The sequence below is a fragment of the Ambystoma mexicanum genome, chromosome 2q, assembly GCF_040938575.1.
Source record: "Ambystoma mexicanum isolate Mex_15411 chromosome 2q, UKY_AmexF1_1, whole genome shotgun sequence".
NCBI lineage: Eukaryota > Metazoa > Chordata > Amphibia > Caudata > Ambystomatidae > Ambystoma > Ambystoma mexicanum.
The window spans coordinates 409167926-409456283 of NC_090924.1; the positions used below are offsets into that span (position 1 = coordinate 409167926).

Consider the following 288358-nt stretch of genomic DNA (forward strand, 5'->3'; position numbering starts at 1 on the left):
GTGCATAGACTAGCGAAGTAATGTCCCATATAACCGAAGCCTATGTAACATATTCAACGCTTAGTGTGATTAGTAAAAATCGCCAACCGCCAAGACTGGAATAAAATTATTGCGCGGCAAAAGCCGTGAAAGGCAGTTAATTGCTTTACATGACCGGAAGCGTATCAAAAGTGCCTTGGCTGATTAAATTCCAGTTAGGCGGAAGTAAGCGCTGGATGGCATAGTGCTTTCACATAAACAGGAAACCCGGTCTTTCCTGGAAATGTATGTCATTATCATAGCGGCCTGACTTGTCATAAACGCCAACCTAGACTGGAGCGGCTGCAGGCTAAAACAAATAACAGTAGCTTAGCAACCACAGGGGAATGCCGGCGTGCGCCAGGGAAGCTTGGAGGAGCTACAAAACGTTTCGCGCCCGACTTACCTTAAAACGCAGTCCTCTGGATAGGTCCAACAGCGAAGGGAAACAGAACAAATCTACCGCGGCACCGGCGTGTGTGTTATTAATACACAATCTGACGTATCGTTGCATCCTATGTCACGTGTTGGAATTAAAGCGCTAAAACGCTGGACTAGTTTCGCCGTCGCGGAAGCCATGATACCGCCATATTTCTGGAAATGAGCAAATCTGTCCTAGGCCAAGTGGCTCCAAAAACCGCTAGAGGTCATTGGTGCAAGAAAGCTCTCCTGTCTGAAGGTGTAGTAATTAGAAAAGGAGATGAGGAGGCAGAGTATTGCACCTATCAAGGAGTCAAACAGAAGAAAAAAAGAAACAAATGTTGGTACAAAACAGTCTGAAAAATGAGTCTAAAAAATGATGGCGAGCTGTAAAGTACAACTTTTTTGTAGATTGTGAAAGCTGCCATCTGAAATAGAGCTTGGAATGTACCTCTGCTAGGCCGTGAGGACCCAGGGGCCACTGGCGACACTGATGTGGGATAGCTCTCACGTCTATGTTGTATGGAGTGATATAGATGTGGCGGCATATCGCAGCCCGAACACCAAGAGGTCAAAGCATACAAAAAAAAACCAGCGATGAAAAAACCTTTACATAAGGGACCAAAATAAACTAAAGGACCTAAAGGTGAGGTATAAATGGACAGAGTGTATTTAGTGCTAAATCTCGACTAGCTGTAAACCTCACCCACAGAATGTTCAAAATCTAGGATCTACAGATGATCTAGATAGGTCCATAAGGGATCGATGACCATTCTTCCTGAGTGTTCAGACCCACTAAATGGATTTGGGTGTTGTAAATCCACCAGTGTTCTCTGGGGGCAAGTCTGTTAGCAGAGGCATAAGGATCAGTGCCTCTTACGTGTTCCAAAGACCACCAGCGTAAATCATCACAGCTATGATTGTGTTCTATAAAGTGAGCCACAAGAGGAGATGAAAGGTTGCAAGTATGTATCCTAGACTTGTTTAGAAATTCTGAGTTTTACAGGTCTGGACCTCTTGCCTTTGCCTTTGTGGGTGCAAATCGTACAGATCTCAATTTGCAGGCCATGCCTGAGAGCAATATTATGTAACACCGCACTGGCGACTATTATGTTGCATTAGGACAGAGGGTTGCATGGCAGCACTCCCCCTGAATGGAGAGCCACATGAATCGTGACTTGAGTGTCCCAAATGCATGCTTTATAGGATTCCTGGTGTGTACACACATATTTGCTGTGTTGTAATGATGTTGGCCTCTGGGTTCGTGAATTGGTGAGTACGTTTCGCTTCAAGAGGTAGCCACTGTTACCTGCGGATGAGGGAGGTATCACGTGATGTATGATGGAATATGTTCATGTAGATATATGTAGATGATTGTGTATCAGTACTTACGAAGCAATCATGTGTCTCTGTCATTTTTCTGCCTCAAATTGTTGTGCCATGTCATTGTGCCGGTGGATGCAGCTATGGGGCCATATTAAAGCAACTTTGCACCAGTGCAAGTTCAATATTGCACGGTATTAGCCCCAGTGCAAAAACACTGGGGTCACTATAGAAAACCTTTTTTACCATGGAAAGTACAATTTTGCATTGGATTAGCACTAGGGCAAAAAATCCACTAATGCAAAAACTATATACTTTCAATGCATTTTTGCACCAGGCCAAACTTTGCCTTAACACCTTGCAAAATTGCCCTTGGCTTGGTGCACAGTTTCTGAAATCTGGACCCTGGTTTGTTGATCAAGGGAAGTTGTCATTAACATTCATGATGATGTTGGATGAATCTCACAGGCAGTACAATCACAGAAAGCCAGCATCTCTTGTTCCCGTACAGGTGCTGTGTAGTTCATGAGGGATATAAGTGTCGCATCAGTGCAATCAATTGCAACACTCACCCCAGGGAAGCCATCAATGTTGTAAAATGCCCTCACTATTCCTGCACTGGTGTGTGCATCATGGTGCATGGCTCGATCTTGCCTGACAAATTCAAGGATCACGTTAAGGTCCTGGTGTAGGGCCTGTGACTGTGAAGAGTGGGGGATCCCCAGTGTGATGCCAGTAGTTCTCTGAAATGAGCCAGTTGCAAAATGATGCATGCCCCCATAGCTTCACTAGTGGTGGGAAGGGATGCCCTTGCATTGCAGCTGAAGTGGGACTCTCCTCCCACTGTACAATCATCACCAGTAATACCTGCAGTGGACAATCGTACCTCAGTACGACTTCTGCATCTGGCGGGTCAAATAGGAAAGTTTTCCCCCTATAAATCCATTCTCTCTTCCTGTTTCGCCTTCTCATCAGACGTTGCAGCAGCTTGCAGGCCACTCAATGAGACATTTTGGGAAGTAGTGCCTTCTTCACTTTGCTCCCCTTCTATACTGTATTGTTAGTACTGATTGGGTTGACCAGCGTATCTTGTGTTAGTAAATAAATCATTTGCTCGCCTTTTATTCCCACTTGTTCCGCTCCTCCATGTTATCATTGGAGCAGTGATCTTTTGGTAGGCACTCCCCTTTTGCATACTTAATTGGATTGACTACATGATTTACACCTAGTTTCTGCTAGCTGTGCCCTCTTTTTGTGCATCTTTTTTGCACCAGCGCATCTGTGACATGTGCAATTCTGTGACTCGTGCACATATATTTCTTTTACACTTGGACATTTGTTGAACATCCTAGGTTTCGGCCAAGAACACGTTTAGAGAATCTACCCCACTGTCTGTAGGGCCACATTACGAAATATCTCCACATAATTTGTTAAGGGTAAAACCCATTATCCAAAGGGTTCTTGTAAACTTGTCTTGTCTATTATAGCTCATATTGACAGATTTGCTTTCACACCTACTGATACTGCATCAAAACCCACAGAAATGGCACCTCATGTTTATTCACAAGCAGTGGCGTATTTAGGCATTTCGCTGTGTTAGGCCCAACGAAGTGTATTCACCCACCCTGCTCAACATTACTCCATCTCTGCCAGATTCTGCGTCTTCACCAGATTCTTCCCCCACAACAGACAGTCCATCTTTGGCAAACTAGCGCTGCCTCACATACGTTTTTGAACTCTCTACTTAAGGCCATACATGCTCCCACTCTCTCAAAGCATGATACCATTACTTCCAATTACGAGATAATGCCCCCAATTTCCAACAATTGTTGTCTCTGTGAGGTTTCGGCATTAAGCTCACGCAGGAGGCGCAGACTGAGATACCCTCTAACATCAGTGGTACTCCCGATAGGGACACTGACTTGTTTTCTGGGGATATCATTGCTGAAAACCACTCAGAAAGTAATTGTGGTTCTACATTGTTTTGTACGATTCCCATTGCGACATATTCTTTAGGTGAACAGAGACCTAAAATTAGCTTTCATCATACACTGCAGTCGTCGTTGGATTATGAGAAAAACACTGCTCCTGAGCATTGGAAGCATTCCAAGGCCACAATCATTAATGAACAGCTTCTTTGATTTTAGGGTGTGGCTGGAATCCATGATAATTTGGTTAGGAAATGTAATTTGTCCAAAACAGAAAAATGCTGTCAAACAGAGCTCCAAGTATTACCGGTGGTATACCCAGCCACTGATAAAATAAATAGTTCTTGTCAAATGGACCTTCCATGCAGGTAAGTGGATAATCACTCACAAACAACCATATTGGATATGTAAGCCGTTTGAATTTTATTTTAGCAACATCTCCACTTAAAGTAACATCATCTTCTTTTCCCATTATAAGAAGTGGGAGTTCACAGAACTCTAATCTTTTATCTTCTAGTGTTGCCGACAAGGTTGAGACATTTCCGGTGGGCACGCCAGGATCTATGGATATCAGACCCAAACAAGATCATCTTCAGAATTTGTGATTATGAAAGTATCTCATGACAATGCCTGAGGATGACTCTATTAGAGACTGAGTTATTAGGAACTTTATAATAACTAATATGGAAAATCTGTGTGAGAGAGAACCTAGAGAAGCTTTACGAAACAAAGTACTGGCATTGCTTTGCTCAAGAACTAGTCCTGGGGTCGTTAGAAGCTTTGATTTGAAATGCTTGCGCAGAATAGAACTTGATGATTGGTGATCCTAGAAGAACAGGGATTGTATTCTGGTGGGATGTGGAATCAGCAACCTTCCAAGTTTTTTAAATACTAAATATGTGTAAATACCTGCCCATGGGTTCCTTGATTCTAAGACTTGTAGTCGGATATTTAAATTGTCATTGCTGAAAGATATTTATTTTCAATTGGGTGTATAAACGGTTCCCTCCTCTTAATGCTTTTTTCTTATGTATTTCTTTCTTTCTTAATTTTTTGTTGGTATATTTCTAAGTTTTGTTTTTGTAGGGTTCTGAGGCCTATGGGTGTGTAGCGCTTTAAAAGAATTAAATAAATTAAAACATTTCAAAAACAACGCCGAAACAACGCTGCTTCCCCACCATCTAGTTCCAATTTGGCTCCATAACAACATGAAGACATTTTTAAGGCTAATGGGATTAGACAGATATTGCTTCCACTCTAATTAATTCAAGCCTGTTATCTTCTATGTTATGTTAGAGGGGTTTTTCAGATACATACTGGCCAAGATTTGGAGAAGGCAGTGTGTTCTACAGTTCTGTGCATTAGAGGTACTTGTTGGGGCCAATTGCCTACTTTCATGTAGAATCTTTTAGAGGAAGTGATCGGAACATAAACTGTCTGCCAAGTGGACACAAGTGAGGGAGGCTTGGAACAAGGAATTTTGGTGTCAATACTGTCATCTGGTTTCTCCTAAGTTGCCTGCTGTCACCTCATGAGAAGCACCAAGACTTGCCTGTAATATAAATGTTTCGGGCAACATAACTACATTTCTACATGTAGTCTTGTCAAATGATAAAGTTTAAATATGAAATACATACAGATAGTACAGGTGCAACATAAAACATGTTGATTACAAAGAACTAAACTTCCTTCTCATGGTGACAGCTCTGGTGTTAGTAGGAGGCCTAAATGAGAGAAGGCAAGTTACCATCTGCTGCAGCCCATGCACCTCCCATGCCTGAGGCTGGAAAGACATTAAAAGATCATAAAATCACAAGTGAAATGTGTAAACTCTGCCTGGACATAAACACCTCAGTGGAGTAAAGACAGGTAGAGAAGGTTCTTGGCTGAGCATTCTCATGGTGGAGTAATGGATAAGGGCGACCCTGAACATTAATGGGTGGGAAGAAACAGCATTGTTGTAAACTCCTTAGAGTTGCTTAGACTGTACAATCTATAGGAGCATTTTGAGAGTTTTGGGCTATACACAGATTGCATACTGTTGTTTGTGGTAGGGTTTCACAGTAACAGTCCTAAATTGTTTCTAAAATCGAATTCAAGTAAAGATTACTTAGAAACGTAACTGTCATGCATTGTTTGGCATACTTTGCATTTGTTCTCCTGTTAGTACTGAGTGTGCAGCAGAAGGTCATCAAAGATACATGATAAACCAACAGGGATGCCTTTTGCCTGCTGGGCAGCTTCTGTAAATAAGGGTGAACGGATATCTGGGTGACACCAAAGACCTTTCTTCCTTACAGCTGTGAAACAGTGTGTACCTTTGACACACATATTTATTTCTCTTTAACCATTTTATGGCTTTGGCTATCATTTCAGAGGCTTCTTGGTCCATTGCACACTTAGATTTAATCTTCTCCATTTTAACTTCTGATGATCTATTTCATGCTTGCACCTTCTGAGCGGCCGCAGACCTCCGAAATGTGGGATCAGAGAGGGAAAGTAGTGCTTGCTTCTGAACATCATCGAGTAGGCAGGACCCAGGGGCATGTGCAAAGGATGGTACCCTGGAAAGGGACAGAAGCCGCTTGTAGAAGGAGCTGGGGATGGGAAGGGCGTGAGTGTGCTGGAGGTCTTCTGAAAGAATTCCTCCACTGCTGCGTCTTCCGATGGAGTAGTTGTTTGTTGAAGGATTGTGCAGCTACTGCCTGTGCTGCACCTGTTCTGTGGGATAGAATCTTGCACTGCTCCTGCCGGCACTGTAGATATTCTATGGGAGGGAATCTTGTACTGATAATAGATACACTCAGTACGCATGTGATGCTGGACCTGGCCGGATGAAGCTGCTCAGACATATGCTGCTAGAATAAAGCCATATAAGGTTATACGTTGGTGTATGATGGCTACATATAGGCTTAGAGCGCTGGGCTTGGGTATGCAAGACTGAACCTTGGCCTCTGGCATGCAGTAGTGGGACATGTGCATGGAAGAATTCACATGGGTCTGTATTGTGTGTTTCTGTAATACAGTAGTGACACATGGGCATGCAAGACTGAACCTGGGCATATAGGGGTGTTTTTGCCCTATGCTGTCTGGGCATATTAAGTTGTCCTCAGAGTATATGCTGGGAGTGTGGGACATTATTAATTAAGGGTTGTTACTGAAAGCTTTGAGTTGATATTTGTGGACCAAGTAGCATTCGATTACTCATTCTGTAGTACCACTTAAGTTGCCATCTTTTGCCTCTCGAAATTGACGTCTGGGTGTTTGCTGCTCTACCCATGTGTAACTCCTTCAGCAGCGCCATTCAAAATGGTAACTGTATCCGCCTCACCACGATAACAGCTTTTGATGATCATTTCATATGGTTTAACAAATTCCCTCAGCAACCGTTGCAAATGCCATAAGAACCACCTCTGCAAAACTGCCAATTCCCACATCATCAAAAGCATTGTCACACCTTGAGGTGGAAGGGCCACTGAGTACTGAACCTGCATCCTGCCATTTCACCATTGTGGCAGAGCAGCACCACTCCCACAATGGCAGAATCCCAGGAAGCATCCATTCAGCATGGATAAGAATGACATCTCACACACCCAGGTGAAGAGCAAAATGGAGTTAGGTTTAAAGGTATGCCCAGGTGTGTGTGTGTGTGTGTGTGTGGCATGTGTGTGTTTTCGTGTGTGTGAGTCTATACCCAGGTGTGTCAATGTTCCACAGGATGAGTAGCATTACATGTAGAGCCCACAGGGATTACACTGTGTAAATATTTACTACTGTCCAGATTAGAAATACATCTAAGCTTGAGCCATTTATTATATGTTTATTATTTGCATGCATTACTTTTTTATTGATTCTTTTTTTTTGCACGGTTGTCTTTTATGCATTCCATGTCCGCCTCTGTTTCAAGATAGTTCCTAATTTTGAATCATTCCTTTCTTTTCACTTTTCTGTTCTTTTAACTTTGTTGCTATTTTACTTTTATTTCTCTCTGTCCTTGCCTCCTGCGCTCGCTGTCTTCCTAACCACCGCCCTTCTTGGCATTTCCCTTGGATACGTGTCATAGGCGTGGTGTGTTCTTATTTTATAGGAGCGTCCACGCAATATTTCCTGCTGGAACAGGTTAACTCTGTGTGCCCCTCCCTGAGAATCTTATATAATTGGCATCAGCCACAATATATTCTCACCCAACGCTGGCCTGGATACAGAAGCTGCCGCAGCACTGAGGATCCAGGATTGAACGGCTGAGCTGGAAGGCACTGGATTGGAGACACAGAGAGCTTTATTCTGAGCAGGTCTGTATATACTTGCCACATGCAATCTGTTCTTTCTCGGGCTCTATCATAGGATAATTGCCCACAAAATCAGTGCAGCATTTGAAGCAAATTGGAGACTCCTCACATAATTTCCAGGCCAGCACACTCGGTAAGGCCTGCTCAAACCACTGGCCTCTGCAGACAGCTTCAATTTCACTTTCTCACCTTACTACTGTCAAACCTTATACCTCTTCCTATCTCTCTCGCCCTCACTCTTTCTCTGCCTAAAACAGGTACATTGCACCCATTCGTCAATAATGGCAGTCTGCAGACTCAACTTCTCACCACAAGGGACGTATTAAATACTATGGGAGACATGAGCATTTGGTTCAGAGAAAGTGCTGACTGACATTTGAAAATTGCTCTTTCTTTCTTAGTTTGTTGTTTGGCAGGCTGAAAGCCGCCTCAACCCTCCCTCTAACTCGCTCATGTGTTGTTCTCAGTGACCGGTTGAGGGTTTTGCTTGTCAGGGCACCAACAGCGCTTGTCAGTTAATCGGGGCAGGGGCTTACATCTCGGGTTGTCTCTCCAGCCGTCTCCCCATCTCTTGCACAAGCAGCAAACTCCTTTTAAGCAGTGCACGTGCACATTTACCCGGCGGAAAAGCAACCCCATTTCATCTTTTATTGAAACTTTTGACAGAGGTGGCTATTCATGATGAGATGCGCAGAAGAAAAGGTAAAAAGTGGAATGTGTGAGAATGTGTGGAGGGTGCAGCATTCCTGCGCCTGAAAGGGGTGCTGCAGTTAAAGGAATAGAAGCATTCTGGCAGTGAAGTGAAGGGGGCTGGGGCAGGGTATAGGATGGGACAGTCTAGTAAAATAGCATTCTCATCTTTGCAGCATCCCTGGAGCCTTACTGATATGAGAAGAAAGCATGGAAACACCCGGTATACACTATGTATCTCATTTTAGGCCCGTGATTCCGGAGATAGAGAGGGGCTGCCATGGCTTGCTGTATTCACATGCTGTGAACCTTTCCCAGAGGAAGATACTTGGAGCTATCACACCACACCTACAAACAGCTCTTTACACTGCAGAAGAGGAAGAATGTGGCGAGAGAATCTGTCTTTCCGGGAAGGAGGAGCAGGGAAGGGACGGGAAGGGCTTGCTGGCTAACCATGGTGCTCGGAACATGGGGTTGTGTCTTACAACACAGCCTGCGTTCCAAGCATCCTGATTGGGCAGCACCCCACCTCAGGATGCTAATAGGTCATTAGCACTCAAACGGACCTAGATACCAGCAGTGGTGTTGGTGGTAGGTAGCAAAACAAAAGAGTTGCTAGCTAGAATCTTTAGCATTAATCTTAACTTCTGGAATTGCTCCGGGCGTCCCTCCAGACCATCGTTCTATACCTGCCAAGTCATTACAAAAGGGAAAAGTCTTATAAAAATCAGGCCTGGTTCCACCCCAAAAGAAGCAGTCCCGCCTGAACTGCTTGGTCACATCTTGGTCAGAGGAAAATTGCCTATTATTTCTATGCTGGACTGCCTGTGTGGGTGGGACCAGACTGATATGCAAGTGGAAAATTCTCCTCTGTGAAAGGTACAGTGCGTTAAAACGTGGTTTTAGACCTGAGTGGGCACCTTCCCACAGAACAGGTTATTTGGATGTTTTTGTTCTTGGTAGAGGACCCCCAGACCTCTTTGTGCTGCTTACCTAGCACCACCCTCTTGGGATGGTATTACGGACAATCCAAATTATGTTTACCTAGCACTCCATGATAAGGACTCAAGGAAGTCTGAGTGCAGCATACCTAGCTCCAGCACCCCTTATTTAGGACAGTAGGCTAGTTTGGGGACAGTTATAATGCGGTTTACCCAGCAACACAAGCAGGACAGCCCACAAATGCTGTTGACGTAGAACCACCAGGGCTGGTATCTAATATTATAAGAATGCTATTTACCCAGAGCCTGCAGTGCTGGTATCCTGTACAGACTGAATGCTGTTTATCAAGAGTCACAATCAGGGCTGGTAGGCACTACAGTGCTAGTCCTTTCTGGAGCATGGAATGTTCCGAATTAACAGCAGGCACCTCATACATCTTGTCTTTCTTAGAAGTCACAACAGTTCGACCCTGAACTTTGGCTTTACTAAGATTCACAACAAACCTCTCCCGGACCTTCCCTTGCTCAGGATTCATAACAAGTCTCTCCTGGACCATGACTTTCTCAGGTTTGACACTGGGTCCTACTTTGAAGTTGCCTCTTCAGGTAGGTCTCTTTAATAGAACATGGGTCCCTTGGATTTCCAGCACCAATTTCAGCAAGTGCAGAGTTCATAGTGGTTTAGATTGCTATTTCTCCCTTCTTCATCAAGGTCCTTGTCAGTCAGCTGTTATTTCTAGGCTTGTAAATAGCATGGTGGAAGAGAGTTCACCTTTTCTCTGGCTACTATGGGCTGAAGATCATGAAGACATTCTTGTTGTCACTTGCCAGCTGCTTCCTGGTTAGTGATTAGCAGATAGAGGACGCTGTCACTAGCTGGGGAATTTGTGGTGTTGCTCGCGACCTGTTTCTCTTGGTCTCCCTTAAGGGGAACCTGAGTGCACAATTGAGACAGACCTTGACTCAAGGAAAGAAGTGAACCTTTGGACCCTTTGCTTACTGTTCTTTTAAGCTCGGTGTGGGTGGGACCAGCGCCTACGTTAGGGGAGAAAATCTCCACAGCGTCGACATTGACTGTATTCAGCATTGAGATGACAGATCTTCCTGAACCAGAGATAATAGGGGGTCACAGGATCTGGGTGTCAGGATGGTGGGCTGTAGGCCCACATTATGTTGGTGTCTTGATGTGATTTCTGTCTAGACATGGTTTAAACCACAGCAGTTTCTTGGAGTTATCACTATGCCATATGGGTCATTAAAATGTATCAGAATGTGACCAATTCACTTATGGCAATTTTGAGTGGTATGGCTGAACAATAGTACATGTGAGAATCAAGCCAGGTGACAACAAAACCGTCTTAATTATGGTACAAGGGGTTAGGTAAATCCCTCTATGCGCTATGTGTTGAACTACAAATAGTAAGGCTTTTCCTAAGCACAATAGTGCCTGTGGAGAACATGTGCTGGTGAGATAGTTCTGTGAGTTGAGCGCTCACTGCTGCAATCTATGTATGATCTGCAAGTCGTAGGTTTAAATACCGACAGGGGCATCTCAGTCTTTCATCCTTTCCAGGTCGATAAATGAGTTCCAACTTTGGTTGGGATGATTATGATGTATGTAAATATGTTATATGTACAGCGCTATTTAAATAACAAAACATCATCATCAAAGTAAAGCGAGGTTCCATTTGAGGTGTCTTAAAACCTTCATTGGTTGTAATTTCAATAGAGAATTCTTGAAATTAAGCTAATAAATCCTACCTCTTCCTGAGATACCACATCCTACAAAGAAAAGTTTCAAAAGGATGACGAATGAAAAGGTCCAACACCTGATTATCATAAGTACTTAGCCTCTTGGCTACTCTAACCTAAAAAAGCAAATGTTTCAAAAGTGTGGCAAAAATCAAAACCTTCTTTTTAAAATGTATCGCTATTCTAATGCATTACAAATCAAGTAATCTTCTGGGAAGGTTCTTGTTACATTAATTTACAGACTGCAGTCTCTCTCTGGCCTCTCTACTTTCATCTTATATCACAAGTCCTCTCCTAAGGATTCTAACTTCTAGTTTCAAGCACTTCACACCCTTTCACATTTCACAGTTTTCACAACAGGTCTTTGGCAAAGATCTTGCCTTACATAAGGAATTGCAACATGTTGTTTCTGGAGCCTGGAATTCTCTGGATCCACTATAGGTCCCTCCTGGGTCCTAGTTTTCTCAGAATTTACAGCAGGTTTGGACTTCTCAGTATTCTAGGAATCAACATTAAAATTTGATAAGCAGTAGCTAAAACCAGCTCCCAGGTGTCGGGCATCATCCTGTAGGCAGGAGCTACCACAGGGGTACCAATAGCTACCAGGAGAGGCTACTTTAACTTTTTTCCCCATTATTTCTTCCTTATTAACCTTCTCAAATACTGAAAGTTATTGTCACATATACATGTTTCTAAGGCATCCTTTGGCTGTATGCGCCAAAAGTAGCGCCTGGTAGTTGTTCATTTCTAGCTAACCAGGCTCTCCTCTGCTTTTTCTCAGGATTCACAAAAGGTCCCTCCTAGACCTTGGCTTTCTCTGGATTCAGAGCAGTGCATGGTATTATGGACAATCCAAATGATGTTTACCTAGCACTCCATGATCAGGACTCAAGGAAAGTCTGAGTGCAGTGTACCTAGCTCCAGCACCCCTTATTTGGGACAGTACAAATGCACTTTACACAGCACCCCAGGACTTGTTTCAGGAACAGTCTGAATGCTGTTTAGCAAGCACCAATGCTAAGGCTGGCTTCCACAAGCTGTTTAGATTGCACCAAAACCAGGGCTGATATCCGGGACAGCCCAAATTCTGATTACCTAGCAGTCATTGGCTGATATAAGGGACAGTGTATATTTGCTGGTTGCCTGAGATGCCCAGGGCTAGTTTCGGGACTCCTGGATGTTGGCTTTCTAACGATTCACAACATGTCCCAATGGGTTGTGATAAATGGCACTGACTATCTTAGATGCCAGCTGTAGTAGCATCTAAGATAAACAGCACTTGAGATAAACAGCACCTGACTATCTTAGATTGCAGCTCTGGTGGTGATGCTAGGTAAACATCATTCAAAATGTCCTTGATAACAGCTCTGGAGTACTAGGTAAAATACATCTGCACTGTACCAAAAACAAGCTTTAGAGCTTTCACTACATACAATGTTCACAATGTCCCTGTTAGCATTCCTGGTGTTGATGCTAGATAAATACTATTCACACTCTTCAAGAAACTGGCCTTTGTGGTGGCAGGTGAACAGCACACATACTGTCTTTGATAGTAGAAAAAAGGATGCTAGGTAAACAGAACCTGAAAGTCCTGGATACCAGCCCTCGTGTTGATGTCAGATAAACAGTATTTTGAAATTTCTCAATACACGCCTTGTTTTTGGTGCTAGTAATCAACATTTGGACAGTCCTTGATTCCAGCCCTAGGGGGATTGGTGTCAGATGAACAGAATTTCTACTATCCTGGAAACCAGCTATGATGATGATGATGGTAAACAACACTAAGACTCTCCCTGCTATCTGCCAATGGGGTGCTAATTTGGACTCTCTCAGATACTAGCATTGGTGGTGGAAGTTGATAAACAGCATTCACACTGTCCTTGAAACCAGTGCTGGGGTTGTTAAGTAAACAATATTCTGACTGTCCCACTTACCAGCCCTGATAGTGGTGCTTGGTAAACAACAATCAGAGTGTCCATTTTACTAGTGCATGCGGTGCTAAATAAACTGCAGTGGAAATGTTCGGGATAAAAGCTTTTGTGGCGATGCCAGGTGAACATCCTGCATACTGTCCCTGACACTATCCCTGGGGGTGATAGGTGACTGACACAGTGAATATCCCTGCTACCAACACTGGTGGTGGGGCTATGTACACAATACTTAGAGCATCCCAGATACCAGCTCTGTTGGTGATGGTAGGTAAATAGCATTGTGGATGTCGCAGATGGGGGTGCCAGGTAAAGAGAACTTACTTTGTTCTTGAAACCAACCCTTGGGATCCTAGGTAAATCACATTTGATCTGTCTGGGTATCAGCTCTTGTTTGTGTGCTAGGTAAACAGCATTTCAATGGTGCTGAATACCAAACCCTGATGTTTGTACTTAGTAAACAGCACTTGGACTGTTCCTGATACCAGCCGATGCGGTGGTAGGTAAACATCATTCCCACCTTCCCTTCTAACTGTCCTGGTGGCTGTGCTAGGTAAACAGCATTGGCCCTGTCCAACTTACCAGAATTCATGTTCTTGTTAGCTAAAGTGCTCTTGGACTGTTCATGATGCTAGCCCATGGGGTGCTATGTAAAAGGCACTCAGATGTTCCTGGATACACGTTCTGGTGATAGGCAAGCAATATTTAGACTGTCCTTGATACCTGAACTGGAGGTACTAGATACACAGCTTCCACAATGTCCATGATACCAGCTCGGGTGTGTGCTATGGGCTTTCTTTCAGATTATCTTGGCTTCCAGCTCTGTCGATGGTGCGAGGTAAAAGCATTGTGACTTTGCCAGATGACAGCTCAGAAGTTGCCAGGTAAAAAGTAAATATACCTGTGAAGGGAATGTTATGTAAACAGCATTTGGGCAGGCCGAAATTCCAGCCCCTGGTCCCGATGCAAGGAAAACACTGCTTGAACTGTAGTATTCAGACTTTACCGGATACATGACATGGAAGTGCTAGGTAAACAGCATTGAGACTGTCCCCAATACATGCCTTTTGGGGATGTTATGCAGCCATCACTCTGATGGCCCCTTGCAACAGCCTTGGTGTTGGTGCTAGTTAAGCAACACATGGGCAGTCCACGATTCCAGCCCATGGTTTGCTGGTTAAATAGCACTCAGACTTTCCCTGATACCAGCCCTGGGGGTGCTAGGTAAACAGCATTCAAACTTGTCTTGAAACAATCCCTGGTGGTGGTACTAGGTAAATAATCGTTGGACTGTCCCAAATACCAACCTTGTTGTTGGTGCTAGGTAAGCAACATTGGGCCTGTCCTAGATACTAACCCTGGTGGTTGTGTTAATTTGATGCTATGTTATGATATGTGATTGGGATTTATTCCACGCTCTGCTGCCACTTGCTTGGTCTCTAGGTGCTCACATAGTTTAGAAGGAATGGGGGTTGACTTAGGTTTGTACATAGAGAGGGAAAATGCAAGGTAGCTTTGCTGTTGCATTGATGCATACAGAATGGAAGTACCGTTATGTCTCTGTGCTTTGTATACGTTTCTAGTCTATGTCCAGAGGAGAGAGGCATTTGTATCTGAATGGGTGCCTGGTGTGCCTGTAGGGCTTGAATGCATTTCATGGAACTGTGGTGTAAGTTGGTTGTAGAGGTGGAGGATTTTGATGTTTGGTGTCTGCTGGAGGGTATTACATTGACATTTGCGGATGTCTTCATTGATTTGCATATTGTGTGTTGGAATAATTTGAGCATGTTGGCTTGGGGAGCAGCCAGAAACATTGGTCGGGAGGTTGTTGAAGGGTGCAGACATTCTTGAAGATACATATGGCAGATCATAACATTACATAGTTGAGTTGTCCTTTGATTGGGTTAGGTGATTTTAGTTATGCACTAAAGTGCATCCAGGTTGCATAATAGACAGATAGGTTAATGTATCCTTACTAAGTATGTGCCAAAGTCAGGTGAGCCTTTCCCATGCCCAAGAGTCAGATCCGAATATCTTATGTTAGTGGTGCACAACTAATTTAGAGCAAACTGTTTTATTTCATAGCTCAGCCGAATAGCCATTTTCATAGTGTACTTTATATAGTGAGGGTTTAACTTTTAAAGCTCTGGAAGTCAGTGAATTAAAAGGAATATTGTCACCTAACTTACTTGAGTCCTCCATTTCTACACCTTTTTTGTGGTCATTAAAGAAACTATGGGTGATTTGCAAACAGCCAGCAAAAGGTAGTACTATTGTGCCTACTGTGTAAGTGGAAGTTTGCTGGTTGTCTTGACTAAGATGCCAAATATTTGTGACTGGTGTCATATCTCGTGGTTCCAACCCACACAGCGCCTTATCATACTGGGAATCAAAGATAAAGGCCACATTATTGCAACTTTGTTCGATCTAAGCACTAAGGCAAAGTATGCCATAGGTCAAAAAGCTATCTTCTCAATACATTTTTGCACTAAGGCAAAGTTTGCCATAGTGCTAAGATAGGACAGTATTAAAACAGGGGCAAGCTTTGCCCGGGTACAAAAATGCATTGTAAGGATAGGTTTTTGCCATAGGCTAACTTTACCCTAGTGCTAAAGCGGATCAAAATGGCATTTGCACTGATGCAAAGATTCAGTAAATGTTTTCTGAGCATTACCTACGCACATGTTAATTAAACCAAACTGCCTACCTAACACCGGACGCATGCTACGCTGGTATCTGGGTAGCACTGAGTGCTGTGGCCACACTAGCAGACGGAACCTAACTATCCTGCAATGTCCTGAGTGGCTTGGAGTCTCCAATTAGGGTAAAGGAACATTCCAAGGAACTGAACATGTGCCTAGTTGCTAATGATTTTGAGTGGCACAAGAGTTCATGTAGGACTTTGTGTGGTACAATCAATCCTCCTTTAGATGGCTTGATACCAGCAGAATTGAGTTAAATGTCCTCTTTTCTGCAGTTATAAGATGGCATCATTGGGGACACAAGCACCACTGCCAGTGCACAAAAAGAAAAATAGACATAGAGAGTTCTTTTGAAAGACTGGGTGGCTCAGCTGTGAAGCAATGTCAATGCCTACAGGGTGAAGGATGCAACAGCTGATGACAGATCTGTTAGGACATATTTTTTAATTACTTGCATACCCAAATGCAGAACATGGGAGCACACACTGGAAACTACTGAACACCGCCCCATTAACAATAGGGTGGTTACGCGTCTTTGTTAAACATGGACTCAGCGACTGTAAACAAACCCTCATTAATTTTATAATATATAAGCTGATATGCCTTCCGTCCCTTTCCTGGGATTTTACTTTTTTATAGGTACTATTTGTTAGAAATAGCTTAAAGTAGCTTAACGCTTTTTGGAAAGGCTCCATGACAAAGGTGAAAAGGAAACTTCACTACATTTTTCAATTATTTCTCATTTTAAAAATGTTTTCTCATAAAGACTACACAACACAATTTATTGTTCTTAAAAAGTAATTCTGAAACATATAAATGTACGTGAGAACAACATGGAGATTTCTGAGCAGCAGGTTGGGTGACATGATGCTGACGGTTCCAACTATGGACCTAAAGTTCAATGCAAAAGTACATGTTCATTGTAAGAATTTTTTGAAGAGTGTATGTTTAGATATCTGGATAGCATGGCTAAGCAATGCTTAGTGGAGATGGGTCTGGATAGGGTCTCAGAGACGTGGCTGGATTTTAACCTGAGAAGGATCGAAGGGAAACTCATCCGCCTTGATGCAGGAGAGTCCCTCGATCATTTGGCTGGCCTCCACAAGTTTGAGTTCTATGCCCGCCAGGCTCTCACACTTGGCCTCCAAAATCCTACCTGACTAAGCTGCGCCTTCCAAGGCTGATCAGATTTATTTTGACAATTTGTCTACAATCTTTGCCCGTCTTTGAAAACACAGTGGCATGGGTGTGCGTACCTAGAGCTGAAAGACTGTGTAGATTATGTGGCAAGCAATTGAAAACTACATGCCACATTTTGACCAAGTGTGGGGCTCTGATTTCAGAGTACAACAAGGCCTATAGCGAAGTGCGTTTTTACACTTCAGACCAATTTTGGGCTACAATTTTTGGCACGGAATCCTTGATAACAGTAGCCTCAGCCTATGGTCTTTGGCAGCGGGCGGCCAAGAAACTGGCCTTGGTCCCCGTAAGCTGCTGATTAGGTCTATGTTTGCTGTTATTGTGGTGAGATTGCTGACAAGTTATATCCTGCCCAGTTTGCAAGTCTTAATGACACGTGATATGTCTTTTAATTATTTACATAATGTTTGTTCATGATAAATTATGACATTTGGTAGAAAGCTTGATTTTAATGTTTAATTATGTAACAGTGTAACATGGTTTTAAATGCAGCCAAAGGCACTTAATACAAAAACAAAAACAAAAAATAGAAAATAAGGAACAATGCTTCGCCAAGCCACAAACACATTCTGACTGGTGCTGAAATTCGGCGAACAGGCGGGGGTGTCCAAATGGCATAGGAACAATGATCTCCACAAGTCACACCACAAACACATTTTAACTTTTATTTATATAGATTTGTTCGAAGTTGAGCAATATCTATGATGGATTGATGGACGTAAAAGTCATAAAAATAGATTTGCGCCTTGCATGTGTACTTTAAATGTTATGAAATTGTTGTCTCCAGTCCGAAGAACAATGTATTTGTGCTGTTGCACTTCTAAACACAGGCTCCTGGGTACGTTTTATAGAGTGGTATGCTGCACCCAGAAGCCTCAAGAACATTTCCAAGCTCAGACAGTGCTAATTAATTTAGCATGTTCAATCGTTTATGTAAATTTCATAGTTTTACATTTTCAAATGAGATGAAAAGTTTTACTCCAAATGCCGAGGAACCCATTGTTTAATTACTGCAAACTGGTGAACTTGAGCCCTAAATGGTGACTGGCTATTGCATGTGCATTCTACTTAGAGATGCCTTTCAATACTTTCAATTTGCATTCAAGTTTCCATATCTTTACAGACAGTGATGCATCCCATTAATAGCTCGAAAGACTGGGTAGGGTGTGCTTTTGGTTCTCCTTTATTGGAGATGTCTAGTTGAGGATAGACGTCCCCCTCCTCCCTTCCTCTTGGGATCAGAACTGAAGTGACAGTGATAGGAGGCCTGGTAAATTCACAACTGGACTACTCTAATAGTCGTCTAGCCGGGGTTCCTGTAAAACAAATGCATTGGCTGCAGAAGGCGCAAAATGCAGCGTTTTGACTGGTGTTTGGAGTAAATCTTCTTCTATTTCTGGGTTTCATCGATCCACCCACTGGCAAGCCATGGAGGACAGAATCAAGTTTAAGATTGGGTGTATAATATGATATGTATGATAATCAAATGTTTGAATAATCTAGCCCCTCATATTTAGTAGATACATTAAGCCCCTACCAAGAAACACGGGCCCTTAAATCAGGGAAAAAGTTACTACTGACCATTCCTCTGTCTTCCTCTATGTCCAGAGGAGATCACAGATTTTCTGTATTTGGACCTAAACTCTGGAACAGCCTTCCACTGGAGTTTAGGAAAGTAGAGTAATTTGCCAATTTCTGAAAAAAGTTAAAAACCTATCTGTTTAAATTGTTAGTTTGTTTGTTTGTTTATTTGTATAGTGCACAAAATCCTTAGGTATCTGGGTGCTTAAACTTAAAAGATTAGTTTCAGTGCTTCGGGTTACGGAAAAGGAAGCACAATAGGTGAGTTACAACAACGTGGAGCGTGCAAAGGTAAAACATACGCAAAGTGCAAACGAGAAGTACAAGTGATCAACTCCATTGAGCCTGACACCATGCATGGGGCGGCAGCAACATGAAGATGCAAAGTCAAGTCAGTGGGCATATACATGGTGCCTACCCAATGTTGCAGGGCGGCAGCAGCACACAGATGCGAGATTCAGCAATAGGCAAATACATGGTACCTACCCCATGTTGCAGGGTGGCAGCAGCACACAGATCCGAAAGTCAAATCATTGGGCAAATACATGGTGCTTACCCGGTGTTGCAGGGCGGCAGCAGCACACAGATGCGAAAGTCAAACCAATGGGCAAATACATGGTGCCTAGCCCATGTTGCAGGGCGGCAGCAGCACACGGTTGCGAGAGTCCAGCAATAGGCAAATGCATGGTGCCTACCCCATGTTGTGGGGTGGCAGCAGCACACAGATGTGAAAGTCAAATCAATGGGCAAATACATCGTGCCTACCCCATATTTCAGGGAGGCAGCAGCACACAGATGTGAGAGTCCAACAATAGGCAAATACATGGTGCCTACCCCATGTTGCAGGGCGGCAGCAGCACACAGCTGCGAAAGTCCAGCAATAGGCAAATACATGGTGCCTACCCCATGTTACAGGTTGGCAGCAGCAAACAGATGCGAATGTCCAGCAAATAGGCAAATACATGGTGCCTAGCCCATGTGGTGGGGCGGCAGCAGCACAGAGATATGAAAGTCAAATCAATGGGTAAGTACATGGTGCCTAACCCATGTTGCAGAGCGGCAGCAGCACACGTATGCAAGAGTCCAGCAATAGACAAATACATGGTGCCGACCCCATGTTGCAGGGCAGCAGCAGCAGCACACAGATGCGAACGTCCAGCAATAGGCAAATACATTGTGGCTACCCCATTTTACAGGGTGGCGGCAGCACACAGATGTGAAAGTCAAATCAAAGGGAAAATACATGGAGCTTATCCCATTATGCAGGGTGGCAGCAGCACACAGATGCAAGGGTCCAGCAAAAGAAAAATACATGGTGCCGATCCCATGTTGCAGGGCAGCAGCAGCACACAGATAAGAAAGTCCAGCAATAGGCAAATACATCGTGCCTACCCCATTTTACAGGGTGGCGGCAGCACACAGATGCAAAAGTTCAGCAAATAGGAAAATACATGGTGCCTACCCCATGTTGCAGGGCAGCAGCATCACACAGATGTGAAAGTCAAATCAAAGGGAAAATACATGGTGCCTACCCCATGTTGCGGGGCAGCAGCAGCACACAGATGTTAATGTTAATGTTAAAGGACATTTGTACCGCGCACTATCACCACCGGAGTGGTCGCCTGGCAGATGCAAAAGTCAAGTGAATGGGAAAATACATGGTGCCTGCCTACCCCATATTGCAGGGCGGCAGCAACATGCACGTGCAGAAAAATTAAAAAGGGCACTATTGGGCTAGAAAGAGTAACATCGCGGGCGACCAAAGGAGAGGGGGGTGGGGCCGCATTCTGCATCAAAAGCGACCAGGAGGGGCACACTCTGCATCACAGATGACCAGGGGGGTCACACTCTGCATCACAGGCGACCAGAGGGAGGGGGTAGGGGCACACTCTGCATCACAGGTGACCAGGGGGAGGGGTAGGGGCCCACTCTGCATCACAGGCGACCAGGGTGGGGGGTAGGGGAAAACTCTGCATCACAGGCGACCAGGGTGGGGGGTAGGAGCACACTGCATCAAAGGCAACCGGGGGTAGGGGCACACTCTGTAACACAGGCGACCAGGGTGGGGGGTAGGGGCACACTCTGTATCACAGGTGACCAGGAGGGCACACTCTGCATCACAGGTGACCATGGGGAGGGGTAGGGGCACACTCTGCATCACAGGCAACCAGGGTGGAGGGTAGGGGCACACTGCATTACAGGCGACTGGGCGGGCAGGGGCACAATGCATCACAGGCAACCAGGGTGGGGGGTAGGAGAACACTCTGCATATCACAGGCGACTAGATGGAGGGCTAGGGGCACACTCTACATCACAAGCGATTAGGGGGAGGGGCACAATCTGCATCACAGGCGACCAGGGGAGGGGTGGGGGCAAACTCTGCATCACAGGCGTCCAGGGGGAGGGGTAGGGGCACACTCTGCATCACAGGTGACCAAGGGGAGGGCTAGGGGCACACTCTGCATCACAGGCGACCGGGGGGGTCTAGAGACACACTCTGCATCACAGGCGAACAGGGGAGGGCTAGAAGCACACTCTGCATCAGAGGCGACCAGGGGGAGGGATAGGGGGCACACTCTGCATCACAGGCGACCAGGGTAGGAGGTAGGGGCACACTCTGCCTCACAGGCGACCAAGGGAGGGCTAGGGGCACACACTGCATCACAAGCAACCGAGGGAGGGCTAGGGGAACACTGCATCACAGGCAATCGGGGGAGGGCTAGGAGCACACTCTGCATCACAGGTGACCAGGGGAGGGATAGGGGTATACTCTGCACCACAGGCAACCAGGGGGAGGGGGTAGGGGCACACTCTGCATCACAGGTGACCAGGGGGAGGGGGAGGGGTCCACTCTGCATCACAGGCAACCAGGGTGGGGGGTAGGGGGACACTCTGCATCACAGGTGACCAGGGTGGGGGGTAGGTGCACACTCTGCATCACAGGCGACCAGGGGGGCACACTCTGCATCACAGGTGACCAGGGGGAGGGCTACGGGCACACTCTGCATCACAGGCGACCAGGGGGAGGGCTAGGGGCACACTCTACATCACAGGCAACTAGGGGGAGGTGCACAATGTGAATCACAGGTGACCAGGGGGAGGGGTGGGGGCACACTCTGCATCACAGGCGACCAGGGAGAGAGCTAGAAGCACACTCTGCATCACAGGCGACCAGGGTGGGGGGTAGGGGCACATTCTGCATCACAGTCAACCAGGGGAGCGCTAGGGGGCACACTCTGCATCACAGTTGACCAGGGGGAGGGCTAGGGGTACACTCTGCATCACAGGCGACTGGGGGGGGGCAGCATACTTGAAGCAGACAGGGAACAGACAGAGCCTTCCTCATGGGCCTTAGTTGGTGTACCAGCTCGCGCCTCCCCGTTTCCCTGATAGTGCTATGAGAGCCCAGGCAGCCAATGGGAGGGAGGGAGTGCAGACCAGGCAAGGAGCCTACTCAAACAAAGAAATAATCCACATCTTGGAAAGGCACGTTAACTGTGTGACAAAGTGTGCTCACACTAAAGAAGGAGCAAAGAAACCCACAGTTTGGTTTGAAATAGCAAAAGGATTCCTCCCAGGCAGCTCATGGGCCCCAAGAGCAGCGAATTTCAATTTTTAGGCAAAATGAAAATAAACACGCAACAGCATGAAAAATGCAGCACAATGCAGGTCTTACCCTGCCAAAGCGTGTGACTCACTGTGGGATGTTGCAGCAGGTGAGGGGCTGCCGAGCCATTGGCAGCGTAGGAGGTTCAGCAGGCAAGGGAAGATGGGCTCTGTCTTATGACTACTTAGCAAAGTTTCCAGATCCGGTGTAACTTTGTTGATTCAATTTTATAACAGCTACACCCAGATACGATTTGGTTGGTCCCAGCAGCGCAATATATAACTCTCATTCAATTAATCTAGTTGAAATGCTTTGTCAATAAAGTTAATACTATCTGTAAAAATCCGGCTTTATTACATGAGTAGGTCTCCGACTATAGCTGCTTCCTGCATTGTCATGCAACCTGAGTACATCCATTCACAGGGCCTCATTACGACTCTGGCAGTAGATGTGCCTGTAAAACCAGCATGGCTATCGTGGAGTGGTTTTTTTTTCGGCACCCGGGAATGGACAATTACCAGGGCATTACACCCCCGGCAGACCCTGTAATTGCCCATTCCTGGGCGCCGGAAAATATTAGTCCCCATTCCCATTTGGGTCCCATTGGACTACCATCAAGGTCTGCGGGTGGGTGCCGTTCCGCCCGCCAGGTCAGACCTGGAGGGTGGGAAGGCTCCCACCCGCAGAACTCGTAGCTTGCCGGTCCGGACACAACTGTACGTGCAAGCTTACAGGTACCATTGTTTCTGGACTGGCAACCTTGTAATAATGCCCACAGATTCCATTTCCAGGCACATTTTCCAACAGCACAATGTAAATTTACAGGAAACGGAGATCATGAGCAATTCATAGTCAAGGTACTGGCTGATGTCAACATCAAAGAAAGCAACATGAGAGTTAGTTAACAGCACGGCAAATCTTTTAATTTCAAGCATGCCCGAATCTGATAATTGGAACCTGAGGGGGTCTGTCAGAAACTCACATGTAAATGAAGAAAAATATGACTCTCTGTGGTGTGCAGGCAGTGGCTACTGCTCGGGACTGGGAGCAGGGATGTCAATTCACCAAAATGCCAGGGGTAGTGGACTTGACATCACACACCCAATTACATCACAGGAAGTGATGTCATAGGAACTGTGACCCAAATGACATCACATGAAATAACATCACATGACATTTAACCTTGACAATATCACCTGAAGTGACTGACTGGTGTCTAAAGCAGATAGATCTTTTAAGATACCAACCACACTTTAAGTAAGGTGCTGCATTGATATGCCATGGAGGGTGTCAACGTATGACAGGGGTAGACCCAGTAGCACCAACATTGCCCATGGGCACTGGCATGCATATGCCACTACAGCCTCGTATGTTCATTTACTGATTTCTTTTACCGATATAGCAGCCTGTCAGGCCTAGGAATCGTATGCCAAGTAAAGATACATGTGCAGCCTCTATTTGTCCATACTGCAGTCTTAAGGCTGTTATAACCTTACAGCCTAGGCACATTCAAAATATGTAGGTTACATTCTTATATAGCCAGTTGCTTCTTTCATATGTTAAGTGCATCCTGAAATGTCCAGTAATGCCTCACAATGTCAGTTAATGCCTAATACACCTGGCATGTAAACCATATGTAAGGAAGAGCCATAAACGTCTCCTAGTTTCTGATAGTCTCTGTATAACAATGTTTCTCGCTCTCTCTTGTACTTGAGTTTAATACACTATTCTTTAGTAAACTCCGGATATGTCCTCCATGAGCTTTTATGATTCTTATAAAACACTTCTGGGTTTGGTGCCCTCTTTAAGGTATGCTGCTTACTGCTTATTTTACGACAAACACTCACACTTCTGTCTTCATTATAACTCTTTCACAGTCTCTCAATTCATCGTTGGATACTTTGTATGGGACTTGATCCCCTGTTAAATTCCCCTACTCTTGGGCTCTCTTGGTTTTGCTTTTTTACTATCTCTCTTGATAGTCTTTTATCATATTCCTTAGCAGCCGTGCTTAGGCTTTATTTTAACCATTCTTTGTCTATTTCTTCATAAGAGGTTTTCCCTTCCTTCCCCGGTGATTGTTTTCAGTTTCTTTTTATTCTTTTCACAGGGTTATTTTCTACTTGCTTTATGAGCCTTTCCAATTGGCAATCAATCATCTTTATTCCGTGTATCTCATCTTTATAACTGGGATGAGTTGTACTCTTCATATGCTCTCAGCAATAAAATAACTTTACTCCATGTATCTATAGTCTTTTTGACTGGGACGAGTTGTACTCTTCATATGTTATTGCCCCTGCAGCCGCCCGCTTTTTCCGTGCTACCTGGTACCTTCGTCTACCTCGGGGAAAGTTGCGGGGTTCAGACACGCTCGGGTATTCTTCGCTGTTGTCAGTTCTCCCATTCTGGACTTACAGTGGCATCTTGTTCTCGGCTTCCTTTCAGGTGGCAGTCATCTATGGACGTGGGCGATGGGGAGCTTCTCAGGCTCCCAGCTCTATTGGTTTCGGTATTGTTCTGCAGGTGTCTCACTCACCACAAGGCACTTGTGATCAATCCACCAGCAGCTTCTGGATACTCCTTGCTTCTCAGACAGCAGTTTCCCCATTACCATTCTCGCGGCCTCCAGGAGTCTCAGCCTAGTGTTCATGGGCAGTTCGAAAATCGTGAGTTCTGCTCCGCCTCTCCAAGGCACGATCACGTCAGGGCAGTGGTCAAAGTGCACAAAAAGAAGTAGTGGAACTATGTTCACTGTTGGCCTGCCCCGACTCCCCACAAACCCCATTGCCATGCCCCCTTCTGAGGTGCAACCCAAACCCCCAAATAAACACACCTGCCATTTAAGGGAATGTTGAGTGCAGGACACTGAGGTGCAAGTTTCAAATTTTTCCTACACTTTTATTTTAAAACTAAACCATTCGGGTTCGGGTTATTTTAAAATAAAAGTATGGCAACAGTAAAACATTTTGTTAAGAAGTAGAGGAGCACCGCTCCCAACCGCTCTAGGTACTCACATAGTTTCGAAGGAATGGGGGTTGACTTAGGTTTGAACATAGAGAGGGAAAATGCAAGGTAACTTTGCTGTTGCATTGATGCATACAGAATGGAAGTTCCGTTAGCTCTGTGTTTGCATACGTTTCTAGTCTATGTCCAGAGAAGGGAAGCTATTCTATCTGAATGGGTGCCTGGTGTGCCTGTAGGGCTAGGATGCATTTAATGGAAATGTGATGTAAGTTGGTTGTAGAGGTGGAGTATTTTGATTTTTGGTGTCTGTTGGGAAGGTATTCAATTGACATTTGTCGATGACTTAATTGATTTGCATATTGTGTTTTGGAATAATTTGAGCATGTTGGCTTGGGGAGCCGTCAGAAACCTTGGTCGGGAGTTTGTTGAGGGGTGCAGACAATCTTGAAGCTGCATGTAGCAGGGCATAAAATTACAGTTGAGTTGTCCTTTGATTGGGTTAGGTGATTTTAGTTATGCACTAAAGAGCATCCAGGATGCATAATTGACAGATAGGTTAAGATATCCTTACTGAGAATCTGTCAAAGTCAGGTGAGCCTTCCCTATGCCCGAGAGTCAGATCTGACTACCTTATGTTTATGGTGCAACTTTGCCCTAGTGCTAATACGAATCAAAGTGGCATTTTCACTGGTGCAAAGTTTCAGTAAATTATTTCTGAGCATTACCTAGGCATATTTGAATTAAACCAAACTGCCTACTTAATACTGGAGGAATGCTACGCTCGTATCTATGGCTACACTAGCAAAGGGCACCTAACTATCTTGAAACGTCTTGAGTGGCTTGGAGTGTCCAATCAGGGTAAAGGAACATTCCAAGGAACTGAACATGTGCCTAGTTGCTAATGATTTGGATTGACACAAGAGTTGATGTAGTGGTACAATCAATCCTCCTTTAGATGGCTTGATGCCAGCAGCATTGAGGCAAATAAACTCTCTTCTGCGGTTATAGGATGGTGTTGTTGGGGACACAAGCACCACTGCCAGTGCACGTAACAGTGAAATACACATAGAGAGATCTTATGAAAGTCTGGGTGGCTCAGGTGCCAGCTGTGAAGCAATGTCAATGCCTACAGGGTGAAGGACGCAAGAGCCGATGACAGATCTGTTAGGACATATTTTTTAATTACTTGCATACCCAAATGCAGACCGTGGGAGCACACCCTGGAAACTACTGAACACCGCCCCATTAACAGTAGGGTGGTTACGCGTCTTTGTTACACATGGACTCAGCGACCGTAAGCAAACCCTAATTAATTTTATAATTTACAAGGTGATATGACCAGCGTTTCCTGGGAATTTCTTTTCTTATAGGTACTGTTTGTTAGAAATACCTTAAAGTAGCTTTACGCTTTTCGGAAAGGCTCCATAAGAAAGGTGAAAAGGAAAATTCAGAAAATGTTTACATCATTTCTCATTTTAGAAATGTTTTCTCTTAAAGACTACAGAACAGAATTTATTGTTCTTAAAAAGTCATTCTGAAACATATAAAAGTATGTGAGAACAACATGGAGATTTCTGAGCAGCAGGTTGGGTGACATGATGCTGACGGCGCCACCAACAATGGACCTAACGTTCAATGCAAAAGTACATGTTAATTATAAGAATTTTTCTAAGCATATATGGTATATAGATCTGGATAGCATGGCTAAGCAATGCTTAGTGGAGATGGGTCTGGATAGGGTCCCAGAGACTGGATTTTAACCTGAGAAGGATCGAAGTGAAACTCATTCGCCTCAATGCAGTAGAGTCCCTCGATCATTTGGCTGGCCTCTGCAAGTTTGAGACCTATGCCTGCCAGGCTTTCATATTTGGCCTTCCAAAATCTTACCTGACAAAGCTGCGCCTTCCAAGGCTGATAAGATTTATTTTGGCAATTTGCTTACAAACTCTCCCCGACTTTGAAAACACGGGGGCATGGGTGGGCGTACCTAGAGCTGAAAGACTATGTAGATTATGTGGCAAGCAACTGGGAACTATGTGCCACATTTTGACCCAGTGTGGGCTCTGATTTCAGAGTACAAGGCCTATAACGAAGTGCGTTTTTATACTTCTGCTGCTCCCAGCTCTATTGGTTGCGGCATAGTTCTGCAGGTGTCTCACCCACCACAAGGCACTTGTGGTGACACCACTGGCAGCTTCTGGATACTCCTTGTTTCTCAGACAGCAGTTACCCCATTACCATTCTCGCCGGCTTCCAGGAGTCTCAGCCTAGTGTTCATGGGCAGTTCGAAAATCGTGAGTTCTACTCCGCCTTTCTAAGGCGCGATCACATCAGGGCAGTGGTCAAAGTGCACGAAAAGAACTAGTGGAACTATGTTCCCTGTTGGCCTACCCCGGCTCCCCACATATCCCATCACCCCGCCCCATCCTGAGGTGCAAGCCAAACCCCCAAACAAACGCAGCTGCTGTTTAAGGAAATGTTGAGTGCAGGACAATGAAGTGCGAGTTTCAACTTCTTCCTACACTTTTATTTTAAAACTAAACCATTCGGGTACGGGTTCTTTTAAAAGTAAAAGTATGGCAACAGTAAAACATTTAGTAAAAAAGTAAAGGAGCACCGCTTCCAACCGCTCTAGCTGCTCACATAGTTTAGAAGGAATGGGGGTTGACTAAGGTTTGTACATAGAGAGGGAAAATGCAGTGTAACTTTGCTGTTGCATTGATGCGTACAGAATGAAAGTACTGTTAGCTTTGTGTTTGCATATGTTTCTAGCTTATGGGCCACATTCCAGGTGCAGCAGTAAGGGGTTAATGGTGCCGGTAAGGTTGCTAGTGCCGTTAACCCCTTACCGCCACATTCCGAGGTCCCTTAGCGGGAGCCGCTACGGGACCATGGAGCTAATAATGGGCCTGTTATTAACGGGCTCGTTATTAGCTCCCTCCCCATTCCCATTGAGCCTTATGGGGGCTCGAATAGGAATGGGGATGGGTATTTTGAATGAGGAATTACCGGGTCCCCCAAGGTTGGAATGGTCCAGTAATTCCGCATTCAATGAACCCGGACCAGGACCGATTTTGGAGGCAGCCATGGCGCTAATAGCACCATGGCTACCTCCAAACTCGTAATGAGGCCCTATGTCCAGAGAAGAGAGGCATTTGTATCTGAATGGGAGCCTGGTGTGCCTGTAGGGCTAGGATGCATTTCATGGAAATGTGGTGTAAATTGGTTGTAGAGGTGGAGTATTTTGACGTTTGGTGTCTGTTGGGAGGGTATTCAATTGACATTTGTCGATGACTTAATTGATTTGCATATTGTGTGTTGGAATAATTTGAGCATGTTGGCTTGGGGAGCTGTCAGAAATATTGGTCGGGTGGTTCTTGAGGGGTGCAGACTATCTTGAAGCTACATATAGCAGATCATAACATTACAGAGTTGAGTTGTACTTTGATTCGCTTAGGTGATTTTAGTTATGCACTAAAAGCATCCAGGATGCATAATTGACTGATAGGTTAAGATATCCTTACTGAGAATCTGTCAAAGTCAGGTGAGCCTTCCATATGCCCAAGAGTCAGATCTGACTACCTTATGTTTATGGTGCACAGCTAATTTAGAGTAAACTATTTTAGTAAATAGCTCAGCCAAATATCCATTTTCTAAGTATACTTTATATAGTAAGGGCTTAACCTTTAAAGTGCTGGACGTCAGTGACTTAAAAGGAATTTTTTCACCTTACTCACTTGAGTCCTCCATTTCTACACCTTTTTTATGTTCATTAAATAAACTATGGGTGATTTGCAAAATTCAGAAAACGGTAGTACTATTCTGCTTACTTTGTAAGTGGACGTTTGCTGCTTGTCTAGACTAAGCTGCCAAATAGTTGTGACTAGTGTCACATCATGTGATTCAAACCAACACAGCACGTGTTATCATACTGGGAATCAAAACTAAAGGCCGCATTATTGCAACTTTGTTTGATATTAGCACTAGGGCAAAGCTTGCCATAGTTCAAAAACCTATTTTCTCAATACATTTTTGCACTAGGGCAAGGTTTGCCCTAGTGCTAAAATGGAACAGCATCAATACTGGGGCAAGCTTTGCCCAGTTGCAAAAATGCCTTGTAAGAATAGGCTTTTGACATAGGCTAACTTTGCCCTAGCGCTAATACGGATCAAAGTGGCATTTTCACTCGGGCAAAGTTTCAGTAAATGCTTTCTGAGCATTACCTTGGAATATGTGAATTAAACCAAACTGCCTACCTAACACCGGAGGCATGCTACGCTGCTATCTGGGTAGCACTGAGTGCTATGGCCACACTAGCAGACGGAACCTAACTATCCTGCAATGTCCTGAGTGGCTTGGAGTCTCCAATTAGGGTAAAGGAACATTCCAAGGAACTGAACATGTGCCTAGTTGCTAATGATTTGGATTGACACAAGACTTGATGTAGTGGTACAATCAATCCTCCTTTAGATGGCTTGATGCCAGCAGCATTGAGGCAAATAAACTCTCTTCTGTGGTTATAGGATGGTGTTGTTGGGGACACAAGCACCACTGCCAGTGCACGTAACAGTGAAATACACATAGAGAGATCTTATGAAAGTCTGGGTGGCTCAGGTGCCAGCTGTGAAGCAATGTCAATGCCTACAGGGTGAAGGACGCAAGAGCCGATGACAGATCTGTTAGGACATATTTTTTAATTACTTGCATACCCAAATGCAGACCGTGGGAGCACACCCTGGAAACTACTGAACACCGCCCCATTAACAATAGGGTGGTTACGCGTCTTTGTTACACATGGACTCAGCGACCGTAAGCAAACCCTAATTAATTTTATAATTTACAAGGTGATATGACCGGCGTTTCCTGGGAATTTCTTTTCTTATAGGTACTGTTTGTTAGAAATACCTTAAAGTAGCTTTACGCTTTTCGGAAAGGCTCCATAAGAAAGGTGAAAAGGAAAATTCAGAAAATGTTTACATCATTTCTCATTTTAGAAATGTTTTCTCTTAAAGACTACATACCAGAATTTATTGTTCTTAAAAAGTCATTCTGAAACATATAAAAGTACGTGAGAACAACATGGAGATTTCTGAGCAGCAGGTTGGGTGACATGATGCTGACGGTGCCACCAACAATGGACCTAACGTTCAATGCAAAAGTACATGTTAATTATAAGAATTTTTCGAAGCATGTATGGTATACAGATCTGGATAGCATGGCTAAGCAATGCTTAGTGGAGTTGGGTCTGGATAGGGTCCCAGAGAGGTGGCTGGATTTTAACCTGAGAAGGATCAAAGTGAAACTCATCCGCCTCGATGCAGGAGAGTCCCTCGATCATTTGGCTGGCCTCCGCAAGTTTGAGTCCTATGCCCGCCAGGCTTTCATACTTGGCCTTCCAAAATCTTACCTGACAAAGCTGCGCCTTCCAAGGCTGATAAGATTTATTTTGCCAATTTGCTTACAAACTCTCCCCGACTTTGAAAACACGGGGGCATGGGTGGGCGTACCTAGAGCTGAAAGACTATGTAGATTATGTGGCAAGCAACTGGGAACTATGTGCCACATTTTGACCCAGTGTGGGCTCTGATTTCAGAGTACAAGGCCTATAACGAAGTGCGTTTTTACACTTCTGCTGCTCCCAGCTCTATTGGTTGCGGCATAGTTCTGCAGGTGTCTCACCCACCACAAGGCACTTTTGGTCACACCACTGGCAGCTTCTAGATACTCCTTGCTTCTCAGACAGCACTTACCCCATTACCATTCTCGCCGGCTTCCAGGAGTCTCAGCCTAGTGTTAATGGGCAGTTCGAAAATCGTGAGTTCTACTCCGCCTTTCTGAGGCGCGATCACATCAGGGCAGTGTTCAAAGTGCACGAAAAGAAGTAGTGGAACTATGTTCCCTGTTGGCCTACCCCGGCTCCCCACATATCCCATCACCACACCCCATCCTGAGGTGCAAGCCAAACCCCCAAACAAACGCAGCTGCTGTTTATGGAAATGTTGAGTGCAGGACAATGAAGTGCGAGTTTCAACTTCTTCCTACACTTTTATTTTAAAACTAAACCATTCGGGTACGGGTTCTTTTAAAAATAAAAGTATGGCAACAGTAAAACATTTTGTAAAAAAGTAAAGGAGCACCGCTTCCAACCGTTCTAGCTGCTCACATAGTTTAGAAGGAATGGGGGTTGACTAAGGTTTGCACATAGAGCGGGAAAATGCAGTGTAACTTTGCTGTTGCATTGATGCGTACAGAATGAAAGTACTGTTAGCTTTGTGTTTGCATATGTTTCTAGCTTATGGGCCTCATTCTGAGTGCAGCAGTAAGGGGTTAATGGTGCCGGTAAGGTTGCTAGTGCCGTTAACCCCTTACCACCACATTCCGAGGTCCCTTAGCGGGAGCCGCTACAGGACCATGGAGCTAATAATGGGCCTGTTATTAACAGGCTCGTTATTAGCTCCCTCCCCATTCCCATTGAGCCCTATGGGGGCTCGAATAGGAATGGGGATGGGTATTTTGAATGAGGAATTACCGGGTCCTCCAAGGTTGGAATGGTCCAGTAATTCCGCATTCAATGAACCCGGACCAGGACCGATTTTGGAGGCAGCCATGGCGCTAATAGCACCATGGCTACCTCCAAACTCGTAATGAGGCCCTATGTCCAGAGAAGAGAGGCATTTGTATCTGAATGGGAGCCTGGTGTGCCTGTAGGGCTAGGATGCATTTCATGGAAATGTGGTGTAAATTGGTTGTAGAGGTGGAGTATTTTGATGTTTGGTGTCTGTTGGGAGGGTATTCAATTGACATTTGTCAATGACTTAATTGATTTGCATATTGTGTGTTGGAATAATTGGAGCATGTTGGCTTGGGGAGCTGTCAGAAACATTGGTCGGGTGGTTCTTGAGGGGTGCAGACAATCTTGAAGCTACATATAGCAGGTCATAACATTACAGAGTTGAGTTGTACTTTGATTCGCTTAGGTGATTTTAGTTATGCACTAAAAGCATCCAGGATGCATAATTGACTGATAGGTTAAGATATCCTTACTGAGAATCTGTCAAAGTCAGGTGAGCCTTCCCTATGCCCGAGAGTCAGCTCTGACTACCTTATGTTTATGGTGCACAGCTAATTTAGAGTAAACTATTTTAGCAAGTAGCTCAGCCAAATATCCATTTTCTAAGTATACTTTATATAGTAAGGGCTTAACCTTTAAAGTGCTGGACGTCAGTGACTTAAAAGGAATATTTTCATCTTACTCACTTGAGTCCTCCATTTCTACACCTTTTTTGTGTTCATTAAATAAACTATGGGTGATTTGCAAAAAGTCAGAAAAAGGTAGTACTATTGTGCTTACTTTGTAAGTGGACGTTTGCTGCTTGTCTAGACTAAGCTGCCAAATAGTTGTGACTAGTGTCGCATCATGTGGTTCAAACCAACACAGCACGTGTTATACTGGGAATCAAAACTAAAGGCTGCATTATTGCAACTTTGTCTGATATTAGCACTAGGGCAAAGCTTGCCATAGGTCAAAAACCTATTTTCTCAATACATTTTTGCACTAGGGCAAGGTTTGCCCTAGTGCTAAAATGGAACAGCATCAATACTGGGGCAAGCTTTGCCCAGTTGCAAAAATGCCTTGTAAGAATAGGCTTTTGACATAGGCTAACTTTGCCCTAGTGCTAATACAGATCAAAGTGGCATTTTCACTGGTGCAAAGTTTCAGTAAATGCTTTCTGAGCATTACCTTGGAATATATGAATTAAACCAAACTGCCTACCTAACACCGGAGGCATGCTACGCTGCTATCTGGGTAGCACTGAGTGCTATGGCCACACTAGCAGAGGGAACCTAACTATCCTGCAATGTCCTGAGTGGCTTGGAGTGCCCAATTAGGGTAAAGGAACATTCCAAGGAACTGAACATGTGCCTAGTTGCTAATGATTTGGATTGACACAAGAGTTGATGTAGTGGTACAGTCAATCCTCCTTTAGATGGCTTGATGCCAGCAGCATTGAGGCAAATAAACTCTCTTCTGCGGTTATAGGATGGTGTTGTTGGGGACACAAGCACCACTGCCAGTGCACGTAACAGTGAAATACACATAGAGAGATCTTATGAAAGTCTGGGTGGCACAGGTGCCAGCTGTGAAGCAATGTCAATGCCTACAGGGTGAAGGACGCAAGAGCCGATGACAGATCTGTTAGGACATATTTTTTAATTACTTGCATACCCAAATGCAGACCGTGGGAGCACACCCTCGAAACTACTGAACACCGCCCCATTAACAATAGGGTAGTTACGCGTCTTTGTTACACATGGACTCAGCGACCGTAAGCAAACCCTAATTCATTTTATAATTTACAAGGTGATATGCCTGGCGTTTCCTGGGAATTTCTTTTCTTATAGGTACTGTTTGTTAGAAATACCTTAAAGTAGCTTTACGCTTTTCGGAAAGGCTCCATAAGAAAGGTGAAAAGGAAAATTCAGAAAATGTTTACATTATTTCTCATTTTAGAAATGTTTTCTCTTAAAGACTACAGAACAGAATTTATTGTTCTTAAAAAGTCATTCTGAAACATATAAAAGTACGTGAGAACAACATGGAGATTTCTGAGCAGCAGGTTGGGTGACATGATGCTGACGGTGCCACCAACAATGGACCTAACGTTCAATGCAAAAGTACATGTTAATTATAAGAATTTTTCGAAGCATGTATGGTATACAGATCTGGATAGCATGGCTAAGCAATGCTTAGTGGATATGGGTCTGGATAGGGTCCCAGACACGTGGCTGGATTTTAACCTGAGAAGGATCAAAGTGAAACTCATCCGCCTCGATGCAGGAGAGTCCCTCGATCATTTGGCTGGCCTCCGCAAGTTTGAGTCCTATGCCTGCCAGGCTTTCATACTTGGCCTTCCAAAATCTTACCTGACAAAGCTGCGCCTTCCAAGTCTGATAAGATTTATTTTGGCAATTTGCTTACAAACTCTCCCCGACTTTGAAAACACGGGGGCATGGGTGGGTGTACCTAGAGCTGAAAGACTATGTAGATTATGTGGCAAGCAACTGGGAACTATGTGCCACATTTTGACCCAGTGTGGGCTCTGATTTCAGAGTACAAGGCCTATAGCGAAGTGCGTTTTTACACTTCTGCTGCTCCCAGCTCTATTGGTTGCAGCATAGTTCTGCAGGTGTCTCACCCACCACAAGGCACTTCTGGTCACACCACTGGCAGCTTCTGGATACTCCTTGTTTCTCAGACAGCAGTTACCCCATTACCATTCTCACGGCCTCCAGGAGTCTCAGCCTAGTGTTCATGGGCAGTTCGAAAATCGTGAGTTCTGCTCCACCTCTTCAAGGCACGATCACATCAGGGCAGTGTTCGAAGTGCACGAAAAGAAGTAGTGGAACTATGTATCCTGTTGGCCTGCCACGACTCCCCACAAACCCCATCGCCATGCCCCCCTTTGAGGTGCAAGCCAAACCCCCAAACAAACACACCTGCTATTTAAGGGAATGTTCAGTGCAGGACACTGAGGTGCAAGTTTCAACTTCTTCCTACACTTTTCTTTTCAAACGAAACCATTCCAGTACGGGTTCTTTTTAAAATAAATTTATAGGAACAGTAAAACCTTTTTGTTAAAATGTTAAAAAGTAGAGGAGCACCACTCCTAACCGCTCCCACCCACTTAGACCACTGTGCCAGGTGCTTCCCCTCTGTACCATAAACTCTCCTTCTCCTCCTTACTACACTCATCTCAGTTAAATACACGTAATGTCTTGAAGAGACATTGGCCTCATTACATTTTTGCCAGTATCCTGGCGGTAGTACTGCCAGGAAACCAGCAAATGGTATTACCGTTATTGGCACCTGATTTGTTGGCAGATTACAAGTGCCGGCAATGGTAAGTAATTTTTCCAAGGGAGGAAAGCCTGTATAACCGGCACCGGTAATAGTGGTGTTGGTAATAACGGCCTCAAAGTGGGTCGCTTCCCCTTGGGGACAAGGTAAATGCTTTCTACCTAGTGCCACAACTGGGACTGGTAACCAGGACAGTCCAAATGCTGTTTACCTAGCAGCGCTTTGCCTGGTACTAGGCACAGTCTGAGTGTTGTCTACCTAGCACCAAAAGCAGGGCTTGTATCTGGAACAGTTTGAATGTTGATTACATAGCATACGCAGGGCTTTTACCAGTGATGGTCCAAATGCTGTTTCCCTAACACAACCGCCATGGTTGGTTGCCGATACAAGCTGAATCTTGTTAACTTAACATCTGACTGGCTGGTATCAGGGACAGTGCAGGGGATGTTTACCTTCCCGCATCCTAGAGCTGGTATCCGAGACTGTCCAAATGTTGTTTACCTAGCACAAACACCAAAACTGGTATCAGGGACAGTACACATGCTGTTTACTAAGCCCCCCAAAAGCTGCTATCTGGACCAATATGAATGCTATTTACCTGCCACCACCCAGGCTAACACAGTCAATTGGAAATATGTTTACCTAGCAGCACCACAGGACAGGACAGGAATCCAGGACATTCTGAATACTGTTTACCTAGCACTACAGCGCAAGTAACAGGGAACTTCTGAATGTTGTACACTAGCACCAACCTCAACGATGTTATCCGCAACAGTCTGAATGCAGTTTATTTTCAACCGTTTTGCTGGTATATCAGACAGTCTGAGTTCTGTTTAGCTAGCCTCACTCTCAGGGCTGACATATGGGACGGACCAAATACTGATTAGCTAGCTCCACCGTCGATGGCATCAGGGAAATCCTGCTTACCTAGGACCTACAGCAGGGCTCATATCTGGGACAGTCCAAGTGCTGATTACTTACCAACATCACCAACGACTGATTTTCAAGACTGTCAAAGTGCTGTTTACATCAGGGACAGTCTGAATGCTGTTTGCCTGCCACCACCAGCAGGACTGTTATCCAGGTCAGTCTGAATGTTTATAATAATAATCATTCCCACTCCACTCCAACCCTTATATCATTCTATAAAGATCCATAAATCAGTTTGATAACTTTTAATGAACGTCACCCCCTTCCTTTCCTCTAACAGAAACCTATATAATTGCAAGGTATCAACATCCCCCTATAGACATCAATAGAGACCTAAAACAAATATTGTAGCCAAACGTTTTCACCCCAACATCAATCAACATACATCGTCACCGGTAAAATCTGATGAGTTGAATTCCCAACTTCATACTGTATCCTATCACAACAAATTCGCCATACGAAATACACATATCCACCATCTGAGATAATCCATCTGCTCTGTAAACAAATATCCAGCATCATTTAATCTTGCCCCTGCAAGCCCAGAGATCTTGCTATTTCTTATATCAGACGCTCACAACCTGTGATACCACCACCACAATTGAGCAAAGCAAACCCCCGAGAATAGTGACACTTTTTAATATGGTGACTCTTCTGCTTCTCCCAATAAACATGCAGTGGCTTTATAAATAGTCTGTCTGGTGTGCTCCTATTAATTTCAGTTCTTAGTGGATTCACCTTATTGAACTAATTAATGCACAATGAGCACCATCTAATAGGTGAGATTTGAGGCTGGGCTACAAATAACTACTTTTGGGAATGTTGCTTCCGGGCTGCCTGCCATGGAGCAGTGCTATTTCATTACTACTGAGTGCAGGTGGCTGGATTACTTTCTCACTTGTTGCCACTATGTTTATAGGTAAACAGTTGTAAACCTGTCACTTATACCAACCATGTGAGTGCAACGTAAACAGGAAATGGATGGTCGCAGATATCAGCTCTGAGAGCAGTGCTAGGTATGCAGCATTCTGACTCTCCATTATATGTAGACAGCACTTGGACTGTCTGAATTTGAGTGCTGTCCCTGATATCATCCAATGGGTTGAGAAAAACAGAACTTGACTATCTTAAAATGACAAATGTATGTTGTTTTCATTATGTTCTAAACTGGAAACACTGGATGGGTTTTGGTCGGAAATGTGCCTCTCATAGTTTACAGTGTATATACATGCACAGAACCATAATGCGTAAGGTATAGAGGAAGTTAGTGAATACAACATTGTTAACATGAGGGAAATGGCACATGTATGCTTTTCTGCAATGTACCTAAATATGATTGATGCATAGAGATCGCTCACTCATTTACCCTTGAGAAAAAGCAATGTATGAGCATTTACATGTCATCCCGGCAGAGCAGACCAGTTCCAACGGTGTGCTTGTGATGCATTATCAGGTATCTCCCAACAGAGTTAGGAGTTTCTTTGTGGAACTACGTTACCCAACATCTGAGTGTTGGCAACTCCTTCCGACTAACCGTACCCAAACTAAGGTCGTTGTGAAAATCTCTTCACGGCAGCACACTCATGTCGTATATATGCTAAGCTGCTCCCCTAGCAATGTTATGCCTATCAGATCACGGAAACGGCTTAGAGCCTAATGTCCCCTCCTTCCTGCCTTTTCTCCTTCATTTGCATATTATTGTATGACACATGCTCATGCCTGCTTACTGCACGTGCCATTACATTTCAGGAACACTAGCAGCTCATCTTGTCGAGCCTGCAGACATAATCAACTTCACCAGCTAGTATTCAACATCTAGCTACCTTGAAATTGGGGTTACCTCTCCTACCCTTATCATTAGGTACTGACTTGTGCTCATGATTATACTTTTCTGAATAAGACATGTCTGAGCAAAAGTAGTAATTTTCTGTTATTCACAAAGGCATATACCTGAAACATTTGTGTAAAATTGTGTATTTCTAGAGCCCGCCCTGACGAAGGACACACTGTCCGAAATGCATCGGCAAGGGCCTCTCCACAGCAAAATGAAAAAGGGAAAATAAAAAAGATTTTTTCTCCACAAGATGACTTGTCTCTTACAGTGAATGTATGATCTATACTACAATAGCATTCTGTAGTAGTCATAATATGCAGTAGTGTTTACTACACCCTTTGGTATCCCCAGGTCTGGTGACATTTCACCAGACATCTGCTTTGCTTCTTGTTTCACGTGGTGATGTAGTGTACATCAGGTTACTAGAGGACGCCTTTAAGCTTTTTATGTACTAACGATAGACTTATCAAGGAGTTATGGCACACCCCGACCCTTCTCTCTTGGCTTTGACTATCTTACATGCCAGCTCTGGTGGTGATGCTAGGTAAACATCATTCAGACTGTCCCTGATAACAGCTCTGGAGTACTAGGTAAAATACAGATGGACTGTGCCATAAACAAGCCTTAGAGTTTTCACTACAAGAACATTTTCACAATGTCCCTGAAATCATTCCTGGTGTTGATGCTAGATAAATACAATTAGCATTCTTCAAGAAACTAGCCTTTGCAGCGCCAGGGGAACAGCACACATACTGTGTTTGATAGCAGAAAAAGGGATGCTAGGTAAACAGAACCTGGAAAGTCCTGGATACCAGATAAATTGTATTTGGACATTCTCAATACAAACCTTGGTTGTGGTGCTTGTGAACAGCATTTGGACAGTCCTTGATTCCAGCCTTAGTGGGTTTGGTGTCCGATTAACAGAATTTTGACTGCCCTCAATACCAGCCTTGAGGGTAATAGGAAAACAGCATTCCCTCTGTCCTGGAAACCAGCTATGATGATGGTGATAGGTGAACAGTACTAGGGCTCTCCCTGTTACCTGCCCACAGGGTGCTAGGTGAACATAATTTGGACTGTGGCAGATACTAGCGTTGGTGGTGGTTTTCGTTAAACAGCTTTCGCACTTCCCTTGAAACCAGTGCTGAGGTTGTTAAGTAAACACTATTGTGACTGTCCCAATTAACAGCCCTGGTGGTGGTGCTTGGTAAACAACACTCAGACTATCCATGCTAATGGGGTGCTAAGTAAAGTGCATTTGAACTGTTCTGGATACATGTTTTTGTGGTGGTGCCAGGTAAACAGCATTAAACCGTCTGTGACACGATCCCTGGAGGTGAAAGGTAACTGGCATGGTGACTATCCCTGATACCAACACCAGTGGAGCGGCTAGGTAAACCGAATTCAGAGTGTCCTGGATACTATCTCTGATGGTGATGTTAGGTAAATAGCCGTCTGCCTGCCCCAGATGCCAGCACTGGAGGTGCCAGCTAAAAAATAACTCACTTTGTTCATGAATCCAACCCTTGGGATCCAAGGTAAATCACATTTGGTCTCTCGCGGATACAAGCTCTTGTTTTTGTGCTAGGTAAACAGCATTTGGACGGTGCTGAATACCAAACCATGATGTTTGTACTTAATACACAGCACTTGTACTTCTCCTGAGACCAGCCGATGTGGTGGTACGTAAACAGCATTCACACTTTCCCTTGTAACAGTCTTGTTGGATGTGCTAGGTAAACAGCATTTGGACGGTGCTGAATACCAAACCCTGATGTTTGTACTTAATACACAGCACTTGTACTTCTCTTGACACCAGCCGATGTGGTGGTTCGTAAACAGCATTCACACTTTCCCTTGTAACAGTCTTGTTGGATGTGCTAGGTAAACAGCATTTGACCTGTCCAACATACCAGAATTCATGTTCTTGGTAGGTAAAGTGCTCTTGGACTGTCTATGATGCCAGCCCATGGGGTGCTATGTACAAAGCCCTCAGACGTTCTTGGATACAAGTTCTGGTGTTGGTGATAGGTAATCAATATTTAGACTGTCCCGGAAACCTGAACTGGAGTTATTGGATACACAGCTTTTACACTGTGATAGCGGAACTCCGTGATAATTGGTGAGTCCTGACTGCTCGCACCTCGCAGTGCAGGAAGAGAGATACAGAGCAGGGTAGTGTGCAGTGTGCATATACGAGGCAGCAATGTGTTGAGGTTCGTGGGCCTGTGGTGCAAGGGTGTGGCCGAGTTCTGGCTATTACTGGAGTCGGTCTGTCTCGGGCCATCTATGTAGTTATTTATTTGTCTTTCTTTGGTGGATGGGAAGAGGGGCTTTTGTGATCCCTAACTTTGTGACTACATTCACTCTCACGCACCAAAATGCCTGCTACAAGAGCGGGTATGCATACCAGTACACAGAGATCAGTAGATGCGTGTTATGTTCCCCAAACATCCATTTACCTTGGGGCTATTGAGGCTCCTAAACATGCTAGCATTATAGCGGGCTCTCCACCTCAGCCTTCACAGGAGCAGGCAGACTCTGCTTTAACGCTGGGTGAACTCTGTATGATGGACATTCTGGCTAGAAGCACCCAACGAAGACAGCATTTAAAAAATGAAAGAAGGAAATTAACGAGTGGTGAACCTTGTCAATGAACCGACTTCTTGACCACTAGCCAGGTTGGGAAAAAAGCTTGTAAGACTATGACGGAACAACAAAGCAACATCGTTGGATCCCCTGAGATCTCGCAACTTAATCATCCAAGTCAGCCTAAAGTGGGTACCGCTGAACTTCAACTAGGGATAACTGACCATTTAATTTCAACAGTGTAGAATGCAATGCAGTGCCCTTCCAAAGGCATGCATAAGGTCATCACTGAAGCCCTTGCCAATTCTAATCTGGGTAAAAGGGAACAAATGCAACTAATAATGGCAGACTCTTATGGAGAGAATTATCTGTGCATTGGTTAAATGCATGAAGGTTATGGATTTGTATGCATGATTTGATTTTTATTTGATTTGATTTTTATATTTATAAAGCACGTAACCACATAGAGAGCCTGGCAGAGAACTGCATCTGGGCGCAGATGGAGATTTGGTAAAGTAGACATAGATTACCTGCTTTAGGGTAGCACAGAGATGATCTGAACAGACACGTTATCTATTGCTTCCTGAAGTTGGCTAGGTAATTCATTTTACATAACAGTTGTGGAAGCGAATTCCAGGCACGGGGGCCCACAGAAGAGAACCGTTTGTCTCCCCAAGTAGTTTTTCTAGGTGGGTGAATTAGCAATAAACCTTGTCACGTGGATCGTAAAGTATGAGTGGGACAATGGGTTATAATCTTAGATGACACGTAGGTTGGGGCGAAACCATGAATGCACTTAAAAACAAGACATAACATCTTGAACTCTATCCAATGCTCTACTGGCAGACAATGAAGACCTCTCTGGAACTCTGAAATCAATGTTTTCTGTGGCAGTGAAAAAATCATTCGTACTGCTGAGTGCTGGGCCACCTGAAGGCGTTGAAGTTGATATTTCAGTATGCCCGATAAAAGGGCATTGTAGTAGTCCAGTTTGGTGCTTCTAGGGGTTCCTACCACATTGGGACGATCCTTCTCAGAAATGAGTTGAAGTAAATGTTTAAGAAGTTTCAATTGAAAGTAGAAGGACTTGAACCTGTAGATTACAGCATCAAACTGGACTGCCAGATGCAGCTTAGATGTTTTACTGAATGGGTGTATTTCGTTGCAATTCCAAACAAGGTTGGACAGGGAACATTGGCCAATTTATTGTTAGGACCAAAAACAATAATCTAGGATTTAGAAGGGTTTAATGGTAGTTTATTTTCCAGCATCCAGAGCTGGATCTTTTCTGTGCACTTGAGAACTCGCTCCACTGCCTCCAAGGGTTTCTTTAACTGAACATACATCTGTGTATTATCTGCATTTGAACGATACAGCAAATCAAATTGGGCTAAGATGTTAATCAGTGAGCGGATCTGCACATTGGATAGTAGAGGCAGCAGAGACGACCCCTCTGGCACTCTGCAGGTGACCGGCAGTGCTTCAGAGAGGTAAGGACCAGCCTTAACCTGTTGAGATCAATTGGTCAAAAGCGAATTGAAACATTTATTGAACTCTTCAGATACATATGCCACGGATGACAATCTGGATTTAAGCATGGCAAGGCCAACTGTGCTGAAGGTTTCTGACAAGTCAAGCATGACAAGCATGCTGATGTCACCCTCGTTGGCAGTGTCGAGGAGGTCATACCAGACAGCCAATAGGGCTGTCTCTGTGCCATGACCTGGCCTAAATCCTGACTGGTAAGTATCCAGAATGTTGTTTTCTTCCAGGAAACCTGGCAACTGTGTGGTCCCAATGTTCTCCAGGATTTTAGGTGGCCTTAAAAGACCCGCAATAGGATAATAATTCAATAGTATTTTATGATCCAATGTGTTTTTTTAACAGTGGAGTAAGATATTATTTTTTTTGTTCCACAGGTACACTGCCTTGAATTAGCGAGGCATTCACCAATGTATGTCTGGGTTTACTGAGAGCATGTGCATGTTGTTTGGCCAAATAGGCCGGAATAGAGTAATTGCTGCGATTAGTGGGTTTGAGGTTGGCAATCAATTTCTCAATGCTTTCTTCTGTCACCAATGAGAAGGTGAACTTGCAGGCCTTGCAAATTGTTAAAAATCCTGCTAGAACTGCAGGGCAAGTTTCTTAATTTACATACTCAACCTAAGAGAAATGCAGTCGCCCCATGGTGACGGATGACAACATGTTTAACGGTGCATTCTGTAAAATAGTGCACGTCACCATAAGCACACTTCATATTTGGTGCAATATTGCCACTCAAATGCCAGCCATGCACATTGAAACATGTATTTGCCACTTACTGCAAACAAAGTTTGTTTGCAGTAAATGGTGTATACAAGTTTCAAACATCCCTATACTTGCTATCAAGGTCGAGTACCATGCAAAGGGTACTCCCCCTTCAAAAAAATCTCCTCGCCAATGCGAGTGGGCTAGTAGATTTTGCAAGCCCTGACTCAGATACAGGCGCTTTACTGTCTATCACGTGATCAGTGACAGCCTCAATATGAGGGATTACTGTCAAGACTTGATAGTCGTGTAGATTAGAAAGACCTCCGTCCCCAAGTACCACAAAGGGAGATATATAACGACTCTCTGTGCAATCTTTGAGACCACAGGTGGCAGGTACTGGAACGCTGGAAACCTCAGGCTGCTGTAAGGCAAACAAGTAATTACTTAGGATACTAATACAAGGAGAACAAGAAAGCAAGACCTGGTATGAAACAATACAAAATGGCTTACCAAGGTGTGGGAGAAGAGTGGCTGGAATGGAACCAGGGACTCTGCCAGGTGTGAGTACCGTGGTGGGTGTTGGCAGTACCCTCAGTGTAAGGTGGGGGGCGACATCAGAGAGGTGTAGTTGACATCCATCCCCAGACAAGAATGGCCTAACAATGGAAGTCCCTGCAGGTGCGTGATGCTGACACAGAGAATGTGGAAGCTTAAAGCACCATAGTAAATGGAGGTAACAGAAGCAATCCGTGGGACAAATCCGTGGTCAGGTAATTCCAGAGAAGACAGGAAGAGCACGAGCAACAAATCCAAGGGTAAGGGCAAAGGTAGTCCAAAATACGAAGTCTGTGGTCCGAGGCAACAGGTGAGTGGTTCAGAAGGCAAAATTCCGATGGATAAGGTAAAAGGCAGTCCGTAATACGTAGTCCGTGATTCAATAAACCGGTAAGTGATTTTCAATGTAGAACACCAAAACAGTGCTCGAAAACAGCTGTGAAGCACTGAAGGGCGTGAGACAAGGCTATTTAACTTGTTGCCATGGGGACTATGTCACGTGAGCGGGCCTTGCGTGTCATGTGATATGTAGTCGAACGTGGATGCCTAGCAACGGAATGCCTTGTCTGGCCCGAACATAGAAGCCATGGCAGTTGCCAGTGAAGAAAAGGGCGCAAACGCCCTGCAGGATGCAGACTTGTCTTTCCCATTTTGTAACAGCCCCCAGTCCGTGAATGAGACAAACGGACACCTGACTGCTGCCGCCATGAACAGGAATCAGAGCTAGTGGAGGATGTGAGTGAATGAGGAACAAGAGTGTTCCGAGGCAGGGAGTGCATGACAATTACAGCCTGAGCATCAATGTTAAATCTAATCTGGTCCATTTTGACCCCAAAAAAAGCATTGAAATCAATGGCCATATTTAGAGATTTCGGTATGCTAGCATTTATGCAGATAGGATTAGAGAAATTTCTGATGACCATGAACAAGGCTTTTGATTTGTTGTCTGCATGGTTAATCTGTTTTGGAAGGCATATGGATTTAGCCAATAAAATGTCTTCCTTGTAAGTATTTAATGCAAGTTTAGCCTTAATGTAGTCTGCGACAGCTCTGGTACTGAGCCTTTTTTCTCAGTTTTCCGATATAAACCCTTGAGATTTTTTAATTTTTCACAATATCATTGGTTTTTCTTTTTTCGTTGTTTTAATCCCCTTAAAATGAGCGGTGATGTCACAGTTAACTTGTAACTGTCGCATCAAGTTCATTTATAAAGCTGTACAAGAAGTTTCCATTTGTGCCGCTTGTAAATTGTGCAAATGCTCGTTGTCCGAGATGTGATTGAGATCTTTTTTTCAGCAATTGTAGTTACCATCATTCTACCAGAAGTGCGGTTCTTGGCCATGGTAAAACGTACCATGAAATGGTCTCACCAGCTAACTGTCTCATCATCTAGGTGGTCTAAGCATGGGCCTGTGGACTGTATAGTGTCCATACAATGCCCACGTCTATATGGTAATAGATTAGAAAGAATACAAAGATTATGTGATTCAAGGATATCTTTCAGATGTCTGCAGTCAACATCATCACACTCAATGCACCAGATGTTTGAATATCCTAAAATGATTAGCTTTGAGTAGCAGAGTGTTTCTGTCCCCAAATAGGCACCCATAGTGTCTAGAAAGAGACTAGCTGATCCTGGGGGTCTGTAGCATAATATTACTTGACAAGAGTCATTATTAGTGAACGCACATGTCCATACCAGTACCTGAGATGTTGTATCCCATTTTAGAGTATGAACATTCTGAAGTTACAGAGTATTTTTATACAGAATAGCAACCCGTCCACCCCCTATCCCATTGTTGAGCACGTGCTTTTGCTTGTACTTGGAGAGCATTCGGCTGTGGGTGTTGAGCCATACTCTATAGCGTTGGGCAACTGGGGGTATCTGTGTAACTGGGATCACCTGTTGTGGGAGGTGCTGCAATATGTTTTGGACACTTGGGGAAATGGGAATTGCATTTGTTGGGGTTGCATATGTGACTGTGTAGAGGAGCAGGTGGACACATTATCCCTAACTCCCGCGCCCTCACCGCCATCATTCTGGAACAGAATGAGAAGGGCCCTATATGTGACTCCATGTGTTATGCCTACACCACATCGATAAACGAGAGACAATATGCACTCAGACAAGCATACCGAATTAATCCTCACACCGAAGGAGTGTTAGGATGTCGTGTGGACAGATGTCAGCATGCACCACTCAATATCATGAAGTGCTGAGTGAAATGGGACGTGGGCACAGTAATGTCATAAAGAAGCTATACAAGGACATACTGAAACGATATGAAAATACTGAAGGAGTAGCATTGTAACTAAAGTGATAAGAGAAACATGTACAAAATGATAAAGTAATCATATGTACTGAGAAGAATGAAGTAACTTGTTGACCAATAAGTGTAAATACACAGCAACACAAGGTAGATGAGACACATAGAAGCTTGCTTTAGAGGATAATATAACGTGGCAAGGACAGCCATGATAGGAAAATGTATGCTGGCTTGTGCAAAAACTAACTTTTGCTACCTCAGGAACAGACCAGGGCTGCAGAGCCAGGAGATTTTGGAGAATTAGCTTTGTGTGCAAAACAGCGATGAGTCTATGTTGACCTCGGATTAAGGATGCTATTTCAAGGAATAGCTGTAGAGCCCAAAGCGAAAGATATGGATAAATCATGGGTGTGAGACATATTTCTCTTAGATTAAAGAAGAAGAAAACATTTGCAAGAGCCGAATTATTGGACAATTAACAATGAATAAGGCTCCTATAAAATGAAGTGAGCAAGTCGCTAGAGACCAAGAGGAGCAATGATACCCAGCATAACATCAAATAGCAGTAAATAGGAGGTCAAAAAGGACACATTTGCGGTCTCCTCACATGTGATCCAGAAGTTGAAAACGAGGGCTATTCATTAAGCTGTGCGTGGAGTTAGTGGTGTGCTTACACTCCCTTGAATGCCCCAGAAGAGAGAGCAAGCTATAAGGTCAACTACAAACAAGAAACTCTGGCTCATGGCCAGACTGATGAGTGATGATGCACTAATTGGGAAAGTGGGGAGTAATCTGACGTGACTCAAGCACCTGGGGTTCGTTTGGCTTATGTGCTGCTAGCCGAGCCGAAAGGCCATGGTTGGGTGAGAATTCCAAATAATCATTGGCTCTATGGGGCAACCTGCTATACCATGTTGCATAGACCAATACATTGCCATTTGGCCGGCTATAATCAGTATTATATGTATTTATAGGTAGTTCAAGTTGTGTCTCACAGATAAGAGACAGCCATTAAAGGGTTTATAGTCATAATGTCGAAAAAAAAATGTCGACAGACAAAAATGTCGAAAAAAAAATGTCGAAAATAATAATGTCGACATCCTATACTTATAATGTAAAAAGTCATTTTTTCGAAAAAAAAATGTCGACTTTTTTTTTTGACATTATGACTATAAACCCTTAAAACTATCAACACCTCACCCAACACCCCCCTGCCACCCCCCCCACACCCCCCAACCACCCTTTCACCCCTCATACTCAACACATACCAATTATTTATTTATTTATTTATTTATTCAATAAATAAATAACCTAAAAAAGGATCATTTACTATGGGGGGGTCCCCCCCAACCCCCCCTCACCCAACACCCCCCTGCCGCCCCCCCACACCCCCCCCCAACCACCCTTTCACCCCTCATACTCAACACATACCAATTATTTATTTATTTATTTATTTATTTATTTATTCAATAATTAAATAAATAAAAATTGTATTTACTATGGGGGGGTCCCCCCCCAACCCCCCCTCACCCAACACCCCCCTGCCACCCCCCCACACCCCCCCAACCACCCCTCATACTCAACACATCATATATATATTTATTTATTTATGCATACACTAAATTAATGTCGAAAAAATATCGAATAATGTCGACATTTTTGTTTGTCGACATTATTGTTTTTCGACATTAATTTGTCGACATTTTGACTGTCGACATTATTGATGTCGACATTATGACTGCACACCCCATTAAAGTACTAACCCATATGTATTCTACAAGTAGATATGTTCACCTAACCAATCCCTCCCATTGATCGGTTTTACAGTTTGCCACGTAGGATGACAACATGGATGACACATATTGGGGTATAAAACCTTGGTGTAATCAGGTTTGTGTGTAAGTGTGCTTGCCATTGTATGCCAGTTGACCCTACTTTCTTAAACTGAGAATAAAGTAGCACTTTGCCATATTCTTTGAGTCAGTCTGGTTATTTGGTCTGAGATCTTTATTGGCAATCCCATCTAGCACAAGAGACGTGTCAAGGTGCTAGAGCACAGCTGTGTGGAATATGTTACATTTTTGTATGCAGGGATACCTCCAGGGCCATGTTGTCCTTGATTTTGCTCCTAAAGTCTTGTACAAAGTGTCCCATTCTCCAACAAAAAAAGCACAGTCCTCCGAACTTTGGTCTTGCTCTCCCATTTCCAAAACCAGTCCCCCCCCTCTCTGAAAGCCACCCCTTGCTTGTGGAATGTACGCCCCTGTGGAAGGTTCCCATACTTGTGGTGCTTGTGGAGGATGCCATACTTGCTGAGGATAGCCTGCCTGTGGAAGATACCAACACCTCTCCCCCTACCGCTCTTAGATGTACTCAACTGCCCTTCTGAGATGCTTTTAATTACTGCGCCTTCCATGCAAAATGTTGCCAATTTCTTTTGCATTGGCTTCACTTCTGCCTTTTGTGCTTGGACAATTTTGCTTCTCCTCCTATCCTGTTTTGCTCTGTAATGGTGTAATTTATGTGTTTGTACAGGCATCCTTTTGTCTCTATTCATACCACTTTCTCTAGTTCTGCCTGTATTGCTTCAGGGAGATTTCTGCCTAGTACGTGGTAAAAGAAGGGGATATTTCTATCCCATGCTAGTTGTATTTTTAACCTCCACAACTCAAGTATCAGCTGAATGTACTGTGCGGGGTCCTCATCTAGTCTCATATTTGCACTAGTATAGACTGCATGTCTGAGGTATCTGGGCACATTTCTGTTACTAATTTCCATAAGTGTACTCAGCAGTTAGGCAAATGTTACTCCATCACTTCCTGCCTTTTCGCAAATGGCATCTTCTTGTTCACTCAATAACTGTAATGCTCACCTGGTATCCACGGGGATGTCACTCAGCCTGTTCTGACCTCTTACGACCTCAAACCCTTCCCTGGAGACTACTCGACTGGTCCTGAAACACAGGATTGGTAGAGTTTAACTCCCTATTGTCTCTGTGTGCTTGAACCCCTTCTTCCCCGGGGTCCAACCCTTCCCTTTGATCCACAGCTCACCTTGTTTTCTTGAAAAGTGTACTCGCCATCTTGCTTTCAGTGCAGGGGCGCGTTGATTGATGCGGGCTCATTGCTGCCTAGTTACTTCACTGGCAAGAGTCCGACAGGTAAGTATAATGAGTCTTTTGAACAGTTCTCTAACTTCATTCCTTTCCTTTCTTAGATGATGGCCGGCGTCCAGGGATGGTAAATTGCTGCTGAGATGAGTAGCGCTGAAGGTGAGTGAGAGCGCGATGCGCGATGCGACCCTTTCGTATTTGTATTGAACTGAGTTCTTTTTCTGTGTCTTTTAGGTGCCACAACGTTTTCAGCGTGGATGCCGGTTATGAAGAAGAAATGCAGTGAGTAAGCGCGGTATGCAGCGCCTCTAGATGTTTCCACACTAACCTGCAGTGTCTTTTCCCTCTTGCAGATGGATGAGAAGTTCCGGAGACAGAGCTCCCCCAGAGCGGCTCGGATTCAGGTAAGCGTTTGAAGCTCGTACAGTCTTTAAAAATAAGCAAAGATTTGCTGAATGCTTACTAATGCCTTTTTTCTGTTCTTTTCCCTTTTCCTTAGCAAGCGGCGTGCCGGGATGGGAATGACACCACCAAAGATGCCCGCAGAACAGAAGGAGCGATGAATGATGGGCAGAAGCACCGCAAGGTAAGGCTGTTCCTAACGGTGTTCTTCTTGTTGCAGGAGCTGAGCGCAGAATAAAGATGCAGGCCTACTGGAGACCGATCCGAACACGGTGAGTGTCACGCTGTGTCAGGCCACTTCGGGGGAGACCGAGGTCCAGGGCGATCGCTCTCCCTTCTCCTTCCTGGCGGATCTACCCGCGCTTTCGCGTCTGGGGAGCCGCCAGGAGGAGAGCTTCAGGAACCGCTGTTGGTGGGCTACGGTGCATGCGCGGGAGACCACTGTCTCGGTTCCGCGCATGCGCCGTAGATCGGGCCTGTACATCGGGAAGGGCTTGCCTTCCAAGCCTCGTTTTGAGTACGCCGGCGCTCGGAGGTGAAACGGCTTGCGTTTCAGGCCTCGCGGGCGCCGGCGGCCCATAAAAGGAAGCCGCAACAGAAGCTAATCGCGTCTCAACGCGGAAGCTTCGTTCGTGTTGCTCGCTCCTGGTTTCCTGTGATTCCAGCTTCCCGTTACCTTGCCTTGTCCTCTGCCTGCCTGGACACCCTTCCCTGCCTGGGTATCCTGTCCTACTTGCCCTGCCTACAGCCTGCCTGGGTATCCTGTTCTACTTGCCCTGCCTACAGCCTTCCTGGGTATCCTGTCCTACTTGCCCTGCCTACAGCCTGCCTGGGTATCCTGTCCTACTTGCCCTGCCTACAGCCTGCCTGGGTATCCTGTCCTACTTGCCCTGCCTTCAGCCTTCCTGGGTACCCTGTTCTACTTAGGGCCCTGTTGCTTGCTTACCCTTTTGTCTGCTTGGGGGTCCAGTTAGCTCTAGGTCTTTTGGGTCCCTCTGGTTCTAATTTCAGTTCCTTGGTTCCTTGTTCTTGCCCTGCGTCTCCCGGGTTCAAGGGTCCCCCTCTGATTTCCCCTGGGACCTTTAGCTCGTTCCCAATCTGGTTCCCCTTTTTCCAGTCTGACTCCGCCTGGTGCTTGGTGTTCCATCTTCATACCAGCTATCCGAAGTTAGCCTGCAGCTTGGTGCATCGACCTTCAACTTGGACCTCGCCTTGTTTCAACTCTTCAGACTGACCGTTGCCTCTCCTGTCTGTGCTTGCACAGTCCCATCGTCACGTTAATCGGGAGAGTGCTTTCCGTGGCGCTGGGAGTCTGCCCATCCTCCACCCTGTGCCATTTGGGTGGTGGAGAGGCGGGTTCCCCGAGTCACACACTCATCATTCAGAAGACTGCAGTCTGGCGGCCCCAACAAGATCCACATCAAGGAAAACAGGTACGCAATCTTCACGAACATCTCAGCTTGACAGATTGAGACGCCTGCCTTCAGACCTTGAGATGGAAGATTCGCAAGAAGTGTGGAATGAGTTACAAGCACTCAGGGCAGAGATGATCGCCTTACGCCAGGAGAACCAGACCCTACGCCAAATGATAACCCAAGGGGTTCCAAGTACCTCACAGGTGGAAGGATCTTTGGCACACACAACGCCAATCAAGTTCGATGGAGACCCACGACGGGTAGCAGAATTCTGTAATCATTGTCGAATCCATTTTCTTTTTAGATCAACACATTTCAATAACGACAAGGCCAAGATCGGTTATATCTTGGGTAATTTGACGGGCAATGCTCTGGCCTGGGCAACTCCGTTTGTGGTTACCAATAGCCCAATTCTGAACGACTTTGCAGCTTTCGAAAAAGCATTTCTTGAGGTCTTTCAGACCCCCAACCTGGCCTCCGCTGCGCAGAACCAGTTGATGGATCTAAAACAGGGGAACGTCGACGTAATAACATACATCAGTCGATTCCGTCTACTGGCAACCGATTCCCAATGGCTAGAAATCACACAAAAGACACTGTTTCGCCGTGGGCTAAGAGAGGAGTTTAAGGATGAGTTACTCCATATACCCGAACCCGAGACTATTCAACTTCTAATTGAGCAGGTGCTCCGAATTGATCAGAGACTGGCAGAACGGAAGGCAGAGAGACGTCGGTTCGAGAGGGGCAGTTCCAGGACAACCAGTTTACCTGCCGGATCCTTCGGGTCTACTGAATCTGGACCAGAGCCTATGCAACTAGGGGCTATGAGGGGTCATTTATCAGAGGAAGAGAGAAGACGGAGAAGAACTTTACGCCTATGTCTCTATTGTGGAGCTGCTGGGCATTTCCTGGGTACGTGCCCTCTACGGTCTCAGAAGAAAAAGGCGGAAAACTAGTGGACCTGTCGTGTGTTGGGAAGGCAGCGACAGGTTCCTCTCTCTCTTCAGTCCTTTCCGCGTTCTGTTCGGTTCTACATCCCATGCAACCTGCGGTACTACAGACTCTGATGATTCGAATCAAGCTACCCGGCAGAAGTTTGGAGGTGTTTGCTCTGCTGGATAGCGGGGCTTCCGGTAATTATATAGATGAAACATTTGCTTCTGTGAATCGGATTCCACTCCTGTCCAGAGCCACTGCTCTGTCCGTGCAAGTCATCGACGGAAATCCTTTGTCCTCTGGCCCTGTCCGACAATCCACAGTGGGTCTATCTCTTCGGATCGCCAACCATCTTGAAGAACTCGCTTTGGACGTCATAAAGTCCCCCACCTACAAGGTGGTTTTGGGTTTACCTTGGCTACAATACCATAACCCGGTAATTGATTGGAGAAAGCACACTCTGACCTTTTCCTCTGTTGTTTGCGCTCAGAAATGCTGTGTGTCTACGCCAACTCGGGCTCCATCGACCCCCTTGAATCCTAACGGAAATGGGGTCCGTGTGTGTTCTGTCTCTCATGTTCCTCAGGACTATGCCGAGTTCGAGCACGTGTTCTCTGAACCGGGCGATATACCTCTACCACCGCATCGCCCGTTTGATTGTTCAATCGAGTTGTTACCTGACTGCGTGGTACCTCATGGGAAGCTATACGTTTTAACACGGGAGGAGAAACAAGTGCTACGGGATTACTTGTCGGATTGCTTACGAAAAGGGTACATCGTTCCGTCTAAGTCTCCTGCGGGGTTTCCCTTATTTTTTGTGAAGAAGAAAGAAGGTACCTTGAGACCTTGTGTTGATTATCGTGAACTTAACGAAATAACAGCTAAAGACCGGTATCCACTCCCTTTGATACGCACTATCCTGGATACTTTACATACTGCCCGGATCTTCACTAAACTAGATTTACGTGGAGCGTACCATCTGGTACGTATCAAGAACGGGGACGAATGGAAAACGGCTTTCAAGACATCATTTGGGCATTTCGAGTATAAAGTCATGCCATTCGGTCTGTGCAACGCCCCAGCCGTCTTTCAACGATTAATGGACAACATCTTTAGTGATATCATTGGTTTGTCGGTCTGGATATATCTGGACGATATCTTGGTTTTTTCCAGATCCATGGAAGAACATGTAGAACACGTTCGTGAGGTCCTTCGACGTTTATCTTCCAATCACCTATTCGCAAAGGCTGAGAAATGCAGATTTCACTTGTCCAGCATTGAGTTCTTGGGATTTGTGATCAATCAGGATGGGATAGAGATGGACCCCAAGAAATTACAAGCCATACAGGAGTGGAATCAACCCCATGACGTAAAATCTCTACAACGCTTTTTGGGATTCGCAAATTTTTACAGGCGCTTTATACCACTGTTCTCTCAAATCTCAGCGCCCCTTACCCGTCTGACCAGCACTAAGATCGCTTTCAAGTGGGATTCTCTCGCTTCCCAGGCATTCGACACCTTGAAGTCGGCCTTTATGGTCGCCCCCATTCTGCGCCATCTTCAGGATGATCTACCTTACATCGTAGAAGCGGACGCATCGAACTTTGCTGTGGGTGCAGTACTTCTGCAGAAAGATCCAGAAACCTCCGTTGAACATCCGGTGGCCTACTTCTCGCGCAAGCTGAGTCCCAGTGAAAGGAACTATGCCGTTATCGAGTTAGAACTGTTGGCTATAAAAACCGCGTTCGAGGAATGGAGGCATCATCTACTTGGAGCCCGTTTTTCGGTGGAAGTACGTACCGATCATCGCAACTTGCAGTATCTACGCTCCTTGCAATGCCGAACACCCCGACAGGCTAGGTGGGCCTTCTTTTTCTCCCTTTTTGTATTTCACGTCACTTACATTCCGGGAACAGCTAATCTGAAAGCGGATGCTCTCTCACGATCCCTGGAGAAAGGGGAAGAAACGCCTAGTTTGGATCAGCCTCTGCTTTCCCCCCAACATTTCTTATTGGCTTTGTCCTCTCACCTACAAGCCATCGCTGACGCCACCTGGACGGATCCTGAAAGACCGGCCCTTCTTCGGCGCAAGTCCGTATCGGAACATGATGGACTCCTGTTTTTCCGGAAGAGGCTTTACATTCCCGAGGGTTCGGTTCGTGAAGGCATATTACATGGGTTTCATGATTCTCCCATTGGTGGGCATCGAGGGGTGAGAGCTACATGTGAACTGATATCTCGACAATTCTGGTGGCCTAGGTGGGCTACCGAGGTTAAGGGATTCATCGAGAGTTGTCCCGTCTGTGCTCAATGTAAAGTCCCAAGGAGACGACCTCTGGGATTACTGGTACCCACTGAATTGGCACCATACCCGTGGCATACTATCGCCACTGATTTCGTGGTTGAACTACCTCCCTCTGACGGGTACACTTGCATCATGGTCGTGGTCGACAGTTTCACTAAATATGCCCACTTCATTCCATTCCACAAGATCCCTACGGCTGCTCAGATGGCTTCCGTCTTTCTCCACAAAATCTATCGATTACATGGTCTTCCAGAAAAGATAATCTCGGATCGTGGTTCTCAATACCTTTCTGCCTTTTGGAACAAGGTGTGTAATCATCTGGGTATACGTAGAGCGTTGAGTTCTGGTTATCATCCACAGACCAACGGTCTTACTGAAAGGACTAATCAGACCTTGGGGGAGTACCTCCGTTGTTTTTCCAACGCCACTCAGTCCAACTGGAAGGCATGCTTGGATCTCGCTGAAGTATCCTACAACAACACTATTCATGCTTCCATTGGAATCAGTCCGTTCTTTTGCTCTACTGGTCAACATCCCAAATTGGTGCCGTTCCATCCTGTACCCACCAGTACCGTTCCATCTGCTGATGCCTTGGTCTCTAATATTCAACGACAACAAGAATTGGCATATGATATCCTGAAGAGAGCTAAGGAACGGATGAATGCCAAGGCTGACAGGAAAAGGAGTTTGGAACCAGATTTACAAGTAGGGAATAAGGTGTGGCTGTCCTCCAAGAATCTGCCTCTGCGCAATTTACCGGTTAAACTGGCTCCCCGGTACTTTGGTCCGTTCACGATAACCGAACGGCTATCCTCTGTGGCCTTCCGTCTTCAGTTGCCTCCCTCTTGGCATGTACACCCTGTTTTCCATGTCTCCCTTTTGAAACCCTATGTAGCAGATCCCTATGGTCGGTCCTGTCCTCGCCCTGCCTCTGTCTTAGTCCAAGGGGTCCCAGAATTTGAGGTACAAGAGATTTGCGATGCCCTCTATCATAGGGGGGTGCTCCATTTCTTGGTGGATTGGAAGGGGTATCCGGCTTGTGATCGCACTTGGGAGCCTCATCAGCATGTGCATGCCCCCCGCTTGGTGCGGAAGTTCTATGATCGGTTTCCTTGGAAACCCGGGGCTCCGGGTCTCCCTGGGAGGGGACATAGTGTCAGGCCACTTCGGGGGAGACCGAGGTCCAGGGCGATCGCTCTCCCTTCTCCTTCCTGGCGGATCTACCCGCGCTTTCGCGTCTGGGGAGCCGCCAGGAGGAGAGCTTCAGGAACCGCTGTTGGTGGGCTACGGCGCATGCGCGGGAGACCACTGTCTCGGTTCCGCGCATGCGCCGTAGATCGGGCCTGTACATCGGGAAGGGCTTGCCTTCCAAGCCTCGTTTTGAGTCCGCCGGCGCTCGGAGGTGAAACGGCTTGCGTTTCAGGCCTCGCGGGCGCCGGCGGCCCATAAAAGGAAGCCGCAACAGAAGCTAATCGCGTCTCAACGCGGAAGCTTCGTTCGTGTTGCTCGCTCCTGGTTTCCTGTGATTCCAGCTTCCCGTTACCTTGCCTTGTCCTCTGCCTGCCTGGACACCCTTCACTGCCTGGGTATCCTGTCCTACTTGCCCTGCCTACAGCCTGCCTGGGTATCCTGTCCTACTTGCCCTGCCTACAGCCTGCCTGGGTATCCTGTCCTACTTGCCCTGCCTACAGCCTGCCTGGGTATCCTGTCCTACTTGCCCTGCCTACAGCCTGCCTGGGTATCCTGTCCTACTTGCCCTGCCTTCAGCCTTCCTGGGTACCCTGTTCTACTTAGGGCCCTGTTGCTTGCTTACCCTTTTGTCTGCTTGGGGGTCCAGTTAGCTCTAGGTCTTTTGGGTCCCTCTGGTTCTAATTTCAGTTCCTTGGTTCCTTGTTCTTGCCCTGCGTCTCCCGGGTTCAAGGGTCCCCCTCTGATTTCCCCTGGGACCTTTAGCTTGTTCCCAATCTGGTTCCCCTTTTTCCAGTCTGACTCCGCCTGGTGCTTGGTGTTCCATCTTCATACCAGCTATCCGAAGTTAGCCTGCAGCTTGGTGCATCGACCTTCAACTTGGACCTCGCCTTGTTTCAACTCTTCAGACTGACCGTTGCCTCTCCTGTCTGTGCTTGCACAGTCCCATCGTCACGTTAATCGGGAGAGTGCTTTCCGTGGCGCTGGGAGTCTGCCCATCCTCCACCCTGTGCCATTTGGGTGGTGGAGAGGCGGGTTCCCCGAGTCACACACTCATCATTCAGAAGACTGCAGTCTGGCGGCCCCAACAAGATCCACATCAAGGAAAACAGGTACGCAATCTTCACGAACATCTCAGCTTGACACGCTGCAGGTGCAGAAAACACAAAGCATGTTTCTCAGCCTGGGCGTGGCTTAAATAGTCTCTGGGTATCCCAAGTGTCTCTGGGCTGAACCACACCCAAAAGACTAGAGTGCACATGCAGTTCTGGGAACCAAAATATGTGGGGGCATCCATCTTGTCCCCATCAATGCACTACAAGTCCAATCCCCAATGTTATCCTATGGGAGTGAGTGAGTCTGGTGCCACAAGCGCCAAGTCTGACTCCAAGTGGGTCTTTGGAGGGATGGAGTGGCCCTTGAGGGCCATTCAGGTGATTGTGGCCTGGCTCCAGCCTCACATCTTGGAGGGCTGGGGACATGAGGGGCAGGAATCATGACAATAACGAGGTGAACAAACTTTGCATGTTCCCTACAGCTAGGGTAATCTGAAACTGAGTCCCCTGAATTATAAGTTGCCCATTCTCCTCTTCGTTCTTGCTGCTTACGACTGCTATTTTGGTGTGCCTCTCCGACCAAGATGGTATTCTATCTCTGCCCTCCCTGGGCCTTAATACTCTACTTCTATTGTCCCAAAACAACCTCTCCCCTGTATCTTCCATTACACTCCACCATCATCTCTTTCTTTCTGCCTGTACCCCACCACACACTGATGCACTACCACTTACTCTATGGTCAGAAGGTCTTTGACACATTTACTGTCAATTTTAAACATAATCATTCCTCATGACCACTTGTCTGCTGCTACCTCTGCGCACCGCCCCTCGTCCTGCTCCTGTGATGCTCTGACAAGCTCCTCTTCTGCTTCTTTTAATGTTTCATCTATTTGCCTTTATGCTTGCTTCCCTATTTCTGAAAGTACTGGATTTTTAACAGTGTTCTGTGTTTTATTGCAAACAGTGTCTGGTGATGTTTTTCAAATCGCCCCTGCCGGTTTCCTTCTCGGCCCTTTTTTATCATCACCTGCAGGTGCATAATGGGATTTGTATATCTTGCAGCGGCCTGCAGAGCAAAGCACCCATAAGGGGGCAAGCTGGAAGGCATTGTAATTTCCTTATAAATTGTATATGTCTCGTTATTAGGAGCGTTCTCCACTTCTTCAAACATTTTCCACAATTCTGACACAATTTGTCAACTCTTCAGTTTTTTCCCTTTGTGTGTAGATACTAAATATGTATACATGTGTTCTAAAACATCATTTACATGCGTGGGCCAGGATTTTAATATTTTTCCTGATGTTCTCTCTAGCCACTTTGCTTGGTATTTTTCATATTTTATTCCTATACTGCAGAGTCCTTCATATATGTGTTGCAACAGTGTGTCCATAATGTCAATACATTCTACCCCTCCCTACTCAAAATCCACCAACATTGTTTCAGCAGTGTCATATTCTCCAAACCTCTACGTCCCAACAATAAATACATTTACAAAAACCCAATTTGTCCCAACAAACCTCAATTTGCAAAAAATACAGTATGTTCAACCAATCCTTCTTCCCATCAACAAACCAATTAATAATAAATCCAATAATGAATGGGTTTTCCATTTCTTCTCAAAAACATTCACACACAATCATCAGACCTCGAACCATAATACTCCAACAAAATGTCAACACTATTATTTGCAACAATATCTTCTTCCAGCCCCTCGCATAAAGGGACAGAGGGATCCCTTTCTACTTCTACACAGCCCTGTCCTTCCCCTTATAAGAGGAGATCCCACATCAATTAAAAATTCTATTCCACTTATGATGCCATCTTTCCCTACAACAGAGGAGGTCCCTTCAATGTCTAATAAAAACCCACATACAATACAATACTGCACAGTGCCATCTTTTCCCCAACAGAGGAGTTCCCTTCCAACTTCATCTACTTACCAATTAAACAACAACACTAAACCAAAAACACCCACAATACTGAGTTTTCATGCAAGAGTGCACTCGTGTAATATGGGAACTTCGAGTCCCCTTGATGCAGAGTCTCTCCTCTGAACTGCCTGCACTACCCAGATCGGCGGTCAGATCTAAGGGATCAGGCAGACTTTCGGGCAACTTGGTGCCTGCTCACTGACTCAGTTGTGCACACACAAACTGGTCTCTGCAGGCCAGCACCACTCCCCCAAGGGGTGTGGCAGGGAGAGCCTAGCTCTTCAGGGGTACTGCAGATCTTGCTGGGGCTCCCAAATTTAAGGGTGCAGTCCCACAAACTAATCCAAGAAAAGAACACAAAAACAATAAATAATGGAGTGCACAGCTTGCAAGGAAAAACAACCTGCAAAAATCTCACCACGCCGATTCCGGGCTACAATATTGAAGGAGGAAAATCGCAGAATTATAATATTCTACAAATGTAACATTGATTACAGCTCTAATATTTTTCATTGGCTATTCTTCATTGAACGCTAAAGACCACTATACATTAACCCATCTGATTGGAGTATTACTTTCAATGAAACATTTGAAATACCACTACTCAAACATGACATAATCTAACAGTCAGCAAAAATTGTGGCGTTGCCATTGGTTGCCACTCTTCGAAATACAGTTGACAAAATAGCTCTGTCCTGTTGGGGCAATGACCCTTGAGACAGTTAAGACAATAGCATCCCACTGAGATGGACCAATGGTATTTTGCGTTGAAATCAGTGAGGTCCAAACTTTGTTGCACCCCCTGGAAAAACACAATCCCTTCCCCATTATCGGCCCTTTGGCCTTCCTCCCCTTGCACCTGCAACTCCCATCTCGAGACATGCTGCCCACTCTGGATGCCCCATTTCAGGCCCCTGAGACATTTTCTCCCTTGCACCAATTAGCTTAACATTGTTTGGCACCTTCTTGCATCCTGGCCATGGCTATTTGGAGCTTTCTGCCATCAGCAAACTAAATTAAACCAAATGTCCATAGCTCAGAAATGCGGCCTTGCACACTAGAATGGCAAAAAACTGCAGCCCTTAGCAGTGGCAGCCTTATTGTTCAATACAACAACTGACAACTACACCTACTAAAGCTCAATCTACACAATCCGAATGAACTCAAACTATTCAACTATATTTAATAATATAAGTATTGTGAAAAGAATGTATGGAGATGTTTCGCTGCACGTACGTTTTTCTATCTGTGCATGTTCTTTTCTGTGTAGCAGATAGCCTGAAAGCTCCCTGAAGTGTGACCAAGCTACATATACCCGGACTACATTGTCCCACCCTGAAAAACACGTGACCCCAACATCACTACCTGAGGTCTGATACCTGTCTAAAGAGGTTTTCTTAGCCTATACTGGCGCACACCTCTAGGATGTTGGACTTGCATATTTACAGCGTTCTGGAAAATAAGGGGGAACTCCTCCACCATTTTGATTAATGCATGCCAGTCCTGAAAATGTCATAGACCTGAGCAGAAGAAGGTATGGAAAACTTATGCGGCGGGGCTTCGTCCATATTTGGGTGATACACAGCAAATCAGCATCGTTGGAAATAATTATCAAGTTAAAGGTTCAGTGGAGTGGCAATAGCAGCTCTCTTCTTGATTGAATAACGCATAAGAGGGTCACTGGAGGAAAAAGGCAAGGAGAGGGATGATACGCGACAGCATTGTGTTCTTATGACAACCACATGATGAACAGGTAAATACGCAGAGTTTTACAGCACTAACAAATGCTACTCTAACTCTGTTCCTGTACACTCAGCTCCAGGTTTTGCAGGTTGACAATTTTGGTAGGGAAGATCTACACTTTTTGAGCCATTGAATAAAATGCTAGATGCCAACAGTCACCTAGAGGCTCTCATTGGAGTCCCTGAAATATGCCTGGCATATGCCCCTGGATCTGAATACGCAGTAAGATTATTCTCATTTTCTCCCCTCATTTTAGCCAGTAACACAAGTTTCTTTTGGGATGAGACAACCTCTTATAAATAATACCTGGTGTTAACAGTTGGGCTCTGTGAAGCACATCATAGGGCTAGATGCATATCTCTTTTCACAGCAACATGGAGTAACACGGAAGGTCAAAGGCAGTTGTAGTGTAGCGATTCCGAGACACTACCCTCGGGAGTTTGGTCAGTTGCTGGTGTCATGCTGATCTCCTTGGTTGGATACTGCCAGTGGTTCCCTCTATTCATGTCTGCTGGGCTTGATCTCAAGAGGTAGGGGGGTCCTTAGCCAGCATAAGAGCAGCTGTGTGGAGTGGCGAAGGGGTTGAGGCAGTGTCCATTTGCTACAGAACAATTCTGTAGAAAGCTCTGAGGTTTGTGCTTCCGTTATCCAATGAGTGAGCAATTATCATAAGCCTCAGTCAGCTGCCAGGGCAGATTATAGTCAGCACACCTAGAGCTATCATTAGCCTCTGTGGATGCCAGTGAAGACAGGTGTATAGTCAATGCGTTTCCCTCTAATTTAGGACCACCAGTAGAGGGGTTGTGGGATCCCCCTGTTTCGTTCCAAAAACATAAAACCTGGCACAACCAAGATGGCATTTCACATGGGGAGGCCTAAATCAGTCCACCGGCCATGAGGTCATAGGAAATCCCCTTTGTGACAGCCCAGCAAATGTGGATTCCAGTGGCAAACCTACATAAGAGTTCCCTTGTTCTGGTACAGTTACAGTGCTTCAGTATGCAGACATTGGCATGACTATTTCAGCTGTATTATACCTCTCCTTCTTCTCTCCAACAGACGGGCAGCCACAGCAAAGCTACCACCACTTGCCTTGCGGAATACAATGGACATCAGGATTTTGATAACCTTCATGGCATCTTTTCTATTCCTGGGGTGTTACTCCCCTGCTGAGGCTTGTAAATGCATTCAAAGACACCCACAGACGGTTTTCTGCAATTCAGATGCTGGTGAGTTTGCACAAGAAAATGTTTCAATTTGACATGAGATGGTTGTCTAAGCAATGGTGCCAAAGTTAAAAAGAAATGTTCAGGGTGATTTTGCGCGAAGCCTTTTTCTTTTCTTTTTTTACAAATTACTGAAGTGTGTAAGCAGGAGGCCCAAGGTTAGTAGACTGAATTCCCAAGTTGATTTGATACAAAAATCATGAGTCTAAGTTCTTAACGTATACACACATTGGCCTTGGGGAGTACCTTTGTTCCACTCTGCAGATATTACCTCTAGATACGCAGATATTCTGAAATCTATTCAATGGACAATATTATTTCACATACCCTTTTTTGCATATGGGGGATAATAATCTCTTCGGAAGTTTGGGGCCTCAGCGGGCAGTTAGACTGCAACAAGAGGTGAACACAGCAATATAAAGAGTCTGACCTGACAGCTTTTGATATTGCAAGGCCTGGTCTGACCTTCCCTGCCTGCAAGAAGTCAAGTCTGAGTGGGTTCTCTGACAACACTTCCCTCTGAGAACTTCTGTATGATAAACGCATCGCTGCAAGTCCCTGTTTGCACGGGTGTTAAGGCTGGCGAATTGACTGTGTTTGAGATGGTTGTAGTGTAAGTAAACTTATGTGAAGGTTGTGAACTGGCATAATGTTTGTACAGTTGGAAGCACGATTTCTCTAACAGACAGATCAAATTGGGTCCCTGCACTTGCATTGTTAATTGTAGCCCCAGCACAGGTGGAGTGATAACATTTTCACAAGGGTTAGACCTGGAGCTAACACCAGCACTATTGTGTTCACCTTGACACTAGTGGAAATCCTTTCATGACTCCAGTGCTAAATCTAGCACAACTCTGTCTGTTGCCCTGGCTATGTATACCCACCATTTCTAGGTTGCCATAGAAGTAGTCCCAGATTCAGGATGGATTCAACAGAGAACACGATATACAAAATTAGTTCAATGCCTTTATTAATTCTCTGTAAAGAGAGGTTGAAGCAATACCTAAAGAGGTTGGGTGGCCCAACACAAATAGCGGGAATTCTCAGATGGTAGTGTCAAAGTGGAGTAATACATACATTTCCAATTTCTATTCAAATCCCCAAACAGTTACGGGGAATCCAGACCAAGGTATGCATCCTGCATTGCCCTCACAATCTCAGGTTTGTTTTAAGTGTCCAAGCATATTTCTAAACTAGGCTTTGGCAGATGGCTCAGAAGATGGTGCTTCCTTGCGGCATGTACTACTGATGCACAAGCCTTCTGATTGCCCCTCTTGCCACAGGGTCTCCAAGAACATCCAGATGACTACCCTTGTACTAGCAGCCTTTTTGAGTGTGAGTATCCCCCACTTGGAAGTTCTTAAGGATGCAGTAATTATAAGAAGCCTCATTGTTCAAGTTGAGAAAATAAACGGATGCCATCTGTACAAGCATGTTGAGATCCTGACTCTGGGCTCTTCTGAACAATGGCCCAGTTTTTCTCTAATCCCATCAGCCACCTGTGAAGGCAAGTAATTAGTCGATCAGCAAAATCTAGGCTCAGTTGCACTGCAGATTCCACTCCAGTTTCAGTTTTAGAGATGCCTGCCTGGCTTGCCTTTCCCTGCCCATAGCCTGGGAGTTCTTCAGTTGGGGCCCTGCTTAAGCTAGCTTTCCAGAGCTGAAAAGTGGTTTGGCATACAGCGGCCTACTGAGGTTTCTGTGGTGTCTGCCTGAACAGCCATAGTGATGACATGGAGTCCACTGTCAGTTATGACATTTTCGGGGGAGCCCACCTGAAAAGAAGTTACCTTTCTTCTCACAAGACCACCCAATCACAGGGTTTAAAGTGTTCTGGGTTGCCTCTCCTGTCCTGTCGGGGCCTAGGCAGAACTGGACTGAGTGTTTCCATTTCTGAATCCACACACAATTACAGAATTGATCTGACAAGCTGTCAGATGTTCCAGCCACATCTAAATGGCGAGCAGGTTTGTCAGGAACCGAGTCTGGTTGGAGACTCCTGGGACCCGGGTGACCAACCAACTCTTGGCTGTTCCCTTCCCCAGAATTCTTGGGCTCCTTGTCTTTGAACTGGTCAGGGCTTTTGTCTTTCACCAGTCCCTAGGTTTATAATAGGACAGCGTTTTCTCTCTGTGCCTTTTCCCCTTTTAGGAGTAATTCATGACCTCTGCCCCGGAACCTGCTCCACTGTCGGACTGAACAGACTTGCCAGAGTGGGACAATTCCACTGTTCTGGGCAATAGTCAACATGAACTGAGACAAATTCTACAGCTCTACCAGGCACTTCAGGTCTCAAAAGTCCCTGTCCGCCATCTCAGCTATGTCCTCTATGCCTGTAGGCAACCCTGAGATCACTGAATCCCATGATAACCCCTCTTTGGCTTCTGAGACCTCTCTCGCAAGAGTAGAAGCCTCAGGGGACTTCCGGTTTGGATTGGGAACTACAGGTCATACGGGTCTCTCACATTCTCCAGCAGGGGAAACCTCCTGTTTGTTTCACAATCCAGGGATTTGACTCTGTGCCTGCATCTTTTGTTCGATTGGTTCAGATCTTCCACTCTTTAGCTGTTCCATGGTTGGGGAAGCCTCAGGGCTGCAGCCCTCACGTGCCTTTTCCCATGCTGCTCCAGAGACTGCTATGACTATCTCTTGGTCAGGAAGGCTATTATTCAACAGAAACTCTACTGGAATGTAGTTCTTGATTGCAGCACGTGCAATGAGGTTTCACTCCTCTACCTGAGCCCTGCAGTTTCCAAGAAACAGTACTTCAGATTATCAAACCTTCTTGCCTGCAGGATTGGTTTTGAGCTTTGTGTGCACTGCCCTGCCTTCAGAAATCGGCTGACAGCTATAACACTAGCAGCAGTGCCACTCAAGGTAGGAGACCTTTCCAAATTTCTCGAGTCATTGTCCACTAATATGTGAGTCTTGGTGGGAACTGGGGCACCCTCAAAGGATCTGGTACTGTTCCAACTCAGAGTGAGGGAATCTTGGCCTAGTGGGAGTTCATCTATTAAGTTACTCTAACTGACTGCATCCTCCTGCTCGAGGGGAACATTAGTCCAAAAAACATGTTTAGGTTTCTCCATGCAGGCAGTACCCCCTTCCTATGCCTCGAATATCCACACTAGCAACAACCCATGGTTGTGGAGGGCTTGGGGGCCTCAGTGCTAGAGCACGCTGTGTTCTGGTGGGAGGTGACCTACCACAGGTCTTGGTTTCTCCTTTGGATTTTTAGGAAACTTTCTTTGAAGGATGGTCATAAGCTTTGTCTTTTCCCTTCTTATGCTTATTATAATCAGATGCCTTTGATTTGGGTTTACACACGTTATCCTTTTTGTTTCTTTGAGTGCTGACGTTCTTTTGTTGGCTCCATGGGCTTGGTGTCACTCACATCCCCTAAACATTGGTGTAACTGAATCTCACACTTTCCAGGGATATTCTCACAAGCGTCCAAATTAGATGTCCCCTGAGTTGTGTGCATTTTGTTACCTCTGGCCCATCCAGACCATGACTCTAAGGGATGATGTGCACACACCTCAAAAGGTTAAATCCCCACCTCTGATGGTTAGACTACGTCCTTGGACATGTTGCACCAAAGCTGTCCTTCGGTGCGACCACCTTAGAATCATCCTTCCCCACTGGAAGTCTGGTGAGTTTTGCACACAAATGAAATTTCCCCATCACCCAATAATTTTCTGAGGTTCCTCAGCAGTTCAGTCTTCCTGACCTTACTGCCATGTGGGAGACACAATCTCTCACAGAGTGGGTACAGGCAGCCTGTTTCCAGGTTGTGCAATTTATCCATCGTAAGACACATTGTAGCAATTAAAAATGCCTTGGCAGTGAAATTAATGTTAAATGTACACCCTTATTTTGGCTGACTAGGCTGTTGGCACAGTCTGTTCCAAATCCCAACCGCTGTCACCAATGTGACTTCTGCCCAGCAGGAGTAAAAAGATGAGCAGTGTCTAAAGCGCTGTCTCAGCCCCCACACATTAAGAGCCAACACAATCATAAAGGCAAAACTGCCACAGTTAAGAGATATACCTCCTTTGAGTTTTGTGGTAACGTGGTCCAAGAGAATGCTATGCTCTCAAGAATGTAGTTCAGCAGCAACCCAAACAGCAAAGTATAACAATCCAAAATAAAGGCATGTCCAATCAAGATTATATAAAAATATATACTTTATTCAAACACACCATATACAATAATAACAATAATAACTAACTATAAAACACTGTAAAAACACATGCATGTAGAAGGGAGACATAATATAAAAAGATAGAATACATGCAGCACTGTGGTTAATGAGACAGGGAGAGATGAGTCCTGTACTTGTGCCCCCAAATCCGGTGTTGGCTGACACACAACTGTGGGAGTCCTTCAACATGGTCTGGCCCTGGGTACTGCTGTCGCTAGCAGAGAGGCAGGTCTTGCTCCAGCAGCAGGTCACTTCTCAGGTTGCTTTGAGTCCTTTTCCTGGGACTCAGGGACATGATGGGTCCTTCTACTCAGGCTCCCAAACATGTGGGAGACTGGCACACAACTGCAAAAGTCCTTCAACACAGTGGGATCTAGGGTGACATTGTGGCTGGCAACGATTCAGGTCTTGTTCTTGAAGCAGGTTCACCCCAAATGGTCCTTGGGGAGGGGGAGAAGACACATCTCGCCTCAGCAGTGGAACACATGCCTTCACCTCACAACTGGAGGATTCTGAATAGGCTGGTCTCCCCGCATGGTCCAAATGAAACGTTCTTCAAAGGTGGGAGTCCAAACGATGGTTCAAAGATTAGTAAAGAAGTTCTGTGAGACCCTTTCCTTTAAAGGTTAAAGCCCACAGGTGATTGGACTAAAGCTAGCCTGCCTTTGTGGTCTTATCCCTGATCTTAAAAGAAGTGGATGTTGCCATTCTGACATTACACCTGAAGTGCTTTGCTCTAGAGGAAGTGGAGGGGACAGCCAGGAAAGAGGCAGAGAGAAAAAAGATGATTGAAAATTTCCTCAACTCTGCACAGCTCTCCCGTTTACACTAACCCTGACTCCTTCCCTTCTGACTAGGATCAAAGGCCTTTAGAAATGCAGCGCCCTGGTGTGAGGCTTCTCCCTTTCAGTGGGTGTGCTCAGAACATTTACCTGTTGTGCAGCTATCTCTGGGTGAGGGTGCTACCCACCCTCACAAAGAGATAAATAGGAAGACATGGCCATTCAGGGTCATGTCCTATCCCTATGGCAGGATCAGCCTGTCTGGCCAGAATGCACATCACCTTCACAGCTGGGCTGGCTCACAGGAGCTGGCACATGTGTGATATAAAATTGGATGTGGCTGCAATGATTATAAGAAACAGCATTAACTATTAGTAGCACCTGGGGTGGATGCGGCAGCTGGTCGTGTAGCTCTGTACCTGGGCTTAATCTAATGACCCTACCCTGGGTTCAGAGCAAGATGTGCATTGCTCACACCCGCACTGCCATCTGCCTATCCACTCCCCACATGCCCTACTCTACCCGCCTCCTGCCCACTTCTCCCTCTCCTCCCACATACCTGCAAAGGGAAGTCTTTGATTTTCATGACAGCGATGTTCGGTGTTTGCTTGAAGAATGGTTCGCGGAGAGCATGTGACCCATTCTTTCAAATAAATACATTGCTATCAGCATCGCTGTTTTTAAATCTGGGGTGCTAATAGCAATAATCACTGGGCTCATGGGCTTCAGTGGCCCGTAATGACACCAGAGCCTGGCGTTAAGGCCCTAACTTTATAAAGCCTGTGGGCCCACTGTTTATTGCTGTTATGCTTATAGATTCTGACATGTATGTAGAGATTGGCTAAACCGTTTACTCAGCAAGTGGAGGCTAGCCATATCTGCTACTGGGTATATGCTTGCTGGTGAGCGCAGTTTTTGGGCATGAGGAGACAACTCATACCAGTTGCAGTCCATGTGGAGAATGCCATATGTATTGCTTGGTTTGTGGGGTCTGGATATGACTGATATGGACAGGTGTAAACTATTCCTACTGTTTATTAGGCATGCAGAAGCTGGTAGTATCCTTTACTGGGCATGTGGAGACTGTCCATACCTGTTACTAGCTATGTGTAATATCTGCGTAAGTTGGGAATTTAGGAAACCCACTATGCACACCTGGTGGATAATCTCTAAATCTAATCATTAACTCTTGCTGCTTGTGCAGCGGTTGCACATTGGGAAATCTCTGACCTTTTCTGAGATGGTGCTTCAGCGTCTGATGGAAGATGTTCTTTCTTGGAGGTCTGGCTTCTTTCTCTAATCTCTGTTGTCTCAATAAAGGGGCTCTTCTGACCTCTGCTTTGACTCCACTTTTTAGTGAATCACGTACACCATGCTTGTGAGCATATTTTTGACCGCCTCCAATAATCCCTTCCCCTGCAGTACGTGAGCTCTTGCCTCTTGGACACAAGTTGTCTCTTGCAAATCCCTCCATGTCTCTTGCAAATCCCTCCATGTCTCTTTAATGACCCTCCTTAGAGTAAATGCCAGAACCCTGCTGCGGGTGCTTTCTGCGGTACCCCTAGTAATTGGTATTGACCCTACCCTCCACACCTAGTTCCTCTGGGCTGTATCCACAGCCACCACTCCATCCTTTCATCTGTGTTCTCTGAATCCGTGGATTAGTGCCTCATTTTCCTTCTTGTTTGATGGGAGCTTGATAGCAAAGGTGCAATAATACCTGGAGAGCACCAGATATCTTGCCCATTTATTTGGCTCTTTGTTCCACAGCGGGTGGGTATTGCCAGACAAACCAATGCTCATTTCTAGTGCTAAAGAAGGGCAGAGTTTTTATGGTCTGCTGCCACAACTGCCAGTTCTGCATTCACTTTAAAATGCACCTTTTTACGTTATCCCCAAATCTCTTTTACAGAAATACTGAGATTTGCTTATGAAGTTGTCTTTAAAATCTTTCATGTTATAAAAGGTTGCTTCCACTCCATACAGTATGCATCCCTCCTGGTATATTAGACCGTAATGCTGCTACATATATAGTATAGTGGCCGTTAATGTCATCAAGTATCCTTGCCTGCGACATCACGTCTGATGAGATCAAAGAAAAATCGAATTCGGGAACACGAATGTCTTTTGCTGTACAGGGCCCCACTAATCCCAAAACAGATCCTTCAGATTTATCTAAAGAGTTAGTGCCCTCCATGTAAACCAGTCCAACAGGGCCGTCACGAGGAGGGTGCAGGAGGGGCAGACTGCCCCAGGCCTAGTGGACAAAGGCAGAATGAAATGCATTGGAAATGTTCTTGGGCACGGTTGGTGACTTGCAACTATTGGGTTTTTCGATGTGCTACCATACAAAATCAATTGCAAACTGTCTGGCATTCTACCCAATTTTTTAAAGAAAGTGTCCTTTGTTTGGATTGGGCTCCTCCACTGTGCTCTGTCGATCCCGCATAATTGGCAGAAACATTTAAGCCTCTTCAGTTCAAAAATTCACCAGTCTCCACTGTACATTATCTGTCTTTCACTGTGTATGATGTGTTATTTAATGCGCACACAGTGACAGAGCACTTCTTAATGCTGGTGTCACGCACCACATGCCATCATGGCATCATATATATATGTATTTATACAATACAAAAGTTGGTCTTTCATAAACATTTCATCAGTAGAGAAATCCGCTGGGCCAGTGCAAAAAATCGTAAGGGGGCCTCACCAAATGTTTTGCCCCAGGCCTCACTACATCAAAGAAAAATCGTATTCGGCGACACACATGTCTTTTGCTGTACAGGGCACCCAAATCCTAAAACATATCCTGCAGATTATAATGTAAAAGGTCAGTGCCCTCCATGCATAACCGTCCTACAGTTTTGGTATATTTTTGTGCTGAGCATCTTTTAAATGTCATTTGCCACCATGCTAGTCCTCAATTGTTTTCCGTTTTTTCTTCTCTCTTTTGTTGTTATTGTGATTGTGGTATAAAACAATATGGAACTGCACGCACCACACACTACTTGTGGTGAGCCACGATGTGTAAAGTATGCAGCAAAGCCATTCTGTAAAGTTGGCCACAATGCACAATGCTGGTGGACCGAATAGTGAATAAGACACAGAGAACTCGCCAATCAGAGCAGCTTCCGCCTCAATTTTGATTTCTCCTCTTCTGTAACTGATAGACATTTATTTAGCTCTATGTATTTGGCTCTAATGTTCTGTTTTTTTCTTTTATCTGACAGTTCTTAAAATAGAATTCCTGTCAAGTGGAACACAATACTCGGAGAAAGGATACAACATCAAGGTCTCTGAGGTAATGCATTACCTTCTCTCCTGCACATCACTTGTAGCTTGTGTGCTGAACACTTCCATGGGTTTGTCTGCTGGTTCCAATTGGAGGGTTAGCAAAGTAAAGCCATTATCACATTTCTAAACTATGCAGCTCTCTTCACAGTGCCAGGGCAGGGGAAGGGTTGTCGTGGGGAATTTTGAAACAAACCAGGCTCATTTTGAAAATCCCTGTACATTACGCAGAGGGGACCTGTTAAGATCAAAGTCCCTTCAGCATAATTTACACCATTTACACGTTGCAGTTAAAAATGAAAGTGTAAAATGGAGGCAAAATCACCTTTGCAACTCCTTTTTAAACTCTGCCATGCACACTTTTCAGCATGGCAGGCAGAATTTACAATGCTTTCCTATGAAATGGTCTGGTGTAAATAGAAGATGGATTCCACAAGAACGTACAGCATCATACTGAGGTAAATACTGGAGTAGTTGTATGGCAGAGAGGAAGGGGAAGCGGAATCATAAATTACAATCTGATTAAAATTGAAAACCAGGAGTAATGTAAAATAAGTGCATTTATTTTTTGTTAATACTCGATAAACACGAATCCCAGATAGACTAACCAGACCATGCTCCTATACTGGTATTTTAGTACGTTGGAAGTTGCTTTGACTTATTAAGAGAGTTTGTCTTACTTAAGCTTTCAGCAGTAATAGAATGTAACATATTGCTTCATTAGGCTGGGAATATAATGGAATTCTCAGATGTTAGGGTGGAAAAATAACACCCTCTTTAATTCTGCACTATATTGGAATATGAAAAAAGGGTGGGACCAATCCAGGGTTATGGCTAAAGCTTCAATGAAATTATGATTAATCCCCAGCTGTGAGCTGCACAGCTGGGGATTAATGGTGACTGGACACGAGGCTACACAAAAAGATTAAACAATAGGTTGTGCTAATCCCTTAACTCTTTGTTATGACCTGCGTCAACATTGGGATATAAACTGCTGCTTTTCTATCCCAATGTGTACACAGGTCATAACAAACCTGCATTATTGATAGGTAAACTTCCATCAGTTTGTGACTGTTACGTGGCAATCAGTCAGTTGATTTCTGATTATGCACTGATGATTACCTAGTTGTCGAAACACATGTAGGCTGTTGTTATGTGGGACATCAAACAATAAACTGTACCTCAACTTATGCAACAATCATACTGATGTTTCATGGAATTTCTTTCAATTTGAATTTTGAAATAGCGTTGAGCACCAAGTCAAGGGATTAACACAACCTACTATATTGGAATACTAGCCTAAGTACCTGGCTTCACCTGGGATGTCCATTATCAGATTTTATTTCATAGTCCACCGAAAAAGATTAACACATTTTATTGTTTGCCACAAATGTAAAATGCAATAAATGTTAATTTCACTGATTAATTGAACACCAAATTTTCATTTATCTCTGATTTAAATTCTCACATGAATATCATGTTTGTATGCTTACTCTGATTATTTGCAGTGTTGTAAGCAGTAGAGGCCATTGTCGCTGCTAAACACACCAAAAAATTAGAAAGCTAAAAAAACGCAACACCAGTTCAGCGAGACAGCGTGATGATGAGCACTTTATACAAATGATCTGTAGATGGCGCGCGAAAAACCACAAAACGTAATGCTGAAAAACCAAAAAAAGTTATTTATTCCATGAATGGGATGACCTAGCGAGCTAGAAATAGTGGCATTAATTCAGCAATGAAATAAAGAATATTCCATGCAAAATTCATGATGTTAGACCACACTGTTCATGAGGAGTTACATCCCCAAGATCAACACCACATACAAAATCATAAAATGACTTTGTTTTATATATACAGGTGCCACTATAGATCAGAGTTAACAGTTCCGGCATAAAAGGTGTGTTCATGCGGCAATATCCCCTCTCGGCAGGGGCATCTGTGTGGGTTGAGTGGGACACATGACTAGAGTCCAAAATACTTCTTGGTTTAAAGGCAGGCATGCCCCGTGGTTCACCTCTTGAGTACCTTAAACCCCCCACCACCCTTGACCAGCACAAGCTCCTCCACTGAAGCTGCATTTCCCTTCATCTAAATCTGCACTGCCTAAACCCAACTCAGGGATTTTGTTCTTTCCTTAACCTGACCAAACTCGCACCCCATGCACATTCCCACTCCCTGACTTAGTATTACAAATGCCACTAGAAGCAAGTCCTGAGCAGAGGTACAGTGCTAACGAGGGGAGTGAGCATTGAAGCGCTGCTGTTATTGAAATGCGGGTTCCCTTGCACTGTTGCATCTTTGCTGTTTCATTCATGTGTTAACCCGGAACCTTTGTTTTGACCAGTGGTCCACACTGCCTGATACCTTCCTGCACCCAATAGCGTGCAATCTTCAAAGTTTACGGCACCTGCTCAAGTTCTTCAGGCTCTGTGTAACAAGCAAAGAAAGACAGTCTTTCCGTTGGACACAGTCCCTGCTCAGGCCTCCAGCACCATCAGGGTCTTGCCATCAGCACTGCAGGCAGGCATATGTGGGCTTGATGAAACACTGCTGCTGCTCACTTCATGATTGCAGCTTGCAATTTTGCGCTAGTTGTGAAAGAGGTTGTTTTAAATCAATCGTTCACCTGGTGCATAGAACAAAGGCAGTGGCGACCTTCCACTCTAACAAATGTGCCGCCACAGTATATAGACCAAGAAATGCATAATATAGAAAGGACAGAATTGCGAATGGAGTCAATACAAGTCAATCAGAACCTATGGAGCAAGGGATTGGCCAAGTAATTTAGCAAAGAGGAACCATATACATTCCGAGCACACCAATATGACATGCTCAGCAATTGGAAAGGAGAACATTTTATAGATGGAACTGCCTCAACAAGCCCATCCTGGAAAGGGATTACCCATTTCTGATGCTTGGCAAACAATCCTATGCCCACATAAGCAAGGCACAAACCATTTAATATGTGCCGTGGGTTAATTTTTGTGACTATTGTACTAGGATTGTAGGGTTGTAGGTTTATTTTGAAAAAGAAAATGTATGATTTCACTTTCAAGCCACGTTCGTTGTGGCGTGTAGGTCAATAGGCCCATGGCCGAACCAAAAACACAAAATGCTGGTGTGGGGCAGTTTTTTTGGTGACAATGGGCCACTTTCTTGGCCAATGTGGGCAAGTTTGATGAGTTACTTCACTATGCGGCTAATAGTTTTGACCAGAGTGCACAATTTGCATCACATTTTATCAAAAAACTCCCCCTTCGGTACTATTCAAATAGTGTCACAGAAGGAATGAATAGCCATTTGCAACTGTGGGCCACTTTTTCATTGTTGCTGAGACAATTTTATGGCCCAGTGCGACCAAGCTAAGGGCAAACATGAGCAAGCATAAAGACCAAGTAATCAAACATACTTATTTAAGATTCAACCTTACATTTGATTTTACAACCAAACCCTACAGCTACACCGCATGCCAGGCCTCCACTTTTATTTTACAGTACTGGAGGTTTTGCAATGCGCCAACTTGCAGTACAATTCTCTTTGCAGCATGAGTGAAGTCGTGGAAAAGTGTAGGGTATGCAGGGAGGGAAAACAAAGTTGCAATGGAAATCGGTCATAATGCAAGTGGACAAGAATAATTCCTGAGTACAAAAACAGCTTCATAAACATTTACAAAGGAGGGATAAACTCTCAAACACTGAAAATGCCTCCCCAGATTCACAGATTATGAGAGACTATCCTGCTACAAAAGCACATATATGATCCACCATGCTGCTGTCACTAGCGAAGGAAATAGCTCAGACACTTGCAAAGGCAACCTTCTCTTTGTCTGTCATTGCATCTTTTGTGGTTGGGTTCAGCCCTGAAATCCGCTGGCAGGTTAAGTCCTAGGTTGCAGTTCCACTGGCAGGTTAACCAAAATAACTGAGGAAGAGCCAACAGGAAGTATAATGCCACAGTGGACTGGGTAACAGAAACGTCGACTTCGTATTCATTCCTTTTGATAGGTAGAATGTCAACTGGTTGAGGGTGGCTCATCTAGGATTTATCCTCGGTTGGTGTCTGTGTATGTTGGTGCTCATGCACTTAGGTCTGGCATTCTGGAATGCTTTATGGAGAGTGCAAAGAGACTTCTCTCTATTCACTCAGACGTTCTGAATGCTCACAAGGCCTAGTAGGACTGCCTCTCTCATCCATTGTTATATTTGCCTTTCATTCCCATGCCCCCTCCCTGTTGCCCTGTGGGCACTTTGAAACATACATTACTTGATGTATACGCGCCTTACAAATGCACAATAAATAAATAAATTAGGGGTGATTCTTCAGAAAATGTGCAACAATCATAATCATTCTTCTGTTCATCATTAAAGTTGTTATACTTGAGTCCACATACTTTGAGCTGTTTGGGATACCGCCATATTTAGAGGCATCTACATATGAAGTATTTTTTTTAATCATGTGTAGTGATATGTTTTTGTTCTACATGGTCAATTTGTGAGGTAAATGAAAGTTGGTATTCAAAAATAATTCTTTGGTTCTTGGCTTTCCTGAAGGCAGGGAAAGAGGTACCTCAAGTTGGCAGCCATAAAAATGGGAGGGTCCTTGGATCTTGTGGTCCAAAACACTTGTCTAAAGGAAGTCTGAGATAGGACCATTATCCAATTCCAATTAATATAAATCCACTGGGCTCTGGAAACATTAGCATTTATTTGAAAGGTGGTAGTGACTGCTCCATGAGGTCTGGTAACAATTTAACATGCTTGTTTAACAGGCATGAGGAAATAATAGAGCCATGTGGGCCTTTACATGATAAAACGGGTCGGACGGCTTATTGATGAGAAGCCCCCAATTTTTACTTGAGTAGCTCTGTATGTCTGTATGTGGGTGGTTTTTTATCCAGTTAAGGACACTGCCCTGGAGACCCATGCCAAGTCTGAGTCTCTCTGTGAGATGAGCATGGAAGACAGTAGCAGAACCTGTAGAAAAGTCCAGCAAGATCATTGCCACCTATCAATTTTGTAATCATGCTCGAACTTCCCAAAATGTGCTGAGCAGGACACTCAAGCCCTTCTGGATGTATTTCCACTGGTAGGTACACCAAAAGAGGACTGAGGCACAGCCAACAGGATGGGCAATGGCACAGACAAGGTAACAGAAAGAAGAAGCCATTAATAGGGTACCACTGCTAGCTAGAGCCAAATAGACTGCAGCAAAACCACAGGTGATGTAGCATCTTTGGGTTGGACTGACTCTAGGAGGAGTTTGACAGTGAATTTGACCATGGGAGTCTTGGTGGGGCTGACCCTGGATTGAGTAAGAACCTACATAAAATGAAGCCAAAAACTGGGTGCACAAATAAATAAAAAAGGAACAGAAAATAAAACTTTAACTTACAGAATTCAAGTTTAATTCATGTGGTGATTCCAGTGTTTGATCTCCCATCTCCTGGTCCTGGTGTGCCCTCCTTCCATAGTCTTCAGAGATAAAATGTTTATCTATTTTTATGAAAGTAAACTTTTTCACTTGTGTGGGCTTGAGGGGTCAAACATCAACAGATATACATTCTTCCACTGGTAACCAGCGGAGTCCTCTCCTGGCTTCCAATACATTCTCCCTCCTACCTCACCCCTCAATTATGCAAACTGCGCTGTTCTGAATCATTTGCAGCTATGAGATCTCATGCTTACTGATTCCTTGAAGTACACTACTGCAATAGTCCAGTTTAGCATTAATTATTACTCTGGCTATCACAGTTCAGCACCTGTAAAACAAGAAAGGTCATAGCTGTCTGAACAGTTTGAGATAGTAGGTGGATGTGGAGACTATATTGTGTGCTTACGCTTTCATGTTCTATTCAAGAATAACTTTTTTAAGCACTGAAATGTTGCACACAGCCATGGGAAAGCTGTTATATTCAGCACCTAGTTTAGTTAATCTTTTGGCTGTTCCTGCTAGCATCAGCTTAGTTTTTGAGTCAGTCAGGGCCGTATGGTTGGTAATCATCCAGGGTGTAAACTTGGTTGAAGAGTTTGGTGTCCTTCTCTAAATCACCCGAAATGGGGAGCAGGAAGTTGGAACTACACTGTAGCTTGTACAAAGTATCCCCCTCTCATCCAACAGTGCAAACAATAGCATGGTGAAGATATTATGCAGTGTGGGCGATAAACAGGATCCCTGCGGAACACCATAGGGTAGTTTGACCACATGAGCTACTGTTGTACTAATGAATACCCTAGCTAATCGGTCGGATAGAAAGGACTCTAACTAATTTGCTGATGACAATGTGAAGTCAGCTGAGTGTATTAACCTTTCAACCAGAATAGCATGGTCAACCAGATTGAATGCAGCTGATAGGTCCAGTAACATTAACAATACAATACTGCCCTGATCCATTGCTTGCATTATATTTGCCTTTAAATCTAACAACGCTGTCTCTCGCCCATGTGCCTGACTGACACCAGACTGCCACATGCCCAAGATGCTATTGTGCATGAGATGTTCCTGAATCTGCAAATATGCAGCTCAATCTAGAATTTTTAACAGAAAAGGCACATTAGTAATAGGCCAATAATAAGTCACAATACTGGGGCCAGAGGTGGCTTTTTTAACATGGTATCATTCATGCCTGTTCTATCATGGAAGGCACCTCACCCTCAGCAAAGGAACTGTTAATAAACTTGGTGATGATTGGTATCAATGCCAGCATGCAGGCTTTCACCATGATCGCTGGACAGTCATCTAGTTTACAAGTAGTTAGTTTAAGCTGTGATGCAATACTAGTTATCTCAGTTTCTGACACTGGTCCGAACGTGAACGCTCCTAGTGAGTTGCCTGAAAAGAGACCTTTACTGACTTCAGAAATGTTTACCTTCAAAGTAATCAGCCTGATATCCACTGCTTCTAGAACATGGTTGACGCAGTGTGGGACTGCAGTGCATGTTGAAGTATCCTGGGTCGCAGGTAAGCCAGTGATGATGTAGGAATCAGGCTAGACCCAGGTCTGTATAAAAGGACGTTTCTTCATTGCTTCTTAGCTACAGCATAGGTAGAAGGTAGGAGAACAGGGTAGATGCATCCTTCAAGTATCATCTCTTGCTCTCTAGTCCCAAACAGTCATTTCAGGAACCGTGGGCACACCCAGGTTTCACCTACCTCACAGCATTCTATACAGCCTGTGATCTCATGAACTCATCACACTCACAGTCAAGTACATAAATCACTACACATGTGAAACAGCATCAACTCTGATTTTTCCAGCAAGAATCAATGAAGCCAAAAAGCCATCACAAGTCTGGGTTTCCCACACAGGACTTGGGAAGCAAATCTACTGCCAACATTACAGCAAGGTTGTCATTGAAGAGACACATTTTTGCGCATTGTTTCTAATATTTTGTTACATGCTCAAAAGCCTCAGGAGCTGTGTGCAGGCATATCAAGGGTGGAGTAAGCTGTAAGCATGCCTTAAGAACCAGCTGGCAAATATAGTGTTCCAAGAGGGCATTTAAAAAGCTGTGTATTTGAAAGACTGTGATGCTGCATGGTAGTGTTGTTAATGTGTCCATTGCCTGTAGTAGAGAGGTAGGAGACTGACCTGTCACCTTTTCCATTTGCCAAACATGTGCATGATGCTATCTCATGTTGATCCACAGGCAAAGGCCCCCACATTTGTCATTATCTTCCCTTGCATAATGTTTATTTGAAGATATGGCAGGTGGCAATATGTTGTTACTGCTTTCCAGCTGTGAAATAACTTAGCTCAGCAGGCTTTCTTTGAGAGCTGAGACAGGCCCTAACCTTGTCTCTTCCATCTTGTGGTCTAATTAGTGATCTTTGCTGTGTGCGATTTCTGATTATGACGGGGTTTTAGATGTGACTGTCTGCAAACATGAACAACCACCATCATGTGTGTCTTCTGACTGCCTTGTCACATTGAATCACGAGGAGGTTCTGAATCTTGCTTACTGTGCACAGTTGAACTTGATAATGCTATGGCTGCATCAATGCCTGCACTTTCTTGCACTGCCTTGTTGTCTTCCTCGCTATCTTTGGTATCATCAAAGAAGAGGTATCCAAATTTAATCTAGAATTATGGTGCACAGTATAATGCTGCCCTAGTCCACATTGTCATCTGATTCCAGTGAAATCAGAGCTGGAGAATGTACATGGGTCCTCTTTTGTTCTTCGTCTTTGGATTGTTCTCTTTCTTCCAGAAGTGCTCTCCTATGCCTTATATGGTGGGCGCTCCACTTTCTCATCCTGAACTTCCTCCTCAATTGCTGATTGCAAGTGTGACAATGGTGTATGCATGATGGTATTTCTTGCCAATGCTTCTGATTCACTTGAGGCAGATGCCAATGTTCTTCGTGCATGTGTTGATCAGTGTGGCTGGCGCACAGACCCATGCACTATCTGGGCTTCTCCAATGCATTCTGTTACTGTTGTAGCAGGAAGAAAACAGCAAACATATTCATTCCTACCACAGTCCTTACTCTTTCCCCTATCATGTATGTGTACTGCAGCAGATGAAGATATTCTATCTATAAAACTCCACTTTAGTTAAAATAGGCAGACTGCAAAACAACTTTGTCATGTTCAACTCCTCTACTTATAAAATTAATGCATGACTAAGATTTTTTTGAAGTGCTCTCCACCACCTATACAATTAACATATGCCTAAGAATGCTTTGGCATAATGTATTCCCAAATACAAAAATGGCATGCTCCTATTAACTATTTGCCATGTGCTCCTCTACATATAAACTGACATTTAACTAAGAATACTGTGATGTGCTTTTTTCCCACCTACCAACATGATGTGTTCCTAAGAATGCTTTGGCATGCTCTCTTCCCATCCACAAAGATGTCTGTGCATAAGAATGTTTTAGCATGCTCTCCTCCACTTATAAAATGAATGTGTTTCTAAGAATTATTCACAAATAATGACTCTCAGTAAGTTAGTATCTGAACAGAGTATGCAATCAGAAATCTACATATTTTATAGTGTTGTGAGTTATTCTTATTGTGGCATCTTGCCAAATGTTTAGTTCTGATAGAGCGTACATATGTTTCAAGCTCTTCCTCAGGGCCCACATAGACAAATGTTTAAAGAATGAATTTTAGATGTATTCACATTCTTGCATGTGAACCTATATAGTTGAAATGCCTGTTTGGCAATAAGCAAATTGGTTTATGTACATGTGTGTACAATCTCCAACAGTTAGCTCAACCTAAAGATAGAGGCACATGAATGAAATGGCAATAATATGCAAGAGAAAACAAATCTTTAAAAATAAAAGATAATCAGAACAGTTAGTTTAACATAACGATAGATATACATAATTCAAATCATAATAACATGCAAAAGATTTTTTTTTTTTAAACAATGGATAATCATGCATGTTCAATGAAGTTGTCATTGAAAAAATAAGTAGAAAAACACGACACAAGGTTGTGGAATGGGAGAAAGGGAAATTATTAGATAGACAGAGAATTAAACCTGGAAAAATAGTTCATTTAATTATTGTATATTGCCTGTTACAGTTGTGCTGTTATGAAACATTAGATCTTCCATTTGATAAAGGATTATTTTACAAGGCAGTTGTAAGCCAGCAAAAAGTCAACAAAATAGACCACTGTGCACTCTATCAAGTAATAGTCTCTGTGCATATATAGGTGTGTCCTGACGATAAAGGAGCTATACTACTGAAGTGACGTGTTCCACTTGGTTGACCGATTGAGCTAAAAGTGAGTGAGTAGTGCCTCAGAACCGTGTTATATAGTTAATGCCTAAGCATTCTCAAAGCTGTGCGAAGTAAATAATCCTTGTTGCTGCTCAATTAATGTAACTGGTTGTTTCCTTCTTGTTCTGTTCGGTGCAGTGCTTCTGTATTAAATATACAATAAAGGTTACTTTTTTCAATCAAGTGTATGTCATCGAATGAATGTATGTAGTCATCGATTTGTACAGAATTAACCTGGTTCAATGATTTTACTGGGCACTCTAAAGGGTGCTTTTATCAGGATGATTAGTCAAATTCAAATTGTTCGGTTGATCGAAATCTTAAGGGTTTCCCCTGTAGAATAATTGATATACACAAGTTAGGTTTTGTTTCTTATAAAGGAGATTTAGGTGATTCTATATTAGAATGAGCTAATTCAAATGCTGAGCTCCGCTTACCATATGCCTTCAGAGTGGACAGTGCTTAACAGCCACTGTAGTGTTCTAGCGCACACGCCATGTTGTGCAAGTAATAAATGTGCATATTCAAAATGGAACATGGTGCGGCGCACCGCCGTCTAATAGGTAGTGTTCTATAGGCCCATTTTGTAATATATGCATGGACATTGGATTGTATTAAGTAGTACAGTCATCATTTGTATAATCCACGAAATATGCCAAAAAAGCATTCCATTCTTGTTTAGATAGACTTTTTTTGAGGCAGAATACCAGGGATATCAAAACCAGTTCAAATGTGTCTCTGATATATTCACTCAAAATCTGGTCGAAGAGGAAAATATTGCAGTGTTTTTAAAAAAAAATCTTGTGGATAGTATTCTTGTGGGCTCAGTGCTTAGTGACAAACACTAAAAGCTTGTTGTTATTGGCATTGTGTTCAGCTTTTGGGGTTAGCAATTTTAATCTATCTGACTTCCTTGCCTTCTCGATGGCCTCATAGATATTTTTACCTTGGTATTCTCTCTTTTTGAATCCATCACCTATCATGGTTTCTTCTTTTTCTAAGTCTTCTATGGCACTACAAAATTTCCTGGCTCTGTGAATATCACCTATAGGCATATTCACTATTGTACTTCGTTAATGACCACTCGCTGCATGAAGGATGGAATTGACCTCTGTGGACCTCCTAAATGTTGTATTGAAGATGTTCATATATAAGAAGTGTATCTTGTCCCTACTGTAGGTACAGGGTAGTTTGATTTTTAAAGGGTTGCCACACAAAGTGTTTCCAAGGATACTTTTCAAGCTCCCTTCTGAAATGCAAAAATGGAATGCACCTAAGAATGTTTTGGCTTTCTCTCCTCCACCTAAAAAAATGCAAAACTAACATGGCTATGCGCTGGTTGTTCTCATCTAAAAAAACTATATGTGCCTAAGAATGTTTTTGAATGCTCACCTACACCTATAAAATGATTTGTGACTAAGAATGCTTTGGTGTGCTCCCATTCGCCTATGAAATTAATGTCTGATTAAGAATTATTTGGTTTGCTTCCTCTTCACCTATAAAAAGATATGTTACTAAGAAAGGTTTGGAGTGCTCTCCTCCACCTATAGAAAAATCTATGACTGAGAATTCTCTCTTCTCAACTACAAAACAATATGTGCCTAAGAATGTTTTGGCTTTCCCCTTTCCTCCTATGAAATGACATGCAACTAAAAATGCTTTGCCGTGGTCTCTTCCACCTACTAAAATGAAGTGTGTACAAGAATGTTTTTTCTTACACCGCCTCAGCCTATAAAATCACACATAACTATGAACGGTTTGGCATGCTATCTTCCCACGTGCAAAAAGTATGTGTGCCTAAGAATGATTTGGCCTTCTCTCTTCATCACCTATAACATGAGTGTGTGAGTAAGAATGCCTTGGTGTGCTTTCTCCTTAGCCTATACATTGTAACTAAGAATGCTCTGACATGCTGTCTCCCGCCTACAAAATTATATGAGCCAAAGACTGTCTTGGTGTGCTTTCCTAATGATTTGTGAACAAAACACCTATAAAATAAACATATGACTAAGCATGCTGTGTGTGCTCTCTCACTACTTACTCAAATGTAGTGTGACCGCCATTGCTTTGGCGTGTTCTGCTACACCTATGATATGATTTGAAACTAAGAATGTTTAAGTGTGCAATTCTATTAAGTGATTTCTGCATAGAATGTCTTGGCGTGACCCACTCTGTCTATAAAATGAATGTAGGACTGAGAATGCTTTGGTATGATCTCTTCCCACTTACATAAATGGTGTGGGCCTAAGAATGTTTTTGTGCGCTCTCCTCTGCCACAAAATAAAATGTGACCCAGAGTATTTTGGTGTGCTCTCTGCCCACCTACAAAAATAAAGATTGAATACAAATTATTTTGGCATGCTGTCTCCCAATGGCAAAATTATGCCTCTTCAGCAGCAAAAAATATGCTTCAATACCCAATACCCCCCAAAATCTAGCTGTGCCATATTTTTGACTTCAAACTACTGACTGAAACTTCAAGCCTTCATTACCCCCCTTGACTAGACACATTCCCTTTGCTATCTAGTGCTCTATGGATTTTCTCCTATTTCTTCAAACGCGGCTGTTGGCTGCCCTTCATATGCTCCTCTAGAGATGTGAGGTAGGGACTGATCAAACTTGTGGAAAAGCCCAAAAAGTTGGAGTTGCTTGAAGTCTCTCAAATCTGGGGGGGTTGTCCTTACTTCAAACTGGCGCATATATACTTACTACTTTGGGGTAAGGCCTCAATAATTGTGTCTGTCATAACTAATAAAGAGACCTTAGCGCTCCTAAGGTCCAAGAAATGTCATTGATCATTATGGAGAAGGAGTCCCTTTCTAGTTTACTGAATGCTGCCATAGCTAGCCATAAGACAGAGGTGCGACTGAAGATCAGTACCACAGCAAAAAGAGCTTGCAGCTCCTTGGTCTTCTGTTTTTATCACAAGCATCTCTTTGGGGTTCTCAAAATGCATGAAAAAGGTCTGTCGACATTGCAAGAGGTGGGAACAGAGGAGGTATGTTCAAGAAGCGGAACTAAACATTACTGTTAAATGTCACTCTGAATGGGCTTTTAGGTACATATATATTTATATAATGTCAAATTCTTCAAATCGACAATTTGAAATGTACTTTACATTAGCACCAAGCGTGGCAATTTTAGCCCTTCAGTAAGATCGGAGTGCATGCTTTTTCTCGTGGTAAAAGCACATGTTGCAAGCTGGCTGTTTATCTCTCTCTCTTCACCTCCCCTGCCTCCATCCTCCCCTGTCACCACCTTCATTCTTCCCTGTGGAATACTCCTCCCATAGCTCATTTTTCTCTGGCCTCCTCCCACCGAACCCATAATTATCTACTATGTATTCTTAACTGATGTGTTTTTCCCACCTTATGCCTGCACTGAAGTTCCTGCTTGTTTCTGAATGAGCTCTCTCTTCAATGTACATTGTGGGCAACACTGTGTGTAGATTGTTTTCTTTTTGGGGGTACCCCCTTACACCAACCCGTTCCCCAAAAACAGAAGCAATTGCACAAGGGTTCTACCGAACTTTTAAGTGCTCTACCTACCCGTGTTAAAGGACTTTGCGTCACTCAGGTCTATGAACTCTGGCAGTGGGCTACTACTGCTTGGTGCAACCCACCCTGGACATCACTGTTTACAAATACTATGCATTAAAAAAATGCACAGAAAAACATTGCACGTGGTAATGCCGGTGAGCTGTTTCAATGCACATCTTTCCCAAGTGTCTTTTTCTGTTCAATGAAGTGTCTGTGGCCCTGATGAAAGAGGGGAGAGTAGGATTTGAGTTTGTCCACATGCTTCTTCGGCAGCTGAACAGCCAAAATCGAATTTAATGTTAGAAGGCTTACTAACATGCCAAGTCATTGTTCATGTCTTGTGTTAGGTATGGAAAGGCTCTGAGAATTTTAAAACCATTACCTTCGTCAGTACAATGGCTGGGACCTCCTGTGAACTTTCCATTCCTTCCGACAATCAAGAGTACATTATCGCAGGTAAGCATTCTCTGGCGATGGATCAGTCCAATTCAAAGTTACTGTTGTATTTTTGTAAACAAATGTGCCTCCACTTTCCCTTCTCAGTTCCTCAACCAAAAAATATTTGTATACATAATATCAATGGGGCTGTTTTTAATTTCTCTTTCTGATAACTATATGTCACATTCCATTAAATAGTGTCATGGTAGGTCACACAATCCATTCAGACATTATCAAACAAAAGAACCTTCTTTAATCTTTATTGAGGCATTGCAGCCCAGAAGGGAGCGCAATAACAGATTAAATAGGCCTTCAAATGAGCTATGAGTCTGAGGAGAAGCTAATGCTGAATAATGAGAGTAAGGGTTGATAACACCTGTGACATGGTATGATATGATAAGTCATTTATAATGCGCCTGTACATAAGTGTTTCCAGGCGCTGTTATGGAGAATTCTCATAAATGTGCCAATTCCCTCTACCTTAGAGCCCTCCAGCTCTTTTGCTAAACTTTGGGACTTTGAACATTTCATTTTCAATGTGTCTTCAGTGTTTTACTCTTGTGTTATTTGATTATGGACTTTTAAACAACTCCATAGGCATCATCTTTTTTATTTGTGTTACACAGCACCTTCAGTGCAGTGACACAGAGATGTCTTTTAGACTTCCCAAAGGTTTAAATGCCTTCTCTGGGATGAACTACTGTTCCCCAGAGAATTTAAAGTTAAATTGACTTTATTAGTCTTTTAAATTCCTAGACCCAGAACACACTATCTTCCTATAAAGTGCTGGAGGGGTTGCTTAGCATCCCCTGTGTCTAAACACTCATGTAACTGTCCCAAGCTGCCCTTTTCCATTGAAATGGCTGGTGGCAGTGGTTTTATAACGAACCACCATGATTTTTCCCGCCATGAACACTGGTAGCAAAAAATCGGGGCAGCCATGTTTTTCAATATGGCGCCCAATACCCCTCTGTAAAAATATACTCTGGTCATCTTTTTTTGCCGTTTATTTGTGGAAAGGTCCTTCTGGTGTTCAACTCTTCGCTCCAAACCAGGTTTGGTCCCTTTGTTCGTGAGCCTTTGGCGTGCTTCAGGACTGAATTCTGACTATGGCGCCTGAGTGTCTGGGGTGGACAGGAAGTGAGGGAGGTCCCCGAAACTCCTTGTGCTTGGTCTCCTATGAGACCCAAATGCACTCTGATGTGATTGGCTGGCTGAGTGACAGCTAGGCTGGAATGAAAGGGAGAGAACTGTTTAAAAGGCAAGTCTCCAGGACTGGAAGGCAGAGTCGACCACTGGAACGAAAGAACCAAAGACGAGCTGGAAGAGGACAGCTGCTGCAACCACTGGACCGTTGGGTTGCCTGGTGAAGCCCTACTGCAACACCGGATTGCCAGATCTCCATTCAACAGAGAAGCTCCTTCAAGGACGGCATCTTACTTTGGTGGTGGGACCAATGAGCTCAGAAAACACCTGGACACCATTCTCTAGGCTGGTTAAGGTTAACCAAGGAGAGGGAAACCAGTTTTGTGTTTTGAGGCAACAGCTACTTGAGCTGAAGTGACTCCATTTTGTTTGCTCCGAGGATGATTCCGTGCAATGCAGGAGTCCCCGGACGTCCTCCCTCTTGTCCCCACAACTAAGGCTCGGGAACAGCGAGATCTGCAGGAACGTCTTCAGCTACATCTTTGTGCTTCACCTTAAGGTACTGTGCCATCCGGTTGAAAGATCCTAACTCTCGCAGTGAAAGTTTGTGACATTTTCCCAACTTGCAGGCCTGATCAGCTTGTGACCCAGCATATTTCTCTTTTTCGCATAAACTACTTCTGCAAACTTTTACAAAGACTTCTCCATCTGTACCAGAACTGTGTTGTCCTATCCAAGAACACTAGACTATTGACTTTGGCCTGGCCTATTGAATTGAACTGACCCACCTGGTACACTGTGCCTTTGCATTGCCTAACAGAAGTGTTTTCTAACTTTTTTGTACCAACTTTTGCCTTCTATCCCCATTGAAAGTCATTGAAGTGCTATTTGGCTCCTTTTTCAGGGGAGCTCAAACTGTCTTTTTAACTTAAAGTTTGTGTAGTATATTGGTGTTTAATATTAAGTTGCTTTCTACTAGTGAATGTTTTCCAAATGATTGTGTAAATAAATGTTTATAGTTTTTTTTTTTTACAGCTCAAGTAAGTCACCTGGGGTGGCTGGTTCTAAGTAAGTGCAAGGAGGCAGAGGACTGTAGCGTTGCAGAGTGCGCGGCAGCCCCAGAGGCAGTGCATGGGGCTACTGGTCATGAAGGAGCCTGGTCCTCATAAGGTTCAGAGGGAGGTCAGGTAACCAGTTAGTGCAGAAGACAAGAACATCAGCACGGGAGAGAGAGGAAGAAAGCTGAAGCGAAAAGGAAGGCCTTGAGTTGCTTCTGGAACATGAGGTGGTCCTGCTCAAGTGTGAGAGAGGCTGGGAGGCTGTTCCAGAGGGAGGCACCAGTCGAGGAGAGAAATCTACCTCCCACTCTCAGCCTGGAGAAGCGTCTGACCCTAAGAGAGTTGGAGGTGGATGAGCAGAGGGCTCGAGAAGGAAAGTGCTTAGGAAGAGATAGTTGGATGTAGTGTGGTCCTCAGCCCCAGAAAGCCTTGTGGACAATACAGAGGGTCTTGAATTTGATCCTTGCAGCCACTGGGAGCCCATGGAGAGGTTTCAGGGCTGTAGAGATACAATCCCTTGGCTTGAGACCAAGGACAAGTCTTGCAATCCTGTTGTGGATTAGTTGCAGAGGACGAAGCGTAGAGGCATGCAGATTTAGAAAGAGGCTGTTGCAGTAGTCCAGCCTATAGAGAACCAGGGATCTGGAGACAGTTAGCCTCTGAGGAAGTGAGAAAAAGAAGAGTACCTTTGAGGAGGTGCAGCTGGTAATGGGACTTCTTAGAGACGTCTGTGATGTGAGGATAGGAGGAGAGGGTAGAGTCGAAGATGACTCCAAGGTATTTTGACTTGCAGGGAAGCACGGGTAGAGGGCCCAAGGAGGGTGGCCAGAGTGAAAGAGGGAAAGAGGGACCAGGGGTCCCAATGAGAAGGATCTCAGTCTTACTGGCATTCAGGCAGAGATCTTTAGAGGCACACCATTCCTGAATCGCGGATAAACATTCAGGAATGAGCGAGAGAGGAGAGCTAGAAGATAGAGATGAGATGGGTCAGAGGTGCCAAGTAAATGTTGAAGAGCCAGGGTGAGAGGTTAGAGCCCTGGGGAACACCACATGTGGAGAGAGACGTGGTGGAGAGAAAGGACCCCAGTCAGACCTGGGAGGGTCGATCCGAGAGGAAGGAGGTCAACCTGGCTAGGGCCTGATCCGTGTTGCCCAGGTTGTCACAGCAATGATTGCTCAGAATGGTGTGGTTGACCATGTTGAATGCTTAGGAAAGATCAAGGAGGATGAGGACAGAAGGAAGATTAGAGTCGAGATTTGAGAGCAGGTCTTCACGGGTGTTCAGGAGAGCAGTTTCCGTGCTTCTGGCTGCTCTAAAGCCACACTGATGGTCATGGAGACAACCAACAGATTCAATATGGAGAGTATGCTGGGAGATGTCCAGCTTTTCCAAGAGTTTGCCCAGGAAAGGAGTGATAGAGATCGGACAGTAGTTTGCTGGAGAGGAAGGATCAGCAGAAGGCATCTTCAGGGGGGGTGGACAAGGTTGTGCTTTAGGGGCTCGGGAAAGTTCCCCTGGCAAAAGAGTGATTGCTGACAATGGGCAATGCTGAAGCCAGGGTGCGATGTGGTCCTTGATCGTTCAGGAGGAGCAGGGGAGCACCTGCTTGGATGACACTTTCATATATCGGACTTGTCTAGAAACATTGTCAGGAATGAACACAGGGAAAGAGGAGAACGGAGGAGGAGAGGGAGAGGCGGGTGGAGAGGGGCTGAGAAAGGTAGAGGGAGAGGAAGAGGAGGAAGAGGACAGGATGTCCTGAGTTTTAGTGGGAAGTGAGAAACCAGTGCCTGTTAGGCAGAAACATGTGCAGTACCCTTTGGGAACACCACATACAATTAAGACTACAAGAACAAGTACAAATTCACCTTTGGTACAAGATTGTACTAAACAGTAAAGCGATGGCTGAGCAAGCAGACTTTCTCAAGAATAAAGTGAGCAGTATCAATAGTTATACAAAGGACACCAATTACTGACAAACACTGACTCAAGGTTTCTGAGTAAAAGAATATACATTTATTTATACATCAGTTGTAAAACAATTCACTAAGTAAAGCAGCAGCAGAAAAATCACACTCTTAATATACCACACAACACCTGATGAATTCAGGACAATTTAAGCTCAAAATGAAGTTTGAGCAAAATGGCACTCCAACAATTTAAAAGGGATGGAAAAACAAGGTTATACAGAATTAAGCAGCACCAACAACTAAGTAGGCAGGGCAATCTAGAAATGGCTTGCTACAATGGTGATTCAAATCAATAGGCCCGGGCCAATGTGGATGGTTCAGAATCTTTGCAGAGGATCACACAGTTCAGAATAGTTCATGGCTAAGTCTTTGCCAAGAGTTTGAAATGAAGTTGGTCGAAGGAAAAGTTATTTAAAAGAGTAGAGAAGGACAAGCCCTCGGATTGGCAAAAGATTTCAAACACTTTCACCGCGGTCGGACTTTACGAACAACCGGGTTAGAACAGTAGCTTAAATGGAGAAGAAGGCTGTAGCTGAGGCAGAAGTTCCTGGCAGGTCCTGCAGGCTAACGGTTCCTGAAGTGACTGTCGGACGGACACAAAGTAGGAACACTGGAGGGTCCTGTACTGCGCAGGGAAGAAACCAGCAGCAGAGCAAAGCAACAAATAAAAGGTGCGCTTAAAACCCAAACAGGGTCCGGTTCTCCTGGCTATCCGGTTCACTGCAGCTGTGTACAGCAAATTCGGCCAGGGGTGGGAAGCCTTGCTTGGTGTTTGGCGAAGTGGTTGGTCCCACCAGCTCAAGGGAAGACGATTCCTTGCAGATCTTCTCTGTCATCAAAGTTTGGGGATTCCGACCCGCAGCAGAGCTTCACCGGGAGGTTCAGTCATGGTAGTGGTCCTCTTCTTTCAGCTTCTCTTCGGTTCTCTCAATCCAGTGGTGACTCTGCATTCCTATTCCCAGAGACCTGCTTTTTATGCAGTTTTGCCCCATTCACACAGCCTGGCTGTCAATCACACAGCAGGGTGGCTGTTCTGGCGGGACAGTCACCACAGCCAATCATACAGAGTGCAAACCCCTCTCTCACATCCTGTCCCCCTCAGACATTCAATCGCTTAAGGAGGACTTCTTTGTAGAAGTCTGCCAACGGTCGGCGAACAAAGGAACCAAGCCTATTTTGGCGCGCAGAGTAAAACACGAGAAAGACTTTTACAAAACAAAATGGTGAATAAACCGAGCCGGGACTGTATAAAAGTAAATATGGTCCAAGTTCGACGCTACTAAAATAGCGTAAAACAATACCAAGGCTATTTAAAATAACCCCGGTAGTAGAAATAGGGTAGATACCACTGTCTGCAGCCAAATCTTAATGAAAAGGGAACAAAACAATGTTCCATGAGAAACAGACACAAAGGGAGAACTAGTAATCCTTTCCAGAACTATATGTAAGGGTATCCAGTTAAATTTTTGAAAACACATTTTTGAAATGCCATTTTTCTGAACCAAAAATGGCGGGAAAAAAAATTCGGAATGTTTTTATTTTATTTTATATGTTTTATTTTTGTTTCGTTAGTAAAAAAAAAATGTCTATAAAAAAAAACAGGGCTTTGGGGGGCAACCCCCCCCCATTAAAAAAATAAATAAATAAAAAAACCATTCAATTTTTTTTTCTTCAGCATTTTGGAGTCGAAAAAATGGCATTTCGAAAATGTGACGTTCGAAAATGTCACTATAAACCATATGTAAAATAGTTTGTACTGGGTCTGTGGATTTAAAAGGACTAATACAGTCAATGGCAGCTTTCCAGGTTCTGGGGGACAGTAGTCAGCCCCAGAAAATGGAGTTTAAAGTGGGAAGTCTGTAACACACAGTAAAGAGATGATGCCTATGGAGTAGGTGAGGCACCACAGTCTATGACACAAAAATATTAACCACACAAAGCAAAACACATGTAAGAGTGGGAAAAAAAAGGCTCACACTCTTACCAGGTGAAAAAAAATCCTAGAAATCCAACAAAGGTGTTGAGGGGCTCAGTGGGTAAGGGAAATTAGGCATTCTGGAGAATTCTCCCTAACACTCGCCCCCTCAGACTAAGGGACAGGAGGATCTAATCCCCACCAGGATAGATCTCCTGTTACAAGTCGGTTAAATGGCCTGCTGAGTACACCAGCAACCTTTTGTAACCCTTGCTAGGACGGTTTTCATTTGTAGACTATATGACCTACAAACCTGTTGTGGTACATCTCTCTTTTGTAATGTATAGGGGATCTTCCTTAACAGTCCCTCAGAAGTTGTAACAACCTCTGAACATACAATAGGCTTTTTCAAGGGGTACTTAGAAAGGAATTCCTTAGATCTAGAGGAGCCTACATGGTTCTTCACCTCTCTCTCAAGAGAAGGTTGGGTCTCAGGTATCTTGGTTGGAGGGGCTGTGGCCAAGCAAGGTACATGCTTCCTATTCCTCTGAGATCTGGCCTTACCTATTTTAGAAGTTTCCCTCATAAAATTAGGATTTATACTTGAGTCTTCAGTAGAAGCTCCAATAGTCTTAAGGGGTTTAGCCTTAGACTTATTTTTCCTGGTTTTCCACCAGCTTTGAGCATTACTAGTTCTCACAGGCCTAGAGTGGGGTCCAATTTGTCTATCCACCTCTTCCTCAGAAGCAGGGGCAGTCAAAGACTTTACAATTGAATGGCCAATGATGGAGCTTGGTTGGGGCTCCCATTTCCCTACTATACTAGCCTCAGATTTGCCTGGGTTAGAGGTCAACTTACTAACACCAGGGCTTGAAGCGGGGTTCTCTGTAGAGGTTCCCACAGGCTCAGAGTGGTCTCCTAAGGTTGCCTCTCTAGCCAATTTGATTTAGTTCTGTTTTCTCACACCTGGAGTCCTGGGTGTACTGGATATTACTCCTAGAGTTTTTAGATCATTCCCAACAGGACTCTTCCAGGCACCTCATTCTGGACACTGACAGGGATCCTCACTGTCATATTATTACACTGAATGAGAGCTTGTAGAATTGGACCCAACTGGACAGAGCCTCCAGAAAATTTAGTGGGACCTTTGGGTGCCTGAGCAAAAACCTCAGGCTTCAAAAAGCTTTCATCCGCCACTGTTCTGCTGACGCCAGTGTCTCTCCTGGCAGAAGTATCCTGGCCATTGACAAGAACACTGTCCACATAATACCCTCTAGAGTTTTCTGGAATGGAGTTGTACACATCCATATTCTGTTTCTTACCCAGACCCATGGACTCTAAGGATACTGTTGCCTAAAGACTCAAGGGTGCTTCAGCAAATAGTTCAAAGTGGGCACTAGCCATTGTACTTCTTCCTCTGGGGAGAAGGCTAATGAGGCAGTGCTGATCCCTGCAGGTTTTACCTTGAACCTGGGATCTCCTTTAATATGGCCAGTTGACCCACAAACGTAGCATTCACCAAAGGCTCTCTGGAATGGAGGTTTCTGCTGACCTCCCTCTGTTTGTGCACCAGAGGATTCACTAGCCGTATTTGGTTTCCCATGTGGCTTACCCTGGTTATGTTTGGGAGCCTCTTCTGGATGGGAGGTATTAGAGTTCTCCTTGTTGTCCTTCTTTGGCTGCTTTCCCTCATCCTTCTTCTGAGTTGCTCCATAATCCTTGTGAGTAGCCCTGTTGGCAAACCACAAGTCAGCAGCCTTAGCTAACGTCTTGGGATCTATCTCCTTATAATCAGCTGTCTGAGCTCAGGAGAGCAGGCATCATAAATTGACTCCAACATAACAAGTTTTCTCATACCTTCATAAGTGTTTACTCTGTAACCCTTAACCCAACCATCTAAGTTTTTCAAACATTCACATACCCATGTAGCCCATCATGCTTTTTGAGGGCCCTCAACCTCTTTAGGTACTGTGAAGGGGTCTTCCCAAATCTAGCAATTAAAGCTAGCTTCACACACTCATAATCCATCCTATCCACCTCCCCCAACTCCATCACAACATCAGATGCAACAGTGGGTAGCCTAGAGAAGCGCCAAGGAAGCAACTGATTCCCTGTAATGTCTTGAATCCCATGGTTATATTCAAACATTGCCAACCAATCCAAAATATCAAGCTTAGCCTCATACATACCAACAATTTATTTAGGCGTACGGGTCTCTTAGGACTGGAAGACCTAGAAGACTCTGGGAGAGAAGCATTTTCAATAGACAACATTTTCATTTCTAAGGCATGATTCAACTCCATTTCTCTAAGTTTCAGTTCTTGATGCTTTTGTTCAGTTTGAGCATTAATACGTTTACATTCCAATTCAAGCCTCATCTTTTGTAGAGCAATGAATTCAGGACTGAGTGTAGGACGAGATGGGGTCCCGTGGTCCCGTGGTCAAAGGTTGAGGTTGCTGAGCAGGTAGAGAAGTAAGGCATCCATTGTGGGACACATCTGCCTCACCTAACTCATCCATAATAACAGACACATTATCATCCTCATAATTTTCCACATTTGCTGGAGAGGCAGGTATTTCAGACCCACTCCCCAGACTTTGTTTCTCTAACAACCTTTCAATTAATTCTGACTTTTTGCCTTTCACAGAGAGATTCCTTTCTCCACACAGATGTTTCAGATAATCCACAGAGTAAGTAAGGAGGGTCTCCTGACTGTAGCTTTCCATATCAGAAGTGATTAAAATAGCCTTTTAGTGATGTTTAGCCTTGTGGTTAGTTGATCCAAGGTAATAGCAGCGCTCTAAGTGTAATTATTGTACTTTATCTTCACTACTGTACACCAGTGTTAGGTAGAATCATATACGGTACCCTTTGGGAACCCCACATACAATTAAGACTACAGGTGCAAGTACAAATTCACCTTTGGTACAAGTCTGTACTGCACAGTAAAATGGTACCGATGGCTGAGCAGCCAGACTTATCTAAAGAGTAAAGTGAGCAGTAGTAATAGTTACACAAAGGACAGCAATTACTATGGTTCAAAAAATACTGACTGAGTAAAAGAATATACATTTATTTACACATCAGTTACAAAACAATTCACTAAGTAAAGCAGCAGAAAAATCACACTCTTAATATACTACACAACACCTGATGAATTCTGGACAAGTTAAGCTCAAAATGAAGTGTGAGCAAAATGGCACTCCAGCAATTTAAAAGGGAGGGAAAAACAAGGTTATACAGATTAAAGGAGCACCAACAAGTAAGTATGCAGGGCAATCTAGAAAATGCTTGCTTCAATGAGGATTCACATCAATAGGCCGGGCCAATGTTAATGGTTTAGAGTCTTTGCAGAGGATCACACAGTTCAGAGTAGTTCGTGGTTAAGTCTTTGCCAAGAGTTTGAAATGAAGTTGGTCGAAGGAAAAGTTATTTAAAAGAGTAGAGAAGGACAAGCCCTCGGATTGGCAAAACATTTCAAACACTTTCACAGCAGTCGGACGGTACGAACAACCGGGTTAGATCTAGGGCTGTACTGAATATCATATTTAGTATTCAGCCTAATATTGATTAGTTTGTAGCCGAATATGAAGCCGAATAGTTGCTTTATTTAATAAATCATGTTCTAAACTTCAAAAAATACACTTACTAAAAAAACAAATAAAGCACCATTTTAAATGCATTCTATACTTTTATTTCTCTTCATTCTAATTAATGTAGCATCTTTATTTAAAGTATAAAAGCCAGAAATAAAGCTGATTTCACCAAAATGAAGGGACCAAATGTACAGAAGATTATTGCATATTCTGTGCCAGTTAAAGTAGGAGGCTTCACAAATGCAAAATGACTGCTATTGTGAATCAGATGCATTCCAGTTGCAAAGTCAATGTGGTCGAGTTTCGAAACTTCTTTGCAGCTCACATAGAAATGTATAAAATGGTTAATGTCGGCTCATGCAGGACAAACGTCAAGAGGAAATCTGAAATGCGTGAACTACATCTCACAACTATTCACCCCACTCAAACAAATGCTGCTCATTTTCACTTATCCTAGCCACTCTTTCTCATCAATACACAAACATATGCAACTTATAATTTCCTGATAAATTATCAGATAATGTTAAACTCAGGACTCAAGTCCTAAAAAAAGAAAATGGGGGACTATGACGTACGCAATAGGAAGCAACATGACAGGAACTGAAAGTATCTATGCACATTTCCTTCAGTTTGTTTTTTCCAACTGAAAAAAGTGCACATTGCATGTAAACATTCACCAAAAGAAAAGATGTTCCTGTATTTTTGCAGTCTAAGTATAAAAGATGAGCACCTTTTTTGTCTAAGAATCTGAAACAAAACATGCCCTAAAGAGCAGATTACAATATAAGATATTTTTCAGCTGTGTGATAGCAATTTGTCTAGTCTAATACTATTCAGTTTGCAAACTGAAGTCTATATTTGCCTTTCTGTGTTCATGTGGCATTGCATTGAAATGAGAATGTCAAAGTATTCGGCAAGAGCCGAATAGCTATAAACTATTCGGCCGGAGCTGTATAAATTATTTTCAGCTGGAATTCAGCCAAATACTTACTCTAAGACGAAATTCGGTACACCCCTAGTTAGAACAGTACCTTAAATGGAGAAGAAGGCTGTAGTTGAGGCAGAAGTTCCTGGCAGGTCCTGCAGGCTCACGGCTCCTGAAGCGATTGTCGGACTGACACGAGTTAGGAAGACTGGAGGGTCCTGCACTGCCCAGGGAAGAAACCAGCAGCAGAGCAAAGCAACGAATAAAAGGTGTGCGCCTTAAAACCCAAACAGGGTCCGGTCCTGTAAACATTCGCCAAAAGAAAAGATGTTCCTGTATTGTTGCAGTCTAAGTATAAAAGATGAGCACCTTTTTTGTCTAAGAATCTGAAACAAAACATGCCCTAAAGAGCAGATTACAATATAAGATATTTTTCAGCTGTGTGATAGCAAATTGTCTAGTCTAATTTTATTCAGTTTTGCAAACTGAAGTCTTATTTTTGCAAACTGAAGTCTTTATTTGCCTTTCTGAGTTCATGTTGCATTGCATTGAAATGAGAATGTCAAAGTATTCGGCAAGAGCCGAATAGCTATAAACTATTCGGCCGGAGCTGTATAGATTTTTTTCAGCTGGAATTCAGCCAAATACTTACTCTAAGCCGAAGTTCGGTACACCCCTAGTTAGAACAGTACTTTAAATGGAGAAGAAGGCTGTAGCTGAGGCAGAAGTTCCTGGCAGGTCCTGCAAGCTCACGGCTCCTGAAGCGACTGTCGGACTGACACGAACTAGGAAGACAGGAGGGTCTTGCACTGCCCCGGGAAGAAACCAGCAGCAGAGCAAAGCAACGAATAAAAGGTGCACTCCTTAAAACCCAAACAGGGTCCGGTCCTCCTGGCTATCCAGTTCACTGCAGCAGTGCACAGCAAATTCGAACAGGGGAGGGAGGCCTTGCTTGGCGTTTGGCGAACCGGTTGGTCCCACCAGCTCAAGGGAAGAAGATTCTGTGCAGATCTTCTCTGTCGTCGAAGTTTGGGGATTCGGACCCGCAGCAGGGCTTCACCAGGAGGTTCAGTCATGGCAGTGGTCCTCTTCTTTCAGCTTCTCTTCGTTCTCTCGATCCAGTGACGACTCTGCCTTCCTAGTCCCAGAGACCTGCTTTTTATGCAGTTTTCCCTCCTTCCCACAGCCTGGCTGTCAATCACACAGCAGGGTGGCTATCCTGGCGGGACAGTCACCACAGTTAATCATACAGAGTGCGACATGGGTCTCCTAGGAGACCCTGTGCCGGGAGTCTTAAACCCCTCCCTCACATCCTATCCCCCTAAGACATTCAAACACCTAAGGAGGGCTTCTGTGCAGAAGCCCGCCAAAGGACGGTGAACAAAGGAACCAAACCTGGTTTGGCGCACAGAGTAAAACACGAGAAAGACCTTTACAAAAAGAAATGGTGAATAAACCCAGCCAGATCGAAATAAAAGTAAATAGGGTCTAGCGGATTTAAGTTTGAGGCTACCAACTTAGCCTAAAGCAGTACCAAGGCTATTTAAATAAACCGCGGTAGGAAAAATATGGTAGATACCACTGCCACCAGCCAAATCTTAAAGAAAGGGGAACAAAATAATGTTCCATGAGAGACAGACAAAAAGGGATAACTATTAAGCCTTTCCAGAACTCTATGTAAGATAGTTTGTACTGGGTCTGTGAATTTAAAAAAACAAATAAAGTCAATGGCAACTTTATATGTTCAGGGAGACAGTAGTCAGTCCCAGAAAATGGAGTTTGAAGTGGGAAGTCTGAAAAAGACAACCCTGTGTCACTGCACTGAGGGTGCTGTGTATTGCACAGTAAAAATATGATGCCTATGGAGTAGGTGAAGCTCTACAGTCTATGAACACACAAATGTTAAACACACACAGCAAAACACATGTAAGAGTGGGAAAGAAGGCTCACACTCTTACCAGGTGAAAAAAATAAATCCTATAAATCCAGCAAAGCTCCTGTGGGACTCAGTAGGTAAGATAAATTAGCCATTCTGGACAATTCTCCCTAACAGTGCCATGAAGAGGGCCTGGGAGGGAACAGGAAAGGTGGAGGATGCAGCAGGATTGGCCAGCTCCTTGCAGATTTTGAAGAGTTTGGCTGTGTTGTTTGAGGGTGCAGAGATGCGTGCTTGGATGTAGGCTCTCTTCTTGGACAGGACAGACAGTGTCACGGTGCATGCTCCCAAAACCTCGAAACTGGTGAGCCCATCCCGGACTTTGGCTTCCTTGGGGACTTCCCAGGCCCCAGCTAGGCTCGCCAGGCTCATGGTAGGTGCTAAATACATGGGCCATATACTTGGCTCTGAGAGGCTGAGCCATTAGTACAGGGTGTGGCTTGGGACTACTTTACCTGGAGACAGGATATGGTTAAGGGGGACTATTTTCCTGGGACTACTTGCAAGGCTATTTAAAACGCACCCAGCAAACTGAACACGCTTTGCGTTATTCTGCACTCCTGCAGCCTAACGCTCACCGTGTCAGCTCAGCTCTTACTTCCCTTCTGCCACGCCAGTCCCGAGTCTTCTTTCCATCGACACCTGGGAAAAGAGAAGAACAGGAGTTACAAAAGCATTGAAGGCCTTACCTGCAGAACATCCTGATCTCGCCTTCTGCTTACCCATGGACTGCCTCATCAATAGAAGAGCAGAACTGAAGGTACCCTCCTGGGTAGCTACTCACCTGAAAGCGGCCACTTCTAGAAACTCCATCGAGCAGTTCTTCATCATTCCAGCATCGCGCCGCAACTCAACCCGTCGTGCGGCTCTTCCATCATCTTCCTGGAACTGCGCCGCACCTGCCGAACAGAACAGACAAAGCAGGTTAGTCGCACACAGCAAGGAAAGCTAAATACAGCGAACAATTAGCGCGCCCCGCACAGCGCTATACTTACCAGCTGGAATCCTGCTCATCATCGTCAGGAGAGTCATCCATCATCCGAAAGCCGCTTAAAGCCGCACCTGAAAGACAAGAACGAACATTAGATATTTCGGGCAAAGACTTAAGACAGCTATTTCAAGGAGTTATTGGAATAGAGACTTACCTGCTTACGCCGGCCTTTCCACTTCAGCAATCTCCATCGGATCAGTGAGTAACTAGATCCTGGAAAGACTGTGAAACCGCGCCCCTGCCAGAATGTGCAGGACGGAGAGCTCGCCCATTAAAAAACCAAGGTGAGCCAGAGGAAGAGAAGGGAAAATCGGAAGGAGGGGAAAACCAAAACCAGCTCCATTCAATTGGCTAAAATCTTGTTTCGACTTGCAGACGAACATCTCCTGCGGCAAGAACGAAGGGAAGACACAAGCTAGCAGCCTCCGTTAAGCAGAGCAACACCAGTGCAGACATCATCCTTTGAACACGAGCACGCCCCCTTGGAGACCAGGTGAGCATGACAGACAGTCAGTGTAGCCTTTGGAGCAGGTGACAGGTCAGTTTGTCAAAGGAAGCACCTTATGCCCTCCACTTCCTCTTGGCCACCCTGGACTTGCTGGGGTTAGAAACTAGTTTGGAGTAAGTTGTTTGTACCTTGCAGTGAGCATTATCCTGGTTGAATGGTGACTATGGCAGACACTGAGCATTCATGAGGAAAATTGGGAGAGTAAACATCAAGCTTTACAATGTTGTCTATGGCCTTTTGATGAAGCCTTGCTTACAATAGCCCCCAATTCCAAATGTTACATTTAAGATTTAAGCCCTCACCAGGAGGCTAAGCTGGGCCGGAATGGCCGTGGAGCCCTTGTTAACACCTGAAAGCAGCAAGGGAATCTAGCAAGGTTTATTGGCCCATAATGCCTGGTAAGGGACAACAGGTCTATAATGCTACCCATGCCACTATTTAAAGTACACAGTATATATGTTACTAGTCCCTCAGTCAATTCCCTGAGACCACCAAAGCGGTTTAAGTACATAAATTGGCCTGGCCCATTGCATGGAATTGGCGTCATATTTGCACCTCACTACCATAAGCATTGGAATGCGGGGGTATGAACTATCTTTGGGTTCTAGAAACCATTCAATGGGCAATACCTTAGACATAATGATGAGTTACCCAGGCCGTAGGGGATGGTAACGGCCTACGGCCTGAGTTAAACTTTTAGGGTTTACGTCCTAGAGTGCTTATAGGCATTTATTTCTTGGACAAAACAGGCTGTGACAAGCATGCAAACCATTCTTTTAATCAAATACTAATCTAATATGGAGACCCACTTCCAATCCAATGGTGGCTGTTGGACTTGGAGGAGTGTCGCAGCACAACCTGATTGGCTGAGGCGCGCACCCCCACCATCCCCCCCCCCCGACATGGGATGCTAATATTTCTTATAAACTGTGGATTGTCAAATGAGAACATTAGTGAACATTGCAATGGTTTGATGTTGGTGATTATTGATGAGGCAGGAATGGATAAAGAGCATTGAAATTGTTTTTTTTGCTCGATTCTAAATCTAATTTAAAGCTAAATCATCTGATTGACATGTACTTGGCTTTGAAAATGAGGAGGGATAAAGGATGGGATTCGTGGGAGTAGAGGGAAAGGCAAGATTTGATAGCCAAGATTTGGAGGTGTGCATCTTGGAAACAGTATTGATCTGTGTTTGTGTGAGAAACTAAGTGAGCTGAGTCGGGACACCCGGTGTTTGTTTTTTTAACCCTGGGGAGTTCCCAGGAGTTATGCTCTGATGCATACAAATGAATTTCATTGTGTGACTATGAGTAGGTGTATCTTGCTTGGGTTTGACTAAAGATAAAGAGTGCTGATTATACAAAGGGGAAATTATATTAATATTCAATGATTCTGTTCCTTCTGAACTTGTCGGTTCCCCCTGTTCTACTGTCTGTTTATAAAAGCACATCTCTTCCGGTAAGGTGGGGGTCAGGTCTTTGGCCTTCTTTAAATCAAATAGGAGAGTCAGACAGGGTTGTCCATTAGTGCCTTTACTATTTATAATATTGCTGGCAGAATTTGAGTCATGTCTGGTTGGTCATCAACATGCAGCACCTCTCAATGGTACAAATGATTGCTCTTTGCTGTATGCTGATCACAACATTTCGATGGACTTAACTCTGAAAGGCCTACAGAAAAGTCTTTTTGCTGCAAAGGCTTGTTTTAAATCTCTAAAGCCTGAATTGAATTTAGTGAAAACCAAAGTAAAAGGACAAAATCCTCATTTAAATGGTCTATAGAGTCTATAGAGGCAACAACACACTTTACATATTTAGGTCTTATTTTTTCACAGAACGGACCCTGGGTAGCACATACATTGAGAGTCAAGAATCTTTTAATTCTAAGGATAGGGGACTTCTAAAATATTATTACAAATGTGGTGCTCAAGTTCTCATGAAATGCATAGAGGTACTCAATGCTAAAATATATTTGGTTGCCTTTCACTGATCTGAAGTATGAGGATACTTGGGCCCAGACCACCTGTGAATGACCCAAAATCGGACCCTAAGATCAATTCTGGGCACGGCGAACTGAATTCCGATGTGTGCAATTAGGCTGGAGTTAGGAATCCCCGGATGGCATCCCTTGCTGCAGCTCTTCCGCTTAGATATTTAGTTAAAAATCGGTTGTTGAGTACATAAAACACAATGTTAAAAATGCACTTTGTGAACTCAATAAAGGGGATTCATAAAATGCTGTCCTTGGTGGGCTCATATTTTGACTCTATGTGCACGATAGGACCTTCCCAACCCCATGATGTTGTTAAAGGATGATTGGCTTTTGCAAATAATCTTAGCACCTTAAAGCATTGGTAACAATAAAATATCACCTCATCTCTGAAGACTCTCTCATCTCAATATTCTACCCGAGTTTAAGATCTGCCTTAATTCATATGTGACTACATGTTCTTCGAACTGGTGACAAAGCCTTGTGCCGAACTCGATCCAAGGATGATAAGATCTGTCAGTGTGAAATTGGAGGAATTGACGATCTACCACACTTTTTATTGGAAAAGTATTTTTAAAGACTTGTAACTCAAACAAAACAGGAAGTTATAACGACAATTCAAGCAGCTCATGATTTACTGATTAACTACGATGTGGCATGTTTTATTGATGCAACGATGCATCAAAGATTTGGTTAGTGATTTTGAATCTACAAGGTTTCATGTAATGTGTCTTTTTAACTATATGTATTAAAATACAATACAAAAGTATTTAAACATTTTAATGGCGGAAGCCGAATAAAGTGTATTGTTGTTGTTTCTTTGATCCCGTTTCATTGTGCTGGGAGGATAGCTCCGGGGGAACACGGTTTTCCTGCCAGCAAGAGGCCGGACTCTGGCATGAAGAGCAATAATAGAATGGTCAGGTGATGCAGTGGTGGGAGGGTTCCAGATGCTCGTAGACCTATGGTATTGAGTGTGGTCATCATTATTGGGCTATTGTATAAGTGGTGTTTTGGGCTGACTCTGCTGATGGGAACATTTCGAGTGAGCTGCTGTCACTGCATAAGTGAGGCAGGTACTGTTTAAAATTCTCCGGGCTCCTAACTTAAGTGACAGTCTTTAACTTGGGTTCTTAAAGTAGCCCTGACCTGAGTGAAATGTTATGTTAGTGGCCACACATACACTGTTTGGGGTAAACAATTCAAGTTGCAATCGACTGGTCATGAAATGATCTAAGTGCAGACAGCACACCATTCCTTACTCACCTTCCAATTGCTACTGGCAAGTGTGAATGTATAGGTATACAATTACTCTATGTAGTAGAGTAGAATATGAGGAAGTGGTTATATGCAAATACAGTGCTGTATTTATTTGTATTTATAAAGCACTAACCTGACCGAACAGAGAAAGCCTTCAGGGAAGAGGTTTAAAGCAATGATATAGTACAATATTTACAAAGACAACTGAGAAAATATAATCCGGATGGAAGTCAACATGCTGCAGATGTCAAAGTGAAAATCAGCATGGTTTAAATATCAAACGATGCAAACCAGCGGGATGTAAATGTCACAGTGTAAAAAAACAGGGTGTGAATTTCACAGGGCACAACTCAACAGGGTGAAAATATCACATTGCAAGTGCAGATATCACAACAGCTGTTTGCTAGCAGCCTCGGAAAACACTTTAAAATATCGATTGCCAAGAGTGTTTTCTTTTTGGAAATGTTTCCTTGTTGCTAGATATTGCCATCATATGTCAGGTATTAACATCATAGGTCAGATATTGACATATACACATCATGGGCCTCATTACGACCCTGGCGCTAATGGGTTAATGGCGCTGTAAAAGGCTGCAGTGGCGTTAACCCATTAGCGCCTTCCTACGAGGTCCCTTTGCGGGACCCGACCTGAACGGCTGGTCTAGACCAGCCGTTAAAGTAGGGACCCGCAAAGGGACCTTGGTGCTAAGTACGGTACCGCAATTTGCGGTACCGTACTTAACACCTTCCACAGTCCCATTGAGCCCTATGGGGCAAAAATGGGAATGGGGAAGGGCCAATGTTCAATGGGGAATTACCGCCCCGCCAACCTTGGAATGTGGTGGTAATTCCCCATTGAACATTGGCGGACTCGTTACGATACCGGCACCAACCATGGTGCTAATAGCGCCATGGTTTATCGCCAGTATCGTAATGAGGGCCCATGTGCCACTTACCAATCTCATCTAGTCGTGTGGACATCTTCAAACTCCAATTTGTCAGCATCAGGTTCTTTGCTGTGGTGATTTTCTTTTTCAGCATTTCTAGAGTTTTAGGACACAGTAACAAAAATATTTTTCTGTAGAGGGCCATGGTATTCCATTCCACAGTTTGTTTCAGGGATGTCAGGCCTAATTTGCATCGCACTACTGGAATTGGTGTGCAGGAAGGGCCCTCGAGCTGCGACCAGATACTTGGACTCTCCGCACCATATGTTAGGGTGGGTAGCACCTTTGATTTATAAAACCGGACTACTGGTATGATAGAAAAACGTCCACATTTTCGATTAACTGCACAAGCCTGGATAGCCATGTTTTTCGCTTTTGCTTGAAGATGTGTCACCATAGGTGCCTCAGTTTTGGTGTCGCTGAGCCGCACGCCCAAGTACTTGAAAGATGAAACTTGGTCGATGCGCTTGCTGTCTAAGAACCATGAGAAGGTGTTTTTCCCCTGATTTGAATTTCCAAGGCTTAGAATTTAGGTTTTTACTTTATTTATCTCCAGGCCGCTAGTTTTGATTTTTCCACTTTATGAATCCAGTTGACGTTGCAGTCCCACCGGGGTCTGGTCAATCAGGACTACATCATCTGCATACAGAAGACGTAAAATAGTATCCCCACCTATTTTAGGTGGAAAAAATCTTGTGTTTCCTTCCGTTTTGGTCATGTCTGCTAAAAAGAAGCAAAATAAGGCTGAAGTCATCGAGCATCCCTGTTTTACTCCTTTCGTTGTGATGATTTCCTTAGACAACAGGCCAGCATTGTTCAGCCTCAGTCTCAATGTTGTGTTTTGGTGCATGGCCTTGATCGGATCTAATATGGCCGGTGGGCAGTTTTTATCTTCTAGTTTGGTCCAAATCCTCTGGCACTCAATACGATCAAAAGCTTGTACCAAATCCACGAAATCCATAAAGATATTAGATTTTCCTTTATGTGCTCGCGCCTTCAATGTATTCAATAGTAGAATGTTGACTCCTGTTCCAAGGCCCTTGACAAACCCCATCTGTAATGGATCATTACATCCGTTTTGTGCACTCCATTTCTGAAGGTGATCCAGGAGTATTGCACCGTAGAGTTTTCCAATCACGTTGAGGAGGTCAATAGTTTTTTGAATCCTCACAATCTCCCTTTTTATTAATGGGGACAACTATCACCCTCCTCCATGAACCAGGTAATTGGTGGGATAAAGTGACTTGGGTTAGAAGTGCAAAGATAAAACTCGCCCACTCTTCAACGTTTTCCTTCAACATGGGGTTTTCAGGCCATCTGGCCCTGGTGCTCGCGAACCATTTATCTTCAAGATGCATCTTTGGATGTCATCGATGTTGTTTTCATAGGCCCAAGGTTTGAGATGTTGCACATATGAGATGTTTGGGAAGACGTCTGGTTCGGCGAGATACAGTTAAAGTATTTCATCCAATCGTCTTCACTTATTAGATTTGTTTGATCATTAGTCGATTCTAGGCACATCGATTTTTATCAAGGGCCAAAAGCTTCTAGGATATTTAGATGCAGGAGTCTTAAGAATTGCTTCAGAGACAGCCTGATACATTAAGCGTCTTTGAGAGTATAGCCAGTTCTTGTATTTTGTTTTCTCACCAAGAAAGATTTCTTTATCTTTTGATGGCAGCAAGTTGTTTGCCCTTCGTTGAAGTTTTCTAACCACCCTTCTTCTCAGGACTAGCTGTTTGTTGAAAATATGGCGATGACTTGTAGATGATGTTCCTGGCATTTTTCCATTTATTCAGTATGGTTCTAGAAGCGGAGTATAATCAACAAATGTCCCACCTTTGTTGAAATCTCTTGAACGTTTTTTTATGTTGTTTAGAATTTTCAACCAGGAACCACCATTACATACCTCCAGTGGCTCACACATTTTTGGGCGTATTTTGGAGGTTTGGAACGACCACTCCAGAAGTAGTAGGTGATGGTCGCTATTAGATGTTTTGATAACTTTGAAAGTGTTTACCAGTGGTAAAAAAATTCCTTGAGATGAACATATAGTCGATTACTGACAAGTGGTCCATGCTATCCCATGTCGAAGTTGGCGGTATATTGCCTTGTGTGTTTCCATTCAACATGTGAATGTCTTTCCCGTCCAGCAGCATACTCCACAATTCTCACCTGGTTTGACCACCCTTCCGGGGTGATTTTTCTACACCAGAAGGATGGTTAACCAGTCCTGGTGTGTTTGAGGTTGGTGCATATCACAACATATTGTGTTTGTTGGATTAAATAAGCATTATCGATTAAAGTTGCAATATGGTCGATGAAAATCTTGTCTCTGATAAGCATGGAGTTCCAATAAACATTAATCAATACCATCTTAGATGAAGATTTTTTTACTAGTTCTCAGCGCCCTCGTCCCAGCTAATAAGAACTTCTTGAGACAGGGAGCTGGACGAGATAGTTTCTGATAAAGTTAAAGGGCCACCAGATCTAACAGCTGTTAAAAGGCCGGCCGACGGACATCCGTGTGTTCCCTTTGATGCCGGGATCGACAAGATTTCAAAACCGTCCATGATAGGGGTCTGCCATAACCATGTCTCTTGGAGACAGACCAAATCAAAAACTCCAAGGTTGACATCACTGGGTTTGGTGAGATGGTTGAAGCCCCTCGTGTTCCAAGAGTCTAGTTTCAGACGGGTCGAGCCATGATTTAAGTTGCCTCCCTCTAGAATTTGGTTTAATACATTGTTTGTTCAAGGGAGTGGCTACAGGTTGTTCTGAGAGGTCAATGCTCTCGATATCTATGACCAATCTTGCACTTTATTTCTCCCCTCATTTGTCTTTGGAGCTGTCATCAGATTATTGACATGATGCAAGATAGGTTCTGATTTAGTATTTTTCCTATGTTTTAATCCCAGTCCCACTGGTTCCCTTCCCAATTTTAACAGGTCTTTCTTAATCTGCCATGCCCCTGTTGCCCACAAGTGCGCGTATGGGCTGAGAGGCACGGCCTGGACGGGCCGGGTAAGATTGAAGTTGGCTGTCAGGTAAGCGTTCGTCTGTTTGCGTTTCTGTGTGTATGTTGTAGGGTAGTGTTTGTAGTGTGGAGGGCATGGGAAGATGTGTGTGTGTGTTTATATGTGTGGAGTTGATCGGCAGGGATGGTTATGAGGGAGAAGGGGCAGGATTAAAGGGGGCACTTCGGGGTGGAACCCCCTGATTTCAGGGGCAAGGGCAGGTGGGGGAGTGGGTGAAAAGAGATATATTTAGAATATTAGAGGCCGCACCAAATCGGACAAAAAAAAGTGTCTTTTTTTAATACAGCCTTTAATATTTCAGAATATCACATACAACCAAGTTGCTAAATATTCTTACTAAATGACAAGTAATTGACGTCATTGATGCAACCAGCTTGTATTGCAATTAGTGACATTATGTGCCATTATTCACACCAAATGCCAGGTATTGCCATAACGTAATACTATGAGATATCAGGTTACAAGAACTCTGAAGAGGGCTGGATGAGTATTCCACCCTTTCTCCAACCACAGAAGCCGAATAGGACATAACCTCTCACGTTGGTTGCCACGGGTGGATGAATTAGACTGAGCAGGTCACCCTGAGGCAGCCAAAGGGGATGGGGAAATGGTTAAGGAGAGATTCTGGATAGGAAGAGGGTTTTAAGGGAACCAGACAGAGGTTTAGGAAACATGAGTGGATGTGTATGAGGGTTTTTTTGGAACCTAGCTTCTTGCATATGCAAACGATTCAAACTGTAATTCCTCGTTTTACTGTCTGAGTTGTACTACAAGTAAGCACTCATTGCAGCACATATATTAGTCACACATACCCTGTTGCATGATCACCAAAATGTAAGCTCATCAACTTAGGCTGCATAAGTAGACAACATGTAAGCACATGTAGCGTAAGCGTAAAGCTCAGCAATTCAGCTAAGCAAGCAGTTCTTCTGTGGTAATCAATACATGTGACAAACTCAAGTTGCCCCCAACATAACTGCCCCGACTTGTGCCTTCAAAAAGACTGCCAGGGCGTGCCAGTGCCTGCGCCAAAACCTGCAGTCAAGTCGTGCTGTTCAGGCTGCCTGTTGGAGGGAGAGTGAGCCCAGGAAGCTGCCGGGATTAAGCCACCCCCCCCAACATCACCAACACAACCCGTGCCTTCAAAAAGACTCCCAGGACAATCCAGCGTCCATGCCAAAGCTTGTGCTTGAGTCGCGCTGTTCAGGCTGTTCAGATGTGAAGAGCGAGGTGCGAAAGACATCCAAGGATACAAATGAGGTATTTGTCGGAATGGTGCCTAGAGTTATTGAGCAGTTCCTGAACCTGTCGCTGTGTTGATGTATCTTTGGTGCTTGAATGATTAACGCTTATTTTACACATCAAAAGATTGTGCAATGGGTAAATGTAAAAGGGCAAAAGGTCCCAATTGCCCAGACACCTACAGAGGGTCTTGTAGAGTGGGCTCACCTCCCAAGCCTCAAAGGGGGTGGCTGCCCACTGGAGAGAGGGGGCACATCTCGATTCATCACATAACCTTCCCCTTAAGGGAGTGGCTTCCCCTCCTCTGTGAAGAAGATACAGACTATCATTAACTAGGGATGGTTGACATTTCTCATTCCTGACACTTTGAAGAGCCGCTTCAGAGGATTGAACTCTTTTGGATATGGTCTTGTGCCATTCCAGATGGTGATTCTTTGATTTCAGTCAAGGTTTACCAGGACAACTGTGGGGAATAGTCTTTTGAGGTACTCTGATTTGAGGGTGAATTTAGGAGCTCTGAGAAAGTTGAGAAGTCGCTACCAATAATGTATGGCATAAGTATGGCAGTTTGTTTACTACGTGAGTCAATAAGGGCTTTAGCCCAGACTCCATTAACTTGAAGATAAACATTACTCTGGAAATGTTTTGGTGCACAATAGCAGACCTCAGTCTTGTCTGGATTATCCTCTAATTCCCTCTCTTCCTTGTTCCACTGTTCTGCCGCTATCCACCCTTTAGCCATAAGCTCCTCGGGGACATTTTTGGGACAGAACCAGGCAAGATGCCCTTTTTATCCACAGGAGAAGCAGATGAGAGAAACTGCAAAGGGTGATTTTCCTAATCATGTCTCCTCTTTAGGGGGTGATCTGGGTTTCATTATCAGCATGGATGGGCTTCTTTTAGTGACTTCCTCCTTGCTTAGGGCTTCTTGAGGATACATTCTTTTGAGCCTGTGGTGTTTTTCAGCAGGTACGAATCTGGGAGGTGGTTTAAAGTCTCATCTTGCTTCTATGGCTTTGGTAGTATTTTGTAGATATTTGGCACCCTAGGAATGGGCCCGTGTAATCTGGATAGTAGTTTCAAGGGAGGGTTGAGGATGTTGTAATATTCCTCACTGGAGAGAATGGATAGGGCACTCATGAATTGCTCTAAGGCAAGGGCTTCTATGACTTCCCATATGGTCCTTCTTCCAAGCCACTGGGTAAGAAAAAATGTTATCAGCCTGCTAGCTCCATGGGGCTTTCGCTCTGAGGTAGTTGAAGATTACAAGATTTCAGCCAGTAACAAACCCCGGTCTACGCTACCCGATCTGACAGGGCCCTTTGTATTTCGGATAAAAAGGTTGTCCCTTGGGGATGTACATTTTGGTACGAAGCTTGTATTTCTCCCTTCAATAGAGGTTCCGTATAACAGACCTTTATATTTGTATCCCAATTAAACTGGGCTGCTATCCATTCAACATTTATAAAGAAGGACCTCCTATCTTCCCCCTCGTGATAGGGTTGGAGTACACCATGAGGTTCTACCCGGTGGGTGGGGCTGGTTCTTAGTTGGTTGAGACTCTCTTGGAGACGTTGATCTACCTGGGACTCGTGGCCTAGGATTGGCCCAAGGAGGCCTTTGAACATGCTCATTTAATCTCCTGGGGGTCTCTGGGATGAGAAAACCCCTGACAGGGTATTTCATTCTTCTTCCTCCTCATCAGAGTGTTGTGGGAGTCTTGAAGTGACTGCTGTAGATTCTAAGTTTTCTAAACTGGTATATTTGGGTTTCACTATGAGTGATGGGTTTATACCCCAATGACCTATGGGTGAGACTTTGTCAATGTGCGTTGCCATGCAAATAGTACCTGCGTCTGACTCTGCCGGGTCATCAACATCCCACCTCTAACACCATGCATGGTGATTCGAAAGAAGGGGTTGTACACATATTTTCTCCACAGGAAAAGCAGATGGGAGAAGCGCAAAGGGCTGATCTTACCCTATTGCTACAGGGATTTACCCTACCTAACCAAACAAACTGAGGTGCTTGTCTGTCGTCAGGCAGTCCAAATATAAAAATGTCGCCTGTCCAAAAATCTAATATATATGACCCTACCACTAATACTAATAACTTCAGTTGCCAAAGGAATGTCTCTCTCCTGGCTGTATCCCTTCAGCTGTCTGTCTCAAGGCTATACTTTAAGGTTCTCTTGCTTCATAAATATAACATATATGAAATTGTCATCCTTTAGAAAAAAGTTTGTTGCGATGATCTCTTCTGCTTCTCAGTGACTTATTTGCGAGCTTCTGTAGCTCCTAACAACTGCTCATAGGTTTGGTATTCCAAATGATGTGATGCTTATTAGTATTCTCAGTACTTTCCTTAATGGTTTCTTGAGACAGTCATTTATAGTCTTTCCTCTGCGTTTGAGTATTTCACTCCCTTTCCACTCGACCCTTCTGGGTGAGTGACCACCACTCCTGGATCCTCTCTACTAGGCTCTTTCTCTGAGCCCTTGGCGCAATATGTAATCTTGACTCACAGTACTTTTCAAAGTCTCTCATTAAGGGATTCCCCCACTCTTCAACAGTTAACTTTGGCAACTTCTTGCATCCTTCCCAGAATACTGTTCCCGCTTTCCTTAAAGCATCATGCTTAATATGCTCATTCACATTCTTTGGTATCTTGTGATATATGTACTTCTGCTTTTTCAATATCGTAGTTTTCACAACTTTCTTCACTTAAGGTAAATCCCCCCAGCAGCCTTTCCCCTCCTCCATTCCATCTCGGTACCTTGTGCTTCCATGGTCACGCCACCACGTCGGACGGTCCTCCAAGCTCCGTCCTGACAGAGGCTTTTCTGCTGTTCAGTTTGCCGGGTTTCGGAGTCTCACTCTGGCATTCGCTGTTTGTTTGGTTGCTTTGGGCTCCACGCTTCCACTCTGCTCCTCCCCTCCAAGGCGTAGCTATGACATAGGGCTGCCTCAATGTATGGCCCTTTCGCCTCTTCTCCAATTCACTCGTCCTTCTTACATATCAGTTCGCTCTTAAAGGGATATTCCCTTTTCCTTCAGGCATCGTGGTTGATCCAGCATTGCCTGGAGCCAAACAAAATGACGGCACTTTATGTATTGCTGGTGGTAGTCCCATATATGCAGATAAGGTGGCTTGCGTAGGGAGTGCCTTGTGGGAATGATAATCCTTGTCCCCTAAGGGGGAGTCAATCACAATGAGGTCCCACTTACCCAGACCCCAAGGAAGATTGCTGCAGAGTGGGGTCACCTCCCTAATCTCAAAGGGGGTTGCTCCCCTTGTGGAAAAGGGGAGAATACTCTTGATTCATCATACCTCCCTGTTGAACCTCATGATAATACAAAGGGTGATGGTAACCCTTCCCTTTTACAACAACTAGCAAAGGAGAGCATCAAATCACCTGCCACTCAAGCAGGAAATCCACCCATAGCCCCATGTATTATCAATGAAGCCATTCAAACAAGCCACTTTCTTCCATTTTGCTAGATTTAGGGGATGCACAATTAATTAATTGGAAGAAGGGGACTGTCACCTCAAATTTGAGGGATAAAAATAGAGTCCCTCTGACTAAGGGACATGATAAACTTCATATACAGTTGTTAACATACATATGTTGACAATTAGCGCAGTTAAGGATCAATTTTATTAATTTTTGTATTGTAATAAATTAGAAGAATTTGTAGAATTGTGTAAACTGCTGAACGATGCAAAATATGAAATTGGAGTAATGAATGAAAAGCTTAGCAATCTAAAATAGACATGCATACCAAATAATGTTGCTATACATTCAAAAGGGATGTGTGACCCTCCCCCTAAGGTGCTTTTTGACGCAATTAAACAAGAAATAGAGAAACATATTCAAAATCACACTTGTCCACCAACTGATTTGAACAGGGGGAAAGGCCTCTTGTATTGAGCACATGACACCTGCTGTCCCACTTATCAGGATATACAAGCGCTGAAAGTATCCCTGTTTATACACCTTTTAATATATGGAGTAAGGGAGGAGCCAAGGAGGAGTCAAGCAAGAGAGCTGCCTAGCTGTGAAGCTGAACGCTATGGCACGAAACTCAGCTGATTTTCTCTGTTTGAATGCAACTGACTTTGAGTCACACATGCAGTGTTCGGAGCGTGTGATCAGGAAGTTGCTGAAATGACGGGCTCCAGGAATGCTGGCTTCATGAAAATTGGATGTGGTGGCTGCCTGCAGTATGTGAGGCCATGACGGCAGAGGAGGCACTGGGTTTTCGTTTGTGTGGAAGACGCAGGAGTCCACCGGTGTGCATCAGTGTTGCTCTCCTGTGAGGAAGCTGGTAAAAGGGAGCTGTGTGTATGTCTGTAATGAGCTTGGGAGAGTGGGTACGGGGTGCAAGGTCAGCAGGGAGATTGTGTGCACTCCAGCAGTGAGCAGTGCAAGACAAAGCGACGTCCAGCGACGCCGGGTCCCGAGCCCACTCGGCCAGCGGGAAAGAGACTCATTTGCCAGCGGGACCTCATGGCTGCAGCATTGCTCAGATGACATTTTGAGCTTCTAGCCTTACGGATTATGAACTTACAGTCGGTTGACTTTGGAGCATAGAGGTCACAGTATTCGACACGATTGGTAGCTCCACCCTGTGTGCAAGCGAAACAGGGGTTTTTTCAGACATGTGGTGGGCAGTTGGCCCATTTCAAGTGAGACCACTGAAAAGGAGCTTTCTACCCTGTGCACATGCAATTCTAGTCGCACCATTGTGGGAGCCCATTGATAAGCGGCCCTGCTCCCACACCAAAGGGCCCTGGTGACTAAATTGGAGTTCAGTGGCAGATTGTGTGTGGCTTTAGGAGTTCTAGTGAGAAGTGGCAGCAGAGGCTCCTCATGGTGCACTGCTGCCTGAAGGCAGACTGTTGGAACCAGAGGAGCCAGTTCATCAGCTACAGTGTTGGATGGGAAGTGCGACTGTGCTATCTGCCCAGCCATACCCTCCCAGGGGGGTCTGAGACTCCCCTTAGTCTTTCCATCCTGGTAAGTGCGCTGTGCCTGCACTGTGAGGCCCTGTGGGTCAGATTGGTGTGTAATTGTGGTTTTCTTGCTGTTACTAGTGAGCTGTTTGAGGAGTGGCAACAGAGGGTCCCTATCATGTGCTGTGTCTGGGTGCCTGGAGGCATAGTGATCTTCGTGTTGGGGGGCACCTGGCACGCTCCTCCAGGATCCCTGTGTGTGGTGGCCCTGCTATTCAGCAGACCTCTGGGTTACGGTGCATTGTTAAAATCGAATGGGATTTTGACCTACCCGGCGCCACATCATTCGTGCCGCTGGTCCATTCAAAGGACCCCTCTACAAACTGCCCAGGATTGGTCAGAGGGGGAAAGAGGTCCAATATATAGACACCTGGTGCCACAGGAGCTCCTGATGGTTCTCACCACTTCGGAAAGCGGATGAGGCCCTGCTTCCCCCATGCATCTAATTATTGAGTCTTTCCTTGCATCAAGCTACTCACCCTGTTTTTCAGCGGCCTGGGACATCTTGTGCTTCTGACTTGTCTGCAAACGTCTTGCTGCTAGGCCGCCTGGTGAGTTTGTCATGCATTGTGCATTTTCCATGCATTTCATTTTCTACGTCTCTCTCTGTCTCCCCCCTGCTCCAAGGGCAATACAGACTCTCCATACGCTCTAAGAAGAGGGCTCATATCCAAACCTGCATCTCTGGGGCCTCTAACAACACAGACAAAGTGTTTCAAATCTGAAAGGAATTTGGCAATCCTACTGCAGTCTCCACTTCTCTTCTGCCATCCCTGAACCTCTGTACTTCTATGGCCTCCCATCTTTTAACTAAAACTCATGACATCCTGTCCTCACTCTCCTCCACTACCCATAGCACTGAACGAGGTCTCTAGACAAGTCCTCTCTATGAGAGTATCCTCCAAACACATGCTCCCCTGCTCCTCCAGAACTATCAAGGAAATCAGTCTCCAGTGAAAGTAGTACCATATTATACCTACCTAGGGATGCTGTTTGAGGACAAATTCCAGGTGTAGGGCCATTTAGAGCATGTGGAGGTTAGACTTGCATCAGCTATCTCACAGGCACGCATTATTATGTATAGATACGGGAAATTCTCGGTTATGCCAGCATGGCACTTCTGGAATATGAAGATAATACCATCTTTGATTTATGGCCTAGAAACATTGCATAGTGAATCTCCCTTCCAATTCATAAAGTGGGAAGCCAAATTCTGGCGGCAAGTATTACACCTTCCGCAATGCATACCTGCTGCCTGGCTCAGATATGAATTAGGGCTGGTCTCCCTCCAGGCGCTCTATAATTGGCGAATATGCGCTTTGTTTCGGAAATGTTTGCTTTCAACAGAGTAAAATGTTATGTTGAAGACATTAAGTCATTATATTTTCTCTGTGAATCATCTGTTTGTAAAAACGTGGCTCTTGAAAGTTTATTGCATATTAGCCACAGCAGAAATTTCTCTGAATTTATTAATTAACAATCCAGATAAAACATAATCAAAATTATTCGAGACAGATTGGATTGAAACCAGAGCATTATGCTTATCATACAAAGATGGAGATGAGAATCGCTTCCCACACAAAAAACTTCAAACCCTGCCCCTTTATTTGGTGTGCTCCCCTTCCCATAAATTACATGCTGGCATGTTACGACTGCGTTTTAATTTATGGATTGTTGGGTGTCCTGACCCACGTTTGAGCTATCATGCTGCAACATTTGGTGCTGTGGGCTTAGAAAATCCAAGATGGCCAAAAAGCCCACATGTGCGCCAAAATCCAGGAGAACCACGCAGTTTGTGCACACTAAAATGGTTGCCTAACTTGCCACCCACCAGTGCGAGCAGGATGGGCCGGGGTGCCATGAGTGAAATGTGTGCCAAAGGAAAAACCGCACTTTAAAATCACCTTTTGTTTCTCTGAATGCCAACTCAAAATGCCTATTTTCAAACATTGCAACACATCCAAAAATCTCACTGAACACCAGCGGACATCTGGCAGAATGAAGTATGTGTGCATACTAAATCTGGGAAGATGAAGAGCCCAAAACAATGTTCATAACAAAACTGGCTGAGCTATGCATGTCAGCAGCCTAACTGGAACTGGATTAAAACCACCAAAATTGAAATGTTTAAATTAACTGAGTGACCTACTTTTGAGTGTCACATAGTTTGTAACTGTTAAAATGTCATAGTTTTGAACTTAGAATCAGCATTCTAGCTGCATGTGTAAAAATTGTTAGTTTTATTTGAATGCAGAAAACTGGGTAACTAAAAGTGACATTAGCTGGGGCCTGGCTTGAGGAACTGGATTCTGCCTGACAACTTCCCCCCAATTGGAGTGAAACTGGATCCACAGCAGTTCTCAGGCCTGGCTGCATTCTGAGGGGAGGTTACCCCTCTCTGATTGAATTACCAAGGGACTGCTAGAGACTAAACAAAGGACCCAGGCAGAGGGTTTATTGGGGGGAGGTCATAAATGGCTTCCTCTTGAACAATGGACCTTCCAGGGCCCAGGCAGATGGTTTATTGGGGGACCGTAAAACAGCTTCCTCTTGGCAGAAGCTGGGAGGGGCAGGGTCTCTGAGCTTGGCAGAAACTGGATAAACTGGTTTCTATACCATGTGACCTGAAAAGACACACCCCTGTTGGCCAGAATATGATTCTAAGAAAGATGTATAACTCAAAGTGCGGACTTGTCAAAATTATTTAAATGATACCATAATTTTTGTGATTTTTCGGTGCACGTTTTAAGACGCGTTGGGAATTTGTGTGATGTTCTGGGGCAAAACCCCGCTATTTATTGACACCACAGACTCTGTGTTTAAGCTAGAGAAATGGGAATTTACTGGAGTATGTATGGACAGGCCGTGTATATGTGTATAATTTTTAATGAGAAACCAATATTGCAAAACCAGTTAAAAAACGCAAAATGTTGCCGTTTCTGCATGCAAGCTCTTAGAAACATCAGAGTTTGAACAAAGTATACCTCATGTGATACGTGATGGGTGCATGTAATTTCAAACCACTGTGTATCTATGAAATATGTCTTTAGGTCAAATATAGATTTGTGGGCAAACTGACCAGGGGAGGATCCTCTGACCCATAAAACCTACAGGATCACTCTGACTCACAGTTCCTTCCCCAATCATGGGAGAGGGGAGAATTGGGCCAATGACAAGTAGAAAGGGGCAGGCTTAGCTAGGCCCAGGCACACACCCACTTTCAAAACACATAAAAAGAGACTGCTGGGACAGGTAGAGAGATTCAATTCCATTTGCTGCGGAGCATGCTGACCGACGACTTCACATCCAGAGATCCTACACTTAGACTTCCAAGCTAAACAGAGACTACAGAACTGTGAACCAAGAAGGCCCACTGCAAGCATAAGTATTTGTCAGCAGGCCCAAAATCATTTGCAGACTATTCACAGCTGTTGATTCTGGCCTAAAACCCTGTGCCAGAAAGATCCAGAAGCAGTGCTGTGCCCAGAGAAAGCAGAGCAGTATCCAGAACCAGAGGCCAGAGATCCAGAGTGACCCAGACCGCTGTTAGCAGAACCAGAGAGCTGATCCAGATCACTGTGAAGCGCCGAGACCAGAACCGGAGTCCAGTCCAAAACCTGACCAGATCCGTGGCGAGGCCGATTTCAAAAATATATTGTGAGTACCTAGCAGAACTGTGCAGAACCAATCTCTTAGTTAAAATAATCTAATCCAAACTATTTTAATCTAACCAGAACTGCCTCCTAGAAGTTGTCACTTGTTATTTTGCAAAGCTGTCACCTGTCATTTTCTAGCTGCAAGTTGTAACCTGTCGCTTTGAACTTTTAAAATTTCAAATCCGAAAAACAACCTTTATTTAATCGTCCGTATCTCTGGAACCGTTTGGGCTAGGAACGCGAATTTTGCCGCGATTCGCGATTTGGTTAAAAATCCAGCCACGTGTGAAAACAACTGCTTCCTTGCTTTCCTTTGCCAAAAATTTGTTTAACCTGCTAGTTACTCCTAGATCCTTGCTAAAGTGAGCCTGAACTCATCCCAAGTAGATACCACTCACCCTGAACCTCCTGAAGGGAATTAAAAGCATTTTCAGCATATTTCTCACTGCATTGTCACCATATTCAAAGCATTTTGCCTGTGTTTCAAGCTTCTGTAGTCTAAGCTTGCTGGGGTGAACTGAATTACATTTGATTGCATTTCTAAGAACTGTGTGCTCTCCTCTTCATTTCCTTACATTGCATAAGGGGGGGAGTGGATTGCCAGAGAAAAGTGATTACATTGTTTTGTTGAAATCATATTGAGTATTTTCTGTATTGCATTTTCATTCAACATTGCATCCATCTGAAACTAGATAAAGCATTCTCTACCACCTTATTCTTCTGTTCCTATTCCCAAGCGTGCTACCTCATCCTTTATACTACTCCTGGGTCATCAAATCAGTTTATTAGTAGAACATTATCCATTGTTGTTAACTGCTCATGTTCTGAAGTGTGATATTAATTATTAATTTATTATAAAGTGTGATATATATATATATTGTTTACATTCTCAAATAAACCATTTAAACTTGCAAAACAGAACTACTTCTTGGCTCAGTGGGGTCAGGGGGGGTTCCAAGAGAGGGGTGTTATACAGGGGTAGTCATCCAGAACTCATGAACTGGACATAAAGATATATCAATAAGGGTTTCCATTCAGTATCCCAGACTAGGCATTGACTTAGCTGTAGTGCTGGATTGAATCCTCTTACAGGATTACCAAAGATATTCAAGCTAAACGCAAACTTCTTCCTGCCCTGGATAATATCTGTCGATTTTGCTCAGAGAATGATACTCGAGAAACCCCAGTTCATCTTATCACTGAATGTTGTGCGCTTCGTGCTGTGAGAGAGATTTACTTCGCAAGACATTGCAAATACTTCAGTATTGTAGGTTCACAGGAATGTTGGTCAATCATTTTGGGGTCGTTTAATTTTCCACTTCCAATTGCAACTATTAATTTTCTATCAAGTCTAAAGCTGGAAGTTGTGGAAGAAAATTGATGTCTGATACAAAACATTTGAACTAAGATATGTTGCACAACTTAATTTAAATTTGCTCATATTTGTCATATTACATTAAGTCAGTTATTGAAATGAACTTTATATTGTGTGTAATAACTTCACAAGAACCTAAATTCACTTTATAGTTTTGTTCTTCTAATTCAATAGGATCGACATACTCGATTAACTATGTCATTTGTTACCTTGTCATCTTGAGTTCACATGATTGTTCATTTCCTCCTTTGTTTTTTCTTTTTATTATTATTGTGCACATTGCTTGATTTTATATGTTTTATTTAAACCATGTATTTCATAAATGTTTATATTTGAAAGGTTGATTTTATTCAGCCAATACAAATAAATAAAATAAAAAATAAAAAACTATCAAGGAAATCATTGTCTCACTTGTGCCAGACCTGGACGATTTCTGTAATCACTCCTTTGCCAGTGGCTCTTTCCGACATCCTCTCAAGCCCTCCCATTTTCATCCTCTCCTCAAAAAGCCAGCGGCCGACCCTGCCTGCCCGGATAACTACCAATCATTCCACTTTGACCAATCGGCTCCATGGCACCAGTGGCATCACGGGCCTGCACTGGACTGGTTGACCTCATTCCTCTCTCACTGACCTTGCCAAGTTCAACTGGGCACTTTCTCTCCCCTATCACATTCTCCACCTGTGGCATCCCTCAAGGCTCTATCCTCTTGCTGTGACTCTTCAATTTACCTTACCCCTCTGGCCCATTTGATCTCCTCCTTCTCTCCTCACTTCCACTGTTATGCAGATGAGCTCCCTGTCAAGCTTCCCTGTACCGCCTCTTCTCCCTCCTCTCTCATCTCCAACTGCCTGATTGCTATTCAGGCATGGTGTGCTGCCAGAGATGTCTGCCTTAATGTGAGGCAAAAAACCTTGGTGTCATCTTTGACTCCTCTTTCTCCTTCTCTCATCACATCGCAGACCTTACCAAGAAGGCCCTCTATGAGCTGCACCTCCTCAGAGCCCTTCTCCTTTTCCTCACCTTCCCCCAGAAACTCAATTTCTCCAGTGCTCTGATCTTCTCTAGGCTGGACTACTGCAACAGCCTCTTCCTCAATGTTCCTTCATCCTCCCTTCACCCCCTGCAATTAATCCAGAATAGGACTGTTAGACCTATCCTTGGCCTCAAGCGCAGGGACCACATCTCTCCAGCCCTTAAATACCTACACTGGCTCCAGGTTGCTGCTAGGATCTAGTTCAACACCCTCTGCATTATTCACAAGGCTTTCTTGGACCTGGGACCCCACTGCATCCAATTCTCTCTCCTTAAATACCTCCCAGCTAGAGCCCTTCGGCCTTCTAGCTCCAACTCTTTGCAGATCAGATGCTTCTCTAAGCAGAGAGTGAGGTAGATCTTTCTTATCTGCAGGGACCTCCCTCTGGAATGGTCTCTCTGACCCCTCTCAGGCTTGAGCCGGATCTCCTTCAGTTCCAAAAGCTCCTCAAGACCCTCCTTTTCTCTTCTTCCTTTCCTCGCCCCCTCACCTGCTAACATCCCCATCTGCTGCAGTGACAGGCTGCCTGGTTCCCTCTGAGTTCTACTGGGCACCAGGCCCTCCGCCTGGTTCTCCCCCCTCCTCACACTTAGCATGCGGTCCCCCATGCGCCCCATGCAATCCCTAGCACATGCCCTCTTGGCCTCCCCTTGCCACTCGCCTATCCCTGTTTGCCCACTTCCCCCTTCCTTCAACTCTCCTTTTCATTTGCACTGTCTCCTCTTTACCCTGCAATTCCCTGGCCACCCTAGCACTTCACATTTCGTACACACTTGCACCCGCCTGCCTTGCACTTCGTGTTACTGCACTTGCACGATCCGAATGTCACAAGACCTAGTTGGGTCGTAATTGTTATCTTTCTCCCTTGTCCCCACCCCTTTTTGACTTGTGGCACCTCCGCTACACCATTTGTTTGTATAGGTGCCTTGCAAACACTCAATAAATAAATAAAATAAATACATTGTGATCTGAAAACAGCAACTTAGAATATAGCTGGCCTGGCAAACATCTTGATGAAGAAGACTGGTTTCTTTTGATCAGGATCCTATGTATAATATGTGTCCAAGAAGCATGGGCTTATAGAGCATACTCATTGGAAGGATACTCTAATTATCTGATGCCTGCTATTAGGCTGACGAGTAATATGGGACTGGCTAGACGGCGGTTGGTGGGATTATGCACATGGGTTATGGAAAATCCTAATGGCAAGAATACATCTCTGGAAATAAACTCCCCCGATTTGCAAGGGCTTCTCATAGAGATATCGGATACATCTACAGTCTTAATATGCAATATACATAATAGACCATATGGTTCTGATGGAATGGAGACTCTAAATAATATGAATGTCTGGTGGACAAGTAGGTCAACTCCAGTCATGTTGATACTTTGGGGTATGAACCTACAATTCGAACCTCTGAACTAAATGAAAGCCAGAATATCGCCACTACCAACATTTTCCATGGGAGGCAAAACAAGCCATAGTGAATATATATTCATGGACCTGGCCAGGTGGAAAAAAGGCAACGTCTTTTGAAGTTATAACAAGAAGTATACGTGACCATAAAAAAGTTTGTCATTTATTGTCCAACATATTGGCAACATTCCCACTTAGGAAAATCGTGTTATACACCCTACTAATGATAGGAAGAGGGTAAAATAGGAGGACCCTGATCTAAAACAAAATCTGGCAAAGGTTACCAAGACATTATTCCATTACTGGATACAGTGTTCAATTTGCATTATTTGGATGACCAGATTATTTTAGATTCAGCACCATATTTTTCTAAACCTATGAAAACTGTAGCAGACCTGCAGGTGGCAAGAGACACCTGACATGGTGGGCAATGTAGAGCTGTGAAGGCCAAGTTACTGAGGGCCCTGCAATCCAACACTGCAGGGATAAAAGAAGTTGCAAGGTATAGAAAATACCATAATATTCTCCTTAGTGAGAAGAAAAAAACAAATCGCTTGAGACCTGGGAAGCCCTGACCAAGGCACCCAAAGAAAAAAACTCTAAAGATTTCTGGAGGATAGTTACCGAAGGAAATCGAACCAAGAAGAATTCTATCCGAGCAGTCATCACAGAGAACACATAGCTAGAGCACTTCTCGGCCACTATGTAGAAAATAGAGCAGACTTTCAGCTAGATCACCAGGATGTATTGAACTTGTGTGATTGTTATCTTAATATAGCCCCATTAGAACTAACATTACAGGAAGTATTCATATGCAATCATAAAGAAAGGCCCCCAGTCCACATTCCCTACTGGCAGACCATTATATGAGCGAACAAGGTGTATGGGCTCTATATCTCCAACTTCTTTTCAATGCCTTGTTAAAGACAAATATAAAACACCTACCTGGCATGTAGTAAAGATTGCCACAATTTTCAAAAAAGGGTGGCTTGTACACCCAAAATGTATAGGCCAATCTCACTACTGGATGCCAATAGTAAAGGTTTTGGCAAAAATCTTCAAATCAAACTAGAAGATTGGGTAACAGAAACCAATTCCCTAAGTCATCTGCAGACAGGGTTCACAAAATGGTTGAGCACAATCCCTCCATGATCCTGGACACATACATTAACATCAAGGGTGCCATTAGCCAGCATTCTTTGATCTGCACTATGGCAACCACTCCATAAAAAAGGCCCCTGCCCCATTGCTCAAGGCAATAATAGAGCTACACTAGAGCACAGCAGCAAAAGTAAGATGGGGCCTAGGAGGAGAGAGCACTACCACCTACCCTGTTAGTAAGGGGTTAAACAAGGGTGTATTCTGGCCCCCTCATTTTAAACTTTTTTTGTTGGAGTGTTGAGGGAACTCCCATGTAATACATCGGATGTTCCCACTCTAGGTGGTGATAGAATAGTTTTTTTCGTTTTGGTGATAATGTTGTTGTAACCATATCTCGCAAACTGACAGGGCATGTTAGGCTGACAGACCATTTTGTTAAGTTTTGCAAGGGGCAAGATCTGGAAATGAATGCAAACAAAACAGCAAATATGAGATGTGGCAAACATTATAGCCCCTGCAAAGAACAGATATTATGGTCGATGACAAGAAAATAGAAGCAGTGTCTTGCTTTGATTACCTGGGTGTTAGAATTGCATGAGACAAACTATAGAGGGAACAGACTACCAACGCAAATCTGACATTAGGTAGAAAGTCTAACGGTATGACAAGCTTTTCCAAATCCTTTGGCAAAAAAACGTTTAGGTCCAGAATTAGAAATGTACAGAGCACAGGCCATGGCCGCTTCCATGAATTCTGCAGAATTGTGAGGACATCTAAAGGCCCCAGCCATTGCTGTGTGACAGAAAACTATTTTCTAAAAAGATTACTGTGGGTCTCGAAAAATATGCCTACTATACCGTTACATATGGAACTTGGTGTGACATGCTTCAGCGGCCAGATTGCTTTCAAACCTATATGTATCTGGTCTTGTGAATCATTGTCAAAATTCAGGGCTGGACTAAAAGATATCCTTTCTTACCAGAATGTTCTTTCCTGTAGATGGCTTGGACACATTAACATGAATCTCCATTTTCTCAAACTAGAATATCACTGGTTTTCACCAGAAGTCATTAATGGGAATACCAGACAAACTGTTATCGACGTAGACAGGGACTTTCTAATAGGCCAATATATAACCAAATGTTTGCATTTATCTATGAGATAGATACTTTATCTATGTCTCCCACACTCTGGAACGCCCTGCCTCTGCACATCCAAGACGAACCTGCTTACGCTCTCTTCCGTAAGAAAGCAAAAACCCTACTTTTCAACAAATATATGTAATCTACTGCCTTTCCTACTATATAACTGACTCTCGACCTCTGACACATTGTAACCACCTTTTTGCTATGATGCGTGTAACTTAATGTTCCCTTACCTACGTACTTACCGCTGTAATACCTCCAGGTCTGGGCGCTACCAACAAATACAATAAATAAATAAATAAATAAGATATTTCTCTTTAAAGCTAACCCATTTGATGGAAGATTATCTGTGTCTTTCCGAGAACCCATTCAATAGAGATTTGGTTTCAAAAATGCGCCTAGATATACTAGGATTTGGTTGATTTTTATGAAATAAAATCCAGAAGAAAATGACAATCCCCCCTCCCCCCGCACATGTCACTGCAATTAAATGCATAGGGAGACCCCTTGCAGCCCCCATGATGCCCTTATATTTTGTATTGCCCCCAACCCACCCCATACCCCCACATATCATTTTGAGGATATTCTCACTTTGAAATTCAGCATTTTGTGTTTGGGATTTTCTTTCTTCAGTATTAGTACAATACCAATATACTACCTATAGCCAAAGTCAAAGCCAGGTGGACCAAGAACCTGGCAGATACATGCCCTTTTCGTCCCGCTAAAGTGGAATTCATGCAACATTTTCTCTTTTTATGTCCACAGCACAGTGACATCAGATATAGACATTTGAAAAATTGCCTATTAAATAGAAGTATTCAATGCTTGATTAAAGGAGAAGAATTGTGTGAAAGGGCACATGCAATAAATCTCCTTTTGCTGTTTGTTACTATCTGGATAAGGCCTGGAGGCGAGAAGATCTAGCAATTAACCCTCAACATAGTGAGTCCACTGTAGTTTTTTTAGGTATACATCATGAGTGTAATCATTTTGTTTATATGGAAAATGTAGCATAAATGAAATTTAAAACTAATATTAATTGATGTACCGGAATGTTATCAATTGTAAATGATCAGGATTTGCACTTGTAGTGAGAAAGATGTGCCCATTGTTTTGTGGATGGTTAAGGACATGTATATTAATTGTATGCTTTAATGATTTCATTTTATGCACAGCTGTTTTATATACTTTTATGGTTACATACCAAAATGCATTAATTATGATGATGACGTGTTACAAACAATTCATGGCAGAAGTGCGGTCCTTTGAGCAGTTCATAAGTTGGTCGGTTCGCCTTGTTATGTCTAATTGACTTTAAACACCACCTGTTCCTTTGCAAGCGAGTCGTGGATTTAATAAATGAGGAGTCTTCACTTGAAATAATCTATGACAAGAAATAAACACACACTGTTGTATGGTTCACCGTGCTATTTTTTACCCTTTTAGGTTTGCAGACTGGGGCCAGACTATCAAAGATTTGCACGGGTGCTAAATAGTGAGCAGATGCTTTGATAATACAAAATGGAACAAGCAGATTTTGTCACATCCATATTATCTAAAATCGTTTGCACTAGGGCAAACTTTAATCAGGCTGTTTTTGCACTATATTTTCTGCATAAAATACAACCAAAGGTGTCTACTGCATTTCTTTTCATGTTATACAGCAAACGTAGCAAATAAAATAGCCTGTGCCAATTTCCCCCTGTGAAAACATGCTGAGATAATACCAATTGGGGCTATACATGTTTGCTCCATTCATTATTATCAGAGCAGACAAATTGGTGCTAAATTAATTTGCTCCAGTACAAATCTTTGATGATCTGACCCCTGGTGGTTACTTATCTTTGGGCCAAGGAATACATAGTGCAGATTTCCCGGCTGGTTGCCTTCAGGCGAGGTTTGCATGGTTGGCCCTGAGCGAGTCAGCTAGTGCAAGCAGAGACTCGTTCCATGCCATTTCTTCTTGCACTCCACTGCGTGCTGTGGTGGATATAATGCCAGGAATGGCACTGAGTGGAGAAGCGCACTGGGGCCCCTCTTGCAACAGTGGCAGGCAAACGCCGATGTGCAAACGTTGAACCCATGGAAGAGGCAGGCCAAAGCCATGTGTTTTAGATGCTGGAAGTGTAAAAAATTTGCAAGTGAAGATATTCGTGTCCTGCTCTTGCAGTGATTGTCAATCACCTGCAACTGGGATGGCATAGCATGTCTTTTTATAGAATCACTGGCACACAGATGTGCTGCTGAGTGTTCTGGGTAACGATGTAGTCTTCAGAGCCAATGAACAGCACCTCCAGGACATTTGTTTCCTTTTGTTATGTGCATAAACACACAGGGAGAGAGGCAGCAATTTCCCACTTTCCACTCCCTGGTCCAGCGATCTGATCGTCCCTCAGAGGCCCTTCAGGCTTTACATCATCGACAAACCTTGTGGTATAACCACCTGTCGTATAACTGGGGCCATCCCCAAGCCCAGCTCAGGAACAGCTGTCCAGCTTCATGATCAAGTTGCCTTCAAAATGACCCCTGAGGGTCGAAACGAGTATCGGCGACGCAATTAAAACACTTGTTGAACACCACAACCAGTGATTTATTTCTGAGTTATTACTAAGAGAGAAAACACTCTCATCCTCATTCCTGATACCTAGTGCGAGTTGGAAGGGTTCAAACCGAAAGTGCAACCTACTTCTGCATGTACCCCATGCAACGCCCCCTCCGCCTTGCTTCTGCCCACTGCACAGCTTTCCCTCCACTTGCCGGCCCGCCAGCAGCCTGTCCATACATGCTGGCCACCGGCCTGCCAACTGCACACTGCTCTCTCTCTCTTTGTGGTTTCCCTCTGTGTGAACACTTTGCCATAGTAACGCCACTCTTCAGGGGAGCCAGAGCACAGTGTTTTTTTCTCCACAGTTGTTTTCATAATTCCTTTGCACAGACAGGAGCTAAACTCTTTAGCACCCATAGGTCAGTGCAATGGCATGGATTTGGTGTTTGAACCCTCTCTAATGCTCTGCCTTCACTCTCGACCTTTAAAACAGGCTCCCGGGCACCTATTCCTTGGGATTGTCAAGGCTCTAGGGGAGCCATACCCTTCTTTTATGAGCATAACAGCACTGTGTCCCTGAGTTCTCTTTGCCTCCCAAAGATGTGTGTCCCTACAAAGTGCTGTCTAGGGTAGTGAGAGATGTTTGGCATACCTAATGTCTCCCTGCCATGTCTGCTTTGCTCGAATTAGTTTCAGAGACAGAGATTGATGGACTGAGGAAGATGACAGGCGGGACAGGAAAAAGCCAGAACATGGTGCTCCTCTCTGACAGGATGGTGGGAGGGAGGTGCCCCAGATTTGGTGATCCACCAAGAGTCAGGCATAAGGGACAGGAATCCAGGGAATTGTTCTCCTGTAGGCATCCACATTGGGAGTCTCTTTTTCCTTCTGCTCACCACATCCTGGTGTGAGGATAATGGGAGAAACAGGTTTCGCATTCCTTGGTGCATGGTTTTCACAATGCCCTCTCTTTTCATAAAATCATGGAGCAAGGTTACATGCTGCAAGTTGGTCCCCATGGAAATCAAGACTAATACCAATAGACATCAAGTGTTTATGCAGGATTGCTGAAGCCTGAGAGATACAGTGAATGCACATAGAACAACACAGCCTACATTGTATGTTGCACCTAATAGCCCTCTCTCATTTTACATTAGTCTTCTGTCTAAGCAGGTGTCAGTGAAGCAGTACACAGGAACCAAAAAAAGACACATTCGGAATTCCACCCATTTACTGCTAGGAACAGGCTTCATCCCATAGAGTGGGTCTGTACAGTTCTAACCATTGAAAAAAGTCTTACTCAATGAGTTTTCTCAAAATATTAATATGCATCTTCTCCAATTATGTTCTTATGTTATTACTTCTAGTGAAAACCTATGTCAAGAGCAGCGGAGCGCTTTACACCAGGAGAGTGCCAGTGTCAGGCTCAGCATTTTATACAGCAGCAGAGTACTGTTGGTGGTAGATAAGCAACATGTCGCCCTCCAGAAGGTTTGGCCTACAATTCCCAACAGGCACAGTAAGCATAGTTAGTCGGTTGAAGAGTGTTTTGGGCCAAAACATCTGGAGGGTGACAGGTTGCCTAACCCTGACCTAGTAAATTGAAGAGATTATATAAACATTTCTTGCGAGATAGTGCAATACGTACAGGCTTGATGACTGATGCTAGTTGAATATTTTCCCCTTTGTTTTGATTTGCAGTTTCCAAGAGTGATGATGGTAAGGTGTCTTTGGGCCTATGCAGCTTTGTCAAGCTCCTAAGCGCGATGCCCCCCAAGCAGATTGCAGGAATGCAGAAAGCCTATGCCAAAGGGTGTGGATGTGAGGTGAGTGTGCCTGAAAACACTATGCATTGTTAAAAAGAAAAAAAAAGAGTAATCATGGGAAATGGGAAGTGAACGGGGTAGATGAATTCAGGAGGAATGGGAAGATGGAGAGGAAGAGGGACATGCCTAAGAGCAGGCATGTCAGTGGGAAGGGCAAAAGAAGTGCGTCATGAGAGCTGAACCAGCAGATTAAGCAAATCAAATCCATCCTGAGTAGAATCTTTACTGAAGCTGCTCATTGCTCAGTACAGACTGAATGGGCTCAGTGTGAGGATGGTGGTATTTTCAAAAGCAGGTGGGATGTTAAATGCCTCATGTTGCAGCCGAGATTTGAAGTATTTATCCCATGCAACATATTGGAAACATCTTTTGGAAATACTGCATGTTAAGGGGTAGAAATGAGTCAGACAAACTTCAGGTTTTAGTACAATATTAAAGTCAAATATCAGTACAGTCCTGCCAATCATGTATATTTCCCTATGTTTTCGTGTGTAAAATGCATTTGCTTGCCTGTTTGAGGGATTGAAATGCTTGTGGGACAGTAGTAGTTCACGATGCTGCGGCCCAATGGGTGCCAATTGTGCACAACATGTTTTTACTGAAGACCCTTATTTGTATTCTTGCACAAGGATGATGAGAAGGCAAGCATACCACTGCTCACCTTCTCACACCTTTGCAAGTCCCTCACATCTTTTTGAGGCTACGGAAAATCTTCACTCATGGGCTATAATTTAACCTCCACCCGTTAGATGGATGGAGCTTTTCCATGGGGAACAACGCAAAAACAAGACCCCCAAAGTAAAACAATAAGGGAGGAAGCTTGAGGTAAATAATAGCCTGGTGAATATGGAAAGTCTTGTTATACCTACGACATAGTCACACTTCAGCATAGACAGCAATCTTATTTTTCAGTCGAAGAAAAATTATGAAAATGAATTTCTTTGCAGTTCCTACAGAGCGATGCCTATTTCACTGTGGTAAAACGCTCCTATTTTGTGTCCTTCTATGCGCTAGATCACCACTTGTGCTGTGCCTCCGTGTCCGTCTCTGCGTAGACAGTGCATCCTTGAAGATGGTGACTCCGGGAACCAGCAGCAGAACATGATGTGTGCGCCACATGCAAAGGGCATCTGCAGCTGGAAGACAATATGAAATGTGTGTTAGGAATAACCTCACTCCACAGAGCCGTCAGAAGAATACAACCTCCTTCTCTATCATCCAAAGTGTATCCATTTATCTCCAAAGTAACGTAACCCCTGAGTGGTGGTGCAATCAGACCGAGATTTCCGCTCGGACAGGAAATTACTACGAAGCAACCAAACCTAACTTTACTACCCAAATCTCTTTTTTCAGTACATATTTTCATTGACCATTTTAAAAGATATCAAGCAATTCTTAATGGTAGTCCTCTAAACATCTTTACTGTTCCCATGCAGACCAAGCTTACCATTTGGGAACACAAGTAAATAGAGAAATTAATCAAAACGAGGGCTAAAATGAACAACATGGGCCCAATTCTGAAAAAATCCGGCATCACAAATAGTGCAGTGCATACACTTTCTTTTTATACGTTATGTTATGTGGTCTTATACCATGCACTGCTAGTACATGCGTGGTCTCTTGGTGCTGTGGCAGATCTACAATGGAAGAGGGTTTGAGGGGTTGTTAGTGGGATTGAGAGGGAGAAGAGCAAGGGAGCTTTGATGTGCTGTTGGCAATTTTAGTTTGGAAAAAACTGTCACTGAGCCATGGCGCATTTTTGGTTGGTAGCCGTCATGTGGTGTTGATCTATGGTTGTGGCTGGGTGCTCTGTGTGTGCTTGTGTTTAGTTTCATGGTGCATGTTGTCAGGTTTGAGGTTGTGAGGTTTGCATGTTTTAGGGATTTATATTGTCACCTTATTCAAAAAGGTGACCTGCACGGATCTGTGTTGTTTGGACGTGGAAGGATTGTTCGTGGTGGAATTGACCATAGTTAATTTTCACTGTGAACACAATTTTACTGCAGCCAAACAATCCAATCTATGTCCCCCACACCACTATACATCCCTCCACCCCCCACTTACCTTTTCCACATCCGCTGCCTCTCCTCACCCTGCAGCGTCAGTTCTGTCCTTCTAACGCAGGTCGGATTCGACAGCGCAATGACCCCTTTTCTTTTCTCTTTTTTTCCTCACCCGCCTCCAATCTGCAGGAACCCACATGGCCAAAAATACCGAACATGAGGTGCGGGGGATACCCCCGCAACCCCCACTACCCATGTTTGTTATTTATTACCCAATTTGATTCAATCAAATCTATGGAATGGTAATGGTCAAATTCAGTCAGATGTACCATTCGATAAATATTATTCGATCAAATTGGGTAATAACACCTGCACATCTTGAGGGGATTGTGTGTCACTGCAAATGATGTGCTGATCAGCTGTCTTGCATACATTAGTGTTCTCCCAACACTAATACACAACTTGCTTTCGAGACCCAGTTCGGTGTTGGAAGATCATCTCACAGCGTTCCGCCCTTAAAGTGCCTGTCACTGCAAAATATAAATAAAGTGAAAATATTTCTAGCTATACCACTGTTGTTGCTAATGAGTCTGTTCTTCACATTTTGCCTAGATTAGGTGTCTCAAATTGTTTGAATATGCCCAGGTTGGGACTTTACACATCTTCAGTGTATGTAGCTGAGCTAAGATCTGTTTTCATTAGCATTACCTGATATAAAATTCACTTGATAGATTTCCAATAAACTGCTTCTTGTGAAGGGTGGGATTAGTTGCCCTGTGCCCAGGAAATAAATATGTAGGGATCCCAAATTCTGGTTTCCTAAATTCTCTGTGCGCCAACCAGCAAATCTTGCACCTGATTCTATAGGCATTTCATATTATTGCCTATTTTATGTTGATGTTAAAGATTTTGTGAACTTCTTTGCACTGTGTCTTCATTTAATAAAAATGCTTTCAAATATTGTCTTTCCTGACTTATGTTCTCAAGTCTTCCTTTTATTGGGTATTTATTTCCTTTCAGTTCAATTCTGTGTATGTAATGCATGTTAAGCTACTATAATGTCATTGGCAGTTTTAGTGATATCATGAAAAACTACAAGGTCAAATCCTTAGCGGTTTGTGAATGTCAGCCAATCACTGACATGTTTCAATGGACACCAACACACGTAAACTCTGATATGCATATATTATTTTAGATGTAATACATTCTGTGCTAACTAGTTGGTTGACATTCTTAACTGAGTTGGGTAATGAAAAAAACTGTGGAATAATACATTATATACTTAGGGTATACATTGCACTACTGGCATGTAAGTAATACTTTTCATAGAACAAGGTTTAGTTTATTTTTCTTTTATGAAAACATATTTTGAATCAAACTGTACAGTGTAATAGTCATAGTAATCTAACAATATAATAAAAGGCCAGATGTATGTTTGTCCCTGTATGTTTGTCCAATGCAGTAGCTTCACCTGTTGTCACTGCTAGAGGGAGCTGTGGGCTAAGGGTATGTAATGACCCTACTGTGTCAATGAAAACCTGCACTTTGGCCCACGTACACGGGCCTGTACACTAGTCTGTAATCAAACTAATAGCAGGTATACATCGTCAATTTCTGTCTTTATTACACACCAAAAACATAATGCTGGTATCCAACATAATCACACGCTATAGTCTGAGGCAATGTCTTGCTGTTACTGCACTCATACATTTCCTACACCTTTTTTTTCAGTGATTTGTTTATACTATGCAATATAATACACTCAGTAGCTCATTTTGGTCCTAAGTGTTATTTGACGGCGGGGAGCCGCTACGTTTGCACTGCAAGTTGTGATCCGTCCACCCCCCTCTCCACCATGCAAATGAATTAAAATGTTCTGTGGCATGAATGGAAGGTATTAAAGCCTTACTCAAGGCTTTTACGCCTTCCTTTTACTTTAACGCCACAAACATGAGCTCTGCAGTGTGTAACACTGGTCACTGTGATTTCACCAATCTTTAGTCATTCCCATGGGGTTTCGTAGCCAGCAGTGTAACCATGCTCGAGTGCAGTGTCCATACCTGGTTTCCACTCTGCCCAGATGTTATCGGGGATTCTAGTGTTTCTGCGTTGTCTGTTGAGAGTTTGGGGAAGTCTGTCTCCTTCATGTAATTATCAATTTCTACTTCTTCTTGCGTGGTTTCAGATTTGTAGAGGTGCTCACAGAAGTCGGCAAAGGTCTCGGGAATGCTTTTAGGGGCTGCAGACAAGAGGCCCTGCTCATTTTCTATGGCTGAGACCCAGCGTTCGGCACGTTGCCCTCTCAGCCTTGCTGCCATGAGGGCGTCCGCCTTGTCGTCTTTCTCATAGTGTTTATGTTTTAGAAATTTGAGTTTTCGAGCGACTAGGCCTTCTTCAAGGTGTCAGAGTTCTTCCCTCTTTTGGACTGCCTCGGCTATTCTTTCTTTCCTCTCGCTCTCGTTGGATTGTGCACGTGCATCTAGTTCCGCTATATCCTTCTGGGGTCTGTTTTCTATAAGAGCTCTCTCCCTCTTTTTTGCAGCTCCCTCCCGAATTAAAATGCCTCTCCATGTTGCCTTCCCCACCTCCCAAACCATGTTCTTGGTAACTTCTCCTGTGTTAGCGCAAAGTATTCTGTGATCTCTTTCTCTAGCTGGGTGCGGAACAAAGGATCTTTCCACAATTAATCATTACATCGCCATTTTGAATGTGTATACGGGAGAGCTAGCAGGCTTGTATCAATTGTGACCACATCATGGTCCGACCAAGTAATTGGAGTGATCGCTGATGTGGATACTGCGTCTCTTAACCCTGCTGTAAAATATATTGACAGGCCGATTCATGGAATTAATGTGCGCCAAAAATTCCGGCACAGAGGTGGCAAAACGTGCGAATCGCAGTGCAAGTGCGAAAATCGCATGGAAACCAGCGCACATCGATTCATGGAAGTCCGTGCGCGAGAAAAATATTCGATGTGCGCTGAAAAAGTGCGCGGCGCACGCCGGCGCACAGGTCATCCAACGGCGTGCGCCACGGCCGCTGCGAAATCGCACATAGCGCGGCACACATAACAAAAGTAGGCGTAACACGGGGCGTAACACTCGGAATGGGGAACAACACGTGAAAATATGGGCGTCATGGGGGAAGTACAGGAGGCAAGTGCGCGGAACGCCCACACGCTCGCCTACAACTCGTATTCATGGAATCAAATAGGGCAAACCAGCGCACGGTCAAAGACGCGCACAGGGCCAAACAAGTCCGCCAGAAGAAAGCAGGCGGTAGCGTCCCTGCGCCTGAAATAAATGTGCGCCAAAATGTGCGCTAACAATAAGCACCTATATACTGCTATGAAGAATGACCCATACTGTGGCCCTATAGGACAAATGAGGTGCAAAGGGGTACCGACAAACACGGACACCCGCTGTGTGAAAAATAGCGTGTGCGTGTATTACGGGGTGCGTGGGAAGTTCCACACGCGATTGGCCTGGGTACGTGTATTCCGGGGTGCGCGGGAAGTTCCACACGCGATTTCAGCAGGGTACGTGTATTTCGGTGTGTGCGTGAAGTTCCACACATGATTTCAGCAGGGTACGTGTATTCCAAGGTGCGCGTGAAGTTTCACACGTGAATATGCAGGCTACGTGTATTTCGGTGTATGTGTGAAGTTCCATACGCAATTTCAGCAGGGTACGTGTACTCCGGGTGCGCGGAAAAATTCCACACGCGAATCAAGCAGCCTACGTGTATTTCGGGGGGTGCCGGGGAGTCCTACACGTGAATTGGCTGTGTGGGTCCTCCCAGCTGTTCCCTCTACACCCTCCACGGCCCCTGCAGGTGGCCCACACACACAGGGGACTACCCTGCACCCCTGCACATGTCCCGCAGGCAGCCCATCCACCATGGCCATGCCCCCCAGCCAACCCACATGTCACCTTGCACTACTGCCCACCAACGCATGTCTCCCAGAACCCCCACCCCCCAGCACTGTGGGGCACCCTCCACCAGGCCCCCACTCATGTCTCCCTGCACCCCCACCCCCTGCATCCAGGGGCACCCTCCACCAGGCCCCCACTCATGTCTCCCTGCACCCCCATCCCCGAGCACTGAGGGGCACCCTCCACCAGGCCCCCACTCATGTCCAACTCATGTCCCCCTGCACCCCCACGCCCCAGCACTGTGGGGCACCCTTCACCAGGCCCCCACTCATGTCCAACTCATGCCCCCCTGCACCCCCACCCCCTGCATCCAGGGGCACCCTCCACCAGGCCCCCACTCATATCCCCCTGCACCCCCACCCCCCTGCATCCAGGGGCACCCTCCACCAAGCCCCCGCTCATGTCCCCATGCACCCCCAGCCCCCTGCATCCAGGGGCACCCTCCACCAGGCCCCACCCCTGTCTCCCTGCACCCCCACCCCCCTGCATCCAGGGGCACCCTCCACCAGGCCCCCACTCATGTCTCCCTGCACCACCACCCCCCAGCACTGTGGGGCACCCTCCACCAGGCCCCCACTCATGTCTCCCTGCACCCCCACCCCCCTGTATCCAGGGGCACCCTCCACCAGGCCCCCACTCATGTCTCCCTGCACCCCCACCCCCTGCATCCAGGGGCACCCTCCACCAGGCCCCCACTCATGTCTCCCTGCACCACCACCCCCCAGCACTGTGGGGCACCCTCAACGAGGCCCCACTCATGTCCAACTCATGTATCCCTGCACCCACAACCCCTGCATCCAGGGGCACCCTCCACTAGGCCCCCACTCCTGTCTCCCTGCACCCCCACCCCACAGCACTGTGGGGCACCCTCCACCAGGCCCCACTCCTGTCTCCCTGCACCCTGCACCCCCACCCCCCTGCATCCAGGGGCACCCTCCACCAGGACCCCACTCATGTCCCCCTGCACCCCCACCCCCCTGCATCCAGGGGCACCCTCCACCAGGACCCCACTCATGCCCCCCTGCACCCCCACCCCCCTGCATCCAGGGGCACCCTCCACCAGGCCCCCACTCATGTCCAACTCATGTCCCCCTGCACCCCCACCCCCCTGCATCCAGGGGCACCCTCCACCAGGCCCCCACTCCTGTCTCCCTGCACCCCCACCCACAGCACTGTGGGGCACCCTCCACCAGGCCCCCACTCCTGTCTCCCTGCACCCTGCACCCCCACCCCCCTGCATCCAGGGGCACCCTCCACCAGGACCCCACTCATGTCCCCCTGCACCCCCACCCCCCTGCATCCAGGGGCACCCTCCACCAGGCCCCCACTCATGTCCAACTCATGTCCCCCTGCACTCCCACCCCCTGCATCCAGGGGCACCCTCCACCAGGCCCCCACTCCTGTCTCCCTGCACCCTCACCCCTCTGCCTCCAGGGGCACCCTCCACCAGGCCCCCACTCCTGTCTCCCTGCACCCCCACCCCCCTGCATCCAGGGGCACCCTCCACCAGGCCCCCACTCCTGTCGACCACCCCTCCACCCCCCAGCAGTACGATTTGCCTGGGTACGTGTATTTCAGGGGTGCGCGGGTAGTCTTACATGCGATTTCATCAGGGTACGTGTATTATGGGTCCGCGTGAACTTCCACACGCGATATCAGCAGGGTACGTGTATTACAGGTTTCACGTGAACTTCCACATGCGACTGGGCCTGTGAGAGTGGGGTACGTGTATTCCTGGGGTGGGCGGGAATATTTACTCGCGGCTGGGCCTGGGAGAGCGTGTTACGTGTATTCCTGGGGTGGGCGGGAAGATTTACACGGGCGCCTACAACGCGCCAAAAAAAAAGGTCCAATCCGGAAACACGTACGCCAGCATGAAGCAGGCGCACGTCCCACGCAGCATAAAAGAGTGCGCAAACAACGATCAAGCTCAGACGCCAGGATGAATATACCCTTCCTAGCAGCAGTGGCCGTGGGATACCGCAGGAGGAGGAGGAGGATAGTCAGGGCCAGAATCTTCACACCCAGAACCAGCCTATTTGGAATGCCTAATGACCTGGTGTATGGGAGGTACAGGTTTCCACCACACATGCTACTCGACCTGGTCAGTGAGTGGGAGGATGGCCTCACATCACCCATCCTCTGCTCCCAAGCTCTCAGCCCCCTGGAGAAGGTCCTCAATGTACTGCACTTCTTGGCTACCGGATCATTTCAGCGGACAAGTGCCATAGTGGGGGGGGGTGTCACAGGCCACGCAGTCACGGTGCCACCACCAGGTGTTGGCCATCATCACTGCACGCCCATCAGTCCGCAGGCACATATACTTGCCCAGAACACCTGCAGAAAGTCAGGCTGTCAGCCAGGATTTCTACAAGGTGGCACAATTCCCCAAAGTGCTAGGTGCCATTGATTGCACCCATGTGGCTCTACGTCCCCCCAGTGCATCTGAGCACATTTATAGAAACCACAAGCACTGGCATTCCATCAACGTCCAGGTAGTATGTGATGCCAAGGGAATCATCACCTCAGTATATGCCAACTATCCAGGGTCCACCCACGACAGCTTCATTTACAGGATGTCAACCCTAAACCGGGACATGGAAGCTGGGCGGCATGGCGATGCATGGCTGCTTGGTGAGTATAAATGCCACAGCACACGCATGCATGACAGATACAGAGTAATGTCACTACCCCACTAATGAACCCCATCACCACCTCCCCAGGGGACAGTGCCTACCCTCTGAGCACCCACATGATGACGCCAATTTGGAACCCCATCACGCCTCTCGAGGTAAGATACAACACAGCCCATATTGCAATCCGGGGCATAGTGGAGCGCACATTCGGAGTGCTCAAGTCACGATTTCGCTCCCTTGACCGTTCTGGCGGGCAGCTGTTATACGCTCCCCCAGTAGTGTGCAGGATCATAGTGGCAGCATGTGTCCTGCACAATGTTGCAACACGCCGGGGCCTGGCTGTGGACATGGTGGTGCCCCCACATCGCCAACCACATGCACGCCCGCTGTTCATGGGAGGGGAAAGGGCACGGGGTGAGGCAGCCCATACGCAGCTGGTGGCTAATTACTTCACACAGAAATCACACCCCTGTGGAGGGCACACAGCCCTGGCACATACCATCTGACAATCAATGATGACTCAATCTGACAATTCTGATGAATTAAGGGACAGTCAACTGTCAGAACCATAGCAGCCTGAGATTGTTCATCTGGAAGTGTCACAATGTGTGCATCCCTACCTACACAAACTCTACCAATGCAGTGTCATCAAAAGACACACTTCTATGCAGCAAAAATGAATACCCACTTGCAAAATACAACATGAGAACAGTGCCATGTCACCCAACCCCTCCCCGGCACCGCCACACAACACACCATGGCATGTCATGCATGTGAGAGCAAACAAAATAATCCCCACAACATGACACAAGTGTCACAAACTACAGTGTCCCTAATGGAAACTGGCCACACATGAAATGCTCACAGTAATGCAGGACCAACAACACACATTACAAAATATTTACCAATAATACTAATCACCTGCACAACCTCCAACCTACCATAAACATGACAGTACGGATTTAAAAAATTGGTAGTCTCACTACCTGATGATGCCAGTACTTCGAACACTTCCAACTGTACAGTGTTAGCGCCACGCAAAAGCTTAGGTGCACTGCTTACAACATGGACTCCATTTCCAAAGTAGAACGCCTTCTGAAGACATGAGAAATGGACCTGCAAATTAGGAGGATGAGATTGATGCAGAGGCACATATCAATACACCATGCAGTGTACAATACACCAACAATATGAACTAGGAATGTATACACAGTATTGACTACAGACTGGCCACACATCAAATGGGAGTCCAACGTCACTGTGTAAGTCAATGTCACTTGGGCACACCCTTTACAAGCCCATGGAAATGGGAAGCAGGAGGGGTGTGTGTCACACAAACCCAAGCATCTAACCCAAATTCAGGACAAGCCTGCATGTGCCCAGCCACAATACAGCGTATGCCCACTGGAGCCACACAAGGCAACACACTGTCAAAAAAATCAAAAATCAAAAATCAAAAATCAAAAATGGCCATGTATGGGCAAGGGGGAAGGGTGGGGGAGGCCACCCAAGAGGTCAGAGGACAGGGTGCACACCAAAGCCCACCTGTGTGGATCTTGCAGAAAAAAACCACCTCCATGGGCTCATGGCCTGCACGGCTACCCTATTGTGGGAGAATCGCTGCTGTCGCTCTCCTCACCCTCTGCAGCTGCATGCGCTCATGGCCTGCACGGCTACCCTATTGTGGGAGAATCGCTGCTGTCGCTCTCCTCACCCTCTGCAGCTGCATCAGGAGGTGGTGGCACTATGGGAGGCAGCCCACGCAAAGCCCTAGTCTGGTCCTCCATGGCAGCAAGCATGCGGGTGTGGAAGGTCTGGTTCTGGAGGATAATCGTGCGGAGGTCCCCATGCCCGGACCTCCTCCCTAGTTGCCTGCATCTCAGCTGAGAGCGTACGTGTGAGCCGCTCCAGCTGCTGTTCTGTCCTCGTGTCAGTTGAAGCCTCAAGCTCAACAAGAGTCACCCTGAGCTGAAGGAGTTCCACCCTCAGGGCTTCCCTGTGGCCCTGGGACTCAATAGAAATGGCTTCCCGCAGAGTCTCCAGTGCCGCCCGTCTGTCCCTGTTGGACGCCAACATGTCCTCCCTGTGTGACTGGCAAATGGAGTCTGTTGCCTGCTGTAGTTGTTCCATCAGCCTTTCTTGGGGGACAATGGAAGTGGCCACCCTATCCATGGCCTGAGCCATCATCTCAGATGATGCTGCCTGTTGGTTTGCCATACCGTATATGGATTGCTCCCATGCGGTATTGCCAGGTGGCATACGGCCACCGCGTCGGCGGGCACCACACCTGTCTGGGGCAAGGTGAACTGCGCCTTGCTGTGCCGGCACTGCCTGAGGCTGCAGGACTGCATTCCCCCTCTGATCTGCTGGCCCAGGAACAGGATCAGATGTTGCGGAGTGTGACCCTGCATCCGTAACAACCAAAGGCGAACCTACCAACACTGACATCCCCATTGAGGGTAATACCCCTGGTGCAGGTGGGTTGGACAGTACAGAATCCCTCCCAGAAACACTTACCTGCGACTGCACGTAGGTCTCATCATCCGAATCGACACCTGAATAGAGCTCGGGGGAGGTGCACCCAGAGACACCCATTGAGATGATGGTCTGCAGCAAGTGCGGGTTCTCACCCACCACCACACCACGTCCCTCACTGGTGCACGGTCGGGCCTGAGACCCCTCCTGGGTCTGCACCATCTCCACAACCCCAGCAGTGTCAAGTGCGTCATCCCCTGCAAAGACATGAAAGAAAAGAAATGGGAACAGGCATTAGCACCATGGCACAGATTAGGGCTGAGAAGCAACAGAAACAGTACTTCATTGACATATGTCCCACATGACTATAACCCTCTCATGCATGCACTGTCACTGCGTATGAAGGGGAGGCAAATGGCACACATTGATGACACAAAGATGGAAGACCAACACATTTGCTGCATGCTGGCCAGCAGTGCCATCACACATTGGCCTGTGATTGGCATGTCCAATACACATACATGACACATGCCATCACAAAGATGGCATGTACCATAGCCATGTCACACATGTGACAATAGGACTGAGAAATGCCTAGTGAAAGTGGTGGAATGCAAACAATCAGCCTGAATGAACACAGAATAATAAGCAACTATGTTGTGGCAAGATGACACTTCAAGGGCAACTGGCGTGAGGTTGGGCTGAATGTCTACTGTTGCCAGAAGCGATACTGCAATACCCAAATCCTGGTGCGCCAAATCTATTGGATGAAGAACATGGGTGACTCAAACCACTTAGGCACACACACCCTCACCTGGTACTCAATCAGAAGCCCTCACACACACACCATGCACATGGATGACACACACATGCATGTGCACTCACCGGACAATGCCTCGTAATCTGGCAGGTCTCCCACACCTTGGATCTGTCCCTCCGTGACGTAGGTCCCAGCAACATACTCATGTGGAGTGAGTTCAATGTCCTCTGCTGGAGACCCACCTCCAGTCACTAGAGTTGCGGCTTGACTTGAGGCCAGCTTTTTCTTTGCCCTGCGCTTCAGGTCGTTCCAGCGCTTGTAGCAATCATTAGCTGTGCGCCTCACGAATCCAAGGGCACTTATGATGTCCGCGATGGTCTGCCAGTGTGCCTGACGTTGTGCAGGTGTGGTCTTGCATCCTGCAGCAATCACCATTTCGCTATCATGTGCAGACACATAATCCACAAGTGCATCAAGTTCGGCCTGATTGAAGCTGGGCTTCCTTGGTGGGCCGGACTGTGTAGCCGTGTCTGGGGCATCAGCCTGTACTGGACGAGCACTCTTCCTCTTCCGCTTGGAAGGTGGTGGGGATCCTGAGTGTCCTACGCCGCTTTGGACACTAGGGCCAGGAGCCCCGGTGGACTGTGGACTAGGAGTGTGGGAATGAACACTCACCATGGAACTTGGTGCAGGCATTAGCTGAAGTGTGATGTAGTCAGGGGGAACGTCAGCAGGATGGACTGGGACCGACACTGTCTTGGCTGGGAGACTCAGAGCTGGGGTGGATGGAGACGCAGCTGCCCCTGCAGCCTCCCCACCCTGCCTACTTGGGGCAGCAGATGAAATAGCTGCCCCTGATCCACGTGGCCTGGTGACACCAACGTGCAACACCACACGTGGCCTAGACCTGCTGACCTGGAAGTCAGCCATGGAGTCACCCTGTGCCAGGTCTGGTGCCACAATGGGCTGGTCCAACAAGGGCTGAGCAGGGATGGTGTCAGCCACGTTACCCTCAACCGGGGGGGGGGCATGGGTGTCCCTGACTGGTCACCCACACATGGGGGGCTAGGGGCACCCTGCAAGTCCCGGCCACGTCCCCTACCGTATCCACCACGGCCACCTCTTGAGGCTCGCCCACCTTTGCCACCCTTACTGCATGCTCGCCTCCCAACCATGGCACTGATGTTGTTGTGTGTATGGGAGTTGCAGTAAACTATTATCCTGGGCAATTGGGGGTCAAAGGGGTAGGGTACTAGATGGAATTCATACCCTAATGCTCTAGCAAGGCTGTATGTGACCCCTGGGGGAAGATGACGGGTCACGCAACGCACAGGCACCCCAAAAAAGGGAGATAATGTGCACGCAACCCCTCCTAGACCACGTGCGTGGAAAAATAAACCTGCACTACGCTGTGGCACCCATAAACACAAAAATGAACGTATGCGTGTCACACGCAGCCTAAAATGACATCTGAAGGGGTACGCAACACACGGGGGAAGGACAGATGTTAAACACGTGCGCGACTCACCGTCTGCCTTGAAAAATCGCGTGAAAAATACACGCGTGTGCGCGTTGGCAACACCCCCGCCAAAAGAAGAACTGTACGCTGTCTGAGGAGACAGGACAACAGGAGAAGTGAACGCTGTTTGAGAAAACAGGCCCAGGAAAAAGACAAAAAGAGAAAAAGGTGTCAGAGGTAACAGGGAGTACGAACTTGGAACACCGTGAAGTAAATCGCGTGTGAACCGACAAGAAGTACAGATTTCACCCACTCGCTCTCCACGAAAAGCACGTACAATTAAATGGCGTTCTACACGTACCTTTTAAACATGCCCACATGCCCAGCGTCACTTCCGCGTGTACGCGCTAAGGCCCCATCCTCCAATTACACAAGCTGACACTCTGACGTGCAGTCATTGGACGTGTAACATGCACCCGTGTACAGGGAAATGCCCGCGCATGCACGTCACAGACGCGCATATGCGCTGGTGGCCTTTGGGCCAATGAATTTGCGTACGTGTGCTGATGCGCTTACGCGCCAAGGCCCTTTCCTCGAATTACACGCAGACGTGCTGGATTTTCACGTGCCAAATCACTCCGTATCAAGCTGGCCACGCGTAAGCACACGGAAGACCATGCTCCTGTCCAGAAGGCCTAATTACTGCCCCCCAGAGCCCCGAGCACGCTCCCACCTGCCATCTGCTGCTGCCTGATTGCCTGCTGCCCACGTGCCCTGCCATTTGCTGCCTGCACATCAGCCAGGGGTGCTGTTGCTGTGACCACCCCTGCTGGAACCGAAGACTCCCGACTGGGATTCCATAGCTCCACAGACCAGCCCCAGGACCCAGTTGCCCACCCACTCCTGCCTCTGGGGTTGTCATGTCGGGCACTGCAACATCTGGCACCACTGACAACCCCCGGCCAGAGAGGCAGCAAGTCCTGGAGCAAGTCCTGGAGCAGTATGATGCCCTCTTTGGAAGTTTGCGCGCCGACAAGGAAGGACGGACTCAGATCTGGACGGACATCGTGACTGCCATCAACGCGGAGGGGGTGGCAGTCCGACTATTCCATCATGACAAGAAGCGCTGGGAGGACTTCAGGTCCAGGACCCTCAACAAGGCCCGGCGCCTCTTGAAGGCAGCGGATGCTAAGGGGCGCCGGGGCCACTTGTCGGACGATCAGATGAGGGTCCTGGAACGCATATCCCCAGCGCTCAACGTCCAGGTCCTTGAGAGGCAGACCTATCTGGAGTCGAGCGGTAAGTGTACATGCATCATGATTGTAAGCTGTGCGTGTGGTGATGTGCCAGTAGTGTGCAGGTGGCACATGTGTTTTTATGGGGCCAAGTATGGGGGGGTGTACAGGGCTGTGAGGCTAACACATGCGAGGGCTCTCATGTGTGAGACATGGATGGTGCTTGTGTGTGTAGGCTTGCATGCCAAATGCAGTTGTGTGGGCACACATGTTTGGATGAATGTGTATGTAAGTAGGCATGTTCGTGATGTCACACATGGATGTTGGTTTCAGCTGCATGTATCAGCACTGTGTACATGTGCATGTGTGTGTATTTGAGGGTGCAACAGTGATGCAACATGGAAGCATGTGACAGCGGGATGTGGAAGCCTAATTGGCAGATGTGACATGGATGCCAATCTGAACACTGCAACAGTTGGCAGAGGTGTACACATGCATGCAAGTGTGGTGGTGTGTGTGCATGTGTAGTGCACTCCCTGTGTTGCATGTGATGTCTGGCTCACCTTTGCCTGCTCATGCTGTTGTATGTGTATGGATGGTGCTGGCTGTTGCGATATGGCTGTGGTATGGCTCATGTGTGCGAGTTGAAATGACATGTGTGTTGGCGATTGTGATGCCATGTCTGAGGTTTGCCAATGCCACTCATGTACAACTGTCATGTGTGTATGTGTCCATTGTACAGTGCCCTGATGCCTGTGTTTTATTTCTCCCTGTCTGCAGCGTCAACTGATGAAGAGGGCGGAGAAGGTGCTGTGGAGCACAGCGGCGGGGATCGCACCGCCAGCCGGAGACGCAAGGCCTGGCTCCCCTCCCAGGTTGTCATCTCGTCGGGGAGTGAGGAGTCTGGTGCCGCGTCCCAGGCCGCAGCTGCCGGGGGGAGGTCCAAGAGGCGGAGGTCAGAGTTGGACTCCTCAGCAGCAGAAGGAGCAGCTGGGACCCCACAGGGCCCAACGAGGGAAGATGGCACGGAGTCATCCAGGTTGGTGGGGGGTTTGGTGGAGGAGGAGGCCGTGCAAGCGACAGAGACGGGGTCTGGAGGAGGGGATTCCACTGGTGCTAGTGGTGCAGTGCAGGACCAGGGACAGGAGGCAGCACAGGCCGCCGCGGAGGCGCCTGTGTGCAATCCTGTCCCTGATCCTGTCACTGCATCATCTTGCACCAGCAGGGATGCCTACGTCCAGACCCGTTTTTAGGCAGGGGATGAGCTTACAACAACTGGCCTTCCTCTGCCTGCGGACGTGGCTATCCAGGTACGGGTTGAGCCTGTCCTGACTGGTGTGGCGTTGCGTCAACGGGCCATGCGAGGTGACCTGCAGTCTTTTCCTGAGGAGACTGCACGTCATCTCGAATGGCTCGTTGACCGCGTCGGCCTACTGGGACAGGTCACCCAGGCCGGATTCCTCCGTTTGCTGGAGCTTGTTCTGACCCCCTCCTCAACTGAACACCCTATGCGCCAGTCGTCCTCCGTGACATCTTCCCACCCATTTGTCACATGGGTGCCCTGTGGAGCTGCCTCTGGCGGTGCGGCCAGGCTGGTGGAGGAGACATCCCTGCCACAGTCGGGAGTCGGACGTCCAGCAGGGGTGGCCACATCAACGACTGCACCCCAGCCAGTGGAGGATGTGCAGGCAGCAGGAGCCAGGGCACGGGCACAGCAGCAGCAGCAACGAGGTGGGAGCCATGATGGCTCGGGTTTTTGACATCGGAGGGGCAGGCATCGTCCGGAGGGCAGGTGGACCGAGGACGGAAAGTGTGTTCCGTGTGGCAGCGGTTGGGCCACCCGCCTCCGGGACATTGAGCAGGAGTTTGATGATGCCCTGGCCCGGAACATCCCGGACTGGCCCGCTGCCCTTGTAAATAGTTATGTAGTTCGTGTTAGGTTTCTTTTGCTTTTTTATATTTTTTGGACCTTTTGGACAATGGACCACATTTTTGTATATAGTTTTTTTATTAAGTAGTGTTATTAGATATGTTTCATTCCTTCTGTTGGGATCATGGACCCTGGATTGTTTATCTGTATATAGTTGACTGTTGGATTTTATTTTTTTATTTGAAATTTACCCATGGAGCAATGGTTTTCGGTTTTGATTTTCCATTGGATTTACTTTTTTGAACTGTGACTTTGGATACCTTTCCTTTGGATTATGATTTGTGGTTTTACATTATTTTACGGACATGCTGTTTTTTGTTTTTAATTCCCATTTTCGTTTGTTTATTTTTGATTCCATTTATGTTGCTCATCAAACTTCAATGTGTAGTATCATCTCATTGGTTTCATGCATATCATGATATGGGTTTTGACATTCACTGACACCCATTGTGTGTATGTGAGGGACATGTGTTCATTTACATACTTGCCATTGGGGTTGTATCATGTAATTGGCATTTCTAAGTGGGTGGATGCAATACTTGGGTGGGTGTTTGGCATGTGGAGGCAGACCATAAGGGCCAGGGATCTAGATTCTGATGACGTGTTGGCTAGGGGACATGATTCGGGGCATGTTGGAGGGTGCCCAACAGTGCTGGGGGGTGAGGCTGGGAGGACCCACAAGGCCGATTCACGTGTAGGACTCCCCGGCACCCCCGAAATACACGTAGGCTGCTGGATTCGCGTGTGGAATTTCCCGCGCACCCGGAGTACACGTACCCTGCTGAAATTGCGTGTGAAACTTCACGCGCACCCCGAAATACACGCACCACGGACAATCGCGTGTGAAATTCCCGCACACCCCGAAATACACGTACCCAGGGCAATCGCGTGTGGAACTTCCCACGAACCCCATAATACACGTACCCTGCTGATATCGCGTGTGGAAGTTCACGCGGACCCATAATACATGTACCCTGATGAAATTGCGTGTAAGACTACACGCGCACCCCTGAAATACACGTACCCAGGCAAATCGCACTGCTGGAGGGGTGGCGGGGTGGGAGACAGGAGTGGGGGCCTGGTGGAGTGTGCCCCTGGATGCTGGTGGGTGGGGGTGCAGGGTGACAGGAGTGGGGGCCTGGTGGAGGGTGCCCCTGAATGCTGGGGGGTGGGGTTGCAGGGGGACATGAGTGGGGGCCTGGTGGAGGGTGCCCCTGGATGCAAGGGGGTGGGGTGCAGGGGGACATGAGTGGGGGCCTGGTGGAGGGTGCCCCTGGATGCAGGGGGGTGGGGTGCAGGGGGACATGAGTTGGACATGAGTGGGGCCTGGTGGAGGGTGCCCCTGGATGCTGGGGGGTGGGGGTGCAGGGAGACAGGAGTGGGGGCCTGGTGGAGGGTGCCACTGGATGCAGGGGGGTGGGGGTGCTGGGAGACATGAGTGGGGGCCTGGTGGAGTGTGCCCCTGCACTGCTGGGGGGTGGGGGTGCTGGGAGACATGAATGGGGGCCTGGTGGAGGGTGCCCCTGACTGCTGGGGTGTTGGGGTGCAGGGGGACATGGGTTGGACATGAGTGGGGGCCTGGTGGAGTGCGCCCCTGCACTGCTGGGGGGTGGGGGTGCTGGGAGACATGAGTGGGGGCCTGGTGGAGGGTGCCCCTGACTGCTGGGGTGTGGGGGTGCAGGGGGACATGAGTTTGACATGAGTGGGGGCCTGGTGGAGGGTGCCACTGGATGCAGGGGGGTGGGGGTGCTGGGAGACATGAGTGTGGGCCTGGTGGAGTGTGCCCCTGCACTGCTGGGGGGTGGGGGTGCTGGGAGACATGCGCTGGTGGGCAGTAGTGCAAGGTGACATGTGGGTTGGCTGGGGGGCATGGCCATGGGGAATGGGCTGCCTGCGGGACATGTGCAGGGGTGCAGGGTAGTCCCCTGTGGTGTGGGCCGCCTGCAGGGGCTGTGGAGGGTGTAGAGGGAACAGCTGGGAGGACCCACACGGCGATTCACGTGTAGGACTCCCCGGCACCCTCGAAATACACGTAGGCTGCTAGATTCGCGTGTGGAATTTCCCGCGCACCCGGAGTACACGTACCCTGCTGAAATCGCGTGTGAAACTTCACACGCACCCTGAAATACACGCACCACGGACAATCGCGTGTGGAAATTCCCACGCACCCCGAAATACACGTACCCAGGGCAATCGCGTGTGGAACTTCCCGCGAACCCTGTAATACACGTGCCCTGCTGATATATGCATGTGGAAGTTCACGCGGACCCATAATACACGTACCCTGATGAAATTGTGTGTAAGACTACACGTGCACCCCTGAAATACACATACCCAGGCAAATCGCACTCCTGGGGGGTGGGGGGGTGGTCGACAGGAGTGGGGGCCTGGTGGAGGGTGTCCCTGGATGCTGGGGGGTGGGGGTGCAGGGAGACAGGAGTGGGGGCCTGGTGGAGGGTGCCCCTGGATGCTGCGGGTGGGGGTGCTGGGGTACATGAGATGGACATGAATGGGGCCTGGTGGAGGGTGCCCCTGGATGCTGGGGGGTGGGGTTGCAGGGGGACATGGGTGGGGGCCTGGTGGAGGGTGTCCCTGGATGCAGGGGGGTGGGGGTGCAGGGGGACATGAGTTGGACATTAGTGGGGCCTGGTTGAGGGTGCCCTGCACTGCGGGGGGGTGGGGGTGCTGGGAGACATGAGTGGGGGCCTGGTGGAGGGTGCCCCACAGTGCTGTGGGGTGGGGGTGCAGGGGGACATGAGATGGACATGAGTGGGGGCCTGGTGGAGGGTGCCCCTGGATGCTGGGGGGGTGCAGGGGGACATGATTTGGACATGAGTGGGGCCTGGTTGAGGGTGCCCTGCACTGCTGGGGGGTGGGGTGCTGGGAGACATGAGTGGGGGCCTGGTGGAGGGTGCCCCTGACTGCTGGGGTGTGGGGGTGCAGGGGGACATGAGTTGGACATGAGTGGGGGCCTGGTGGATGATGCCCCTGGATGCTGGGGGGTGGGGGTGCAGGGGGACATGAGTTGGACAAGAGTGGGGCCTGGTGGAGGGTGCCCCTGTATGCTGGGGGGTGGGGGTGCAGGGAGACAGGAGTGGGGGCCTGGTGGAGGGTGCCCCTGGATGCAGGGGGGTGGGGGTGCTGGGAGACATGCATTGGTGGGCAGTAGTGCAAGGTGACATGTGGGTTGGCTGGGGGGCATGGCCATGGTGGATGGGCTGCCTGCGGGACATGTGCAGGGGTGCAGGGTAGTCCCCTGTGGTGTGGGCCGCCTGCAGGGGCCGTGGAGGGTGTAGAGGGAACAGCTGGGAGGACCCACAAGGCCGATTCACGTGTAGGACTCCCCGGCACCCCCGAAATACACGTAGGCTGCTGGATTCGCGTGTGGAATTTCCCGCGCACCCGGAGTACACGTACCTTACTGAAATCGCGTGTGAAACTTCACGCGCACCCCGAAATACACGCACCACGGACAATCGCGTGTGGAAATACCCGCACACCCCGAAATACACGTACCCAGGGGAATCGCGTGTGGAACTTCCCGCGAACCCCGTAATACACGTACCCTGCTGATATTGCGTGTAGAAGTTCATGCGGACCCATAATACATGTACCCTGATGAAATCGCGTGTAAGACTACACGCGCACCCCTGAAATACACGTACCCAGGCAAATCGCACTGCTGGAGGGGTGGGGGGGTGGGAGACAGGAGTGGGGGCCTGGTGGAGTGTGCCCCTGGATGCTGGTGGGTGGGGGTGCAGGGAGACAGGAGTGGGGGCCTGGTGGAGGGTGCCCCTGAATGCTGGGGGGTGGGGTTGGAGGGGGACATGAGTGGGGGCCTGGTGGAGGGTGCCCCTGGATGCAGGGGGGTGGGGTGCAGGGGGACATGAGTGGGGGCCTGGTGGAGGGTGCCCCTGGATGCAGGGGGCTGGGGTGCAGGGGGACATGAGTTGGACATGAGTGGGGCCTGGATGAGGGTGCCCTGCACTGCTGGGGGTTGGGGGTGCTGGGAGACATGAGTGGGGGCCTGGTGGAGGGTGCCCCACAGTGCTGGGGGGTGGGGGTGCAGGGGGACATGAGTTGGACATGAGTGGGGGCCTGGTGGAGGGTGCCCCTGGATGCTGGGGGATGGGGGTGCAGGGGGACATGAGTTGGACAATAGTGGGGCCTGGTGGAGGGTGCCCCTGGATGCTGGGGGGTGGGAGTGCAGGGGGACAGGAGTGGGGGCCTGGTAGAGGGTGCCCCTGGATGCAGGGGGGTGGGGGTGCTGGGAGACATGAGTGGGGGCCTGGTGGAGGGTGCCACTGACTGCTGGGGTGTGGGGGTGCAGGGGGACATGAGTTGGACATGAGTGGGGGCCTTGTGGAGTGTGCCCCTGCACTGCGGGGGTGTGGGGCTGCTGGGAGACATGAGTGGGGGCCTGGTGGAGGGTGCCCCACAGTGCTGGGGGGTGGGAGTGCAGGGGGACATGAGATGGAGATGAGTGGGGGCCTGGTGGAGGGTGCCCCTGGATGCTGGGGGGGATGCACGGGGACATGAGTTGGACATGAGTGGGGCCTGGTTGAGGGTGCCCTGCACTGCGGGGGGTGGGGGTGCTGGGAGACATGAGTGGGTGCCTGGTGGAGGGTGCCCCACAGTGCTGGGGGGTGGGGGTGCAGGGGGACATGAGTTGGACATGAATGGGGGCCTGGTGGAGGGTGCCCCTGGATGCTGGTGGGTGGGGGTGCAGGGGGACATGAGTTGGACATGAGTGGGGCCTGGTGGAGGGTGCCCCTGGATGCTGGGGGGGGGGTGCAGGGAGACAGGAGTGGGGGCCTGGTGGAGGGTGCCCCTGGATGCAGGGGGTGGGGGTGCTGGGAGACATGAGTGGGGGCCTGGTGGAGTGTGCCCCTGCACTGCTGGGGGGTGGGGGTGCTGGGAGACATGAGTGGGGGCCTGGTGGAGGGTGCCCCACAGTGCTGGGGGGTGGGGGTGCTGGGAGACATGAGTGGGGGCCTGGTGGAGGGTGCCCCACAGTGCTGGGGGGTGGGGGTGCAGGGGGACATGAGATGGACATGAGTGGGGCCTGGTTGAGGGTGCCCTGCACTGTGGGGGGTGGGGATGCTGGGAGACATGAGTGGGGGCCTGGTGGAGGGTGCCCCACAGTGCTGGGGGGTGGGGGTGCAGGGGGACATGAGATGGACATGAGTGGGGGCCTGGTGGAGGGTGCCCCTGGATGCTGGGGGAGGTGCAGGGGGACATGAGTTGGACATGAGTGGGGGCCTGGTGGAGGGTGCCCTGCACTGCGGGGGTGCGGGTGCTGGGAGACATGAGTGGGGGCCTGGTGGAGGGTGCCCCACAGTGCTGGGGGGTGGGGGTGCAGGGGGACATGAGATGGACATGAGTGGGGGCCTGGTGGAGGGTGCCCCTGGATGCAGGGGGGTGGGGGTGCAGGGAGACATGAGTTGGACATGAGTGGGGCCTGGTTGAGGGTGCCCTGCACTGTGGGGGGTGGGGATGCTGGGAGACATGAGTGGGGGCCTGTTGGAGGGTGCCCCACAGTGCTGGGGGGTGGGGGTGCAGGGGGACATGAGATGGACATGAGTGGGGGCCTGGTGGAGGGTGCCCCTGGATGCTGGGGGAGGTGCAGGGGGACATGAGTTGGACATGAGTGGGGGCCTGGTGGAGGGTGCCCTGCACTGCGGGGGTGGGGGTGCTGGGAGACATGAGTGGGGGCCTGGTGGAGGGTGCCCCACAGTGCTGGGGGGGGGTTGCAGGGGGACATGAGATGGACATGAGTGGGGGCCTGGTGGAGGGTGCCCCTGGATGCAGGGGGGTGGGGGTGCAGGGAGACATGAGTTGGACATGAGTGGGGCCTGGTTGAGGGTGCCCTGCACTGCAGGGGGGTGGGGGTGCTGGGAGACATGAGTGGGGGCCTGGTGGAGGGTGCCCCACAGTGCTGGGGGGTGAGGGTCCAGGGGGACATGAGATGGACATGAGTGGGGGCCTGGTGGAGGTTGCCCCTGGATGCTGGGGGGGGTGCAGGGGGACATGAGTTGGACATGAGTGGGGGCCTGGTGGAGGGTGCCCTGCACTGCGGGGGGTGGGGGTGCTGGGAGACATGAGTGGGGGCCTGGTGGAGGGTGCCCCACAGTGCTGGGGGGTGGGGTTCAGGGGGACATGAGTTGGACATGTGTGGGGGCCTGCTGGCAGGAGCCCCACAGTGCTGGGGGGTAAGGGTGCTGGGAGACATGCGTTGTTCATCAGTAGTGCAAGGTGACATGTGGCTGGGATGGGGGGCATGCCCATGGTGGATGGGCTGCCTGCGGGACATGAGCAGGGGTGCAGGGTAGTCCCCTGTGGTGTGGGCTGCCTGCAGGGGTCGTGGAGGGTGTGGAGGGAACACCTGGGAGGACCCACACGGCCAATTCACGTGTAGTACTCCCCGCGCACCCCTGAAATACACGTTCCCTGCTGGATTTGCGTGTGATACTTCCCGCTCACCCCTGGAATACCCGTACCCAGGACGATCGCGTGTGGAACTTCCCGCGCACCCATGAAAGACACGTACCCTGCTGAATTTGCGTGTGAAACTTCACGCGCACCCCTGAAATACACGTGCCCTGATGGAATCGCGTGTGAAACTTCCTGTGCACCCCTGAAATACACGTACCCTGCTGAATTTGTGTGTGATACTTCCCGCGCACCCCTGGAATACACGTACCCAGGACAATCGCGTGTGGAACTTCCCGCGCACCCCTGAAATACACGTACCCTGCTGAATTCGCGTGTGAAACTTCCCGCGCACCCCTGAAATACACATACCCTGCTGAATTTGCATGTGAAACTTCCCGCGCACCCCTGGAATACACGTACCCAGGACAATCGCGTGTGGAACTTCCCGCACACCCCTGAAATACACGTGCCCTGATGGAATAGTGTGTGTTACTTCACGCGCACCCCTGATATACACGTACCCAGGACAATCGCGTGTGAAACTTCCCGCAAACCCCTGAAATACACGTTCCCCGCTTGCCGTTTGCTGTTTGGCAGCCCTGTGAACTGGTCCAGGGTTAGCGCAGACATTTGCGATGAATTGGGGATTTTGATGGCTTTTCCTTGCGTGAGGGCGTTCTTGGGGGAGTAACTGGCGCTGCTGTAGGGTCGCTGCGCCACTCTGCACCACGGCTGGTTTAGGAGGCTAAAATCCATGAATACGCTGTGCGATGAAATGGATTTTATCGCAAGCGGCTGGTGCAGTGTATCGCACGGGGACACTGTGCGCCAGCCGCGTGCGCCCCTTTTGTGCAAAATTCTATGAATTACCCTGTGAATCTATTCGTGTGTATGTGGCGTGTGGAGATGAATAAAAAATGTACCCTGACTGATGAGGATGTAGGGAAACCATATAATGTCATAATTTGGGTTACTTCTACACGTCCTCCCTCCGATGGTTCATGAGACATAGGATTACCGGCTTGTCTGTCGAGTGAGGGATCTGCCCACATGTTAGAGTCACCTCCAAGGAAGACCTCGTCCTCCAGCATAATCTTTGGGATCATGTGTTGGAAGAAACCGGGTTGTCCCGTGTTGGGGGCATAAAGGGATGCAAGGGTGAGAGTTGTGTTGTGCAGCCTCTCTACCAAAACAATGGCTCTCCCCCCAACATCTGACCAGGTCTTCTTAGTATCAAGGCCGAGCTCCTTCTTGACCGACTCCTGCCTTGCGCAAAAGGCCTGATCCCCAATATTCAGTGCCAACTTTAGAGTAGAGTATCTTACGTTCTTCTCCCCTTGTGTACCTGGTTTCTTTTAAAAAGAGTATGTCTAAATTGGCTCTCTTGAATTCACGAGAAATCAGTGATCTTTTAGTGGGGGAGTTGAGGCCCTTTACGTTTAGAGTGCCAGCCTTTATAAAACCAGATTTATTTGCCAGACTGTCCGCCATGAGTACTATTGTTGGTTCTTGTTTGTATTATCAAGGACACTATTAGTTGGATATTTACTATGAAGATAGTGTCTATTTATCCACATGTGGTGTTACCTGCCAAGATCACCCCCCTACCCACCCCCTCCGCTTCTCCCCACCCATCCCATATGGCGTCCGATCCAGCTGGGTTACGTCACCAAGTCAGCCTCGGACCACCAGTGAGGACCATACCTTTTGGGTCCATTAACTTAACACTCTCAAAAGAAATAAGCCCCTTCTTACCCTACCACCCTCTACCCACTTCACCCAGTATTCTTCAGTAACCTTACTTTTCAGGATCATTGTCAACAGCAAACAGCATCGGCTTATGCTCAATTATTCAGGGAACGCGCTTAAATACAGGTACAACTATCAGTGGTCTCTGTGAATCGCACCACCTTTTATAGCTTCAGATTTTCTCGGTAAGTTCAATGTTGCATCTCCGAAGAGGCATTAATCTGCCTAAATTTTCTGGAACCAGGAATCTTCTCGGGCCCTGGATTCTCCATTCTCTGTCTCTGTTTCTGTTCTCGTTCGGGACCGACGGCCCTCCTTGTTCACCTAACAAGTCTGCAATACAGCTGTTAATGTCCTTTTCCGTTTTCAACTTGATCGTGGATCCTTCCCATTCAAAGGTCAGCGAGAAAGGATAAACCCAATCGATATTTTATCGTTTTATCCTTCAAGAATTTAGTCAACGGGAGGCATTTTCTTCTCATGGCTAATGTGAGTGAGGAGAGGTCTTGATAGATGGAGATGTTGGCCGTGCCATGTGGATCTGGGCAGAGTTTCTGGCCTTTTGCAAGATCTGGGCTTTGTCTGCATAATTGTGGAATTGGGCCAGTATTGTTCTAGGGCCTCCAGCAGCGCCGACTGCACGATGAAAGCGGTCACGTTTAGGCTTGTCTACCGAATCATCAGCAAATAAGATTTTCAGGATGGTATGTAGGGTTCTATTTAAGTCTGATTCAGTTTCTCCTTCTGTCTGTGGAACACCAAAGACACAAATATTATTATGTCTTTTGCTATTTCCGAGATCATTGACCTTCAGACAGAATTCTTCTTCTCTCAGTTCGATCTCCGCAAGTCTGAAGTCCATTTATGTTTCGAGCGTAGATAAGGAGGTCTGATTGTGTTCCACCTCTTCAAGTCTTTCCTCCATTTTGTTTATCCGGTGTATAATTTTATAGGTCTTTCCAGTTATCACAGCCTGCATGTTCTTCATCTCCGTTAGTAGGTCATCGGACTTGTTCGCAGCAGCTTCGGGTCCCGAGATTGCCATTTTAGGAGTGGGAGGGAGAGCGTTGGAAATTTCGCGTGGTGAGAACTTGTAGGTCGCAAGTTTTTCTTTAGTGTTCATAGGCTAGAGTGCAGATCCATGAGGGCTGCAAAGCTCCGGGATGTCTGATGAGGGACAGCAATGTCCGTTACATTTATTAGCTTCGTCAGAGGGATGAGGGAGGAAAGTAGCTCTCCTACAGGAAGGTTCCGTGGTCAGGGTGTTGCATGAAGGAGGGTGATCAGTGGCAGCGTATGCTTTATCCTTGGTGCCCTGTGCCTCCTTATAACAGTTTTCACGGTTATATTTCTTATGCAATAGCCTTTTTGTTAGTGGAAGGCTGTTGCGCTCCTTCAATTGGGGATCACAGTTTTTGGCATTGTCTCTTGAGATAGATGTGCTTGGGTGTCTCCAGATTGGTTCTAGGACGTTAGATCTTTAGGCACAAGGTAGCCTCTTGGGATGCGGTAGTCGTGTGGTCCGAACGGGGGAGACAGGCCGTTACTGTTAAGACGGATTTCTGAACTCTGTCCTGGCGGCGCAGAAGTTCAGAAGGCCAAACTAATTACTTGGAACAGGGTAACCTCTGGACAAGCCAGACCAATCAGGGTAGCGATCGCGGCGGTCAAGACTAGGTCTCAAGAGGGGTGAGGGTGACTGAAAGCCCGCAATGAGCACACAATGCAAGGACACTTACAAACTACTCCAAACAGGTGTTATATTAAAAATATATACACATTTATTCCAAGGCCTTTAAAACAATGACCGTAGCGAGAAATCACAATACAACTCTAGTAAACCAACACATACCATACCAATACAATATATATACAAATACAAACAAGTCTCAAGCATTAGATGCACGAAATGTGTAGTCCACCTAAAAGGGAAGGAAAACAGGCAGTGCGAAATAATGCTTAAACCCAGTCCGCCTTCAGAGGCACCTAACTAAAAGGAAGTCCAAGCCCTACGAAGAGTGGAGCCTTGTGCTCAAAAGTACCTGCACACGCTGGTGCCAACGGGCAAAAAGGGGAGTCTCTTCGAGGGAATCAGGCAGTTCAGTACAGTGCACAAAGAAAGAAGAACAGAGTTCCGCGACTCAAGCGCAGCCTCCACTGTGGACAGAAGCAGAGCGCGAGTACGGAAAGGCGTGCTGTTTTGACACAGCGGGGAAAAGCTATGGGCTCCTGCAGGAGGGCGACCAGTTCCTAGATATGCTACTCACCGGTCCCCGATGCAAGCAGACCCAGGCTTCTTCGCGTCAGTTTCAGTCGCTGGCAGGTTCAGGAGAGCAGGGGACGTCTCGTCATCGTGTTGAGTCTGCAGCAGCCAGAGTTGAGTTGAAGATGTCCCAAACGAAGTGAACCCGCACAGTTTGTTACCACAGCAGGGCAACGGAGCGGCCGTGTGTATCTCAGTCAAATGTACACTACTCACTCCAGACCTGGGAACGCCAAGTGTACGAATCGTGTGAGAGTGACTGTAACGCTCACCTGATTCCCACGGAGGCGCTGGTCTAGGCAGGAAGGTGTCTGTGACTCGAAAAGTGATGTGCAGGACTCGATTGGCTTCTGGGGCTGAGCCTCTTCGCACTGTGTGTCAAACTCGAAGGGTGAGATTTCTTAGATAGGTGAATGCTGGACTCTCCATCTGCGTCTGGTGCAGGGTGCCGTTGCCAGTTCCTTCACTGGGTGAAACGTAGGCCTCTTGACATCAGAGGATCGCTACCGCCGTTAACTGCACGAGCGGTGAGTTTCCGGACACCTTTTTAGTCCTTATAGTATTTAGGTGCGTGGGCACGTAATATCGAACAGGGCTTGATATGATGCTTTCTCCTATTTGTTTTGCAGGGCTCTTAGAATAGAAGATGGTGTGAAGAGAGCCGAAGCTGGAGCCAGAGCCTTGGAATGAAGCGTTTGGAAATGCGTAAGTAATTGCAAGCGCTCTAATTGTCTCTTTTCTCTTGCAGCTGTGAGTTCGTGCTGAAGAGTTGCTGGAAAACGCCGGAGTATTTGCAGGCGCTCTATTGTGGCGAGCGCGATGGGCGTAAGTAAATACCTATCTAATGTCTTTTCTTTTGTATTTCAGATGCTGGATCGCAGCGTTGAAAACATCCGGAATGCACGGAGTGCCGGTAAGTAATAACTATGCTTTTGTTTCACAGGCAGAGGTGCAGTGCAGCGTGAAGAAATGGTCGCTGCCGATGAATCAGGTGAGGAATGCGCTGCATGTGAAGGTTGCCGTGCTAACCTGTTGTTTCTTGTCTTTACAGGTGCTGCTGAAGACTGGATTCAGGATGGTAAGTATTGTTCTTGCAGGTTCAGGATCGGAAGAAGAGAAACTGGAACAGACTCGGTGAGCGTTCTGCTGCAGATGCAGAATAACGTGAAGCACGTTTCATCAAGCGGGTGTGGTTTAAATAGCCTTGGAGTGATGAGGCGTTTTCCTCCACGGCCCCGCCTAGGTAAGAAAAGAGTTCCTGTTCCAGAAGAGTTCCAGTGTTGTATCCAGGGAGTGGAGCTTGCCCCACCCAGGTAAGAAAGTAGTTCCGGCTTACTGAGGATTCCTATGCAGCTGGTAAGTAAGCAGCATGGTCTGCTGCAGGTAAGTCCACCCAAGCATCTTCATATATATTATGAGCCCGGCGCTTCCAGTGCCGGGACCGATGGCATTGATGAGCCTGGCGCCACCGGCGCCAGGACAAGGTCCAAAAGGTCCCAGTGGGGACCGGCTGGTGCCTAGGATTGAGGTTAGGGGCCTGCTTCCAAGGACGTTGGGCTGGTCCTGGCTCCTTGGAAGCAGTGATCATGACAGTGACAAGGACTAGACATACAACACAACCTGGTGGCGGTTACAGAGCAAGTTAGGCTGGTCAGTCTGCTGGATGGCCCAGAGACGCTTCCGAAGGCTTACTAGCAGGAGATGGTGAAGATGCCGAGAATAGCTGTCCCCGCTATTCCAAGGGTTGAAGTACCAGTACAGGCCTTCTGGTTCGATCGGAGGTAAAAAGGGAGGAGGAGCAGTCCTTCAGCGGGTCACCAGCGATTCCTCGGTTCAGCCTCGTGGTTGCAGGATACTTGGCTCCTGTATTCCTTCGTTCGTGAGAACTCAGGAGATCGACCTGGTAGTGGTGTTTCCAGCCCCCTCTTATCCACGGTTCCCTTTGTGCCAAAACGGAGGGGACCCAATGGGAGATCCGCTCATCAACACTCACACCATACGTGGACCTATCACGGACGACAGTGGTCCCAGGCATTCACACCACCCTAGACTCTCTGGCACCCAGGATGTGTATTGGGACCAGACATCCCAGCCCACATCCTGGAGGCACACACAAGGCCTGTAGAAGCCCGCGAAAGCATCCGTGTTTCGCGGGAAAGTACATGCCCAAATAAGGAAGGCCCCGGGTCGGCTCGACCTGGGGAAGGTGAAGGGAGCAAAACGATCAGCGGACAGGACAAAGGAGCCTCGTGGTCTGGCCATTTTGGGAGCCAGGCCACCATTTTGGGCTAAGCGCGAGAAATGCGCTTAAAATGCCAAAAGGAGCTCAAAACACAAGAAATGATCGCTGCCACCATTCCCGTCCGTGAATCACTTGCACCGATCAGTTACAATCCTAAAAGAGTATCTAGGGCCTGTAGAAGGCTAGAGACCCAAGAGAGCAGTAACTAAGCTTACAGTGCCCTCTTGTGTCATGTTGCACGAAAGCCGCAACATGATAAAAGAAACTACGGAAAACAGCGTTTCCCGGTACTGACTGTTTTAAGGGCATGTTAGTTTCCCCGTAAGAATGGAGCGAAAGCCCAGAGGAGTGCGGCAGAAGGCTGCACTTCTCTGGCAAAGTCGAGATCAAGGTGAAAAACAACAGCAAAAAGTTTAGGGGTTGCCACATGGAAGGAAAATTACCCACAATTACGAAATCTTTCCTAACAGTTACACTTCCAGGTTAGAATCTATTCGAGTAATGCCCTGGTAGATGTTGGCAAGCTGTGGGAGCTTTCTGGCTCTTACTTGTTGTGGTCTTTCGAGGGGACGGGTGCAGTGCCATCCAAACACTTATTGAACTCCTCAATTCCAACACGGTTTGTGTATGGGTCCAGTAGGGCTTCGGAGGCAGAGCGCCTACTTGTGAGACTTGGTTATGCACTTCACGTTGTTTATCACTCCTTGCATGGGTATGAGAGTGTGGGAGTTTCGTTGTGGTCCCCGTCCCGGAGTTGGTATTTATGATCACAGATAGGGACTGGGGTTATTTGAGTGGCAGACAGTCAGTTCTGTCCCGCGTGCGTATCTCTCAGGTGGCGCATGTACATTTTGTAGCAGTATTAAAGAGGGTTTGGGATCCCCATAGACCGGTATTGCTAAACGTTCTCTTTAACCCCAACAGTCGTGCCTGAAAGTGTATTATGGGGCACTTTCTGGAACAGAGGTCATCACATACGTGGTAGTGTGAGTTCATAGGCCACGTTTTCTTGGTCTGTTTGGGTGGGAGCCTGTCTCCTAATCACTGAAATAGTTCTGCTGGGCTATGTTAGGTGGTGTGGTGCACCTTTTCCCATCGCCTCGGTCCCTGAGGGGCTATCACCGAGTGACTCTCTGTGTGATTCTTAGGTGTTATTTGTGGTTCTGTGTGTCGGTGAGGATGCGGCCTGCTCTCCGTAGAGGAGGTCCTCTGGAAAGTTTGCTGCAAAGTTTAGGGGATCGGGTGTTCGCGTGGGCCGTCAGAGGTACGACAAATAAGATTACCGGCTTGCGGTTTACCTTAGTTCATAGCTCATGATGGAGGCCTTATGCGATCTGCTGCTGCGACCTTTGGGAATGCGCCAGCCATCTGGCGTAGTTCCTCTGGCACCTGTCCCCCCAACAGCTCAGTGTGTAATACGGATGGTATGTTCCATTCTGTCAGCAAGGGTGCAGAGACGTGGGAAGAGCCACTTTCCAGCTGTTGAGAGATGTATTATATCGCCACCCACTCCCATGTCAGTACGGGTGGGCCCTCCTTCTCTCCGTCTTCACTTGGGTCAATGCTTGCAGAGCTTTCGCTGGCGTTCAATACGTTGTTGGTGAACGCTCACCTCCGTTCATCGCGGGGCTGCTGCCATTAGTGCATCTTTGACTTCAGGCTAGCAGTGGGGGCAACCACACAATGGTGTTGTTCGCCGTGCAGTGGCTGGCTTCTGGAGTTGGTCTGTGCTGAAGCTGGTGAAGTTTCATGTTGAGAATGCTGGTGAGGATGTTCCAGTTCTTTGATGTTTTCACCAGTTTTCCTTGGCCCACTTCGTCCAGGTTTTTTGTCGAGTGTAGAGGGGACCTTCAGACACCTATGTATTGTATTTTCTTCGGTGGAGGTGTCTAGAAGAGGGGGCTCATGCCACTTCTTGGACCTCTAGGTTGGAGCTCACACCGAGAGGAGGCTCATCCGTGTGCCCCCTGGTGGCCAGTCCACAATTTATCCTTTTTACCCATTATTTTGGTCCCGTGTTAAAACTAACGATGAACACAGACGTGAAACAATGGGAACACAGAGAAAACAACGTGGAAAGTAGTCTACAATTTGCTTCGGAGGATAGTGCTATGGAGTATGTTCAGCTCGAAATGGGCTGCGGAAGCTGACGCTACAATTCGAGGAACAAATAGACGGCATTTAGCGTTGAACCTGGGCGAACCGGGTGGTGGTCTACATGCATCTCGATGCTGGACTGCCCTGGTGCCCGGTGGAAAGACCAGTACACACAAAGGTTGTACTTGCATTTCATTGCAATATGCCACACAGAACAAACAAGTACAAGTAACCTAGCAATAACGGTCGGCTAATGATAAGTTGACTCGTTGGTCTATAAAATCGTTGAAAGTCAAACTTACATTATATTCGGCATTTCCATTCTCTTGGCATAATGCAGACTCCGTTCAGATAAACGATTTTTCATAAACTGAAAATACATGTTCCCTTGAACAGTTTTTGAATGGTGAACTTTATCATATCTCATGTTATTACACCCCTCCCTTAATTCAATTCCTTTCAGAATGGTCGCTTTCTCTTAAAGTCGAAAAACAATTGAACCTTATACTGTGTGCGATGCGTGGGCTTCCTCAGCTCGCAAGCCAAAATTCAAAGCTGGTGACCTTCACTCAGAATTAAGATATATTCTTAGTTTACAATATCTTGTCTCAGCGCATCCATGAGAAAGGGACTTGTGAGGCACAGAAGTAAAAATGTTGGGGGTGTCAGTCCTCGCTGTTCGTGGCGCTGCTGAGGGGTAGGGGAAACTTTGCAATGACAGAATGCGGCCTAGTCCAAAGTTAGAGTCGAGGGTACACAAAATGGAGTCCAAGTGTGTCTAGCAATAGCCCCACCTCTGCTTATGTCAGGGCCTTCTTCCCCAAGGCAGCAGAAGGGCAAAGGAGGCGCCTCCCACGAATGCAAGAGCAGGATGTCACTTTCCTGTATAATGTATAGGGGCCGGAAGCTCAACCGACCCACTCCGTCCTTACATTAGCAACGACCCCCAACACATGCCCCCATGAATATATTGGTCAGAGTGCTTATATTTCTCACCAACATTCCACTTTGATGCGCTGTTTTGCCCACAGTCAGTAGTTCTTGCGTGCTGAGTATCTTATCTAGCCTAGGTCTCATACCTTTTGTGGGACGAGTAGTTTTCAGCTACTTGGGAAACTGCTTGGTAAGGCAACTGCAGAACCACAAAGTTGCTTTCATACTGTTATCCATCTGGCCCTCCCATGATCAGTGAAGGTCCCACAGTAGCTCAATGAAACTGGGAAGTGTGAAAGCACAGCAGTACATTGTATGGCATTCGTAAAAATGGTACTTGTTTTGTTGAAAAGAATTGAGAGAGGATAGATTTCAAAAGACAAATTGGATGCTTTATTTGGACACTTCATAAAAACATTGTTGATAAAAAAAAAAACAGATGGTAATCATTTGTACCGGGAAGTGAACTGTTCCACAAACTCTGCTTTAGGAGGACAGGGCGCGTTGGCAATGTTTTGTGGCAATGTATGTGTCCTCGGAACAAAATTGCGCGCGATTCTGTGAGTATGTATCTCCAAGACAGTCGTAATAAGATCTTTCACAAAATCGAATTCCATTTCCTCACATATTGGCTTGACCACCCATTGTTTGCTTTTTTTGTAAAGGCCATTGTGTAGCGAAGCATCCCAAAGTTTCCTGCAGTCCTCGATTGTTCACGGCCCACATTCTTGTTCTGCGCTAATACCGCTAGTAATATCCTATATTTCATCCCGTCTATGCCGAAATGCAATCTCTTTGGCCTGTACTTTAGGCACATATTGTGGAACATCTCCAAATCTCCTGTGTGACAGAATTCTGTGAGTCCCTTCAGATCTCTTGATAGAGTTTTATCAAATACAATCTTCTCGAGGGCTTTGTGTGGAGGTGAAGATGGAATCAACCACTTCTTCTTCCGTTCCTGCTCCGGCGAAAAAGGGCCATGTGCACATTGGTGGAAATGTTGGTTTTCTGTCCAAGAGTGAACTTTGGAACAGTGGTGCATTAGTGACCGCCATTTTTCTAGAAGAATTTCCACAGACCCATCAAAAGTTTTGGAGCTCTACCAAAGAATGTTGTTGAAAGACTGGGACCACTGTAAAATATTTTCAGAACCTTTCTTTTCCCCTGCAGCTGAGATTTTTTTATTGATGGATTTGGCAACGTGCAATACATAAAATTGATGGTGAATATTTGGAAACTGCTCTCTCATTGTCTTGGCTATTGAAACGTGTCTGTCCATGGCTATGACGTCGATTTGCATTCCCCTCGATTGGAGATCTTCCAGTGATTTTATAAAACCAAGTTTCTTCATGGCCACTGAGGATTTACATTCAGACACCTGCACGACAACCAAACTCACAATATTTTTCGTTTCCATGTCCTGAAACTGGTATGTGCAGTACTTTGCTAAAAATCCGGGACTGTCACATTGCCCATCGCCAGCTAGCCTGAACCGTTTTTCGGAGAATGTACTTTGAATAGACATTTGTTCAATTTTGCAAGCTTCACTAATGGCAGGGAATAGATATCAATGTTGATATGTGTAGTACTGAGTTTTAGAAATGAAATGGAGTCCCACAAATTGACAGAAACTGGACAACTTAATGAAACTAGAGCTACTGAAAAGTAAAGTAGCTGTACATAGTAGATTCCCAGCTGGCACTTTCCCCAGCATCGGTTGAGCGGACCATGAACATTTTCCATGGAGCATTTCACAGGTGGCATGTATTTTGAGGTTACTGCCTTGTGATACATGAGTCACATTCACCAAAGGCTTCCCACATACTTCCCCTCTCATTGAATGCACACATTTCAGAATCATAATAATCTCCATCAAGCTGCTGTCAAATACTATGTATTTGGGCTCCTTTATTAGACTATCATCCTGCATTAATGTTGTTTCTGACTGAACTGTGGTTGACGTATCAGCCAAACTGGACATACTGTAGTCGAGATCTTTGTCTAGTTCCTCGGACAATTGCATTGATGCTTCAGCCTCTGTCATTTCAGCGTCTGTTACTTGAACATGAATGAGAGAAAACATCAATGTCGATTGGTTTGTGGGTGGCCCTTTTTTTGGCGGGTGTCATTTGTGTCAAGTGGTCTGCAACTAATTCAAAAGCATCTTCATTACATTCAGTTTCATCTTCATCTCGTGAAGCAGTCACAGTGTAGCAATGTTCCAACAACACTTTGCTGGCTTCACATTAAATTCATTTTCTGGCCATTGGGCAAACGCATCTCGAGTCCACTTATTGATTTGAACATGATGCACCTCAAATAATAGTTGCTCCATGGTCAAATCAGTTTTGCAAGCTGCATCTCTGATTTCTGTAGCTTTCTGTGTCTGCATAGTTTGTACACCATCGGGCAACTACAAGAAAGGTTGGAAAAAGATGTTCAATGTAAATTCAACATACAGTATTGGACCATTTAAATAAAAAATTTAAAAAAGCATGTTACGAAGGCACCAGCACAAAACACTGTTTAAAAATGAAATTGTTTGTAAATTATCTTTCTTGCTTTTCTGTGAAATCTTCTTCTTTACTGTAACGACAGCACCAGCAAGCTAGTCCACCGACTCGGATCCATGTGCCTCCTCTTCTATATCCTGATCTATTATACATCCCTAGAAAAGAGTATCCATTAAAAATATGTCATTCGTATTAGAAATCAAATTATTCCATCGCACACATGGCTTACACAGATACACTCGTACACCGTGTACGCCATTTAGTCAAAAAATACATTTCGAATTTCACCTGATTGATGGCTAGTTTACTCGATCAAAGATGACTGTGCGAAACACACTGATTGAATTGTTGCACTCAAGCAATTTGCAAAAACTGCTCGTTTATAATAATGTCACTGTCTGTAGATCTACGACCTACTTTATTTAATTCAAGGGAGCTGTCAGTACGCATACCTCTGGCTCTGGATCAACTACGAGGGATGATGTAATTGCAGTCGAAGCTTCAGCATCTCCCTGTAACACAGTACTTGTTTTAGTATGGATGATAAAATTGAAATTGAACACACACAATGTGACGCAGACAATGGTAAATATCAATAAAAAAAACATGAATGAAACGTTGTGTAAACGAACGACACAATATGTAAATATGATCATATTTTCTCAAATTACATGCATAAAACATTTCCGGGACTGATTAGCTAAATAAGACTACCTGATACGCACTCAAAGTTGTTGTTGACTTCAGGCAAGACATCAATGCAGAATCTTGTTCCTTCATATTCAGTGCATAGTCATGGAGTTGTAAAGGGAACATTTAATTTGATTTAGAAATGCTAATCTTAAAAATTGGCATGTAAAGAGACAAATTACTAAAAGATTATGCTTATTTCAAAGTGCCCTATAACATAGTTATCTGTGCCCATAAATCGTTTTCTATGATGCTCCTAAAACCAAGGACAGATGTTTAGCAAAATGGGGTTTAGTTATAAAGCAATACAATCTTGTAAATATGAAAAGTATTATAAGGGACATTTACACCTAAAACACAAATCCGTCCATTTAGTTGCCTGTTCACTACCCCAAGGGCTACAGCTAAAACAAGAACCGTAACTCACCTGAGGCGGCCTGTGCTTGAATAGAGTCGAATTGCATTTGGAAGCAATTTAGGAGACGTTCTGAGTCGATTCCTCTTTGTGTACTTCGATTGGTCGTTAATATTCGTGGCAAAGTGTAGGCTGAAGATGGGGAATCAATCACCCCTTGAGTCCCCCAAGACTTCATGGGCTCAACTTTCAAGCTCTTCCAGCACAAATCCGCAATATCTGACCCATTCTCTTATTAGATCTATATTCCTCGGGAATGCATGCATTGTAGTGCCTTTAGATTTGTTATGGGTCTTGGAACCGCAACCGAAAACCATACATGCAGGCATTGTTGAGAATTCTGTAAAAAAAAAAAGGTAAACATTATTCGAAAATTACTTTGCATGAAAGCGTGAGAAAGATGGAATTATACCATACATTTTTTCTATGCAAGCTATGTTTTGGTCACCGAAGCAAAACCAGTGTAGCATGCCCGGCTGCATTACAGGATAACTTTCATAAACAATTCATTGAAGGGACGAAAATCGTAATGTTACTCGTCCCTTGAATGTACTATCGTGCATGAAAAGGAAACATGCTTATAGACACGGTCTGCGAAGGATGTAATTCGATCCCAATTGTCACTGATGACAATTGATATATATCGATAACATAACAAATTAAAATCAAGTCAATGGCTCTCAGGGGTCAGGGATTGAGTAGAAAGAGGTTTATGGTGCGTAAATGAGCTTGAAAACTACATTTCCCGGTAGGCGTTAGGACAATGTGTAGTTTCATGTGCGTGCCACTCGCCAGCTGCCAGTAATCAGTAAGGCGTGTATAAACGGCCATCCGCCCATGCTCCGGTGCTGATGATTAATGTTGGAGAGCACGGGCGGTGGCGGCGATGCTGGCAGCAGACTGAAGGCGAGTTCTGACAGGCAAAACGGAACGCTGGAGGAGACGTTGGAAGTAAACGTTGGGTAACAGCGTTGAGGAAACTGGTGAAGCTTTTTCCGCTCATGTCTTTCGGGTCCGGGGCAGCCGCAGAAGGTGCCCGGACAGCCAGTTAAGTGTTCATTGAATTTGGTTGATGTGTGAAATGATGCTGCTAGTGCTCAGGTCGGGGCGGTGATTAAGGCGACTATTCCATTTCATTTACGGCTACACATCGTTTGGGTCCGGACGTCCTCAGGAGGCGTCCGGACAAGCAGTTAAGTGCATTCTAGGTTTCCTTTTGGATTAGGATATTGTTTTAGAACCCGGTTGGGTGTTTGTCTACAGACTCTTCCAAAACAGGCACCCATGGGTCAGACCAGCATATGACTGAGTTTATTTCGTGACGGGCTATGCTATGAAAAATAGCTTTTGAAGGTCTGGGGGCACACATACTCACCTCATGTGAATGTGTCCATGCTGTGTAAAGGTATGTTTCATGTTCTGTGCTTTGGATTGCCCTATTAGGGCCATGTGCCTCAGTCCTCATCATGTCCTGCCAATCATATGTGTGTGCCATATGTTTATACAATGTTTTATGTTAAGGGTAGCCAAAACTGGTTCTTGAGGTTGTGCTTTCATTTTAGTAACTAATACTAAATTCCATGTGTTATGTACTGCGTTTGTGAGTTCATGGGAGTTAGGTCATGCTCTACGAGTTAAAGTGTTATGCCAAGATCTAGGGGTATATGGTAGAATTTCAGAGGTATTAAGTCAGGAATTGCTGGGTTAGGCATAAGCTGTGTTTTAGGTTGTTTCCTCCATGTATGTATATGCTTTTTCCCTTCCATCCCTTTGTCATTCCATCCCCTTTCCCTAACTCCGTCTTCCCCCCATCGGCTGCCACGTGGCTTCCTGTCTTGTATACATCAGGCACCCATGCCAACCACGGAGGGAGGGTCGATCTATTCGGCTTCTGTGGTTCGGGAGAGGGGATTGATCTCCTCCTCCTTAAGCATTATTGACAATGGCAATGAGATGAATGAACATAACATTACTGGGTATGTTCATTCAAAAGAGATAGAAATTTAGACATCAAGAAGATATGATTAGGTGACCTGCCCTTACCTTACAAACAGTTAGATTCAACAAGCAGGGTAGTTAGTGGAAGGAGAACAGGGAGATGTTCACAGGTAGCGCGACGACAAGGTAACTCGCAGTGGTCACAGAAGTTCTCAGGTAGCAGTTCACAAGTTGATTTGGAGTGCTCAAAGATTTTCTCATGATAAATATCAAGTGGTTTATAAAGAATTAGAAAAAGGGTGTGTATGTGAATGAATGATGTGTACATGGCGTGGTCTTATGTGGATTGCAGGGATGCGGCCTGCTTCAAGGGATCCTGCCTGCAGACACGGGGTCTGAGGAGGGCATGTGAACATTACCCCTGCGCAAAAGATACCTTTGAAGTGTACATGGTGTTTGGCACCTTGGCCGTTCCCACCCCTGCCAGCACCCTTTGGCAGCGCACATCCACTGGTGCGAACTGACTTTGAAAATGGAGGGGGATGGATGGGCATGAGGCGTACAGACAAGGCCTGGAACACTGCTGAATGGAGACATACTTATGTGGATTGCAGGGGCGTGGCCTGCTTCAGGGGATCCTGCCTGGAGACACAGGTCTGGAATGGCCCCTGTGCGGAAGATACCTTTTAAGTGTACATGGTGTTTGACACCTTGGCTGTTCCCACCCCTGCCAGCCCTCTTTCGCGGCGCACATCCACTGGTGCCAACTGCCTTTGATAATGGAGGGGGTTGGATGGGCCTGAGGCATACAGACAAGGCCCGGAACACTGCTGAATGGAGACACACTTGATTCACTGAAAAACTGAAACAACCATTGATAAAAGTTCTGTTGTGTTTTATTTTTTTTGCTGATTTTGATGACACAAATATACTACACATTATACAGTTCTGGTTTCAGCACAGTGAGGGAAAATCCCCTGTACTGACCGCTGTCACTGGGGAAAGTTTCTCTAATGGCACCAACTACACAGCTGGGTATTACTTGTCGAACGCAGTGTCCAAGCCTCCATGAAGCCACTATGTAAACGAACGATTGCCCACCAGCCTTTACCATCTGTGAAAGAGAAAGATACAAACTGTTTTTAAATGAACAAGATAAGTGTTTTAAACGTTAGTTGCCAATGACACATCTTGTATCCAATGGCATTGTTGCCAGTACAAATGTTACATAGACACTGTACAATATTGAATGACTATGCATTCCATTACATTTGGGACACAAAGAAATATTGTTTTGTGGCTGTACATGAAATAAACATAAGGAGACCACTATGATTTCCCCAAATTGCGAGTGATGTATAGAATTGCAAGACTACATTTGTTTGACATTGATAGATCAAAGTTACGACAATATAGGAGAGAACCATGAAATGGTAGTGGCCTAAGTGACATCACAACTAGAGTACACTTACTCGTTACTTGGATTGCGAGGGTGAACTGTTGCTCGAAGTTTGTGCATAAGCACTATCATAATCCTCAACACGGTCCCTGTGAGGCAGGCTGCCCTGAAGTCTGGCAGCTTGGTAACGTATTGCGGCCGTGTCTCGCCTTCCGATATGTATGAGAAGCATCCAGAGTTTTCTTGGCAGCAGCAGTTCTCCTCCTCGGTTGGCATTAGCGTGCACCGATTGCAGGTACACCAGGTGGAAACGCCGTCCTTGCGACTAGGCTCAGGCTCTTGATCTGTTGAATCATCCACCCAACTGTCATCCGAAGCCCCATTGTTTGCACATTTTCCCTTTTGAGTAATTCTGCCTCAGAATACTCCGGCTCGTACTGGTAGGGCTGTATTGTTGCCATTATGGGGAGAAAAAAAAAAGAATAGTAATGGTACTAGTATCTGTACGCACGGGCTACAAGCAACAAAGGTAGCTGACCAGAGCACAGAAACAAGGCACAGAACACTCAAAAAAAGACAGTGAAAGGAATGGAAAAGCAAATCTGATGTTGAGAAGAGGTCTGTTTATACTTATTGAGGAAAGAGGCGTCCTGCCATTTCCATGGAGACACGTCATCAGCTGAAGCACAGAGAATGTTGACACGAGACGTGCTTTGGTGTTGCAAAATGGCCAGTACGCTTCTAGTGATCTTAGCCTCAGGGGCAAGAGATATGATTTCGTGCCGGCAGGGCAGTCCACCTTGGGCCATGCAGCAACGGATAAGATTATCACAAGATGGCCGCCCCTGCTGCCTGAGTTCGCATGTGTACAAAAGTGTGTACAAAAGACTAAAACTACGGTAAGGTGCATAGGAAATGGTTGCACGATCAATCAACGTAGGCTAAAAACACATGCCCGAACCCTCGGGACACTAATATTTCTGAGAGCACTATTCCTTTAATGCACCAATGGTCAAGCATTTCCTGTTAAGAGGACACACAAAGGAAGGTATTAGGTAGACCATTCTAACAATGACCTTGGATCCAAATGTTGAAGATCGTCTTTTTTCATTTTGGAGCAATGACTTATTTTCAAAACTAAGAGTTACATTACAGGACTGAATGAGTTCTTCTTTTTGAGTTACAATTTTGTTTGGAAGAAATTGTTCTATGCAGTCTGTTTGGGCTGTGTCTGATATTACTTATTTATTGACTTACATCACTGAATGATTCACCCCTTTTCTTATTTTTTTGTAAATATATCAAAATAATCCTGTGATATTATAAGTATGTAGTTCCTCCTTACATTACACAATATTTCATTCGACCATGTCCACTGTTGCTGCCAAATTTGAACTCACCTCTTCTTCATCTCAGAAACTTTCCCATGAATTTGGCAGCATTAATTGTTCACATTATGTAATTTGTGTTCTCTTTCACTGGTTCTCTCAATTTTACATAGCATGGCCGCAAATGTGCCAATGTGCCAATTTGGAACATCAGGAAGTCACCACTTCTAGATCTCAGTAACCACGCATCAATGAACTTCCTTAAAGGGGTAGTTCACTCAAAAATGTTGTTTTTAAAAGGTTATCCATAATAAAAAAGATACATTGGCATGGTTTTAAAAAAAAGTTCATATGGAAAATTATTTTTTATAAGACCTTTAAAGTCTTCATTTTCAAGCACTTGGGCGCAACCATTTTGCAAACTGAATCAGTTTGAGTTGTAAAAGTGAATTATATGCCCCTGCTGCAACAATCAAGCAAAAGCCCCCTACTGGGATTGCTGCTGGAGAGCAGAGCATTTTTCAACATGAAAACATAAAAATGCTTGGCCTTGTGAAAGGATTCAGCATCTTTTCACAGTCTGTATGTTTGTGATTTCTTTGGCACCTTGCCTAGACCGGCAAATGGAAATATTTGCACAGGTTGTGTGTGGAATCTTATATGTAACCACGGTTTTTCACCCAGATTGCAGAATGTTCGTGCCAGCTCTCCCCATTCCAGAGTCTATTCAATTGCTCCGATCTGAAGCTAGAATGGGGTGCACGCCCACTGCATATCCCTCCTCTCCCCCCTCAAAGTGCAGGCACACAGGTGCAAGGTAGGGCCTCGCAGAATGACTGTGCTGGCAGATTCTCAGCTGGTAGGGGCGAGCAGAAAGAGTCACAAGAGCATAAAACTAGATTGCACGTTTTGATCTGCTTACCCACTGTAGACATGCAGTCAGGCAGATGGAGGATTGCAGCGACACAAGAGCGCTTCAGTATTTAACTGCTAAGGATGGGTCCAAGGCTACACAACTTCTTTCACACACCATGTTCTGCTTCATGTGCAATGCCAGCACAAGGTTTGCTTCACTCTCTGCTGTCTAGCATAAGACATGCACGTTTAAGCTTCTTCTACACTTGCGCCCAATGAATCGACAGTGGCAGAGAAAATGCCCCTCTCTCTCGTACTGCTATCCCATAGTAATACACGTACAGTGCAAGCGTACTAATCGCACCCCACCTTTCTCTGGCTTAAATGGAAGTTGAGATGAGGGCCTCTTCCCCAGCCCAATGTGCTTGCATTGTTGTTTTAGTGCACCCGGTATTGATGTGTAGCCAATGCCTGCTCACAGGCACTGCTCCTATGCCGAGCCCAAGCCCTGCTGCGGGCTGTGCGCTGCAAGCACGTTATGCGATGTTCTTCGGATACTAATTGCTTGAAATGTTTAATTAATAACTGCAACATTATGTTCCTGGGTTGGGGCTTGCATGCTTATTGAATGAATGTACAGGAAGTCTGGGAGTTGTAGTCTATTTTCCTTTGCATTTCTTTTTGGCTCTGTCTCAGTGGGTAGCTACTTGTGAGTAGCTGTTACTAGACAGCACAGTGTTGAAGTGTGCAGTCCCCTTACTGAGACAGAACCAAATAGAAATGCAAAGGAAAATAGACTACAACTCCCAGGCTTCCCGATGTGCATGCAGATCACAGGCACCAAGTGAGGTAATTGGAACACACTGATTTGAGGTGGCAAATACACACAAGAGAAGAAGTGACTTGTTTAGGTGAGTGAATGCTGATCTTGAGTTATCCCACAATTGAGATACCTTTAAAAAGAAGTGTGAACAAATAATGGGCCTCATTCTGAGTCGGGCGGTCTGGTAAAAAAGTGCTGGTATTCGTGGATACCAGCACTTTACTGGACCGTCCGACTACGGGTTTGCTGGTGGGGCACCTGGGTTACACCCGGCAAAAAGCTGGAGGTAAGGCAAGCCCCCTACCAGCAAAAAAAGCCCTCATTACCGCCACCGGCATTGCCAGTGGTGGGAATTACAGCATATCCCCTCATGGAGACCAATGGGAATCCATGAATGCAGATTTACACCGTCACGCTGGCACTAGTAATCTGGTGGCAATGCGGCCAGACCGAGTGCCAGTGAAGGTAAGTACCAAATGCTGGTATCCTGGCGGTTGTACCACCAGGATACTGGCATACTCAGAATGAGGCCCAATGTCCTTGTATCCTTTTCCCCCTAGTTTCACCTACCCCTACTTATTGCCAGGCACAAACTAGAAAGTACTTCAAAAACATTGAAATAAGTGAATTTAGGGCTGAGTCCTTATGGTAAACAAAAGTCATGTTTTTACCATTATTTTCATCAATAATCTTCATGATAAACTATACTTTAGTTTATGCCCTCGCTTTGATTTTTCTCTCTAGAGTATTTGAAATCACCATCAAGCCTTCTGCCCCTGATAAAAATCCCACACCAGAAATGAGATTGAAACATGTAGGACCATGTTTCTGTTGATGTTTGGACATGGAATGCAATCATTTGTAGTTTTGTCATGTGTATTATTGTATATTTGTAGAAATATGTTTTGTCATCGATGTCAAAATAGGACCAATAGTTTTTTTAAATTAATGTGCCTGTAGGTTGATGTGCAACATCACACATGTTGTGTAGGGTGATACTGTATTCTTTTTGGAAAAAAAGCTCAATTAGATATTTGTAATTGTGAGGAATATTTTTCAGATTTTCACTGTGTTAGACATTTATTTATTAGACATTTGTATGGCGCCTACACAAAAAATGGTGTTTCAAGGCGCCACAAGACCAAAAAATGTTGGGGGGGGAGATAACAATAACGGTCCTACTAGGCATTGTGACATTCGGATCATGCAAGTGCAGTAACAAGAAGTGCGGGGGTGGTGGGAGTGCCGGTCAGCACGTAATACCTAGTGTTATGGTGGGAGAAGTGTAGGGTAAAGAGGGGGAGAGTGCAAGTGATTGGGGTGTAGGAGGAGGAGAAGAGGGAGACAGCAGCTAAGCGAGTGTTAAGGGGAGGATAGGAGGGCAAGTGCCAGGGATTGCATGGGGTGCAGGGGGTGAGGGTCCCCATGCTAAGAGCGAGGAGGGGGGTGGACTGGGCAGGGGGGTCTGGTGCTCTGTAGATCTGTAGAAGAAAAAATGAGGGTCTTGAAGAGCTTCCGGAACTTAAGGAGATCCGCCTCAAGCCTGAGAGGGGCAGGGAGACCATTCCAGAGGATAAACCCCAACTGTGTGCTTAAAGAAGCGTGTGATCTGCAGAAAGTTGGAGCTACAGGACCGAAGGGCTCTATCGGGAAGGCATTTAGGGAGAGAGAGTTGGATGTAGCAGGGTGCGAGGCCCCAGAAAGCTTTGTGGATGATACAGAGGGTCTTGAACTTGATCCTAGCAGCAACCAGCAGCCAGTGAAGAGATTTTAGGGCTAGAGAGATGCAGTGCCTGGGTTTGAGGCCAAGGATAAGTACTGCAGTACTATTCTGGATTAGTTGAAGGGGGTGAAGGGAGGAGAAAGGGAGAGTGAGGAAGAGGTTGTTGTAGTAGTCCAGCCAAGAGATTACCAGCGCTCTGAAGACATTGAGCTTCTGGAGGACGGGGAGGTGCAGCTGATAGTGGGACTTCTTGGCAAGGTCCACGATGTGAGGAGAGAGGCCAAGAGAGGAGTTAAAGGTGACATCAATGTTATTTACCTCACAAGAGGGTGAGTGGAGGGACCCATAGAGGGCGACCAGAGGGTAGGAGGGAAGGAAGGGGCTGGGGTCCCAATGACTGGCATTAAGGCTGAGATTATTGGCAGCACTCAATGCTTGAATAGCAGTTAGGCAGTCAGGGGTGAGAGAGGAGGAAGAGGAGACAGTAGTAGGAAGCTTGAAGGAGAGCTGCATGTCGTCTGCATAAAACTGGAAGTGAGGCAAGAAGGAAGAGATCAGGTGGGCTAGAGGGGCAAGGTAGATGTTGAAGGGCCACTGCAAGAGGATAGAGCCTTGAGGGACGCTGCAGGTGGAGAGTGTGATAGGGGAGAGAAAAGGGCCCAGTTGAACCTGGGAAGGTCGGTTGGAGAGGAATGAGGTCAACCAGTCCAGTGCCAGGCCCGTGATACCAAGGATGTCACAGAGTCAATTTGTCCGGGTGGCGTGATGGACCATGTCGAAGGCAGAGGAAAGATCCAGGAGGATAAGAACGGATGGAATCGAGATTTGAGAGCAGGTCATCACGTGCGTTCAGTAGAGCAGTTTCCTTGCCTGTGGCTGCTCTGAAGGCAGGATGATGGTCGTGGAGACAACCAACAGATTCAGTGTGTTGGATCAGTTGGGAGATGATCAGCTTCTCCAGGAGTTTGCCCAGTAAGGCGGTAATGGAGACAGGGCAGTAGTGTTGGGGAGAATTCTCAGAAATGTGCTAATTCCTTTCTACCTTAGAGACCCCAAGCTCTTTTTCTGGACTCTAGGACTTTATTTTCTTGCCTGGCGAGAATGAGACCCTTTTTTTCCCACTCTCTCATGTATTTTAATGTGATTTTGAACGGTGTGTTTCTTTTGGTTGTGGAGTCTGACAAACTCCATAGGCATCATCTTTTGCATTGCGTCACACAGTACCTTCAGTGCAGCGACACAGGGAAGTCTTTCAGATTTCCCAAAGCTTTAAATACCTTCTCTTGGATAAACTACTGTTTCCAAGAGCAGTGAAGTGAAATTGACTTTACTTACACTTGCAACTTTCTAGACCCAGCACACACTACCTTACAATCTGGTGCTTGAGGGGTTACTTAGTATCCCCTTTGTCTAGCTTCTCATGTAACATGTTTATGTTACCCTTTCCTCAATAAATGGCTGGTGGCAGTGTTTTACATTTAACTACTGTGGTATGCCTTTACCTCGGCCTGCGTTCACAGCTGCAGTGAAGCACCCAAGGGTGCCATTTTTGTCAAAATGGCCCAGTCATCTTTTTTTGCCATTTCTTGGTGGAAATGTCCTTCTTCAAATTTACTCTGCATGCCAAACCAGGTTTGGTCCCTTTGTTCATTTTGTCTTTGGTGGACACGAGTGAAGCCCCCCTCTGGCTCGAGGGTGTTTGGCGGGGGAAGGAAGCGAGGGAGGTGCCCAAAACCCCCTGTGCTTAATCTTTTAGGAGACAGGAATGTACTCTTAGGTGATTGGGTGGCTGGCTGTCCGGCAAGGACAGCCACCCTGCTGGGTGACTGACAGCTGGGCAGGAATGAATGGGAAAAACCTGCATAAAAGGCAAGGCTTTTTGGCTTGGAAGACAGAGTGTTACACTACGGCAACAAAGGGCTTTCTTACGAAGATCTTCCCGACCATGGAATCCACTTTGGCATCGTTACAAGTTGCCTTGGAAACTGTTCAGATCGCGTAAACGTGCTAGTCAGCTAATCGGACCTGCTTCGCTTACACAGAAGCCACCCCCCCTTGTTCCTTAAAGCTCTCAGCTGCGGGAACTTCGTTGCTGCTAATTGTACGTTACTACGTGCCTTTTCGTAGCCCACCTACTGCACTGTTTACCTTCTTCGGATTACCCTCCGTGAACCTTATTGACTTTGAACTCGCGTTACCAGACCTTGGCTTTGTACTCTGTTCTGCTTACCTGGATTATCCTATGGACTTGTTGCCACAGCCTTTTCTATTTACGCGCAGTTTTCCTTTACTGCCGTAAACCCGCAGGAGTCTCCCCACAGAGCCTACAGTTCTACTGGCTCTGCGGCGTTCCGCTCCCGCTCAAAACTGGACTCCAGCACTCATACAACTTACACTTGCACGAGCGCCTCTGCTTTCCATCTGAGTTCTGGCTCTACGATTAAGACCTGCTGAGATCTGCTTCAGCGCGACGCTTGGGAATTGCTCTAATAGCGTAAATGGTATCCTTATTGGTCCTTTTCTTCCGGTTCTACCTGAAACATTTATTCGGAAGTATAAGTCCCATTCTACCTATTCTGCACATTAAGGATTTGCCTTTGCTCCAACTACCTGATTAACTGTGTTCGCATCCTGAGAGACTGTTTGTTTTTTCTACTGAAGTGCATTTACGAACGCTTTCCAGGACATGCACCAACCCGGCCCTAGTGTGTCCCTCGTGCCGTTCGGGTTGTCCTCCCTATACTAACCTTCCCACTTTATTATTTTATCCTGTCGTTGTCATCCACCATTTGGACTTTGTGTTCCTTAACGAAAATGATACAGGATTTCCTCTCAGATCTACTCACTTACACTACCTCAGGTACCGGCAGTTCTATTGTGTTAAATAGAAATAATAAAAAAACGCAAGTTAGGCATAATACTCAAACCTTTCTGTATCTCTTGCAGCATTGATCTGGCGGTGCGCTCAATCCCGCTCTTTTGCATTATAGACTGCTCTGTCTGTTCTTACATAAATAGCAGAGTGGTACATCGTGATTCACCTCAACAGAGTGCTGGACACCAGATGCAAGGAAAGCCCATCTCGACAGCCAGGAACCGCAGTGTTGCTATTTGCGCTAGACGCAAGGAGCTGAAACACTGAATTGCCACTTGTTTGAAGATTGCCGGTTGCCGTCGGTGACCATCCCATTGCAGTGCCGGAATCCCCAGACGTCTTCCCCCTTGTCCCCACGACTGAGGCCCAGGAACACCAGGATCTGCAGAGCTGCACAGGAACTGAAGTCATCTGCTGCCCTTTTTCTTCAACCTAAAGGTACTGCACAGTCTAAGAGAACGTACCTCCTGTTGTGTAACTGCACTTGTTCTCTGTTGGTGAGACCTGTTGTGGTTGCTCTGTAGAGTTGCTGATAGCTTCTTTACTTCACAAGCCTAAACAGCTTGTGGCCCTGCTTTGAATCCTTCTTCTCTACAAAGACTTTTAAAACATTGTGCAAGACTTTTACTTACCTGCAAGAAGTGCTTCAGCTCACCTACAGTTTTGCCCAATTGACTTTGGCCTAGCCTGGCTCGAAGAATGACTCTTCTTCACTCTGACATTGTGTTTTGACTTCCTTTTAGGAAGGGGTTAACTAACTTTGCATTGGGGGTTACCAAAAGTACTTCTTTTGGAGGATTGATTTCTGGACTTTTCTTTTTCTTTGTTTCTTCTTCGTTTGTAAAAATTGTTTTGTACAATTAAATCAAATTTAAAAAAAATGTTTTTACCTGCTTCAGAATATGTGTGTGATCTCTTGTTCTGTTCTAATAACCTTTTTCTTTGCCAAACTCTTAAGTCTGATTCTAAATGCAAACAGTGTTATATTAATGTCCACAGTGTCCTAGTTACTAAAGTCACCTGAGGGTGTAGGAAGTGCCATCCCAAAAGGGTACTTATTGGTTTAGAAATATTAAAAGTGTGGATTTTGGAGTGTATTTATGTGTTACTATTATATTTCCCCCTTCTGAAGAAGGCTTACTCTAACTGACTGTTAAATCAATAATTGTTTAATCAAGAAACCTTGTGTATAAGAGTGTATTTGAATAATTGTCATTGTGAATCTCTGTGTAACTCCCCTACAGCTCAAATTGACCCCTCTTGAGATAAGCCTGGCTGCTCATCACACTACCAACCTGTGTAATACAGACTTATACCAAAGGTTGGGTTCCTATTGCCAGGAGGTCAGGGTTGTTGTAGTGCACTTAAAGGGTACTGCATACAATCTTGCCGAGCAGTTAGTCAGGCAGGAGGGACCGGCAGTGGGCTTTTTGAGGAGGCGATGCACAAGGGAATGCTTGAGGAGTAGTGGGAAGGAGCCAGTGGCAAAGGAGTGATTACAGAAATCGGCCATGGCTCGCGTAAGGAAGGCAATGTTGTCCTGGTTAGTTCTGGAGAAGCAGGGTAGCACCTGTTTGACGGAGACTTTCATAGAAAGGACTAGAAACCTCATGCAGTTCTATGGCAGAGAAAGAGGAGAGTATGAGGGAAGGCCTGAGAGCGGGGGCAGAGGGGTGGGAGGCAGGAAGGGAGTAGAGGAGTGTGAGGACAGGATGTCCTGAGTTTTTGTTGAGAAGTCGGAAGCCAGTGAATTAGAGAGGGTCAGGGATGGCAGGGAATAAGTGGACACTGCAGTAGGATTTATGAGTTCCTTGCAGAATTTAAACAGTTCGCTGTGTTGTTAGTGGCCCCAGAGATGCAGGCTTGGATATGCGCCCTCTTCTTCGAGCGTATGGAGAGTCTGTATTGCCTTTGTAGCAGGTGGCAGGACAGTCTGTCAGAGACAGTCCGCCACTTCCGCTCAGCAACTCTCTACTTGCGCTTCAGAGAGGCAAGGTCGGAGTCATACCAGCAGTTGAACTTGGAGCAAAGCTTCATGCGGATCCTCATGACAGGAGCAGAGATATCAAGGGTGTTGTTTATAGAGAGGTGAAGATTAATCAGGGCAGAGTCAGTGTCAAATTCTGTGTCACAATTTACAATTCTGAGGTGGATATACACATAGGGGGTTTGTTTTGTCTGTATATACTGCTTCTGAGATACCCTTCTGTTCCATTTCAACTATACTCGGATGTTATCACAATCTACCCAAAACTACACTCACTAATTCAAACAACTCCCATTCCATTACTTCCTCCAAGAATCACAATAAGTGTGATGCTGGAAATGCATTGGAGGAACAGGACCTCCCTGTCCTTGTCCTGTAGTCCTTTTTTGTGTATGTTCTGTATTATTTTCTGCACAGGAGTTCCTGCGGGACTCCTGGCAGTGCAGCTCTTCCTCTTTTTTGGTCATGGTGAACAGACCCTTGGGATACCCGTCTGGCACCCAAGGGTGGAAGTACAACTCTGTACTCTTAGTGTATGTTTTTGGGCACTTGGGTGTGGCCCACAGAGCAGGGTATAGGCTGGTGGCAGTTCCATGCTGAATTTGACAGGTGCTCTGAGTATCCTCCATTTTGTGATACCGAGGCCCTGCCATTGGAATCAGTTGATTCCTAATAGGAAACAAGATGGCCCCTGTGGCCTCTTCTTTTCAATCGCCTGTTACCTTATTTTTCCCGAAGTCCCAGGAAGCCCTGACTCTGTCCCTTCCCCCTGACTGACTGTTGGGTGGAAGTTCCATATATGGTATTGGGGGAAGTCCAGGCCAGACTGGCTGGTGCCGTCCCAATGACTTTATGTTGTGGGTACGCCCGTGGGATGGGACCTGGGTGAATGGAGTGTGTGACAAATACGCATTTCCTGTTATGGATGTCTAGTATCTGGTGGGTGACACAATGACTGAGACAGGCCTGCCCGAAACTGGTATGAATACAGTGTGGAGTGCTGAATGGCAGAGTACTTGTCCAAATCCACATTCCGTGTTGTGTCTGGACGGAGAAGAATGGCCTGAATGCCCTGTGAGGCTGATTGGCTGCCTGCCTGCCTGAATGCCCTTCTGAGTGATTGTTTGCCTGAGTGTGACCCAGCAAAGTTAATGGGAGATCAACAGTATATCACTGATGGAAATCGTTCAGAAAATGAAGTTGATACTTGATGCTTAATCTTGAAGGCCGCTGGAAGAAGAAGACTTTCTGCTACTGTCCTTCGCTAATCTGAAAGCTGCGTGACTGTCAAGGAACTGATCCAAGAGAGGACCTGGTTAGGAGACCTCTTTCCAAGCTACGAGGGACCATCGTGCACCAGCTGATCTTTGCCAAAGCTCCCTGGATGTCAGACCCTTGAAAGGTTGCCAACCGGAGAAGGGGACCACCGCGGAATCACAAAGTGAAGCGCCCGGACATTGAAGTCCATCACCGTCGACGACCGCCGTCGACAACTCGAGACGCAGTGCACCTTTGCCTAAGACATTGGAAACAAGGACTCCCTCTCTCATCCCTGACAACCGCTTTGTCCTGCTGGAGAAAGTCATGGCCACTGATGACCAAGGAGAATACGCTGCTGGGTTTCCCACCACCTAAAGATGGCAGAAACGCTTACGACCCGACGCCCTTGTGGAGCCAAAGTTCTTCATTAACTCTTTGCAGCACCAAACTCTCATTGTCGAGGTGCACCACATGCCTCAGCTTTCAGGACGTTTTTGACCGATCATCCACGAGTACCGCAAGAAACGAAGCTGCTGCCGCAACAACAGTGTTCACCCTTTTCTTCACTGACTCTCGATGACCTGTGGCTCCTGCCTTAAAGGGAGTACACTCAAAAAGGGCCCGGCAATGACTCATCGAAGAATTCTATGAAACCAGGTACTTTGGAGTCGTGGAACCTTTTAGGAGGAATCAAGAGTATATTGAGCTTAATTGGACTGGGCTTGTCAAATACGCTTTTTTTACAGGTTGTCCAGGTAGGGGGATACTCACACAGAACTGTCTCATGGTATTGGGATAGACTGTTCTGCCATTGCTTGATCTAACTTGCTTTCTTTCTGTAGTTTATCGTTGATTCATTTTACAATCTGATTCGTATGCTATTTGGGGCTGTTAGCTGTGGGCCCATTTCAAAGGAATCAATAGTTAAGATGTGTACCACGTAGACCTGTATATATTTGCCGTTATAGTATTGCCAGAGTACAAAGTGTTATTGTAATTGTGTATATAACTTGAACCTTATTTATGTAAAGACTGTGTTTTCAATAACATAGTGTGGACATTCCTTTGTGGGTGCTTTGGGACTACACTGTACTTAGGAACCAGCCCCCATTACCTCATGAGAGCTAAGCCTTGATTGCTCGTCACGTTTTACCACTTAGAAAATCTTGGCTGGGGTGCTCTGTGCTTTGACTCTGCCATATAGAGAGCAGGAGTACATATACCCCCTCCAGTCTTTACAATAAGCCCAAAAAAAGTACTAAAAACAGACAATACACAAATATAATACAACAAAGCGCACACCCTACCCAACCAGTACCAATCTCATTCTTCCCCATAAATCACTCCACACCCAGGTATAGAAAATATCAAATTCAGAACAGCATCCCCACACACACAATACCACAAGCCATGCTTCACCACAACACTGCACTACACAGTACCAACCCCATTATCATCCATTTTAAATATGCACAAGAGCCCCACCACTCAGTTCACAAGCAACACCACATAAACAGTACAACTCTATACTACTCACCAGACCTTAGCTCCTCTACATTCACTACACTTGCGACCAAAATACGAGGCCAAATTCACATTTGTTTAATCAATGCTAGATCAGCAATGAAAATCGTACCTCACACCTCGGTTCTTATAGAAGACTTTAATCTAGATGACTTGGCCACTACAGTAATATGGTTTACAAACAATTACATAACTCTTGAATCTGTTCTTCCAAATGACTTCAATGTTAAAACACTCAACAAGAGACTTAAAAAAGGCAGAGGCATAGCACTCCCACACCATAGGATTTGCACTGCACTTGGTGTCACCACCATCCAAACAGCTGCCCTAACATTTGTCATGTCATAAGCAACGCACCTTCCGGGCCCCAACCCACACTCCGAAATTGAACGTGAATAAATTCCTTGTACGAGCCGATATCGACATCAAACTAAATGATCACAATTACACTACACCACACTCCTTCCACAACAGCCTCTCTGCCCATAACATGGACCTCCCCTTTCAAGGCTCGCATGCCAGAAATGGTATTCGATTGACATTATCTCATCTTCAAGCCTCCCTCTCCCCAAAGCAACTTGGACTGCACTAGCATGGAGTGACCAACCCTTACTTCCTTGCTAACACCTGGTCGCTCAGCACTCCATCCATCTCGCACACAAAATAAAACACAGCCCAGAAAATGTTCTTCAGATCAATGAAACATCACCTGCCAAAACATCAACAAAATCTTCCTCCAACTCCATCATACAGTCCCTCACCACCCGCACAGACATCTGCAAAACATTTAACATGTAATTACCACCACACTTGACACCCTCGTTCGCATAATAACAACATCAACTCAAACCTTTAGAAAAAAGATCCAACAAATGGTCTGACTGTGATCTAAACCCTGATAAACATGCACTTGCGAAAATGGAAGGCAAAGAGAGAAAAACCAAATATGTTTATCAATCCACATTAACTGGAGCTCAATTCCCAAACAGCTGATCTCTTAAAAATATTCTACAAAATCACCAACCCTGAAACCTTGAAAAACAACCCTACCCCTACACAGGACTGTCCTGATAATATAGCTCTAGCTTTCCAAACAGATATTTAGAAATTCCAGAACACTAAAGAAATTCAACCAATCCTTCGATAAACCCCGTAGCTCATCCCCAGCATCACTCCACCTACATTCAAAGCCTTCACGCTTACTTCAGGGGAAAAAGAAAAGATCCCTACTAGGCCCTACATAGCACAACTCTGCAATGGCACATTCTCATCAGGCTTGTACCCAACAGAGCTAAATAAATGCAACAGTTACACCTCTCCTGAAAAAGACACATCTTGATGAAAAGAACCCAGACATCTATAGACCAAGCTCCAATCTACCATTCATAGTTAAAATCATGAAGAAACTACCATGCAACCAAGTCACACAATTCTCAGAAACAAAGAAACGCCTCCACAACAATCAATCTGGTTTCATACCCCACAGAAGCACTGAAACTGCACTTCTATACATGAGAGAGCACATCCTGCTTGCATTAGACAACAACACTCTGCCTGATTCTTCTATACTTCTCTTCAGCATTTGACACTGTCAGTCACCCCACACTTCTTAAACATTTCTTAAACATTTCCACTGAGGATTACAAGACCATACACGTTTCTGGCTGCTCATGGCTCCAATCATTAGTCAAGCTTGCCATTCCATGCAGATCAAATAAGACTCAACCAACACCTCTCAAATTTCAGTTCAAATCATTCTCTTCTATTCCCCCCGACCCTATGGAACAAATTAATAGACTACATCTCATAAGAACCCAAATTGACCAGCTTCAAACAACTATCCAAAGACTGGTGCACTGACAACCTTCAGCCACAAATCTAACACACCACCTGATTCAATCTTCATACATGTCACACTTGATCCGCACCACACCAATCCCTCCTTCTTTGGGACACCCCCTTTTCAAATCTATAAGCACTTAGACACCACGTAAACCTCTCCCTACACCCCCTTTCCATCTTACTTAACACTTTGCCCACCACCCCATCTTTCTTTCCTTCCATCTCTTTTTCACCACAAAAACACTTACCTGATATTGCACTTTCAGACCACATATCACTTTTACCTCTTCAGTTACCTGCAGGTACTTTCCTTCCAACTCTACCCTCCCTTAATTGCTCCTCTACCTGCCCACCCCTTCATGCCTACACTCTCTATGTTTTCTTATCAATTCTGGAATGTACTCTCTTGTGTCTTGAAAGTATTTCCTTACTAAATGAAATTAATGTCAATGGTCTGTAAATGTTTTTATACCCTGGCTGCGACCCGATGATTTTGGTGCCTTGAAGCACTAGTGCAATCTGGTGCATGTATATAAGACATCTATAAAATACAATATAAAAATAAAATCGATAACTGTATTAAGAAAGCGTGATAGTGCAGGGATGGCAGGTAGCCCAAAGGTTACCACTGAATCTAGACAGTTTGAGAAGGAATCAGTCTTGTGATCCGGGACTGCAGGTGCCATCGGAGGACTATGATGAACCAGTGGTGAAATGGATGAACGACTTAGAGGGATTCACTCCTGAAGAGTCGAAAGGTACTTTTCACAGGAAAGTTCAAAGCCACAAAAACTCACTTTTATTGCTAAGGTTTCTTTTTTTGTCATTTCATACTTTTCCTGTGAAATACTGTGTTTTGGGAGTGGGGCTACGTTACTGCTGGAGTTTTAGAGGGGGGGTATGCTGTTGTTTTTTTCATATTACAATGCAATAAACTGACTCTTTTCAATGTTACTTTTCAAAATGATATTGTGTCTGCTCAGATTCACCCACACCTGGTATTGGAATTATATGATGAGTTTCTGATTAGATTCAAGCAGTCCATGGGACTAAACCAATCCAATTTACCATGGACATGTGGACCAGTTCATTTGCCTTCCTCTTTCAGCCAAGAGGAGTCTCAGCTGAGTGTAAGGGCTGGCAGGTGTATGTAATTCAGCAGCAGGCACATGTGTGCATGCAGTAGTTTCAGGGCAGAAGTTACATGGGAGCTGACATCTGGGAGAAGGTGGAGGCACAGTGATTAAGGCCTCATAATTTGCATTTATGGGGTTTTAACAGAAGACAGTGGATCAAATGACCTTGCTGTTTTATGAATTGTCAAAACAATGCACATCCCAAGCTCTGTTTATGTCCTTCACTTCATGGGCGCATGTGAATCAACAAATGTGACCCTGGAAAAGAGAGAAATGGCTTAAACAATTAAGAACAAGGTAGGTCTATAAAAACTGGCTTTTAGGAACAGAGCACTCACAGCTGATCCGTGAAAGCCAACAAATGTTAGATATATTGACAGATAAGAACCCTGGCAGGCCTTGGAAGTGTATAGGCCTCTATTTGCAAGCACAACAGTCTGCACAGACCATCCCAATCCCGTCGAGTGTTTGGATGCAGCACTGTTCCTTGCACTATGCCCTTACCAGCTACAGTGAAGAGTCTATGGAATGGAAGGTGCCCTCGAACTGAGATGGGCAATTTAATAGGTCAGGAATAGGAATGATAATTCAAAATTGTAAAAGTTCTAGGGCTCCCGGCCCTGATGGGGTAGCTAATGTTACATGAAAGGGCAATACGACTATGTGGGCAGGCATTTTATTGATCTTATTTAAACAAATCATTGGTAAAGAGTAATTTCCTGAGACATGGAATAAATAAATCATAGTCCCATTATTTAAAAAGAGTGAAATACCGAACCACAATAATTATGTTCCTTTGCCCTTTTGAACATTAGGATTAAAGTGTTAGCCTCTATTATACATGTGGAATTAACTGAATGGTCGTGAGTTCTGGCCGTATCAAGAAACACCAAAAATGGTTCCAGACGTCAATGGATACAAGCCAGAAAGGGTTCATTTATAACTTTTTTTAAATGCTATTTCTGAAGCCAGGCTCTCTTCCATTTTACTCAGCCTGCTTAGAGTTCTCTGTGGCTTCTAATAGGGCTGGGCAGGCGTGATTGTGGTACAAGATGGCTAACTGGGGTAGCTCTGCAGGTCTCCTACAAATATGTTGATTCAACATAATTCTGTTGAAATACTATTGAATGGCAAAAATCCACAATACATGCTTCCATAGAACAGTATAGGCAGAACTATTAAGTTTCCAATGTAACTACTAGCAAGCCAAACGAATTGTGAGCTCAGCTTGGAAGGAACTGCAGTGCGTGTTAACCATTTGAAAATTAGGAGGACAGCAAAGTTGGAGGGGAGAGAAAATACATAGTATGTCTTAGTATCTCGTAGAAATATATTTATAGAATGTAAGAAAATAAAGAAGTAGGAAGGAACGTCTGCAGCTAGAATTAAAGAAGTGGAATATAAAAAGAGACAAGCACAGAGAAGAGTAGAATTTCATACTGAATTAATAGTCAATCACATACTCGATAATCACACCATTTCAGTGGAGAAATATAACTCATAGCGGATAACTCATAATATTCGATCACATATTTGATATACATAACATTACAGTGGAAAAACAAGACTTATATGGTGTGGCCTACTATACAATTCTTCATTAGGACTATATTTTAGCCCACCTAAGGGTGGTCTGATGATACTTCACACTACATATAACAGAATATTAAACCTTAAACCACTGCTTCTTAACAGCTAACTGGCAGTGGTCCAAAAATAGAAAATATGCAATGATGTTAGATGACAGTGTTTCCTTGTATGGAAAGCATAGCCAAATTCCTGATTTTTTAGTTATGATGGTCTAAGGTGCTGGTCAAAAAGTATTTTAGTATTTGCTATGGTCGCACCATCTGGGGTGGCATCCTAGTTTTTTGGATAGAAAACCTTCCATACGATGGGTATATGCTACTTGGCTCCACCATCTTGCTTTTGAGAGCTGGTCAAGGCTCTTCCAGTTTGAGGTGATCATTGTAAAGGCTATGGAAATCAATGTATCAAATCGTGTCCTTTGGGCGCTGTTTCCATGAAAGTGAGAGCACACAGGATTGACATGATATTCAGCAGTGTTTTAATTTTACATGTATGTAGGATTAGTGGCCAAATAGACTCCCAAAATCTCAACGTGAAGAAATTATACAGTAAGTCATCGAGGGCGCCCCATTCAGCATTGCAAGCCTGGCAGAGGGAAATTGACTTTTGTGGTCAGTTTGTTTCTCCTTGTGAGAGAGGGTATGCCCAGACGTGGGTCCCTTGCTCGCTGCGCCACAGGGAACCAGGCTGCACCTCACTGAGGAGGTCCAACAAGGCCGAAACATGTCTGGGGTTGCTTGGTTTTCTGTGCAGAGGGGACCTGGCCTAGCAGTTCGGGCTGGGCTGCTACCTTCGGTGGCGGCAGCTGCTGACTGATTTGCACGTGGCTGGTCCCCTTTTGCAATGGCGCAGACGGGCTAAAAAACGGTGGTGTGGAAGGTTGCCCAGAGCAATTGCCAGTGGTTTAGATTAATTCGAAACCTTCCACCCATCACTTTTGTGGTCAGTTTGTTTCTCCTTGTGAGAGAGGGTATGCCCAGGCGTGGGTCCCTTGCTCGCTGCGCCACAGGGAACCAGGCTGCACCTCACTGAGGAGGTCCAACAAGGCCGAAACATGTCTGTGGTTGCTTGGTTTTCTGTGCAGAGGGGACCTGGCCTAGCAGTTCGGGCTGGGCTGCTACCTTCGGTGGCGGCAGCCGCTGACTGATTTTCACATGGCTGGTCCCCTTTTGCAATGTCGCAGACGGGCTAAAAAACATTGGTGTGGAAGGTTGCCCAGAGAAATTGCCAGTGGTTTAGATTAATTCGAAACCTTCCACCCATCACTTTTGTGGTCAGTTTGTTTCTCCTTGTGAGAGAGGGTATGCCCAGACGTGGGTCCCTTGCTCGCTGCGCCACAGGGAACCAGGCTGCACCTCACTGAGGAGGTCCAACAAGGCCGAAACATGTCTGGGGTTGCTTGGTTTTCTGTGCAGAGGGGACCTGGCCTAGCAGTTCGGGCTGGGCTGCTACCTTCGGTGGCGGCAGCTGCTGACTGATTTGCACATGGCTGGTCCCCTTTTGCAATGGCGCAGACGGGCTAAAAAACGGTGGTGTGGAAGGTTGCCCAGAGCAATTGCCAGTGGTTTAGATTAATTCGAAACCTTCCACCCATCACTTTTGTGGTCAGTTTGTTTCTCCTTGTGAGACAGGGTATGCCCAGACATGGGTCCCTTGCTCCCTGCGCCACTGGGAACCAGGCTGCACCTCACTGAGGAGGTCCAACAAGGCCGAAACATGTCTGGGGTTGCTTGGTTTTCTGTGCAGAGGGGACCTGGCCTAGCAGTTCGGGCTGGGCTGCTACCTTCGGTGGCGGCAGCTGCTGACTGATTTGCACATGGCTGGTCCCCTTTTGCAATGGTGCAGACGGGCTAAAAAACGGTGGTGTGGAAGGTTGTCCAGAGCAATTGCCAGTGGTTTAGATTAGTTCGAAACCTTCCACCCATCACTTTTGTGGTCAGAGGGAAATTGAAGACTTTTGCTTTAAATGTCCAAGCCTGGAAGCGCTAAAAAGGGCTCTATTGTAAATCACAAATATATTTTGAGTCGTCGAGGCTGCCAGCAATGTATGTCTTATTTTTTCTCAGATGGTAGGCTAAAAAGATGACAGAATACTCTCATCACTGCATTTATTCCATACTTACTCTGTTCTGAGATTCATATGTTGTCTGGTAGACGTAGATAGAATGCTGTATACATTTGATGCTGACTTAGGCATAGTTTTAAGTGACCTTGTAATCAGATTGCATGGGTCCTAGGATATTGTGTACTGATTGTAGCATATGAAATGACAACATATCCGATAATGGCGAAATGTGATTCTCATGCAATAGACTAGTTGCCATCCATGTAGGCCCTTATATTGCTTGTCGCACCACAGTTTGATTAAACCAAAGTGGTTTGAAACATTTCTCTTCCAGATCCCACCTGTTACGCTCACCTGCTATCCACAGGGACGCCACCCAGCTGGGTTACTGGCTGGTATGCTTCTCAGCTTTGCCCTGATGTGGTCTGCGGGGAAGGTTCTGCCTTGTGGTAGAATTAGGCGTGCTCTCCATCCTGCCTTCTTTGCAGGGGCACGTTGTCTTTCATGGGCAAGTGCGGTCCAGTTACTTCACTGACGCTGGCCAGTTTGATATTGTTCAGGTAGGTCTTATTGCTGTTCTTTAGTTTTGTTGCTATCCTGCATGCCTTTCTTTGTTTAAAATGTCTCTTTTTTCTCCATTAGGTATGCAGAGCTTACCTAAGGCAAATGATGACGCATTAAGAGCGCTATGATGCGGTAAGTAAGTGCTATGCGCAGCGCTGCAAAGTCTTGCCTTTGCTAACCTGTGTTTTCCTTCCTTGTAGGTCGCGGTGTTCTTTAGCATGAGTGGAATGTCCAGAGTGGTGCCAGCCGAGAGGCGACCATCCAGGTAAGCCTTTTGAGCAGTTGGTAATTTGTAAATGTCTCTACAGCTTTCTTTCATGTTGACTCTATCTTCCTCTTTCTGGTGATTCTGTCTGGGAGGCGTCCAGATTCTGGGAAGGTGTTCTCAGTAGCTGCAAGTGTTTAAAGATGAAGACTGCAGGTAAGATGCTGCTGCTAATGATATTCCTTTTCTCTCCTTGCAGGTTCTGCTTCTCCGAGGTTCGAGGGAATAGCTGGGCATGGTGAGCGTCACATTGCCAGCTGCAAAGTAACACAAAGCATGTTCTGCAGTCAGGGTGTGGTTTATATAGCTCAGTTAAAGTAGTACCAGGGAAAGTAGTTCTAGGCCTGCCACACCCAAAACACTAGACTGCATAGCTTGGTTCTTAGGAACCAAGCTATGTGGATGCCTCCATGTTGGCTGACAATACAATAAAGTAGTTCCCAAGCACATTGTTGTTCATGGTGTATGAGCCTGGAGCCATAGGTGCCAGGACTGGCCCCATGTGGGCTTTTGAAGAGGATGCCAGGCTCTAGAGGCCCGAGTCCTGACTCCACCTGGCCAATGGGTTTGCCAGAGGGGATTTTGGGCGAGGGTCGCGACAGCACTCCCCCCTAAGGCCCCTCCCATGGTGTTCCTTCTGTCCGGCCTAGGTTTGGTTGGGAAGTTCCGATGGAATTTCCTGATTAGACGTGGTGCGTGGATATTCTCACTGGGCTCCCAGGATCTTGTGGTCCAGATCCTTTCCAATCGATGAGATAATATAGCTTGGTCCTAGTGTATTAGAGTCCAAGATATCTTTGACTTCGAATTCTGATTCTCCATCAACAAGTATGGGCTTAGGTGGTGTCCCAATCCGTGTGCCGGGTTGCATTGGTTTCAGGAGGGACACATGGAATACCGGGTGGATGTGTAGATTAGGTGGTAAATCCAGTTTCACGGCTGCTGGGTTGATAATTGCTTTAATGGTATAGGGTCCTAAGAATCTGGGATGAAAGGTCCGGGTTCACTTGATGGGTACGAATTTAGCGGCTAACCAAACTTTGTCTACTACTTGATAATCAGAGGCCTTTTTCTGGTGTTGGTCGGCAAATCTCTTTTGTTTTTCTTTAGCATGAATAAGGTGTTCCTTTGCCCTTTTGAAAGCCTGAGTAATGGTTGTGTGTAGAGTCTTTACCGCTGGCATTTCCAAGCTGGCTGGAAGGTCTAGTTCAGAGGTACGTAGATGTCTGCCATGAAGGGTATAGAAGGTCGTTTGTCCCGTGCTTGCATGCAAATAATTGTTATATGCATATTCGGATATCCATAGTAGATCTTTCCAATTCCTTTGTTTGTGGTGCAGCATGCACCGTAAATATTGCTCGAGTGTCTGATTGGTTCTCTCGGTTTGGCCGTCCGTTTGGGGATGGTGACTGGTAGATAGCCGAACGTCGATCTGCGCCATTGCACAGCATTTTTTCCAGAGGTTTGAAACAAACTGGCTGCCTCGATCAGAGACCAGAACCGAAGGGAAGCCATGTAGCTTAACCACGCCCTCCAGGAACACTTTTGCTAAAGTGGCCGCGTCTGGGAGGCCTTTGAGAGGAATAAAATGGGCCATCTTCGAGAATAACTCCACAACAGATCTACCTCCAAGCCACGGATGGTGTTGAACCCTTGGCTTGGAGGTAGATCAGTGATGAAGTCAAGGGAAAGAGTGTGCCATGGAACTGGAGGAATGTCCAATGGTTGTAGGAGACCAGATGGTTTTTGTTTCTGTGATTTATTTTGTGCGCAGACACCGCAGGACTGAATATACTGAATGATGTCCTTACGCCAGGTAGGCCACCAAAAGTTCTCTTTCACCTTAGCTAGGGTTTTGGCGATCCCAAGATGCCCTTCGATCAGTGAATCGTGATAGTTTGAAATAATATGCTGTTGTAATTCCTTCTTGGGTACATATAGGCGATCCCTAAAAAGGGTAGGTGGTCCTGGATGGTATATTGTTCTCCTTGAGTTTGCCATGTGAGGTAGGCATCAGGATTCATTGTCCGTTGGATTTCTTTTCGTAGTTCTGCTTGTGTTAAGGCTGTATTCATACCCAAGAGTTTGTCTTCAGGTATAATGCGTACTGGGTCTGGAGTTGTATATACTATTTTATCTATGCCCATGCGAGATAAGGCATCCGCCTTTCCGTTTCTGACTCCTGGTCGAAATGTGATTACATAATCATATTCGGCGAAGAAAAGGGCCCACCGTAATTGGCGTGAGGACTGGGCTTTGGCTGTTTTGAGATATTGCAGGTTTCGGTGGTCTGTGATGACTGTAATTGTGTGTCTGGCCCCCAGAAGGTAGTGCCTCCAGGCTTTAAAGGCGGATTTGATAGCCAGGAGTTCCTTGTCCGTGATGGCATAATTAATCTCTGGAGGTGAGAACTTTTTCGGCCAGAAGGCCACAGGATGTAGCTGGCCGGTTTCTGGGTCTCTCTGTGAAAGGACAGCCCCCATTGTGAGACTGGACGCATCAGTTTCAACGATATAAGGAAGGTCTGGACGAGGATGTCGCAGGATTGGAGCGGAGGTAAACCTTTGTTTAAGTTCCTGAAAGGCTTCTTCTGCTTCTCCGGTCCAAGCAAACTTTTTATTGTTTTTTCGTAATAGTACTGTGATTGGGTGCACAACCTGAGAGAAGGCTGGGATGAACCGGCGGTAGAAGTTTGCAAAGCCCAGCATGCTTTATACCCCTTTCAGAGACGTCGGTGAAGGCCATTTCAGAATGGCATCTACCTTGTGCATGTCCATTCTGATGCCTCCTGGAGTAAGGATAAAACCAAGAAATTCTACTTTGGTGACGTGAAAAAAGCATTTTTCAAGCTTTGAAAACAAGCAATGTTGACGGAGCTTGGTGAGGACTGAACAAACGTGCCTGACATGATCTTGTTCCGAGGCTGAGTATACAAAGATGTTGTCTATGTACACTAAGGCGCACACTTCAATTAACTCCCTTAAGACATCATTCATGAAATATTGGAATGCCGCAGGAGCGTTGCATAACCTGAAGGGCATGACTTGATATTCAAACAAGCCGTACTTAGTACGGAAGGCGGTTTTCCATTCATCTCCTTTTCTGACTCGGACCAGGTGGTATGCTCCTCGAAGGTCCAATTTGGTATTAATCTGGCCATCTTTAACTTGGTCTAGCATCTCAGGGATAAGTGGCAAGGGGTAGCAGTTCTTGGTGGTGATCTGGTTTAATGCACAGTAGTCAATACAGGTTCTCAAGTCTCCTTCCTTTTTCGGTACGAAGAACAAAGGACTGGCTGCGGGGAAATTCGAAGGATGGATAAATCCGTTTGCAAGGTACCGATCTAAATAGGATTTCAAATGAAGGTTTTCTGGTTCTGTGAGAGCGTAGATCCTGCCGCAAGGGTTTTGTGCACCAGGAACATGGTCGATCTGACAGTCTTTGGGCCTGTGCGGCGGCAATGTATTGGCTTGGTCCTTTCGGAAAACATCCTGAAAATCATGGTATTCACTTGGCAAGATATTAGTTGCTCCCAGGGTTGATACTGTCGCTCCGGGAGTCATGGGGATACAGACGTCGGGTTTCTCCGCTTGGTAATAGCAGGCAGGAGCAGTCACCGGGGAAGGTTAATTTCCGTGCCCGCCAGTCTATCAAAGGGTTGTGAGCAACCAACCATGGCATCCCTAGTATTAGCCTGAACTGAGGTGCCTTGATGAGATCGAATAAAATAGACTCCCGATGTCTGTCCTGACACAGCAAGGTTACCCTGGCAGTGCACTGGGTTACTGGTCCGGAAGCGATTTCTGTCCCATCCACGGTGGTTACTTTGTCCATGGTTGGCTTAGAACACAAAGGAAGCCCCATCTCTGCTGCCAGTTCTTGATCAGTATAATTTCCAACTGCTCCGCTATCGATGTATGCTTCAACAGCATGCATTCTTGACGACTGTTGGTGGTTAATTAAGATCACTGGTATTGCAAATTGTGAGGTCAGCAACTCTTTCTTCTCACTCTACAAACTGACCTCTACGTTTGTCGAGCTTGGTAGTTTACCGATTCCTTAGCTTCATCCTTCTCTGTGGCCCCGACTGTTCTTCTTGGGGGTTTTACTGGACAGTCCTTCAGGAAATGTCCTGGTTTCCCACAATACAAACAAAGCTGTTGCTGTCTTCTTTTGTCCCGCTCTTGTTTTGTTAATGGAGGCCGTATCCCTCCAATCTGCATGGGTTCTACAGCATTTTCAGGTACACGGAGTGTGTTTTCCCTTGGTCGAACATACACGGTCCAAGGGTCCATCTTAGACCAGTCTGCCTTTCGGTCCTGCAACCGGTGGTCTAGCTGCACGACCAGATTTATGAATTCTGTACAGTCTCTGGGTGGATCAACCACCTGGGCTAAGACGTCCTTTAATTCGCCTCGTAAACCTCGATTGAATAACGTGGTTCTTTTGTTTTCTGGCCACCTAGCTTCGGCAACCAGTCTGTTGAAGGTAGCAATGTACGTTAACAAGTCCTGATTCCCCTGTCGGAGGGACAAGAGTTCATTGTCAACTGCTTGTTCCTGGGTATGCCGAGCAAAACGTTTTTCCATTTCTTTCTGGAATCCCCCAAAGTCATGTGCTAGAGGATCGTCATGGGTTACCAACGGCACCGACCAATCTGCTGCACTACCACTCAGGTATGATAAGACAAAAGCTACCCGAGCTTGGTCATTTGGAAATGCTCCGGCCTACAAAGAAAATGAAGATGGTACTGATTGATGAATGGCGCATACTTCCGTGGGTCGCCTGAGAACGTTTCTGGTGGTGCCAGGGGCACTGTTCCAGGAAACGTGATCTGTACCGGAGTGGGTGGTATGGCGGGGTGTTGCATCGTTGGATTGCTTCCTGGTGGAGGCGTCTGTCCTGCCCGGTGATTGCAAGTATTGCCTGCTAATCTCTTCAGTGTGTTCTTTGGTCACTATTAGGTCTCTCCGGAGGGCATTAGTCTCTTGTCGGGCAGAATGAACCTCAGCACGAAGCTCTCTTAGTAATTGGGCCAATTGGTCCATTTCTGATGTCTCCATGGCGCCCATGTGGATTTGTTATGGTAGTATTCATGTTCTGTTACGCTCACCTGGTATTCACCAGGTATCAGGGACGCCACCCAACTGGGTTACTCACTGGTATGCTTCTCAGCTTTGCCCTGATGTGGTCTGCGGGGAAGGTTCTGCCTTGTGGTAGAATTAGGCGTGCTCTCCGTCCTGCCTTCTTTTCAGGGGCGCGTTGTCTTTCATGGGCGAGTGCGTTCCAGTTAATTCACTGACGCCGGCCCGTTTGATATTGTTCAGGTAGTCATTTTTTTGTCTTCGATGTTAATCGAACCTTTGCCAATTTGACATCTGACTCTCCGAGAATCATGGGGGTGCAAATACAATGGTTACTCTATGCCGATGACATGGTGCTTTTGTCACATACTCCAAGAGGCTTGCGCAAGCTCCTGGGTGCCCTGGATACATATTCCAAGGCAAATGGAATAACCATTATTGTGGCAATAACAAATGTTATCCAATTTGGTACCAGGAACAAAGTAAGACACACCTGTACTGGCCACTTCAAAATTGTAAAATTACAATCACCAATGTGTATGTATATCTAGGCATGCTGTTTTGTATAAATGTGCTCCGGATCATTATATTACACAAATTGCAAATTGCAAATTGCAAATGACCATTTCACAAGCCCGTATCATCAGAGCAAGATACTGTACATTTTCTGTGTCACCAATACTTTCCTATTTCAAGTTAAAAGTGGTGCCTGTGATCCTATATGGTGCAGAAACCCAAAAAATAATGTCATATTCCTACTGGTCTTAAGGGAAGGTCGATTCTGGAGGCAGGTGTTGAACTTACCAAATTCGCAACCTCTACCTCTCATAAAACATGAATTGGGCTTGATCTCGGTTTATGCTGTCTATAAATGGAAACTGTGTGCCCTATACCGCAAATGTTTCATGAATCAATGCTCGACAGGAATCACCAGTATTATTTCGGCATATTTAATGACCTCAATGGATACATATTCAAAAATGTGGCGATTGAAAATTCAAACAATCTTAGAAAAAGCCCAAATAGACAGTACGCTCCTAATAGAAAATCCTGACAAAGCGAAAACAAAAATCTGGGAGACAGATTGGATACAGACACGCATAGACAGGCAGAAGTGTAGGATGCAGACACAGTGCTGGTGGTTGTTTATCTCCCCCTGTCCTGTTGCTTGTGCCACCTATCACTGACTCTGCACTCACTGGGCAGTGTTATCACTCCTTTCAGCCGAGTCATCATACACAGGTCCTGAGGATTGCCAATGTGACCGTCACACAGTTCACAGCACCGTCCAACAAGCACAACACAGGAAAGGTGCACAGAGTGCAGGGTAGCACGTACTGAGACAGAAACCGGATTCAGAAAGCACCTCGAGCCTGCACCTCAAAATGGAAGACGAAATCCTTAAACAATTTCAAGATGGAAGGACTTCAACAGAAGGGCACATGATTGGTCGCCATATTGCACTGTTTTTATGAAGCTTCTTTAGAACGTAATACCTATTATTTACAGTGGTATGAAGGCACGCCAAACTGCCTTTTCTTGCAGTAAACAGATCAAATGTTTTTTAAGGGCAGGAAGGAATTATACGTATGAATTAACAACATGTGGGTAAAACGCATGCTATGGACACCTGTAGATGTATCCTGCTTCAGCAAGGCCACCCCCTCTCGGTATACAACATCAATACGTTTTTCTCATAGGGTAATGCTGTTTGGAGTAGCCATTGATGCCTGCATTTATTACAGTAATGCATTGCTGGCAGGCCTGTTTAGAAACCAGTTTGGTTAAACTAAATGTTCCATAGAACGCAACAATTCACCTGTCAGGCAGTATTTTGAAATGTGAACACTGACAGGGACTGATTCATGGAATTATTTGCGCATGAAATCTTAAACTTGCATGTCAAACTGCGTGCAAAACACTGTTTTAATCGATCCATGGAACCAACTGTGTGGGACTTTGCCGGGACTTGTGTGGAGTTTGCGCAGGCTTGGCATGGCTCTGCGTACGGCCGAGTGTCTTGCGCAAGACTTCTTGCAGGGGTAGTCGTGGCCTGCGTAGGGGCCGGAATAGGGGGCGGAACACACAAACTAAGGAAGAACAGGCCAGAAAGTGGGTGTCACGAAGAACGGATCCCAGGCAGTCCATAGCACGCCCACAAATGCGCATGACAAAGCGTATTCATGGATGTGACCGTGCAACCTCTCGCCTGCGAAATGCCCACGCAAAGCCCTAAATGTCTACGCCACCTGAAAGCAGGCGTACAGACTTGCATGGAGGAATCACAACTCTGGAGATAGGTTTGCATGTTGGATTTACGGGTGCGTGCACGCAGATGGGTTTCCGATCCTACTTACGGGTGCGCATACGCAGGGTGCAGGGAAGGTTTACAGGGATTCGTGTCCAGTTTGACTTGGAAAAGAATGCTTTCCGGGAAACTGTACGCATGTACACGGGGAGCCGGATAGAGTTACTGGGGACCCCACACAATGGTGCAGAGGTGCAGGCTTGGTTGGGGGGACCCCACGCACTCTTCACTGGATTTGAGTGTTCATGCCCTAGAAGCCAGCAAGTGTCGGTGAATGTGGCTGTTTTTGCTTTGTGTGGGGGCATGTAGGGGGCATTTCAGCCAAGACTTGTGAATACGGTTACTTTGCGCTGTAGATTCCATGAATGCGCGGGTGCACATTTTTTATCCTGCGCAGGGGCAGTGTCATTCTCAGTGCACAGCAAATGCAGGAGAAATGTGCACTTTTCCATGAATCAAGCCCTAAGGGTCTAGTCACTGGCTGCAACACAAATAACTTGACACGTTTAAAACATTATGAGGCTGATTCATGGAATTTATTGCACAGAAAATAGGCTACTTGAGCCAAACCTGCGTGCGCAACTCTGTTTGTCGATTCACGGAATCGAATATGCAGCACTTTTACTGGCAGCGGGTGAGTGAAAGTGGGATTGCCAACACTTTAAGCTAAACACAGTAAAGATATTTTAAACTAAAGCACAGTAAACACAGTTCGACATGCACATACCTTTAGCAGTCCTTCCTTATCAGGCATGTATGCCTAGTACCTTAACAGAGTAATATGCTAGATAAATTCTAGAACTGGGGGTTAGAAGTACCATTTTATTTAATAACTCCACTGATCAGAGCTAAGCAATAGAATGTTAGGGAGTGGACCATCACCCGTACAATCCCTACGGTGAAAGGGGGAAGGAAACAGGTATGTGCACTTGCACCTCTTACACCAATTTTCTGAGTGTACACCCCTGGGGTACTCAGAGTCACTGAGGGCACTTACCTCTGCCATTGGTCTCATCCATGCAGGTACAGTGATGTCAGGTGCAGTAGGTGAAGATGGTGTAGGGATTGGATATTGCCTCCCAGTTGTTTCCATATCTGGTTCTAGGATGGTTTTGACTGACACAAAGCTGGACAGCCCATAGAATTCCTAACAGCAGCCACAGCAGGTCCAAGGGACCTCCAGGACACAGAAGAAGCAGGGAAGCAGCAAAGAAACCCTAGACAGAGATCACCAGAGAACGCATGGTTCATGGCAGTAGTCAAGATCAGAATCATTTAACACATCTCTTCAACCAGTAGAGCATCAACAGAAGGAGAGAGAACCTTAGGAAACAAGTCAATTAACGTCAGAGTCTCAAGGACCAGCTTGGGATACTGACTGGTGAAGCTGAGAGGCCTGGCCTTTGAATGGGCATCCCATAGGATAGTCCAGGAGGAAATATACGAAAATGTCACAAAAATAACTGCGACCAGGCAGTTACTGTGACTTTCCACCTACATATTATTCAGACTTCCATTACTGCACCGAAGCAGAGCAGTGGTTGCGGGGGTGGTCCCTGCTTGCCATTACGGTAAGCGGTGGATAAGAAATTTTAAAAAAAGGGCCCAGCAGTGTCAGCACTGCCCACGTCAGTGGGAGGAATTGACGCCACAGGGGCACAAGGCAGTTAGTGGTGCACACAGAAGTGCGCTGCAGTAAAGGTAGGTTGGGGGGTGAGGGATGGAGGATTGCGGGCCGGGGGCATGGGGGCAAAAGTGATCTATCTGATCACTGTTCCACACCGTATTTGGAGTTGACATTTTTGTTGGCGGAATTACGAGCGGTTCAGTGATCACATAGATTCATCCAGAGACACTTCTGACATCTTTCAACAGCAGGCTTCAGATGCAGGGCAGAGGACTATATGGTTCCACCAGTCTAATTGTTCAAACATTGACAAGGTTCTTCTGTGGCCCAAACAAACTATCAGGGCATCACCAGGAGATGGCTTTGGCTGGTTGTCCTGGACGGCAGTTTCTGGGTCTTCAGTGCAGACACCTCTTCTTTCGAATCTTGGCTCTAGTGGTTTACTTGTGAAGGAACTAACCCACATGTGATTGATGACAGAGCAAACTGATTTAAAGTCTGTACCAAACTTCAGGCATCATACCTGCCTGATGCAGGGGGCATTTTCCTCCTTTGTTGCTCCTGGAACCTCCTCATGTGTCACACACCACGTGTCTCAAAGAGGATCTTCAGCGAGACAATGTGACAAATCCAGGGAATTCATGCCATCTCCCCAAGGGGAGGCTAGCCCCTTTGGCACTTGGGAGGTGCGCCTGCTAAGCTTAACACCCCCTATGAGGGGGAAGAGGGATCCCGCTGGAGATGACCCACCTTGGAGGACAAGCAATCCCTGCACAGGGATATATCTTATTCTTGTTGGTTATATGGGAATCACATTGTATAATAACTTTCCTTTGTCTCAGATGGGAGAGTGAATGACATACCCTCCCCCTTGCTGTTCAAAGTATAAAGAGCCAATCAGTTTGAGGGCAAAAGAGGAAGGTAGCCTGCAAAACTACAGTGAGACCTCCTCTTAGTAGGTGTGACATGTGGAAGTGAACATCAGTCTGGTGTGGTGGATTCAGCAGCAGCCGAGTTTGCTGAACATTGAGGGTCTGTTTCGAGAGACAGACCGGAGAAGCCCTGACCAGAAGACGAGTGGTGCAACATGTAACTGTTGCCACAACTCTGCAGAAACACAGCGGGAAGAGAGCACTGGCTGCATCAGGTGTGAAACTCTGACAGGCGCGCAACGGAGCTAAGTCCCGGTCAAGTCCCGCTTACCCGCAGCTCCCTGCTGACTGCTCTGGACTTCCCTTGATGAACTTTCAAATTTCGGACGGCGTATACTACAACGCCCAGAAGGTGAATAACTGCCGAACTTTCATCATCAACACGAGCATACACTAGCACATTTTGGCATCTAATTAATACGCCTTTCCTTTATTAGGCTTTGTTTCTCTTTGTGTGGGCGGTGCTATAAAGTACGTTGAGCGCGCACAGCACGTGCGCGCACCGGAGCAAGGTCCCGGTCAAGTCCCGCTTACCCGCAGCTCCTTGCTGACTGCTCTGGACTTCCCTTGATGAACTTTCAAATTTCGGACGGCGTATACTACAACGCCCAGAAGGTGAATAACTGCTGAACTTTCATAATCAACACGAGCAAAAAACGAGCACATTTTGGACTCTAATTAATACGCCTTTCCTTTTTTAGGCTTTGTTTCTCTTTGTGTGGGCGGTGCTATAAAGTACGTTGAGCGCGCGCACCGCACTCCGCACCGGAGAAAAGTCCTGGTCAAGTCCCGCTTACCCGCTTTGCTGCGCTTGTCGTAGCGTCTGGCGAAATTACTTAATTTGATTAATTGGGTCAGGATTATTTATCTTGTTTAGCACTGTTACTTTGGAATTAAAATGAAACACAGCATTGCTTCCTTAAAAGCAGGTATGCCCCCAGCATCAATCTCACATTTCTCAAATGATGAAAACCCTGCTGAAAAATTGTCAGCCGCAAAATCCAAGAAACCACGTTTGAGTTCTACTCCTCGTGTGAGTAATGTGAGTTCAAAATTTAAAACAAAAGCGGAAATATTGGCAGGCATGGACATTCGCCCCTTTTGTTGTGACTCTACTCTTCCGACCCCGTTACTACATGTTAAAGCTAACAACGAACCCCCATTTCCCGACCCCATGTCTGTTCTTTCGCTGGATCATAAAATTGACTCAGTGGCACCTGGAATCAAGATGGTAGCGGAGGAAGGCACAACAAAAAAGGTGGTGGAAGCCGCCGTTGTTCCAGTTGGCTCTGTGACCTTTGCCAAAGAAAATGTGCCCCTCACAGATAGCATTTTGTTAAAAAATGTGTTGACAGGCACCATTGCTCCACCTGTTGAAATATCTGAGCCTGCTATCCTTGTCCATAAGTGATTCTTCGAAAGTCAAAAACATTTTATAGTCCAAATTCCACTCCAAATACCGGGGATGTGCCTGTCATTGATTTGGACTATAATGCTACAGCTTTTTATTCTTACACCCGTTCAGAAAATTTGTCCAAATCTCCTATCTTGTTTACAAATGTCAGTGTGGTTCAGTCGGTTGCTAATCTGTCCTTTATAGCCCCTACCCCGCGCAAAATTCCCACCCAGAACATCAAAGAAGCAGGGCTGATTGATCCTCCTAGTGTAAACACAGGAATTGCCCTCATGTCTATGAACACGGCCATTTTAGCCTTAGCTAAGTTGTTTGAGGCTCTAGTAACAAAGGCAGATTTGCATTCCACTCAATTGAATCAACTACTGGCAGAGCATCTCACACTTGCCAACAAATTGGAAAACTTGTCGAAAGCCGATACTCTTTCAAATAGCAGAAGGTCAATAGCAACCCAGACCTATTTTCCAGCTCCTGCTTCTTCACACGTTTACCAGACTATTCCTTGTTTCTTGAATCCCATAACTGATCATTCGTGTGGCCCAATTGACACACCTGTGGAACACCCTCAAAAAGCTATATATCCCTTGTTTGACTCAAATCCAAACCCCGTTGATAACAGCAAATCGGGATTCAAAAAGCCTCCTTCTGTAAACAAATCTAAAAACATCAAAGCTATGGCCAAACATCCCTCGCAAACTAAACTCTTTGTTAAAAACATTTCCATTCTGGCTGTTAACTCTGTAGTTGCGGCCAAAGCGATTGCTAAAAAATATTCTTCTCAATCGCAAAGCCGGAAAGCTAGCGCCCTCCCAGTTTCGGCAACTCCAGCTCCTGATCATAGCCCACTAAATTACTTGATTCGTGTTGCTTCTGACATGTCTAAAAATGCTCAACAAAAACAGAATTCCAACACATTTCCATTTAATGCGGCACCATCAATGCCTTGCGTGAACAAAGAAACAAGACTCAAGGAATTGAGGCATGCCATTGATGAGTATATGGCACTTAAAACAGCCCCTAGAAGCCTAGCTTTTAGCACAAATGACATAACAACAGCTCCGAAAACTGCTGCATCTGATGTATATCGACCGCAAACAGTCTCACAGAATGCCCCGAACACTGTATCTGGAAAACCTGACCTCCAAGTGCCCGCACAAGTGCCTTTTCTAACCATTCCAACTACATCCTCTCGTGAACCTGTTGTTGCGGGAGACATGGATTTGCTGATTCAGTCTTCTTTGGTTAAGTTCTTTGAGAACTTCGGCTTTTCCCAAACCAAAGCCTGTCCAGAAAACCAACAAAACCCTAAATCTTTGCCACCAACAGGAAATAAGAAGAAGACAACCGTAGGATTTAAGCGTCCGGCGGTTCATGCCTTGACACTTACCTGTTTGCCCGCACCAGCAAAACAATACAATCTTAATCGAGCCTCTGTCCTCGCAATCTTTGGGGAAATTCCAGAGTTAGATGACATTGGAACAATTGACATTGAACTTGTTGAATTTGTTAATCAATCAAACCGCACATCTGTCAGTCTTTGGTTTAATTCAAGGATAGTGGTGAACACCATATGGGCTGTGAAAACTCAATTGTTTGAACTGGGCTTTAAGCTCCAGACCATGGTGGACCCCAAAGACCATCAACCAAATTGTACCCAGACTCTTAATTCAAATCATACTTCAAAACAAAACCAACTATTAACTCCTAAAACATGTAAGTGTAATGCCAAAACAAATCAATGTTAGAATAAGGTTTTGGGAAAATAGGCTGTGTCTTGCATTAGTTGGAATTCTAGCGGTCATAGTCACTTGTTAAATAATAAGAATGTGTGTTTGATCGATCACAATATCATCATGTTGCAAGAAACATGGTTCACTGATGTGCCCTCATGGAACAATTTTGATGTTCTTTTAATTCCAGCAGTAAAAGGTCCGTGGGGTCGGCCCACATCGGGTTTGCTGACAGCGGTTAAGCAGTCCTCAGCATTAAAAATTGAACCATGGTATTCTCCTAATCCGTTCTTACAAATGACAAGAATTTGTGGGGGAATGTTCTCATGTGCCATTATAAATGTTATTGGAACCCCGCGGGTATCTTGGATGACTGCTTTTTGGATTGTATGGATAAGGCCCTTGATATTGTCACACTTGAAGGACTCACGGAACAAATACTTGTAGCTGGTGACCTAAATCTTCATTGTTTGGGTTCTCCACGCAAATCTGAAAGGGTTCGACTTGATAAATGGTCTTCCTTTGTGAAGTCAAGGAGTTTGCTTATGCTGAATGGAGTTCTGCCACAGGATGTTCCTCCGAGGCCAACTTGGAATCGAAACGGGTCTATGGGAATCATAGACTTTATGTATCCCACTGCTCGCATGCTAAATAATGTTACAGCCTTTCAAGTCATTCAAACAGAAGTAAGTAATCATAACATTCTACATATGATTTGGACTTTAACTTCTGATACAAATCAGTCGACCTCTGTATTCTTTCTGGGCTTCTGTAATGTAAATTCTACTCGGAATAGATTGACATGGACTGAGTCTTCGCTGGCAGCCTTTAGAAATCATTATCAATCCGAGTTGAGAACTAGAAATGGGGGCGTTGGCCATGATAATCTAATCTATTATGATCTAATGCAACTTTTTCAACCTGGGTCAACTGCACATAAGCACAGGCAGACTCCTCACTTTCACACTTATGAGCATGAAATAAGAACGAGAAAAGCCGAGTTCCGGGCTGACAAAAGAATTATTGCTAAGCTTCCACCATCTTTGCGCACCCTTGCCCTAACCAACATTAAAACCAAATACACAAATTGGGTAAGAGGCTTAAGAGCCAAGCTTTATCAAATTGATGGGAACAACATGCTGAAAGCCTTGGCTACTAAGAACTCTGCGCAGGTATGGAACATCATAAATCAAGCCACAACAGGACATCAAGTGGCTATTCAGATGAATGATGTAACGGAGGACAGGTGGATTCAATACTATTCTACCTCATTCGCTGCTCCGCCCGATCTGTTGGATATAGCTAGCCCTGGTCCTTTACTACCTTTTCACATTGCATTTGATAGAGATGACATCCTCCTATGTATATCGAAAGCAAGTAAGTCGGGAGCCCCTGGCCCAGACGGTCTTTCGAATAAACATCTTAAATGTTTCCCGGACATTTGGGCAGACATTCTTTTCCTCGTATTTGAAACCATTAATGTCACACAGAAGATTCCTTTGTCCTGGAAACAGTCGATTGTTGTTCCCATCTACAAAAAGGGTGAGCGAGCTAATCCAGCAAGCTATCACCCCATCTCACTCCTTGATGTGCCTGGGAAGATTTACTCTCAAATAATATTAAAGAAGTTGAAAGATTGGGCACTCCGAGATTCCAAAGTAGATCCCTTGCAATCAGGCTTTGTCAGTGGCTTAGGCACCCTTCCTAACATCATAACACTAAATATGCTTAAGTCTAAATATGTTATCAGGAATCAAGTTTTATACTTTGCTTTTATTGATTTCCGTTCAGCGTTTGACTCCATAAATCGTAACTTATTATTTCATAAGTTAAAGATTCTTGGTTGTCCCTCCTCCTTGTTGGCAATCATTATCCAGCTACACACTGAGACCTCTATGCGTGTAAGACTCTCTATTGAGGGTCTTCTCTCTGCAGCATTTACTACCTTTCTCGGATTAAAACAGGGTTGTATCTTGGCATCGTTTCTGTTTAATTTGTTCATTTTTGATATGGGTTTTTCTTTCCTTCAAATACTTTCAGACGCCCCTGAAATAGGTGGTCAGCGTATTCCGTGGCTGCTTTACGCTGACAACTTGGTATTAATTTCACAAACCCCTATGGGCCTGCAGATTTTGTTATCTGCTTTATCTAAATATGCCTCGGAGAATCATTTAACTATAAACACTGAGAAGTCGCAAATTATGGTCTGTAGGCCCCCGGGGAGAGCCAAATTACAAAATGCTGTATGGCACCTGCAACAAAAACCGATGGACATAGTCTCAGAGTACAAGTATTTGGGTTTGTTCATCCAAAACAGTGTGGGTGATTCATGTTACCCAAACAAACTGCGACTAAAATTTATGTCTCTCACATCTCAGGCCAAAATTCTAGTTTACAAGTACGGCAAATTTTCTCTAAATCATTTGCTCCTGTTTTACGAGCAAAAAGTCATTCCCATACTTACGTACGGTGCTGAATCAAAATTATATATTAATGATCAGATGTGGGACAAGCTAGAGGCGACTTTTTGGAGAAAGGTGCTCCACTTGCCAAACTGTGTGCCCATGCCGCTCCTACGTCTCGAACTGGGTATTAAACCTTTATCCAGCAGAGTCAAATGGAGCCTGTGTGCATTCTTTCGTAAGTGTCTGCTTGGGGTCACCAATAACAACATATTAAGCACGGTTGCCAGCTATCTGATCTCCTCCAATCTGTACTTTCCCGTCAAATGGCGTAGTTCAGTCTTGAACACTCTATTAGAAGCTGATATTAAATACTATCAATGGGCATGGATCCACAACTATGAAAACTGTGCAAAGTACAGAGATTTCAATATAAAGATCTTCGGCACTAAACGTCTGGGGCAAATGGCCGGCTATCTTGTAAAGTGTCCTTCGGCAAAAATTAGGAATCAGTTTCTACGCGTAAGACTGAATTTATGGCCCACGAGGGAAGTCCTGGTGAGGCGGAAAATGATACCCGCTGATCAAAAATACTGTCGATTTTGTGAATCTGCTACTGTCATAGAAACACTGCAGCACTTGATAGTAACATGTCCTTATTTAAATGCCTTACGCTTCAAACAATTCACTAAGCTAACAAATTTGCATTTGGCACGGGACGAAGGTGAGACCTGGAGCATTTTAGTAAATAGTCCTAGATTCTCCATCCTAAAGTCCATGGTACACTTCTTGGAAACCATTTTACCAACGGAAATTCATTTTTAAAATGTGCTATTGTTATATCACAAGTCCATATATGCATGTTTGTCTTCCATTTGATATGGGCTTTTATTTAACATTTTTTTATTTTTTTATTTAACATGGATGAATCGTTTTTTGGTTTCCCCTGAGAAGATTTTATATGCACATGTGTTTTTGTGTTTCTTACGCATATATGTAATTTTAAGTTGCCCTCATGTCCCTCTTTGTCCTTCAACATTGTTGGTCCCAATGTGAAGTTTGAATTGTTTATTGAAGTTTGAATTGTTTATTGACTTTATTTTGTATTAACATCTAAGTTTGAAAAGTTGATTGATTTCAGCTAAATCAAATAAATATAAAAAAAATAAAATTAAAAGAAACGCTGACAGGAAAATGGAGAGTAGAGTATATGTTGGCCTACCTGAACACCATCCTGGAGGAGCATCACACGAAAAGAGAAGGTACGCAGTTGCTCCAGGAACCCGGGAGGAGGCCAAAAAGGCCAGACAGACCACAAGGGAGGGTAACCAAAATCAGACCCCAAAGAAGGGCAAATGAAATCAGACCCAATGGCAGAGTAACTAGAAACAGACCTCAAGGTGGGGTAACCAAAGTCAGACTCCAAGTTAGACCCCAAGGTCACACAAGCAATATCAAATGATCTGAAACTCCAATGCAGGGTAACCGAAATCAGATACTAAGTGAAAGATACTAATTAGAGGCTGATCCCCCTACCTGAAGTGGGGAATGCGCAAGAGACATTTGACATCATTTGTTTTGAACTCTAACATGGGATCAAACACATTCTCTTTGACAAAGAGACATTATGGTGGGGTCAGAAATCAGCCACCACATCCTTTGTTTTTGAAGTTAGGCTATTGTTCTGGTCATAGTGGTAGGAAAATTATTCAGGATAGAAGAGTTTTTGCGAATGGCAGACTTTGGCCACTTTGGGTCCTCATGACAAGCATTCTTTTGGCTCATTTTCCTTTCTTTAGGTTAAGGACCAGTAATGTAGGGACAGCTTAGGCTTTGGGAGACAAAAAAATAAAGAAATTCTGTAACCAAAATACCACCAAGTCCATCTTTTGATTCTGACTTACCACAACAATCACCAATGATATCCTTGTTGACTCTATTGGATGGTCTGCAATACTAACACAATATGAGATCCTAGCTCAGGGACAAACTTGCTCCTTGGCACATTTCTGTGGTGCACTGTTTGCCACTGATTATATTTTTATGCATGCACAGAGACCTGCCGTCATGCTCTGGCCCAGTATGTTTGCTCATTGGGACAACACTCGATATAAAACCAAGCCCTCCACTATAACAGGTTTCTGGGCCTTTTATTCCCTCTAATATAGGAACCTGCAACTCAGCCTCAGACACATTCTGAGTACATTTAATTCAAAGAAATAACGCATCCACTCCTCCCTGAGACTGGTCACATTAATGCCACCATTGTCACTCTGGACACCAAGCAACTAGGAGCACTACAATGGCTCAGAAACTCAAAGCAGGCCTGCTCCCAAATCCTAAATAATCTGCACACACTAGGAGCCATGATGTTAAAAAAGGAGACTTTATTACAGTTATACGTAAGCAGGATCAAGCAGTATGAATAGGACACAGATACACTAGGGAACACATCACCAGGCCACCCTCTCTCTAGCCAGCCTCCCACCAACTTTCACTCCTGGAACACACAGCAGAGAACACTCACACCACATTCTATATTAGGAATACTCATGAATAGTAGAGCAGATAGATAAAGGTACATCACCACACCCACCCCTTACAAGAAACAGGAAAATGAGCACATTGAAAGAGACATGCACATAGCCCCAAGCACTGAAACACACAGACATTTCTTCGAGCAATCTTGCTGTTCCACCATTTACAGACCTTGAATACAAACTCCACTCTACATTCAAAACCCAACAACTGTCCTCACATATCCACAAGCAAATGCCAACTGATATTGGGACAACACTACTCAAACCCTGTCACCCATCAAAATATATGAAATTCAATGAGAGGCGACCACTTAAACTAAGCAAAGGATACCACGACTCACCCCTCAAACCCACCTGAGCCATCTAAACAAGAGTTCACCGTACACCATTTAAGGATAGCAATAAAACCATGTGCAGGAGGAACAAAACATGAATCCTCTGGACAATCGTACTTGAACAATTTTCAAAAGCACCAGCAGTGGGGACTCCAAAGCTTCCTCCAATGCATTTAACCACGCAAACATCCATTGTGCGGCCATAATACCCTCTACATGACCCAGTCACTTGGCGCACTCCCTCACTGTGATCATTCTCCAAATGCATTCAACATCAGACCAAGCTCAGGCGTCAGATTCAAGACTATAAAGTCCTCAGAAGCCCACATAACTCCTCAGCCAATATGGTAACAATAAGCACAAAACCTTTGGTATCCAACACCTCTTGAAAACCTGATGTCAGAAACAGTTTAATTTCTTGGGTGTCCAATATCCACATAAACAGCCTGTGTCACCAACACCCCCATAAACAACCTGGGTGTCCAACACCTCCAATACTAGGGTGTCCAACACCACTAAATGACCTAGGTGTCCAATACCTTCATAAACAACCTGGGTGTACAACACCTCTTTAAATGCTCATGGGTGTCCAACACTGCAAACCCAACATGAGTGTCCAATACTCTGAAGCGGCACGTAGGTAGTGCATAGCACACACTAACAACAGCTGCAAGCGAATCAGTAAAACCAGAAAGCACACACCTACTTCAACATACACAGCTACCCCCAACTGGACCCATTGTTTGCTAGGCCATGACCCCAGTTGCATACACATACACAAGACATACATGTATCTCCACCGATTTAATTAACATTAAGTAGGCAACTGCCAAGACTATGGAACCTCCTCCCTGTCAGCATCAGACTCGCCCCCATGCTCCTACAATTCAGAAAAGAAGTCAAGACCCAACTCTTCAAGGAGTATCACCTCCTCAACACCTCTGCCATCATGGGGCCCCTCGCACCACCTGACACGTTCAACGCCACCCACCCCTCTGCTCCCCGCCAACCAGTACAGCTGTAGCCCTCCTAGGTACCCTTCTGTATCCTACTCCTCGCTGTATATCTGTTCTGTTGTTTCCTCTGAAATGCACTTCGTTATGGATCTGTACTGTTGTATACCTCTGTAAAGCACTCCATTATGTATCTGTATTTTTGTACACCTCTGTAAAGCACTCTGTTGCTTGTCGAAGCTATGTCTGTTCTTAATTAATATAATAATAATAATAATAATAATAATAATAATAATAATAATAATAATAATAATAATAATAATAATAATAAAAAACAATGAGGTGGGCTGGATTGGCTATTATTGCTATTAGCACGGCCGTTGCCAATCTGGTAACCCAGGAGTGCTGACAGCAATGTTTTCGTGTGAATGAATGGGATTCCTCACAGCGTCCAATTCATTAATACAAAATACTTACACAAGGTGGCTCATATGGTGCGGGAAACAGGGCTCCAACCAGAGCCCCTCTTCCATTTCACTGGCATTGGCAGCCAGCAGGCTCATCAGCGATAGCCTAAAGTTTTCCGCCTAAAAACAGATACTATAGGCCTAAACGAACCAACAAGTTGGCAGACTCTGGCAACTTTGTAAACTGAGACTCCCTGAATGCCCTTGTCTGCACACGTACATTCCTGAATGCCCTTAATGACATGTGTATGCTTTTGATTGCTTGAATATGCCATGAGTCTTCTGTAGTACACAATATGTAACCATACATGTATGCTTTTATGATACTTACCTGGGTTTATTACTGTAGACACTCTATCTGCATATTACTTGCATAGATAGGATTTGCCTTGTGGGTCAGACACCCTGGAATCTCGCTCTAAGTATAGGATATTTATATGAATGAATATACAAAATGACAAAATCAATGGGCAAACAGGGCAACGCCTGAGACATTTTACCAAGTGGGGCTTCCAGTTTGGGTTTACCTGTCTACGTATTTATAATGTGATTAATACACTTGTCCATATGGTAACTCTAACCTGAAAAGCTTCTCTGTCTAGACATCATTGTGACAATCAGATGTAGGCAAGCACATTGTTACCCTTGGCTCCCACCATTTGGATATATTACTTGCATTCGTGCTTCATTCCAATGTTTTAATTACTCCACTTCGTTTGTGTATTTCTGAAATATTTCCCTATGTCTGGGTTATCCTAGGAGTCACATAGATGTGAACAGCCGACAACGTTGTGGCCGACTTTTTCGACATCTAACGCCTTTGAACAAAATCATGTAACACCCAACAGTCTGTTTGTGTCCATGTAGCCAGTTTTCCGGCAGCATGCACTCACTTAACAAACGGCACATTTGTTTAGCCTGTACCTCAGGTCTGATGGTTATTTAACTTACTTATGAGAATAGCTCATTTTGCTTCCCTGCGTTCTTATGTTTACAAACACTACTCCTCTCCAAGATGGTGCCAGACTATTATACATCTGATAGTCCGTTTTCTATGTCTAGCGAGTCGCCCCGATTTGGACCATAATGCTTGAGCCTTCCAGCAACACGCATACACTGCAAACTAACTGATACAGGTGTGCGCTCCGGATCCTGGAAAGCAACAGCTCCGAGGGACCCTTTACATTAGCAAGAGGTAGGCATTTAATTTCACTCTCTTTTACTCTCTTTAGCCCGTAGTTTCTGACGGGCCTTCCCCAGTGATTTAGGAAACATTCTGTCAGACTCACACCACACGATCTGGACTCTGACTACCTTCCAACGTGTGGTTCGGGCATATATTGCCCTGATATATATATATATTATGGTTAAGTTGCTGCTTCTATAGGAAGAGCCCTTTTTGGGTGGCTTATAACTTCGCTCTCTCTGGACGAATCCTCAACAAACTTTGCAAAAAAAGTATATGGGTCACTCTGAATTTTTTTGCAAAGTGTGGTGATGTTTGGTTCAGGGAGGGGCAAAGTTATAAGGGGGGTCCCAAAACTTCTTTTTTCCCATAGACTGAATGGGGAAAAAACTTTGCTCACGTCTACAGCCCAAACCGCTGGACGGATTTTCACCAAATTTGGACCAGGAGCATTTAGTGAAAATCCGTCCAGTAGTTTTTTATAAAATGAGCAAAAAATAGGTCAAAAAGAATTAGTGATATCTATGTTCGGTCCGCGGACACACTTCCCTGTTCGCTCCGCGGACAGTGTCCTGATTGGCCAACCGGCTTGCGTCATGTCCACGGACATGCAACGTGTTCGTTGATTGGACGGTGAAGAGTGTGAAGCCCATCAGATTTTCAGGAACGCCCGCCATCTTGGATTCGCGGACGTCCGCGGACAGCGCAGTGAAACTTTGTTGAAAAATACTATTTAGTGTGTTGTTGTGTGAAAGTGTTTGGGGAAGGTGGGGGAGTAAGAGATGGGTTAATGCTTTATTTATTTACGTGGTAGACCCCCCTGTTGTGTTTGCTTTGTCCACGGACAACGCAGATGTTGTAAAATGTTCTAAATAAACAAAATAGGGGTGTTCTGAGGACACTACGCCTGTCCGTATTGTTCGCAAGCAATCTGAAAGTGTTCTAAGAACACTGGCAGTGTCCTGAAACGTTCAAAAATAAACGAAATGGGTGTGTGCTGAGGACGGTAAGCCTGTTCGTTTTGTTCGCAGGCAAGTTGAATCTGTTCTAAGACCACATCCTGTGTCCTGGGATGTTCGTCAATAAATAAAATGGGGGTGTCCTGAGGACGGTATGCTGTCCGTTCTGTTCGCAAGCAATTTCAAATTGTTCTAAGAACACATGTTCGCAAGCACGTTCTAAGTGTTCTTAGAACACATTATGTGGCCTGGGATGTTCGTAAATAAACTAAATGAGGGTGTCCTGAGGACGCTATGTCTGTCCGTACTGTTCGTAGGCAAGTTGAAACTGTTCTAAGGACACTCTTGATGTCCGAGGACATTAAAAGTGTCCATATGGCATAGTTAAAATGTTTGACTCTATGCGTGTGATATGCTGCGATGGTTGTAGCTAGGGCATAGTGTCTTGGGAGCATATGCCCTGGCCACAACTACCGCAGCATATCACACCCATAGTGGTTTATAACTTTGGGATCCAAGAACAAATTTATAAGTAACAAAGTTATACGCCATTATGGGTGTGATATGCTGTGGTGGTTGTGGGCAGGGCCTATAGTCTTGGGTGCATGGACAAGATCAAATTTATAGGCAGCAAAGTTATAAGTCACTATGGCCCTCATTACAACCCCGGCTCTAAACCATGGTGCTATTAGCACCATGGTTGGTGCCGGTGTTGTAACGAGTCCGCCATGGTGGAATGGGGAAATACCGGCCCATTCCAAGGTTGGCGGGGTGGTATTTCCCCATTTCACCATGGCCCTTCCCCATTGCCATTTTTGCCCCGTAGGGCTCAATGGGACTGGGGAAGGCGCTAAGTACAGTACCGCAAATTGTGGTACCGTAATTAGTACCGAGGTCCCTTTGCGGCACCCTACTTTAATGGCTGGTAAAACCAGCCATTAAGGTCGGGTCCCGCAAAGGGACCTCGTAATCAGGCGTTAAGGGTTTAAAGGCGCCGACACCGTTTACGGCGCCGTTAAACCCTTAACGCCAGGGTCGTAATGACCCCCTATGGGTGTGATTTGCTGTGATGGTTGTACTTAATATAATATACTTACTGTCTGGTTTAGTAACTGGAGTACATGTATTTCTTTTTTATTTCTGTGATAAAAGAAAAGATCATGTTAGTATTGGTATTTTGTAACAACTTATAACATTGAATAATCAACATTTCTTTTTTAACCCTCATATTTAATAGATTACAAACCAATGTACTGTGTCAATTTGATCAGTTTCTGTGTTTGTTGCTAAAATCATTGGGTCTGTGGGAGAAAAAAAAAATCCATGTTGGATTTAAAAAAAAACCCTTTTTTTGATATGCTACAGTCTATTTGTTTGTTTTGAGTGTTCACTTGTTGTTTCTGTCTAATGCTCTATATATTGGCTTGTTGCAGGTTTTTGGAGCAGTTAGATACCTGTTGACATAGTCTAACAGACTATTTTTTGTTATAATGAAGTGGTATTGATTTATCTGTTTGGTTATTGAAAATGTTGGGGTAGTTAGATACCAGTTGGCATATTCTGTTTATTTTTTTATATAATTTAGTGGTATTTATTTATCTGTTTGGTTGTTGTAGAATCTTGAGGCAGTTATATATCTGTTGGCATATTGTAACAGTTTATAGTTTTCTAATAGAAGTTTAGTTAATGTTTAAGTACAGTTTAGTTAATACATTTTAGTTTTAAGAAATTATAATGAAGTGGTATTGATTTATCTGTTCGGATATTGTAAAATTTCGGGGTAGTTAGATACCATTTGGCGTATTCTAACTGTCTGTTTTTTGTTATAATGTAGTGGTATGATTTATCTGTTTGGTTATTGAAAATCTTGGGGTAGTTAGATACCAGTTGGCGTATTCTAACTGTTTATTTTTTTATATAATTGAGTGGTATTCATTTATCTGGTTAGTTGTTGTAGAATCTTGGAGCAGTTATATAGCTGTTGGCATATTGTAACAGTTTATAGTTTTCTAATACATGTTTAGTTAATGTTTAAGTACAGTTTATTTAATACATTTTGGTTTTAAGAAGATTAAATAAGCATTTGTAAGATTTGCAGGTAATCTCTGCTTTAGAGTAATGGTGCTATCATTACATTCGAACCATCCACAATTCTTTTTCTATATGGAGTATAGTGACCTGCATTGGTTGTGGCTCCTGTGTGGTAGATTATACCTATTGTTGTGAAGGTTTTCTTACCAAGTGATACTTGACCATGTGTGAATCCAGTCAGCTTGCAGTCGCTTTTGGTATCATCTGCATTGTAACGTAGAAGCATTAGTATTACGTATTTACTATGTGTTTGTATTAGTAAGGTGGAGCGATTATCCGAATTGCAAGTAGTACATAATCTACCATGGTTTGCATTTTGTACAAGTTGCTGAAATGGAACAGATTCACAATTAGTTATTGATACATACACAAAGCGCTCATTGGGGATCTGTTCTTGTGTCACATTGTTGCAGAGAGTGCATGTATGTTTCCACATGTATGAAATCTGAAAGATTTCATTTATAGGTATGTTTTTGTTTTCCAGTACTTGTAGTAAGTACATTAGAAATTCTTGTGGATCTTCCTGTGAGTTTATAGTGAATTTCACCATTCCAGCACAGTAGTCCAATTTTTGTCTTATTCCATAAACACTGTACGTGTTGTCAGGAGTGTTTGTTGCGTTTCTATGAAGTACTAACATTTGCAAACACAATTGGTCTGTACTGTGTAAGTAAATGTTGTCAACTATTGGTGGTAATTGAAATAGAATTTTCATTGCTACATTTGCATAGCAACTTACACCAATTACATTTGAAAGTTTAAATGGACCAGATAGTTCTGTATCTGAGTGCTTTTTTTGGAGTTTGTCTTCCTTCTTTGAAGAAGTACCTGGTTTACTTTCCCTAATAGGTTCTTTTTTGATTGTGGTACTTGATGAAGTATAAGTTTCTTTTAATCTCTTTGGAGGATTTGCAGTGACATCCTGTTTGATTTCATTTTCTTTTAGAACATTTTACTTTTGTGGAATAGGATATGTTTTACAATGGGGGGTGTATATTGAACGAAGTCTATTGTATTCTGAAATGCAAGGAATATCAGCGTTTACTTTACTTGCATCAAAGTTGATTAGAAATAGACCGTCAAGTGTAAGTAAGTGTGACAGTGCTTCGTAGCTCATGCCTTCTTTAAAGACTGTGTTACCAATGTCTATCAATGCTTTGTCTAGAGTAAGACCTTGTGATTTATGAATGGTTACTGCGTATGCAAGAGTTAGAGAAAATTGTTCTCTTCGTACATACATGTCTTTGAAGAGACGGAATCGAGCTGTTGAGCGTCCTATCCTTTTCACTTCTGAAAGTTTGTCAAAGAGAATATTGACAAACTGAATGTTGTTGTCACGTGGGTATGTTTGAAAGCCAACAACTGTACCCAGTGCTCCATTAACTAGGCCTTGATCCACGTCAAGGTTACGTTTAAGCATTACTCTGCAATTTAAGGATACTTTTAATATTTTTTCCAATCCAGCTGTGTTGGACTATTTAGTCTCAATTTGGCTTGCTCACACATGGATAGTGTCATACCACGCATGTCTAGTTTGTATGTGGCGCTAATTTCATTATTGGTTGCATTTCTTTTTTTAACATTGTTTCATTGAATTTGAAACAGCTTGCAAGAGTTGGTATTAAGGCTATACAATTGACATTTTTGTGGGCTAATCGTTCCATAACATCCGTAGCACCTGCATTATGGCCATAAAGTGCATGAATGTGCCGGGTTTTCAATATTGCTTGTGCTTCTTGAGATAATATACCAACTCTAATACTTTTTAAGATGTTGGCATAAGTGAGATCTGCAGATTGCTGCATGTTTTCTGTTAATTCTCTGTATTGGAAATGTTGCAATATGTTGACATTTCCAATGTTGCCAACAGTTTTACGGCAGCGTTTGTGTCCTAAGGTTTTAAAAATAGGCTCACCTTTCACTGGTGTTAATTGAAGAAGATCTCCGAAATCAATAATGTGTTTTCCTCCAAAGAGCTCTTATTACGCTCACCTGGCTCCCACAGGGGCGTCGGTTGGACCCGGACGGCTGCGGTCTCCACCAATGAGATGCGTAGTGCAGAGATGACTGACTGGACTTGCCCTGCGAATCTTGTCTGCTTGACCCGTAGAAGTATTCTCCCACAAGTGGAGAGATGGATTGAGACACCCGTGGATTCAAGTGATGGCACCCCCCCACAGTTCTCCCCACTTATCACTCCGAAGTGCCCTTTCAGCAATCTCACCTTATACTCTTGAAAGATGAGCTCTCCATCCTGCATGGATTGCAGGGGCGCTTTGATACCAGTTACTTCACTGGTTTGAAGGCGTGGGAGAGTTCCGGAGAGTATTGACTCTGAGGTTCCTGGATAGGACTAGTAAGTATCAAGTTCATAGAGTTCAATTAGTCCGATGTTCACTCTTGTTCCCCCCTTCCTTCCTTGACTTGCAGTTGAGTTTGTGAGAAGATGCGCTCGTGGTAGCTGGTGGCGCTCAGGTAAGAGTCTGTATTACCCGACGCTGTCCGGTAAATGTTGCACATGTTTAACGTGTTGTTTTCTCTCTCTTTGCAGGTGCGGCACATGTGGAGAGTTATAGAATAATGCCTCCGGTGGTAAATCAGGTAAGTCTATGGTGATAAGAGTTATATTTGTTGCTTCTCTCGGCTCACCTTGTTGTTTTCTTTTGTCGCCCACGTGCCGGAGTTCGGTGAAGAAATGATGGAGGCAGCGCCAAATCGGAAGATGCTGCGAGGACTGGAGAGTATGCCGCGGGGCTGCAGCTGGAGATGCGACGCGTAATGAAATGATGTTCTTTCCAGGTCCGGAGGCGAGATGGATCCGGAATCAGGTGAGGAATCTGAAAATAGTTTGTTTTCTAACCTTGTCCTTTTCTTTCCTCTTGTTTTTAGGAGCTACAGATTCGAGGCGCGCATGGCAGAAGAATGGATGCTGGCTGCAGGCACGGTGAGCGTTACGCTGCTGGATGCAGAATAACACGAAGCGTGTGCTGCTGTTCAGGCGTGGTTTAAATAGCCTCCAAAGTAGTTCCAGGTAAGAACTCCCCCAGAACCACGCCCAAGTAAAAAAATAGTCCCTGTGATAAAATAGTCCTATCCTGGCCTCACGTTGGCTTGGACTCACTTGCAGCATGGTCTGCATCAGGTAAGTAAAGTCTATGAGCCTGGTGCCTAAGGCGCCAGGACTGATTCCTATGATGAGGCTGGCGCCTAAGGCACCAGGACTGAACCCAAACAGCCCCCAGCCAGGGCTGTTGGGGTTTTAATAAGTGTCTGGATGCCTGCTCCCGGAGCTGATGGGCTTGGTCCTGATGCCTGGGGGTAGGCATCATGACACTCTTCGTAGTTTGTTTTGAGTACTTCTTGTAATCTGAGGTGAATGAAGGCCAACATTAGAATGGAGACCATGCTCACTTCATCTATTAGTAGCATTTTCATTTGTTTTAATACTCGTAGTTCAATTGCAGCTTCTGTAGAAAGTTTGTAATAGTTTAATTTGCTTTGGTGTTCTACTGGCAGGAGTAGTAATCGGTGTAAAGTGACACCGCCTATGTTGTAGGCAGCTAAACCTGTGGGGGCAGTGACAACAGCTGACAGTTTGTTGTTTGTCAATTGTTGAAGGAATTTACTGATGATTTTGATTAGGAATGTTTTGCCAGAACCAGCTTCACCACTGACGTACAGTAGTATAGGTTTGTAATTTTGGCAGGTGCATTCTTTGTTTTCATGTTGTACACCATGTTCAATTTCTTTTGTTACTTCTTCAAAAATGCTATGTTGTTCATTGTTTAGTTTTGATTGTAGTATAGTTAAGTCTTCTTTATCTTCATACTGACACATGGTGTTTTCTACTTCTGTCATAGCTAATTCAGCGTCATTTGTTATTAGTGGCTCTACCAGTGGTTCTTGGCTTCCTGTTACAGAAGGTTGACTACTGTCAGGAGTGTCCTTATCTAGTTTGGCTTGCAGTTCTTCTTCGTTTTGCTGTTCATGTGCAACATTGTTTTGTACTGTTTACATCAGTTATAGTGCTTTCATTTGCTTTGAAAGTGTCTTCATAGGAGTCATAGTTATCTAGTATTTCTTCTTCTTTTCTCCATGGTTTAAAGAGCTGTAGCAGGGACATGTAATATAGTTCTTTATGTTGAGGAGTCTTTAATGACAATTTGATATGATTAATTAAATTTGGTTTGGTGAGTTTTACTAAGCTGCCTTCCCAATTTGTCACTCTGTATCTACCTTTTTTTCATCAGGTTTTATATTATTTTTGTATGTGAAGTTTTGGGCTATGTGGTATAGACACATGGTTTCCAAAGTGGTACTTCTGTTTGGGTAGTATGTGTCCAGCAAATTGTTTTTTAAAATGTCTTGGCTGTTGGGAACATGTTTGGCTATTGTTTCTATATCTTCGTATGGTTTTAGAATTTTTTTTCTAGATTTAGCAGGACCAAGACTTAGCCATACTATATTTTCAGATTTTCCATACAAAGTACCAGTTAAACGATCTGCTGCTTCATAGGAGCCACATTCTCTATGGGAGAGCATTTTTATGCCAAAGCTGTATAATTTTTTAGACAGTGTTTTGTCTGATGACAGGTCATTCCAGAGGTCTTGTAGCTCTGTTTTTTTCTGCTTTGGTTATGTATGCTGTAACATATCATGCAACTGCAGTGGAATTGTCTACAATGTGTTGCATTCCATAAGTGGGCAATGATTGCATTGTAATCATTGATATATTTTTCTTCTTCTGTTCTTTTTATGTGATATATATTTTTAGGTGATTTACCTTTAACACTATGTCTAACTGAAGTCATGAAGTTGTTCACTTGACCTGTTTTTGTAACCGGTCTAGGGAAACCAAAGCAGCATTTGGTGTAGTATTTCCCTTTGTTTTTGTATTTGCAGCTTCAATATTTTTCACATTTGTGTCTTTGAAATTCTAAAATGTGTGCTTGAAGATCACTATTTGTTGCTTCTGATGGAATTTGACAAGTGACATATTTTTCAATAAACTGTAAAACAGTGGCGTCACTGTCTTGACCAAATTAAGGAGCATCTTTAATCCATAAAAGCATGTGGATATGAGGTGCTCCTGTGGCTTGGTATTCTTTTCTCCAAAAGAAGTGTTGCACTTCTCCAAGGGGAGGAGCAGTTTTATTACAAATAAAGTGTAGCATAGCAATGAAGCGATGGTGAAAATATCTTGAAACATTAACAGGATCTAGAGAACAAAGTGCTCCAGGTGTTAGTATATCTATGTTTGTTTTGTTTTTGTTTGATAGGTGTAGGAAATCATGTAAATCTTCCCATGCATATTCTGCACAATTTAATGTAATAAACCAAGTGGGTGGGCCAAGGTTTCTTATACAACGTACATCTCTGTGATGTTGAAACCAGTATTCTTTAGTACCACGCATATTTCCTAATAGATTTGTAATATTTGATTGTAAAACCTCATCTTTTTGTTGCACTTTTTGTAATAATTGTGTAGCTGACATATTTTGAAAGTGGGATCCTTATTTTAATGTGTGTGCAACTCCGTAACATAAAGTTGCTAGTTCACTTTCAAAGAGTAGGTGGAATATGTATTCCACATTTTGTTTAAATCTGGGATCTTCAGAATACATCCGTAATGAGCGATATTCTGATGCTGTTATTTGAATAGGTATATCATCGTACCTTCCTTCTTTGCCAGTAGGAAAAAGTAGAGGAAAAGCACATGCTTCTATACTTTTTTCCCATATGCTGATTGGTGATCCTTTTGTTTGACGCATTTGGCACGTTTCTAGTGCATCTTCTACAGTGTCATTAGAATGCAATGGGTGAATTGTATAATGGTCTAAGGTATTGGATATTGTAGCAGGATCTAGAAGCTCAAATTGACCAGCTTCTTGTGTCTCTTGAATTATTTTAGTGGTATCCTTCAAGTTTCTTCAGTATTAATTTCTTTGTAGTATTCATTATTGTCTTTTAGTTATTGCAAAGTTTGTCTAACTTTATGTAAATCTACCAGTTGTTGCCAAATATTTTTGTCTTTTGTAGGTACACCATCTACTAAGATAATTAAAGATTGCTCCATTGGACGTTGCACTCCTAGAGTGTGCACATTTTCTTTTAGATCTAATGGTAAATACACTTTTTTCCACGAATATCTTTCACTAATTCAGAGGGAGATAATTTTGCTGTTTTTGGTTGAAGGCGTATTATTGCTTGAAAGGGGTGCACTGTTTGAATGATGATGCTCTCATATAAATTGAGTTGTTGTAGGGGTTTTGGTTGTGGAAATAATTCCAAATTATTTGTGATAGCACATGAAGGAGTTTGGTTGTTGTCAAGTTTTGTAGTGCAGTAACGGCAAAGTATTAAGGGGTCAGTTATTTTGTATTTGTTTTCTGCTATAAGGTAGAGAGCTAATTCAAACCATTTAGAATCTTCATTGTCTTCTATTTTATATGTTAGGTCTACAATTTTTGTGTTACTTTTATAGAAAGTTCTACGGCAACATACACACATATGGTTTGGTACTTCAGCAGATGTACTTAAATGTCAGTATTTCTTTTTTGTATGTGTGTAGTAGAAGGTTGTCATGCATAGAATTGTTGCTATTTTGCTTTAAAGCTATTTCATTCTGTAAGTGGCTTTCACTTGCAAAATATTTTTTCTGGATATAGTCGATTTCTTCAAGTAGGTCCTTTGCTGTACCATGTAGAAGAATGTTATTTAAATTGGCTAGTGCTAAAGCAGGACTTTTAGCATAGTACAGTTTATAGACTAGATTTCTTATAGTTGAATGATGTGTTGATATCATTTTGTTATACTGGAAGGTGGTTTTGCAAGTAGGTCCTGAAATGCAGGCCAATGAATGTCCTTCTAGTCCTGTGTACTTGCACACTGGACAGGTATCCATATTTTGCAGTAGTTTAATTTTCATTTTGTCTTTGCCTTTCACATATTGATTGCGGAATTGGTGTAAAGACTTGAAAGATTCTTTGGAAATGTTACACATTGACGTGCATGGCCATTTGTATACTAGACGTTCTGATTCAGTTGAATGGAGAGGTAATTCTAAGTTTTCTGGGGATATTTTTGTAAGCAGTATTTCTTGTTCCATTATGGTATTATTAACTTTTTCATAACCTTGTCCACTGCCATGTATGGCAATTGTATTTGTTTGCTTTTGTTTGTATGCTTCTTCATTAAAGTATGGTTCTGTGCTCGTATTGTGACTCCATTCATCTCCACAGATACTTAAGAAGTTATTTCTGTTGACATTTCTTTTATTGAGAAGTCTTTTTTGTAATTTAGTCATTAGTTTTGTTAGTGGTTTCATTTTGTTTTACACTAAAATAAATAACTTTCTTTTGAGAAGGATTGCACTGTCTATCAACGCTTCCAAGATTAATTTCCTACAATAGGTTTTAAGGATTGAGTTTGATTTCTCTCCTGTTTTTATAAGATTTTGCAGGACTCTGTGATGGAACATTTTTGCTAAAATACTTTTTTTGGTATGCTTAGTTTGCACTATATCAAGATTTATAGGAGCAGTTTTATCTGTAGCGGTTTTGTTAATTGTTTTGTGGTTTGTTTTACATTTTGATAGAGGAGGCAAAGTTTCTGTACTTGAAGCTTGTTTTGTTTCGCTAAATGACTGTATTAGCTGTTTTGTTGTAACTTTTTTTACAAATTCTGCTAGAGATTGATGCTTGTTTTGGACACTTCTATTTTCATTTCCTCTCTTTCTGCGTTGCTTTCTATAGACATTCTTTAGGGTCTGCTGAAAAAAATAAAGAAGGTATGGGTTGGGGTGTTCTTAATGTATGTTTGTTGTTTGCATGAGTGTGTGAGTAAGATAATAAAGATGTATGTAATGGTGTATGATTGTGCATTGGGCAACTACAACTAGTTGGGATGGCTATTCTTGAATTTATGTGCTACTAAACTGGGGTTCAGATGATAGTAGAAAGTAAGCTGGTGATGTGGGGAAGTAGAAATAGTGAATCTAATGGTATACAATTAAACGGTTGTTTGTTCTATAATATCAAAATTCTAGGGGTTGAGTTGGGTTATTTGTGTGTTGAAAACTAAGAAATTGTGTGTCATTCTGCCTGTAAATCGCTGTTTAAGAAATGGGGATTTGTAGACAGAATGGTGCACAATCTCTATTTTTAGACACAGAAATAGCATGAATTAACCTTACAGTGTGTTTGAATAATAGTAAGAATAATATGGTGGTTTTCAACTTACTTTTTTTCTGAAATGAGCAGGTTTCTTCTTAGTTGTTCTTTGTACTTCAAATTCAGCTGCTTCTTTTCATGAGAATGGTCTTCACTGCAATTGTAAAGGAAACAAATAAGGAATTTTGTTTGTATATAGCATTGTTTTTAATTTAGTCATTGATTTTTTTAATTGACATTGACCCTCTGAGCCTTCCTCAAAATCATGAAAACTATCTTATTCACATAAGATGCGTTGCACTAGTTGAATACATATCATATGTTCTTATTGCATAAACTGTATTGTAATGACTAACTGTACCAACCAAAATATCATTAGTATGCCTTGTGGAATTTATAATGTAACACTGAATACCACTATTTTTGTAACTAAGCTCTTGCAAGTAACAGCGCCTCAATGCCATGGGCTTCTTGCAGAGTATATAAATATAAGTAAATGCATCTTTATATTTTTGTACAGGTATTGTTGCTTGATTTTTGAACATACTGTGTGCATGCAATTTTGTTTGAGTATGTTAACTCTCCATATTGTACTTTAAATATGTTAGTTCAACATACTTTGAAAATGTGTGTGTAAAAATAAATTAAATAGCAGATAGGTTTGGAAGTGACAGTTGATTTTAGGAGATGGACAAAATGACAGTAAATTCATTTTATAGATTATACAAGCTAAAAGTCAGTTAATCTGTTTATATGAATTTATAAAAATTGTACATGTAGTATATAGAAAATATGCATCCCTGTAGTTTGTGTTCATGCATATGGATATGCATGCAGCTGCAAGTAGAAATCTTGGAGACTTGTACAGTATTTCTGGTAGAAGGTGCTTTCCAATGATATGACACTTGTACTCAGAGAGATTAACAGTACATTTAAAGTGCTGATCTATGATGATGCAGTTAGATGTAGAGGTCTTGGATGTGATTGGTGGATGTTCATGTGACTTCTTAGCAATATCCAATGAGGGAATGGCACAGAAAGTGAAAAGGAAATGGTAGAAGGACGGTTCAGTTTACGATATGTCTGCGGATATGGTGGTAGTCCGCGAACATTGGGTGTTACATCCGGGGATTTTTGGGTTGGGGAGCCATGCAAATGAGAATGAGCAGAGAAAGGGATTGGTCAGGAAAGTTTAGTGGGTGTGTTGTGCCAGGAGAGAGTTTCTCATATACTCTTTTTGCTGAGTGAAGAACAGATAGCTATGGCTGTGTGTTTCAAAAAACAGATTGTTTGGATTTTGGGAGACTCGTGGATACATTGGTTGAAGGTGCATGCAGAAATCTGTGGAGTAGCTGTAGATCTTGGATTCCCACATGTGGAAGTGCACTGGCATGGAGTACGTGGAATGAAGTGGTTGGACTTGCTACCTTGGAATGAAGTGGTTGGAGACAGAGTAACATTAAGACATAATTGTGATTCATTGTGGAGGGAACCGTTTAGGACATGTGTCTGGAATTTCTTTGCAATTTTGCAATGAAAGAAGGACTTTGGAAGGTCATGGACATGTTACCAAATTCTCAAGTAATTTTTTCACGGATTGCGCAGAGACAAATGTGGCTTCGTTCTTCTGCATTTGGTCCACAAATGGAGAAAGCAAGGTGCAATGTCAATAAGGCTGTTTGTGCCTTTCTAAGAGATTTTGGCATGTCCTCTTTTCACAATGAAAATATTATGTTTCGTAGTACACACATTTTTCGCAGAGATGGAGTCCATCTTACTTATGCTGGCAATCAGATTTTTTTGAAAAATGTACAAAATGCATTGCAACCTTTTTTGGAATTACAATACAGCATCCATTTTATTGAAGGTGTTGAGCATTTCAAATTTTTCAAACACAAATAAACACCACCAAAGGCTCTTTTCAGAGCCACCACTTCCTCCCAGATAAAACTGCAATGGTTATGGTAGGGTAGCACCCCAAAATTTTAGATGTCTGTGGACTGTCCGCGGACTTCTAAAAAATACACAGGGTCCTGCTTCATTTATTTTCACTTCTATTTTTTAACTGTAAAAGGCAGCTTTTTTTTAATTTTTGTTGTTTTATATTTTATTTTGTTTTTATACAAGACAAGGAGAGGAGGGGAAAGGAGGGTAAAGGGGGGACACCAACCACAGGGATAAGAAAGGGCGAGCTGAGAGAGGAAGATGGAGAGTGGGTTTCACTTGGGTAGTGAGCAGACCTTCTCGTGCTCTGAAACTATAGCCTCAAAAGCACTACGAAGTCTCCCCCCCCTGCATAGTACTGCGTTGCAGTACATACAAACAACTGTGACCCTCGAAAGGTAAGGGTCATCAGCATTTCGTATGGCTTGTGAGGCAGCATGAGGAATACACTGTCCCACAGGAGTGTTCCTTGTGGTGACAGGATCGGAAACAGAGGATGAAGTAGAGGAAGTCAACCTGCTACTCTCCTCGCAAGGTACAAATTTGCGAACGGCCCCCGAGTGGAATGACTTTAGGTGTCGCTTCATGGTAGTTGTCCCAAAGCTGTACGAACCATGCCTCCCGCGACTGAGCACCATTTTGCACTCATTGCAGGTGACTTGGTTCGCGCATGCCTTAGGACCATTACCACGAATGGTAAATAACCGCCACACCCAAGACTCACGCCGAGTGCTGGTAGTAGGGACTTCCACTACCTCATTCTCATCATCCTCTTCTTCCTCCTGTGCATCCTCACTCCTGTTCCCCTCTTCAGGCCCTTGGGGCGGCGGTGGTGGTGGAGGGGTTTGGGGTGGTGCTGAGGCAGATGCAGCACCAGGTGGCAGTAGTGGAGCCACGGATGCCATCAAGTTCGCGAAGGAAATCTGCAAATTGGTAGCAAAATTCGCTGTGCTCTGTAGGATAGCCAGAAACACAATGAGAATGAGCTCTAGGGTGTGGTCTTTTAAAGGGGTGCTTGTGCGCAGTTTGTGGTCATGCGCGCTGTCCGCGGACAGATAGAACAGAAAAAAGGGTTCAAAAAGTCACAAAAAGTATGTAGAAACTCATGATTACTATGTGGGACTTGTTCTATGGTGAGTTTTTGTTGGAAAATATTGTAGTTTTAAATTGTTCGGGGACACAAACAGTGTTCGCAATCAGAACATACGCTGATCGTGGGCGCAGTCACATGATAGCTTTGCGAACATGTCCGCGAATGGAGCGGGTGTCCGCAGGACACCAAATGCACTGAAACTATTTTGCGCATGCGCGTTGGTGTTCTACGGACAAAGTTCGGGTCCTGAAGTGATTAAAAGTGTGTCACAAGTGAAATGAACAGTTACGGACAGGCGTTTGTTCTTAGAACAGTTTCAACTTGCCTACAAACAGTACAGACAGGCATAGCGTCCTCTGGACACCCCCATTTTGTTTATTTACGAACAACCCAAGACACATAATATGTTCTAAGAACACTTTCATCTGGCCAGCTAACAATATGGAGAGCGTCCTCAGGACACCCACATTTCGTCCATTGACGAACATTTCAGGACACTGCGTGTGTTCTTAGAACAGTTTCAACTTGCCTGCTAACAATACGGACAGACAGAGCGTCCTCAGGATACTCCCATTTTGTTTCTTTATGAACATTTTAGGAAACAGCCTGTGTTCTTAGAACAATTTGAACTTGCCTGTGAACAATACAGACAGGCATAGCGTCCTCAGGACACCCCCATTTTGTTTATTTACGAACATCCCAGGACACATAATATGTTCTAAGAACACTTTCATCTTGCCAGCGAATAATACGGACAGCGTCATCAGGACACCCACATTTCGTCCATTGACGAACATTTCAGGACACCGCGTGTGTTCTTAGAACAGTTTCAACTTGCCTACGAACAGTACAGACAGGCATAGCATCCTCAGGACACCCCCATTTTGTTTATTTACGAACATCCCAGGACAAATAATGTGTTCTAAGAACACTTTCATCTTGCCAGCGAACAATACGGACAGCGTCCTCAGGACACCCACATTTCGTCCATTGACGAACATTTCAGGACACCGCGTGTGTTCTTAGAACAGTTTCAACTTGCCTGCGAACAATACGGACAGACAGAGCATACTCAGGACACTCCCATTTTGTTTCTTTATGAACATTTTAGGACACAGCCTGTGTTCTTAGAACAATTTCAACTTGCCTGCGAACAATATGGACAGGCATAGCGTCCTCAGGACACCGCCATTTTGTTTATTAACGAACATCCCAGGACACATAATATGTTCTAAGAACACTTTCATCTTGCCAGCAAACAATACGGACAGCGTCGTCAGGACACCCACATTTCTTCCATTGACGAACATTTCAGGACACTGCGTGTGTTCTTAGAACAGTTTCAACTTGCCTACGAACAGTACAGCCAGGCATAGCGTCCTCAGGACACCCCCATTTTGTTTATTTACGAACATCCCAGGACAAATAATATGTTCTAAGAACACTTTCATCTTGCCAGCGAACAATATGGACAGCGTCCTCAGGACACCCACATTTCCTCCATTGACGAACATTTCAGGACACCGCGTGTGTTCTTAGAACAATTTCAACTTGCTTGCGAACAATACGGACAGGCATAGCGTCCTTAGGATACCCCCATTTTGTTTATTTAAGAACATCCCAGGACACATAATATATTCTAAGAACACTTTCATCTTGCCAGCGAACAATACGGACAGCGTCGGACACCCACATTTCATCCATTGACGAACATTTCAGGACACCGCGTGTGTTCTTAGAGCAGTTTCAACTTGCTAGTGAACAGTACGGACAAGTATAGTTTCTTAGGACACCTTCATTTTCATTTCTTTTTGGACCTTCTGGACCCCCGCGCTGTCCGCGGACACCTGAATTGCTTTTTTTTATAAAAAAAACAAGAAATGAATTAGGACACAATATAATAATTTTACTGTATTTTACATGTATGTTAAATTTATGACAGAGAAGGTGAGGCAGAAACTGAAACAAAAACAGGAGAATTAGGGGTTTCAATAGGATTTATATGAGATGAAGAAAGGATGGAAGTCTCATCAAAACATTTTGGTTCATGGAGAGGGTTTGGGGATAATTGACTGGGATATGGTGAGGGGGGACAGGTACATGTGGGACAATGGTATGTAGTTGTTTGTATGAAGTGATCCTCCACAAAGTTTTTTAAATTATTAAAATTTGCCAAGAGTAGGTCCATTTTTTCTTCTATGTGCTGAAGAGTCTTATCCAATACAGCTTTTTCATTAGTATTTTCAATTTTTGCATGGTCTGTACAAAAAAATGTATATGGTAAATGTATATAAAATGATATAAGTGCCAAGGACGAGGAATCTTGTCTTTGGGATTACCTCCCCAGTGCTCGTCCTTGGCACTTAAGGGGTCAATGAAGGAGAAAATATTAGAAGGCTTTGCATGGTGAAATACTGAAATCACCAAAAAAGGCCTTGGCACTGGTGGGGGGACCCATGGCAGTTAAAAGGTTAATTAATTGGTTTATGTAGTAAAGTGTCTACTATTAGATTCACTATCTTCTGACATTTCCTCACTTGGGAAATGCTCCTCTAGACATTTCCGTGAGAAAAAAAAACATAATATCATTCTTTTTTGTATGTAATACAGAAAGTTTACAAATATATGAGTAAAATGTAGTACACTTACTATTTCAGGTAAGGTGTGTTCTGAGTGGTCTGTAGATCTGCTGTTGCTCTTAGTTGTGGAGTTTCTGTGAGGTAATCATGTTGGAAGCCTATCTTTCTTCTTTTGGTATATTCCATTTTAGAAAATATTGTATTTAAATGAATGATTAGTGTGTTATATATATGGGTTACACTTCTTATTCATTACTACATATAATGTGTATGTGTGCTGGTTTGTGAATTTGTAAAATGTTCATATGTTATGATATAACAATTAAACATACCCCCCCAGACTTTTTGGGTAGTGGTGCTGTTGTCCGAACATGTCAGCGGACATTAAAAGAGTTCGCGAACATCAAATTCAGTAGAGGGGGTTCAGTATGTTCCATATTACATGTACATAAAGTGAGAGATATTATTGTAAAGTTGCTCTACTAAAACTTAACTTTTGTTAAAGGGACGTTATGGTTAAGTTGCGCTACTAAAAACCTATGAAATTCAGTGAAAAAACTTTGTTAAAGGCACGATATGGTTCCAAGTAAAAACTGAAAAACCCCTGAAATTTGCCAGTTATGGTAAGCTAAGCAACCATAACTCACGCCACCACTGTGCACTGCTAAGACTAACACCCACGACATCAAATATGACATATATGACAAATATGACATATATGTGTGTATATATATGTGTGTGTATATATATGTGTGTATATATCTATCATATATATATATATATATATATATATATATATATATATATATATATATATATATATATATATATGTAGTTATGGTTAAGTTGCTGTTTCCATAGGAAGAGCACTTTTTGGGCGGCTTATAACTTCGCTCCCCCTAGACGGATCCTCACCAAACTTCGCAAAAAAAGTATTTGGGTCACTCCGAATTCATTTGCAAAGTTTGGTGAGGATTCGTACTGGGGGGGCAAAGTTATAGGGGGGGTCCCAGAACTGTTTTTTTTCCCATAGACTGAATGGGAAAAAATGTTTGCTCGCGTCTACAGCCCAAACCGCTGGACGGATATTCACCAAATGGACCAGGAGCAGCGGCTTGGTCCCAAAAGTGTGCTTTTGCAAATTTGGTGAAAATCAGTCCAGTAGTTTTTTTTTAAAAATGACCAAAAAGTAGACAGTGTCCTGATTGGCCAATTGGCTTGCGTGATGTTCACGTGATGTTCACGGACATGCAACGTGTTCGCTGATTGGACGGCGTGGAGCGTGAAGCGCATCAGATTTTTGGTAGCGCCCGCCATATTGGATTTGCGGTCGTCCGCGGACAGCGCGGTGAAACTTTGTTCAAAATTTGTATTTAGTAGAGTGTGTTGGTGTGTAGGAGTGTTTGGGGAGGGTGGGAGTGTATGGGAGTGTATGAGATAGGATGAAAGTTGTGTTTTTTATATGTTAGACGTTCTTTTTGTGTTCGATTTGTCTGCGGACATCACGGGTGTTCTGAAATGTTCTAAATAAACTGAATGGGGGGGTGTTCTGAGGACTCAATATGTGTCCGTTTTGTTCGCAAGCAAACTGAAACTGTTCTAAGAACACATGCAGTGTCCTGAAATGTTCGCAAATAAACAAAATGGGGGTGTCCTGAGGACGCTGTCCGTATTGTTCGTTGTCAAGTTGAATATGTTCTAAGAACACTCGCAGTGTCCTGAAATGTTCGCAAATACACAAAATGGGGGTGTTCTGAAGGCGTTGTCGAACACTCGCTGTGTCCAGAAATGTTCGCAAATATGAATGGGGGTTGTGGCTGACAAGTTGAATGTGTTCTAAGAACACTCGCGGTGTCCTGAAATGTTTGCAAATAAACAAAATGGGGGTGTCCTGAGGACGCTGTCCGTATTGTTCGTTGTCAAGTTGAATGTGTTCTAAGAACACTCGCGGTGTCCTGAAATGTTCGCAAATAAACAAGATGGTGGTGTTCTGAAGACGCTTCTAAGAACACTCGCGGTGTCCGGGGAATGTTCGTAGGGTATGTCCTGAGGACGGTGTCCGTATTGTTCTCTGTCAAGTTGAATGTGTTCTAAGAACACTCGCGGTGTCCTGAAATGTTCGCAAATAAACAAAATGGGGGTGTTCTAAAGACGTTTCTAAGAACACTCCCGGTGTCCTGGAATGTTCGTAGGGGGTGTCCTGAAGGTGTAGTCTGTATTGTTCGCTGGCAAGTTGAATGTGTTCTAAGAACACTCGCAGTGTCCTGAAATGTTCGCAAATAAACAAAATGGGGGTGTCCTCAGGACACTGTCCGTATTGTTCGTTGTCAAGTTGAAAGTGTTCTAAGAATTATCGCGTATTTGCTTATAACTTTGGGTGAAAAACAAATGTATAAAGAACAAAGGTATTAGATACTATGGATGTGATATGCTGCTATGGTTCTCCTTATTATTGTATACTTACCGTTTGGTCTAGTAACCGGAGTACATGTATTTCTTGTTAATTTCTGTGATAAAAGAAAATAGCATGTTAGTATTAATATTTTGTAATGACTTATTACAATGTATAATCAATATACTTTTTTTTGTTGGACCCTCATATTTAGTAGATTACAAATCAGAGTAATGTGCAATTTGCTCAGTTTCTGTATTTGCTGCTAAAATCATTGGGTCTGTGGGAGAAAAAAAAATCCATGTTGGATTAAAAAAAAACCTTTTTCTGTTATGTTACAGTTTATTTATTTGTTTGTTTGTTTTCAGTGTTCACTTGTTGTTTCTGGCTAATGCTTTATACTTTGGCTTGTTGTATTTTTTTGGAGAAGTAACATATTATTTATTTGTTTTGATATTATAAAATTTTGGAGCAGTTAGATACCAATTGGCGTATTCTAACTGTCTGTTTTCTTTATATATTTTAGTGGTATTGATTTATCTATTTGGATATTGTTAAATTTTGGGACAGTTAGATACCAATTGGATTATTCTAACTGTGTATTTTTTGGTCTAATTTAGTGGTATTCATTTATCTGATTAGTTGTTGTAGAATCTTTGAGCAGTTAGATAGCTTTTGGAGTATTCTAACAGTTTATATTTTTTTAACACAAGTTTACTTAGGGTTTAAATACAGTTTAGTTATCAAATTTTGGTTTTAAGAACATCAAATAAGCGTTTGTAAGATTTCCTGGTAATCTCTGCTTTAGAGTAATGGTACTATCTTTACATTCAAACCATCCACATTTCTTTTTTATATATGCAGTGTAGTGCCCTGAATTGGTTGTGGCTCCTGCGTGGTAGATTATACCTATTGTTGTGAAGGTTTTCTTACCAAGTGATATTTGACCATGTGTGAATCCAGTCAGCTTGCAGTTGTTTTTGGTACCATCTGCATTGTAACGTAGAAGCATTAGTATTATGTATTTACTATGTGTTTGTATTACTAACGTGGGGCGATTATCTGAATTGCAGGTAGAGCATAATATACCATGGTTTGCATTTTCTACAAGTCGCTGAAATGAAATGGATTCACAATTTGGTATTGATATACATATGAAGCGCTCATTGGGGATTTCTTCTTGTGTCACATTGTTGCAGAGAGTGCATGTATGTTTCAACATGTATGAAATCTGAAAGATGTCATTTATAGGTATGTTTTTGTTTTCCAGTACTTGTAGTAAGTACATTAGAAATTCCTATGGATCTTCCTGTGAGTTTATAGTGAATTTCACCATTCCAGCACAGTAGTCAAATTGTTGTCTTATTCCATAAACACTATACGTGTTGTCAGGAGTGTTTGTTGCGTTTCTATGAAGTACTAACATTTGCAAACACAATTGGTTTGTACTGTGTAAGTAAATGTTGTCAACTATTGGTGGTAATTGAAATAGAATATTCATTGCTACATTTGCGTAGCAACTTACACCAACTATATTTGAGAATTTAAATGGTCCAGGTAGTTCTGTACCTAACTGCTTTTTTTGGAGTTTGTCTTCCTTCTTTAAAGAAGTACCTGGTTTACTTTCCCTAATTGATTCTTTTTTGCTTGTGGTACTTGATGATGTATTAGTTTCTTTTACACTCTTTGGAGGATTTGCAGTGACATCCTGTTGCATTTCTGTTTGATTTATTTTTCTTTTATAACGTTTTACTTTTTGTGGAACAGAATATGTTTTTAGGTGGGGGGTGTATAGTGAGCGAAGTCTATTGTATTCTAAAATGCAAGGAATATCAGCGTTTATTTTACTTGCATCAACGTTGATTAGAAATAGACCGTCAAGTGTACGTAAGCGTGATAGTGCTACATAGCTCATGCCTTCTTTAAAGACTGTGTTACCAATATCTATCATTGCTTTGTCTAGGGTAAGACCTTGTGATTTATGAATCGTGACTGCGTATGCAAGAGTTAGAGAAAATTGTTCTCTGCGTACATACATATTTTTGAAGAGAAGGAATCTAGCTGTTGAGCGTCCTATCCTTTTTACTTCTGAAAGTTTGTCAAAGAGTATATTGACAAACTGAATTTTGTTGTCGCGTGGGTATGTTTGAAAGCCAACAACTGTACCCAGTGCTCCATTAACTAGTCCTTGGTCCACGTCAAGGGTACGTTTAAGCATTACTCTGCAATTTAAGGATAATTTTAATATCTTTTCTAAGCCTGCTGTGTTTGAGATTGATTTTTCTATACTATTTAGTCTTGTTGTGGCTTGGTCACACATGGGTAGTGTCATACCATGTACATCTAGTTTGTCTGTGGCGCTAATTTCCATGATTGGTTGCATTTCTTTACTTAGCATGATTTCATTGAATTTGAAACAGCTTGCAAGAGTTGCCATTAAGGCCATACAATTGACATTTTTGTGGGCTAATTGTTCCATAACATCTGTAGCACATGCATTATCACCATAAAGTGCATTAATGTGCCGGGTTTTCAATATTGCTTCTGCTTCTTTAGAAAGTATACCAACTCTGATACTTTTTAAAATGTTGGCATAAGTGAGATCTGCAGATTGCCGCATGTTTTCTGTTAATTCTCTGTATTGGAAATGTTGCCAAAGGTTGACATTTCCAATGCTGCCAACAGTTTTACGGCAGAGTTTGTGTCCTAATGTTTTAAAAATAGACTCACCTTTTACAGGTGTTAATTGAAGCAGATCTCCAAAAACAATAATGTGTTTTCCTGCAAAGAGCTCTTCATAGTCTTTTTTGAGTACTTCTTGTAATCTGAGGTGAATCAAAGCTAACATCAGGTTGGAGACCATGCTCACTTCATCTATTAGTAGCATTTTCATTTGTTTCAATACTCTGCGTAATTCCATTGCAGCTTCTGCAGAAAGTTTGTAATAGTGTAATTTGTTCTGGTGTTCTACTGGTAATAGTAGTAATCGGTGTAATGTAACACCACCTATGTTGTAGGCAGCTAAACCTGTGGGGGCAGTGACAACAGCTGACAGTTTGTTGTTTGTCAATTGTTGAAGGAACTTACTAATGATTTTGATTAGGAATGTTTTGCCAGAACCAGCTTCACCACTGACGTACAGTAGTTTAGGTTTATAATTATGGCAGGAACATTCTTTATTTTCATGTTTTACACCATGTGTAATTTGTTTTGTTACTTCTTGAAAAATGCTACTTTGCTCAAAGTTTAGTTTTGATTGTAGTATAGTTAAGTCTTCCTTATCTTCATACTGACACATGGTGTTTTCTACTTCTATCATAGCTAATTCTGCCTCATTTATCATTAGTGGTTCTCCCAGTGGTTCTTGGCTTCCTGTTACAGAAGGTTGACTACTGTCACGAGCGTCCTCATCTAGTTGGGCTTGGAGTTCTTCTTCGTGTTGCTGTTCATTGTGCAACATTGTTTTGTACTGTGTAAAGTTTACATCAGTTATAGTGCTTTCATTTGCTTTGAAAGCATCCTCATATGAGTCATAGTTATCTAGTAATTGTTCTTCTTTTCTCCATGGTTTGAAGAGTTGTAGCAGGGACATGTAATATACTTCTTTATGTTGAGGAGTCTTTAATGACAATTTGATATGATTAAATTTAGTGAGTTTAACTAAGCTGCCTTCACAGTTTGTTACTCTATATTTACTTTTTTTTCATCAGGTTTCATATTATTTTTGTATGTGTAGTTTTGGGCTATTTGGTAAAAACACATGTTTTCCAAAGTATTACTTCTGTTTGGGTAGTATGTGTCCACAATAAATTGTTTTTTAAAATGTCTTGGCTGTTGGGATCATGTTTGGCTATTGTTTCTATATCTTCATATGATTTTAGAACTCTTTTTCTAGATTTAGCTGGACCAAGACTTAGCCATACTATATTCTCAGATTTACCATACAATGCAGTACCAGTTAAACGATCAGCTGCTCCATATGAACCACATTCTCTATGGGTGAGCATTTTTATGCCCAAGCTGTATGATTTCTGAGATACTGTTTTATCTGATGACAGGTCATTCCAGATGTCTTGGAGCTCTGTCTTTTCTGCTTTAGTTAAGTATGCTGTGACATATCGTGCAACTTCAGTAGAATTGTCTGCAATGTACTACACATCTATGTTTGCATTCCATAAGTGGGCAATGATTGCATTATAATCATTGATATATTGTTCTTCTTCTTTTCTTTTTACGTAATATGTATTTTTAGGTGACTTACCTTTAACACTATGTCTAACTGAAGACATGAGGTTGTTCACATGACCTGTATTTGTAACTGGTCTAGGGAAACCAAATCCGCATTTGGTGTAGTATTTCCCTTTGTTTTTGTATTTGCGACGACAATATTTTCCACATTTGTGTCTTTGAAATTGTAAAATTTGTGCATGAAGATCACTATTTGTGGCTTCTGATGGAATTTCACAAGTGACATATTTTTCAATAAACTGTAAAACAGTGGCATTACTGTCTTGTCCAAATTTAGGAGCATCTTTAATCCATAAAAGCATGTGGATATGTGGTGCTCCTCTGGCTTGGCATTCTTTTCTCCAAAAGAAGTGTTGCACTTCTCCAAGGGGAGGAACAGTTTTATTACAAATAAAATGTAGCATAGCAATGAAGCGATGGTGAAAATATCTTGAAACATTAACAGGATCCAAAGAACAAGGTTCTCCAGGTGTTAGTATATCTATGTTTGTTTTGTTTTTATTTGATATGCGTAGGAAATCATATAAATCTTCCCATGCATATTCTGCACAACGTAATGTAACAAACCAAGTGGGTGGGCCAAGGTTTCTGATCATACAACGTACATCTCCATGACGTCGAAACCAGTACTCTTTAGTACCACGCATATTTGCTAATAGATTTGTAATATTTGATTGTAAAACCTCATCCTTTTGTTGCACTTTTTCTAATAATTGTGTAGCTGTCATATTTTGAAAGTGTGATCCTGATTTTAATATGTGTGCAACTCCGTAACATAAAGTTGCTAGTTCACTTTCAAAGAGTAGGTGGAATATGTATTCCACATTTTGTCTAAATCTGGGATCTTCAGAATACATCCGTAATGAGCGGTATTCTGAAGCTGATATTTGAATAGGTCTATCATCATACCTTCCTCCTTTGCCAGTAGGAAAGAGTAGAGGAAAGGCACGTACTTCTATACTTTTTTCCCATATACTGATTGGCAATCCTATTGTTTGACGCATTTGGTAAGTTTCCAGTACATCTTCTACGGTGTCATTACAGTGCAAAGGATGAATTGTATAATGGTCTAAAGTATTTGATATTGTAGCAGGATCTAGTAGATCAAATTGACCAGCTTCTTGTGTTTCCTGAATTATTTCAGTTGTATCTTTCAAGTTTTCTTCAATATTAATTTCTTTGTAATATTCATTATTCAAACCATTTAGATTCAAACCATTTAGAATCTTCATTGTCTTCTATTTTGTATGGTAGGTCTACAGTTTTTGTGTTACTTTTATAAAAAGTTCTACGGCAACATACACATAAATGGTTTGGTACTTCAGCTGATGTACTTTTAAATTTTAGTATTTCTTTTTTGTATGTGTTTAGCAAAAGGTTGCCATGTGTAGAATTGTTGCTTAATTGGTTTAAAGCTATTTCATTCTGTAAATAGCTTTCACTTCCAAAATATTTTTTCTGGATATAGTGAATTTCTTCAAGTAGGTCTATTGCTGTACCATGTAGAAGGATGTTATTTAACTTTGCTAGTGCTAAAGCAGGACTTTTAGCATAGTACAGTTTATAGACTAGATTTCTTATAGTTGAATGATGTGTTGATATCCTTTTGATATCATGGAAAGTGGTTTTACAAGTAGGTCCTGTAATGCAGGCCAATGAATGTCCTTGTAGTCCTGTGTACTTGCGCACTGGACAGGTATCCATATTTTGCAGTAATTTAATTTTGATTTTGTCTTTGCTTTTTACATATTTATTGAGGAATTGGCATAAAGATTTGAAACATTGTTTGGGAATGTTACACATTGACGTGCATGGCCATTTGTACACTAGACGTTTTGATTCAGTTGAATGGAGGGGTAATTCTAAGTTTTCAGGGCATATTTTTGTAAGGAGTACTTCTTGTTCCATTATGGTATTATTTACTTTTTCATAACCTCGACCACTGCTATGTATGGCAATTGTATTTGTTTGCTTTCGTTTGGACGCTTCTTCATTAAAATATGGTTCTGTGCTCGTAGTGTGATTCCATTCACCTCTGCAGATACTTAAGAAGTTCTTTCTGTTGACATTTCGCTTATTGAGAAGTCTTTTTTGTAATTTAGTTATTCATTGTGTTAGTGGTTTCATTTTGTTTAACAGTAAAATAAATAACTTTCTTTTGAGAAGAATTGCACTGTCCATCAACGCTTCTAAGATTAATTTCCTACGATAGGTTTTAAGCATTGAACCTGATTTCTCTCCTGTTTTTATAAGATTTTGAAGGACTTTGTGACGGTACATTTTGGCTAAAATACTTTTCTTGGTATGCTTACTTTGCACTATATTAAAATTTGAAGAAGTAGTTTTATCTGTAGTGATAGCTGATTTTCTGTTAATTGTTTTTTGGTTTGTTTTACATTTTGATAGAGGAGGCAAAGTTTTTGTACTTGAAACTTCTTGTGTTTCACTAAATGACTGTATTAGCTGTTTTGTTTCAACTTTTTTTACAAATTCTGCTAGAGATGGATGCTTATGTTGGACACTTTTATTTTCATTTGCTCTACTTTTGCATTGCTTTCTACGGACTTGACTTTTGGTAGGCGTTCTTTAGGGTCTGTTGAAAAAAATAAAGAAGATATGGGTTGGGGTTTTCTGGAATGTATGTGTGCTGTGTGCATGAGTGTTTGAGTAAGATGATAAAGATGTATGTAATGGTGTGCAATTGTGCATTGGGAACTACAACTAGTAGGATAGGTATTCTTGAATTTATGTGTTACTAAACTGGGGTTCAGATGACAAAAAAAAAGTAAGCTAGTATTGTGGAAAAGTACAAATAGTAAATCTAATGTATACAATTAAAACAGTTGTTTGTTCTATAATATGAAAATTGTAGCGGTTCAGTTGGGTAATTTGTGTGTCCAAAAATAGGAATTTGTGGGCCATTCTGGCTGTAAATCGCTGTTTAAGACATGGAGATTTTTGGACAAAATGGTACACAATCTCTATTTTTAGGCACCGAAATAGCTTATATTAACGTTATAGTATGTTTGATTAATAATACAAATATTATGGTGATATTCTACTTACTTTTTTTCTTAAATTAACAGGTAACTTCTTAGTTCTTCTTTGTTCTTCGAATTCGGCTGCTTCTTTTCAGGAGACTCGTCTTCACTGCAATTGTAAAAGCTTCAAATTAGTAACTTTGTATATAGCGCTGTTTTTAATTTAGATATTGATTTTTTTAATTGAAATTCTCAGTGCCTTCTTTAAAACCATTAAACTAATTTATTTACATAAGATACATTGCATCAGTTCAGTACAAATGATATGTTCTTAATGAACAAATTGTATTGAATGACTAACTGTAGCAAAAAAAAATATCTTTACTATGTCTTGTGAAATTTATAATATACCAGTGAATACCACTATTTCTGTAAGTAAGCTGTTCTAGGTAATAGCGCCTCAATGTCATGTCTAAATTAAAGTAATAAGTAAATAAATAAATCAAAACAAAAAAATATGAAATTGTATAAGTATTTTTTTAAAGATTTAAACATAGATTGCGCTTGCATGCAATTTTGTTTGAATATATGTAGTCTATATATTTCATTTAAAAAATGTTAGTTTAACATGATTTGAGTGTGTGTGTATAAAGAAAGTAAATAGTATAAAGGTTTATAAGTGATAGTTGATTTTAGGAAATTGAAAAAATACAGTACATTCATTTTACAGATTACACAAGCTAAAAGTCTGTTTGAAAATGTGTTCATCTACTGTACAGAAAATATGCATACCTGAAGTTTGTGTTCATGCATATGGATATGCATGGAGCTGCAAGTAGAAATCTTGGAGACTTGTACAGTATTTCTGGTAGATGGTGCTTGCCAATGATATGACACTTGTACTCAGAGAGATTCACAGTACATTTGCAGTGCTGATCTATGATGATGCAGTTAGATGTAGAGGTCTTGAATGTGATTGGTGCATGGTCATGTGATTTCTTAGCTACATCCAATGAGGGAATGGCAGAGAGAGTGAAGTGGAAATGGTTCAAGGGCTGTTCATGTTACGATATGTCCGCGGACATGGCGGTAGTTCGCGGACATCGTGAGTTACATCCAGGGATTTTTGGGTTCAGAAGTCATGCAAATGAGAATAAGCACTGAAAGGGATTGGTCAGGAAAGTTTAGTGGGTGTGTTGTGCCAGTAGAGAGTTTCTCAGATACTCTTTTTGCTGAGAGAACACAAGATAGCTATGGCTGTGTGTTTCAGAAAACAGATTGTTTGGATTTTGGGAGATTCGTGGATACATTGGTTGAAGGTGCATGCAGAAAGCTGTGGAGTAGCTGTAGATCTTGGATTCCCACATGTGGAAGTACACTGGCATGGAGTACGTGGAATGAAGTGGTTGGACTTGCTACCTCTCTGTGCTACTTTGGAGACAGAGCAACATCCAGACATAATTGTAATTCATTGTGGAGGGAACAGTTTAGGACATGTGACTGGAATTTTTTTGCAATTTGCTATGAAAGAAGGACTTGGGAAGGTTATGGACATGTTTCCTAATTCTCAAGTGATATTTTCACGGATTGCGCAGAGACAAATGTGGCTTCGTTCTTCTTCATTTGGTCCACAAATGGAAAAAGCAAGGCGCAATGTTAATAAGGCTGTTTGTGCCTTTCTAAGAGATTTTGGCATGTCCTCTTTTCACAATGAAAATATTATGTTTCGTAGTACATACATTTTTCACAGAGATGGCGTCCATCTTACTTATGCTGGCAATCAGATTTTTCAGAGAAATGTACAAAATGCATTGCAACCTTTTTTGGAATTACAACAACCATTTTGAAGTAGGTGTTAAGCATTTATAATTTTTGACTTACAAACACCTCCCAAAGGCTCTTTTCACAGCCACCACTCCCTCCCAGAGAAAATTGCAATGTTTGTGATGGGGTAGCAACCCAATTTTTTAAATGTTTGCGAACTGTCTGCGGACTTCTAAAAAATACAAAGGGCCCTGCTTCATTTATTTTCACTTCTATTTTTTAACTGTGAAAGGCGGCTCTGAAAAGAGCCTTATTTTTTTTTGATTTTTGATATTTTGTATTTTATTTGGTTTTTTATACATGACACACTAGGAGAGGAGGGGAAAGGAAGGTAAAGGGGGGGACACCAACCACAGGGATAAGAAAGGGCGAGCTGAGAGAGGAAGATGTAGAGTGGGTTTTATTTGGGTAGTGAGCAGATCTTCTCGTGCTTTGAGATGACAGTCTCAAAAGCACTACGAAGTCGCTCCCCCCTGCAGAGTACTGTGCCACAGTACATACATACAACTGTGACCCTCGAAAGGTAAGGGTCATCAGCATTCTGTATGGCCTGTGAGGCAGCTTGAGGAAGACGCTGTCCCACAGAGGTGGTCCTTGTGGTGACAGGATTAGAAACAGAGGATGAAGTAGAGGAAATCAACCTGCTACGTTCTTCGCAAGGTACGACCCTGCAAATAGCCCCAGTGTGAAATGACCTCAGGTGTCGCTTCATAGTAGTGGTCCCAAAGCTGTACCTACCGTGCTTCCCGCGACTGAGTATCATTTTGCACTCATTGCAGGTAACACGGTTCGCACGAGCCTTAGGAACATTCCCATGAATGGTAAATAACCGCCACACCCAAGACTCACGCCTAGTGCGGGTAGTAGGGTTTTCTTCTACCTCATTCTCATCATCCTCTTCTTCCTCCTCCGCATCCTCACTCCTGTTCCCCTCTTCAGGCCCTTGGGGAGGTGGTGGTGGTGGAGGGGGTGGGGTGGTGCTGAGCAGGTGCAGCACCAGGTGGCAGTTCTGCAGCCAGGGATGCCATCTCGATGGTGTAATCAGCAAGTTGCTGGAGAAATAGCTGTGCTCTGAAGAATAGCCAGAAACACAATGAGAATAAGCTCTAGGCCGTGGTCCTTTATAGGGGTGCTTGCGCGCGGTCCGCGGACATGCGTACTGTCCGCAGACAGATCGAACACAAAAAAAAAAGTTTGAAAAGTTTCAAAAGGTATGTAGAAACTCAGGATTACTATGTGGGACTTGTGCCATGGTGAGGTTTTATTGAAAAATATTATGGATTAATTGAAAATGTACTTTTAAAATGTTCGGGTACCCGAACAGTGTCCGCATTCAGAACACGCGATCAGCGTGGGCGCGGTCATATGATCCGTTCGCGAACAAGTCTGCGAAGGAAGCGCATGTCCGCAGGACACCAAATGCACGGAGATTGGCTAGCGCATGCGCGTTGATGTTCTACGGACACTGTTCGGGTCCTGAACTAATTAAAATTGCGTCACACGTGAAACAAACATTTCAGGACACTGCGTGTGTTTTTAGAACAGTTTAAATTTGCTAGCGAACAGTAAGGACAGATATAGTGTTCTTCAGGACACGTTCAATTTCGTTTATGTACGAACATTTCAGGACACCAATTGTGTTCTTAGAACATTTTCAACTTGCTAGCGAACAGTACGGACAGGTATAGTGTTCTTTAAGACACCTCCATTTTCGTTTAATTACGAACAATTGAGGACACCGCGTGTGTTCTTAGAACAGTTTTAACTTGCTAGCGAACACTACGGACAGATATAGTGTTCTTTAGGACACTTTAATTAATTTTTTTTACAAACATTTCAGGACACCGCGTGTGTTCTTAGAATAGTTTCATCTTGCTAGCGAACAGTACGAACAGATATAGGGGGTAATTCATAGAATTCAGCGCACAAGTGGCGCACGCGGCTGGCGCACAGTGTGCGCGTGCGAATCCCTGCGCCAGCCGCGTACGCCAAAACCCATTTCCGCGCACAACGTATTCATGGATTCCAGCTACCAAAACCAGCCGTGGCACACAGTGGCGCAGCGACCCTGCAGCAGCGCCAGTTACGCCCCCAAGAACGCCTCTCTCACAGGGAAAAGCCATCAAAATCCCCAATCCAGCGCAAAGGGCTGCGCTAACCCTGTACCAGCACGGCAAGCGGGCTACGTGTATCACTGGGGTGCGTGGGAAGTACCTCATGTCATTTCAGCTGGATACGTGCATTTCAGGGGTGCGCGGGAAGTTTCACACGCGATTCCATCAGGGTACGTGTATTTCAGGGGTGCGCGGGAAGTTCCACACGCGATTTCAGCAGGGTACGTGTATATCAGGGGTGCACGGGAAGTTCCACACGCGAATGTCCTGGCTACGTGTATTTCGGGGTGCGCGGGAAGTTTCACACGCCATATCAGCAGGGTACGTGTATTCCAGGGGTGCGCGGGAAGTTCCACACGCGAATGTCCAGGCTACGTGTATTTCGGGCTGCGCGGGAAGTTTCACACGCGATATCAGCAGGGTACGTGTATTCCAGGGGTGCGCGGGAAGTTCCACATGCGAATGTCCTGGCTACGTGTATTTCGGGGTGCGCGGGAAGTTCCACATGCGAATCTCCTGGCTATGTGTATTTCGGGGTGCGTGGGAAGTTACACACGCAAATCTCCTGGCTACGTGTATCTTGGGGTGCGTGGGAAGTTTCACACGCAAAGTCAGCAGGGTACATGTATATCAGGGGTGCTCGGGAAGTTCCACACGCGAATGTCCTGGCTACGTGTATTTCGGGGTGCGTGGGAAGTTTCACACGCGATATCAGCAGGGTACGTGCATATCAGGGGTGCGCGGAAAGTATCACACGCGTTTCCATTGGGGTATGTGTATTACAGGGTTGCGCGGGGAGTACCACACGTGAATTGCACGAGTGGGTCCTCCCAGGTGTTCCCTCTACACCCTCCATGGCCCCTGCAGGTGGCTCACACCACAGGGGCCTACCCTGCACATGTCCTGCAGGCACCCCATCCACCATGGCCATGCCCCCCAGCCAACCCACATGTCAACTTGCACTACTGCCCACCAACGCATGTCCCCCTGCACCCCCAGCCACCAGGGGCACCCTCCACCAGGCCCCCACCCATGTCTCCCACCACCCCCAACCCCCAGCAGTGCAGGGGCAGCCTCTACCAGGCCCCCACCCATGTCCAACTCATGTCCCCACCACCCCCACCCAACAGCACTGTGGGGCACCTGCCAGCAGGCCCCCACCCATGTCCAACTCATGTTCCCCACCACCCCCACCCCCCAGAACTGTGGGGCACTTGCCAGCAGGCCCCCACCCATGTCCAACTCATGTTCCCCACCAACCCCACCCCCCAGCACTGTGGGGCACCTGCCAGCAGGCCCCCACCCATGTTCAACTCATGTTCCCCACCACCCCCACCCCCAGCAGTGCAGGGGCACCCTCCACCAGGCCCCCACCCATGTCTCCCACCACCCCCAACCCCCAGCAGTGCAGCGGCACCCTCCACCAGGCCCCCACCCATGTCTCCCACCACCCCCACCCCTTAGCAGTGCAGGGGCAGCCTCCACCAGGCCCCCACCCATGTCCAACTCATGTCCCCACCACCCCCACCCCCCAGCAGTGCAGGGGCAGCCTCCACCAGGCCCCCACCCATGTCTCCCACCACCCCCACCCCCCAGCAGTGCAGGGGCACCCTCCACCAGGCCCCACCCATGTCCAACTCATGTTCCCCACCGCCCCCACTCCCCAGCAGTGCAGGGGCACCCTCCACCAGGCCCCCACCCATGTCTCCCACCACCCCCAACCCCCAGCAGTGCAGGGGCACCCTCCACCAGGCCCCCACCCATGTCTCCCACCACCCCACCCCCCAGCAGTTCAGGGGCACCCTCCACCAGGCCCGCACCCATGTCCAACTCATGTCCCCACCACCCCCACCCCCCAGCAGTGCAGGGGCACCCTCCACCAGGCCCCCACCCATGTCTCCCACCACCCCCACACCCCAGCAGTGCAGGGGCACCCTCCACCAGGCCCCCACCCATGTCTCCCACCACCACCACCCCCCAGCAGTGCAGGGGCACCCTCCACCAGGCCCCCACCCATGTCTCCCACCACCCCCACCCCCCAGCAGTGCAGGGGCACCCTCCACCAGGCCCCCACCCATGTCTCCCACCACCCCCACCCCCCAGCAGTGCAGGGGCAGCCTCCACCGGGCCCCCACCCATGTCCAACTCATGTCCCCACCACCCCCACCCACCAGCACTGTGGGGCGCCTGCCAGCAGGCCCCCACCCATGTCCAACTCATGTCCCCACCACCCCCACCCCCCAGCACTGTGGGGCACCCTCCACCAGGCCCCCACCCATGTCCAACTCATGTCCCCACCACCACTACCCCCCAGCAGTGCAGGGGCACCCTCCACCAGGCCCCCACCCATGTCTCCCACCACCCCCACCCCCCAGCAGTGCAGGGGCACCCTCCACCAGGCCCCCACCCATGTCTCCCACCACCCCCACACCCCAGCAGTGCAGGGGCACCCTCCAACAGGCCCCCACCCATGTCTCCCACCACCCCCACCCCCCAGCAGTGCAGGGGCACCCTCCACCAGGCCCCCACCCATGTCCAACTCATGTCCCCACCTCCCCCAACCCCCAGCACTGTGGGGCACCCTCCACCAGGCCCCCACCCATGTCCAACTCATGTTCCCCACCCCCCCACCCCCCAGCACTGTGGGGCACCTGCCAGCAGGCCCCCACCCATGTCCAACTCATGTTCCCCACCACCCCCACACCCCAGCACTGTGGGGCACCTGCCAGCAGACCCCTACCCATGCCCAACTCATGTTCCCCACCACCCCACCCCCCAGCAGTGCAGGGGCACCCTCCACCAGGCCCCCACCCATGTCTCCCACCACCCCCACCCCCCAGCAGTGCAGGGGCACCCTCCACCATGCCCCCACCCATGTCTCCCACCACCCCCACCCCCCAGCAGTGCAGGGGCACCCTCCACCAGACCCCCACCCATGTCTCCCACCACCCCCACCCCCCAGCAGTGCAGGGGCAGCCTCCACCAGGCCCCCACCCATGTCCAACTCATGTGCCCACCACCCCCACCCCCCAGCACTGTGGGGCACCCTCCACCAGGCCCCCACCCATGTCCAACTCATGTCCCCACCACCCCCATCCCCCAGCAGTGCAGGGGCACCCTCCACCAGGCCCCCACCCATGTCTCCCACCACCCCCACCCCCCAGCAGTGCAGGGGCACCTTCCACCAGGCCCCCACCCATGTCTCCCACCACCCCCACCCCCCAGCAGTGCAGGGGCAGCCTCCACCAGGCCCCACCCATGTCCAACTCATGTCCCCACCAACCCCAGCCCCCAGCACTGTGGGGCACCTGCCAGCAGGCCCCCACCCATGTCCAACTCATGTTCCCCACCACCCCCACCCCCAGCACTGTGGGACACCTGCCAGCAGGCCCCCACCCATGTCCAACTCATGTTCCCCACCACCCCCACCCCCCAGCAGTGCAGGGGCACCCTCCACCAGGCCCCCACCCATGTCTCCCACCACCCCCACTCCCCAGCAGTGCAGGGGCACCCTCCACCAGGCCCCCACCCATGTCTCCCACCACCCCCACCCCCTAGCAGTGCAGGGGCACCCTCCACCAGGCCCCCACCCATGTCTCCCACCACCCCCACCCCCCAGCACTACAGGGGCACCTGCCAGCAGGCCCCAACTCATGTTCCCCAGCCAACATGTCATCACAATCTAGATCCCTGGTCCCTATGGTCAGCCTCCAAATGCAAAACACCCACCCGAGTATTGCATCCACCCACTCAGAAATGGCAATTACATGACAGAACACCAATTGCAAGTTTCGAAACAAACACATGTCCCTCACATACACCCAATGGGTGTCAGTGAATCTCACAACCCATATCATGATATGCATGAAACCAATGAGATGATACTACACATTGAAGTTGGATAAAAAAATATCTATTAAAGGAAACATAAATAGATTCAAAAATAAAGAAACAGAAATGGGAATGTACAAAAATGAAAAGAAGCATTTCCGTGAAAAAAAGCAAAACCAAAAATCATAATCCAAAGTAATGGTGTCAAAAGTCACTGTCCACAAAAGAAAATCCAATGGGAAATAATAATTGAAAGCCATTGCTCCATGGGTAAATTGTGAAAGAAAAATAAAATCCAACAGTGAACTATGTACAGACGAACAAGCCAGGGTCCATTATCCCAACAAAAGAAATGAAACCTATCTAACAACACTAACTAATAAAATAAACTATATACAAAAATGTGGTCAATGTCCAAAAGGTCCAAAATAAATAAAAAAACAAAGGAAACCTAACACTAACTACATAACTATGTACAAGGGCAGCGGGCTAGTCTGACGGCTCACTTTTGGATGTCCCGGGCCAGGGCATCATCGAACTCCTGCTCAATGTCCCGGAGGCGGTCCTCCTCCATGGCCCCGAGGGTCCGCAGGGCGGTCGACGTGTCCACCTCCAACCCCCTGCGGATTGCCTCGAGGCACTCGGCCCGCTTCAGGGCGCTCCGCATGGAGTTCTCCGCCCTGACCATTGTGAGCCGTGCCTCTTCCGCCCGCTGCCGCTCTGCTTCTATGGCGTGGCCCAACCGCTGCCACACGGAAGACACTCTCTGTCCTGGGTCCTCCTGCCCTCCGGCCGATGCCTGCCCCTCCGATGTTGAAGGCCCCGAGCCTTCATGGCTCCCACCACGTTGCTGCTGCTGCTGTGCCTCTGCCCGTGAACTGCCTCCTGCTGCCTGCACATCCTCCGCCGGCTGGGGTGCAGTTGTTGATGTGGACACCCCTGCTGGACGTCCGACTGCTGGGGTGACCTGTCCCAGTAGGCTGATGTGGTCAACGAGCCATTCGAGATGACGTGCAGTCTCCTCATGAAAAGACTGCAGGTCACCTCGCATGGCCCGTTGACGCAACGCCACACCAGTCAGGACAGGCTCAACCCGGACCCGGATAGCCACGTCCGCAGGCAGAGGAAGGCCAGTTGTCGTTTGCTCATCCCCTGCCTGAAAACGGGTCTGGACGTAGGCATCCCTAAAATGTAGCATAGCAATGAAGCGATGGTGAAAATATCTTGAAACATTAACAGGATCCAAAGAACAAGGTTCTCCAGGTGTTAGTATATCTATGTTTGTTTTGTTTTTATTTGATATGCGTAGGAAATCATATAAATCTTCCCATGCATATTCTGCACAACGTAATGTAACAAACCAAGTGGGTGGGCCAAGGTTTCTGATCATACAACGTACATCTCCATGACGTCGAAACCAGTACTCTTTAGTACCACGCATATTTGCTAATAGATTTGTAATATTTGATTGTAAAACCTCATCCTTTTGTTGCACTTTTTCTAATAATTGTGTAGCTGTCATATTTTGAAAGTGTGATCCTGATTTTAATATGTGTGCAACTCCGTAACATAAAGTTGCTAGTTCACTTTCAAAGAGTAGGTGGAATATGTATTCCACATTTTGTCTAAATCTGGGATCTTCAGAATACATCCGTAATGAGCGGTATTCTGAAGCTGATATTTGAATAGGTCTATCATCATACCTTCCTCCTTTGCCAGTAGGAAAGAGTAGAGGAAAGGCACGTACTTCTATACTTTTTTCCCATATACTGATTGGCAATCCTATTGTTTGACGCATTTGGTAAGTTTCCAGTACATCTTCTACGGTGTCATTACAGTGCAAAGGATGAATTGTATAATGGTCTAAAGTATTTGATATTGTAGCAGGATCTAGTAGATCAAATTGACCAGCTTCTTGTGTTTCCTGAATTATTTCAGTTGTATCTTTCAAGTTTTCTTCAATATTAATTTCTTTGTAATATTCATTATTCAAACCATTTAGATTCAAACCATTTAGAATCTTCATTGTCTTCTATTTTGTATGGTAGGTCTACAGTTTTTGTGTTACTTTTATAAAAAGTTCTACGGCAACATACACATAAATGGTTTGGTACTTCAGCTGATGTACTTTTAAATTTTAGTATTTCTTTTTTGTATGTGTTTAGCAAAAGGTTGCCATGTGTAGAATTGTTGCTTAATTGGTTTAAAGCTATTTCATTCTGTAAATAGCTTTCACTTCCAAAATATTTTTTCTGGATATAGTGAATTTCTTCAGGTAGGTCTATTGCTGTACCATGTAGAAGGATGTTATTTAACTTTGCTAGTGCTAAAGCAGGACTTTTAGCATAGTACAGTTTATAGACTAGATTTCTTATAGTTGAATGATGTGTTGATATCCTTTTGATATCATGGAAAGTGGTTTTACAAGTAGGTCCTGTAATGCAGGCCAATGAATGTCCTTGTAGTCCTGTGTACTTGCGCACTGGACAGGTATCCATATTTTGCAGTAATTTAATTTTGATTTTGTCTTTGCTTTTTACATATTTATTGAGGAATTGGCATAAAGATTTGAAACATTGTTTGGGAATGTTACACATTGACGTGCATGGCCATTTGTACACTAGACGTTTTGATTCAGTTGAATGGAGGGGTAATTCTAAGTTTTCAGGGCATATTTTTGTAAGGAGTACTTCTTGTTCCATTATGGTATTATTTACTTTTTCATAACCTCGACCACTGCTATGTATGGCAATTGTATTTGTTTGCTTTCGTTTGTACGCTTCTTCATTAAAATATGGTTCTGTGCTCGTAGTGTGATTCCATTCACCTCTGCAGATACTTAAGAAGTTCTTTCTGTTGACATTTCGCTTATTGAGAAGTCTTTTTTGTAATTTAGTTATTCATTGTGTTAGTGGTTTCATTTTGTTTAACAGTAAAATAAATAACTTTCTTTTGAGAAGAATTGCACTGTCCATCAACGCTTCTAAGATTAATTTCCTACGATAGGTTTTAAGCATTGAACCTGATTTCTCTCCTGTTTTTATAAGATTTTGAAGGACTTTGTGACGGTACATTTTGGCTAAAATACTTTTCTTGGTATGCTTACTTTGCACTATATTAAAATTTGAAGAAGTAGTTTTATCTGTAGTGATAGCTGATTTTCTGTTAATTGTTTTTTGGTTTGTTTTACATTTTGATAGAGGAGGCAAAGTTTTTGTACTTGAAACTTCTTGTGTTTCACTAAATGACTGTATTAGCTGTTTTGTTTCAACTTTTTTTACAAATTCTGCTAGAGATGGATGCTTATGTTGGACACTTTTATTTTCATTTGCTCTACTTTTGCATTGCTTTCTACGGACTTGACTTTTGGTAGGCGTTCTTTAGGGTCTGTTGAAAAAAATAAAGAAGATATGGGTTGGGGTTTTCTGGAATGTATGTGTGCTGTGTGCATGAGTGTTTGAGTAAGATGATAAAGATGTATGTAATGGTGTGCAATTGTGCATTGGGAACTACAACTAGTAGGATAGGTATTCTTGAATTTATGTGTTACTAAACTGGGGTTCAGATGACAAAAAAAAAGTAAGCTAGTATTGTGGAAAAGTACAAATAGTAAATCTAATGTATACAATTAAAACAGTTGTTTGTTCTATAATATGAAAATTGTAGCGGTTCAGTTGGGTAATTTGTGTGTCCAAAAATAGGAATTTGTGGGCCATTCTGGCTGTAAATCGCTGTTTAAGACATGGAGATTTTTGGACAAAATGGTACACAATCTCTATTTTTAGGCACCGAAATAGCTTATATTAACGTTATAGTATGTTTGATTAATAATACAAATATTATGGTGATATTCTACTTACTTTTTTTCTTAAATTAACAGGTAACTTCTTAGTTCTTCTTTGTTCTTCGAATTCGGCTGCTTCTTTTCAGGAGACTCGTCTTCACTGCAATTGTAAAAGCTTCAAATTAGTAACTTTGTATATAGCGCTGTTTTTAATTTAGATATTGATTTTTTTAATTGAAATCCTCAGTGCCTTCTTTAAAACCATTAAACTAATTTATTTACATAAGATACATTGCATCAGTTCAGTACAAATGATATGTTCTTAATGAACAAATTGTATTGAATGACTAACTGTAGCAAAAAAAAATATCTTTACTATGTCTTGTGAAATTTATAATATACCAGTGAATACCACTATTTCTGTAAGTAAGCTGTTCTAGGTAATAGCGCCTCAATGTCATGTCTAAATTAAAGTAATAAGTAAATAAATAAATCAAAACAAAAAAATATGAAATTGTATAAGTATTTTTTTAAAGATTTAAACATAGATTGTGCTTGCATGCAATTTTGTTTGAATATATGTAGTCTATATATTTCATTTAAAAAATGTTAGTTTAACATGATTTGAGTGTGTGTGTATAAAGAAAGTAAATAGTATAAAGGTTTATAAGTGATAGTTGATTTTAGGAAATTGAAAAAAATACAGTACATTCATTTTACAGATTACACAAGCTAAAAGTCTGTTTGAAAATGTGTTCATCTACTGTACAGAAAATATGCATACCTGAAGTTTGTGTTCATGCATATGGATATGCATGGAGCTGCAAGGAGAAATCTTGGAGACTTGTACAGTATTTCTGGTAGATGGTGCTTGCCAATGATATGACACTTGTACTCAGAGAGATTCACAGTACATTTGCAGTGCTGATCTATGATGATGCAGTTAGATGTAGAGGTCTTGAATGTGATTGGTGCATGGTCATGTGATTTCTTAGCTACATCCAATGAGGGAATGGCAGAGAGAGTGAAGTGGAAATGGTTCAAGGGCTGTTCATGTTACGATATGTCCGCGGACATGGCGGTAGTTCGCGGACATCGTGAGTTACATCCAGGGATTTTTGGGTTCAGAAGTCATGCAAATGAGAATAAGCACTGAAAGGGATTGGTCAGGAAAGTTTAGTGGGTGTGTTGTGCCAGTAGAGAGTTTCTCAGATACTCTTTTTGCTGAGAGAACACAAGATAGCTATGGCTGTGTGTTTCAGAAAACAGATTGTTTGGATTTTGGGAGATTCGTGGATACATTGGTTGAAGGTGCATGCAGAAAGCTGTGGAGTAGCTGTAGATCTTGGATTCCCACATGTGGAAGTACACTGGCATGGAGTACGTGGAATGAAGTGGTTGGACTTGCTACCTCTCTGTGCTACTTTGGAGACAGAGCAACATCCAGACATAATTGTAATTCATTGTGGAGGGAACAGTTTAGGACATGTGACTGGAATTTTTTTGCAATTTGCTATGAAAGAAGGACTTGGGAAGGTTATGGACATGTTTCCTAATTCTCAAGTGATATTTTCACGGATTGCGCAGAGACAAATGTGGCTTCGTTCTTCTTCATTTGGTCCACAAATGGAAAAAGCAAGGCGCACTGTTAATAAGGCTGTTTGTGCCTTTCTAAGAGATTTTGGCATGTCCTCTTTTCACAATGAAAATATTATGTTTCGTAGTACATACATTTTTCACAGAGATGGCGTCCATCTTACTTATGCTGGCAATCAGATTTTTCAGAGAAATGTACAAAATGCATTGCAACCTTTTTTGGAATTACAACAACCATTTTGAAGTAGGTGTTAAGCATTTATAATTTTTGACTTACAAACACCTCCCAAAGGCTCTTTTCACAGCCACCACTTCCTCCCAGAGAAAATTGCAATATTTGTGATGGGGTAGCAACCCAATTTTTTAAATGTTCGCGAACTGTCTGCGGACTTCTAAAAAATACAAAGGGCCCTGCTTCATTTATTTTCACTTCTATTTTTTAACTGTGAAAGGCGGCTCTGAAAAGAGCCTTATTTTTTTTTGATTTTTGATATTTTGTATTTTATTTGGTTTTTTATACATGACACACTAGGAGAGGAGGGGAAAGGAAGGTAAAGGGGGGGGACACCAACCACAGGGATAAGAAAGGGCGAGCTGAGAGAGGAAGATGTAGAGTGGGTTTTATTTGGGTAGTGAGCAGATCTTCTCGTGCTCTGAGATGACAGTCTCAAAAGCACTACGAAGTCGCTCCCCCCCTGCAGAGTACTGTGTCACAGTACATACATACAACTGTGACCCTCGAAAGGTAAGGGTCATCAGCATTCTGTATGGCCTGTGAGGCAGCTTGAGGAAGACGCTGTCCCATAGAGGTGGTCCTTGTGGTGACAGGATTAGAAACAGAGGATGAAGTAGAGGAAATCAACCTGCTACGTTCTTCGTAAGGTACGACCCTGCAAATAGCCCCAGTGTGAAATGACCTCAGGTGTCGCTTCATAGTAGTGGTCCCAAAGCTGTACCTACCGTGCTTCCCGCGACTGAGTATCATTTTGCACTCATTGCAGGTAACACGGTTCGAACGAGCCTTAGGAACATTCCCATGAATGGTAAATAACCGCCACACCCAAGACTCACGCCTAGTGCGGGTAGTAGGGTTTTCCTCTACCTCATTCTCATCATCCTCTTCTTCCTCCTCCGCATCCTCACTCCTGTTCCCCTCTTCAGGCCCTTGGGGAGGTGGTGGTGGTGGAGGGGGTGGGGTGGTGCTGAGCAGGTGCAGCACCAGGTGGCAGTTCTGCAGCCAGGGATGCCATCTCGATGGTGTAATCAGCAAGTTGCTGGAGAAATAGCTGTGCTCTGAAGAATAGCCAGAAACACAATGAGAATAAGCTCTAGGGCGTGGTCCTTTATAGGGGTGCTTGCGCGCGGTCCGCGGACATGCGTACTGTCCGCGGACAGATCGAACACAAAAGAAAAGTTTGAAAAGTTTCAAAAGGTATGTAGAAACTCAGGATTACTATGTGGGACTTGTGCCATGGTGAGGTTTTATTGAAAAATATTATGGATTAATTGAAAATGTACTTTTAAAATGTTCGGGTACCCGAACAGTGTCCGCATTCAGAACACGCGATCAGCGTGGGCGCGGTCATATGATCCGTTCGCGAACAAGTCTGCGAAGGAAGCGCATGTCCGCAGGACACCAAATGCACGGAGATTGGCTAGCGCATGCGCGTTGATGTTCTACGGACACTGTTCGGGTCCTGAACTAATTAAAATTGCGTCACACGTGAAACGAACATTTCAGGACACTGCGTGTGTTTTTAGAACAGTTTAAATTTGCTAGCGAACAGTAAGGACAGATATAGTGTTCTTCAGGACACGTTCAATTTCGTTTATGTACGAACATTTCAGGACACCAATTGTGTTCTTAGAACATTTTCAACTTGCTAGCGAACAGTACGGACAGGTATAGTGTTCTTTAAGACACCTCCATTTTCGTTTAATTACGAACAATTGAGGACACCGCGTGTGTTCTTAGAACAGTTTTAACTTGCTAGCGAACACTACGGACAGATATAGTGTTCTTTAGGACACTTTAATTAATTTTTTTTACAAACATTTCAGGACACCGCGTGTGTTCTTAGAATAGTTTCATCTTGCTAGCGAACAGTACGAACAGATATAGGGGGTAATTCATAAAATTCAGCGCACAAGTGGCGCACGCGGCTGGCGCACAGTGTGCGCGTGCGAATCCCTGCGCCAGCCGCGTACGCCAAAACCCATTTCCGCGCACAACGTATTCATGGATTCCAGCTACCAAAACCAGCCGTGGCACACAGTGGCGCAGCGACCCTGCAGCAGCGCCAGTTACGCCCCCAAGAACGCTTCTCTCACAGGGAAAAGCCATCAAAATCCCCAATCCAGCGCAAAGGGCTGCGCTAACCCTGTACCAGCACGGCAAGCGGGCTAATTGTATCACTGGGGTGCGTGGGAAGTACCTCATGTCATTTCAGCTGGGTACGTGCATTTCAGGGGTGCGCGGGAAGTTTCACACGCGATTCCATCAGGGTACGTGTATTTCAGGGGTGCGCGGGAAGTTCCACATGCGAATGTCCTGGCTACGTGTATTTCGGGGTGCGCGGGAAGTTCCACATGCAAATCTCCTGGCTATGTGTATTTCGGGGTGCGCGGGAAGTTACACACGCAAATCTCCTGGCTACGTGTATCTTGGGGTGCGTGGGAAGTTTCACATGCAAAGTCAGCAGGGTACATGTATATCAGGGGTGCTCGGGAAGTTCCACACGCGAATGTCCTGGCTACGTGTATTTCGGGGTGCGTGGGAAGTTTCACACGCGATATCAGCAGGGTACGTGCATATCAGGGGTGCGCGGAAAGTAACACACGCGTTTCCATCGGGGTACGTGTATTACAGGGGTGCGCGGGGAGCACCACACGTGAATTGCACGAGTGGGTCCTCCCAGGTGTTCCCTCTACACCCTCCATGGCCCCTGCAGGTGGCTCACACCACAGGGGCCTACCCTGCACATGTCCTGCAGGCACCCCATCCACCATGGCCATGCCCCCCAGCCAACCCACATGTCAACTTGCACTACTGCCCACCAACGCATGTCCCCCTGCACCCCCAGCCACCAGGGGCACCCTCCACCAGGCCCCCACCCATGTCTCCCACCACCCCCAACCCCCAGCAGTGCAGGGGCAGCCTCTACCAGGCCCCCACCCATGTCCAACTCATGTCCCCACCACCCCCACCCACCAGCACTGTGGGGCACCTGCCAGCAGGCCCCCACCCATGTCCAACTCATGTTCCCCACCACCCCCACCCCCCAGCACTGTGGGGCACTTGCCAGCAGGCCCCCACCCATGTCCAACTCATGTTCCCCACCACCCCCACCCCCCAGCACTGTGGGGCACCTGCCAGCAGGCCCCCACCCATGTTCAACTCATGTTCCCCACCACCCCCACCCCCAGCAGTGCAGGGGCACCCTCCACCAGGCCCCCACCCATGTCTCCCACCACCCCCAACCCCCAGCAGTGCAGCGGCACCCTCCACCAGGCCCGCACCCATGTCTCCCACCACCCCTTAGCAGTGCAGGGGCAGCCTCCACCAGGCCCCCACCCATGTCCAACTCATGTCCCCACCACCCCCACCCCCCAGCAGTGCAGGGGCAGCCTCCACCAGGCCCCCACCCATGTCTCCCACCACCCCCACCCCCCAGCAGTGCAGGGGCACCCTCCACCAGGCCCCACCCATGTCCAACTCATGTTCCCCACCGCCCCCACCCCCCAGCAGTGCAGGGGCACCCTCCACCAGGCCCACACCCATGTCTCCCACTACCCCCACCCCCCAGCAGTGCAGGGGCACCCTCCACCAGGCCCCCACCCATGTCTCCCACCACCCCACCCCCCAGCAGTGCAGGGGCACCCTCCACCAGGCCCGCACCCATGTCCAACTCATGTCCCTACCACCCCCACCCCCCAGCAGTGCAGGGGCACCCTCCACCAGGCCCCCACCCATGTCTCCCACCACCCCCACACCCCAGCAGTGCAGGGGCACCCTCCACCAGGCCCCCACCCATGTCTCCCACCACCCCGACCCCCCAGCAGTGCAGGGGCACCCTCCACCAGGCCCCCACCCATGTCTCCCACCACCCCCACCCCCCAGCAGTGCAGGGGCACCCTCCACCAGGCCCCCACCCATGTCTCCCACCACCCCCACCCCCCAGCAGTGCAGGGGCAGCCTCCACCGGGCCCCCACCCATGTCCAACTCATGTCCCCACCACCCCCACCCCCCAGAACTGTGGGGCACCTGCCAGCAGGCCCCCACCCATGTCCAACTCATGTCCCCACCACCCCCACCCCCCAGCACTGTGGGGCACCCTCCACCAGGCCCCCACCCATGTCCAACTCATGTCCCCACCACCCCCACCCCCCAGCAGTGCAGGGGCACCCTCCACCAGGCCCCCACCCATGTCTCCCACCACCCCCACCCCCCAGCAGTGCAGGGGCACCCTCCACCAGGCCCCCACCCATGTCTCCCACCACCCCCACCCCCCAGCAGTGCAGGGGCACCCTCCACCAGGCCCCCACCCATGTCCAACTCATGTCCCAACCTCCCCCACCCACCAGCACTGTGGGGCACCCTCCACCAGGCCCCCACCCATGTCCAACTCATGTTCCCCACCACCCCCACCCCCCAGCACTGTGGGGCACCTGCCAGCAGGCCCCCACCCATGTCCAACTCATGTTCCCCACCACCCCCACCCCCAGCACTGTGGGGCACCTGCCAGCAGGCCCCTACCCATGTCCAACTCATGTTCCCCACCACCCCACCCCCCAGCAGTGCAGGGGCACCCTCCACCAGGCCCCCACCCATGTCTCCCACCACCCCCACCCCCCAGCAGTGCAGGGGCACCCTCCACCATGCCCCCACCCATGTCTCCCACCACCCCCACCCCCCAGCAGTGCAGGGGCACCCTCCACCAGACCCCCACCCATGTCTCCCACCACCCCCACCCCCAGCAGTGCAGGGGCAGCCTCCACCAGGCCCCCACCCATGTCCACCTCATGTCCCCACCACCCCCACCCCCCAGCACTGTGGGGCACCCTCCACCAGGCCCCCACCCATGTCCAACTCATGTCCCCACCACCCCCATCCCCCAGCAGTGCAGGGGCACCCTCTACCAGGCCCCCACCCATGTCTCCCACCACCCCCAACCCCCAGCAGTGCAGGGGCACCTTCCACCAGGCCCCCACCCATGTCTCCCACCACCCCCACCCCCCAGCAGTGCAGGGGCAGCCTCCACCAGGCCCCACCCATGTCCAACTCATGTCCCCACCACCCCCAGCCCCCAGCACTGTGGGGCACCTGCCAGCAGGCCCCCACCCATGTCCATCCCATTTTCCCCACCACCCCCACCCCCAGCACTGTGGGGCACCTGCCAGCAGGCCCCCACCCATGTCCAACTCATGTTCCCCACCACCCCCACCCCCCAGCACTGTGGGACACCTGCCAGCAGGCCCCCACCCATGTCCAACTCATGTTCCCCACCACCCCCACCCCCCAGCAGTGCAGGGGCACCCTCCACCAGGCCCCCACCCATGTCTCCCACCACCCCCACCCCCCAGCAGTGCAGGGGCACCCTCCACCAGGCCCCCACCCATGTCTCCCACCACCCCCACCCCCTAGCAGTGCAGGGGCACCCTCCACCAGGCCCCCACCCATGTCTCCCACCACCCCCACCCCCCAGCAGTACAGGGGCACCTGCCAGCAGGCCCCAACTCATGTTCCCCAGCCAACATGTCATCACAATCTAGATCCCTGGTCCCTATGGTCAGCCTCCAAATGCAAAACACCCACCCGAGTATTGCATCCACCCACTCAGAAATGGCAATTACATGACAGAACACCAATTGCAAGTTTCGAAACAAACACATGTCCCTCACATACACCCAATGGGTGTCAGTGAATCTCAAAACCCATATCATGATATGCATGAAACCAATGAGATGATACTACACATTGAAGTTCGATAAAAAAATATGTATTAAAGGAAACATAAATAGATTCAAAAATAAAGAAACAGAAATGGGAATGTACAAAAATGAAAAGAAGCATGTCCGTGAAAAAAAGCAAAACCAAAAATCATAATCCAAAGTAATGGTGTCCAAAGTCACTGTCCACAAAAGAAAATCCAACGGGAAATAATAATTGAAAGCCATTGCTCCATGGGTAAATTGTGAAAGAAAAATAAAATCCAACAGTGAATTATGTACAGACGAACAAGCCAGGGTCCATTATCCCAACAAAAGAAATGAAACCTATCTAACAACACTAACTAATAAAATAAACTATATACAAAAATGTGGCCAATGTCCAAAAGGTCCAAAATAAATAAAAAAACAAAGGAAACCTAACACTAACTACATAACTATGTACAAGGGCAGCGGGCTAGTCTGACGGCTCACTTTTGGATGTCCCGGGCCAGGGCATCATCGAACTCCTGCTCAATGTCCCGGAGGCAGTCCTCCTCCATGGCCCCGAGGGTCCGCAGGGCGGTCGACGTGTCCACCTCCAACCCCCTGCGGATTGCCTCGAGGCACTCGGCCCGCCTCAGCGCGCTCCGCATGGAGTTCTCCGCCCTGACCATTGTGAGCCGTGCCTCTTCCGCCCGCTGCCGCTCTGCATCTATGGCGTGGCCCAACCGCTGCCACACGGAAGACACTCTCTGTCCTGGGTCCTCCTGCCCTCCGGCCGATGCCTGCCCCTCCGATGTTGAAGGCCCCGAGCCTTCATGGCTCCCACCACGTTGCTGCTGCTGCTGTGCCTCTGCCCGTGAACTGCCTCCTGCTGCCTGCACATCCTCCGCCGGTTGGGGTGCAGTTGTTGATGTGGCCACCCCTGCTGGACGTCCGACTGCTGGGGTGACCTGTCCCAGTAGGCTGATGTGGTCAACGAGCCATTCGAGATGACGTGCAGTCTCCTCATGAAAAGACTGCAGGTCACCTCGCATGGCCCGTTGACGCAACGCCACACCAGTCAGGACAGGCTCAACCCGGACCCGGATAGCCACGTCCGCAGGCAGAGGAAGGCCAGTTGTCGTTTGCTCATCCCCTGCCTGAAAACGGGTCTGGACGTAGGCATCCCTGCTGGTGCAAGATGATGCAGGGACAGGATCAGGGACAGGATTGCACACAGGCACAGGTACATGAGTGGCATTGGCAAACCTCAGACATGCCATCACAATCCCCAACACACATGTCATTTCAACTCGCACACATGAGCCATACCACAGCCATATCGCAACTGCCAGCCCCATCCATACACATACAACAGCATGAGCAGGCAAAGCTGAGCAAAACATCACATGCAACACAGGAAGTGCACCACACATGTACACACACCACCACACTTGTATGCATGTGTACACCTCTACCAAGTGTCGCAGTGTTCAGATGGGCATCCATGTCACATCTGCCAATCAGGCTTCCACATCCCGCTGTCACATGCATCCATGTTGCATCACTGTTGCACCCTTGTCAAATACACACAAATGCACATGTACACAGTGCTGATGCATGCAGCTGAAAACAACATACATGCGTGACATCACGGACATGTCTACTCACATACACATTCATCCAAACATGTGTGCCCACACAACTGCATTTGGCATGCAAGCCTACACACACAAGCACCATCCATGTCTCACACATTAAAGCCCTCGCATGTGTTAGCACCACAGCCCTGTACACCCCCCCATACTCGACCCCATACAAACAGATGTGCAACCTGCACACTACTGAAACATCACCACACGCAGAGCTCACAATCAGGATGCATGTACACTTACCGCTCGACTCCAGACGGGTCTGCCTCTCAAGGACCTGGACGTGGAGTGCTGGGGATATGCGTTCCAGGACCCTCATCTGATCTTCCGACAAGTGGCCCCGGCGCCCCTTGGCATCTGCTGCCTTCAAGAGTTGCCAGGCCTTGTTCAGGGTCCTGGACCTGAAGTCCTCCCAGCACTTCTTGACATGTTGGAAGTCGCGGACTGCCACCCCCTCCGCGTTGATGGCAGTCACGATGTCAGTCCAGATCCGAGTCCGTCCTTCCTTGTCGGGGCGGGCGCCAATATTTCCCCAGGAGCAAGTCCTGGGGAAATATTGCCCCAGGACTTGCTCCACCAGGACACCAACTTCCCTGGCACTGAAGCTGGTGCCCCTCTGCCTCTCCGGCTGGGGGTTGTCAGTGGTGCCAGATGTTGCAGTGCCCGACATGACAACCCCAGAGGCAGGAGTGGGTGGGCAACTGGGTCCTGGGGCTGGGCTGTGGAGCGATGGAATCCCAGTCGGGAGTCTTCGGTTCCAGCAGGGGGGTCACAGCAACAGCACCCCTGGCTGATGTGCAGGCAGCAAATGGCAGTGCACGTGGGCAGCAGGCAGTCAGGCAGCAGCAGATGGCAGGTGGGAGCGTGTTAGGGGCTCTAAGGGGCAGTAGTTCGGCCTTCTGGGCAGGAGCGTGGTCTTCCGTGTGCTTACGCGTGGCCAGCTTGATACGGAGTGATTTGGCACGTGAAAATTCGGCACGTCAGCGTGTAATTCGAGGAAAGGCCCTTAGCGCATAAGCGAGTCTGCACGCATACGCAATTTCATTGGACAGAAGGCCCCTCAAGCGCAAGCGCCCCTGTGACGTGACGCGCACAGGCGTGCATGGGCATTTCAGCGTGCGTGAAAAACTGCACGTCCGCGTGTAATACGAGGAAAGGGCACATGCGCGTAAGTGACGTGACGCGTGCGTGCGTTTCCCTCAGCACGGGTTAAAGGTGAGCGGGCCCAGCAGTTCGCTGTACGTGCCTTTCGTGGAGACCGACGTGTGTTGCTGCTTCCTGTTGTTTCGCGCGCCATCACAACTTCACAGCTATCAAGGACGTAGCTCTTCTTTTGGCGGGGGTATTGGCTACGTGTGTTTTTCTGCATTGCGCTAGTCAGACGGTGAGTCGCACACGCTCTTTTTCCCACTGCGGGTGCCACTGTGTATCGCACCCATTTTCGATGTCATAGTAGCCTGCGTGTCCCACGTGTACGTGTTATTCGTGTTACTGGGTGCCACCGCATACTGCGGGAGGTTGAATCCACGCACGTAGGCTGCAGGGTTGCGTGCACGGTTTTACTGCATTTTGGGGTGCCTGAGCGTTGCTTGACCCGTCACTACATCACCGGGGTCCCATACAGCCTTGCAGGTGCAGGGGGGCTGTTAACATCTTGCTTCCCACCCCCTTCACCCCAATTGCCCAGGTCAATTGTGGTATACACCTCCCATTGGCACCAATCCATCTGTGCCGGCACTACTACATCTGTGCCATGGTTGGGAGGCCACCAAAGGTGAGGGGCGCCTCAGCTGGGCGTCCTCCTCGTGGCGGGCGTGGTTGGGGTCGTGGCCGTGGTGACCAGGGAGTAGGGGGACTCCAGGGTGTCCAGGGCGGCCACAGAGGGGGAAGAGGCAGGGGTGCACCACTTGAGCACAATGTTGTGCCATGTGTCAGTGCAGTCATGCCACCACCCCCTGTGGTTCCGGGGGATGCAGCTTCTGCATCTGGCACTGGCACCCGTGTGACCCGGCAGTCCGTTCCATCGACTGCCACGGGCCGAAGGGTAGTGGTAGCTGCAGGTGCAGCTGTGGACACCACCACCCAGGCTCGGGGTTTGCCAGCGCAGGCTGCGTTGGCACTTGAAGAGCCCTTGGTAGATCTCCAACAGGCCAGGGGGGAAACCATAGGGGCAGGCCGGGCTGCTCAGACCAAGACACGTGTCCCTGGGGCAGTCATGTCATCTGCTGCCCCGAACAGCCGGGTGTTGGCAAGTGCAGGGGCAGATGCACCCAACAGCACCCCGGTTGTGAGTCTGCCAACCAGGACCGTTGCGGTCAATGACCCTGCCACAGCTGATGTTGCTGCGCAGGGTCCATTAGTGGGCACCCAGCTGCCACTGACACAAGTCAGACCTTTGGTCATCCCTCCACCTGCCACTCCCTTGGCTCAATCCACCGAACCCACTGGCCGTACTGGTCAGGGCGGCTTTAGCCAGCCAGGGTCTGCGCCACAGTCCAAGAGGAGGAAGGTTGCACCTGCAGCACAGGCTGGGACCCCAAACACAGCCACAACCTCCTGCTCGTCGAGGAAGAAGCCTTTCTGTAAGCAGGAACTGGACTTCCTTGTGGACTACGTGCGGGGCCACAGCCGTGACATGCTAGTGGGTGCCAATAGTCAGACTACGGCTGCCCAACGTGACACCCACTGGAAGCATGTTGCGGAACATGTCAGTTTATTCGGCCATGAGGTGCGCACGGCGCAAGAGTGCAAAAAGCGTTGGAATGACATCAAACGCAGCACTAAACCTAAGCGTGCCTCTAATTACAACTTGACTCTGGTGACTGGCGGTGGGCCTGCACCAGAGGAGGAAGAGCTCACTCCGCATGAGGCACTTGTTGCGGAGTTCATACCACCTGAATTGGTCGAAGGAGTGGGAGAGATGCTGGACTTTGATGCCCAGTCCAGTGAGTGTTGATGTGTGTTTGTTGAGGACGTGTGTGTTTCACTTGTGGGATGTGTTGTGCACGATTGCCGCTACATGTGACGTGTACATGGTTCTGATATGTAAGTAATGCAATGCTTCCGTCATGCATGTCTCCTCTGCCTGCATGCGGGGACTCCATGTAGGCATGCTCCCTTGCCCCTCCTCCGCCACTCTGCACCCCAGTTCCACCTTTGCACTGGTGTTCTTCAATCTTGCCAATGTGTACTTTCTTGTTTATGCGTCCTGTGTAGATGCTAACTTCCAGCGTAGAATCTGCCAAACATATGGCGTGTGGTAAAGCCTTAGTACTTGATGCAGGGTATCTCACTTGTACTGTGCATAGGTCAGATGTCCCGCAGGGACATGAGTGCCATTCATGCTCCATGTGCATTGCACGCATGCCCCTATGTGTCCTTGACTGGATGATCACTGTAATACAAATCCTTGGTTACATACATTGCCTGCCATCTCATCAGCCTTCCCATGTCAACTGTGGCTCAGTCCTGCGTTGCACACATGTTTAGGGTCTGACAATCTATGTGGCTCACAGGCCTCAGCCTGTTCAATGGCCAATGACTCTGTCCAACTGTTGTTGTGTCTTCTTCACACATGGGCGGAATCCAGAGTTTTCATCATGTGTCCTGCTTACTGTCCCAGCATCATTTGCAGTGTTGTCACTTGAATCACATTCAGCTGTTGATGCCAGTCAACACTGCCTGTCAATACACAGGTGTATGGTCAGCCTTTTGATACCATGCTAGGCATCCCTGCTTTGGTACTGGGGTGGAGGGGTGCTTGGCTTCTAGACATGGTACACATTGAATGCACAATGCACGTGATGTCTGAATTTGACATTGCACTGCCTTCACATTTCCTGGCACACACCATGGAGTCCTTGTACATGTAGGTAGTGAGTGGCGTACACATTTTCTGCACTGCATAGACCCACTTCCATGGAAACTGCCACCTTTCAACAGGTCTGATCACAGAAGCAATTCAAAGTTGACCCAGCATGCATGGCAGGTTATATGTTGTGTGTCACATGTCTGCCTGATGCGTTTGCTGTCGGTGTGTGTGTGTGTTGTGTGCTTCTGACATGTGTAGTGACCTTTTTTCTCTCTATTTTTCAGGTGATGACGCAATGGAGGCGGAGGATGGTGTTGTCATGCCGGACACAGGGTTGTTACCACTACATCAACCCGGCACTAGTGGGGGTCGTGGGGTGGTAGGCCACGAAAACCCCCAAGTGCTACAGTCCATCTTGTCTCTGGCTGCCTATGAGTCCAGCCTTGATGACGACTCTGACGTCCATGTTGAGTTGGATGAGCATCAAGTCCATGTGTCAGGGGTGAGTGATTCTGATGTGGACACTCCTCTGTCTGCGACACCTGCACTGAGGGATCAGACAGTCTTGGTTCCTCCGCCCGTGGTGGATCGGGACGCAGGGTCACCCTCCACACCAGTCACTGATGTGCCTGGGACATCACGTCGACGGGGGCATGTAGTCGTGCAGCCGCGGGCGGTGCCAACACAGCGAGGACCCCCGGTCCTTGGGTCCCGCAGGGGTCAAGCCCGGCAACGCGGTCGCCGTGCGCAACCGCAGTATACTGAGTGGGAGCAAGACATGACTGCCAATTCAGAACGGCAGGGGACAGCAATGGAGAACATCGCTGAGAGCATGGAGCGTGTGGCCCGATCTGTGCTCCCCCCTGCTAGGCAGGTGCTTCTCCAGCAGCAGGCGGCACGGTCCATGGCCCGCTCGCTCAGGCTGGGCATGGCGGCCTCAGACAGGGCACGCCAGGCTGAAATGTCATCTCTGCGTCAAGCAATTGCTGCTCACGCAGAGGCGCACATGGATGCCCTGAGCGAGGAGTATGCTTCCCTCAGATCCACTCTGGGTGTCCTTATGATGTCCCAGAGGCAGCAGGCAGAGGAGAGGTTTGCACAGCTTGAGCGTACCATCTCGGCTGAGCTACAGGCTTGCCGGGAGGTGCAGTGGTTGTCCAGCCAGGCCTTACAGGAGGAACTCCGTGTTACACGTGCTACCTTGCAAGAGGAAGCACGTGTATCACGTGAAGTTCTGCATGCAGACCTACGTCACATCGCCACACAGAACCAGGCTCACCCGTCCGGCAGACTTGCTGCCGACGAAGGGCAAGCTGCGGCTAGGCGTGGCCAGGCTACTGTGCCACGTCCTCCTTTACAGGATGAGCCAGACTCGGACAACCATCTATCTCCCACATAGGTCGGGCTGTGCAGGCGTTGAGCCCATGGAGGTTTTTTTTTTGGCTCAGCATCATCGCATGTGGATGTTGAGCAGCACCCTGTACCTCCCCCCTCCTGGATGCCTCCCCTCCTCCCCCGGGTCGTATGTGGCCATTTTTGATTTTTCTTTTCGTTTAGTTAGTTAAGTTTCTGTTTGATAGTTTAATTAGGTAATGTAGGTTTTCCATAGTTAGTGTAATTAGTTTATAGTTAATATAGTTTAAAATTGCTTTTCTATTGTGCTTTCATGTGACGGTGCGGTGCTTTGTAGCTTTTGAAGGCATCCACTGTCTGTTCCAGCTGGGCCCTTCAGGCTTGTCCTGTGTATGTGTTTGCTGCTTGGGGTCCTTGACTCACATATGCCACTCCTGCCTCCCTTATCCATGGGCTCGCAAGGATGGTTCGGTGTCACAAACTTTTACACAAGGGCTTTGGACTGTCATATCTGTGGCATGTCTGGTGCTGTGTGACTTGTGTTTACACCCCTAGTGGGGATGAGTTTGGTGTTATTGTCGACTGTTCAGCTTTTGCTAGATGGGGTGTTTCATGATTAATGTGTACATTAATTGCTATGCATTGTGTAGTATGTTTCTTATCTTTCCTGTACACGTGCTTGTTGCAATTCATGCTGTAGATAGTGTTCCACCCTTTGGATGTGAAAGACGGACTGATGGTGTGATTTATGATGTGACTCTCTGACATGGTCAAGTAATGAGATGCCTGAAGAGACACACACAGATGACTTTGAAGCATTAATCATGTGTTTCATGCCCTTTCTGCAGGGGGATAAGCCTCCAGAGCACCTTTTCCAGCAGACATGGCCCATTGGACGCCGGAATTCTGGACACGTTTGTTGGTGCCCACATGCACATGTGTGCACAAGGAGAGGCACATGGATTGCAGACCTACATCCTAGAACTGCTGACGTGTTCCAAGGAACTCCAGGCAAGGTGAGCAGCACAGGGGGGCCACAACACAGCAAAGCTTGCACCAGGCGAGTTGCACATGCAGGCTTAGTCACAGCACTGAAGGTGAGCTTGGACGAATATTGGTGTTGAAGCACACAATGCAGCTCAGATGTGTTGGTGGACTGATGGCTTTTGATTGTAAGGTTGTCTGGGACACCTGCAGGGGCAGTGGCACATACCCTCCGGTACACCAAGGTCCATTGAGGCACTTGTATCAACCATGTAGCCTTCTGAGACATGTAAAGGGGCAGCTCACAGGGACATACAGCAAGGGACATACTCGGGTGCAGTGCATTTAATTTCCATGTACTTTATGATAAATGCACTGCCAACTTTGTTTCGGTCATGGTGGTTCACAACTTGCTCTGAAGTCATGGCTTGCTATATGGGTCTGTCTGCTTACCCAGGGAATATTGCAAGTTGTGTGAATTGTGACACATTGGTGTTCCATTTGCCACGCACCCACCGGCGGCTGACTTACTGCATTGACTGTGTATGACCCGTCACAGGGGTAATGTTATATATGGGTACGAAGAATCTACACCAGATTGTCTGTTTGTAGAGTAGTTTGTTGCTATGGGGCATGTTTGGTGGTGTGTTTTTGTGTAATTGGCACGTACAGGTTGTTGACTGTGGCTCTCTTTGCAGCATTGCAGTGCTCCTGTAACCGGACCTGAGAGTGCGCAGGCAGGAGGCCAGCACTCAAAACCAGAGCTAAGTGTCTTGTTGTTTTTCTTTCAAACTGCTTTGCATAGGCTTGCTGGGGGGTGCACTAATGCATGGATGTATGTGTGATTCAATTTGGTATGTTTTTTTCCACCTAATCACCCGGAATCCTATGCAATTTTGAACCCTGTACCCTCTACCCGGTGTTCCTTTTTCCCATACCTATCCAAGCAACGTTCCCTAACCCTCTTTCCCTGCTGGGGTTGCGGATGCCTGTGTAAGCCCCGAACTTGCAGAAGCCAAAACCCTAGAGGGGGTGGTTGGTTCGTACCTCTCCTAAGGCTGGACTACAGAAGGCCATGACAATGATGTCCAAGTTTGTTTGGATTGTGTATGTGTTCATGCAGGTAGTACGTTTTCGTGCATTCCCTTCTTTCATGTGTCATTCCTCCTCCCCTCTCCTGCCACTCATTCCAGTTATCCAGTGTGCCAACACCTGTCCTGACTGCATATCCCTGAACCTCCTTCCCCAACAGGGTCTCAGGGGCCTGTGTGAGTTTGACCTTGCAGGCACCCGGGACACGGTGGGGGTGGTTGTTTCGTGACACTCCCGCACCTGTACACGGGACCTGTGACAGTACACATCCGTTCATGGTGCATCATCCTATGTTATGTACCACACATGGTTCACATCCTGTTGTGACATTGTTTTACTGTGCTACCTTGGTTGTTGCATCATTGTGGTAGTACTTGGCCTTTGTGAGGTACTGCTACGTCAAGCTAGCTACTGGAAGGTGTTCGGGTTCGTTTTTATGCCTTGGATTTTGTGATTTTGGAAATGAGTGTGGATTCTGAGGGTGCAGGCACCTTTTTACACACAAGGTGGGAGATGGTGACAAAGGGTAAAGGTGATCCTGTGGCCAGGTGGAATTGAGGGTTGAAGGCTCCATGACCCAGGTGCAGTTGTTCAGTGGGTCATGGTCATTTGTGAGGGAGGGCGGGGTTGTTGTTGATAGTTGCCTTGCCCTGCAGTGTGATGGGAACTCTGACATTGTAATGGTGGTATTCTATGTACATGTTGTGTTCTGCTGATCAATGCCTGTTCATGTGTTGTGTTTAGCTTTCAGGTGCGAGGGGATAGTTGTGGTTTGACATGCTGGGGTTTACACATGGTGAATGTTCACATGTGATGTGTAGAGAACACTGATGGTCACTTGAGTGCACATGCATATGTTGAGTGCATGTCCTTGCAGACCCACACACTTGCACTCTGATGCACTACATGTACTCCCACCCTTCTATATCCACATGTACACCGTTTGCCTTCTAATGGCCACTGTGTCCCTGGAGCACATGTTCTGTGACCAATTATGGATCCTATACATGCCTAATTTGCTTTTTGATGTGGTCTGTCGCTTAGATGTGATGCTCAGGGTGTGCATCACACACAATGGCTGTTCACTGTGCTGTGCGCTGAGCAGTGTGTTGCAGGAGTAGGACACAGCACACAGAAGCTGCAGTGTTGATTTTGCAATGCACAATGTGCATGTAGACAGGCATTCATTGTTATGTTACGTCTACAACTCTTGTAATGCATTTGGAAATGACTTATTTTGGGTGGGAGGTTGTTGGTCTGTCATTTCATCTGATTCCAGATCAGGCATCATTGTCTTATGCCACTGTACATTTTGGACATGGCAATGTGTACCTTATTGTTACTGTGTTGGTGTATGGGTATTGCTTGCCATGTCATGTTGTGGTTTGGGAGGGTTTGAGTGACATAACAGTGATGGCCATGGCCTGTTTTGCAGGTGTGTGTGATGCACACGTTGCATGTCAGGGTCATCCGCTTCTCAGAGCAACTAGCTGGGGGTAGATCTCTCTCCACGGCATGGCCCTCCCTCTGGAACAGCCTTCCTGCCTCACTTGAACTTGAGGGGAACCATCTCTGGTTCGGGAAGCACCTCAAGACCTTCCTCTTTGCTTCTGCTTTCTCTCTGCCTCTCCCTTGCGGAATTCTTCACGGGAACTGCACTGGATCTGCAACTGGGCCACTCTCACCGACCTCGGTCCCTGGCCCAGCCACTCTCCACTTGCACTGCCTCCCTGGCAACCCCTGCACTGCGGTACTGTCTCTCTATCCCTACAGCCCCCCCCTTCCCAGCACTTGTCTGCACTTTGCAGTTGCCACCAGCTGACCTATGTATTTGTGTTTTGCTCTACTTCCCCTGTACTTCCCCCCCCTTCCCCTTGCACTTTTCCCTTCCCCCTACTCCTGCACTTGCACAATCTAAATGACACCTGGCCTACTAGTACCATTGTCTGTCTTCCCTTGTTCCCCCCTCCCTGCCTCATCGCACCTTGAAATACTTGTGTATAGGCCATATCATGTCATATGTCATATGTGTGCCTTTTGGTCACACAGGATAGCTTGTGTTTAAGTAGCTAGGGATGCAGACGATGTGGCACTTCCATGGCAACTATCTCAGGGTGGTAGGTTTGTGACAGTTGACTGTCTCTTTGTCATCATCGATTGTCACCTGGTATGTGCCAGGCCTGTGTGCACTCCGCAGGGGTGGGAGTTTAGGTGAAAAATGTGGCCACAAGCTGGGTCCGGGCTTCCTCGCCACGTGCCCTGTCCCCTCCCATGGGCAGCGCCTGTGCCTGTGGTTGGGGATGTGGGGGCACCACCATGTCCACCGGGACGCCCTGCCGTGTTGCAACATTGTGCAGGACACATGCTGCCACAATGATCCTGCACACTACTGGTGGTGCATAGAGTAGTTGCCCGCCAGAGCGGTCAAGGGAGCGGAAACGTGACTTGAGCACTCCGAATGTGCGCTCCACTATGGCCCTGGTTGCAATATGGGTGGCGTTGTATCTTACCTGGGGTGGTGTGGTGGGGTTCCGGATTGGCGTCATCATGTGGTTGCTCAGAGGGTAGGCACTGTCCCCTGGGGAGGTGATAATAGTTGAGATTATTAGGGTTTGGGTATTTGTCTGTGTGTGACTTGCATGCATGTGCAAGGGCATTTGTACTCACCTAGGAGCCATGTGTCGCCATGCTGCCCAGCTTCCAGGGCCCGGCTCAGGGTGGACATTCTGTATATGAAACTGTCATGGGTGGAGCCAGGGTAGTTTGCATAGACAGAGGTGATGATTCCCTTTGCATCGCATACCACCTGTACATTGATGGAATGCCAGTGTTTGCGGTTTCGGTAGATGGGCTCAGTGGCCCTAGGTGGACGTAGGGCCACATGGGTGCAATCTATGGCACCGAGCACTTTGGGGAAGTGTGCCACCCTGAAAAAATCCAGGACAACGGCCTGCCTTTCTGCGGGTGTTCTGGGCATGTATATGTGCCTGTGGACTGAGGGGCGCGCTGTCATGATTGCCAGTACCTGGTGTAGGCAGCGTGACTGCGTGGCCTGTGAGACCCCCCCACTATGGCATTAGTGCGCTGAAATGACCCAGTGGCCAAAAAATGCAGGACATTGAGCACCTTCTCCAAGGGGCTCAATGCTTGGGAGCAAAGGGTGGGGGATGTAAGGTCATCTTCCCACTCCCTGACCAGGTCTAGGACGATGTGGGGTGGAAACCTATACCTGCCATAGACCTGGTCGTCAGGCATCCCAAAAAGGCTTGTCCGTGGTGCGAAAATGCGTGCCCTGGCTATTCTCCTCCTCCTGCGGTGTCCCACGATCAGTGCTGCGACAAATGGGGCATTCATCGTAGCTGTATATACGTGTTTGTTGTTTGCGTGCACTTTTGTACTGTGCGCGGGGACGCTTCCGCCTGCCTTCGTGTGGCGGACGCGTTGACGCCTGTGTGCGTCTTTTGCCGTGCACGGATTTCCTGTATTCGGATCCATGAATACGGGTTGTTCGCGTGCGTGTGGGCGTTCCGTGTAGTTCCCTGCAGTACTTCCCCAGTTACACCTTCTTTTTCATGCGTTGTTCCCCATTCCGCGTGTTACGCCCACTGTTCCGCCCACTTTGGTTGTGTGCGCCGCGCTATGTGCGCTTTTGTTGTGCGCGTAGCGCACGCCGTGTATGCCTGCGTGCGTCATTGCTAGATTGGGCGCACGGATAGCGGGAAACACGAGCAGCGTCTTCCTTGAATCGCACGCGTGCGCGTGCGCGTGCGCTGCGTTTCTCACGCTTGCGCTCCCTTGCGCCTGCTTGCGCATGGATTTTCGGCGCACGTTTGTTCCATGAATCGGCCCCATAGTGTTCTTCAGGACACCTCCATTTTCGTTTATTTACGAACATTTCAGAACACCTGCACTGTCCGCGGACACCTACATTGTTTTAAAAAAAAAATATCGAAACTATTTACAATACAATATAAAAATTAAACTTTATTTAACATATATTAATAATTTATGACAGAGAAGTTGAAGCAGAAACAGAAACAAAAACAGGAGAATTAGGGGTTTCATCATGATTGTTATTAGGTGAAGAAGGGATGGAAGTCTCATCAAAACGTTTTGGGTTATGGAGAGGGTTTGGGGATAATTGACTGGGATATGGTGAGGAGGGACAAGTACATGTGGGGCAATGGTACGAGGTTTTTGGTTTAAAATGATCTTCCACAAAAGTTTTCAAATTATTAAAATTAGTCAACAATAAATCCATTTTTTTCTTCTACACTGTGAAAAGTGTCATCCATAACAGGTTTTTCTGAAGTATTTTCTATTTTGGTATGCTCTGTACAAAAATATATATATATATGTTAAATGTATACAAAATAATAATAATTAAGTGATTTATATTATAAAGTGTTTACCATTAGTTTCACTATCTTGTGACATTTCTTCACGTGAGAAATGTTCCTCTAGCCATTCCAGAGTACTAGACATTTCTGTGAGAGGAAAAAAAAAAAGATAAAATATTTTTTTATCTAATACAGAAAGTTTATAAATATATGAATAACATTAAGTACACTTACTATTTCAGGTAATATATGTCCTATGTACTCAGTGGGTCTGCTCTTGTTCTCAGTTCTGTCGTGTTTGTGAGGTAATTATGTTGAAAGCCAATTTATTTTCTTGTGGTATATTCCATTTTAGAACATAGTGCATTTAAATGAATGGTTAGTGTGTTGTATGTATGGGTTACATTTCTTATGTATTAGTACATATAATGTGTTTGTGTGCTTTTTTTTATTTGTTAAATGTTCCTATGTTATGATATACCAATCAAACATACCCCCCCAGAGTTTTTAGGTAGTGGTACTGTTCTTCGAACCTGTCCGCGAACATTAAATGAGTTCGCGGACATCAAGTACAGTAGAAGAGATTCAGTCAGTTCCACATGATATGTATATAAAGTGAAAGTCATTATTGTTAAGTTGCACTACTAAATACCTACGAAATTCAATGAAAAAACTTTGTTAAAGGGACGTTATGGTTAAGTTGCGCTACTAAAAACATATGAAATTCAGTGAAAAAACTTTGTTAAAGGGACGTTATGGTTAAGTTGCGCTACTAAAAACCTATGAAATTCAGTGAAAAAACTTTGTCAAAGGGACGTTATGGTTCCAAGTAAAACCGAAAAACCCTTGAAATTCGCCAGTTATGGTAAGCGAAGCAACCATAACTCGCGCCACCACTGTGCACTGCTAAGACTAACCCCCAGGACATCAAAGATGACATCACAAATGTCATTGATGACATCACTGATGACATCACATGTCTGGCTCACTCTTTTTTCTTTTGCTGACATATCTAGGCCACATGGTTTTCTTCAGTAACAGTCAGAAACTAAAAATGTTATTTTATTTGTAGACGTATCCTTCAAGTAGGTTCTTACAGTAATTCCCTTAGAGTCCAGTCACATCATATGAAACATATACATACGGGAAGACACAAGCTTGAAAGACAGCAATCCTTTTTGTGCATAAAGATAATCAATAGATTTATGAGCACTTTCTGATAGTGTTGTTGTTTTTTTTATGGCTGTACCTTCCCTGTATATGGTCATATTTGTATACATTGTACTCACACTACTTTCCTTAGGGTACAATCACATCAAGTGATACATATACCTAGGGTAAATAGCAGCTTTGAAACAGAACAATCATTTATTTGCATGAAAATAATCAGTTAAATTATGAATTGTTTCTGCTACTACTTGTGCTTTTTTGCTAACTTCACTTTCCCTGTATATACCCATATTGGTATGTGTTCTTGTGTCTTTGTATTTGTCTATAGTAATGCAATTATGTAATACATGTGTTTTATTAGCTACTTATTACATATATCACAGTACACAAAAATCTATTAAGAAAACAATTATCATTTTATTATTCAACATATTAACATTACGAATATTATACCTTCATCTTGTACGTTGCACACAATGTTATGTTTTTGTATGAGTAGCTTAATATACTAGATAGAACCCCATAATAGAATGCTATTTATATCAATGCATCGTTCAATGCACTAATTAGGGTATGATATTTATCGCAATGATCCTTGACACTTGTTTCGCAACATTATAATAAGAATCCCTTGTACACATATTTCATGAAAAGTACACACACATGTGATGTCATCAGTGATGTCATCAATGACATTTGTGATGTCATCTTTGATGTTGATGTCCTGGGTGTTAGTCTTAGCAGTGCACGGTGGTGGCGCGAGTTATGGTTGCTTAGTTTACCATAACTGGCGAATTTCAAGGGTTTTTCGGTTTTACTTGGAACCATAACGTCCCTCAGTTTTTTCACTGAATTTCATAGGTTTTTAGTAGCGCAACTTAACCATAACGTCCCTTTAACAACGTTTTTTCACTGATTTCATAGGTTTTTAGTAGCGCAACTTAACCATAATGTCCCTTTAACAAAGTTTTTTCATTGAATATATATTTATATATATATATATATATATATATATATATATATATATATATATATATATATATATATATATATATATATATAAAGTCTCCTTTAATACTATACTCCGTGGGTCCGTTCTGAATTGAAAAGAACCTTTTTATGTTAGCACTTTCTATTTTAAAATGTTACAAATTTCTTACGCAAGTGTTGCCCAAACCAGTGAGAGCCTAATTTCATGTATTTCTCACTTTATGTTCCCAGGCATACACATAACTCCATGCCTTCCTAGGAAGTCATGTATGTACGCTTCCTCACCACACGGATTGATACAATTGGGAAATTCCACTACTGGGTAAGACACTATCATAGGAAGATGTCCTCCTTCTTTACCTGAATTCGTAGATCATACTTACAAAATTTACTTACAATTTTGTATATGTCTCTTTCCCTCTCCCCTTTTCCCACTCTTTCCATCTGCAGGTGGGGTCTCCTGCTTCAATCCAAACAACATTAATTAACATTGCAATAGACACACTATGAGAAAAGTGTCTGCTTAGCCCTGATGAAAGTGATTACATTCTGGTAACACCACTGAAACCAGTAGGCTTTTTTCTTTCCCAAACCTACCAGACGAGTGACTAAACTCTGGAAGTTTTGGAGTATGATCCTCCTGAATAGTAGGACAACCTCATCTTGAACAAAGTCTCCATAAAAATATGCGGAGGACTGGTTCTGGAAATACAGGAGAGCTGAACTGAACACCATGGCTTTACCCAGCACTGCATCCTGAGAAACAAAAACACAGGACACAGTTTTGATTCCAAAGAAGTAAAACCCAAAAGGGATCTTTTGTTGGCCAAAAATACAAAAGAGAAAACATGTGAAATCCTGTGGATAGAGAAATTGAATAAAAATGTATGTTTTTTCATCTATGATGCAGTTTTAAAACATAGAACCCCCATTGCATATCTCCCACCATCTGCAATACAGCGTTTTTCTGATAACATATCTGATTTCATATAGTATTTAATCTTTTTTTGTTACTTAGATAAGAATGGATGAATAAGGGTGCACTACGACGAGGTAGAGAGAGGTGGTGTAATGCTGTAGATTGCTATTGGGGTACTGGGATGAGGAAGAGTGATGTGGGGGTAATCAAATAATTACCAATGTTGTGCTGGGACAAAGAAGAGGGCTGTTGCAGTAAAGGATTACAGATGGAAGTCTGTGACAGAGAATAGTGAAGTGGGGTAGTGGGGAACTGTGATGAAGAAGAGTGAGGTTTGGTAGTGGTGGTCTGTGACAAGGTAGAGTGAGGTGGTGACAGTGGGTGACTGTGATATGGAAAAGTAATCGGGTCTCTGATGAGGAAGAGTGAAGTGGGTGTAGTGTTGCTCCATGATGAGGAAAAATGATGTGGGGATAGGGGTGGTCTGTGACAAGGAAGAGTGAGATACGGTAGTGATGGTCTCTACCAAGGAAGAGTGATGTGGGGGTAGTGGGGCACCGGGATGCGAAAGAGTGAGGTGGGAGCTGTGGGGCACTGTGACAAGGAAGATTGCGATGGGAGCAGTGGGAGGCTCCGTCAAGGAAGAGTGAGGTGGGATAATGTCTGACTGTTATGAGGTAGAGTGAGGTGAAGGTAGCAGGGGACTGCAGTGAGGAAGAGTAGTTGGGGACTGTGACAAGGAAGTGTATGGTGGGGTAGTGGGAGACTGTGATGAGAAAGAGTGAGGCAGGGGCAGTGGGGGACTGTGATGGGGAAGAGTGAGGTGGGAGTTGGGGGGACTGTGATGAGGAAGAGTGATGTGGGTGACTGTGATGAGGAAGAGTGAGGTGGTCTTCGGAGTCTGTGACAAGGAATATTCAGATGGTGGTGGGGAGTGTGATAAGTAACAGTGAGGTGGGAGTAATGGGAGTCTCTGACAAGAAAGAGTGAGGAAGGGTAGTGGGGACTGTGACAAGAAAGCGGGGTGTACGGGTAAAGGCTGGATTACTATTGGATACTGGAAGAGGGATGTGGGGGTAAATGTAAAATTATTATTGGGTTCTGAGACCAGAAAGAATGATAAGGGGGTAAAAGTAAGTTTATTATTGTGTACTAGGATGAGGAAGAGGGATATGGGGTAAAGATGAGATTACAATGCGCTTTTGGGATGAAGAAGAGGGATGTGTAGGTAAAGGTGCGATCACTATTGAGTACTTAGATGAAAAAGAGGGATGGGGTAAAGGTAAAAGTACTACTTAGGTAATGTGATGAAGAAGAGCATGATGTGGTAATGCAGAACTCTTCCCTGCTGATGTCAGAAGAACATCTCGATATTCAATATCAAATCACATGATATGCGTAGCAATAAAAACAAAGTCTGTTGTAAACATACATTGGCACACTCAAGCTTCAATGACACACTTTTAATTGATTGTGATCGTGATTAAACCAATGCAAGCTTTTTTATAGAATTCCATGTCACCCAAAGAATAACTGCACCCAAGTGCCACCCTCAAACACATATTAGGTTAATTTAGGAGGTAATCCCGGCATTTTGTTTGGTAAATATTAAAACATGATTGCTTTCTATATTTACTTAAAATACTCCTATTCCACTAGCTAGCAATCACTTTAATTGCTACATTCCAATATATTATGGTTTTGAAGTATTTTCTCTTTTTTTGCCACTTGGAACAAATTAAGTTCTTGAAAAAACCCTTGAAAGAAAACAAGCAAAACGACCTGTCCTATGCCCCAAACCTTCACAATCATTTTCCCCTGCCCACATGCTCCCTACCATGAAAACTCCTACACCCCTTATATCAATTTAGGACAATTTCCAAAACCAAAGCTACATCTTGAATATAGAACTGCGTAATGGCAGGTTTTCAGAAATGAAAAGACTTGGCACCAGCAGTGCATCATGAGGGTATAACATCTTGGGTACAGGGGCACCCTGCTCTATGTCAACTTTTAAAAATGGATGGATTTATGCCAAGATAACAAAGGATTTCCTTCAAGCTCTTTGTGTCCAACTTGTCCAGAATAAATGGAAAAGTTAAAAACATACCCTTTTTTCCACCCTATTGAACTAGATTTTTCATGTTTTGGGGCCCAGGCCTAAAATTATGTTTGTAAAAATGTCTTTTTGAATCAAGTTATGGCTCAAACGTTATTAGACATCATTTTTGCATTTCCTACGGACAATAGGTGTCCCCTTAACTATAGGCCGAGTAGCATAACCCTAGAATATGTATGTATGTAGAAAAGTAGGAAAATCTATTCAAACTGAGTCACACTCCATCGCTGGAAGTTCACCTCTAGTTCTGAGCCACAACAGCAAGGCATTATGGCTATGCAAATTAGTTATATCTGGATCCAGTCCGCAGACTAATTTCCTGTTTGGAGTCCGCAGACACCTCTGGAACAATCAGAGAACAGCGTGATATTCACAGACACCATACGCACATGCTGATTGGGCGATTAAAAACATTAGGCGTGCCAAAACCTTTTAAACGGATGCCCTGTTGGATTCCCGAAAACTGCCCATAGTCCATGGACATTGTGGTAAAAACATGTTAAAAAACACAACATATTACTTTTCAAACTAATGAAACAGTCTCTGGGCAGGTGAGGGGTGATAAGGATAGGATGAGATATGGCCACGAAAAGCCAAAAATCAGGTGCTTTTTTACCTCTGATGTCCGCAAACATCTCAGAAATTCGAGGCATCCATGCATATTTCTGCATAACAGGGTGGGCAAAAGCAGTTTTTGGATGGCTTATAACGTTAGAAACACTAAATGGAATTGCATGAAATTCTGCAGTATCATTTTAGACCTGGCTCTGAATGGTGCTGTTTTGCCAAGATGGGGCAAAATTAGAAGGGGTCCCAAAATATTTTGAAAGGCTTATACATTTAGTGCTATTTGACGTATCTGCACAAAGGTTTGCAAAAATATTTTAGACCCAGATTTGAATGTTTTTGCAAAGGTTGGTGAGATTTTGTCAATGAGGAGCAAAATTAGAGGGGGGGTCTCAACATTTTTCGATTGCTTATAACTTTATTACTGTTAACCTAATGTGCACAAAGCTTTTCAGAAAAATTATAGAGCCAACCTTGAACGCAAAGTCTGAATGGATGTTGTTAAGTGGGGGCTTAGTTATATGACCATTTTTTGTACAAATTTGTTTTTTTTAAAAAGTATTTAATGTAGGTACAAAAAATAGTGATATATCTTTGGTGACTGAGGTATATAGGCCAGATTATCCGGGTCATGTATGACCCAGACAATGTGGTTACTGTCCATGACCAGGAGGGACCGGCAATGGGGTTAATGTGGGCATGGCCACAAAGTACCCTCTAAGTGGTAAAGTTTTTCAAAATTGGGATAGGTTCGAATGGGAATACAAAATTTGCTAGTGACTACAGCCTGAAGTGCTGTACAGGATTGCAGGAAACATTCACGAGGAGCAACAGTAAGGTCCTCAAAGCATGGTTTTGCAAATTTGTACTGTTTTTTTTTTCTAAAGTGTCAAAATGTAAGTACAAAAAATTATGATATAACTTTGGTGCTTGGGCAATGGGCCTGGCCTTGAGAAGGACAAGTGTCTACTCTAATTTGCCTATTGGGGAATACAGCGTTGTCAAAGTCCATGAGCCTTTGATTTTGGAGGCTGGCCATGACTGGAAGCCATGAACACTGGCCATTGGTCATATTATGACGGTATAGTGGACACTGAACTAGGATGCAGGGTAGGTGCAGTGGATAACGGGGGTGGTTTGATGGAGTTGGGTTCATGGTCGAGCCTCATGCGCTAGGTAATTCAACCTTGACTTGCATCTCCATCATGTGCTTCTGATAATGACACACATCAGCATGCGTTGCAAAAAATATTTTGTTAAAGGATGTTTACAATTCTTTCATATATGTAAAAAAGAAATTATTAGTAACGTATATACAGTGATGTAACATCATGAAACATTTTCTCATAAAAACCTATGAAATTCACCCAAAAAACCTTGTTAACGGACATTATGGTTAAGTTGCACTAATGAAAACATATGAAATTCAGTGAAAAAGCTTTTTCAAAGGGAAGTTATGGATACAAGTAAAACTGAAACCCCTCAGAAATTCGCCATTTATGGTAAGCTAGGAACTCATAACTCGCACCACCTCTGTGTACTGCTGAGATTAACATGCAGGACGTCAAAGATGACATCATAAAAAAATCAATGATGACATCACTGATAACATGACATATCTAGGCCCCTTGTTTTTGTTCATTGAAATATCTAGGCCAGGTGTTTTTGTTCACTGACAGTCAGAATATGAACATTTAAATTTAAAAGGTGCTATGTATCTAGACATTAGTGTTCTTAAAGTACTTTCCTTAGTGTTTGGTCTCAGCGCATGGTGCACATACAAGGGCCAATGAGCAAGCCTCAAACACACAATTCATTTGTATACATGTTGATGACTTTTTATGTTATTGATATTTTCTTGTGATGTTATTTACTTCTTCCTTCCTTTAGTTTCCCTGTATGTGCCTCTGATTTTTGTTTTGTGGGTCTTCCTATGTATTGTTTGCACTAACACAAGTATGTAGTAAGTCTTGAATTATTAGCTATTTATTCCATGTTTAACATTCCTCAACACTCTGATAAGGTAGCATTCTTTATTTTACTAGCTACAATTAGCAGATTAAGTATATTGTACTTCTATGGTGCATGCTAAATCCATTGCCTATCAATATGTATGTTTAGGTTCCTGTATTAACAACAACACACCAATGTAATGTTTTCTTTAGATGAGTACATTCTTTATACATTAAGTAGATTGTGATAGATCTCCCGATCACCCCTGCCATCTTGTTACCAACATTGTAAACACAACCCATTGTAGGCTCTTTTCATCAAACTTAATTTCATATGTGATGTCATCAGTGATGTCATCAATGACATTTGTGATGTCATCTTTGATGTCCTGGGTCTTAGTCTTAGAAGTGCACGGTGGTCAGGTGAGTCATGGTTGCTTAGCTTACCATAACTGGGGATTTTTTGGGGCTTTCCAATGTAACTTGTAACCATAATGTCCCTTTAACAACGTTTTTTTTCACTGAATTTCATATGTTTTTATTAATGCAACTTAACCATAATGTCCCTTTAACCCCATATTTCAATGAATATATATTACACGGCCATGGTAGTGGCCGTGTAGTTATGGTTAAGTTGCTAAACCCATAGGAAGAGCACTTTTTGGGCGGCTTATAACTTTGCTGCCATTGGATGAATTCACACAAAACTTTGCAAAAAAAGTATATGCCCCACTCTGATTTTCTTTGCAAAGTTTAGTGAGGTTTGGTCCAGATGGGAAAAGTTATAGGGGGGGTCCCAAAATTTCTTTTTTTCCCATAGACTGAATGGGGAAAAACTTTGCTCACTCCTACAGCCCAAATCGCTGGACGGATTTTCACCAAATTTACGGCAGGAGCAGCGGCTTGGTCCCGAAAGCGTGCCTTTGTTAATTTGGTGAAAATCATTCCAGTAGATTTTTTTAAACAACGAAAAAGTAAGTCACAAAAAATTAGTGATATCTATGTCCGCTCCGCGGACACACTTCCCAGTTTGCTCTGTGGACAGGACACCGATTGGTTAATCGGCTTGCGTCATGTCCGCGGACATGTGATGTGCCCACTGATTGGCTGGGATGAAGCATGAGGTGCGTCAGATTGTTTTGATGCGCCTGCCATCTTGGAACCATGTCGGTGTCTGCGGACATTGCAGTAAAAACATATAAAAAAACACAACATTGCACTTGTCAAACTTATCAAATAATCTCTGGGGAGGTGAGAGGTGATCAGGATGGGATGGGATATGGCTGCAATAAGCAAAAGACGGGTGTTTTTTTGTCGCGAAAGTCCAAACAGTTAGGATGTTCATCTACAGTCCTGTGCAGGAACGGAACAAGAAGTGGTTGATTCCATCTTCGCCTCCACACAAAGCACTTAAGAAGATTGTGTTTTAAAAAACTCTCAAGAGATCTGACGGGACTCACAGCATTGTGTCACACGGTAGATTTGGAGGTGTTCCACAATATGTGCCTAAAGTACAGGCCAAAGAGATAGCATTTCGGCATTCAAAGGATGGAGATGTATAATCATGAAATTGCGTGCGATTTTGTTCCGAGTACACATACATAGTCAGAAAACATTGCCAGCATGCCCTGCCCAACTAAAACAGAGCTTGTGGAACAGTTCAAATCCAGCTACAAATGATTACCATCTGTTTTTTTGATCAACAATGTTTTTAAGAAGTGTCCAAATAAAGCATCCAATTTATCTGTTAAAATGTATCCTCTTTGTTATTTTTTTTTTCAACTACTGCAGTTTTTACAATTGCCTTACAATCCCACAAAAGGGATGAGACCTACGCTACATAAGTGAAGGAGTCAGTGTCCTAAGCATAGATGGGGCTATTGCTAGAAACACTTTGACTCTTTTTTGTATACCCTCTACTCCAATGTTGGATTAGGGCGCATTCTGTCATTGCAAAGTTTCCCTACCCCTGAGCAGTGCCACGATCATCGAGCAAGGACAGCCCCCACATTTTTCCTCCTGTGCCCGTGCATCACAATTACAGTTCTCATGGATGCAGCCCTGCAAGAAGCAAAAAACTGGTGTTTTTTTGGCACGAAAGTTCCAACAGTTAGGATGTTTGTGAACCGTCCTGGGCAGTAACAGAAGAAGAAGTGGCTTATTCCATCTTCGCCTCCACACAAAGCACTTGAGAAGTATGTGTTTGATAAAACTCTCAAGAGATCTGACGAGACTCACAGCATTCTGTCACACGGTAGATTTGGAGGTGTTCCACAATATGTGCCTAAAGTACAGGCCAAAGAGATTGCATTTCGGCATTCAAAGGATGGAGATGTATAATCATGGAATTGCGTGCAATTTTGTTTCGAGTACACATACATTGTCAGAAAACATTGCCAGCGTGCCCTGTCCACCTAAAACAGAGCTCGTCCAACAGTTCAAGGTACAAATGATTACTATCTGTTTTTTTGATCAACAATGTTTTTAAGAAGTGTCCAAATAAAGCATCCAATTTATTTGTTAAAATGTATCCTCTTTGTTATTTTTTTTTCAACTATTGCAGTTTTTACAATTGCCTTACAATCCCACAAAAGGGATGAGACCTAGGCTACATAAGTGAAGGAGTCAGTGACCTAAGCACAGATGGGGCTATTGCTAGAAACACTTTGACTCTTTTTTGTGTAACCTCTACTCCAATGTTGGAGTAGGGCGCATTCTGTCATTGCAAAGTTTTCCTACTCCTCAGCAGTGCCACGATCATCGAGCAAGGACAGCACCCACATTTGTCCTCCTGTGCCAGTGCATCACAATTACAGTTCTCATGGATGCAGTGAGCCAAGATGGTGCACACTAAGAATGTATGTTAATTCTGAGTGAAGGTCACCAGCTTTGAATTTTTGCTTGCGAGCTAAGGAAGCCCACGCATCGGACACACATTATAAGGTTCAATAGCTTTTTGACCTTGAGAGAAAGGGACCATTCCGGAAGGAATTGAATGAAAGGAGGGGTGTAATTATGTAAGATATGATAAGGTTATGCATTCCAAAAATGGACTAAGGAACATGTAAATTCAGTTTATGAAAAATCGTTGGTGCGAACGGAGTCTGCGTTATGGTATGAGTTACACCAAGAGAATGGAAATGCTGAATATAATGTAAGTTTGATTTTTGACAATTTTATACCCGAAGGAGCATCAACTTATTATTAGCTGACCATTATTTCTGGGTTACATTCTACTCGTTTGTTTTGTGTGGCATACTGCAATGAAACGCAAGTATAACCTTTGTGTGTAATGCTCTTTCTACCGCCCACATGGGAAGGCCAGCATTGAGATGCATGATGACCACTACGCGTTTCTCCCAGGTTAAACGCTAATACTTCATTAAAATGCCATCTATGTGCACCTCGAATTGTGGCGTCAGCTTCTGTGTCCCGTTTAGAGTTGAACATACTACATAGCAATGTTCCCGGAAGCAAATTGTGTAGTATTTTCCACATTGTTTTCTCTCTGTTGACATTGTTTTATGTCTGTGCTAATCGTTAGTTTAAACTCTATGTCGAATTAATAAGTCAATAGATAAATTGTAATAAAGATTGGCTACTGAGACACATTTCTATTATGTTTTCGAAACAGGTACATCCTGCCATTCTGCGATTGTCATAGATTCCAGATGCCAACTGATGGTTTCTTCAACCGGCAGCTACAGATACTTGTGAAAAACTGAATATTGACTCTTTTTTGGGACGATTGCCAAGGGCCGATATGCCCTTACGCTGTACTAGCAATTAGGAGCAACATAACATCCTTTACGGTGGTCCAGCCCCAAGTTGATGCACAAGCCCTGGAATTCACTGTGTGACCCAAGCGCTTCTTTTACCCAAAACAAACACCTTGTGTATGCAAAAAGAACAACTCGTGACTCACGATAAACATTTTCCGATCGCGAGCAAAGAAACTAATTTCCAATTTGATTGAATATGGCAATAGCCGGATCTTCTCGGAGCATTTATTGTGAAATAAAAGTACTTTACAAATTGTACAGTCTTGCTGTTTCCTTTTAAAGTATGGTTTGATATTCTAAATTGTGACGTGCTGTGTTGTGAGACGATGTGTGTTGATTTCCGGGTTCTGCGTCATGTCACGTAGGTGATGACTGGGCCGATTTGGTGATGTGAGGCTCAGGGGCGGGGCATATGATTTAGTGCTGTCAGGGAAGTTCACCTTAGGCCGATGCAGCAATGGATAAGATTATTACAAGATGGCCGCACCCTGCTGCCAAATTTCGTATGTGTACAAAAGAGGAAAACTAAGTAAGGTGCATTGGAAATGTTTGTGTGATCGATCAACGTATGTTTAAAAATACATGACCGAACCCTCGGGACAATAATATTTTCTGAGCATTGCACTTGTCAAATTTATCAAATAATCTCTGGGGAGGTGAGAGGTGATGAGGATGCGATGGGATATTTCTGACCTGATTCTGAATGAGTTTACAAAGTTTGGTGTCATGAGGGGGCAAAATTAGAGGGGGAGTCCCAAAATAAAGTAATGTTTTATAAATGAGGTGCCATTTGACGAATCTACCCTTGATTTGGGAAACTGATAATATATCTAGATATACATGTTTTTCCAAAGTTTGGTTGGATTCTGTCAAGAGGGAGAGAAATTAGAGGTGGGTCCCAAAATATTGTACAGGCTTATAAATGTGGTGCCATTTGACAAATCTACACAAAGGTTTGCAAAAAGATTATAGATCTAGATATAAATGTTTTCGTAAAGTCTGAATGGGTTTTGTCAAGTGGGGGCTAGATTATATTACGATTGTATGTGCATACATTTGACACTTTTTAAAAAATAAAACATGGGTGGATTTCCAGCAAACATGCGTCATGAGCATTGGCAAGAACTTACAAGCATGGTTTTGGAAATGTTCCAGTGTTTTATTTTTTGACAAGTGTCATAATGTAGCTACAAAAAATAGCAGCATACCTTTAGTGACTGAGGGGTAGCCTGTGGCCATGGGCATAGGCCAGATTGTCTGGGTCATGGAATAAGGTCATGATCCGGACAATCTGGCTACTGGCCATGAACACAAGGGACAAAACATAGGATTAAAGTGGCCATGTCCACCTGGGACTGTCTTTGCAGTAAAGTTATTCGAAATTAGGATAGATTTGAAAGGGAAGAAAAATGTGCTTGTGGTAATATGGTCATAGGGTTCTCTTTTTGCCTTCTGCAGGCTGCCATGGAAAGCGAAGAGGGGCCCTGTATGGAAACCCTGCCTTCCCTTTCCATGGTAGCCATCTTGGAAATGGATTTTCCTTCCTACACCGGGACGCCAAGAAAAATCCTGCTTTGGGAACCTATGCTGCTAATGGCCTTCATCCCCAATTTCAGGGGCTGGAATGGGGGGATAATGGTCTGGAGACCTCGTTTTACACCCTCATTCCGCTTGGGCTGATAACTTGGGCTGCTGGGCCGGTATCCACCATTCCAGTCCCTGGAGCGGAGGATGAACACCAGAATATTTCCATTAGCATTCACAAAATGCAAATGGAAATGTTGGAAAATCTTATTGAGTCTATGTACTTTACTGAGAAATATAAAGTAGATGGAGTCTATACGTTTTTTTTTGTTCTATTTTTTAACTGTGAAAGGTGGTTCCTAAAGGAACATTTACTTTGTTTTTGGATGCATTTATTTTGGCAGGAGAGCTTAGAATGAAAGGTGGGGAGGGAAATGAGGGAAGAGGCACCAAACACTAATATCAGGGGCAGGTGGACAGGGGGAAAATGTTGTGCGTGTGTTATTTCTGAGGTAGGGGGCAGTGTTTCTCATGCTCCTTGATTACAGCAGTGGTGGTGTCTTTTGGGGAGGAGGGATTCCATTAGCTGATTCTACTTGAAGATAAATAGCAGTTTTGCTAAAAGTATGTACTGTGTACTAGATTGTTAATGGATGAGTAGGAATAGGTGTTGGAGCTGTGCAAGGGAAATTTTGAAGTTGAAAGTTCCTAGATCAGTAGAAAATACAGTTCCGAACTGTCCGCGAAGCACAGCTCTTATTGTGAAGTGCGTATGGGTTCTCGGACACGTCATCATAGCGTGCGCCAGCATATGGTAATGTGGCACTCTCTGGAAGGTCTGCAATGAAGTCAGATGTTCATAGACATTATAGTTAAGTTGCACTAATAAAAACCCATGAAATTCAATGAAAAAACTTTGTTAAGGGGACGTTATGGTTAAGTTGCAATAATAAAAACCAATGAAATTCACTGAAAAAACTTTGTTAAAGGGACATTATTGTTAAGTTGGACTCATGAAAACCTATGAAATTCAATGAAAAAACTTTGTTAAAGGAAAGTTATGGTTAAGTTGCGCTACTAATAACCTATGAAATTCCGTGAAAAAAACTTTGTTAAAGGGACGATATGGTTCCAAGTAAAACTGAAAAACCCCTGAAATTCTCCACTTATGGTAAGCTAAGCAACCATAACTCGCACCACCACCGTGTACTGCTAAGACTAACACCCAGGACATCAAAGATGACATCACAAATGTCATTGATGACATCACTGATGAAATCACATGTCTGGCTTACTCTTTACTCCTTTACTGATATATCTGGGCCAGTAACAGTCAGGAACTAAAAATCCACTATACTATAGTATAAAGTACTATATTTGTAGACTTATACTTCAAATATGTTCTTAAAGTAATTCACTTAGGGTCCACTCAAAGCAGGGGTGGACTGAGAACTGAAAGAGGCCCTGGAAATAAATACTGGGGTCCAAAAGAGGCCCTGGAAATAATGTTCAAAGTGGCCCCATATGACACATTTTCAGCAAGCCCCATGCTTTTCCTATGAGAAAATTTGCAAATACTACACAAAAGAGGCCCAGGGTGCAGAGGCCCACCGGGAAATCTCCAGAGTTCCCTATAGGCCAGTCCGCCCCTGACTCAAAGCATATGAAACATATACAAAGGGGAAAACACAGATTTGGAAGACAGTAATGCTTTCTATGTATGAAGATGATTAGTACGGTTATCAACACTGTCTTAAAGTTCTGTTGTTTTTTTATTACTGTACTTTCCCTGGATATGCTCATATTTGTACACATTACACTTACACTACTTTCCTTAGGGTCTAGTCACAATATGTGATAGTTATACATAGGGAAGTAGTAGCTTTGAAGCAGAGCAATCATTTCTGTGCATGAAGATAATCAGTTAGGTTATGAAGATTGTTGGGTAATACTGCTATTTTTTTGTTTACTTCACTTTCCCTGTATATGCTCTATTTGTATGTGTTGTTGTATGTTTGTGGTTCGTGTGCAGTAATGCAATAATGTAGCAAGTAGGTTTGATTAGGTACTTATTAAATGTTTCACAGTCTGCAAGACTCCAATAAGAAAGCATTTATAATTTTAGTATTTAACGTGGCAAGATTATTAATATTGCATCTTCATCATGTCTGCTGCACACTATGCCTATGTTACTACATGTGTACTTTAGTATATTGAAAAAACTTCATAATACAATGCTATTTGGATTAATGCATTACTTAATGCACTACGTACCTCATGATATTTATTCCAATGATCCTTGACACTTTTTTATTAACATTACAATAAGAATCCCTTGTACAGACTTTTCATGAACGGTAAATGCACATGTGATGTCATCAGTGATGTCATCAATGACATTTGTGATGTCATCTTTGATGTCCTGGGTGTTAGTCTTAGCAGTGCATGGTGGTGGCGTGAGTTATGGTTGCTTAGCTTACCATAACTGGCGAATTTCAGGGGGTTTTCGGTTTTACTTGGAACCATAACGTCCCTTTAACAAAGTTTTTTCATAGAATTTCATAGGTTTTTAGTAGCGCAAATTAACCATAACGTCCCTTTAACAAAGTTTTTTCATTGAATTTCATAGGTTTTTATTAGTGCAAAGAGCTCCTAAGCTCTGGAATGCCCTCCCTAACTCCCTCAGAGCAGAACCTTCTCTGAATTCCTTTCGCAAATCTCTCAAAACCACTCTATTCAACTAACTCCATCCTTCCTTCACCCACACCAGCTCGCATACGTCTGATACGAAATGTGTCTGATACGAAATGTGTCTTGTAATGAAAATTGCTTTGTAACCATCTTCCTTCCACGGTAACCAGATTATTTATGTCTTCATGTAACAGCGCCACGATGCCCCCGGGCTGACGTGCGCTTTAAATAAATCCGAATAAATAAATAAATAAATACAACTTAATCATAACGTCCCCTTAACACAGTTTTTTCATTGATACATATATTTATGTATTTTTATGTTTATATTTGTTTTTATATGTGAATGCCCTCAAAGACACAGCTTGCTATTGTGACGTGTCACTAAGCTACGCGATGCATCACTGGATCCCAGACAGAAGGTGTTGTTGCCAAGCGAACGACAACAATAGGAGCACCGCTCTGTGAAGATAAAAGCAAACGAAAAGAGAAGTGAAACGTTGTGTGAGATGTTACGTGCAGGAGCCCTGATTTTCCATTAACAGCCATCTTAATGGGGAATACTTAATAAAGGTCAAAGGGACTGTGGTGCATATAGTGTTAAAGTGATTGCTCCCATACACAGCCACCAGTATCAACATTTTGTGTGAAGACAGTGGTTTGGGTGCTGGCAGGCAGAGGGAAGAGCCACTAGCACAGTGTAAATCATGGCAGCAGCTATCCCACCTCCACCCCCATTTTTGGCAGAACCTGGCACCCTGCCAATCAGATGAGACAGATGGCAAACATGTTTGAGACAAATCTGGTGGGTAAGGGTGGGGACAGGTTTAGCCCCTTAAGGAAGCAAGCACCCTTACTCCAAAACATGGGCCCGGGGGGGTGCTGTGTATTTGATGGTCTTCCAAATCTGCTGGAGGAAGGAGCAGGAGATCTAGATGAGTTTTTGGTGGCTATGAAGAGGACTGAAGATCATTCTGAGCCAAAGAAAAATGTTACATTTGAATGGCATACGTTCTTTCAGAGGAGCCGAGAACCTTCAGAATCTGCAGAGAAGTATGTGGCTGCACTAAGAACTCTGACTCATACTTGTGAGTTTGGCGATCTTACAAACTCTCTGATCAGTTAGTCAGGTGCACCAATAACCCCAGGGTGCACCTGACCAGTTAGTCAGGTGCACCAATAACCCCAGGGTTAAGGAGAAACTGCTAGCAAAATACATGACTTTGGACCAGGCAGTGGAGCTTACACGGGGCATCGAACAAACAACCCTGTACAGTAAGGAGATGAAAGTAGAGAAGCATGGGGGGGACAAGAAATATGTGCAATGGCTCAAAAGAAAAGACCACCCGGGCCAAGAAAACAATGGTGGGTAAATAAGTGTCTCAGATGTGGGCACCAGACATGTGGCGAACAGCGCATTCTGTCCTGCAAGAAATGCAGAGTGCTTTAAATGCAGGCAGAAAGGTCATTTTGTGCGTATGTGCTAGGAAGCAAATATCAGCATGGTGGAGCCGAAGGAGAGCAATGGTGACCATTTGAGTTCTTCGTCTACCTCCAATTTGGAAGGGAAGCAGCGACATATTTTCAAAATATCTGCACTGTCTGAGGGGACTAGTGACCAAGGCCCAGTTGATGACTTCCTCATAGATGGGTACAAATTGTCGATGAAGGTGGATGAAGGTGGATTCTGCCTCACCATGGACAATTGTATCAGAAGACACCCACAAATGTACTTTACACAAGAATGTGAAGGATCTATCTCTGGCTCAAGTGCAGCCATGTGGTTATGGAGAGAGTGTGATAGACCCGGTGGGGAGATTTCATGGGCATGTGAGTTACAAGGGCAGAGAATGTTCAGCCAACATTCTGGTGGCATGGAAAGGCGCTTCTCTACTATGATGGGAGGAGCTAAGGAGCCTGGGGGTGAGGATTCAGGCTAAGGCTCCATTTCTATAGCTGAAGTGAATGATAAGTGGGCTGTGGAATTTCCAGACGTATTTTCAGGAAGTCTCGGGAAGTTGAGGGACTTTGAACATGACATCAAGCTGAAATCTAAAGATTGTCCCATAGTTCACAAAGTGAGACCAGTTCCGTTTAGAATGAGGCAGCAACTACACAAAGAGTTAAGTAACCTTCTATGAAATGGTGTGATAGAGCAGATCCAAGGGACAGAATGGTTGTCTCCGGTGGTTTTGGTGGTGACGAGCACCGGCAGGATGAGACTATGGGCCTCATCATGACTTTGGGGTAACCCTTAAATCCGGCGGTAGCGCTATTACCGCCAGATTTAAGGGTCCGCCAAAGCAGGACTTCGGCGGATTTCTCCCCAGCTCTGAGCTGTATGTATTGTAACTATTGGTAATGTTGTTGGGGTAGTGCCAGAATGATGATAGTAGCAATATGTGTAAAGTAATTGTCCATAATTTAGTGGGAGTATAAAGTGTTTGTAATATGAGGTATTATGAAATTATGTACTGGATAAAAAACAATTATAATACATAGAAATATTACAAATAGTTGCAGGTAAACAGTTGTGAGATACTTCTGTAAGTACACTACACATTCAAACATATACGTGTATTGTTACATACTGGTGTGCAATAACACTTGCATTGGTCTATGGCACCCACCTTACCCTTACATACCCACCGTCTAGTATCAATGGCAGTTGACACCTGTGATGGTGTGCTCGAAAGGGGGCAGGGTGGATAGAGACGCTGAATGTTCGGTACACCATGTGTACCAGAAAGGTATTATATGCACTGTGACTATTCTGGAAATGGACCCCACAGTGTTATGTGTGCCGACTGTCCTTCAAAGACCTCATTCCTGCAATGAAAATATGTATGTGTCCATTGAATGTTCTCCCAGGCCTATTGCGCTTACCCTATAAGCTGAGGAGCAGCAATGGCCACCTGGTACTCTTGTGTTATTACACCCTAATCCCAACCTTCATGGGTTGTTTGTCCAACGACTACGGACACATTTGAAGGCATCAACACCCTTTTAGCACATGTCCTCATACAATAAAATAAAATAGACAACCCATAAGGAAATAAGACTAGGAGATGAGTTGCAAGGATCAACAAACTTTATATAAACTAAAGTCAGCTAGCAAAGCACTCTGCTGCCCGAGAGCGCTCTGCCAAACAATACATGGGCAGCACCTTTTAAGATATGATTTCGTCATCTATTACAGCTGGTCCAATAGCACAGCGAGTAGAGTGCTTGGTTTGACATCTCTGCAGAGCCTGCTAACACAGGTTTGAATCCCAGCAAGGCCAAACTCAGCCTTTCATCCTTCTGAGGTTCATAAATGAGCACCACACACCTTGGGTAATAATAAGCAGTGCTCAGATACCTGAGAGTTCATAGCACTATATAAATGCTAAATTATTATTACTTTTATTATTATTACTATTACATCATCGCATACAGTCGAAAATCACAATGTCTATTGGGTGGGCAATATGGCGCAGCGTGCTCTATAGGGGATGCAAAGCTGTAATTTGCCACTGCCTCCCGGTTGATCTTGTGACACGTGGGTCAGCTGGGCTCATCTTCGCGGTGAAGTTCAGGGCAGAGAGGCGCTGCAATGCTGACTGACTAAGCTAAACAACAGGAACTGATAATGCATGAATAATGGCAAGCATAAAAATCATTACATGAATGGGGGTGCTTTAGATGGCACATTCTGACATACTGGTATTCCACCCTTCACATTTCACAGATACCGGGGGGCCCACTCCCATGTGTCCCCCCTTGGTGAGTTTTATCTACCTGATTGCTTGTGATATACACAGACACGTGTTAGTTTTGGGGGGAAATATACTGCACACAAGATTAACTCTGTAGTGGGGGGTTCGAGAATGGCCAGTGTGCAGGGTCAAGTGTTAGATTAGTATCTACATCAAAGAGAAATAGAAGACGTGGGACCGGTGCACCGTGGCCTGGCATGGTGGGGAATGAGGGGGCATGGGCAGGTTAGTGGAGATGGATGGGCACACAGATCAGGGCCTGCTCTGGTATCACGATCGACAGAGAGCACAGTCATCAAAACGATACTAAATGATTGCAACAAATAAATCGCTGGACTTTCGTGAGAACAAGGCTTGCATGGAGCTGCAAGAGGGTGGCGGGGGCTCTGGGCTGTCTGTGTGTGGCATGGGTTATGGGAGAACTGCATCTGGAGAGGGACAAGTCTTTGGGCCTAGTAAAAAGATGGTGTTCGTGGTAGTACAAAATGGCATCTAGGGCTGGGACCGAGAGCTGTATTTTTAGTGCAAATTTGTATGCTATATTATAGGACACTCATCCCGTGTGGGTGAGAGCCACCCCCCTTAGCTTACACATCATCTAGATACTGCATAGGGATTTAAGGGGGGTGGGATAGGACCATTTCCTTCCCAACATTCCCCCCTTTCGTTACTCCTAAGTATTTCTTCATTCTGCAGCCCTTCTTACCGCTTTCTCCCAGGCGGGGGTACCTTTTATGGGCATCAATGCTCTGCACACACTTCTTAGATTTTCCCCACATCGAGCATATTCTTCAGGAGTACAGGTCATACAAATACACCCTCCATCCCCAGCCAGGTCAACCCACAACTACTTGAAATACTCAAGATCGTGGGGCTGTTTGATAGTGGTGTGGTAATAATTATCTAACTCATCCCCTATGTGGTATATTGCCACCATACAGTATTTAGGCTCATCACTCTCCCCAGTTTGCAACTGTACCTCTTTAGTGTCATGGTACATTTTCTCGTTGTCTCCGTGTTTAGTACCAATAGTCAAGATCATTCTCGCACCATGGGGAACTGCTTCAGTGCAGCATCGTAGCCCTAACTGGCACACACAGAAAATCAGCAAGAGAAACATGATGATGGGAATCAGCAGTTTCATTGCAGTTGCAAGCCATGACAGCACCCAGTCAAATGCCATGGTGAACCAGTCGCATCCTTGCACTCCTCCCTCCTTCTTCATTTTTACTCCAAGCTCATGCACTGATGCGATCGCGTGTGAGAGTGTCCTGTTATCAGCATCTGAGGAAGGTACGAACGTGTAACATGAACTTCTGATTTTTCAGCAAACCCTGCCCTCCATTACTGTGGCGATGTCAAGGACATATCTGTTTTGCATCGTCATCAGCCGCAATGCTCTTAGTTCCGCCTTGATGACATTAAAACCTTTCTTATTGTCGTTTGCCAGCTGTATTAGTTCCCATCGGACAATTTGGAGTCATTTGGCGTTTGCTCTTATCTGAATACTGGGCACGAGTGATGCAAAAAATGTCTCTGCCGAATTGAAGAGTTTGTATTTGTCAGGTATTTGTACAAGGAGGTTGGATGAGTCTTGTGAGATGTAGTTAGAGCACCTCTTTTGGAATAGGCGATCATGACACTCAGGCTCAGGCAGGATGCAAAAGAAGGGAAGCTCTTCGGTGGCTGTTTCTTTGGTTGGTTGCAGTGCAAATTGTCCATCAGATATCCCCCTTTTAGATGTTCCTCAGGTATGACCAGCAGTGTGGAATGCAGTAACACAAGCACACAGTAGCCCCTCCAAGATGGTGGGAGGTGCACAAACAACTGTTTGCTGCACACCCAATAATAGTCCAACGCATCTGTACCTTTCCGAAGATCAGAGATGATGATTGTCCTGTTGCAGCGTGTATTTGACCCCGCTGCTGTTCTCCCTTTACTACTGAAGCAAAGTCCATAAGTTTCTTCCTGCACCTTGATTGGCTTTTCGAGAGTGGAGATCCATGTTATTCTTGTGACATGTTCACTCCAGATATGCACACATTGTTTTTCTGCAAAGTCCAGTTTTGCATCTGGGAGGCCGCATAGCCCCTCAGCCTTGAACATGAAGGTAGGGTCTTGCCATTTTCCCTCTGTGAAGCCCGTGCCTTCTATTGCTAGGAAGGGTTATTTAAAGCACCTCAGGCCCATAGTTCCCTTTTTGCAGATTTTCTCATCTGGCGGAAGGAGCGTTAACTTTACTGTGTGTGCCTGGAAGGTGTTCCTTATCCTACATAGCGTGAGATGACTGAGACACTGTGTTTCTAATAAAGGGACTTCTTGAGGTACAACACTTTGGGTGCTCCTGAGGCATGGGGTATCAATGAACAAACATAACAACTTCCAGTGGTAGCTCTTCGCCCTGTGGCACTCATATCTGAGTATCAACTATTGGACTGCCCCGGGTGGTTGAGGTCCTCCATTTTATCTAGCCCCATCCCATGATAGGCATCATACCTGTGTGGACCTATATCCCTTTTCCCCATCTTGTTACGTGATAGAAACATTTTACACCATTTCTCCCTGTCACATGACATTGTATACACATTTCCAGATAATAAGTACAGAAACTTGCTTTTGCAAATACTTGTTTGGGTAGTGTTACATGTGTTATCTCTATTATTCACCTTCAAATATTGCATATTATACACTTGGGACACATCTGGTTGGGCACCCAAGTTTGTATGCAGACTTACTGATCGATCTGTGACAATAGAGGTGGAGGGGGCATTTAACATTTCAGTAACTTTAGAGGTATACATTTTAGTAAGCATTTCACTTTGTGCAGAGGTAGGTGACACTTTAGGTTGTTCAGTTACTTGTTCATTTGAACCCAGGGTTGGGAGAGATAGCAATGTGGTGAGGGCTAGCAGTGTTACGTTTAGTGCATATAGTATATGTTCACTTCTATTGTCTGGCATTGATACATTCTCTGAAAATGATGGTGTAATCACAGGAGTCTGTTTAGTCAGGTTTTTGTGCATGCTGGTTAAATTTAAGGATGCATTACTGTTTCCCCTATATTTTACCCTTCCCCTCTTTTATATGGGACCCCCCGATAAAAGCAGCACTCCAATATATCCCCAAAATAAGCATTGTTAATGTAAAAAGGATTGCCACGAAGTTAAGGACACACTCGTAGCTGTATACCCTCATGGCACTTATTCTATTCCTACTGCTGTCTAACTGAATGTTAATGTTTAAAGGTGACAATTCCATCATCGTTGCATCTGCAGAGAAAGGACAAAAATGGGGTTGGGTTATTTAGTCATAGGTGAGCGTGACAGCAGGGTGGAAATGCAAGCGAGAGAAAGAGAGATAGAGAGAGAGAGGGGGCGAGAGAGAGAGAGGGAGATTAAAAGAAATATAGGAAGAAAGAGAAAAATAATCGAGAAGAGAGTATGTTATCTATTAGCATTACATTTCTTACTTTCTATTCTCAAGGCACTATTCTTCATACATAAATATCTGTTTCTTTTACATTTGCAGTAATAGACAGCAACCATTGCTTACGGTATTGCTGCATCCTTTTCATTGTCATTAGTATCTTGTGTTACACTGCTGTGTGCTTTCCTGACATCTGACAGGTGGATCCAGTACCGTAATACCTTCCCTTCTGCTGCCAGGGGTGTACAGTAGATCACCTCATAAGGCCTGTGGAATCGTGGCGAATTCCACTTTCTTACAAAACTACACACATACACTAGTTCCCCAGGCATTAAAGGTTGTGCCATGCTACCTGGTGCTGGAGTGGTTGTAGCTGTCTCACTTTCTCTTGTGAATGGTGGTGCAATTTGTTTGGCAATGCACCATACTGCACGTGTGAGCAGTGTAAGATATTCCTTAAACTCTTCCCCTAGTACTGCTGCCATTCTGTGGGCATCAGACTGGTGACAGTGGCGTTTGCATGCACAACAGAGTTATTATTTTGTGGGGGACACCAGTACCTCATATTCCCCATCTTCTAGCCTCACTACTGCTGCTACCACAGGTTTTTCTCCTGTTTCTTGGGATGCTGAGCCATCTACAAAGTATACCTCCCCTTCTGGTACTGCATTCTCTCTGGCTTTTTGGATGTAATACCCTTCTCCCTCATAGGTGGCGCAATCATGCTGTTGCATGTCTTCTACAGTGCATAACTCTGTAAGAAACGTGGCTGGATTTACTGTTTTGCAGCATACCACATTGATATTGGGGCTCGAAAGGATAATTTCATATGCTGATGCCCTTTGTGTGATGAGTGTGGATTTTGATCTTTCAAGTATGGCAAATAAGGAATGCTCCACGTAAAAAAGAGTGACGGAACAGCCCTTCACTTTTTTCAATTGCAAAGGTGACGGCTGCAAGGGCTTGTTCGCAAGCGAAGAGTCCTTGCATTACTGAATCAAGTGTAACACTGTAATAGGACAGTGGTATGTGGCCCAAGGATGTTTTTTGTGTCAATACTGCGGTCATTAGGGTCCCATTTGAATGCGAGAACAAGTAAAATTCCTGCTCATAGTCAGATGTGGCTAGGACTGGGGCCGTACTAATTAACTATTTTTGTGTTTCGAATGCCTTGTGCATTTCAGGCATCCATTTTACATGTGTTTTGTATTTCTGTGCTTCTTTTGGTCCTTGACCCAAGGGCCTTGTGTAGGCGTCATAGTCTTATATAGCCATGCCCTACAGTAATTGCAGATGCTGAGAATGTTCTGCATGTCTGTCACAGTATGTGTTCTGGCTGAGGTGCGCACTGTGGCCGCTCTCTCAGGTATTATTTTTTTGCAATCTTTTGAGATCAATTTGCCCAAGTACAGGACCTAAGAAATACAATACTGCAGTTTATTTTTTGTCTATTTTGTACCCCTTCTGGGCAAGCAATTTGAGTAAGGTCATAGAATCTCTCTGACAGTTTTCCTCTCTTTCACTACATACTAGGAGATCATCAACGTACTGAATGATAGTGCTCGGAACTTGAATATTGCTGAGATCTTCGTGCGATATCCTGTTGAATATAATCAGGCTCTTACAGTACACCTGGGGCCAACGTCGATGTTCGTACCTCCTCTCCCCTAGTGTGAACGTGGTGAGGTTTTGTGACTCTGGGTCCAAGGACACTGAGAAAAAAAAACACATTCTTCAGGTCCACCACCATGAAGTGAGTGGCCTGTTTCGGGATGCTGCACAAATGGATGCTGGATTTGGAATGAGAGGAAATTCCTTTTGGACTCTATCATTAAGGGGGCAAAGGTCCGGGATTATACGCTACAACCCCGCATTCACTTTCTTAATGGGGTACACAGTAGTATTGCCTGGGGAATTTGAGGGGACAATGATGCCCTGCTGCAAAAGTGCATATATTGTTTCTTTAATTCCTTCCTCAGCTTCTCTAGACAGAGGGTACCATCTCACACTGGACAGGACTGCACCTGGTTTCAGCTTGATTTTCACTGGGGTCACTTCTCTTAACAATCCCACATAATGGGGGTTAGTCGTCCACAGGTGCTGTGGTACTTGTTGTAAGTCTGCATCACAGAAAGATGGCGGTGCATTGACAAAGGCCATGAGGGTGCTCCTCACTCTCCTGTGCTGTACCATAATATCACAGGGCATG

General features: G+C 45.2%; 1 protein-coding gene across 1 annotated transcript; it reads left to right on the forward strand.

The window, feature by feature from the left end:
• Positions 1-7866: 7866 nt before the first annotated feature.
• On the forward strand, positions 7867-127552 carry LOC138569455 (metalloproteinase inhibitor 1-like). Its single transcript, XM_069647436.1, has 6 exons — positions 7867-7981; positions 60774-60943; positions 69157-69227; positions 82844-82952; positions 124452-124576; positions 125591-127552. The coding sequence occupies exons 2-6, from the start codon at positions 60820-60822 to the stop codon at positions 125726-125728; spliced, it is 567 nt and encodes a 188-aa protein (XP_069503537.1). The 5' UTR covers positions 7867-7981; positions 60774-60819; the 3' UTR covers positions 125729-127552.
• Positions 127553-288358: the final 160806 nt, after the last annotated feature.

Excerpts from the sequence above, each read along its gene's own strand:
- LOC138569455 (XM_069647436.1), top strand. The coding sequence starts at position 60,820 with ATGGACATCAGGATTTTGATAACCTTCATGGCATCTTTTCTATTCCTG. Across the intron at positions 60,944-69,156 it reads TTTCTGCAATTCAGATGCTG|TTCTTAAAATAGAATTCCTG; the intron begins GTGAGTTTGCAC and ends TTTATCTGACAG. Across the intron at positions 69,228-82,843 it reads ACAACATCAAGGTCTCTGAG|GTATGGAAAGGCTCTGAGAA; the intron begins GTAATGCATTAC and ends GTCTTGTGTTAG.